General features: G+C 40.2%; 7 protein-coding genes across 22 annotated transcripts; 2 read left to right on the top strand and 5 right to left on the bottom strand.

Moving 5' to 3' along the window:
- Positions 1 to 35,705: 35,705 nt before the first annotated feature.
- On the bottom strand, positions 35,706 to 122,971 carry col18a1a (collagen type XVIII alpha 1 chain a). Of its 2 annotated transcripts, XM_085375267.1 has the most exons (44): positions 120,093 to 122,971; positions 119,935 to 120,008; positions 67,763 to 68,304; positions 64,870 to 64,953; positions 62,507 to 62,578; positions 57,060 to 57,120; positions 55,032 to 55,094; positions 54,126 to 54,250; positions 52,823 to 52,849; positions 52,251 to 52,448; positions 51,853 to 51,879; positions 51,698 to 51,760; positions 51,501 to 51,578; positions 51,379 to 51,429; positions 51,136 to 51,267; positions 50,938 to 51,000; positions 50,110 to 50,154; positions 49,768 to 49,851; positions 49,193 to 49,324; positions 48,446 to 48,514; positions 46,888 to 46,914; positions 46,447 to 46,545; positions 46,104 to 46,139; positions 45,831 to 45,920; positions 45,713 to 45,745; positions 44,631 to 44,666; positions 44,169 to 44,228; positions 44,000 to 44,077; positions 43,835 to 43,870; positions 43,665 to 43,718; positions 43,436 to 43,507; positions 42,698 to 42,772; positions 42,578 to 42,602; positions 42,128 to 42,181; positions 40,740 to 40,774; positions 40,532 to 40,654; positions 40,288 to 40,432; positions 40,031 to 40,086; positions 38,570 to 38,698; positions 38,388 to 38,420; positions 37,990 to 38,310; positions 37,383 to 37,580; positions 37,162 to 37,277; positions 35,706 to 37,049 (listed from the first exon to the last, which is right to left on the bottom strand). In XM_085375267.1, exons 1-44 carry the CDS (start codon positions 120,095 to 120,097, stop codon positions 36,836 to 36,838), a joined length of 4,140 nt encoding a protein of 1,379 aa, XP_085231393.1. In that variant the 5' UTR covers positions 120,098 to 122,971; the 3' UTR covers positions 35,706 to 36,835. The 2 variants fall into 2 exon arrangements, with proteins under 2 accessions (XP_085231393.1, XP_085231394.1); XM_085375268.1 differs by lacking the exons at positions 49,768 to 49,851; positions 119,935 to 120,008; positions 120,093 to 122,971 and adding an exon at positions 75,322 to 76,045.
- Positions 122,972 to 125,312: 2,341 nt separating this feature from the next.
- On the top strand, positions 125,313 to 162,824 carry obsl1b (obscurin like cytoskeletal adaptor 1b). Of its 11 annotated transcripts, XM_085375256.1 has the most exons (38): positions 125,313 to 125,678; positions 127,245 to 127,293; positions 127,426 to 128,525; positions 131,227 to 131,496; positions 132,391 to 132,651; positions 132,757 to 133,068; positions 133,179 to 133,445; positions 133,761 to 134,036; positions 134,228 to 134,503; positions 134,741 to 135,016; positions 135,322 to 135,597; positions 135,923 to 136,204; positions 136,346 to 136,618; positions 136,723 to 136,797; positions 139,269 to 139,544; positions 141,491 to 141,766; positions 142,430 to 142,708; positions 142,874 to 143,149; positions 143,413 to 143,688; positions 145,849 to 146,109; positions 146,578 to 146,853; positions 146,956 to 147,228; positions 147,544 to 147,819; positions 147,899 to 148,174; positions 148,808 to 149,083; positions 149,165 to 149,440; positions 149,856 to 150,122; positions 150,217 to 150,483; positions 150,586 to 150,855; positions 151,352 to 151,618; positions 152,601 to 152,867; positions 153,438 to 153,550; positions 153,763 to 153,916; positions 155,501 to 155,662; positions 155,784 to 155,888; positions 156,188 to 156,454; positions 158,173 to 158,442; positions 160,475 to 162,824. In XM_085375256.1, the coding sequence occupies exons 3-38, from the start codon at positions 127,511 to 127,513 to the stop codon at positions 160,483 to 160,485; spliced, it is 9,576 nt and encodes a 3,191-aa protein (XP_085231382.1). In that variant the 5' UTR covers positions 125,313 to 125,678; positions 127,245 to 127,293; positions 127,426 to 127,510; the 3' UTR covers positions 160,486 to 162,824. The 11 variants fall into 11 exon arrangements, with proteins under 11 accessions (XP_085231382.1, XP_085231381.1, XP_085231383.1 ...); XM_085375255.1 differs by lacking the exon at positions 160,475 to 162,824 and having other exon boundaries at positions 136,690 to 136,797; positions 158,173 to 158,450; XM_085375257.1 differs by lacking the exon at positions 145,849 to 146,109 and having other exon boundaries at positions 125,314 to 125,678; positions 136,690 to 136,797.
- Positions 136,884 to 139,238, top strand: LOC146616590 (uncharacterized). Its single transcript, XM_085375272.1, has one exon. The coding sequence runs from the start codon at positions 137,449 to 137,451 to the stop codon at positions 138,835 to 138,837; it is 1,389 nt and encodes a 462-aa protein (XP_085231398.1). The 5' UTR covers positions 136,884 to 137,448; the 3' UTR covers positions 138,838 to 139,238.
- Positions 162,375 to 187,589, bottom strand: LOC146616591 (carboxy-terminal domain RNA polymerase II polypeptide A small phosphatase 1-like). Of its 2 annotated transcripts, XM_085375270.1 has the most exons (7): positions 187,218 to 187,589; positions 175,369 to 175,511; positions 169,461 to 169,562; positions 167,634 to 167,690; positions 166,581 to 166,673; positions 166,173 to 166,358; positions 162,375 to 166,050 (listed from the first exon to the last, which is right to left on the bottom strand). In XM_085375270.1, the coding sequence occupies exons 1-7, from the start codon at positions 187,297 to 187,299 to the stop codon at positions 165,919 to 165,921; spliced, it is 795 nt and encodes a 264-aa protein (XP_085231396.1). In that variant the 5' UTR covers positions 187,300 to 187,589; the 3' UTR covers positions 162,375 to 165,918. The 2 variants fall into 2 exon arrangements, with proteins under 2 accessions (XP_085231396.1, XP_085231395.1); XM_085375269.1 differs by lacking the exons at positions 175,369 to 175,511; positions 187,218 to 187,589 and adding an exon at positions 171,792 to 174,828 and having other exon boundaries at positions 162,379 to 166,050.
- Positions 187,590 to 190,028: 2,439 nt separating this feature from the next.
- On the bottom strand, positions 190,029 to 191,572 carry LOC146616592 (SPEG neighbor protein-like). Its single transcript, XM_085374317.1, is given in 5 exon segments — positions 190,029 to 190,344; positions 190,396 to 190,451; positions 190,454 to 190,619; positions 190,945 to 190,976; positions 191,426 to 191,572. Coding segments are annotated over 5 exon segments (717 nt in total).
- Positions 191,500 to 235,098, bottom strand: spegb (striated muscle enriched protein kinase b). 4 transcript variants are annotated; one of them, XM_085374368.1, is made up of 41 exons: positions 234,044 to 235,098; positions 220,827 to 220,913; positions 220,155 to 220,215; positions 218,437 to 219,977; positions 218,151 to 218,294; positions 217,867 to 218,049; positions 216,761 to 216,927; positions 216,428 to 216,516; positions 215,445 to 215,620; positions 214,933 to 215,193; positions 214,669 to 214,827; positions 213,914 to 214,103; positions 213,577 to 213,806; positions 212,909 to 213,028; positions 212,590 to 212,694; positions 211,013 to 211,219; positions 210,792 to 210,915; positions 210,259 to 210,431; positions 209,667 to 209,779; positions 209,324 to 209,492; positions 209,138 to 209,234; positions 208,833 to 209,033; positions 207,199 to 207,256; positions 207,004 to 207,081; positions 206,704 to 206,876; positions 205,627 to 205,653; positions 205,346 to 205,498; positions 204,931 to 204,973; positions 204,772 to 204,840; positions 201,958 to 204,688; positions 201,689 to 201,838; positions 200,840 to 200,956; positions 200,275 to 200,442; positions 200,060 to 200,182; positions 198,878 to 199,042; positions 197,829 to 198,588; positions 197,477 to 197,716; positions 197,155 to 197,378; positions 195,956 to 196,031; positions 195,613 to 195,762; positions 191,500 to 195,523 (listed from the first exon to the last, which is right to left on the bottom strand). In XM_085374368.1, exons 1-41 carry the CDS (start codon positions 234,459 to 234,461, stop codon positions 195,271 to 195,273), a joined length of 10,773 nt encoding a protein of 3,590 aa, XP_085230494.1. In that variant the 5' UTR covers positions 234,462 to 235,098; the 3' UTR covers positions 191,500 to 195,270. The 4 variants fall into 4 exon arrangements, with proteins under 4 accessions (XP_085230494.1, XP_085230493.1, XP_085230492.1 ...); XM_085374367.1 differs by having other exon boundaries at positions 201,689 to 201,841; XM_085374366.1 differs by having other exon boundaries at positions 220,155 to 220,221.
- A 3,713-nt stretch (positions 235,099 to 238,811) lies between these two features.
- On the bottom strand, positions 238,812 to 241,121 carry LOC146616594 (C-X-C chemokine receptor type 2-like). Its single transcript, XM_085374166.1, has 2 exons — positions 240,093 to 241,121; positions 238,812 to 239,993 (listed from the first exon to the last, which is right to left on the bottom strand). The coding sequence occupies exons 1-2, from the start codon at positions 240,097 to 240,099 to the stop codon at positions 238,918 to 238,920; spliced, it is 1,083 nt and encodes a 360-aa protein (XP_085230292.1). The 5' UTR covers positions 240,100 to 241,121; the 3' UTR covers positions 238,812 to 238,917.
- Between the last annotated feature and the right edge of the window lie 1,601 nt (positions 241,122 to 242,722).

The following is a 242,722-nucleotide window of genomic DNA, read 5'->3' on the forward strand; positions in this document are numbered from 1 at the left end:
ATTATTTATTAAAGCCAATGATATGCTGTGGATGAAATCTATCACTTTGCAGCTGCACTAAATTCTGATACAGCTGACTTATAAAAATAGCTTTGTTCACATTGCCAAGTCTAAAGTTCTTTGTAAACTAGAAGCTATAAATTATGAACTATATAAGCTATATATACCTTATAGTATTTAGCAGGATTTTAGAGCATAGAGGTGCTATGCTCTAACATTCAGACATACTCATATAATTTTTTCTTTTACTTGAACACTTAGACTTGCTCAAGTAGAATAGAAGGGAACCAGTCAATTTACAGATTAAGCCAGTGTTCTCTCTCTCTCTCTCTCTCACGTTAACTCGCAATCACTTTCAAGCTGCTGTTTTTCCACTGCTTAAATTTTGATGTCATCATTTATCTTATGACAGTGGCTTTGCTATGATTTTTGTTAAGCCCGGCTCATTCAGGACACAACAACGAAAGGAGATTCACACAGCAGCTACTAAGAAAAGGTATTAATAATAATATTAATACTACTACTACTACTACTACTACTAATAAAAAGAACTATAAGCCAAATAGCTGCCAGCGCAAAACTGCAACAGTATCCAACTGATACAAATGACAGCCAGTTTGGGGCCTTTGTGAAAGAGAGGGAAAGCTTTCTTGGTAAGAAATCGGCTTATGTGCCCAAGCAGGAGAAATACTTTAGTTTCTCCTGAGGTTTGAGAAGCTGTAGATTAGGATGATGCAAAGGCAAGCCCAGCTGCCACTAATGACATAAGATATATGGTTCTAACATTATTTCCATGTAAAATGAGCACTCAGATGTTAGAGGTTATGGTCTTAACTTCAGTTTCAAATGTGGACATAAAGTAAAATACCAGAGAACATATATCAATGTAAGTAGACCTGACTTGAGCTAGTAAAATAAATGGGTACAGTGAAGGAGCCGAGGCTAGATGGCCAGTTAATTGACCACTAATGGCTTCGTAATCACAAATGGATGGAAAATATGAATAAATAATGCTAATAGGGGTTTGCCGTTAGCATACCTAGATGCCCAATCAAAATAAGGCCTGTAAATGGGAAGCACTGGAGACATTGGACTAAAACATTTTATTTATTGGGACAATTTATAAATTTCAATTTTTGTCCAAAAGTAACATTTAAGCAAAGCACTTTTTAAAGTCCTCAGTCCGAGAGTATCGATCCTCGAATATTGCTAGTTATCATGAATAAGACTCTATCTGTGTTCTTGGATTTCTACTTGACTGCGCAGAGCTTCCACATCCCATTGATGGATTTGTTAGTGTGACCTCCATTTAAACGCAGGCATCGTTTTCATTTTGTTTTAAATATCCATTCTCTCACACTGCCACGGTGTGATTATGAGCCTGTGCAGCACCTGCACGTGGGCAAGGCCGTGTTTTTGTCTTGTGGATTATACGCCTGCATGAGTTGTAGGGAAGGGGCAAAAAGCAATTGGTGAGACTTCGACTGGAGATGGAATTGCCAGTTGTATATCTTAAAGCTGGACATATTTATGTCCGGAGAGGCTCGCCTTTCTGCCTGCTCATCACACAAACTGTCTGGTAGTCAACCGTGTGGTGTGTGGGGTTTCTGCTCGTTTCATGTGCAGTGTTGATAAGACGAGACCCACTGCATGCGCATACTTTTTACTGTATGCGATTACACATTTATTTGTTTGTGTTTGATGTAAATAAATTACAAATCCCCTAAATTCTAATGTAAGGTGGGAGAAGTTATTTCCTATCATTTATTTGCTAAATATTAAGTTTACATGTGTTTTACTGTGATGATAGAAGTATTGCCAGAATTGGTGAACATGAACTATAACCTTTTATTTTGTGATTTAAAAATAGATGCATAGTTTATACAATCTAACTATAGATGGTGTAAAAGATGGAAGTAGCCACTGTGAAATCCTGTTTTGAGACCTTGAGGTGAGAAGTTTGATGATTTCTTGGTGTTTTAAATTAGATGTGACAAGACTCAGCAAGACTCATGTCTGAGAGTCAAACTGTTAGAAGTGATTAGCAAAGGAGCATTCTCTGATTAATCCTCCTTACTGACACTTAAAGTTTACAAAATTATGTTTTATTCATTGTGATGTAAAATGAGAGTGTGGCTATAAAATCATCAGGAATGTGATCACTGAAGCCAGGACAGAGGACTGTGTTCCATTAAACTTCAACAGGACTGGAAGTCTTTTAGCAACCGCAGGCATCGCCCCCTGGTGGCTTTTAAAAATAATAAGTAATAAAGGTTTAAACCCTAAAGCATTTGCTCTACTTTTCCAACTTTAGAAGCTATGTCCATCTTTTGTACTGTCTGTGATTCTAACAAACACATTGAACAATGGTTACTGAGCTCATTTAGGCCAATTCCATTTTTAGATTGGAGAGAAAACGGTGCACAAAACCAGTATAAACATTCTACTTACTATCTCAACTGGTTATTCAGTTAAATAGAGAATGGTCCCACTGAAATCTCGTTAATCAGTCTAAAATAAGTGCAAATTAGGAAAACAACAACCGCTGGACAACAAGAATCGGAGGCAAACTAAGAAAGACATACAAAATAAAGAATAGTGCACTTAGTCGAAACGGGCTATTATCAATATGAGGCAAAAATATTAACCTGGAGAAAGAGCAAACATGATAAATTCTGTCTTTGAAAAGATACAACACATGAAAACTTGCTACACAATTTTCAGAATTAGCATTTTTACATGTTAATACAGTTGCATCGTGCGTATGAAAATTTCAGTAAGGATGTTTTTTTTTTGTTCTAAAGTATTTAAAAAAAGATTTAATTGTGTGAGAGCGTATCAGACCATGAGGCCAACACATGAAACTAACTGCACCTCACTTTTAAAAAAACCCTGTCTTTATTAACTTCTTTTCATCTTTCCACAAAACGACAGTATTCACTGACATACGACTTGAATTAAAATCATATTTTTAAAAAAAGGATACAAAAAGGGAAGTTTGTGACAAAACCATATCGGTCCTAGAAAAGCACAGCTCCTTCTAACTATTCTATCACAATAGTGGCTTTGCTACAATAACCCAAATCCTTCAGTCACTCAGGTACGGTGTAACCCAGCAGTTCCACCTCTGTTGAAAAATGGCCAGTTTCAGTTGCAGATTTGTCGTCATTCGCTCCATTGTGTTGGACCTTTTTCAGTCTCTGTACCCACTGAGTTATGGATGGTGGTTCTGTTTTTTTCTAGTTTACAGTTATCATTTTCTTAGCAATCAGTATCAGTAGACTGTGCCTTTGGTCTGAGCTGTATGTCTCTGTTGGTGTAGCTCCCAAAAAAAGATCAGTGGCTCTAATGGAGAATTCACTGGTAAGATTTGATCAGTTTCTTCTTTGACCCGTAGCCAAAATCCTTGGATTACTGGGCAGTCCCAAAGATATGTGAGTGCTCCTGTTTTTCCACATTTTCTCCAACAGTTGGGTTCTTTCACATATGAAGAGATTGTGAGAGATTTTTTAGTTTCCAGTCAAATTCTTTCCATAGTTAGCTTTCAATTCCTTTATGGCAAACTGTACACGACTCCTCCCGCACTTTATCAGCAGTTATAATATTTACTTTCCTATTTTTTTCCTTAATATTTGCAGTGTTCTGCATGTTTTCATTTGTAAGCCTTTTATATATAAATGAGAAATATTTTTTTAATTGGGTATTTTTCCACTATATTAATAAAGTAATCTTCTATACTGTTTATAATTTTATAAGCCTCACGTTTTAATATCTGTCTCGCATCCTGTCCTATTATATATTATATTTTCACCAAATTTGTTTTATTCCATAAATTTGCTGCAGTTCTTTCTGATTACTGTGTGTGCAGCAAAACAGAATCTTGATATATATAAAAGGGGAAGCCTGACCCTGAGATGTGAAAATGTGACTTGAGCGTCCACTTAATGAAGTCAAACTGCATAAAGGACAAATGCAGAGAGCAAACTGAGGCCTGTCAGGTTAATTTTATGGGCTGTTACGTTACTGTCTGATGAATTACGTTTCACAGCGGTTATTAGAATCAGTTCATCCTGTGTGACATCTGCATGAATGAGCACTGAGACACGGAGCTGGGAATACTAATGGCACATTTCTAAAAATGTTTTTGTTTGTTTTCTTCTGACACTTCCCTTGTCACTTTTGAAGACTAAGTTAAAAGGCATTTACCCACATATTTGTGCAGTGTGAAAGGTTTTTATCATGTGAAACAAATCACTGATTGTTTCATTTCAGATTTAAGCTTAGGACTGATGTGATGGAAGTATCTCTCTACAAAATGAAGGGGTCTCTTATCTGCAACGCATTTGGCGTACAATGTCTGCCATAAGCTGCTTTATTGTCTGCATGCAGATTAGTTATACACAGCTCCACCCACCTCTACAGGTAAATTCACAACCTGTGTGAGTGAATTTTGAGCACACTGATAGTTGTATACACGTGTATATAACTGCCCATGTGAAAAATGCTGCCATTTTTGTGTCAAAGCAAGTAAACAATCTATGTTCTGAACAGCCATGTTTTAATCTGACAATATGCACAAATTGAAAAGTTAATGTTTTCAAACCTCAAGTCCTGTTTTAAAAGTGAGTGTAGTGCCTCCAGCCAGCAGTTGGTGGTCACCCACAGATTGTTTCTTTTTTTGCAAGCTGCATAGAGGAATTGGGTCTTATCTGCTGCGACATGCAACTTGTTCAATAAATAAGTCTTGCCATCAATTAGTTCCTTGATCAGCAGTGAGTCAGGACCTGCTAGGTCAGTTTTATGAGTATTCCTTTGATTTACAGCCACGTCTGTTTTCTGCCTGACGGGATAGGTACCCTGCAAGCATCAGATCAAGTACCCTTGATCAGATTCTGCCACTGGTGTTTATTAATCTCTTGCCGTCTGTTTCTGAATGCTGATGTTAGAACAGATAATTGTTGCTCATCCATCCAAGAAACTTTCATTTGAAAGTATATGGCTCAAGCAAGATATCTTTACTCATTTCCACTGAAGACTTAAACCCAATTTAATGTAAATCTTTTAAAGACATTATCAATATTTTTCTTCCTTTTTATCACTCTAATTATAGTTTAGCTTATTCCTCTGTGCTTTAGGAGTAATGTATTTCCCTGAGTAGAGGATATGAGCCTTATTAATCCTGCACACATCTTCAGGAGGAAAGAAGCTAACCACCTCTTTGCTCCACTTATGTCCAGCTCAAGTATTCATATCTTTCTTTCAAATATTTCTAATGAAAGAGAAATTAAAGTCTATAATTAGCCCTTTTAAGCTGTACAATGTATTCCACTCGTCCTGGCGTTTGACGTATCCAAGAAAAAAAGTTAGGTCTTATGGCTCTATTATGTTGGGGGGTGTCTGAACAAGGTTTGGTCCAGTTGTTCCCCTTTAGGTCCAGCATAGTCGTGTCATGTTGGGGGTGTCTGTTGTGACCAGGGGGCAGTATCAGAATAAAATTGAGTAAATGAAAATATGCACTGTTCTTCTTTGCTTCTAAAAGCAAGTCTCTCCACTCTGTAACTATCTTGAAACACACCAATTTTTCTCTGTTTCTCCTTTAATTTACCCCCTGCTATGGAAAAGACAAAAAGGCAACTTATTTATTATTTATTTCTTCACCTAAGACTGATTGACATTGCAGCTCTTCACCATGAGTGTAGACAGAGATTTTGCCAAAACAAACCACAGAGACACCAGAAAAACTGAGACATTTAAAATACCTCCATCCAGGTAAACATGGATATATTTAAAGAAACTAACAAAGGCTAAGCTTAACCAGCTACAAGCCACCAGCCCCAGCATGAGCGCTGGTATGAACACGGGTTCAAAGCAGTTTCAAGGAAAATTATGGAATTGATTAAAAAAGAGAAAAGAGTTGACATCCAGTTATCTTTAAAAATTATATGCACATTATTTTGAGTTGTTTAAGTGAGAGAAGCTGTTGCAACTTAGTGTAGTTTGTGGGATTTGTAATGTGTAATAGTTTGTTTTATTATGGATATAAAAAATAGAATTTAGTTGCCATCAATTATAGTTCACAGAAAGAACTGTTGTCTCTTATCGTCCTGTTCATGCCAACTTTATAACCAGTGAGCTTTCCCCTAGATTGTGCAGTCTCCCCTGGACAAAAAGCTGTTGCCTTTTTGGAGCACTGCCCACAAGTGCATCTCCATAGCCTTTAGACTCCCTAAAGTCTCACAGTACCTCCTACAGAAACAAATACAAATGAGGGGCCACGTCTCACATTAGTCATGGAGAGTCTGTAGTTTTTCAGAGTGACCTTTATCCTTTGATAAAATGGTCTCTTCCAGCATGAGCCACCATCCTTAGGGCACTGAAAATGTATCCAGAACTCAACTCAACCGAACACCTGCGAGAGATTTTGGACTCCTGCGGGAATAACTTTTGGAAGAACTGTGTCCATCCCTTCAGCATAGTTCCAAAGATGAGGCTTTTTGAAGCTGGTGTGGTGGCACTTGGTGTCACAACGCCTACTAAGATGTGTTATACAGATTTTCCTTTAATTTGTCACCTGTTTGTACACAAAGACGTAGTCAGCCAAATATGTTTCATGCATCATGAGACACACCCCCTTTTGTGTGTGGAAATTGTGCAGCTGTTTTTTCCCTTACTAGTACAATTTTTTTTGAGCAGATGAAAACTGCCAGCGTTAATAAATCTGATAAATTACCAGTTGCAAACTGTTGACCAGTCACTTTCTCTGACAGGGTGTATTACCTGAGTTTCTCCTTTCCATAAAGATGGATTGCATATGGTGCTTGATTGCTCCCTACGGTGGTAAATTACAGATTTAATAATGCTGAACTAACTGAGCATTCTCATCTCAATTGAATTTTCTCAGTTAGGAGCCAGTTACTCAGTTTCTCAGCTGTTCAGTTTCTCCTTTGCTCAAACACAAGCAAAGATATAAGCAGATGTACACAAAGGAGCTATTATTTTTGGAATAAAATTACTATCATTACTATAATTGCTTCCTTGAATAATAAATAGAGCCTGACTGACATGTTGTTGTGCTGAATACAGTATGATGTTTACCCCTATGGGTAATGATCAAAGGAATGCCCTATTATGATCCCTCTTCATGAGATGCATACAGTATCATCCTAGCATTGAAAAGAAAAATCTCTAACATGTTATTTTCGGCCTTATTTTACTTAGGTTTTTTTTTTTTTTTTATTTCTACAAGGCCTGGTAGTCCATGTAGGCTCAAAGCCACAAGGACATTCAGTTTCTAACCTATATCAGACCTTCGATTTTTGAAAATGTAAAACATTCATACCAGCATTGATCACATATTTTACTAATTGCATATCAAATTGCACAAGGTGTGCAGGATTGTTGTGACCAACCATTGCCCTGACTCAAAAGGTTAGCATCATAAGTCATCATCGTACATTCCAACAATCCATATAACAAAAGATTCCATAGTTAAAAGGTAAAACAGTATATAAATTATATAGGCAGATAAAAATGTGTTTACATATTTTATCCAAAGTATATCAAAAAATGTCTTAATAAGCTGCACTACCTTATTTGAGGTGCCCCTGTATATTTAGCAATTATTATAGGGGATGAAAGTACTCCTGGTGACCCATAAATAAAGACTCAGTGAAGTAAAATTGACTTTTGACCCCCTGTGGTGTTCTGACCCTGCAGCTGAGAGCCCTGTTGCTAAATGGTCGCTAGAATCAGATACAAGTCTGTTTGATCCAACCACATTAATGAGGTCACTGGCTAACAAGACCTTTTGATGGCACTTGGAACTCTGAGGAAAACACAAATTAATGGAGCCAGACATCAAATGTAAAAATCATCCAGTCTTATTTCTGTTTTTTGTACCAGTGAGCTGATGTTACAAGTTTGGATGTGCAGATTTGCAGTGATTAAAATACTGTAGTTGTCCTATTTGTGGTCTAGGGAGATTTCAATATGTGACTGCCCCTGTGCTTATACACATCTCAATATCCTTTGCAGCCTAGTGTAGACCAATTCTGTACTGCTGAAAGAGGCAGTCATGTGTGTGCTAATAATGTGTGTTTATATCTGGAATAAAAACAATTCTATTTATATTGTACCACTGAGAACTAAGTTTTAGAATCCTTTGATACCGGTGCAAATGCTAAATGCTAAGTTCAATCAAATGCACATTAGGGATAAAAAAACAAAACAGGACAAATCTAAAGTTGTGTAAGGCCATACGTTTTACAAAACCTAATACAAAAAAGCAACAATATTGTCAACTTAATAAATGACAAGCAATTTAAAAAAAAAAAAAAAAAACAACAACACACACACATACATAATTGCAATAATTTGAGAAAATGTTGCACAGGGATATAAAATTGTCTTAAAATTACAGTTTAAAAAAAAATAAATAAATTGAGCCAGACAGGTCATTTGAAAACTGAGGGATCCTGATGTCAAACCATAGCTACCTTAGATTTGACACTTTGAAACAGACAGGAGTGCCTTGGAGGATTTAAAGCTTCAAATGTTTCACACAGGGTCCACATTTCTACCATGTTGTTTAGGACAAGCGCTAGAAGAGCTCTAAACTGATCAGTAAAACCAATAACACACCTCGATGCTGCATTTTGAACTACCATTTCATTTATTCCAGAAAGTTAGAAATGGCACATCAGTTCAATTCTGGTCATTAATCTTATTAAAACGAAGGACTGGACAACTTTTCTAAGGTCAGGTTCAAAGTTTAGTGCTAGATCTAATTCGGTCGGTGTGTATGAATAAAACAAGGCAATTTTGAATTTCAAGGTATTAGGTTAAAGAAAATTTTGTTATATCCAACTGTCAGCATCATTAAGACAAGCAGTAAAGCCTTTAGGGTTGTGTATATGTCCTCTTTATATTATGGGTGTGCTATCTGTGCAAGCAAGGCAGGCACTGCTTGCCCAGTAAAGTCTAAACATACACAACAATCACAACATATCAAACACATCAATCTCTCTCCTTGCATTTCCAAATGATGGTATCTCCATTAAAGGAACTCATATTGTTTGTTTGCATCAGTCTTGTAAATTAGTGACATGTGACTGTATTTGGCTATTGATTCTAGAAGGTTGAGCACCAGTCGCTGAATCTATAATTGATGCAATTTTCCTGTACATGGCCCCTCCTGTGTCCCACTCACAAGCATTTTTTTTAGCTGTGCAACATGATTAAACCTGTGAAAAGCCTTCAGAAAGAGAGAGAAAATTTGGGTCATGAATGACAGCACGAAGGAGTATAGAAAGGTGCAAGATGCAGGAGACTGCACAAAAAAGACAAGCAGCACAAAATCATGAAATGGTGTGTTTGGCTCATTGGTGTGTTAAACAGGCACTGACTGTGCTTGTCTTTCCGTTTGTGTGTCAGGGGAATATCCTGTGTTGTTAAGCAGCATTTGACATCCTCACACCTTCATCACAGAGCCTTCCCTTAATATCGAGATGGCACCAAAGCTCTTTGATGTCCCAGTATGTAACCACTTAATCCCAAAGAGGGAGGGAGGAAATTTATGTTTCTGAACTTGTACACACAAAGACAAGTAGTTTTATAGTGGTAGCTTGGTATTTCACACTGATAATTTAAAAAAGTTTACAGAGAAATTACAGAGTGTGTGCTTGTCATTGCATGGGCTATCAATGACGTCACACAGCTCCGTTTTACAGGACGACAAAAGCAAATTAGCCAGTGGATCAAGTTTTGTTAAATCTGGGCGCACGGAGATCACACCCTGCTGTTTAAATAATCTGCTTCCGCTTTGGATTTCCCTGCAGGGAAGAAGACTGTAGCTCCACTCATATCAAGCTGTGCAAAATTTAAAAAGAACATCAAGAGGATGTTCTTATAGTTTTTGTGCCAGATTTGGCGTCACAATGTCAACCAACAGAGAGGTAAATGTAGTAGAAGAGCTGTGTCTGTTAGTTAAAGAAAAGCTGACTGAAGCGTTAAGACAGTGAACGACAAGTCTCCCTTATTGCCGCTGTTATTATGTGCCGTGCTAAAACAGATGCCGTGTGTCTCAAAGAGCATTGTGAAATGTCATGTCTCTTCTGTCATGAGGTGACATAGCAAACGGGAGATTAGAGGATGAGTTAGTGAGCATAGAAGAAAGCAAAGAGAACAAGGCAGGAGAGGGAGTGCTGGTTCAGTGTATGAGTAGTTGCAGTTTCAGTATTCCATTGAATGAATAATAGAGGAAGAAGGGAGGGTTAAGAGCATTTCCTCTTAATGTGGAAAGAAGGGAAAGACAGAAGGGAAAGCATCTACACTAAGGCATGTATGTTTGTTAGGTTTTGCAGGAGTTACTGCACACTTAAAGCATTATTTCAGAGCAACAAAGCATTCAAATGTCAACCCTGATCGTACATGATCGAATTCTTAAATGTGTCTCCTGGAGGATGTCTGGAATTTTTACTGATTAATGAATTAGGTTGTACACGTAGAGAGGTGGAAAATCGCGGCCTTGGCTAATAAGATTTGAAGCTTTCCTCTTTCAGACCTACCCCTATTTCATCATTCCTCCTCTTCCCATCAAACCCACTAGCTAAGATGCTGAGTATACGCCAGTGGCAGCAACCCGGAGAACAGTTTTTCAAGCTCCTGAAGCGGTCTTGCTTCCTTTTTTTTTTTTTTTTTCTTTTTCCCCCCTCTGCTTAAGCTCACTTGGCTGAGTTCTCGCTGACTTAGCAGCTTCTTCTGCGGATGCTTCTGGAGCTGCACACAGAAGTGTGTATGTGTGTTTATATATATATATATATATATATATATATATATATATATATATACCTATGTATTAAAAAAGAATAAATAAAGACAGCATTGGGAAAAAGTGTGTCAGGGAAACGGAAAACACTGCTATACCATTATTTTCCCCTTGCAGGTCAAGGATAAGAGACAAACATGAAACACCATGCTCAATCATCTTTATGTTAGTGTTGTTTCTGAGTCCTAGGTCTCTGAATTATACTTGTATTACTTTTCTATGTGGTTTTAATTTTATCAGCAATACTCTTACTCTAGTTGATTTTACTCGATTTTGACAGTTGTCCTATATTTAATCTTATTTTAAATGTTGTTGATAGCACACCTACAATACACTTTGTAATGGCTGTTAAAAGTAGTATGCGAATAGGATGCCACACACACTCACACACCATTTTATTAACTATTAGTTCTATTGAAATGCTTGTTGATGCACTCAGGCTTCAGACTCCTAAACTCTAAATGGTCGGTGTCCAAGGATTTTCTTCTTTCTTTTTCTTGTATGTGTAAGACTTCAAACAGGGAGGATATTTAGTGTGATTTAAACTGTTGTTTATGATCCTGTGTATACTACATCATTACCTGAGAGTGACTTGTTAATAAGACCCCTGCTGTTTATAATTAAGTTTTAAGCAATTAGCTTTTTTTTTCTTATTAATTAATTTTTTTCAATGCTGTGCCACCTCAGGTTAATGATTCAATGTTAACAGTATGTCGAACATAACACTGTCGAATCCCCCCTTCAGCTCCCTGACCACTTACTCTGAGGGGTGGAGCTTCAGCTGGGTGCAGACAAAGTGCATGCTACAAGATTTCCGTCCACTGAAGCGAGAATTTGCAGAATCAGGGAGTCCAATATTTAGACAGTCTTACCAACTTCCAACAAGTTTGCTTGGAGAAATGCTTCCTTGCTTTAAAAAGCTTTAGATGAAGCATCTCTGGTAATTCCAGTCTACAGTGTAGCAGTCAAGTGCATTCTCAGCCTTCACAACAAATAAATAAGACGGGAAAAGTTGACTGTCTGAGCCATGGACGCCAATCCGAATGACAGTCTCTTCTGCAGCAGTCTCCCTTAAAGTGTTATGCTCAAACAAGTACCCAGTTGAGCCCATTTAGTTCATATTTGCCTCTTTAGAAACAGGCAAAAACATCTGCCCGCCACTGTCACTATGGGGGAAAATATGAATTGCTTATTTGCTGTGAGAGGGGCTTGAAATGAAAATAGCCACTCAGTCAATGTCTCTCTTATTTTTGTCCTTCAAACTCACACGGTGAGAAAATCTAGTGTAACCACTGAACAAATCATGCTGCAGTTTATTTTGTACTCCATCCTAGTTTTGGTTTTAGCTTCCAACAGTTATGAAAACAAGATATGCAAAGATTACATGTCTTGTCTTGTGCTATAAAACAAATGCATCCCATTTTTATACAGTGATGTGCCTTTGCCCCTTGCATAAAACCCAGAGTCACCTAGCACCTAGGCCAGCTGGAGCTGAGATGACTGAAAGACTATATCTGTAGGGGAGTGTGTGGAAGAATCATTAATGGTTGCCTGCTGCTACTTTTGTCTCTGGATTGCAGAGGGTCACACTAGGAATATACCCAGCATGTGCCTTTGACGTTGCCTTTGCGTTACAATTAGTTTCATCTTTCAAGTCACACCAAGAGTGTGTTAGAAGTGGAGCGTTAATTCTCCACTTGGTCTTTTATTTTGAAATTGGTCTTGATTCTCTGTGCTGTTCTCGTGTCTGACTTCCTGCCTCTTCATCTGCTCTGGGCAGCTTCTGTAAAAAAAAAAAAACCCCACCCCAAACTATTTTGATCAGCTTGAGAGGATGTGTCAGATCCTCATTATTCCTGGGTGGTGGAGATTGAGCAGTTAAAGTTGATTTCTATTTCCCATCATTGTCCTTTACCACCTAAGTTTCTCTTTCACCCCCACCCCCCATCTGCCACCCTGAGGTGGGACAGGTGTCAAAAATACTCCATAATAAAGGCCATCCCTTTTTTCTCATTTATTTATTTTTCTTTCATTAGAATTTTATTTAAAGTTCAGGAAAATATCCTATAAGTTGAGAAGCAACAACATAATGAAATTTGTTTAATAATAATCAAGATTACTAATACAAAAAAAAAAAATCAAAGATTATTAATCAGCAGCTCTGCTACCCAGGATTTATGCACAGCTCTTGAAGTTGTTTTTTTACACCTGTACAAGTCCACGACATCGGCTGAATCACTGGCCTCCACAGTAGTGATGGGTCGTTCGCGAACGAAATGGCTCTTAGAGCCGGCTCTTTGACGTGAACGACGCGAGCCGGCTCCTTATCGCGAGCCGTCACCTTATCGCGAGCCGTCACGTGGGTTTTTTTTTTTTTTTCTTTCTCTCAGCCTCTCTCTCGCACTTTTTTTCCGCTTCACTCTGCACGCGAGCCTTGTGCTTTACGCTGGGCAGAGGGGGGAGGGGCGGTAGTTACACTCAGTAGCACAGGAACAGAGCCAGAGAGAGAGAAAGAGAGGCAGGGACAACAACATTAGAAAGGTATAGTAATCATCCACAACTATTTTCGGTTGCAGATGATAAAGGATTGAGAAAGTTTATTCATGCAGGTCCATATGACAGAGAATATGCATGTTCTTTTAGTTTTCATATTATAATTTATATTTAATTGTGTTGTGGTTTGCAGTGTTTTGTGTTCTTTTCACTTTAAATTTGTGAAAGGAAAAAGCTGAAAATTTAAATAGTTAAAACTTGAAATGTGAATAGTTGATTTTTGTATTATATGATTTATTTATTACATTTTATGTGGAGTGAATAAATAAAAGTATATTTACGGTGGCCCCTAGAGACAAAGCACATACAAACTTCAAATCACGTACGAACTCTGAAGCATGTACAAACTCCAAAACACGTAAAAACACGTACAAACTCCAAAACACGTAAAAACTCCAAAAACACGTAAAAACACGTACAAACTCCGAAGCACGTAAAAACTCAGAAGCATATAAAAACTCAGAAGCACATAAAAACTCAAAACACGTACAAAAGACAACAGAAGTGCTCCAGGATGCTGGGCGCAGTGTTGAGCCTTTGTTATCTTGTGGCTACACAAGCCAGCAAGTACCAACGACCGGATTTGGTGTGTGGTAATAACAGGTAAATGAACTTTTTTTTAAATTATTTGAAAATATATATGAGTGCCTGTGTATAAATATACAAACAATACACACATGCTTTCAATTGTGTAATTTAAGTGATCTAGTAGCTCTGCTTTGGAAGTTCAGTTCATGCTAGAAATGTGTTTTGGAGTTTGTACGTGTTTTGTCTCTAGGGGCCACCGCATATATTTATATATAAACATATATAAATAAAACCACTTGTTTTTACGTTAGTAATTCCTTTTGTGCATAATTTTATATTATTGTTAATAATAAATTAATTAAAGCAACAAAACAACCTGAAGAGCCGGTTCGGAGCCAAAAGAGCCGGCTCTTTTTAGTGAGCCGAACCGAAAGAACCGGATCTCTAAAAAGAGCCGGAAATCCCATCACTACTCCACAGTGTCTGTTCAGGCCTCGGCCTCCAGCTGGGGCCAATCTGTTGGTCAGGTGTGGCTCAGCGGTAGCAGCCATGGCCTTGCCAGCAAGCTGAGAGTGCACACAGCACAAATACAGAAAGGAACACTGCTTACACTGCAGTGCAACACACAGGATAAAATCCACACTGTATTCTGGTGGCAATTCATTGTTCTTCAAATGTTTCTTTTTAATCTTGAAGGGCATCTAAATAGAAACAGGAACATTATTCTCTGAGTTGACAGAAATCAGAGTGTTTCCCATCACTGTAACTGAACTGGGGCAGTGATGTGGAAAGTACAATTCATCTACAAAAACAAAACAGAAATGATCAAAGACGTACATTGGACGACTGATCTTTTTTGTTTTTAACTGATGTCTTAACCTCACAATGTTGCCATAGACAAGCTCTGATAATGTGTTAAACCCCACAGGAGAAACACTCGAGCCTGGCTCCTGTTAGCCAGTTGCACATAAAAAGTAGTGAGCGGACCCAACATTGGCTGGATTATGTCTAAATAAAGCCTTGCACTGTATGAATCACTGTGTCACTGATCCCCTCTGCTTCCCAGACAACAGGTTTGCCTTCTGCAAGCTGTCACTGGCTTTCCACTCTTTCAACTGAAGAATAAAAGAGAGGAGAAACCGAGACTGTGTGAGGGAGAGAGGGGAGTTGACGTTCATCAGTCGAGTGCCGTGGCTTAGCCTAAGAGGCTTGAATAATCAGTATGTTAAGCTCTCAGGGTGTGCGCTCGCACCTACCACACGCTTACTAACTCCTGGGTGCTTTTTAATCAAGCAAAAATGCTGAGAGGCAGTGGCGAGTGCCAGGAGCCCAGGCTAAGAGATGAGCTTTAGAATATCTGTTACACTTTCTCCTGACATTACCAGACGTGCATTTTCACTGTAAGCTGCAGACACGTCTGTTTTTTTCTTTCCTTTTTTCTTTAAAGAGGACACAGTCATTTTCTCCAGTCCTTTACTCCATGTGAGTCATCATATTCAGTGTAGCTGCCTTGTAGCGCGATTCATGTGTGCGTTCTACAAATGGCTTTCACATTTACTGTGAATGAAGGCAATCTGTGTAGTTTCTAGTCTATTGTTCTCATTTTTTTCATGACCTACTGCACTACAGGAGACCCTGGTGCAGAGCGCAGTTACAGCATTGCTCAACTGTGACAGTCTAATTTAGATTATGAACCCAGACGTTATCTACTGCCTTGGATTGGACAAAATCAAAGGGCAACTGTGGAAAAACTAAAATACACCCTTACTGCCACAGGAAATAAGGGGGTGGGTAGAATGTAGGTGATGCTTGGGCTTGATTAATTGATCATCAACACGTGTGAGCACCTTCATAAAAGCTCAAGTTTTGGCAATTGTGTGTTAACACAATGGCAAGGTCTTAAAGGTAAAGGTCTTAAAGAAGCAATTGTTGCTTCCAGAACAGTTGTAAAGCCATTTCCAAACAATTTGAGGTCCGTCATTCTACAGTGAGAAAGGTTCTTCACAAGTTGAAAACATTAAAGATGGCAATTTCACCCCAAGATGTGAAATGCTCAGGGAAATTTTAAAAAAGGCTGAGGGCTACATCTCCGACTCTATGGGCCTCAGCTAGCATGTTAAATGTTAAACTTATTGACTGTACAATTAGAAACAGACTGAACAAGTATCCCTTGTTTGGAAGGAAGCCTCTCGTCTCTACAAAAGAATATGGCAGCACTGTTTAGGTTTTAGCAGCTGCATCTAAACGATCACAGGACTTTTGGAGCATTATCCTTTGGACAGACAAGAACAAAGTAGAGATGTTTGGCCATAATGCACAGAGGTACATTTGGAGAAAGCCAAACATAGCATATCAGCTCACAGACCCATCAGGAACATATTCTGTTAAATCTGTTCCTCTTGGGCAGAAACGCATAACAAATCTAAGGTATGTATACGTTTTCTGCCCACAACATGCTACCTAAGCATTAAAGAAAATTCCTAACATGTCTACTTGGATTGGAAACCACCTTTCCTCTCAAATGGCCAATACAAACACAGACTTGTGTTGTGTAATTCAGGAAGTTCAGACACATAATTTCAGCTTTTAGTTGATGTTAGCTTCGATGTCTGAATGCTTTGTTTCTGCGGTTCACTGACAGTCCAGTGTGCAGCAACTAATTTAGACCTGAACGCTGTATAAGAGCTCTTGAGCTGTGTGACAAACTGTTATTGCATAGCACAAACCATGAAGAATAATAGTGCTGTTGTTGCAAGACCATTTATAAGATCGAGACTTTAGCTTTGCAGAGCAGTGACTAACATACAACTATGTTGGCCACTGTTTGATCAGTTTCGTGCCTTTTGGAAAAGTATCTTTAAAAAAGCTAAATTATATACAACATATTTTTATGTTGCAGGGATAAAAAAAAAATATATATATATATATATATATAACGTGTGTGTGCATAATACTGATTATGTTGTTTCTTATAGCAAACAACAGAATGTTTAGTGTCTTGCTTGCTTCTGACACATTTCAGACTTGGATGAAGCAAGAAATGGCAGACTGCAAGCCAGCTGCTCATTCAGAAGAACAGTGAGGGGTTGGGGTTACACAAACTTTTTAACCAACCATTGATTATTTATTTCCATCCATCCATATTCTTAACTGCCTATCTTACTTATTGGTGCCTGAAGGGCTGGATTCTATTCCAGCTGGCATAGTGTGACTCATAGGAAGAGTTTTGACAATTTTCTTTGTCAAAAGTGGATAAAATCTGACTGATTTGAAAAGCTGTAAGACTGTTAATTGTAGAGGAGTTTTGAAAAATTTAGGATCTTAGTCTTTACACTAATTTATTATAGAGTTTGGTAAAAAGACTGCAATTCATCATTTAGTCTGTGCTGTTTAGGTCATTAGAAGAACAATTATGATAATAATAATAATGATACTAGTAGATGAATAAATAGTAGCTTAATTAAATTCACACACAATGACCTAGGTGCATACCATATAGCAGTGAGGTGAATTTTGAGGTCAAACGCCAAAAATAAAATTAATAGCACCGGTTTTGGGCTGTTGTCATGAGGCTGATGATTCTCTGGAGGGTGGGGCAGGAGTGGTTGGAAATTCTGAGTCAGTGGGTGGGTGTGTGGATTTAAAAAAGTCCTCTGAATAATTGATTGTTACATGTGAGAGACACCAATAAGGTATGCACAGTGTTCCTCTGTCACAATCTGGGTCACAGTATGTGACTGCATCAGCAGGTGTAAACTGTCGATGTTGAAATGGTGAGAGCAGCTGATATTGGTATGACATGGATGGAATTACAGGAAAATTGGACACTCAATTTCTTCTTTAGCACTACTCAAACTCTATCAATCTTATATTCCATTGTGCTTGTTTCTTCCAGGTCATTTTTTTGAATTTCCCGTGAGAAATCTTAATATCAGTGTTCCCATGAGCAATTGGAATATTTAATTCATTTGAAGCTGTCACAGCTTTGCTGTTGTTTTAACTGAGAAAACAATAAATCTGCATAGAAGTGCTTGTTCTTTTAAATAGAAAAGTAATGAGTAACTGCACTCGTATTCAAAGCATAAAATGGACCTTTCAACACATGTCAGACACGGTAATAAATGAACACAGTGGAGCTCTAATCTAATTAAGAAAAAACCTAAAAACAGAGGAGCACAAGGCTAATTCTGACACAACCCTCCACTCTGGGTTTGTGCATAGCTCTTTAATCACTACAGTCCGCTTTACTCCAAGCCAACAATAATATTTTCTTGTCACTTCACCACTGCCCGTATTAGCGAGTATAAAAATAGTACACGGGGCAGAGGGGTTGCCTATTTATGACCATACTTCACCACCCATAGCGATGCAAGGAAAGCAGCGGGGAAGGCTAAAGCTCTGTTCCTGCCTCACCTTTTGCTTCTTAACCCTCAGCAGCCTCTTCCATTTCGCCCCCTCCCTACTCTCCATCCTCTCTGATTGATCTCAAAAACCTTCGCTAGCTTAAATTACATCAGCCAGTGGCTTTTGCGCGGAGACAGAACGGCCCTCGGGTTTCATAGATCATAATTCTCTCCAATAGCTTCAACTTTTAAGAGATGCCATGTTCAATTTCAGCAGTGCCTCACACCCATCCATTGCTTTGAATTATGACACCTGATAGATTGTTTAAGTTTATGGCCCAGCTCAGTGACAGAGAAATGCTTACAAATCAACTGGTCTAAAGGCAGGAGTGAAATGTAAAAAAACAGACGGTGGCCTCAGGAGTGCCCACTGGTTTGTTTGCACAGTTCCTATGCAAGTGTTTTATCAACTACCCAGGGTATAATTTCTCTAAATGCCCATTGGTTGCTGTACCGCTTGATGCTCTCAACCACTCGAGCTAGAATGAAAAAATATATATACTTTCATGTTTTGGTATGGCTATACCTAATAGCATCTGACCAACTGCTAATTTGAATTAAGTGCAAGGGTCTTTTCAATGTGGTTGAAGTTGTTTTATTCATTTTTAGTTGTCTGATGTATGAAAGCACTGTAATGTATCTTAAAAAATATGGCATGCCTAAGCACAGCTGCCTCAAAGAGCCTGTTAAGTTCTGACTGCCTCAGTCGCTGTTTTTTGCTCCCAACATCATCAACAGTGATGAATGGTAGCTTAGAAATGTATTCCACTAATCACTGATATCAACAAAGAACTGATTTCAGTATTTTGCTAACGGTAACGTTGGCAAGGAAGCAAGCTAGCTAAAGTTAGCCATCTAGCAGCTTCACTAAGTATCACAGAGTTTTTGCAACACCCTATAATTATGGCGGGTACACCCCAAATTAAAGGTGTATTGGTTAATTATACAGTATGGAAAATGGTTTTAAATTTTCTGTCCTGCTCATGTGAGTGGCATTGATGCACAGTGGCTTTAAATGTTTGTGACACCAAGACCATTAGTTGTTCATTACAAAATGTCGTTTTTTTTTCCTGTAAACATGCAACACAGGTGACTAGATGATTGGTTTGGTTTGTCTAATAGTGTGACTGTAGTAGTGAAGCACATTTTAATTTCATTTTCATTACTGTTGCTCAAACCACATGAACCTCGTCTGCTGTACTTGGAGTCAGTTGGTTTGTATAATACATGGAAAATTAACCTTTTTTCAAATTAAATTTTGGGTTCCTCCAATTATGAAAACAAGATAATTGAAATAGCTGCCACAAATTGTTTCATGATAATTTCCTTGTGTGTTCTATAAAACCGACACCCCCATTCCTTTTACAACAGTACCCATTCCTAAAAGTCCAAAATCACTCCCACCAGCCTGCGTCAGGCTCAGTTCAGTCTGCACTGAATGATTGACTGTTGAGTCACAGTTGCAGGAAATCATGGTTCCAGGAAATCCATTGTTAAAAGAATATATACAGTAAATGCAACGTGTTCTTAAAGTTAATGAGCACCCCTGTTAAATATCATGATCATTTTTGCCGTAGATGAGCAGCTTTAGGCTTTTTTTATTGTAGGTCATCTGATTTGGTATATGTACCAGTTTGACAGTTGATTTAGGAGAACTAAACCACTTTGGCTTCAGTCCATACGTACACACCAGGTTTGTGTTGGCAAGAGAAAAATTTAAAGACACACTTGTATTTATATGTATGCCAAATATCATGTGCAGAGTATGGACATGGCATTATACCTGCAGCTATTTTATATTTTTATTTTATTTCATTTTATTTTTCTGTGTCATCATTCCACAAACACCTAGGTTCCCTCCACTGCTAGAAGAAATTCTACGATTTTCTAGGAATTTTCTGGATTATTTGGTTTTTTTTTTTACCCAGTTTTTTTAAATTTACCTACACATTGAATTTATTATTTACGGAACGCTTCATTAAAATACCAAACAAACAACCAAGAACCCTGATGATTTTTCTGGGTTTTTTTTTTTTGGTTTTTAATAGTGTGGATTTATCCTGAAAGTGTAGTTTACAGAACAAGACCTTAATCTTATGCTATTAGATGATTGAATGTAAACAGCATGCCACATGTGTACACATTTTAATCCTTAAGGCTGTCATTTTATGGTGTTAAATCACATCCACAAAAAGGGAGGGTTCAGGGTTTGAGAGGTGGGGTTGAAATGCCACTTGAAAAGCAAAGATGAAGTAAAAATGACTTTCCATGTTATTCATATGCTGTAATCAATCTTTATTATGGAAATATATACACTAGTCCTCAGTTAGTTTATCATTTATTAGCTCAAAGGGAAGAACTCCACAGTGTAAAGACAGGAATTCTTTGTCAGGCCTTTTGTTCGTGTCCGTTTGCTCTCCTTTACTGCATGACAGCATCCAGTGAGTGTCACAGGTCTTTTTCACACTGAGCCAGTCCCCACACAGGCAGCTCCCACCACACTGTGCACTGGGCCAGGCCAGTGGGAGATCCGGAATGGCTCAAAAGGGCCAAGCCACAAAGGGCCAGCTGCTTGCATTGCATTGGCTTTACATAGGAGGAAGTACTGGATACATGTGATGCATCTTTTTCCAGTGCAGTTATTAGATTTGGAAAATTAGGGGAAATGAACAAGCTCTATTAACACATTTTGCACCCCTTTAATAGATCTCTGCTCAGCTTTAATCAGTCTTTATTTTGTAAAAACAATTCCTGCCTGTTCACATTTCATTTGCTGCTCTTTCAGCACTTCATTTGTGTGTTTTGCTCAAGTCAAACCTCCACAAACACCTAGTGCCCTAAACTGACAGCTGTGGCATTCTGTGAAGTGAAGGTATAAAACTGCCATGACACGGTGAGCAACACTCGTTGTCTGCATTAAATACACGCAGCTCAGCTTAAGGATAAAGTGGTGGCTTATAAAGCCACGCAAGTGCGCAAGCAGGCGTGTGCAAACACATCACAGGGGTTCATAAATATCTCATTCTTCTAGGGATGTTGCATATGCATTCTTATGAGAGCTTACGGTGCAAGAGCGCAGTAAGTGCATTAAATATAGCTGCACGGGAGCTCCTGGGCTCATGAGAGAGTTGTGTCCATAAGAAGGAAAACAAGGCCACTTTTATTTCATGTACCTATAGTCCTTTTAGGTTTGCTTTGAGGTGTATGTTTTTTACTTACAGTAGAATTACTGTCTGAATTCATGAATATAAGTTGTGATTCACTAAATGCAGCTGACTATTTGATGAAAACGGTGCATTCACAATGATGGCGTTTACTGGTCAGACCTACATCTTTTATTCCAACTTGCCATTTTGTTTAATTTCCGTTTAGGCCGTCGTCTTTTTTTCAGATGCTCCTTTGAGCAGTCACCACAGCCTCCCTGTCACCCTGTCCCTTGCATCCTCTTGTGTCTTTCATTTAATTGTCTGTCAATGATTTGGAAAACAATAAATCACTTTTTTTTGCTGCTATACTCTTTTGCTGGTTTTGCACCCCTTTCCTTTACAGAGGTCTGTTTTTTAAGCCTCTCTAAATCTCCAAACTCACTAAGAATTGTCTTTATCTTTATATAAAAGAGAAGCTTTCGTCAATGGGATTCATCTAACCGACGTCAGGTAGCGTCTGTAGGTGACCCCGTGGAAGCATTAACGTCTGCACCTGCAAGGGTCTGCCATCAACTCCACTTTATGGTGCTCAACTGAGGTATTGGTTGATTGTCAGCGTGGCCTTTTGGTATGGTGCAGGTATCCTCAGGCGCATGAATCTGCTGCTACCTGAGCCCATAATTGCCTCTGTCATTGCCACCTGGAGATGTCCCACAGTAGAGGATGCGGGGCAGCAGTTTGCCCTAGCGATGTCAAAAGCACCCGCTAGCCTGGTCCCAACTCGGTACTGGATGACCATGTCCCCACCCCCACCATAGCGTTTTTTTGCCCCCATAATGTCTTTAGGAATGTCCCCATATAAAAGGCACATTTTAAGTTTAATAAATGGATGTTTATCAAGTTAAGGACTAATTGAGTTAATCAAGATTACACTTATTGATTAGAACTTTCACCATAGTAGCTCTACAACATTATTAAGCCTAAGATTTCGTTACTGAATAACAATTAATTGTTTGGATTAATGAAAGACAGAAGAGAGTCAGCATCTTGGCCACAGCCAGCTGAGCTTCTGCTGTGCACTGGTGCAAACACACACCAGCACGTTCCTTCATTCTTAATTTACACTTCCTAATAAACTAACAGCCTGACACTTGAAGAAATGAGTATGAGCATGCAGTCGGCAGCGTCATAAATCCTCTCTACACTGACATATTTGTAGTCAAAAACACCGTAAAGATGCCAAATCAAAGTACTGCTCACAGTTACAGATTTCTGTGTTTTCTTTCTGTTCTTGTTTGTCACTAACAATGCTGCTCTCCCCTGAGGCGGCCCTATTGGGACGACTGACGCTCCCACAAGGCTTTGTCACAGATGCTCTTTTTGTCTAAATTAGAAAATGATTATCACAGAGAGAAAGGTCAAACTGTCTGCAAGACACAATGAGCTCTTTTTAAGTTAAAAGTCACAGGCAGGCTTAGTATGATTGCATTATGGAAATATAATGTGAATATACATGCAAATGATGGTGTTTTTAACTTCTCACATAGGAAAATGTGAACATGTAAATAAACTATGCAAAGTTGAAAGTGGTGTGTAAGAAACGGGCATTTTTAATTGCCGTGTTGCATTTAGCAGAGAGATTGATAATAAAAATCGTTTCAGCTCTTCACACCTGTAACTCTGCATATAAGAGGAGGTTTTTCGGTGGAGTGAAAACACAAGTTAAATTAGTATTATGCATTCTACCTGCGCCTCAAAAACCACCCTCAAAACCCCACATGGGAAGCAGCAGCTGATGTTGTTGTAAGGTCCAATTTTCAGAAATGATTGAGTGGCTTTAAAATCTCTTGGCTGGCAGTATTGATGTCTAAAGCACTTTAGCTGTATCTCTGTCTCAGTCACAAATACACACACACACAGACATATACACACTCCACTTCCCCTTCCTGGTGAAGTACAGGATGTGCGGCTCAAGAACTAAGCAGTTTTTTCTCCTCCTCTGCTGTTGCCAGGAATGCTTTATGGGCCATGTTAATATTGGACTTCTCTGGGTAGAAAGATTACTTGATTCAATCAAGCAAGTCGCTGCCTTGTAAAGTCATTACACTTTGTGCAATGTCATGTGTTCTGGAGCCAGCGGACGGACCCGTGTTCTGCTAGGAAGTGGCCTAGCGAAAGCATGTGTGCCTTGCACGTCAGCAGCTATAAATAGCCATCACCAACTAACATAAACACTTTTCAGAAATCAATTAGAGATGCCTTTTCCGCTACCAAAATACAGCATGCTGTCCTTGTCAATTTGTGCTCCGGGGCAGACTTCAAAATAAAAGAAAAAAAGAAAAGACTTCTCAGTGAATTTGCACGTGGTTAAAGCTGGAGGGTATGAGATTGCAAAAGACAAAAGGGGAGGAGATGCAGCGATTGCAGGGTAGAGAAGGAGGAGGAAGTTGATATCAAAGCAGAATATCAGTGCAAGAACAAAAATATGGTGACCTCACTGATAGCATCTCCGTGTCACTTTTCTAAGGGGAAAGAAGTGCTGCAGGGAAAACTTGTAATATGCGTATAGATAAGGCAAAGAAGACAGAAAAAGGTGAGAAGAGAACAGAAAAGAGCGGCAGTTTTAGAGGTGCTTTAGGTGAGTGAAGAAGAAAAAGAAGAGGAGAGGGCAGCAAGTACTTTTTCCAGCTCAGTGCAGACTGAGAAAAGCAGACTCTTACCTGCTCAGAGGTTGTGGCTGGTGGGACGGAGAAGTGAGGAGAGTCAAAGGGTCCCGGGGTGGTCTGGGTGGTAGGGGGTCTCGGTCCGGCTCGAAGCGGGGCTGGAGGGTGGTCCAGGAGAGGGGAGGAAGGATGGAGTGACAGGGAGCAGGGAGACGGGGAGGCTAAAGGGGGGAGAATAAACGCCGCTTGCCTCTCCCTCCCTTTCTCTCTCTCTCTTTATCTCTTTTCTCCTTCCAACATACACACACACACACACAAACACACACGCGCTCGGAGGCAGACTCCAAAAGCCCGAGTCACTCAGATAATAGACAGAGAAAGAGTCTTTACATTTACAAGCTCTGCCACAGGGGGAGGATGGGGTGAGCTCCCCTCCCACTCTCCTCCAGGCAGCCAATGGCAGGTGGCAGAGAGGTGTCCAGCCAGCCAATGAAAGCAGAGGCAGCCGGTGCCTTACCCCAGCCAATAAGTGCAGTAGCTCATATCCAGTTGGAATAATTACAATATGGAAGGAGTCATGAAAGGCTTCCCTTCTGAAGGACAGAACAGGCGTCACACTCCTGCCACAGAGTGTGATTTAGGGCTGCCACAGACATTAGAGTGATTAGATTCTGGGCCAATCATCCCAGCACCATACCACTGCTGCTTGACAGTAAAAACTAAAGAGGGTTCTAGTTCACTGGAGTTTGAGAATTAGTCATTCACACACACAAAAAAGCATAAGCACTCGTGTTTATATTCACAGGCTGTCACATGCAAACCTTATGAATTGTCATGTGTCACGCTCTGTACCTTTAACGCTGAACATCTACAGGCTCGTCAACTATGAGCGGAGAATAAGAACCGAGTGTGAAATTTCATCAGGCACCTTTGCTCTCACGCTCACTGAGGACCATACCTCACTTCCACAAGTCTTATTTTATTTCCTCCCTCTCAATCGATGGCTCCGGCAGGCAGCGGGCATAATAAATGATCAATGGTGAACGGTCAGGTTGAGGAATGAGAGGCACATCACCAATTCAGGAAACAAAGGAAACACCAGTTATACTATTACATCAAAAAAACAGAAAAGTGGTTGTTCTTTTAGTCAGCACATTTTGATGACTTGCTGAAAAGTAGATTTTTTTTTTTTTTTTAAGAATTCTCAAGGGCCGCCAGCTGTGGAGGATGCAGGGTTTGAAACGGCGCTATGAAACCCAGCACTTTCCTCACTTGGTTCACAATTAACAATACCCTGATATCCTTTTGAAAAAAGAACATTCCTCAAGGAAAATGATACTCCCATTTTCTTAACTGCTGTTCTGAGTTCTGCTACAGTCTATCCCAGCATCCATTGGATAAGAAGTGAGTATAGAGTGGAGAGACCGGCAGTTGATCAGACAGACGCCTTAAATCACACTCGCACCGTGTAAATGTTTCCAGTAACCAAACGTGTGCATGCCTGTCATGACGAACAGCCCACAACTTTCTAGCACAAAGGAAAACATAGGGATGATACGTGAAATAGAAACATGAATAGTGATAAATAAACCCATAAATACCATAAATGATCTGCATAGCTACTGGGTCTGAAAAGTGAACCTGCATTCTTTCTCCTAGCCAGCAGGAGGCAAATTCTTTGGTTGCCAAAATACTTACACTGTGTTCCTTTAGTAAATTTTAGATCCACAGGCTGATATTATATTAGATGTTTGAATATTTATCTGTATCAGCTTTTAGAAGAGTTGGTAAATGCAAAATGTAAAGGTAAAGAAGAGATGGGAGAAACACCCTTCAGCCATGAAGTGTTGACATTGTGTAGTAGCCACAAACGCAACAACTAGTTGGTCAGAGTGTAGTCAGGTGGAGCGTAAGCACATAAATAATTAACTGCACATAAAAAATGTTAGGAAAATGCTGAAATATCAGAAAATTAGATTTTTAAATCACCAAATATTGTTATAGGTCTAAAAGTCCTATATTGGTTGGGCTCGAGTAATTTCTGCTGAAAATTAGTCAGAAAATAAGAGTATCTATGATATTCTCATTGGCTGTCTTGTCTTTCATCATATTTGATTCCAAAACAACACGATGCGCACAAAAGCTTTAGGCTTATAAAGTGTCCTCACAAACCAGTGGCTGAGAGCATGGTGGATAAACCAGTTTTCATACATATATATGGAATTACTGATTTTTTTCATCACACTAAACTGAAATTGCGGAACTCAACTCAGAGAACCTCTTTATGAGACTTGCACAACAATGAGATGGTAATTTGGACCATTCCTTCATTCTCTTCATCAGTATTTTTGGGATGTCTTGATTCAGTGGTTCTTTTTAGGTCATATGACAAGATCTCAGGCAAAATCCTTCTGGAAGAAAGTTGTGCTGGAGCTGTATGATTCAACTTTCCTTTAATATGGAGAAATTTGGTGAAACTGCTGAAGATTTGACTGCTTGTCCTGTAAAATTCCTTCAGCCGCATTTTAAGTAAGATTCCAGTCTGTCTCATAAACACCCTTATCTTCTTTTGGTGTTGTTCCTGGTGAAAACTATTTGCATACTGTTTAAAGATCCACATCAGAGTCGCCTTTAGTAGAAATTTTTGTTATTTATAGGTCAAAGCTGCCCAGTCCCCGAGGCAGTGAAGCAGCCGCAAACCAGAAGTTGATTTCCGTTTGTTCTCCTGAAAAGCTGGCTTTGGTTCACGCTTTATTTACAGTTACCAACCGGTGTTGTCTTTGTATCTCCTTTCCAAAGCACATTAATGCCTGGGGCACGGTTTACCCTAGGTTTCCATGCGTAGAATTAATCAGTGATCTTATATGTTGCAATGTGTATGTATTTTTAGATGGTACCCTGACCTTGTGCATGCATATTCCCCTCCGGGAGAAGGTAAATTACGAATACATTTACAAAACACACTCTCAGTCCAATTAGCATAATTGTTCAAAAACAGTGGCGACCAGATAAAGTTGATAAATTAGACGTGCTTTGGGCCAGTTTACCCACCATGTTCTCAGTATTAGAGCGGCTAGAAAAGCCCAGCAAGAGGATGTACTTCCTGAGGCAGCTGAAGAAATTCAACCTGCCAACACGGACGATGATGCAATTCTACACTGCAATCATCGAGTCCATCCTCACCTCCTCCATCACCGTGTGGTACGCTGGAGCCACTATCAGGGACAAACAGAGACTGCAGCGTGTTGTGCGCTCTGCTGAGAAGGTGATTGGCTGCAGACTCCCATCTCTGCAGGACCTGTACACCTCCAGGACACTGCGGCGTGCAGCCCGGATCTCAGCTGACCCTTCTCACCCTGGACACAGTCTGTTTGACCTGCTCCCCTCAGGCAGGAGGCTCCGGTCCATTCGCACCAGAACCTCTCGCCACAAGAACAGTTTCTTCCCCTCTGCTGTTGGACACATGAACAATAACCACACGACTGTCCCCGCCACTAACACATGACCCTACGCTGTGTCACTGCATCATTTCATGTTTGGCACTGATCACCACCTGCACTCATGTATATATCTTTCTACGTAGCACTCATAATTCTTATTCTCATGTATATATCTCATGTATATCTCATGCACATATCTTTCTTTCTACATAGCACTTTAATTCTTATTGTCTGCACTGAAGCACCACAGCAATTTCCTAATGTTGTAAACCTCAACATCTGGCAATAAACCCATTCTGATTCTGATTCTAAGTGTGTGATCAAAGTGCCATGAAAGAAAGTGCAGTCAGATATGGCAAAGAACAAGTTGCATTTTTCTATTGTGTAGTGTTCTTTTACATTATTGCTACTATTTTAAATAATTGTAATTTAAACACACATGACATTTTGATCAATTTCAGTTCAAGCTGATATTTTGTCAGGTGTGAAGTGAGTTTTGCATTTTCTTCTTTCTAACCGCGGGAAATGGGGACTTGGTGTTAATACCAATGTTTGCAATGTGTTTTGTGCCTTTTGCAATTTTGCAAAAAGATAATAATTACTTATGAGAAGAAAAGTTAAGAAACGTTGCACCTTTTTTCCATTGGAAAATTTCATCCTGTAAGCTGTCGTGCTTGGAAGATGGAAGCTCGCTGAAAGAACAATGAACAAAGCATGATTATTAAAGGCACACTGATTGTTAGAAATAATACCACCTGAGTTTGCCTTACTCCAGGATTAAGCAGCTGGTGAGTGCAGTTAGTGCAGTGATCTTTCACAAAAGTGCCAGCAACTTGTTCGTTTTTGGAAAAGGCCAACAAGATTCAGACAAGCCATCTCAGTGCACACAAATCTTTTCATGCTCTGGGTTTTTTGGTACCTTTTATTTAATTTTCTTCAGCTCTGTGAGCATGACTGAAGCTGTTCACCAATCACCAGACGCCAATCTGCTTCCTGTGCAACAATCCACCCCTGTGGAGAACCACCATGGTGCTCAGTTTCACCTTCAGGGATGGTTCCTGTGAGGAATAGCTCAATAATTACTCAAGCATTGTTTTTAATTGATTCTTACGTGGCTGAAATTTCTTTTCCTCCTCTGTTTTAGTCGTTCCTTTTTGTGTTCCATTTCTTATATAAAAGTTATGTTTTCATCCTTTTTTTAAAATGTCTGAAACGTAACTCACTTAAATGCCTGGGCTTTGTCTTTGTGGTTTTTCCAAATGTTAAAATGCGTCATGTAAAAAAAGAAAAATGTTATTTGGTTAATCATGACCTTCACCTCACTGTTCTTTCATTAATTTTTTTAAACACATGATTTGATAAATCAAGTATTTTTCTTTTTTAGTATTTTGAGATCAACACTTTTGCATTTGTAGCAAATGGCGTGCTCCAAGGCTGATTTTGTCTTTTTTTTCTCCTGAGGACGGGGGGTCATCATGGACCAATCTGAGTTTTACACCACTTGTAGATATATTTGGAAATCTATTTAAATCCCTTGGCAAGCTCTTGGATACTCTCAACCTTTTTTCTGAAGGCCTTACAGAGCTCTTTAGCTCTTAGCATGATGATGCCACACACTAAAGGAAAGAGAAGAGCAGATGCTAAATGCCAGACTTTTTAACTCATGAATACCTCTATAAAGAAGCATTATTCAAATGGCTCTCATTCAGTTATCTTTGGCCGCAACATGACATCCTGGAAAATGTGTTTGCATCCTATCCAGGTCTGCAAGAAAAGGTATGCAAACATATTGCTCCTAATCTTAGAGGAATACGTGTGCATCACTTTAAAAAGTTCTCATTGATGGTCTTAGACTGCAGGTTGTAGGTCATTTCTTTGCTCTGTAGGATCAATCTTTGGTTACACAAACCAGTTCTCCAGTTGCTGCAGGTTCTAGTTACACTTACCTATGCAGTGCATCTCCAGAGAAGGAGAAGTACTACTATTACCAACTTCAGTCACACCCAGTGGATTTAGAGTCTGTCTGTCTGACTGTGGTGTGAGTAACTAGTGAGACTGCTGCATTTTGGATCACTGCATTACCAACCTAGCCAGAGAGCCACAGATGGTTAGCGGAGAACCAGCTGCTTCTTATTTTTGCAGTCAGGCTGAACGTCTTAGGTACTAGTTACCTGGTCCTCTTTCAGCTCTGCAGCCTCAGTGAGACACTGGAGTTGGATTATGTCCACAGGACGGGAAGCACACTGGAGAGACAGCTGAATGGTTTAGAGCAGGGGTGCCCAATCCCGGTCCTCAAGAGCTACCGTCCTGCAGCTTTTAGATGCATCCTTGTTCCCACACACCTGAATCAAATGAATGGCTTGTTATCAGGCCTTTGCCAAACATGATGGCATGCTGTAGAGATCAAACCATTTGATTCAGCTGTGTTGGAGTAGGGATGCATCTAAAAGCTGCAGGACGGTAGCTCTCGAGGACCGGGATTGGGCACCCCTGGTTTAGAGGATCTCCACAGAATTAATCTAGTCAGATGGTAGGGAAACCTGGGGAGGGAAGGGTTGGAGCTGGTGGTCAGCAGTGACTGAACTTTCAAAAATAAGAGCATGACTCCACACCATTTCTGTGGGGTTAGGTTTGCAGCTGATTAAATTTCCCATAGGTGATAATATGAGTGTGAATTGTTGTATGTCTCTCTCTGGTATCCCTGGAATAGACTGGTGAAACCTGAATTGGATAAGCAGGAGAAGATGGATGGAGATGCCACTAGTTAATTGATTGATTGGGTCTGTGTCATTCTTTCATTTATTTAAAATAAATAAATAAATAAACTCTGTTTGGACAGACAATTTCCCAGTGGTTATGTTGTTAGCTTTTCACTTGGTTTTAGATTTTGTATATCCTTCAGAGGGTTTTGGAGGACATGTAAAGAAGAGCATCAAATCTGAATGACTCGGACACCTGAATAACCCTTTCAACTGTAATTAGTTGACAAATATATCACTACACCTTTAATAGTGTTTCTGCAAAGCATTTAATTAGACTCGGAGAGGTCACCGAACTGTCATTGGGGTCAACCTGGTACGATTACTGTTTTGTAAGATTAATGGAACTATATTTGGATAACACGAGTCAGTGACTTACTTTATAAAAAATGATCCAAGCTCTTTGGAGAATTGGAGAAAAGGCATCACCAGGGTCAGACTCTGTGCATGTCTAGGGGCTGCAGGTTTCCAGTAGCACTGAAAATCAGTGGGGGCTGTCAATGCACTCACAAGTGCATTATAGTTTGTTTATACTGTATGTGCACAGCAAAAACATGACATCAAACACTCAGTTTAGTGGTGAATGAAACCCCAGAGTTTAACTTTCTCTGAAATGAATTCAAACAGGGATAGACTTTCTTAAAATAGTAATAATAATAATCATCTGTGTTGGCCTTTTGCTTGTGAAATGGCCGTTAGGCTTGGATATAAATGCATAAGTGTGTATCTGAAAAAAATAACCTCACGGTTATTTATCCCATCGACTGGGTTTTTTTCCACTCCTTTCATGACCACGACTATCCCTGTTAACAGCACATCCTGTAAAGGATCTCATGTATGCATGAATGTCTCTGAACATATACAATCAGTTTGGAACCATACTGAAATCTATAGCAGTGACAGAGCAGAAGGGTTATGGACAGAGGCAACATTGTCATTTACAGTGGCATAGTTCTTCAGAATAGGCCTGAAACGAAGTGTGTGTGTGTGTGTGTGTGTGTGTGTGTGTGTGTGTGTGTGTGTGTGTGTGTGTGAGAGTGCGTGAGAGGAAGAGACATAAAAAATTCATTAGAAGATGGAAAGAGATGTCACATCGAATATGTACCCAGCTGCACCGATGACCACGGGCAGTGAGCTGTGTAAGGTTGGCGTGGTAGCAGCGAACACGGCGCCGCAGACCTGACCTGAGTGAATTCTAAATTATGCCATCACGGAAGTACAAAATTGGAAGCTTGATAAACCGAGCAAAATGTTTATTTTTATCTATAGTAGCTACACCATCGTTTATTTAAAGGAGAAGTCTGAAAAGCTTTACGGCTCTTCGGAAATTAACAAAGAGTAATTATATTATCCGTGAGCTGCTACAGTTTGGCTGAGAGTTTTTGGCATGAGCTGAAGTCTTCTCTTCCCTCGCTGCTGCCAAGCGACATTTTCATTTAGAGGAAAGAAAAAGGAAAACATAAAAAATGCATTAAAGCAAGAGCACGGGCACAAATTGCATTAATTAAAATGCATCAACTCAATATAGGCAATCACTAATAAAAAGTCAGTACAAGGCAGTGTGACATATCAATCTGCTTTGCTTAAAAAACATCCAGGCTGTTGAGACTGATTGATTGATGGGCCCTACTTTGATGCTGAACTATACTTCCTAGTGACAAAAGTCATCAGAGCAACATACCTGGATCAGTGTAAAAGACAGCAAAGGTATGATGATGTGGTCAAAGCCTTCATCTCCACAATGCCAGGAATATCCACTGGAGATAACATCATCCTCATCAAATATTTAAAGACGAGATGTAAAAAAAAAAAAAAAGACTTAAATGCCAGAAGATTCACAAGGGGATTTAAAGACAGGAAGAGTGTTACTCATTATCTATCTAAATGTCAGTGAGATGTGAAAGCCTCATAGAACGCTTTAAGTACTGAGATGCAACACAAATGTAACGTCACATCTCCTTATTACCCTTTAAATATGTTGATCGAGAATGCATTAAAACTAATAAAAGTAAAGTCACACATTTACTGATAGTGTATAAGTACAATAGTCTTTTTATACATATTTATTTCCTGTGTGCTGCTGAGGTTGTTACACCACCAAACAAAGGCATCTCTTCTCTGAGAACACACTGGAAGAAACTAAGTGGCTATGGCACCGCGCTGTTTAGATATTGTTAGATTTGGGTTAAAGTGACAGTGAGTCACCGCCAATGGATAAACACCACCCAGAGATCTGACAACTGTGGCTTTTCGCTTCCTCCGCCAATGTAATTAAGTCCCCCAATATCTGGTTGTCACCTTGTTGTATCATTACTGTTGCTGGATCATTTCACTGTACTTACTTATTACTTAGTGCCCACTAAATATAGCTGTCCTCAGGCAGCTGGTGCGATAGCACATTGCAGCTGTGGGTTATTACATCCTAACCACCCCCTCCCACTCTAACCTTACTTAGACTTCAATAATATGCCACTCTGTGAGTTTTGTTGGGGGGTTTTTTTCCTCAAGATTTACTCTGTCAAGGACATTGTGGACAGGAGTTATGATGCTAGTTTATTTTTCTTTCATCTGGGGACACTGCTGTGACACTGAGCCCCCCAGTCAATTAATATAAGCCTTATAGCACTCTTAAAGCTTCAATGCTTAAGATTTGATGGAATTGAGTGGGAAGTTGCTGCATTTACTGATTATTTTTAGGATATCCCTAACATCTTATTATGGGGTGGGCGAATGGATAAGTTTGGGCCTTGATTCTTCAATGACACGCTGTGACAGATGATGCCTTCCAGCTCCTACTATTTAATCCTGACTTCTGTGAGAGTTTCTAAAAAATATAAAACTTGACAGAAACTGACCCCAAAGTTTGTGCAATGCACACTGGCTTGTCTGTCCAAAAAACTGTCTTGTTTTGTGTGAATCACCACAGGAAGTGATTCACTATAACACATTTATCAGTCTGAAAATGTAGCCGATACCAAAGTGTTGCTAAAGTACATAGTGATGAGCTCAGAGAACTGAGCCCAACGCCTGCAGTAGTTCAGTAAATGATGCATAGCTTCTTTCTTTAATTAAATGGAGGTCTTTCAGTTAACTGTTAGTTTAGTTGCTGGTAGTTGGTTTAAGGCAGGGGTGGGGGAATGCCAGGCCTCAAGGGTCGATGTCCTGCAGGTTTTAGATGTGTCCTTGATCCAATACAGATGATTTAAATGGCTAACTTAACATGTCTTGAAGTACTCCAGAGACCTGGTAATGAACTAATCATTTGATTCAGGTGTGTTGACCCAGGATGAGATCTAAAACCTGCAGGACATCGGCCCTTGAGGCCTGGAGTCCTTGGAAGTTACATGGAACACTATTGTGTTCCATGTAACTTCAGGCTGTGTGTGTGTGTGCGTGCATGTATGTATGTATTGGTTGCATTAGGAGATTTGACTGGGCAACACAGTGTCAATAATGATAATGAGCAAATGGCCTGTTGCCATCACTTGCACGGCTAGTGCGTGGTGGCTATTCAATCGACCCATCGGCTCAAAAGTGTATTGGGTACCTGTGTATAGAACTTTGAAGAGTTCGGATGTGTTATCTGAGTCTGTTAAGCTCATTAAACAAGTTGCTGTAGGGTTTCCAGGATCTCGTGCATAGATATGCACACCACATTAAATATGTTTGAGGCAAACCCACCATCTTCACTGCAGGTTTTTATCATGACATGTAAGGAAAGATTTTGACAAATAACTGTTTCTTGAAATTTGGTGCGTGACTTTGACAGCATCAAATGTAGTAGCTTACTTTTGGAAATCTTTGTGGTCCTAGGCAGGAGAGCTCTAGTTCTAAGCCAGTGCTTTTGTCAAGGGCACTTTGAAGGAGAATTAATCCCTAACCTATCGTTCCTAGAGATGACCTGTACACAGCAGTGAGAAGACATGCTGCCCATATGTTTTAGCCGAATCTTTTACTTTTGCCATGCCACGTGATCTAGGTTTGTAGGTGTTTTACCTTAAACTTCTCATTTTAAAGTAACTACCAATTTAGGTCAACTCTGAGTAATTTGAATAATCTTCTTAATCAAATATTATCTTTAACACCTCCTAACTTTGAGGAAGAGCTTTAAGAGAATTTCATAAGCCATCACAAATGACTGGTGACCTACTTCAGTCCTTTAAAATCTCCCTTTCTCATAAAACTACAGCCAATGTCTCCATGACTGAGTGGCAGTTTTATTTGGAAACAAGTCAGGCTTGTCATGCTGAAGCAAGTTTGTACCACCAGTGCTTGAGCTGGTTAAGACCAGTCTGTGGTATTAGTATTAGTCTTAGTATTGCAGTACACCCACACTAGCCACTTTAAGTATAGCTTGTTACCTACTTTCACTGCCTGAATTTTTCAAGGCACAGACTTTAGTCCATACTGACATGAAAACATCACACAGTTCCAGCAGATACATACATCCTTGATGTGACTCTTCCTTTTCATCACATCCCAAAGGTACTCTATTATCTTGAGATCTAGTGACTATGGAGGACATTTGAGTACAAAGAAGAAGCTGTTCAAGAAACCACTTTGAGATGATTGGAGTTTTGGGACATGACATCAGAAGTTAGGGACATTCTAGCCATAAAAAGATGGAAATAATCAGCAACAATACTAAAGTATGCTGTGCTATAATTCTCAGTTAGGGTACTAAGGGCCCAAAATGTGCAGTGAAAGTAGCATCCATACTATCACACCACCAGCAGCACTCTGAACAGTTTAATTAAGGAAGAATTTATTTAGTTTTTCTTCAGTGATGGTTACTCCAAATTCTGACCCTACCATCCAAATGTCGAAGCAGAAATTAAGAGTCATCAGGCCAGGCAACATTTTTCCAGTCGTCTGTTGTTCCATTAGGTGAGTGTGTGCAAGCTGGTACCTCAATTTCCTATTTTTAACTGATGGGAATGGTACCTTGTGTGGACTTCTACTGATGTAGCCCATCTGCTTCAAGGTTTAACCTGTTGTGTGTCCAGAGATGCTCTTCTACATATGTTGGTTATTTAAGTTGCTGACAGTCTACACATCAACAATGCATTTTCTTATCTGAAGAACTGCTGTTCACTGGACATTTTGTGTTTCCCTGTTATGGACCTGTCCAGAGTGTAGCATGCCTCTTACCCTATGACAGCTGGGATAGGCTCGAGTCTTTTTTTTTTTTTTAGTTAAGTAAAATATTTCTCTATAAATTTTCAAGTTTTACTAGATGGCGTATGATCAAAGTGTTAAAAGGGCATTAATTGTTGCTGGATAATCTGATTTGTGGTAATGTTGAGGGCTCAAGGTCATGGCTCTGACTTCCAGAGAAGAATTCAACACGGTGTACAGATTTGTGTACAATACATGACATTACTGGTTGAAAAAAAGACTTTAATTCAGTGCCTGGGAGAAACAGTACAGCACAGTTATAATAATAAAACAATCCCCCCCACTGATATCCACAGGTTTGTTTCAGACAGCGGTAGCATTAATGCCGTTACTCTCTGCAATTTAAGACAAGGCCAAAAAAAAAAAGTTATTCCGGTTTTCCGCTTCCTGAGACAGCAATCACTCCAACAAAGATTAGCAGCAAGCTAATCATTTCCAGCTTAATCGCTGATAGGCTTTTATAAGGTGGAAAGACGAAAAGGGGGAAATAATCACTTTAGAATCATCAGGCTCAATTTCTATGAGAAGGAATCTTGCCCTCTGGATACATGATTATTCATAACAGGAGTGTCGTGACCTGGGCAAAAACTGTTCTAATGCTCGGCTATCACCAGAACAAGTAAAAAAGAAGTATGCGCTTATTGTGTAAAGCTTTTCCGTGTGTGTAGTAAGGCACAGGCTCTTTACAGAAATTTTTTTTTTAAATGTTCCATATTTTGTAGATTATAAATGAGGGTATTTAGCATTTTTTAATTTTCCATTCTTTTATACTTACATAACTTCATTTAAAAATAAATATCTATTATCTTATTTCAATTTAAAATAGTCCTTAAAAGTTTGCTGTACCCCATCACAACCCACAATTCCAAACAAGAATTCAGAGGAAAAGAAATGTTGAAATCATCAATACCTATGTTATGGAGAAAAAAAATGGATATAGCATTTTTAACAAAAGGTAAGACACTGATAACATTAAAAAACAAATTAAAAACATGTAATATACAGAATTTTTAAAAAGGGCTAAAATTTGAGAAGGCTTTTAGCTTCTCTGCTGTTGTTCTGCCCCTTGAAGAAAATATGTGCCAATGCCCCCGAGAAAAGGGACCAACACCCCTCGGTTTAACCCATCTCTTTGGCGTGTATGGAGGGGAGGAGCAGACAATGCAAAGTCTCCCTGCCGGGCGAAGTGCCGCTGGGCCAGTTCATTGGACGCCACATGTTCACAAGCTGTGTTATCAGGGAATTAAGAACAAAACATGTCTGTTTGGATGTAAAATGGATGTTTAGCTAGGGCCCAGAATTATGACAAAATTTTTTTAAAAAAGCAGGAGAATAGACATTTATTTTTTGGAGGGTGATGTGAAGGCGTTCTCAATGCAAAGGACGATGTAGGAGCCGGAGCAGCTGCTAGGGCTTTGCTGCAAGAGGTGGCCGCTATGTAGTGATGATGCCAGACCAGTCACAGCGTGGTCGCCAGTTCGCCACGTTTCGCAGTACTGGTCTGTTTGCCGGTGGCCTTTCTTGCTTGATCCGTGCCAGACCATTTTTTCAGGCCTGGAGGTGATTAAGAACAAAAGATTGCAAATAAGCAAAAGAAACGAAAGCTGGTTAACAACCGCATGCTGGTGTTAAATATATTTATTTTTTGGGGGGTACAAAGACTCACCAAGCGCTATCCCTGAGGATGTCTCTACCATCAAAGGAGTAGATTGGTACGTTTTCCCTCATTTTGCTGGCATTGTCACCAAAGAGAGAGTCCCAACTGCTAAACAACACTTGGTTCTGCAAGGAAAAAGAAAAATAACATTTAACATAGTGACTTTATTCAGTTTTTCAGAAAGATGGTGTCAGTCATGCAGCTGTCCTTGTTGGAATGTTGGGTCTTACCTTGAGGTTTACTATGGGGACGCTGTCCCTGTCCGACCTGCGGACGATGGTGTAGAGGTCTTGAAGCTTAGAGGACAGGAAGGCTCTAAATGTTCCCTTCAGGCCGATAGCACGAGCCTGCTGGAAGCACAGGAAGTCTGCCCCACGAATCCCTCGCATGTTACCGGTGTGAGGGCTGTTCAAGGCGATGAGATGCAGCTGATAAAGACAGATTCACAAGAAGAAAATCACACAAATTTTCATTTTACTTCAACTGTGGAACAACTTAAGATGTTTTACAAAGGTCAGGGCTTTACATGATTAATGGTTTATATCAGTATCTAAGTAACGTAACGTCTCCTGGGCTGGGTTTCACAGCCTATGGAAGTGGCAGCTAGAATCCTCTATCAGATAATAATGGGATAACATTCCTCTCCCAAAAGTCAAGCAATTAAGCTCCTCAGTTCCCAAATGTCTGCCGACTGTTGTTAAAAGAAGAAGGGATTCTACATAATATTGTTTTGTTTTTATGATTTTCATTTTAGGCAAGCTAGCTAGTTTTCATCCCTATGTAAGGTAAATTAATATTTATTATATTTTTGAGCTTTTGAGTATCCACTTTACTCACTCCTGATCCCTGTATGTCGAAATGGCCAGCAGGCTCCAGCACAGGAGGGACGGGTTGTCTTTGAGGAGTGACAGGGAATCTGCTTTCCGTCTGCTGGTTGGCAAATCTTCCATCGGTATGGCCTGTGTGTGTCTGGTCTGGGAATCTGGGATCATACTTTGGAAAGTAACGGGGGTCTGCGGGTGTGGGTGCTGGAGGTTCAATGGGTTTTATCAAAGTGAAACCCTCAGAGTAATGGCCTGCTCCGTTGTTTTGGGACTGGTCCTGCGACTGCGGGTACAGAATCACAGGTGGAGGTTGGACTTCTGCCACCTCATTCTCCTTTGTGTGAAAATAGAAGAAATAATTAAGTCATATGAACGTTACAACATTTTATTTCATGGTTCTGTGAAACTTACCAGATCTCTGAAGAAAGGATTGTACTCTCCAAGCTGAAAGGAGAGGAATCAACCATTTAGTGTCGCTTTACATTAAGTTTTTCATATGTTATAAACTAGTGATACATTATAATAGTGTAAACTGGTTTTAAAGTTGATTTTATCAAATTCAAAGCACTGCACTGAAAAGTAGATAAAAGTACCATGACTTGCCGCACTCCATCGCGTACTCTCAAATAAAGGTCTGCTCTGTCTATGATGTAGATGAGGCTGCCCTCTTCCTGACGTCTGGCCGTAGCAATCATTGTGTCATATGATCTCAAAGCTGTCACCTGCACATACACACAAAAAAGACCACCATACATCAGACATATATATTTAAGAAAAATTACAAACGGTACAGTGCGTGCTGGCGGGCAGGGGCAGAGACCGTGGCGGACTGATCTCTACTAAAACTAGCAAGTGCTAGTGCTTGAGGTTGAGAGGTACTGGCTAGATATAGTTGGGCTCATGTCAACACACGACTTAGGCAGAGATTTGACAGCATTCCAGGGACACTGAGGACATTGAGTCCGAATGGACCATGTTCAGCACCTCCATTGCTGAAGCTGCTGCACTGAGCTGTGGCTGAAGTGGTTGGTGCCTGTTGTCTTAGTGGTAAACCCAAACCAGACAGTGGACACCGGAAGTCAAATTAACCATCAGGCTGAAGGCCTGACTAAGCTTATCTGGCCTGTGGGACTTCGGAGGCAGCCAATAGGTACTAACAGGCAAAGTGGAACGCGGCTCGGGCAGTGGCTGAAGCAAAACTGGTGTGTGGGAGGAGTTCAGAGAGGCCATGGAAAAAGGCTTTTGGACTGCCTCAGAGATTCTGCTGAACCATCAGGTGACTCAGAAGGGGAAAGCAGTGCTCTACCTGCACTGTATGTAGTGCAGGTGGAGTAGTGCTGACTTTAACTAAAGATATTTCTGCTTGGTGGAAGGAATTGTTCGAAGATCTCCTTAATCCCAGTGACACGTCTTCGGTAGAGGAGCAGAGTCCCGGGATGAGGGGGACGGCTCACACTGGGGGTGAAGTCACTGGGGCAGTTAAACAACTCCTTAGTGGCAGGTTCCTGGAGGTTGATGAGCTTCACACTGAGTTCCTGAATGTTTTAAATGTTGCAGTGCTGTCTTGGTTGACACGCCTCTACAATGTTGTGTGGAGATCAGGGGTGGTACCTTTGGATTGGCAGACTGGGGTGGTGTTTCCCATCTTTACGAAAGGGGACCGGAGGTTGTTCTCCAGCTATGGGGGGATCACACTCCTCAGCCTACCTGGGAAAGTCTATGCCAGGGTGCTGAAAAGGTGAGTCTGTCCATTAGTGAACCTCAGATACAGGAGAAACAATAGGGTTTTCATTCGGGCAATAAGTCGGACTTGTTCCCAGTGGGTAATGGACTCTGCCAGGGAGGAGGTGGCTAGGGAGAGGGAGGTCTGGGCTTCTCTGCTTAGGTTGCTGCCCCCGCAACCCAACCCTTGGATAAGCGGAAGACGATGGATGGATATATGAATGGGTGGGTACAAAAAATAAATCAAAAACTGCCATTCTACAGATAAATGAATTTTGTGAATTCAGAGTCTTGTGATGGAGCCATGATTAAAATTCAGTGATAGTACTCACTCCAGAGGATGGTCCAGGAGCTCCAGGTGGGCCAGGAGGACCAGGGACACTGACAGCTTACATATATAAAAAAAAAATTAGAAACAGAAGTGCAATTTATCTCCAGTATTCAACCAGTAAAGTGCATTCAGTAAGATTAAGATGTGGCTACCTGTAAACAATTCAGATTTACAGGTTAAAACCTGTAAATCTGAATTGTTTTTTTCCCCAATAAAGAAGTGTCTTTTTTTTCTTTTTTTGTGGAAAAAGACACTTACGATAATTGGGACGATATGATCCTGAAAGGGTCCCCGGGGGTCCAGGTGGTCCTGGAGGACCTGGACGACCATCATAACCAATTCCTGGTGGCCCTGTTGGTCCAGATGGTCCAGGTGGCCCAATTATAGAATCTCCCTTTGGACCCTAATGTGGAAAAGAAAATCAGAAATTTCTGGAATATCACATCTAGATCGGGGCCAAATGTTTTTTGGTTGTATTAACAAATAAGGTCTCAGAACTCACTGGGAGGCCAGGTGGTCCTGGAGGTCCTTGGACTCCTCCAAATCGAGGGTCATAATATCCACCACCGGGCTCTCCTTTTTCTCCCTTGACACCTGATTCTCCACGCTCTCCCTTCAGTTCATTCTGTCAGAAGAAGTTCAACTTTGTTTGTTGATGAAGAAGAAATAAACTAAAAAAAAATGACTGGAGTAACAATGAGCTAGCTTACCCTCAATGTGTAGATATCAACATTAGGGGATGCTCCTGGGGAAAAAAAAAAGATGCTTTAGTGAAGCAGTTGTGTAGCGTGCTGGATATGCAGCATTATAGTTGTGCTGACAGTTCATGATCTCGGGGATCAACAATGGTCAGTGTGATCACAAAGACATGTAATTCACATGTACGAATTTCAGGCTTTAGCACTATAGTTCAACTTTTCAGGTGCTAGTAGATCAGCTGGTAAATCAAATGAAACTGTTTCACTGCCCCACGCCATTGTAATCCTCAGAGAGCAGGGTAGTTGTTTAAGAATCAAAATGAAGGAGAAGGTAATCATTGCAGTGAGTAATCACAGTGTTTTACACGAGCAGTCTGTGTCATACTAAGGGCCAATCAAACAGCTGGTTAGCATGTCAACGTTTAGCTGTCATCCCTGTGAGATTTTGCCAACAAATATACCCCCGCAAATGTCACACATGCCCACCTTCAAGTGTTGAAACAATGACCACGTGTGAGTCTTTCCTTATAAAATTTATTTTTCCATTAATGCATTCAGTCAATACTACCAGTATATTTGGATCCAGATTAGGGAGGTCAACAAGTCGACTAATCATCGCTGTTGTCACTAGTTGATACCAGACGTACTAGTCATTTAATCTAATTGTTAAAATATTAATTGATGCCCAAAGCCAGAAAATTAATGTCTCCTAAAAAAATTTTTGTAGCCATCTGCCATCAGATTGTTGTTGAGAAAAGCCATAAATCTGTTAGCAGAGTTTTTGTTAAAACTATTATTGCAGGTTCAATTGGCAGAAATGAGCTTTCTCCAAAAGGTGGATGGGCTCTCTCCCACCTGTGATAGGGTGAGGAGTTCAGTTAACTGGGAGCTGTTCAGAGTAGAGGACGCAATAAATGGTTTAAAATGCCTTTGTTAGTTTTTGATATTTTCAATTAAACAGTTCTCAAATTTAACCTAAATCTGAGTGTTTCTTAGTCTTAGACTAGTCGGTTAGTCGACTAAGAAATTAGTCACCAGGAACAACTCTAATCCAGATTATTTGTGTTGCACTTATTCAGATTTTACTATTGCTGGGTTAGTAGTAAACGCGCATTTACAGACAACAGCTGCAATCTGCTAGCGACCAAAGCAATCACTAGGAGGTTTTTGGTGTAGCACCTTCTTTGTATGTGATTTCACTTATTGAGAGCCAGAAACTTCCGGGAACTATTCCCAACCAATCGCAGATTACACACTTCCCTCGCAGTATAGCACATAACTCTTTAAGCAGTATATGCATGACTTTACGTGAGAAACGTCAACAGAAAAGATTGCACAACCCTTTACAATCATAAAGGAATGAAATTTCATTTATTCTTAATTCAAAAATGAGGATTTACCTGGGATCCCTGGAAGTCCAGTCTCACCACGCTCCCCTTTTTCTCCTTTAATTGCTACAACACAAAATACAAAGTTTTTCACATTACAAAATTACTCATAGCTCTCTGCAGGTTTAAATATCATTGAACCCTTGAAAGCCATGTGCTCTACTGCCAGTGACTTCTTCATTCTTTTTTTTCAAATCTAGACTTGAAAGCTTAATCTCCTGACAGTGGAGTGTATATCCTTTGCAGGCTGAAGGAGCAGAACTGAAATTAAATTCATAGATTGCACTGTTTATCTCTGCAGACACTTTGAACCCTTTAAAAATCCTTCCTCCTTTCCCCTCCCATATTTACTGAACCTCTCTACTGTGATCCTTCTTTTTGATTAATTTAATCTGACCATATATTTTTGTAATGTATTTATTTTTACACACTAAAACAATAAAACAAGTGAAGATGACATACCTGGATAATTCCTTTCATCATAGCGCTGTTAACAGAAGGGAAACAATCAACAACAACAGAGGAAAATAATCGGTAGGGAAGATGAGACATGACCAGATTTTTGGGAAGCTGTGTACTCACATTGAAACGGTCTAAAGGACTGGCTGGGCTAGGGGGTCCTGGTGGCCCAGGTGGTCCTGGAGGGCCAGGCACTCCCTAATGAAAACAAAGATATTCAATATTTTTGGAGGACTCAATAATTTTGTGAGTTTAATATAACTGACTGTAAAGCTTTGGCTGGGATTAAATGTGGCCACTCTTGGAGAAATGTGTTTGGCAACATAACATTTGGCATTTAAAAACAAAAGAAGAGTAGAGTAGGTTGTTTTGTGTGAGGAAAGAAGTGCAGCTCTTTTTTAATGAATCACAAGTTGCTTTAGTAATGCTTCGCTAAATGAAAGTTCACTTGAATGCAGTATTTAGAACCTAAGGTGTCATTGTTGAATTTAGTTTCATTAAAAGATTAAAAAACAGAGCTAACAAATTAATGATGCTCAGTATATGTTTAGTTATGAAAGCTAAAACCAAAAAAATAGAAAAGGGGGAAAAAAGACTTACATATTTGTTGGGGTTAAAAAAAACTTTTATGTGCTAAAATTAACCTTTTAAGTTGAAAGTGACTCTGTATTTACACTCAGTGTCAAGAGTTCTGTGTGATTGCCAGTTGTGTTTTAAAGTGACCTTTAACATGGGAGCAGGGAAGTCACACAATGCCTGTAAAATACAGGCTTGAGGGATGTAAAGTAAGCCAATGTCATCAAACCATCTTTGCTGCTAAGCCTCCCAAGCTAAGGTATTGATAATAGTATTAATACTTACAGGGTAGCCAAAGCCAGATCCAACCCCTGGCTCTCCTTTCTCACCCTTATATCCATTTATCCCAGGACGACCCTGAAGGGAGAAAGTTATTGATTTATTTGTCTTTTGTTGAACTTGGACAATAGAAACAAAAAGATAAAAACCACACTAAGGTCAAAAGTAAAAAATGGTATAGAATACACTTCACTATGGTCAGTATTTAGTAAAACAATAAGAAAGAAGCACTTACAGGTCTTCCAGGCATTCCAATTTCACCTTTCAGTCCAGGAGGCCCATATGGTCCCTGCACATATAAATTATATAATTAAACGCGCTGTCAATTGACTGGTGATTGAATAAGGTAATTGAAACAGTTTCAGTACATTAACCAAAAAAAGTCTTAGAAATGGAAAACCTTACAGGGGGCCCAACAGGTCCTGGAAGTCCTCTGTCTCCCTGCATGCATGGTTTGGGGGGATGATTAGTTTCAAGAACAAAATGATCATCACAAAATACACCAAAGACCATGAGTACATTAATGCATAATAGATAGAAATCCAGATAGTCAAATTCACTGAGACTCACCTTTGGACCAGCTAGCTGTGCCAAATTCAGAAAATTTCCATCAGGGCCAATAACCAAGCCTGGCTCCCCTTTTTCACCCTGAACACAGAGCACCAAGACAACAAATACTCAATGACAGAAATGATCAGAGCAGCCAAATTAAGAGTCTAACATATAATGTAGACTTTACCTTCTCACCATAGCCTGGAGGACCAGGATCTCCTCGGTCACCTTTTGGCCCCATTGGACCCTGCAATATATTAAAAAAATACAATAAAATACATGAAAACATTAGATGAGTTAGATTTGACAGCACCCAACATTTTGTTACCATGAAGCAAATAAGCCAATATAATGGGCCTTATCATTGACATTCGTATAAAGAATCATTTGTTGATGGCTAAATTAATAAATACAGATATTGGTACGTCACCTGCCTACACACCCTATCCTCCTGATTTACATACAAGCTAGCGCTCCAAACGTGTTTATCTCAAAGTAATCCCTGACTAATACAGCATTACAGTATTGTTTCAAAAGAATAAAATGATATCATCTGATGTCCCACATTCATGTAATTACATATTACATTTTTAATATTGTGCATATAGTTATGCAAGAAAACACAATTATGTAACAGAGGCAAACTCACAGGAAATCCAGCTCGACCAGGTAAACCAGGCCCACCCTGTAGAGGAAAACAAAACCACACACCTCTGTTTAACTTGATTAGATCAGTTTTATTCATTTTCCTTAATACCAGCCAAACATTTGTTTACCAGTAACTATGAGCAAATCCACACACAGTTTATGGCTAACACAAATTAAGGCTAAAAATGCAGGTTGTGAAGTTAAGTGCTGCTTTTGCTTGGTGTAGGTAAATGAAAACCAGTGTTTGTTTCTTGGCTGTCACTTTTCCACAGTTGTTACAACACTGTAAATTTGTAATGAGCAGTGAGGTTTCTTTTGAACACCATAATTGTATACTCTGCTGTGCGGTATAAATCTTGGTAGAAGCTGTTTGTCATGTTTCAGTTGACAGCCCATTTTATAAGGGAACTATTCCTTATAGTCACAAATGCAAACATTTAAAAATATGGCAGAAGAAGTTGTAAAATATTCCCCTGGATGTTTCTTTTGAGTACGACTTACTTTTCCAGTGGGACCCTGCTGCCAACATCAACTTCAAAATGGGCTTTGGCCCTTATTTGCCAGTATCAGCAAATATCGAGGCTGGTATGGATCTACAGGTCCATGCTCACCGTGATACCAGTGTTAGAGCTGTTTTGTAACATGTTGATATTGGTATTATTGTGCAATATTGTGTAAGTCCAGGTTTTTCCACTGTGTGATTACAGAGCCTATGCATATTTCATGCAGTATGCATAAAGGCGAATAAGCATTAGTTGGTTGAAATTGTTTTTGGTTTTTTTTTCTTTTCAAAGGCCATCGGCTGAGATTCTCCCACAGATTGTGGATTCGCCTGATGATTAGAAATGAAGGAATAACTTACTGGTACCCTTTGAGGGTAACCAAAGCTGCATGATTCAACATTAGGAAACAAAATTGTAGGACGTCCTGGTAAATTGTATAAAAAAATGTTAGTGTTAATACCAATTGTAACATTTCTGGGTTGTGACATGGACCACAAGCATGCTTGAATCTGTGCAAGTAACATGAAGTGAAACTCCTCTTTGTCTTTAGTCCAAAAACACCTTCAGAGTTCAAACATACCTGAGGGCCAGCTCTGCCAACGACTTCATCAAACTGTGGAAAAGGCAGACATTACCATCAGGTTTGGATTTTAGCTTCATACAGACTCAAACAGCAGTGCTCATCTCTTGTTACTTACATTGCCTGATGTCTGGTAGACGATTTGTCCTGGTGGTCCAGGTGGACCTGGTGGACCGGGTAGTCCAGTTCCATCTCGACCTGGTTCACCCTAAAACCAGAAAGAAAGAGGAAAAAAAATTTATTAGCATCCAGTAGTGAAAGCTTATCACATAATCAACATGACAGAAGGTTAAGGAAGGCTACTGTGGTAGGAGATATCATTCGTGTTATATCTTAGTAATGAGTGCTTTGTAGTAAAACAAGTGCAATCATAATTACAAATGATATTCACCATCTGTCCTTTGTCTCCTCTGTCACCCTTTGATCCCTGTAAAATTCAAAGAGTGAGATACTTTAGCAACAGAGAAACCTGTATGTCAAATGACCGGTCTGCAGACTAACCTAATTACATGAAACGTTCAAACAACAAACGTTGTTTTGTTTTTTTTCTTTCATATATCAGTTTTAATATACAAGTTGTCCATGAATGCCAACATGAAAAATTCTATTCCAAAGATAAAGATAAAAACTTGGAGAAATTATATCATATGTAAATATTCTTCAACTAATCTGTCTAATTCAGAGATTTAATTTAATCTTTATTTATTAAGTTGTTTTTGTTGGGGTTTTTTTACCGGAGGTCCAGGGAAGCCATCCAGGCCTGGTTGCCCATCTCTTCCAGCAGGACCTCCATCACCCTTCTCACCTGGTCTGCCGGGCAAGCCGGGGTTACCCTGCAGAAGAACACTCAATTTGAGTTGGTGGCAAACAAAATTATAAACGAAGAAGAAGAAAATGGCAGCAAACAGGAAACAGAGCAGGAACTTGAACTTCTAAATCTTGCTTCCTTGACTTAATGTGGAACACATCAAGCTAGATTTGATGTTTCAAACTCAGCATAGGACTATGTTTTGCAAGCAGGAGGGCAAAACCTAATGCAAAGGACAATGATAATCAGTGTCGACTGTTGGCTGGATGGATGTTGGTCAACAACTAATTACATTTAAGGACATGTTGTTGTTATTTGTGATCATACTCCAAGCTTTCCACCTCAACATAAATTATAATTTACTTACTGGAAGTCCAGGTAATCCAGGAGGACCCTGAAAGCACATATTTGTTTGGGTTATTTGGTAGTTCATGTATAGCTTCTTCATCCTTCATCATGTATTTGCAGTTTCCTCGTAAAAATTGTTTGAACAGTTCTAAAAACATTCTTACAGAAATCTGCAAGCGAGAGATCATGTTGGTCAGAAACCTTTTAATCAGATGGCTTAATAGACTCTTGATAAACCCTTGATGGAACCATATTTGATCATTTAAATGGACATCAAAACTGGCCATCCCATAACTCACTGTAAGGTTGAGTTTCTTCTAGCCAATCAGGAAAGATCGGGTTATGTGACAGCTAGTGACATTAGTGTATCTGACCTATCAGCAATGGCCCATAACCATGTCAGAATTTGGAAAATTGAGTTTTTCATCCTTACCTACGCCAAAATTTATGGTTATAATATCAGAACTAACTGTGGTAAGTTGATGAAACCCTTGCATTATATATAGTTCAATAGGTATTGTTAGGGTTGGATTTCTAGAAATTTGGTGATACCATATTGGATCACATGACTTGGTCATTTAAAACTAACACAAGTGGTGGTAGGTCAGTTATTCACGAATGCACCAAAAGCATTTACCAAGCCATACTTGTTATTTCTAAAAAGAAAAAAAAGAAAAAGTACCTTATCATAAACTCACTGTAGGACAGTAGTGGTCAACAGTATATTGGATGTTGCCATGACTACACAGTGATCGAATACAAGGTTTACCCCATTTTAAGGGCTTTTTAGGCTTCATATACAGGAATATGTAAATTTGTTTGTTTGGTAAATGGCCTGTATTTGTATAGTGCTTTACTTAGTCCCTATGGACCCCAAAGCACTTTACACTACATTCAGTCATCCACCCATTCACACACACATTCACACACTGGTAATGGCAAGCTACATTGTAGCCACAGCTGCCCTGGGGCGCACTGGCAGAGGCGAGGCTGCCGTACACTGGCACCACCGGGCCCTCTGACCACCACCAGTAGGCAATGGGTGAAGTGTCTTGCCCAAGGACACAACGACCGAGACTGTCCGAGCGGGGCTCGAACCAGCAACCTTCCGATTACAAGACGAACTGCCAACTCTTGAGCCACGATCGCCTCGTTTTTAATCCAAGTACCGTTAAAATGATTTAGTCAGTCAATATTTGTAATTTGTTTTGATTTATGAATGAAAAAAGGGCTGCAACATAATGTTATTTTAACTTACTTTGTTATATTTTCAGTTTCGATGGTAATATATTTTGTTTTCACTAATTCTAAACTTCCTTGTTATTGTTCCTTCAAAGTTGCCTGGATTTTGCTTTAAAATGCTTCCTGCTTGTCTCTTTTATGGAAGCCAGCCCATCAAGTACCATACTGTAGAACAGCACAACCTATATAAGGGTGTATACACGTGCTCAGTTCGGTGAATGAACATTTCCATGTATTATAAAGGGTTAAGCAAGTACTATTGCTTATTCAAATTTTTACTCTGAATTTAAGCCTTATATAAAATTATCTTCCAAAGTCGATAAGAACACGTGTACCTGTATTCCATCTGGTCCTCCGATGCCAGGACGTCCATTGAAACCACCAGCAGAGCCCTCCATGTCATCCTTCAAATGAAATATTTTAAATTGCATTTTTGGAGATTAAATGTTTTTTGCAAAAGAAACATAGTAAAGCTAGCATGTCACTAGTCTGTCACATTTTGGATCGTGGGAGGGGAAAACTCTGGAAACTGATTGAAACATTTCCAGTAAATATTTTAACTTATAAGCCAATCACTATATATACGTAACTAAATATGTCTACTTTCACCCAACCATTCATCCATTTTCTGCAGCTTATCCCGTTGGAATGATGGGCGCAGCAGTCTAAGCAGAGAAACCAGACCTCCCTCTGCTTGCCCACCTCCTCTACCTCTTCAAAGATCAGGTCATGCCTCAGTGTGGAGGTTGCCCCTCCCTGAACCCGTATCTGCCTGAGGTTTCTTCCCTTAAAAGGGAGTTTTCCCTTCCACTGTTGCCAACTGCTTGCTCATAGCGGGTTGTCTGATTGCTGGGGTTTCCTCTGTATTATTGTAGTGCACTGCAAAAACTCAAAATCTTGCCAAGTATATTTGTCTTATTTCTAGTAGAAATATCTCATTACACTTAAAATAAGACAAAATCAGCTACAAAGCAACATTCTAATAAGATATAGGAACTTGTTAGAATGTAATGCACCTTGAGGTAATGGTTGCTAGGATTCAGTGCTATACAAGTAAAATGTACCTTATCATGATAACTTACAAATCCAACTCGATAACTTGGTCCAGGAGGCCCGGGAGGTCCAGGAGATCCAACTGGTCCCCTGGGTCCAGGCAGACCAGCTAATCCTGGCTCTCCTTGAGTTCCTGGTAAACCACGTTCTCCTTGAGCACCCTGTAGGGCAAAAATTAAATAAATTAATCAAAGCAAATAAGAGATTTAATACTTAGTAGACTGCATAATAAACAACAGTCGCCTCACAAGTGTCTTGAGGTGACTGTTTTTGTGATTTGGCACTGTATATATATATAAAACTGAATTGAATAAATAAAGCTACAATGTGTTTTTAATTAATTGGCATCATGTATCATCCAAAACTAAACATGCAGCCATCAGAGTACTTGGAAGGAGTTTTCAAAGCACACACTGTTTTGCACAAAACCCATGCTCACTGTCCTGGGACTAAATTTAGATGTCAGAATATGTGAAATAAAACACATCCAATTCTCAGATTAGACTTAAAGTCAAGTCTGCAACTGACAGTATTTGACAGACATTTGCATATTGTTAGAAGACACAAATCCTCTTTGATGACTGACACGCTGGAGCCCAGTTACCTGCAGATGGGAAGGCTTAGGAGAGGAGGAGGAGGATAAATAGTGAGGCAGCAGATTGGTGAGAAAAGAAAAGTAGGAACTTGGCTGAGGAAGAGAAAGGGATAGGAAAAGTTTTAGAAGTATTACATGACATACTGGTTATCCTGTGGGTGCCTCTACATAGTTGGAGATCCCAAAAGTGTGCCATAAACTATGAAATGTACTTACCTTCTTCTCAGGATTGTCTAAACAATTTTTAATTACTAAAACAAGTTACATCAAGAGCACTTTATGACACTAACTTTGAGATAAAATCTTTAAAAAGGAAAGGAGAGAGAAAAAAAACAGGTCATCAATTCACACCTTTTCTCCAATTGCTCCTGGAAGACCCAGCTCGCCAGCATCACCCTATTTTAGGAAACACAGTGACAACACTTATCAACACCATTTAAAGTTGAATAGAAACTTGAAATAAGAACTATGAACAATTTTCTTACTTTCAGAAAATCTAAAAGCGGCTGTGGACATGTTGTGTCTAATGCCTGTCCAAAGACTGAGCAATTTACTCATCAGCATTCGCTTAGTAGCTTATAGTTGGTAGCCAGTAGACATTTAAGGATATAGTTGCATAGAAAACTCTTGCTACTGTATTTCCCACCCCTAATATTTCTGGTTGAAATGAGTAGCGTTTGTGTCATGTGTCACAGTATCCTTTGCTCCCAGTGGTACTCAGCTTAGATGAATCTTTTTTGGAATTTAGATTCGTTTAATCCAGTACCAAGTACTTTGGATCGCCAACACTTAGCTTACCTGTCACACCACCAAATCACTGAAATTTCTCGGAGACTTCCTGTAGAGGCTTCCAGTGTCTTTCAGGATTCACACTCGCATTTACATCTATGGAAAATTTAGGACTACCAGTTGTCCAGTCCGGAGGGGAAACTAGAAAGCCCGGAGATCCACACATTCCTTTCTATCCAACACTTGGAAGGTCAAAGCTAGTTAGCATAGCTTGAAAACGTTTTTTATTGCAGTTATCTCTGGATTTTAATTTTTGCTCTTGATATCTGAACCCCAGCAGCTACTGCACACTTTAATAAACTAGCGTTTATTACACATTAGACGAAATGTCATTTTAGATCAGATTTATTTAGTTCTTAGAGAAGAAACCGTTATCTTCATAGTCTTTACCTTCTCCCCATTGGGACCAGGAGCTCCTGGTTTGCCATCAGTACCTGGTATGCCAGGCAAGCCCTAGAGGCCAAAAGATTAGGATCAGATAGACATTCTTAGCTGATTATTGATATTTGGTTAGACTGAGAAGTTACTTCAGAGAGTTTGAGTGTTGATATATGTATTAATTAGTCATGTTGTGAGCCTGACACTTACAGGTTTACCAGGTGCTCCATCTTTTCCTGGTGGTCCAAATGCTGCAGAACTCGATGCTGTTTCAGCTGTAGAGGCGCCGGGAAGACCAGGTGGTCCGGGGGGGCCTGGTGGACCTGGTAGCCCAGGTAGACCCTGCATTTAAAAACAAAACAAAAACATTCATTACATTTAGACTTTCACCTCAATATAAACATATATAAACAAAACCCTGGATAATTAAAGAAGTAATGTTTTTTTTCTCACCCGAATAGATTCCAGATCAGGGAATCCTGAGGCCTCCATATCCTCAAAGGTCTGAAATATATTTGAAATTAGGATAATCTCTTAAAAACAATCATTAAGTACTAAAATCAGCTGAAACTCACAGATCTGAATCCTGGTCCTGGGGGTCCTGGAGGACCTGGAGGCCCCCTCGGGCCTGCATGACCTTCTCCACGGTCTCCCTGTAGGTACAACATTTGTTAAGACAAGGTAGGTCTGCTCAGCACATGTGCACATTAAATGATTCTTTTTACAGCTTCTGTTTTTTTTCCTTTCCTGTTACCCTGTCAGTGTATCTTACCTTCTCTCCTTTGGCTCCAGGGTCTCCTGGGGTTCCAGGGAAGCCTGGAGGTCCTTGAGCACCCTGTATTGAGAAAATCATCATGTTAGGGCAGTTGAGATGTTGTGAGATGCCTATTCTGTATTTAAAGTCATACATTATTAAAAACAACTTACAGTTTTTCCATCCTCACCAGGATCACCCTGCAGGATGAATAAAGAATGACATGAGTTAGAAGTCAGACTAGTATGTAAATAAATCAGGTTGGCCACAGATTTTAAATTCAGGGCCCTGTGAGTAGGATGTAGAAGTATCTCACAACAGGAACTACTGACATTCAAGCAAACTGATGTGTTGTCAGATTAATTAGCTTCCTTAGTTTTCTTGTATTTTATCAGTTTGTGTTTTCTCAAGTTTCGGTGCTTTGCACTCTCTCAGCACTATGTGAAAACAATCAGAATAATATATGTAAACATGCAAACCGTGACAGATACAGTAACGTTGGTTCAACAGTAACAGCACATTTGTTGTGTTTGGTGTTTTCTAGTAAGCAAATAATTTTCAGTCCACTAACTGGCTCTCCATCAGCTCCTGGAGTTCCCTGGGGTCCTGGTGCTCCGGGTGGTCCTCTGGGCCCGGGAACTCTCGAAACAACTGAGCCGTCACTGCCGACTGTATACTCGGGTGCAGGTCCTGGAGAACCAGGGGGCCCCGGGGGTCCAGGTGGGCCTGGCTCGCCCTTTACACCTTTATATCCAAAGCCTGCGCTGCCCTAGAAATGGAAAGCATTGTTGCAGGAAAAACGTTGAAATGTAATATTCTCACTGTTTGTCTTTCTAAAGTGCATCTGTAACATTCTTCTCAGTGATAACAACTAGAGAAACGATACAAACAGTTAAACTGGATTTGTAAGGCACTATTTTTGGAGTGTGGCTAACATTTAACAGCTAAATGTTAGCTACTTAAGAGCCCAAATGCATCACTGGAAATCTGATGCACGTTAAGAGGTTTGAAGCAGAGTTGTTCACCCAAGGAACCATGAAGAGCAGGCACACCCATTTAATTTTAGTAGTTTATTACATTTGTGTTATTCAGCGACCAAAATCATAGAGCTACAAGTGAGCCAGAGGGAAATCTCTTACTTACCTTTTCTCCCTTTGTCCCAGATTCTCCCTGAAAATAGAAGAGACAGTAAAGTCAATGATGAAACAATTTCTCTATTTAGACCTGAAAAAATAGCAGGCATGAAGCACATCCCCAGTGTCTCATACTGTGGCTGAGGTGGCATCAATAGAAATCAAATCCAGAATCAAAACCACATTCACTTAAAAAAAATGCTACACATGATCATATTTCACTTGTTGCATGTCAGTTTCACAATTTTGCCTGTGCATAAATTTAGATCACCTCACTTTATGCATGTGTGTCATGGCAGAAGATAATGAGGTCAGTATAGATTCATTTTGATTTTCTCGTTTTCCGTGATCATTGTGCATTTTGACTTTCACAATTACGAAATAAGAACACAAATGTAGTTTTCTTTCAGAATAAAATAAAAACTATGACGCATGAAGCTGTCTGTCAGAGTGTTTGTTTCTTTGCCTAAAAAAACTTTCTAGACTATCAGAAGTTAAGCAACCAAACTTGGGACACACGTCCATCTCTGAAGCCCCTGAAGGTTCTCATCTATGTTGGACATTATTATATCACCATGATGCTTGGCAACCACTTAGATGCTAAAAACAGCCCATTTTATCCAACAGCACCTTATAAAAGCATCCTGTCATTCTATTTATAGCCACAAATGTTTAATTATATTATATATTATGTTCCCTTGCAAACACAGAGCAATGTGCTAAATTAATTATTTTCAGCATATCAACAACATCTAGCACCCCCCAATGTGATAAAGTACATTAGTTTGCCAGTAGCACAAATAGGCCAATCAACAAAATACAAGACTGTCAGTAATGTGTTGATATTCCATTAGAAATTTGCTGCACCCTCTAGTGTTCCTTCAGGGTATTTTTACCACATCTTCTTCACTGCTACTCTTATCTTTTCCAACCAATGGTAAGGCTCTTGAAGTGTGGCTCTTAGTAACAACTTATGTTAAGATAAGGAAAGGATACACTAATGTATGCTTCATTCATCAACGATCGTTTAATGATATAGCACATAGAGTGAGGCCGTGAAAGCGTTTTCATTTAATTTGAGCCCTTAAAACGTGGACAAACATTATTACAACTAACAAAGCTGACATAACTTCATAACCCAATATAAAAATAACAATTTTAAGCCAAAACTCACTATTCTACAGACAAACGGTTGTGCTGTCCAAACATGCATCCTTCAGGAAGCCTTAAATAAGAAACTGTTTCAAGCATCACCAGGTAACTACATTTATTTTATCCACCATAAAGGCTGAAACGTGTCTTTGAGTCCAAACCTTGTCTCCACGGGATCCACTCCTTGAGCTGGAGCCAGAGCCTGCTTCTCCCTTCGGCCCAGCTGGACCCCTCTCTCCCTTCTCTCCTCTGTCCCCTTTGTCGCCCTTTTGTCCTTTAGCCTCGACTGGCCCGAGAAAAACAACAGCAGAGGGGAGAGTCGTTAATATCCTCATGAAAACCTCTCAAAAATGAGTAACGACTGTATCCCACATCCCAAACAATAAACAGGATATTTCCTGCTCCCAAAAGAAGAGGAAGGGGTAAAAGAAAATTACTTTTTGCCTGATGGCGCATGAATCTGTGTGTGTGCACAGCCATAATTTTCAGCCACGCAAAGGTTTAACGGTGGTCACACCCACATGCACAGATACCATGATGATATTCACGTGTGACCGGGTTTGACCTCCAACTGTTCTCAGTTTGAACATGAAGCACAGCAAAATGATGCCCACTGCAAGAACATCTTTAGTATTCCAGGTTTAAGAAAAAAAAATAGCTGGAATAAAATAATGCCACAAGAAACAGCATCAGCAGCCCAAGCCAACAGGAAACTATTCCTGCACACGTCTTCAGTTCTCTAATTTGTTTAAGAAATTTAATATTTCTTAAATATTAACTTTTTCCACTTCCTTGCTCATTCACTCTTAGTTCTTCTAAATTTCTCTGTGAATGTAGTTTTTCAGGGCATTACAGCCATCAATGCCCAAACTAACATTTCACCACCGTTAATGAATTCAGAAGCATTTACGTATATGCATGCACTCCTGTACCTGTTTGCATGTTTAATCCATGTGAAGTCGTGCTTGATAGCTACACATGCCATAAGCAGAGCATCTCGACAGACAGCAGAAGAGATGCAGGATTTGGATGCTTTGTCTGTGTTTTTAAAACTCCCCTCAACCCACCTTGTGGCCCACGAAGGAAGGGGCTGGACTCCACAGAAAGTGAAACGTACTGGGAGTCCCTTGCTGAACACAATATAAAAATACAGTGTAAATGACGTTTCCAGAATTCCTCGAGTCAGCTACAAAGTAGTTTTGGGACACAAGCCAAACATTTTGTTCATTAAGCTCTAATAGTAAACAGTTTTTTTTTCTCCTGTGTCAAAAGTTTTGTTACTGTTTTGTCATCATCAAGCGTGGGTGCAAACCAGAGCCATTAGCAACATAATGCTTGGACATGATCTGCAGCCTACCTGAAAATGCAACGATAGTTAGGCTTGGGCAGTACTACAGTGAGAGTACACAGAGTGCTTAGTAATCCAAACATATTTTGGCTGAATTGAAGTAATGTATTATAGCACACTACATAAAAACACCATCAGAGGGCAGTATGTACTAGTAAACAGCTGAGCTAAGTAAACTGAACGACTTTAAGATTAGATGAAGCATAACTAGGAAAGTGTTGATAAACTGGTGATTAAGGTAAGCCAGACAATACAGAGAGCCTGTAGCTTAAGAGGGCAGCACTTTAAAATGGCGAAGTGGCCAACATCACTAACTCCTGGGCAGGTGTCCAGATGCAGGCAGCTGTAACAACTCGTAGTCTACTAGGTTTCATATCTGTTAATTCCAGTCACAAAGTGGACCTTAAGACTTTGTTTATGCCATTTGTGCCTTTTAGAGCAGTTTGAAAATGATATAGTTTGCTGTGAGATATAGACCTTTCAAGCAGTTTGTGCTTCAGGCTTGATGACTGAACATGTCGCATTTTATTAGTCTCTTACTCTGCACTACTTTGAGTATGTAAGTGTGTTTTTGGACTGTGCACATACAGTCTAAGCCAGCGGTCCCCAACCCCCGGGCCTCGGCCCGGTACCGGTCCGTGAGTCGTTTGGTACCGGGCCGCGAGAGTTGAGGCTCAAGTGTGAAATGTATAGTTTTCAGGGTTTTTATAGGTTTTCAGCTTTATTTTGTTATCGTTTTTATCGTTTACTCGGTTTTCCTGGGTCTTTTCACGTGTGTTATGAATAAATTTTCTTTTTTCGGTAGCGGTACTAGTTTTATTTTGTTGTATTTATCCGCGACACCTTAAAGGCCGGTCCATGAAAATATTGTCGGGCATAAACCGGTCCATGGCGCAAAAAAGGTTGGGGACCGCTAGTCTAAGCCCTTGATTATACTTTCTACAGCTCAGAGTCGGATCAACTGGGGCCAGAGTGACGTAAATTCTGTCATGAGATGGTGAGCACGTGGGTCCATCGACTGACACTGTATCCTTAATGGTGTATAATCAAAGTTTAGCTAACAGATTAGCACGTGCTTCTCTCAAATAACATTTCTCCTGACTCTTAAAAAAGAGAAGAAAAAAATCATCATGAGGTTGGCTTTTTCCATCTTTTACATACAAAATTATCAATACTGTGATTTTTGATGGTTTCCACTTTCCCCTTTATTAATTAGTACACATACCACTAATGGTGTAGATTAAGTCTTTAACATACAGAAGTTAAATTATTATTTATACTAGCAGTATGTGAGATACTGCTAGTATATGAGGATACATCGTTCTGAATACATTCTTGTATAAATTCATCATGAAAGCAAAAAAAACCCGCGAAATGACATTTTTGTTGTTCAATGAGAAATAATTCAGCTTCCATAGTGCATTACTGTTGACCACTAGATGGAGACATTTGTCAGCAAATCTGTTCCTAACGAGCCTGGACTGGTTCAGCTATGCACTTTAAACGAATATGACCTCAGTGGCAACATGTGGCGCCATTAAACTCCTCTAGTTATACCCGGCAGGTGAGCCTGTGTCAGCATGTGGAAGTGTAGAGCTTATTTTCTATCTTTGAAAGTAAAATAAATTTATTAAAGACACTGACATTCGCTAGGGGCTGATTCAAAAGAACCTGTAAAAACACGGGGGTTGCATGAAATGATGAACTGAAAATGAATAAATCCAAGTCTGGTGTCACATAAACTCACCAGTCTCATCATTCCTGGTCATCGGTGGGCGCGGAATGGGCCTCAAAGTTGGACGAGCCGTCTGCAGAAAAATAACAACATGACAGACAGAGATGCATATTTAAAAAGGGCAGGAGGCGACATTTGCTGGAAGCTGCACTGATCTTGCTCTAGATTTTATGGCTCAGTTTCCCTCCATCCACTCCGCAGAAGAGCCCTGGAAATAATCCTGCAGCCTGGGAAAAAGTTATCCTTGTTAACATTGATGCCAAACAACGGCAACCAAAATGAGTCATGTTTCGGTACTGCTGTGCCATTCATCTGCATTAATCTTTACAGACTATGCAGCCAAAGCTCTCTTAATAACTAACAAAACTGTTTCCCAGCTCTACACCAAACCTTTTGAAAAACATGATTGAGTCAACATGTGCTTTCCAAGTTAGAGAACCAGTACCAGATTTTCCTTCATTTACTGGCAAACTGCTTTTGTTGTCAAGTCGACTGTAATTGCCATTTTTGTGTTAATCGCTGTCAGACGTCTCATGCCTGGGTTCTGTAGCAGACGACCTCTGCTGACGAGGAACACAATCCACGGTGCGTTCAGTCATGCTGTTGCTGCTGCCTTATCGGTTTGGTATTAATAGAAAAATGTTGTGCGAACACTGTTTGATTAGCAAGCGAATTACACAGTTAGGTCCATAGACCTGACTGTGTAATAGACAAAAATACAACTTGTGTAATTTTACTTCTGTACACCACCACAGTGGATTTTAAGTCAGTTAAAGTGCAGATGTTCAGCTTTAATTCAAGGCGGTTAAAGGTGTTGTTTGATATGTTGAGATATTGCAGACAGACGGAGGCAGTGGCCAAATCAACAATCTGCTACTTCAGTTCAGTAACACCAAAAGGACTGAAAGACCAGAACAGAATTATTTCCATAATTAAGAAAAACAACTCCAACTAAAATGCACATATCTAATAGAAATAGAAATACAGAGAATGTACAACCAGGGACAAACCCGTGGTTACCAGTGATTAGGCTTTGAAAACAATCTCTTACCATAATGATAAGAAGAGAAAAACATGAAGAACAAGAGAAACAGCTCGTGATCCATGATTTTCTGTCAGAAAGGCTGGAGGTAGGTGTTATGGCATGGTCCATATGTCTATGAAGGATGAATTGTGAAGTGTACAGAGCTATACTCTCTGCTTAGCTGAAACAGAGGTTCACACTGCAAACGGATAACGATCTAAAGCTTACTGCAAAAGCAACCCAAGAGTTTCTCAAGACAAAGAAATCTGATATTTTGGATGGCCAAGTCAGTCACCCGATCTCAACCCCAGAAAGAGCAGACTTTTCAGTTAATAAAGAGCAACCTGAAGGCAGAGAGACCCCACAATTAAGCTATGTGAGCAATAAAGGCTTAGAATTTGGTGTTGTCCATGGATTCTACATTTCAGGCAGTCATTAAATTCAAAGGATTGACAAGGGCAAAGTGCTCGCATACAAGCGTAATTAGACTCATGTCTTTGTTTTTGTCCCTTCAATAGAAAAGTTCTGAGCAGGTTCTTTGGACCTAGAAAAGACAGCATGCAGTCTGCTGACAATCCTGTGTTACTAAAATCAGCGGGCCTTAGAGACGCAACAGGAACAATTAAAGGTCAGCTGAGGCGAGGTCAGTAACGTTCCCAAAGCAACAGGAAATAATGCAAATACTCCCTCTCTTTGGCTCATTCTTCACCGGTGACACACCTCAGATGGTCACCTGAGGAATTCGAGCGGGGAGTGGGCTGAAGAATGTAAGAGAGAGGAGCTGAAGGGCCAGAGTGATGCCACTGTTGATAATTAACCAGTTTCCTCTGCGGGACAAACTCCTTCCCACTGCGTTTCACAGCACTGACTATGCCAAGAATCTGGCTGGAGCATTATTGACTCCTCTAAATTGCATCAATGTGATGGAGAATACCATACTTGTTCACTTCTTCACCGATCCATCATAGTGGGGGATGTCGGGTGGGAGGCTCATTTAGAACATAGTGTTGATGGATTTGAACCACACGACCCCCTGAATCTAAGAGCAGGTATGCAGCTCCCTCAGCAACGAGCATATCCCACCTCCACAGCAGTTTAGCCTCTTTTTTTTTCTCCCCTCTTTTTTTTCTGCGCTCTAAAGAATCACAGAGAAACTTCTTGAAATCTGCACATATTTGTGGTTGGCCTGAGGACGAAGGGAAAACAGCCCGTGTGTTTAGAAAATGCAACAAACAGGGTTTTGGGTAACTGAAGAATTAGAATTAGAAAGAAAAAGAAGAAGAAATGATCTAAATAGAAACAATTCACCAAAACAATGCTACGTCTCATTAAAAACCCCTCTGCAAACAAAATGTGAGACACGGTTACAGGTACGATGAAAAAGGAGATTTCTTCAGCAGTTATCTAGAAAGGCAACACATTGGAGTTACAGGTCATTTCACAACAGCGATCTCTGCAGATTTTTATCTTCGCCATTTAATCTAATTACATGATTTGGGTTCATTCAGTGTATCAGTCTGAATGTTCACCGTCTTCTCCCTTCTAAATATGAAATTGTGTTTTCACAGGTTCACGGTTTCATTGCTGAACAATTGAACCGTTATTTGCATGCTTTCATATCTAAGATAGTTGAAATGGGAGAAACATGTAGAGATAAACCCAGGAATCAAGTCCTCCCGTGAACTTTAGAGAGAAGTGTGCACTTGTTCACATTTAGAATTGATAAAATCCACCGAACTCTTGGCTAACGAAGAACTGTTTCAAGCATTAAACTCTTCTATACTCACTCCCAGCTGTGACAGCGTTAAGGATGACTGACTCGCTCTCCCATCTATCACCGTGAATTCCAGGATGACAAAATGGAAAGTCTCACTTATACAACTCTCCCTGTCTAACTTGTCCTTGCCCAGACTTGCCTAAATTGCACCAGTTGGACAATTGTGCAGAGTGTAAGTTATACTTTGTGTGAACAGATCATCATCATCAGATGGAAAACACTAACATGTGGGCATTAAATGCCAGCTGTTGTCTTTTAAATTGCGTTGTATATTATATGATGCTAGTAAAAGTCTGCGAAGGTGGAAAAAAAAAACCCCTTTGTAAATGCTGCGAGGCACTAAGGCAGTGAATGTAGGCCTGTAATGATGGAGATACTTCCGACTGGAGGTACCTGCCCTCTCCAACTTTCTTTCCACCCCTGTCAGTTCCTGTACACACGTTTGATTGAGAAACCAGTCAGAATAACAAAGCCTTGAGGCCGGGGGCCTCTAACTTGGATCAGATTTAGTCCAAATTGACATCTGGTTTTTCTAACGCTTCACTATAATATAATATAAGCTGGACACTCTGGTGACAGTGGCAGAGAAAAGGACATTAAAGAAACTGATGGACATTATGGACAATGCCAGACATCCTCTGCACACGGCCATAAACAACCAGAAGAGTCAGTTCAGTGACAGGTTGCTTCTCCCAAAGACAAGAACTAACAGACTTAAAAACTCCTTTGTCCCACATGCCATCAGACTGTTTAACTCCTCCCTGGAGGGGAGAGGGAGGGGAAACAGGAGGACAAAGGAGGGGGGAACAACTAAGCTGTAGTGCCTCTTCACCTCACTGTGCAATACCTTTTGTGCAATACTTTTGTAAATAGTCAACGGTGCAATAGACTCAATACTTGAAATGTGCAATTCACTTGTATTTTTATTTTTATTCCTATTTACTCTATTTATCCCCTTCGTATATTTTATTTATATTGTCTCTGTATTTTTTATATATATATATATATATATATATATATAATATTCTGTAACTCTGTAACTTCTGTCGGTGCTGTGCTTTTTTGGAAATCGAATTTCCCAGAGGAACCCACCCGAGGGATTAATAAAGTTCTATCTAATTTTATCTAATCTAATCTAATCTAATCTAATTGTGAGTGGGAGTGCATGCGTGCAAGCACAGTGCATGGCAGTGCAGGGTGGAGGACTGTGCTAGCTTCTCAGCCTGCGTGGCTATCTGTGAGGGTGGGAAGATGTGAGTGGGTGACTGTGGAATCTATGAGAGTGAGAGAGACAGAAACCAGAGAGAGGAAGACAGAAAGACAAAGAGGTTACAGATAGAGTGACAAAAAGGGAGGTGATGGAAGTCACTAAAAGATAGTCGTAGATGATGCATGCGCAAAACAACATGAGCATGTAAGTGAACCCAGCAATGTTTGTGGGCCATGTTTGATCCATGTTACAAGTTGAACCAGCGATAGCTCCACATACACAGAACGTAACAGCTCAGAAAGCAATTATTGCTTTTTATTAGGGCACCAATAAACAAAAACAAGATCATTTAGAGTAGATTGTCTCTAACCTCAGACTAATGGTTCTGAAGCCTCAGCTCCGTTCACGTTAAATTGGACAGACCAGAGGAGGCGTGCTGCTTTGATCTGTGTGTTGATCTTTGTGGTTACACATGCATGCTTTCTCAAAAAAAGTTTTAAATAATACATTTATAAGACACTCCAGTCCAAAAACATAAGATGATGGATTAATAGAATGAGCTGCCTTAACAGGGACTCTCATCACATGGATGGACCCCAGCTGCATGGTCTTGGATTGCAGTTTGTAGCCCGTGTTCTGCTCTGCTGTGTTGCAGCAGATCTCAAGAGGACAACAGGGATTCTTGTGTCTTGGCCAGCTGTCATCTAAGACACTAGAGTTGGAGTTCATCTGACCACAAGACCAGAATGAATGTGCACCAAAGCAACAGTGGCAAGCTAGCCGGCCTGACATGACAGGAAGAGCCGAGCTACCCGGTTAGCTGTGAGTGAATGTTTGGGGGGAGAAAAAAAAAAAAAGGTCAAGACAACTGTCCACTAGTAAATCAGTAAAGCGTCAGTGATAAAGAGATGATTTCCAAATCTAGTTTGCTAACAGCTGACTTACCTGCATGGCAAGTTAAAGTTTATATGTGGAAAGCATACCTGGTCATTGTCAACCACCATGTAGCAATGCCTTAAATGACGCTCTCCTAAAATTTGCTTTGTAAAAGCTCTTTGTCCCTAAATGTATACGACAGAAGCAGCTCGTGTTCCAGACATCAACTCAGCAGTTTTTAATCTCCCACGGGGGGATGAGTGGTCACTCACTTATATCGAGTAATCTGAGACATCAGTGGTATATTTAACACTGAGTTTACAGAAGCACAGTCTGCTGCACACACTCCGTGTCTTACTTGATCACCGGCTTGAATCCTTATGATGTATTAATGCATTCTTGTGCACGTTTGATCCACAACTTTAAAGCAAACTCATTAGCATGTTTACAACAGTGCATCGAGAGGAACAAGCAAAATAGCAGTGCAGTCGATCAAGCAGAATGCAAAGTGACAAAGATAAACCTTCATAGGAACTAAAGAAACTTGAGAATACACAAAAGATGTTGCATACCGTCCATGTGTGTTTTTCCGTGCCTGGTCTTGGGGGTCTGGTTTCCACATAACCGCTTCCTTCCCCTGAAGCCTGAGGAGACCCATCATACATTTTTACACTTCATTTTATTGTTAACAAGACCACGCTCTTGGTTTTATTCAGTGCTCTGACCATTATAAACCTGAAAATGTCCTTTTTAACTGTGTGCAAAGAAATGTTCTGATCTGTGGGAGAGTTTTAATAAAATATGTGTGCATATATAGTTTAAGACCAGAAGCTCTTTCCTTCCTGCGCTCTCAGTCACAGCGTATGTGGCCTCTTTTGCTCGACCGTGTTGTGTTTATTGTCGTAAATCTAGTATTCGTGTTACCTTCTTGGCTAGGTTCCATGTTACACAGAATTTATGTCTGCATTAACACCAGTAAGTCAAAGGCATACATATTTGCTATACTAATTTAGAGTAAGAAGCTTTCATACAATAAACTCCCATTACATTCAACCTTTCTTGATATATCAGCGTATTTGATGTGTTGACAAAACATGGAAACAGCTGTTAGGTTGCCATTGGAGATAAAAGGCACATCCTGAAATGGGAAACCTGTGATTTCCCTCATCTAATCCAAACAACATCTAAAAGATTTGATGACAACAAGCAGTAAAGTCACAAACTTTATTCTGTCAGTAAAGACATGGTTTTGGTGGTCTGGGTGAGCAGAACAGCTGTGAATGTTTTACTAAATAACAGTTAAGGCTGCTGGTGGGCTGCGGCGAGGCACCTGTGTTTGTGTCTGGGTGGTCAGGGTCAGCGGTGCAAAGGCTGCTCTCAGACTTACAGCCCTTACAGATTTACTGGTGATTTTAACCCTATGATGCCCTTTGTATCATATTTGATACATGATTAATACTTGCCATAATTTCAAAATGTTATGGACAAAACTTTTTTTGAATAAAATTAACATTGTTGTTAACAAAAAGTTGCCAAAAACACCCGATGTATCAAATGCGATACAAAAAATATATAATAAAAATAATAGGTAGTTATAAGGTTAATAAACATCTCAGTTCCAAAAAATGTGAATTTTCTGGCTATTTTTAATGGGTAGGGTCTTACTGGTTTAAGTGAAGTTGCATACTGAACTAAAGCATCAGTTTTAAGTAAAATGGCATCACTTGTGTTACTGTAGGATATCTCTTCCACGATTTGGCTGTTGTTATTTCCTTTAAAGTCATGATTAACTGATTCAAAACTGCAGAAATAAATCATTAGCTTTGGCTATGTCGATGATTAGCTGTCCATTCTTCTGCACACACATGCTGCTGGCTGTAACTAAAAAAAAAGATATCATAGAACAAAATCCCTGATTTGAGACTGTGATAAACATAATGTAGCAACTTTTTGGAACTGGCCATCTTGCCAGTTCCAAAAACTACTCCAGAGACAGTTTTATCTAGCTAGATAGCTAGCTAGCTAATTATCCCTGATATTAGTGGTTAAAAGACACAAGTGGTCAAAAGCTGGGACATTTCATTTTTTAACTGGGATTCAGCACATCCTTTAAAAAATTCTAATGTGCAATTATCTGAATTTGAAGCCTTGAAAATTACTTAAAACTTTTTATTACAGATCTTAAACATGGATCGGATTGGATTACTTTTACAAAGTGGAATTATCGTCAGCTTAATTTTTTTTTAAGCCATACTGTCCAAACTATAAAGGTAGCTGCAAAATGACAAAAAGCGCGAATGCAAACTGTGCAGCCTGTTTAAATTTTATCACATACACATAGCATACGTTTGTCTGCCTCTTTATTCTGCCTCTTTATTCACAACAGGTAGCAACGTATATTTGATTTGACAGATTTCTACACAAGGTGGACTTCGTGATCGAACACCAAAAAGATTTGGGTCTACTAAGTAAATGTGTAGACCACTGCAGTATGTAGCCACTATTGTGCACACATAGCTAATGCTGGTAGCATTGCATTTATCAGAGTTGAATGTGGTGTGAGCACAGCACCCTTTTTGTAAAAAAAATCAAACTACTAATACAGTTTTAGAGGAAAACTTCTGATCAAATAATATTATACTGATATTTGTGGCACTTTGCACCATGCATAACTTTGAGTGCATGATGCCAGATTAGTTTGCAGGCCAATGTTAACGTTGTCACCCAGAGTCACCTTTCCTTGGAGGTTAACATCCACACCTTACACAATGTTTAAACTGGCATTCTTTTGACTAGTCACCAACCTGGAAACTCTATGTGAAAACAGCACTGAAGCTTTACCTCTGTAAACACTTTCCTGACGAGTTTATGCCATATGTCCAGTGAGTTCAGTGTAGTGAGTCATCCAGTATGTATGTGATAAGTTGTTACTCACAATGTCTGAGTCATCTTCATCCTCCTCACAGTGCCTGCTGGCAGCAAAGGGATCTCCCATCACCCTCAGCTCACCGATCACGCCCTGTTGCAAAACATGAATGTGATATTTAAATGTTTGATGATAAAAGAACAGTACAGCTCTTCTTCTCACATATACAACATGTACAGCTGCCAGAACATGTATGCTTTTTCTTTTTCAGCAGTGCTTTGATTTAATTATATTTCTTAGGGAATTCCCCTTCCACAAAATCAGAAGGGCTATTGATGTCTCTGTCTGTGAAGTACCACTATCTGTGCCTCAAACACACCATCTGATACGTTCCCACACAGGACACTCACGCAGATAGCATTTTTACCGTCTTCCTGCCTATGAAAGGCTCATTAGCTGTGCATGTCGAGGTGGTCTCTCTGCTGTGGCATTATTTGAAGTCAACTCTTCTTCAGGACACATTTATGTCCCAAGAAAAAGAGTCAAATGGATTTTTTAAGAGAACTTTGAAGATAAAGAGCTCTTTGACATTTTAACCCAGTCTCTCCACAGACCTTTAAGGCCTATTCAGTAACATTTCCATACTGTGGATGTCCCTTTTAATCTTTACTGCTTCAGATCTTCACAATAAATCTTCGATTTTGTTCACATGAAGGTCAAAACTTGTCACTACAGCATGTGTTTTCTGATGAACTTAAAATACTTCTAAATCCCCCTTTAGAATGGAATGTCCATTTTCAAAATGCAAAATATAAATATTTAGATGTTTGCAAGAGCTTGCCAAGTCTTGATTTGATTAAGGAAATTAAATTCACAAGACCTCTGGAGCCCTAGGGCCATGCTCAGGTCAACACATAACACATGGGGGAAAAAAGTCCTCAGATTATTAAAAAAAAATTGCTTTAGGATTATATATATGCTTTAGGTTTTCAGCAACATATGCAGCTATCGTCAGTCATCAAAAAAGACTGAAACTAGTGTTACAGCTGAGAGAGGAAGCGAGAGATGATTTTCCAACGGGGAGATGGCTCGAGATTTAAGGGGTTTTAACCAGATGGGACGTAGTAGTTTGAAAAAAATAAAAATAAAAAAAATACATATTTAACAAAATTCTATCTTGTGTTATCATTTATGTAACAATTTCATTAAATAGATGCTTTTAGCAAATGGATGTGTTAGACAAATTATGTTGAATATGGAGCAGTAGTTATCGTAGATGGTATATGTATGCACGATGCTGTCATGCTTTTCAGATATATTTCAAAGTCAGTTCAAAGTATCTAAGGTGGAAGACTTTTATTTCGTATTAACAACATTGAAAGTGTGATCCTTTTTAATGGGGTCCTGAAATGCATGTTACTATTTTCTTTGAGAAGACAAACTGATGAGAGCATTCTATAAATGTCTAAGCTAACTCGGCTAGACTACACACCTTTGGAGGAGGAGCTGCAAGTTCAATTCCCACCCGGTATCCAATAAGGGTCCTGGCTAGACCCCCCCATGCTAGAACCAAGGCCTGGATTGGCACGGCTATGTCTGCAGCCTTTCCGCAGCTCAGACACAAGCATTTCACTACATGTTGTACTATGTACTATATATGTGACGAATAAAATTTGAAATAAATTTGTGTTGGTGTTCATATACCTCGAACTTTTAAAGAAGTGGTGCAGCATCTACCAAAAAGAACCACGGCACAGATTGGGTATCAAGAATCATGTAAATCTGCTGATGTTGGTACGGACTATTACATTTCTGGTATTTTGATGTCCGTGCCCAAAGCACTGTTCAAACGTGATTGGTCAATACCACAACAGAGCGAAACCAGAAAGCTTCCAATATACAAGTCTGAGAGCAGTCTGGGACGAAGCTGAAAACAGTGCCCATATTAGGCAAATCATTTTTTCCCTTTTTCTACATTTCTTTTCCATTTCATTTTATTTTCTATCAGTTTCCAGGGGAACGTAGGAGATTCCGTCAGTCTTGATGGATGCAACCTTAAAAAAAGTGGAAACTGGGACAAAAATGATTCACTTATACTTATATTTGTCTATTAATATAAGGTCATGCATGACTTTCATGGGTGTTGTCTATTAAGTGTTGAAATTCAAATCTAAAAAGCTTCCATTTTTTATTTTCCAAAAACAAAATTGCACAAATGAAAGATTGTTCCACACCCAAAAGGGTTTGGTTGAATTGTCAAGGCTCAAAGATATAAATCTTTTCAGCGATTTTAATCACAACTGTTACTAAAGAGTGCATAATTGCATTACATGGATATAAAACAATCACTCTGCAATGATTGATTGAGATCTCAAGTATGAAAAATAACTCAGTTCTTATATTGAGTTCTTCTCTTGTTTTTTGTGTTGATAAACTTAAAATAATTGCATGCTCAGAGGCAGAATGAAAAATGTGTAATTAGCCATGGTTGAACTACTGCAACCCCTGCAGCTAAGGCCGCCAGTTGTGGTGGCCAACCGCTGAGATGTACACCAGTCAAACGACTGGCACTAATTACATCACTACTGTGAGGTCTTCCAATTATTTGTAGAATCTACAGATGATGGTGATGCAATACAGACATTAATGTTTTGGTTTGGAGTAGGCAATTTGAGCAATTGGATCACATGAGAGTTATTCAGCCAAAATGTTTCACAGGATAATAACAACCGTGAAAAATCAAAACACTGATCTGCACCTTTCCAAGACTTCACGCAGCAGGAATCCGGTCTCTAAGTTAATGTTGGTTGTATGAAGCTTTAGTTTAGGAATGCAACAGTCTGATTTACTCGATGCACAATCGACAGATAGTTCTTTACCTGTTATGAAAGGATATAAAATAAATGTATTGTATTTACTATATCAGTGTTTTGGTTAAAAAGGTGAAAGCCTGTTTACACACCAGGAACTTATCAGGATCAGCTCCTCCAGCCTGCCCAACAAAGACGCCAGCACCACTTTCCAGCTCCATGTTCTCCGCTGACCTCTCGATGTGCACCACCTGAGGGTCTGTGTCACAGTTGAAGTAGAATAGCACCTTGTCGTCCATCACTGCGAGAGAAAAACGGGTCCAGGTGTTCGTCATAGAGGGCACGAGGAACCTGGCTGCCTCAAAGGACTGAGCTGACTTGGGCTTGGTGTAGTACAGAATGACATTTTGGTTGTTGTCCTGCACGGCTGACAGTTTAACTCCCACATGCATGATACTCTGCCGAGCATCCGTGATGGAGAAGATGACCCCGCCCTGGTTAGTGGTGGGTTTCAGGTTGAACATGAGGGAAAACTCTCGATAAAATGGGTTTGGGAGGTGGGCGCGTGCCAGCTGGCCCGTATTGGCATCCGGTCCAAAGACAAAACTAGGGGTGTTGTCTGGTCCGTAGATTTGGGTGATCTCACTTGGAGGAGGATCTCCAATCAGTTGTAGCAGGGAGACTCCACTGTCTTCTAAAGGGAGAGAAACAAGATGTCAGGCCACAGTGAGCATAAAACAGCAGAGGTTTAAAGGGAGGGCAGCATGGCAGAGTAGGGGTTAGACCAGGAGGCTGTTGGTAGGTGACAAAATGTGGATGTTTGTGATGGAGGTAGGACGGGTACTTGCACTAACTGCAGCTGAATCAGTCACAATGCCCTTTGTAAAGAAATGTATGTGAGAATGTAAATGGTACCACATCTGCTTTTAGCGAACCATGTTTTTTTTTCCTAGAAGCCCGGGGAAAGCAGCTACTCTCAAGGGACCACAAACAAACAAGTGATTTTATTACTTGAAAATATGGAAAGCAAAACATCTGCAAAAAAGGGAAAACGCGAGAGTAAGAAAAGGAACACTTTCTCAGACGTTGGAAGTCCTGCACACCAAAAGCAAGAACTTCCTAAAGTAAGAAAGAAAGAAACCTTGTCAAGGTTTATCCTCTACTCATGCACAGTGGAAGTAGATGAAAAGCCTGATGCAGACTATGGAACAGATGAATATTTATGCATCATTCCTGAAGACACTGACAAAAAAAAAAAAAAAAAAAAACACGCAAAACTTGCATGACATCTGCTAGATGTCATGACTTGGGGCACTGCAGGGACCAACAGCTGGGCCTCCGGCATGTCTGTGCTGACACTTCCATCACCCTGGGCGACGCTGGCAAAGTCAGTGCATAATTTAAAGTGTTTAAGAAAGGCAAAAAAAACCACAAAGAGCAATGTGTATTCATGCACATGCACTGTGGACACAGATTTTGATGTACTGACATCAAACCAAACCTCTGCTCTTTGATCCCCCCCCCCAAAAAGAAAAAAATGTTTCCATGTGTTAAAAACAGAATGACCAAAATGACTGTTTTTGGACAACATGTGATGCATTTCTGATTCTTTGAAGAAATGCTTTGGTTTACCACCTGGTGACTAACAAGCGAGCTCTATCGCTCAGTTCAAAGCCTCTCCACTGCCTGAGTGCTGGAGATCAATTGGATCAGCAGTTGGCTGCGTCGAGAGCCTAAACACACGAGATATTTTATCTGAGCCGAAGATCCCGCTCTCTTCAGTACCATCATAAACACCAGTCTGAATATTCTGCTCACTATCGGAGGACTGCAGATGCATTTATTTGAATCTGCGCTAACAGAGAACCCAGTCAAGCTGCAACAGGATGGCAATAAAAATACCTTCCATTGTGCAGTTCCTCTCTGCACCAATCAGACTTCTAGAACAGATTTATCAGTAAGCAGATGAGACCATTAATAGATGTACACTCACATACATATATGCATGTCAACAGACATATAAGTAAAGTCCAAAGACTGATAAATATTTTACTGGAGCCTGGGAAACACTTAGTCATAGCCAAAGTCGTTATATCATTTAGAAGGTTAGAGGCCATATTACAAGCCAACACATCAAAACTAATAATTAAATTTACAGTCCCAAAACAATCAAAACTTCAGTATAACCTATCTAAATTAAAAAAGAAAGGGAAACAAATCACCACAGGATGACACAACGGCCTCCAGGTTCAGAATAGCTCAGACGTAGGTCACTGACTGTGGTTTGCACCCGGCTGACCAGATGTTTACTCTGATAAAATCAGAATGAGGCACCTTGAGGGTCCCTTCAGTGGGCATGTGCTGACATGTCTGATCCTGGCTCGCTGTCTTGTGCATAATCGGCCAAAGGAGGTTTTAAGAAAGGTAAAAACCTTGTAATAATTCAAAGGGGAAATTCATCATTTGGGGAATTGTAAATCCTTCTGCTTTGGGGGCTGAAGCAGTTGGAAGTTGAAGTTTTAATGCAGCTACAGTGCATAACTGAACATGCAATGTATTTTTTCTGCAAGCAAAGTGGAAAGAATGATTTGATTTGTGTGCAAATTAAAATGAAAGGTCTGTAATAAGGTGGAATGCGTACACAGATCCTGGTTGTCCTTCAGCATGCAGCAATTCTCTGCAGTGCAAACTGAGGATATGACCTCACCGTCTACTCCTCGCAATTTCTCTTTCACCTGGATTTCAAGCATCTGATTTTGATTCCTTCAACAAATAAAAAGCCGACATGCTGTTGGAACACGAATGCACGGACTCGAGCTTTCCAAACCCCTAATTAGCAAAACATCTCACCTATTAGCAATGAGCTACACCGACCAGATGTGCACTGTTTTGAGCCATGCTTAGAATTGACCAAAAAAGGTATCTCCATTTACAGCCTGATGCAACTGTGATGCAACTGTGCTTAATGCCATTTTGAGACTTAAAATGTCATCTTCAGATCTAAAGCTGATTGAAAGGTTTGACCTGCTTTAGGATTTCGGAGGAATGCTTTTACTGAATCTGGTTTAGTGTGTCTGCATTGTCAGCAAAGAGCCAACCAGCCATTCCATCTCAGACATCAAAAGTTGTAGGGGGCCTCAGAGAGGTCACCATTAGCATTTTAAGTGCAATCTCAATTCAGGTTTTCTTAAATAGCTTTTGTTAAACGCTGACAGCTTCAAGGTCAGTTGGGAATAGAAAAGATCTGTGATGAATGGAGCACTGCAGGGTTTACGGTGCTAGTTTGTCTTGTCAGGAAGACCGCTTACTGACTCCTTTTCATTTCTTCACATTTCAAGACGGTGTAGCAGACTTTGTGGTACCCTGTTGATAAAGCTGTATATACACTGTCAGCTGTACGCACAGCTTTGGAGAGCACAAGATCCTGTATAAACCATAGGAAAACATTCAAACATCTGGACAGTGAGAAACTGTGCGGCTTTTCCCAACAAAATCTATCAGCATTTAAAACATCCCTTGAGGCCTGCTGAGACGAGGGCAACGATCTCTCCCCTCAGTGTACAGAAGGCGGGGCAGTGGTCTGACCCTGTGTTTGGAGGGTCAGAGTTCATCTCTGAAAGCTGAAATTACAGTCCCATGATTTTTTTTTCACCATAATCCTTGTGCATCTGCAGCATGAATCATATATGTGAAGCAATTCTCAGACAATTTAAAGTAAAGCAAATTCATTGTGCTCACATGATCACATGATTAGTGGAAGTTTAATATAAAGCTACACTGTTGCTTAAAACAGTATAATATTTGTTTTAATCTTCTTCTTGTCAAGGATGTGTGATACTCTGAGAACTTTGAAAAAAGTCTTAAGTTACATGAATATAGAAAAAAATGTAGTTTTAAGAAATAAAAACTAAACACTGATTTTTTTAGATAAATAAATAATAAAGTTCTTTCCGTTCTGCAGTCCACTTTTTGTTTTTTAAATCGAATGCTCAGAACAAACCCACATCACAGTCCAGGAAGGAGATTTTATCCTGACTCAACCTGAAGACTAAACTGTAATTCTTAAACCACAAAAAGGAGCACGAGTCTACCGCCAGCTGTGAAATTCACTCTTTGGAAAAGAGCTCAGTTCTCTACCTGTGAAGTAACATTTTTTTAGGCAATACACCCCCTTGCCCCATGCTGCTGTGTTCACAGATGTGTTTTTAACTACAGAAAGAAAAAATGCAAATGCGTCTATACAAATGGTAGAGACAGCACCTCAAACATGCACAGGATATAACAGCTGAACATCTGTATCCATGTCCGTGTCAGCTTGATGTTGATGGGACAGTTTAAGCCAACGTATTGGCCTTCTTGACTATGACATATGAGCCCATCAGAAGAAAAGACATTTATGGATATAATATTGAATTAGCTAAATGTTCAAATATGGCGTGATTAGGATCTAAATGGTTACCAGTACCAGAATTTCACAATTACATCACTCTGGTAAACCATTAAAAACTTTAAGAACTTAACCAGCTTAAAACATCCCGGTGCTTTTGTTCTTTTCTGTTTTTGCAACACAGCCTCATTCTCATTTTGTACTTCTGCAACACAAACCAGAGGGGGCAACGGGTTTCTGCCAGCAAAGAAGTCAGACCACACTGTGCCCATAATTGGCACCCTCCTGAGAGCCAAGTCAAAAGGATTCCCTGGCAAGCAGTGTAGTGAAGGACTGCAGCCAGCTTTGGGCCTTCCTCTTGTCATAAGATAAAACATCAGTCTCAGCTCAGTAGAACCATGGTGTTAAAAAAACATACAGAACACCAAAGAAAGTACACTAGCTAAAAAACATAAGCTAAAATGTTCACAGACATTTAAGTAGCATTAAAAAAAAGTAACATGTAGGTCTGTCAGCACAGCCCATATAGCTTGTAATTTCCAATAAAAACTCCAATCTGCTATAAATTAATATGGTTTAATATTAAATATTAACTAAGCTTGACCTCCAGAGCCTGACATGGTTGACTGCTCGTCTTTCAAGCTGGGAAGAGACAACCATGCAAATCATCACTAAAAAGGCCAAAAAGCAAAACAATCTCCCTTCCCACCACCCTCAAACAAACTCCCCACATGAATCTCCCGCTTGGATGCATCAACACTGCAGCCAGTAATTTTAGTGTATAAACTGTTCCTTTGTATTTTTCAACCCATGCCAGTGGGTCTGTCTTCAATTCACCCAAAATATCAACTGACCAAGATGGCAGCATGTCATGAAACATTTGCATTACAAGTTATATTTGCATGACGTAGGAGTGTGCTGGTTTAAGGTCAAAGACAAAATAGAGAGTATGACTGCCCTCCTCCCAAACTTGAAATAGTAAAGTGGGGTTGAGGCTTTTCAGATACTACATGTAAGGGCTCTGTTTAGAAGCTGAAAGGCTTGTAAGCGGGTGGGCACAGTCTTAGAGAAAGATACTGGGAAAATAAACTGAGAAATAAAGCACTTTTGGCTTTAAAATATTTTCTTGGCCATCTACAGTATGTGTAACCTTAAGCGTGAGCAGAGGTTGCTGCAGTGAGAAACAGGAAGAGACATATTTAGTTATTAGGAAGAATATAAAATCAGTAGGCAGTTGTTTACAGGCAGCATACAGTAGAATTTAAAGTTTATTAGATATCCTTAGTACTTGGGGCTGAGGAGACTTTATAGGTGCAGTAGTAACTCTACAGCAGAGCAATGCTTTTCATCACATCTATTCAGCCATCACTCTAACCAAGCCATGTGCTTCAGTGGATTGTTGTTTGAGTCATACCAGATGGTGTTGACTGCAGTGGATTTCAATCTATCCCAGAAAGATTTAGAGTAACTGAGAGCACTCCGGTTATACCTTGAGGCAACTTTCACAAGCAACGTGCATGCTTGGGTGATGAACTATCTTCTAGAGTTGCAACAAAACCTGCCCTCAGGATATAAAGAAGGCAACATGATTGATCCTTCCAGTGTGTTGCAGGCCTGTCTGCATTTTCCGCATTACTGTGTCTACAACATTTAAAAAAAAAAAAAAAAAAACACAAAAAAACCCACAAAAAAAACGTGCATGCGGTTGTGGCAGAATAATGTTTTAAGTTTGACGACCAGTAAAGGTACCCTAATCCTCCATGACTTCATTTGCCAATAAACCAAAAGTAAAACAGTTCAAATTTATTTAGGCTCACGTGTGTCACTTAGTCCAGGAACCAGAAACATCTTGTTCACTCATGTCTGTCAGTGGAACAAGCTGCCACAGAGATACTGAAGCTGTAAAAAGACATAATCTTGAACTCCCAGAGATACAAACGGAGAGTGTTGGGAGACAGGGCAGAAGTGCAGCATCAGGGAACAGGCTTAAAAAAAGATTTTCTAGAAAAAGATCATCTAAAACAGAGTTAGACTTCTCTCATGAATCGGTGCCCACTGGCAATAAACAGATGAGTCATTTTTTCCAGCATTTCATGGTCACTAGGGGCATGTGCTGCACATATCAGTCTTTGAGAGGACAGCTGAGTGCACACTGGTCCTTATAATCTTTAAATATTTATCAGCAATTTGTAACTACTAGTTTATTTTGGAAATTTACACCTTAACACTTCTGAGTGACAGAACCATCCTATCATTTGTTATAAAATATTGATTATAAAGCACCTTTTTAAACTGTGCAACCACAGCAGGAGAGAAACAGCTGCTTTTAATTTCTTTTTATTTCCACCTTTAAATTCTTTACCTGTTGAAATATGTCATCCTAGTCCAGCTGTGAGAAATATTTTGTTCTAAAAATTAACACATATCTAAAAAGCACTGATGCAAATATGAGTGCTTCCCATGCATGCCAAGCTACTGTGTCCATTCCTAAACAGACAAACGCACATCAAGCCTGCAAACCACTCACTGTCAAAAGAGATATGCTGAAGTTATACATTTCATGCACATATCAGAGAAGATTGCCTTCTGCAGTTTCAGATGCATTCATTAGAGGCATCTACAATTTCTTTAGTCTTGCAATGCAATGCAAAAAAAAAAAACCAAACAAGAAAATTATATAAATATGATTAAATAATTATAATTACATTTGTATTTTATGCCAGATAATTGCAAAGCCAAAATAATCTTTTCGCAAACTTGTGTTTTCTTGTGTTACAGTCTGGCTTTAAGAGCTTTGTAGTTAAACTGGAAAGGTTGTTTGAATTGAAATTATTTCATCTGGCAAGACTGAGTATATAATTACATATAACATTACTGTAATAAAGCAAATAATTATCATCTGAGCAAAGTATTACCCTTTGAATATAATTACTCAAAAAGGAAATACATGCGTGTGTGTGTGTGTGTGTGTGTGTGTGTGTGTGTGTGTGTGTGTGTAGGGGGGTGCTGGTATACTATGACCTTCACAAGGTAAGTCACATACAGTACACAGCACATATACATGCAGCAGGTTAAACAAAGTACTGGCATCATGCTTGTTAGACTTCAAGTTAAAAATAAGTATGCATGCTCTTTTGGGATGGGAAATAATTAATTAATACATCTCATTCGGTGCTGACAGGGACAAATCTTGATTAATTGAGAGGGTATTTCATAGTGTGAAAAATACCAGACGGACTCGGGGGTGGGGGGGGTGGGGGGGGGGGGTTTCAAAACTGGTTCAAAATGAATCCCAAAACAAGATTCATTTGAGCCAGTAATTACCTTTCTGGTTACTAACTGACAAGCACTGATACCCATCCTCCTCCTCATCAGGTAGAGTGTGGCACTCCACAGGGAGGCGTCCCTCATCCAGGAGCGTCCAGCAACTGTCCCGCAAGACTTCGCAGAAACTCTGGCAAGGTAACACAGGCAGCGGGGCCAAAGAGCCACACTTTGGTACCAAAAGGAGGCAGAAAAACCACTCCACGCTATGATGGCATTGAGAATTCAACAGCCAAGCCCACTCATTGAGGAGTGCTTGGATTTCCTCCACACTGCTCTGGTTGAAGTAATTGGGCACGACAAACCATTGCCCAGCCATGGAGGAGCAGAAAGGAAGAGCGGTGTCTAGCAACAAGCATTGTGGGGATTCAGCATCCAGTGCTGGCCTACCTACTTCTGGTTGTTTTATAGTTGTTGGCTCACTAACTGCAACTGTCTGGCTGAACAAGATTGCTTGGTTCAGTTTTTTCCCACTTATTGTTGACTGAGTAGCATCTGGGATGTGACCAGTTTTCTGGCTTATTATCAGTGATTTATTGGGTTGGAAATCTATAGATCTTAAGGTCGTGTCTGGGCTCTTGCTATCTATTTGTGGTTGTCTTTTAGAGATTTGGGGGGATTTAGTTGTAGAAAGTACCTGGCTGGCAAGTGGAGCTTTGCTACTCTGTAATGCTTGGTTAGATACAAGTTTCTGGTTAGCCATAAATTTACCACTTAGTAAATGAGTAACTTTCACTTGTTGATGATCCTTAGATACCTCAATAGTCGTTAGGGAGTTGTAGCTTACAGTTGGGGTTAATAAATCTTCTTGGCTTTCATGTGAATATATTGTTAATTTGAAGTCAATAGCATTCGAACTAGAACTACTGTTTCCATTTCCTCTCGTGTTGTTGGGGGACTCGAGACTTTGCCCTGATTTTGTGCTGCCAAGACTGTGGTCCTCATCTCCACTAACTCTACCATCTAACTCACTACGAGTGGTGTTCGTTACTGCACCTTTTTGAGCCTTGTGGGTTCCAAATCTTGATCGCCAGCTAGTTTCAGTTCCTGTTGCAGACCCATTGTCTGATGCAGATTCAGATCCAAAGTCAGATCTGAGTCTTGTTACATTTCCTGTAAAGGTTGAGTTTTCAGATCCTTCAGAACTTATTGGTGAAGATGTGGCATTACCAGGTTTACTTGTGTGTGATGACATCCCTGTAGCAAAGTTTTCTGACTCATGTTCATTCTCTGGTTCTGTTGTTGACACTACAGTGTTCAGTTTAAGAGCCTCAGGAGTCTGATCCAAGGTCTGCACAGCTTTTTCCATCTGATGTCCTTCATCAATGATCTCTTCTCCAATTTTCGCAATAGTTTCTGACGGCGGTTCTCCACTACCTGCTGGACTGCCAGATCCCTCGGGGTCTACCGCTGGGGCTGAAGTTGCCGTATCAGTCCAGGACCACAGCCAGGCATCAGAGTGGACTACCCACTGAGCCAACAAAATCACAAGTCCAAACTGGATCCTCATCATAACCATAATGTCAAGTCTTAACCACGTCCACCGGCTCGATTAGACTCACAGAGTGAACTATGACATGTCCACACAGTCACTCCACACACACTTTTCCTTCAGCTCTGTCTCTACACACACTTCACTAAACAGAGAGGAGAACTGAAGAGGAGTGCCCCATTCAAAAGAGTGCAGAGAGGGAAAGCAGGAGGAGGAGGTGGTCTCCGTATTGGCTGCTCTGGCAATATTTATTCCCCTAACTCCTCCTTCCCCCTTTGTCAGAGCAATGAAAAGCGAGCTCTCCCGCTGACTGATACCTTGAAATTACAGCAGCCTTTCTTTTCACAGCACAATACTGATGCTTTCTAGTGTTTTACAGACAGGAGCAATTTGCCCTTGATTTGTTTGCTTTGTTAATCTACAATAATATGAAAACCACAGACTTACAAAAAAATGTAAACTGTGGTCACATTCCAACAAAAAGATTCAATTATATACTGTTACAAGCTTGAAGCACAAGGAGCGGTGCTGAGATCCCTCAAAGACTGAATTAGTCTTGGTCCATTGCCACCAATTACTGAAAAGAAGTTGCCATTGCGGTGTGGTTATATTTAAATATAATCTAACAACAGTCATTTATTGGCGTAATCGTATTTTTGTATGGAATATCTCCAAATGACAGTCAAGACTCATGTAAAGAAAGAGAAATGTCCATTTTTTGATCATCAATATCATCTCTTAATGCAAATTCTTGGTCCCATTTTCTTTCACAAGCTTAAGCGCTCCAACATAACCCATTGTCTGTGCATTAGTTGTCCCTTGTCTACAGGGTGCCCTTTATTGTTCAGTCTAGTTTACACGCCTGTTTTCAGTGCTCTGTGGGTACACAGTAATCCAAGCCTCGCTTTCTTGTCCAGACTGGTTTCTCATATCGCCGTGGGGCTGGCTGACAGAGACCCTCGACGACTGCTAATGGGATCTTAGCGATAAAAGGAACAGGAGGTTCGCGTAAGTGTCTTTCTTATACGTTGGCATTTGCTTGCAGCTTCAGTTGCTGATAGAAGGGAACTCAGAAGGTCATCTCCATAAAGCTCCCACATGGATATAGGGAAATGTCTTGACACAAGCTTGACAACTTTACCCTGTAACACTCTCTCTCGGCCTGGGGTCACTAACGATGCAACTGACCCCTGCCTGCAGGATTATGTGTGTCTGGACTATAGAAACTGGGGCCTACACTAACTTTTTCACTGGTAACACTGGTGCTACAAAAGAACAAAATCCGCCTCGTGATCAATGTGGCTGATACGTGAGGCAGCAAAACTCAAATCAAACATTTCTATCATTATCTGATTTTATCATTTAGCAATTTCAACTATAACTATAAAACTCAATTTTCGCTCTACTTATGTGTAGCTGGTGTGGTGCAGTACTAAATGACAATGTGTAGATCAAGTGTAAACATTACACAACCCTAACCTTTGGTGGGGAAAATAAAGGTGGCTGCACTTTAAAATTAAAATTTTAAGGGAGTGCTAAAGACAAAATCCAGGAATTAAAAAAAAAAAAAAAAAAGCAAAAGGTTACACAAACTTTGGCATCAACAGGGATTTATTTCTCAGAACTGATTACTTGAAGAAGAACATTTATCCATTTCAGCACCGCTCTTTCATTAGAGCTGGAGCTCAGGCTGGAACCCACTTTTCTGGGAACCAGTAAAATTTCCTGTCCCAAAAGTTTATTAATGGGCATCATTCACGAATATGGTTAATAGAATTTGATATACATTTTCTGTTCTGCACTTTCTCACATTTCCACTTCTTCCTCCCTTCACCTGCACTTCCTTTCATCATAAGTGTCTGAGCCGGGACCTTTCATTGGCAAACAGTAATCAGCTCCAGACTGCTTCATCTTTAAAACACTACAACAGCTTAAATGGAGTGTTTCACTCTTTCATCATCACCTGCTAAGCACATGAAAAAGAGATAAAGTACTACTTTCAACCACAGTGACGGTAGCTGGCTGTGCCAGCAGCGCACCGAAACAGACTAATGATCATCATGCACTTGCACAAATGCAACCATGTGAAATGATGACACTCACACTGCCACAGCCTGGAGCCCTGGTAGGGTGTCGCCAGGAGAGCAATGCAGTCTTCAACAACACACATTTAATGCAAAAGAGTTCATAAAAACTGCAGAAGATGGTTAGCTCTGTTAACTGGTTACCCTATGAAGGAAAGTATGGCTCATTTCACACAAGGCCAAGCTTTTTCACGCTCTCCATCCTGATGAAAGGAAACTGTTATCTTTAATCATATGATAAGAAGTTTTCTTCTGACTAAATAAGTCATTGTAATAATATCTCTTGGGGGAAATAACTCCCAAGAGTAAGTAATAAAGCACACAACAAGACAGAAAGACAAAAGAATACTCTAAAGCAAGTTTTTAAAAAATGAGATTTTATCTACTTTATAAAAAGATAACTGAGTTCTGAGATCCCAGGCTCAGCGAGAGAGTTCCAGAAGGGCTGAGAAGTTGAGTTTTAAGCATTGCTGTGCAACATAGTCCATCACAAAATGTTTGAGAAAGAACTGAAAGTCTGGAGCACTGGTCAGACAAGCTCGATAATCTTTGTCTTGCAGACCGAAACAAACCCAAAGTTTGTGGTAGCGACTTGGGTAATAAACTTTAGGATAACAGACTCGAGTCTTGTGATGGATAATGATTAGCCTAAAGCTTGTGAAATCCTCTGTCAGGCATTTGGTTGTGCATTTCATTATGGTGTAGCTTAGACTTTACAGAGGTTTTGCTGTTTTCCCCCCAGAAAAGTTCAAGTTAAATTTCACCTGATCTCAGCAGAATAGAAACATCATGTGGTACATTCCCTGCCTAATCCATCCATCCTTTACATGAACAAAAACCTAGCTGTTCTGCACGATCCACAGACTGTGGGGAGTCCCATCAGCAAGATTTGCTCTTTTAACTAAGCCCTTCATGTTTCCTTAACTAAATCAGATAGCAAACCTCCGTGACGTTCTAAATCCAGACAAAAAGAAGAAACTGCGTGAAAGAAAATGAATCACCAGGAGTGTTATTTTTCTAAAGATGACAATGAATTACCCCGGGGGTATATTCACGTGTGAGTCAAAGACACGCAATTTAAAATTTTCATTAGAACTTGCCAGACAGTGAAGCATGTCCAACGTGTAATGCATCCCCCCCTGTCAAGATTGTCACTACAACTAGAAAATGATTAGTTTATTTATTAAAAAATGCAGGACATTCATCAGTCTTTTAGACTAAGGCAATCTCCATATCATGAACATGTGAAAATGTGAAAAGTAATATGTGTCCTTAATATGTGTACAAACCATAAAAGAAGAAGACACAGCTGGAAGCTAGAAAATTACTGCAAGACTAGTTAAAGTCTTTTCATTGAATGCATCAGCCCTACATTTAAACAGCAAAGCCTTTAAGGTGCACTAGAATGTGCCAAGAATAGGCGTGCACGTTAAACAACCTGTTTTTATACATTTAAAAGGAACAGGTGCTTTTGACAAAATTGCTTATGTGTAGTTGAACCATGTCTTCTATAAGAGCCGCCCTTTAACTAAGGTCACGTGCTGGTCGCCTGCACACTAACAGAGGGTTATAATCTCAGCAGGGATTCCTACTTGTTCAAAGGACCAGTTCACCCATTAACAAAAACACATTAACGGAACAGTGGATATCCTAGCAAGACAAGAAATTAAAACGATGCACATTTCTCAATACTAAAATATGTTTTTGTTTTTAATTAACAGTTATGTGGACTCAGATTATAAATCTATCAGTTTTTACTGTTATGGTTTGGCCCTAAACGCTGTATCTGGATCCATCCAGAAAAGAATCTAAACAGAGGTACCCAGGGGAGCACTTCTGCACTACCCATGCATGTAATGGAAATATTAGCTAATTATTCATAAATGAACAAACAAGGGACTTAAACCAGTCTGAGCTGAGCAGTTACTAGTTAACTAAAACGAATGCATATGGATTACAAAATAGCAGCTGGTATGAATGCATGAAGGAATAAAATGTCCAAATAATGTTAAAAAAGGTTGAAATAAAAAAATAAAGAAACAGTTGATTAGCTTATTGTTGAGATAGCAATTGATTTTTATAGCTAAATGTTATTTTTTTAAATAAAAAAAAAAAAGCATCAATAACAATTTAACTGTTAGCTGAAATTATTACCTAAAATGATGGCTAAAAATCTGAACTACACTTGCCAGGGGAAATTATGAATGAAGAATGTGAAACAAAAGGTGGTGCTTAGGAAGACCATGAGGTAGAAGTCTCGGGTCCTCCACAGGTAATGAAGGTACATCGGCTATGCATTATAGGATTATGAAGATCCTGCTTGGTGGTAGGCCTTTTTCTTTTGCATTTCTGTGATGCCTGATCTTTAAACTCCTCAGATGTTTAAGGAGGAGAAATTCCAGGCCTCCCCTGTGTCTGTCCTCACAATGCACAGACAAAAGCATGAAACCTAATACCAGGACCGCGTCTGAAGACTGAGACCATCAATGGGAAGTGAATGATCGACTAATTACAACACCAACAAAAAGCTTCTGAACATAATCCAGAAGAGGCCGAAGGCAGCCAATTATCCGTCACTTCGCATCGTTATTTTACGCCACTCTGACTGTCATTCAGATATTGCATTTCATGTGCAGACTCACAATTTGTATGATGTGCTAAATATAGCATTTATAAATAATTTAATAACAGTTAGAAACACAATAGCCTAGACTATTGACAGAGGAGAAAAGTATGCGTTCCACCATCGACTTTCTATGCAGTCTCTATTACCCTAAAGGAAAAAATAACCCCCAACCAGGCACAATCCAGGGTGACAACACAAGACCATGTGGGCAGTCCAGCTAAAGGGCCTTTTGGCAACAACCACACACACACGTTTACACATCCTTGTCTCCATATGCACCTATGTTATTTCAGCATGTGAGAGTTGTTAACCTCTCGCTATGAGTCATGGTGTAGTCACAGTGTTAGTGGTTATACAAGCATTACGTTCCATGGCAATGGGAGAGCTGGGAGTTTTAAATGACACACACTAATTAGGACATCCTAACATCCCCAGTACGAAGCCACATATGGTTGAAATACATCTGCTGGACAAAAACAGACAAAAACATATACAAACTATAGTGAATATATGGCTGAAACACACACCACACCCGTGTCTGAGCTGCAGCTGCGAGGGCATCAGTCCAGCATGTCACAGTCGAGCAGCAGTACATCTGAAAATGAATCAACTGGAGAAATTAAAAGCACGAGGAAGCGCCTGTTATACTATCATCTGATAATCTTCAGCACCATGCCTCCACTCTCTCTCTGCAGGCTGCAAGTCCCTGTTTGCAAACAGAAAAGCTCTCTCATGTAACCCCGAGCAACAGGTTTCAACACAGTGGTAAACAGCTGAGTCCAAAACAGAAAAAAGCTGCAAGCAGGATCTATTTTTACCCAGTTTCAAAGCACAATCAGTCGTCAGTGAAGTGGAGTAATCCACTGCCTAAGGTTAGGCCTGGGAAGCACTTGTTTCAGGACATGCGTGCTATAGGCTTGTAATTCAAGTTATCAGCTGTAGATGGACAGATAGTAGATAGTGTTCCTATACTGCCACTATGCTCTGGCTTTCAGTCAGAATGAAAGAACCTAATTCAAATCACATCCTCTTACATCTGCAGGATCGCCAACCGCTGAATGTATGTCAGTGTGTGTGTGTGAGAGACAGCCAGGAAATGAGAGGTGGGGGTTGGCTAATAAGAATGGAGGTCAGAAGGTCACAGCTATCACATTAGGAGGGAAGAGAGTCCTGTTTCCCACAGACACTTATCACAGTCCAGGAGTGACCTGTAGGAGCAGGGTACCATGTTAAATGCCTCCTGTAGCAACATCTGAACTGTTGTAAACTAGAAACTGTTAAAATGTCTTAAATTAATAATTAAACATACAGAATACATAGAAACTTCCACTCCAATGAACTTGAATCAGGAAGTGGAATATGGAGGTAGTATTTAAAGTTGGCAATTGGCTCAATAGCTCTACTACATGTGACTGGTCGATTTCGTGGTTGGTTTCTCATTCAAATTCATATGTAAAGTACCCGTTAATAGAAACATGCGGGTGGATCTTGTCCGTGTAATGCACGCTCTTCATGGATGTGTTTCTGGATTGGGGCAAATTCACGGCTGCACGTTTGGTTGCACAATAAGAGAGGGATTATGGAAATACAGCCAACACGTGAAGCAATGCACAGTGTGGTAATCCTTAGGTTGATTGCTGATTGGTTAAAAAGTTGACCATTAACAGAAAAGATAACCAGTGAAGTTCAACATGAAGAGGAAGAAACAAAAAAGTCAAGCATCAAAAATCTCTTGATGAAAAGCAAACATAACATTGGGTTTCATTTCAATATGAAGAAGGTTTCTTACGACTTATGTCTTCTAATTGCAGATGAATTAGCCATAAGTAGGAGTAGCTCACATTAACGGTTATTCCAGTAATATTATAATATAATACAACAAACAGATGTACTACAAATACCAAGAAAAGACACTGAGTTGAGACTCGCGCCCAGACACTGATGGATTGCTCTGTCAGAGATTCTCTTCACTTATGAGCTGGTGTTGGCTGTGCTGCTCATGTTTTGCTGTTCAAGTATGAGTAACACATGCATTGTTGTGAAACCAGGCATTTTCTGGAGCCATAATTATGTAAGCTAACAATGTGTTGTTAGCTCTTCACTGACACTGCCACAAACTGTAAGCTGTGATGTCTGATAGCTAAAGCATGCATTAACCCACACCCGTTTCCACGTTTAGATTCAGGTTCCTTTGCTGATGCGTTTAGGTAGGTTTGTTAATAGAGCGGGCAACTATTCTACCAGATGCAGAAAATAAGCATTGCTCCTGGCTTCACTAAAACCACAACTTCATAACCCTCAGGCTAAAATACAAAAAAGCTAAAAATACTACAATAAATAAATAGCTTCCCATTAAAAAAAATGAATAAATGGAAAAGATATGTGCATAGTTTCCCATAGTTTAGTCAGATGGACAATTCAGATGAAGCTACTTCTGTGATGCTTTGTTTCACTGCAAATCTTCACCCAGATTGAAGAAGCTAAAATTCCCCATATAAGGGGTGGAGTCATCGTTTAAAATGGACATGGTCATCCTCTGCCACTGCCCGATATAAAGAGAGCGCAGCATTACGAGAGTCAGCTTCCCCAACCATCAGTTTGTTCCTGTCCTTTAAAAGATTTACTCCTTCAAGACATGCAGGTTAACTGAATACAGGCCCAAACCCAAGACTAATCAGGGGTGTTTACCATTTCTATTATTCTAATCTTAAGCTTCTTTTCTTTTTTAAATCACTGACTAGTTGCTCCAACATTGTTTTTGTTAACTCGTCACTTATTCCATCTTCAAAGAGAGGAAGAAGACTTAGGAGCTCATCACATGGCGAGGTACAACCCCATGAAATCCCTGCAGATGCTGTGCGTAATCTATGTGCTGAAAAGCAGCAGAAAAGACCTACTGCTTTTTTCTTTCTTTTCTTTTTAAAGGGTGCATCTTTGCACTGAGCGACCCAGTATCCTGCAGAAAGAGACAGACAGGCAGACAGAGCCCTGCAGGGATCCACACAGTCCTGCTCAGACAAGCAGAAACAGCTTGGCTGTCACTCTGAAAGAGACACATTCCACAAACACAGAGGAATATGTAGCCTGTGGTGCCTAAACAACTGTTACAGTATAGGAAGGAGGTAAAGGCGTGCACCGTATATGCGATAGAAGACAGACACCCATGCTTTACCATAATTATTGCATTAGAGAAATGTCATTTTCTCAGTAAACACTAGCATCAATCCAGGGCAGATCAAAGATGGATAACTGTTCCATACATGGGTTTAACCCTGAGAACATGTCAAGTATATGTACCATAAAATTCCCTGTTGGCTATTAAGAGTTTGGTTCTTTGTTTATTCTTGAGATTTAATCAAACCCCACGACACATGTATGTTTTGGGAACCTCTACTCATGCACCAGCAAGTCGAATTCTTTACAGTGACTGTGAGAGTTAACTACAAACAGTGTTTCTGTAACCCAAGTCTACTAAACCAGTAAGATCTAAGACCAACAAGCACCACTCTAAGCTCCACTCTGCTCAATCATCACTCAGGCAAATGATAAGAGTAATTAAAAGGAGGTGCAATGCAGGAAATTACCAAAGAGTTCAGAGCCTGCTGCCTGCTGGTGATCTTTAAAAAATTCCAGCTCCAAAGGGACTACTTCGAGGCCTCTTGTAATTGCGATGACTCCACTAATTAGCACACTGTCAAGTCAGAGCATCCGGAAATGTCTAAACTGTAATTGGCCTTCAACACCATGCCTGCCAGCCGTTATCGCAACTAATGACAGACAGAGAATTGAATCTTCTGCCTGAAACGAAAACCTGGCTGACTGAAGTACGTGGAGGGGAGATAAGCTGAAAGGGTTCTTCATTTAAATGTGTGCTCGGCTGAGTTTGAAATTTACAAGTTGTGTGGCCGGTTTGTGAATGTTTGCAGGGGAGAACCAGAACGTCAGCACAGCGTTTATAAGGTGCTAGGATGTGCATGTCTGCTATTTTCCTGACCTACTAATTTGAACCAGCTGGCTACAAATGAAAATCTGATTGTTGGTGTGAGCTCACACCCCCAGCGGTGATGTGTAGCTATAGGGAAATAGCTCCCTCTACTGTCCACAAAGTGGGCCACAACTTTCTGGAGAGGAATACAGAAGCCTGAGATCCTGCCTCAAACTAATCCTTTCTTAAGGTTTATACTATAAACAGGTTAATACTGAGGTGTATTTAAAACGAAACTTTCTTTAATGCAGTGGTTCTTAACCTGGGTTCGATCGAACCCTAGGGGTTCGGTGAGTCGGTCTCAGGGGTTCGGCAGAGCCTCCACCGTGACATGCAACGCTCATTTTGTGCACCAATAAAAAACATATCTATGTCTTGAATTTGAAAAAAATCATATTTTATTTTTCACTAAAGAGGGGTTCAGTGAATGCGCATATGAAACTGGTGGGGTTCGGTACCGCCAACAAGGTTAAGAACCACTGCTTTAATGCCTCAAAGATGAAAACATGTTTTTTTTTTCTTTAGTGGTTCTCAAACCATTTCTGATTTCCCTTAAGAAGCTAAAAAATTCCTCCACTCCTCCACACTTCAGTTTTTTATAAATCCATAAGGAATAAAAGTAATCCAAGTGCAATTTTAATGAACACGAGCAAGACAGCATCAGCCAACTTTGTACTTAATGTCTTTCATAAGGAGATCAACATGCGTCCCGGTCATGCACCTCTCCTGCTGACAACTACAGGTGTAAATGAATGAGTGCTAACATACGTTACATGTTTACAATGACATGTAAAATTTAGTTCCCCGCATGCTTACCGCTGCAGGCCTCACCAAATGACCAAAAGCAAACTTTACTGCTCGCCTAACAAAAACACACCTGTGGAAAACCAAACACAGCGTACACGAGGCCTGTCAAGTGCCAACAGCCACTCAAGTCAAAATATGCATGTTTGAAGAAGAAAAAAAAACTGCTACTAAAAGTGTATCTGAGTAGCAGAAAAGAAGGGGAACGATTATCTCTCCCACAGTCAACATTTCAATCGATGCTCAAAGAGCTACTAGAGTAATTACAAGGTTTTTATTTCCTTCTGCTACAATCTTGCGTCAGTCAAGCCTTCGGCACAACACTCAAACACACTTTGGCTGTTGATGGGACAGCCCAGAAAACCCCCACAAACATGTGTTTAGATGTTTTGGTTCCTACATGATGGGAATTGACGAGTTTAATGTGTCGACTGAAGCTCATACGATTACTTTTGAATCCCTGCCAAAAAGAAAGCCTGTTTTACACAGTGTGAAAAATTCAGATACACCGGGAAGCGTTTCATCTGCCATGTCCTCCAGTAGAGGGAGACCAAATCAGTGAGGGGTTAATTATGGGGCCTAACAGCACACGCATATGAAACAGGAAGCCGGTGCTGAAGGCAAGCAGGATGACACAGTCCATCCAGGTCGTCATGGGAAACAGACCCTAAATATTTAGTTTCGGTAACCCTCAGGAAAGAGCCACCCTGCACGCGGGAGTTTTAGATGAATAGCTTCCTCTAACCATTATTCAACATCACATTCCTTCATAGTTGCTATAATTCTCACTTCAGGGAACCTATGACGTCATTTTCAACACCATATTTTCTTCCCTGACTGTAGCAGAGGAACTCTGGATGACCTACAGGTTAAAATATTCTTTATCTAATTTTAGCTCCTCTCCCTTTAAGGCCATCCTCACATTAACCAAGCCTTCTTCTGATTGGCTGCCCCTCACAAACAGTGGGTGGGTAAGCTTTCTTTGCTGTGTGTGCCTGAGATAACCATATCAGGGATAGCCCCTCATCTATGACATCACAGAGCTGAGAGTATAAAAAAAGCAGTCCGAGGCTTTGGGCTGTAAATGAGACTGAAATTATATGACAGAAAATTCAAGTTAATAATTTACTTATATTTATTTATGCATTTATTAAATAAATCTATTTATTTACAATTTATAAGCAAAAAATGACAAAGTTAAAAACTTTTTTTCTCTAAATCATAAATCCACTGTATATCCTAAAATGAATTCCCCACTCCCACCCACCCACTTTTTCCCCCCTCAAATCTACAGCAGAACAAGTCATTGCATGAACTTGAAGTGAAGGGTCATCCTGCTCTGACAAATCATTTACCTGGTTTGTGGGCATGAAAAGAATGGAGAGGGACTCTCCCACACCTGGAATCCAGACACTTCTTGTCTGGCATGGGCAGGGTTTGAGGGTCACCAGGTTTAAAATGTCTCACTGTGTAAAGCTACATATTTACCGTACTAAACTTGAGCGCGGAAATGAGAAAAATATTTACGAATGACTGGGCTTTTACCCAATAGCATTTTTGGTGGGGGAGGGGAAGTTTGATATCTGTAGACTATGCAAAAAAGAAGAAGAAGCTATTTGAGCAGTACTTCATGGGTCAGCAGGAGGCATCACCACAGGTTAAAACAAGAGCATTTCATGAATGCATACCTTCAGCAGAGCTGAAAATTCCCTCTACATTACACATGATCCGAACTGGAATATTCTGGGAGACTGTCATGACTTCATAAAGACAGCGTCTCCTCCCAGTTTTCTTATTTCTATAGGATATGCATTTGACAAAGCATGCAGTTTCCATGTTTGCCCTCATGATGGTAAAGAAGTCTTATAGGATGACTTCAAAAGTTAATGATTAGCAAGTTTGGCCCAAGACCTGCCTCAGGTAAAACTTTAATGGCAATCCATTCAGAACCTTGTGACTAATGCCGCTAACAGAAATCAAAAACCTTTTAGATAGATGGAAAAAGATCCCCAAGGAGTCAAAAGGAAATCAGGAAAGTTGCATTCTCCTCTGATAAACTGGAACAAAACAGTCCTTAGACTTCTTACTAGAGCTACTGACCAGGTAAACACTGTGACTATGCACTTCAACTATAACTGTGGCTTTTTTTTTTCTTTAAATTCCATTTATGTATTAAATACCTGTCCCTGAAATCCTTCCTGTCCCCACACACACACACACACACACACACACACACACACACACACTACACGCTGTAAATACAACCTGTGTGAAGTCTGATTAGTGTCTCTTCTTTAAATTTTTAATTCCCGCCCCAGAGACAGTCCACTGCTAAACACCAGTCGTGGTGTCTCTGGAGGTGGAGAGATGAGCAGATGGATTGCACATAGCAGCTGCTTCCCTTTTGTGACTGTCTAACAAACAACTCTGTCCACAGCGAGTCTGAACATTTCCTTTTCTGTGCATATGACTGCCATGAAAGAGGCCAATTTTGGGCAAAATTTTATCACCTCATAAGAAAAAGTCAAAAGACAAAAGACAAAAATGCATCAGCACTGAGCAGCGAACTGGTCTCGACCACAGCTCGGAAAAAGAATTCCAACCCATCACCAATCAGAGAGGGGAGGGGACCCCAATGCTTGCTACCTGATCAGCTGCATGTAAGGGAGGTTTGACCAGCTGGTGATGACAATGCTGTCATTCTTGCTTCCCACAAAGATGAAACAGCGCGGAGATCGGAAGTCTGGAATTGGCCGTGTTGACTCTGGGGATTAGGATCCATAACCGGATGGGCAGAAGAGAACAAATTATCCTGATACTTCTGAGAGGCATCTGAAGTGACTGCAGGGAAATGGAAATGGAAATAATCCCTGACCTCTCCATCTTCTCTTAAAGAGGCTGCATTTGTGAAATGTCCGTGCTAACATATACAAAGTGACTGTCCTCTGGAGATTTGCCCTGGTACATATTTATTTGTGCGTGGGTGATTGTTGCCTTTACTATTATTACTCCCCACATGAGAACACACACAAAGACAGTGAGTTATGAGAATCCCTGTCAGTTTGTGTCGTCTCAGGGAAGTGGTGCGCAGAAGCAAACTTTGATCTTTGAAGCGAGAACCGCATAAAAACAAGAAAAAAAAAATCTTGAAAAACCTTCAGTTTATGTCAGACTTGTGAAGGGGGAAAAAAAAGTTTTGGCAAAGTTGTTGTTTTTAAAGTAAAAACAGGTTTTTTGGAAGTGCCAGATTGTTTAAAGGTAAATTATCGCCCGTGATGGAAAACGGCGCCGTGGTGAAAGATCAAACCATCGATTTGAGAAGAAAAAAAAGAACTTTGGTGTTTGTTTGGCCTCGCTTTGTCCAATGTAGCATTAAAAAGAGCAATTTACACGAAAACTGCACAGAAATATTGTGGCTATTGTTCTTTTAGCTGGGATTTCACATCACGTTGAACTTCTGTTATGATTGTAGATACGGGTAATTAGCCGTCTATCTACACAATGGAAGTCTTTGGCTGTTTAACAGTGAATTCTTTAAAGTTTCTCACCCATCTAATCAAACAGGCACGGCAGACAGGCTGGCAGACTTGGCTTCAGCACAAACCAACTGTCGTCATTTTGCCAGGAACGGATTGAGACGGTGATATGCCAAGACATGAATTTACAGAAGATCTGAAGCATCTTTTGTGGCTAGTTATATTCACCTCACAGGAGGCAAAGCTCTTTTGTGTAATTCACAAAGCTACCTAATGTAGACCCTTACTGAATTCTCCTCCACTGGAACAGGTTTAAATTAAAAGTCCATGTCGTGTGTCACAGATCCTACATCCTACATGGATTCATTAAAGATGTTATCTATTCTCAAAAAGCCTCACACAGTGTTTATTTCCACTCACTGACTCATTCCAAACTGAGTTTAAAAAAACAAAAACTTTGGTGTGCCGTGAAAGAGCATGAGTCAGGGTGAGCGGATGTAGATCGGAAATTTCTCCAACTTGCTAACAGATGGAGGGGAAATCCAGACGTCTCTCTGACCACACGGCCAATACACCGGCGACTGTCGTGCAAGAAGGATTTGCAAACGTTTATACCTTCACAAACATTTGTGCCTCTGCTAGACAAAGCGTTTTTTTTGCCACAATCCTTTCAGGTCTGAGGACAGAGACATCAGCATTATCCTTACACCTTCTTGCATTTTCACTGGAGATAGTCCCATATCTATAACTCCAGGAACAATGCCACCAAAAAGTGTGCTCACTTTTGAAACTATATAACCCAGAATATTTTTGCAGTTTTGCAAGTCATTGAGTGATTTCAACAATGCCAACTGCACAATTTCCTCAGCCTCTTAATCCCATAATGAGCGAAGCATGTGTTCAAACATCAAAAGGTCCTGAGATGGTGGCCGTTACAGGGGCACTCTTCTGTGACTTTCCCAGTGAAAGGGAGTCATTTCCAGAAGCTTTACTCAGCCAACCAAGCATGAAGTCCCTTCAAATGGTTTGTTGAAAACCTAAAAATTTATAAATTAACCCCTTTTTTAATGAATGTCAGAGTTTAGAGTCAGAGTTTCCAAAGTTTCTTCCAATGAACTTGTTATTTCACCATATATATTCAATAGCATTTTAGATATTAAATAAATAAATAAAAAAGCAGCCCATCCACAGGGAACTGCTCTCTTAGCTCAGCAGATCTGTGCATAAGACGATGTTGTGTTGGGAAATCTGGGATAAAAAGGAGGAAATTCTCAGGGCTTGAGTTCTCATTGGAACTTCATCTACATAATCTGCTGTAAGCAAAGAAAAGCCTTCATGCAAGACAAGACGACACAGGCATGTAAAGGCTGTGCTATTAAACTTGGAAATGCTGCTGAGTCATCATCAGAATACGGCATCATATCTTAGACCACAGAAACCATAGATGAGGGCGGTCTTCTCATTTTACGACAACATATTTAAACATTTTTAGCCGCTTGTCTCAATAAATAAACCCTGCATTTCTCAGACCGTCTGAACGAAGGCTTTCCGTTATAAATTTCACATGATTGAGATTATTTTTTCAAATTTAATGATGTTTTTACAGACTGATGTAAACTAACCATGACTAATAGCCTGTAAAATTGGAGTTCGCCTTTAACTGCAATCAGGGCAGGCAGCGCATACTTGAAAGATCTGATACGAAGAGAGCAGAGAGCTGTTTAGATGCTGTGTCAGCATTGCATAAATATTCCAGGATGAAAAATGGTCCAACTCTGACTTTAATCAAAGAAATAAAGCATCGGAGGCTGGGCTGAAACAAACTGGGGAGGCCACATCTTACCAACAAAACTCTTTTATTAATGTCCATCTTTTCATTCTTTACTAACAACCCAAAACATCCTCCCATCCCCAGAGCCTCAAGTGAAAACAATCCTAGTTAAATTAACCAATTAAAACAAAAAGAGTGTCTGTTCAAGAAAATGGGACAAAAGACGGATAAAAAGGCATTCCACTCATGTTGCTTCAGGCTTTGCAATACCAAAAAGCTGAAAGAGGAACGGCAGTCACCAAAAGTATCGCCCTGGGTGCTGATGGTTTTTGTGGTCAGTTAAAGAAGGTGGAGCTCCCCACCACCTACAGCTGCCTGGAATGAAGACAGTGTGACTCAGTCCGGCTGTCTGAGATTTGTCCCTACAATAACTTTATTTCTTTCAGTCTTAAAAACAGTGGTACATCTTACAACATCCCATCCCACAAATGTGAAAAACTACCCCCCCGAGGCATAAGATGAGCTTATAAGAAAGCAGTTTTACTCTTTGCGAATTCCTCCCTTTTCCTTTAAGAAAGCAACAAGCAAGCTGTAAATAATGAATCTTCTGTCTACGGTCCACATTTGCAAGCGGGGGAGTCACACAAAAAATCCAGCGTTTCTGGTTGTGCATGTCTAAATGATTTCTAAAGGGATGTGGCGTGGGGAAAAGATGGAGAGGTTTTTCAGTCCACATGTGATTTACTGTATACCCGTAACACTTTTGTGACGCATTAGGGGAAAAAAGTATAGCTGAGGGTGTAGGAGGACAGAGAAAGAAAGGGAAAGGTTATGGCTGAATTTGTATTACAATGACCCTCAATCTTTTAAACAGACGTACAGGGATTTCCTCCGGTGTTGCTTTGCATTAGTCATGTCACTGAATGGCTACAGATGGCTGCATAATCATTTTCATCATGCGAGGACTTGAAGATGGGGAAATTACTGTGGTCTCAATTATAGGTGATTCAGAATATCACTAAATCCTACCTGAAGTGATCATATGCATCTCTAAAGTGATGAACGTGGAAATTTTTCTACACTGTCAGCACTTTAAGAGCTTTCTCACCATTTCATTTCAATTCTCCAAGTACAAACATGTCAAAACTCATTAGCTGAACTTAAAAATATGATAAACTTAAAATTATGATGTGATATCTGATGTCCATCAACTCATTTGTCGGTCTGACGCATTCAGCTGTGTCTTAATACAATGCCACAACTTTCCCAGCAAATTCATCCCCAGGGTCAGACGATGCAATGCTCAAAGAAACTGCAAAAAATACCCAAGAGCAACATTTCAATCTCTACGGGCTTCACTCAGCATGTTAAATGGTAAAGGTCATGACAGCACAATTAGAAAAAAACTGAACCATTGCTTATTTGAAAGGCTTGCCAGGAGAAATCCCCTTCTCCCTAAAAAAAGAACATGGCAGCACAGCTAAGGTTTGCAAACTTGCATCTGAACAAACCACATAGAAAAGCTACTTTCAGCTCTTCTCCTACTCACAAGGATATTACATTACATACATATTTACCTCAGATGCCCTTCCTAAAGCAAACCCCAGAGTATCTGTGCCTCCTCCTGGGATCAAATCAGGCCCGTTTCCTGGTTGCCCATTATCTGTCAACCACAACACTACAGAGCCATTTGAACAAACATCAAGACTTCTGGAACAATGTCCTTTAGACATATGAGACCAAAGTGCAGATGTGTGGTCATAGTAAAAACCAAACACTGTATCAGCACAAACACCTCTGCCAGCTGTAAAGCACGGTGGTGGAGGGGTAATGATTTCGGCTCAGTTTGCAGCCACAGGTCTTGGGAACCTTACATGTTATTTAGATGACCACGAACTATAAGAGTGAAATCGGAGGCCATTCTCCCTGAAAATGATGCCAAGCTCATCAGCAAATCTACCAAAAGAACAAATAAAAATCAATGTGCTGCCGAGTCACAGTCTAGACTTCAACCTGACAGACAAGCTGAGACTTTAAGCTTGGTTTAAGTTCAACCAAATTCCTCCACGGTGGTGTGAGGAACTGATAAAGTCGTGCAGAAAACAGCTTCTAGTTATTGCAGTAAAAGGTGGTTCTATAAGCTCTTGTATCACTGGATGTACTTAGTCTTTCACATAACTGTGTCAATTATTCTTCATACCTGAAAAAACATTAGCACCTTCTCCCACTGAAAATGCTACGTCCAGATGAACAGAATCAACCTTTTGGGATTTACTTACCTGGATGACTGAGCATGCATCAAGACGCCTTCTCATTATCTCCTAACACATTTTCTACCTTCCTCCACAGTTTGCGTTATAATGTGTAGATAGTGTCACATTGCCAGCAAGCAAGGTTAAGATCAAACATCCTCCTACCACTTAAACCAGTCACAGAAGCTGCTTCCAACATCTTACCTGTCAGGAAACCTGTACAGGTGTTACTATGCTGGTGCACCAAATAGATTCAATGGAATTTTTTAATAGAAAAAGTGCATACAAACAAGGCCTGTGAAACACAGCTATGGAAAGTGTGTTTATATATCCTCTCTCTTTGTAAGAGTTCAAAAATTGAAAAAAATAAAATAAAAGTGAAAAGAACAAGTTTTACATCCAGTCATGCTTTTACTATTGACTTTATTTTAAAACTTTAATGACATGCTTCAAGGAAGGCAGGAAAACCAAACCAAACAAATGTCAACAAAAAGTTACAAGGCAGGGTCTGAGATCAATAAAACACAAAGTAAGAGAGGTCTGTAGGTTTGTGTCACCTACATACAACACTACCTTTTAAAGTCTGGGTGGGGTACGCAAGTTTCACAGTCTGACTACATCTGACTGCAAGCTCTCTTTACTTGTCTCTCTTTCTGTCTCCTCCACGGTAACTTTTATTACCTTGTCCAGGTGGAAAACATGATGGGTGTGGGGGACACTGATACAGACTTGAAGGCTACACGCTTTCAATCCAAGACCAAACAATCCGACAGGACGCAGTGAACCCGGGCTCAACAGTAAAGCCTTTCAGCTGCTACAAGAAAATAAAAGTGTATTTTTATTAAACAAGTCATGTTCTTACGGTATTTCCTTCCTCTACACCTGTTATCTTTACAAAGTGACTGTCAATATTGCCATCTACTTCTTGGAATATTTTCAACTTTCTTTTTTTCTTGCTGCATTTGTGAAATGTTGGCACGACAGAGGAAAAGTACATTAACGGTGAAACACCTGTAAAAATAATAACCGAGTTTCAGCTGTACAAACTGAAAATCAGCTCAGGGCAGTTATTAAAACAGGGAAACACAACCTGTAAAACATCTGCAGCCTGTGTTGACACTTACTTGTGAACATTTCTGCAGTTAAAAACAAAAAGAATCATTATGTCCAAGTCTAGTCACACACAGCTCTTATTTTTGAATTTCTTTAGTCTTGTTTTCCAACATCTCATACAAATATGGTCACCAGTGTTTACAATAATGGGTCAGTGATCACAAGAGCAAAAGATCAAATATTTTAAACAAACATCAATCCCACTGAGTACCAAAGTTAGTGCTGAACAAAGACACAGACACATAACGACTTGAATCTAAATGTAGTGTATTGAAAGTAAACGTCCAGAAAAATAAAAGCTGACACCCATGTAATGAATCCTAAAGTGATGCAATAAAAAAGGTTCTCAATTATGAAGAGTGTTGCACATGCTGGTGTCAGCATGTCATTCAGTCAAAGAGTTAACCATCAAACACTGGAAAACAGTGGTGCAAACACGTGTTGGGCACTGCATGCATAACAAAGTTATACTTCAAGAATACAAAATGTAGGTGTTTTTCAGAATCAGGGTGCATTGAGGTGTGAGTAGTTCTGTTCCACATGTGTGGACCTGACCTAAGTGCATGAATTAAAGCGTCGGATAGCAGTGGGAAGACAGACTCGGGCCTCCTGAGGAGGCTGATAAAACGTATAAAGCAGCCTGCTGCATACATTGAAGGATCTGAGCCTTCATAGAAAGTAAAGTGGGCTCAGACCCTTTTTGTAGACAGCGTCCGTGTTGGCAGACCACTCCAGCTGGTGATCCAGTTGAACTCCCAGATAGGATGTGACTATTTCGGCATCACTCCCACCAATGCACACAGCGCAAGGTCGGGATCTGATTCTGCCAAAGTTTTTAGTTACAGGTATAATATAAATAAAAATAATCATTCACATATGAATGAATATATTCACTGTTTAAAATCAGCAGATTACATGCTTTTTAATTTGGAATAATCAATTGAGAGCTACAATATTTTTCTATGCATCTTAGTTTACCCACATTGTGCATTGCTGATAAGATAAAAATCTCTCTTTTCTGGATTAATCTTCCTGCCCAAACTGTGTCATTCATGAAAAAAAATGAAAAGATGTTCAGAGAACAGTTTTATTTTCATCTTGTTACCATTTTAACTTCATGCTTTAGAAAACTGGGTCTTGGATATGTTTGACAGAGAACTAAAAGTGACTTCATCATCAGACTTTAGGCAGCAGTACTGTGTAAATGCCGCATACAGCCACATGCAATAAAATGTAAGACAGTTGTGCAGTAATCCTAAAGTATTTGTGCTTCTCACGCTGAGCAAACAGAATACGTTAATATCTGCTTTCAAACACGTGTTCTGTAATCTGCAGTGAAATACATTTACAAAGTTACCCTCCCAGCACAACAAAGACAATCAAGGTTGTTTCATGTGTTCATGTAAGAAACATTAACACTCATCTGCCCATGCAAAGCTAATCTGTCTCTTTCATCTGCACTGCTTTGTACTGCATTCAGTTTTATTGACAGAATATTCACTTTACTTGCACAAATTTACAGACTTTCTTGCAAAAGTGAATTTTCTAGTCAAATTTCCATCATTTCTGCTCCAGAAAAATGAGCCCAAACCCGGGACGTAAGAGATTTAAGATCGTTTTAAGCTTCGCAACATTTTTGTCTGGATCATTGTCACAAGCATTTAGCTGTTCTCACAGATTAAAAATCTGCAATGTCAGTGTAACCCATGGTTATTTTATTGCCAATTGTATTCTGTTTTTATTCTAATTTGAAGTGTTACTGTTTGTTAAATGCTGAGTTTTCCCATGTACCGTGAATGCACCATAGCGCGTGCGTGGTGACTTTCTTTCACTGCATCCGCCTGCACGGAGCTAGATGCGCAAAGCTGTGTGGATATTCAGTCCTGTAACGTGTTGCGCTACGGAATTAATGTTTTCTTTGAAGAATATCCTGGTGAGTCTCACAGTTGCAGTTTCAGTTGTGATTCATAGTCCAGTTTCTGAGCATAAAACCAGTCAGGATACAATGCTTGTCGGAAATGTGATATTTGTCTTAGAACCTGCTAACGATTGCTTAGCTGTGTTAGCCTGTGGAGAGTATGCTAGCGTACCCACATGTGCTCCCTGGGCTAATGCGCTTACATGTGAAGTTTTAGCTAACACACCACGGAGACACTTTTCATGCTTCATGATTTGCAGTGAAATGTATTTTTGTTGTTGATAAATTGTTATTGGCCAATAAGAACTGTATAGGTGTGTGATGTGTGAGGGGGAACAAAAGGGATAACACTAGAGAAACACATGTTTTATTTTACAAGTGAGTGATTGCACTGCACGTTGTGTGCAGGCTGGTTTTTTTTATGTAGTAGAAATCTGCTGCAAGGACCGAGCGGTGCCATCTAAGGACTGGATGCCACTGGAGGTGCCTAGAAAGGACGTTCTCAATCTGAAGGCCACCTGTTTCCTTGGAGGGTGGTAGGATACAACGATTTGCAATTTTTTTTGGATTAACGTTTTTTCTGAGATCTCAGGACACTTTATGTTGTTACTTTTTTCTTTTTTTTGGGTCAGATCTGATTCCACTTAACACAAAAAACTGATGCATCAAAAAGCAAAAACTGTGACTAAAGACAATTAACACTTACTAAGAACACTGAATACTAAGTGCACTGAACTGAAAAGGACAGCCTACCTAATATATTTATGGACACTTTAAGTGATATATTGTACATTGTTGAGATTTACATGTTTGAAATGGTCTAAATGTTTTGTTCATGTCTATGTTTTGGAGCATTTAAATGTTGAATACACTCAAATCACTTTTCTCCCTTTAAGTTGTTGTCAGTGTCTCATTCTGAGTGGAGGGATATTCCTTCTTTAAGTTGAGTTACCACTGCCAGTCTCCTTACGATCCTAACTGAACCCAACAAGAGTAGATTCTCAAATATTGTTTTTTTTCCTTGACTTTGTATGACAGATTACTGTGGATTTGACTGATTTTGGACTACTCAGTTAAAAAGGGTGACAACTAGTGGCGAGCCAGCCAGGAGATTGGCATAGTGGTTTTACCTCCAACTCATATGACACACTGAGTGATACGTTTATTTTCGAAAATGGCACTTGACCTTTGTGAACACTTTAGAGTTGATAGCCAGAAAACCCTGCTTATTACAGGTATTGAAAGACATCGTAGTGAACATGATATAACTAATGTTTTTGAAGTCAATGGTAAGATCTCTAACATTGTCAGGGTCCCTGATGAGCCACATCAGCCCGAAGGCAGAACACTTATAGTGTATGAGTCTGAACAGGCTATCTTAAAGATAGACCCTTCCACCTTAGGGGAAGTTGTCAGCCCTTTAGACCCTACAGTGAAATGGGTTTCCAAAACCGTCAGAGATATCACCCAAGAAGAAATGGGCAAGGAAGTGGCCCGTAGATACCTGAAGGAACTTGAGTTTATGGGGGGCAGTGGGAGGGCAGGCTTCCTCAGTATTTTCCAAGGCGAATTGCAGGCCAGCCCTACCCCCCAGACTGAGACACGATCACCCGTTGACCATAACGTTAATACGACAGCTGACATCATTCCCAATACTGATTCAAGTGAACCCGTAGAACCCACAAGTGCTTTCAGCCCACATACTGACACTTTTGCTGGTCCAGTACATGTAGACGAGAGCATCTACAACCCTTCGCATATTCAGAAAGTAGTGGTTGAACATGTTATTCGTAATGAGCCAAGTCACGCACCCCTTGCTCACGCTAAGATACGTACCTTCTCAGGCCGACTTCCATGGCCCAACGGTGAAGTCGACTATGAGACATGGCGTACCCAAGTCGATCTTCTACTCAGTGACCCTTTCCTGACTGATGCCCTCAAAGTGAGGAAGATACTTGAGAGCTTACTTAGCCCCGCATCTGAAATTGTAAAGCCTCTGGGGGTCACTGCGACACCAAGCACTTATGTCACTCAGCTTGATTCAGCCTTTGGAGTTGTTGAGGACGGTGAAGAGCTTTACACTGCCTTTCTTGGCTCGAATCAAAACAGCGGAGAAAACCCATCTGCCTTCTTGAACCGTCTTCACAGCCTTCTCACACGAGTCATTTCTAGAGGGGGAGCCCCTCTTACAAATGTAAATGAACTGCTTCTTAAGCAATTCATTAGAGGTTGCTGGGACCAAAGCTTGATAATAAGTCTCCAGCTTGAAGCAAAAAAGAGCTTTCCACCCTCATTTTCGGAGCTTCTCCTCATGTTAAGGACTGAGGAAGAGCGTCGTTTCGCCAAGTTGGACCGCATGAAGAAACATTTGGGTGCAACAAAAGCTGCTGCACATGCACACTCGGTTTTTAGTATGCCCACCCTTGGCCAAGCGCCACTTGCGACTCCTACTCCAACCGACAGTGAAGCTGTGAAACTCGAACAAAAAGTCAATGAACTCACAAAGCAAGTTGAACAGTTAACTTTAACTCAAAGGCCAAGGAGCACCACCCCAAGTACTGAACCTCTTGTAAGCACTAAATCCAAATCTGTGAACCCAAAACTGAATGAAACTGCCAAGCTTGAAAGTCAAATAGCCGAGTTGACCAAACAAGTCCAAATGCTTGTCCAAAGCCAAAGACATTCAACCAAACCTGAGAAATATGAGCCCAAAAATTCTCTAGCTGTCAACACCAGAAACTCACAGGCATTTGCTAAAGTTCCTGGCACACCTAGGGCATGGTTTTGCTTTAAGTGTGGGGAAGACAATCATATTGCAGTAAGCTGCACAAATGACGCTAATCCCACACTTGTCCGAGAAAAGCATACAGAGTTGAGAAAGAAACAGGCTGATTTTGCTGCACGACAGGCCACAGCCCCGTTTGCTTTAAACTAGTGGCAGCTCCTGTCGTGGGACACCCAGGAGCTGAAACCCTTGATTCCCCCAGTCCCGAGACATTAGCTTGTGGTCCTGAAGTGCAAATCACAGAACCCATTCATCCCATAGACAGCCTAGATCCTAACTTCCTCTTCCCTCAAGGTCTCATAGGCCCACGCTGTGCAGCCTCAGTACTTGTTGACGGGGTACCCTGTGAATCCATAATGGACTCAGGCTCACAGGTTACGACCATTTCTGAGTCTTTTCACAAGATGCACCTTTCCCACCTTCCCATCCAGCCAATACATGCTCTTCTTGAAATTGAAGGAGCAGGAGGGCAAAACGTGCCATACTTGGGATATGTTCAGACTTGCATTACATTTCCCGAAAATATTGCAGGCAAAGAACAACAATTAGCTGTTTTGGCCCTTGTTGTTCCTGAGTGTCACTTTAACAGTAGAATTCCGCTGTTGATAGGGACAAATGTGCTTTTACGGGTTTATGGACAGTTAGTACATCAAGATGGTCCCAAGTTCATTCGTAAGCTACACTCTAAGCAGTTTGCAACGATCCTTCAACATGTTGCCCAAGTACAAAGAAATGATACTCATTCCTGCCCTGTCATGTTGCATAGCAAAGGGGCAGTGACAATCCCTGCAAGACACAAACAATGCCTAATGGGAAATGTGAGGTTAAGAAAGAACAACCGGAACACAAGTTTTGTCCTTGAGCCGCATGAGCAATACAAGTTACCAGGTGGATTGCTTCTTGAATCGGCTTTAGTAGACATTCCTTTTAATTCCAGCAGTAAAGTGCCTGTCATTGTACACAATGTTAGTGAACATGCTGTTACGTTGCAGTCAAATAGCATTGTCGCTCAAGCTTGTGCAGCCCAACACGTTTCCCCACTAGCATCGAGTCAAACTCGGAATCCTCCAAGTCAAAATGAACCAGACAGTGACAACCTCACATTCAACCTTGATGATTCTCCCATCCCAGAGCAATGGAAAGAGCGAATTCTGGGAAAACTGAGATCCATCCCTGAAGTTTTTGCTCTCGATGACATGTCCCATGGCCACACCACAGCTGTGAAGCACCAAATCAAATTGAACAATGAAACGCCTTTCAAAGAGCGGCCAAGGCCCATACACCCAAGTGACAGAGAAGCTGTCAAACAACATCTAAGAGAATTACTGGATGCAGGCATCATTCGAGAGTCACAAAGTCCTTTCGCCTCACCAATTGTATTGGTAAGGAAAAAGAATGGCTCGATAAGGCTATGCATAGATTACCGTAAACTAAATCTAAGAACTATTCGAGTTACATATGCCCTGCCAAATATTGAGGAGACATTCACAGCTCTGAGTGGAGCTAAATGGTTTTCGGTCATGGACCTTAAGTCCGGTTACTATCAGGTGGAGGTAGCCGAGGAGGACAAGCCTAAGACAGCTTTTGTGTGTCCTCTTGGCTTCTATGAATTTAATAGGATGCCACAGGGTGTTACAAATGCCCCAAGCACCTTCCAACGCCTGATGGAGAAGTGTGTGGGTGACCTCCACCTCACCGAAGTGCTTGTCTTTTTAGATGACCTGATTGTGTTCTCAGACACATTAGAAGAGCACGAATCCAGGCTAATGAAAGTTCTTACTCGCTTGAGAGACTACGGTCTTAAATTATCCCCAGGAAAATGCCACTTCTTCAAAACATCTGTGAAGTATTTAGGGCATGTTGTGGATGCTCACGGAGTCCACACCGATCCTGAAAAGATCTCTGCTCTGAAATGTTGGCCGCGCCCATCCAATTTCAAAGAGCTTAAATGTTTTTTAGGCTTCGCTGGATACTATAGACGTTTCGTTGAAGGGTACTCCAAGATAGCCAAACCGTTGAATCGTCTCACTGCCGGCTACCGGCCACCGAAGAAGAGAGGCAAGATTTACAAGAGAGAACCACCCAGACTTTCTTACAGTCCCACTCAGCCTCTCGGGGAACAATGGACTCATGAGTGTGAAACCTCCTTCCGAACAATAATCGAAAAGCTGACTTCTGCACCAATTCTTGCTTTTGCCAACCCTCAACTCCCCTATGTATTGCACACGGATGCTTGTCGGGATGGGTTGGGAGCTGCGCTCTATCAGGAGCAAGAGGGGAGGCTGAGAGCAGTTGCTTACGCTAGCAGGGGGCTTTCTAAGAGTGAACAGAACTATCCCACACACAAACTTGAATTCTTAGCCCTCAAGTGGGCTGTGTGTGAAAAGTTCAATGACTACCTTTACGGTTCTAGCTTCACAGTCCTGACCGACAATAACCCGCTAACTTATGTTTTGACAACTGCGAAATTAGATGCGGCAGGACACAGGTGGCTGGCTGCCTTGTCTACTTACAATTTCAATATTAAGTACAGGGCAGGTCAAACAAACAAAGATGCTGATGGGTTGTCACGGCGGCCTCAAGAGCCTCCTCATGAAGATGAGGCATTTGTCAAAGAAAAAGCTCGTATTGATGACATGAAAGAACGTCTCATTAACATGCCAAACAATCTTGACCATGAAACATTTTCTGCCTTGTGTCAGCGTCACTCAGTGTCATGCCATTCAGAAACCCTCTCAGTTGTCGAGAGTCTTGATATTGACCCCAGCTCAGTCACTGAGGCTTATGGAGAAGACATCTTACCCTCAATGACAGATGCTGATTGGTGCGCTGCACAAAAGGATGATCCTTCTCTCGCTCGTGTTATAGCCCTGTTGAGAAGAGGCTTGAAACCCAGCCCCAAAGAAGCAAATCTTGAATCGTCAGATGTTAAACTCCTTCTGAAACAATGGAACAAACTCGAGCTCAGTAATGGCGTGCTTTACAGGAAATTCAATGACAGAGATTCCCTTGTGTACCAGTTAGTACTGCCCCAAAAGTACCGCGACAGAGCCCTGAAAGGTGTACATGACGAGGTTGGTCACCTCGGGGTTGAGCGTGCCTTACATCTCGCTCGGGCAAGGTTCTACTGGCCACGAATGGCTCAGTCCATTGAAGAGAAGTGTAAGAAATGCTCACGTTGTCTCATGAGGAAGGCCCTTCCCCAAAAGGCTGCTCTACTACAGAATATCCAGGCAACTTACCCTCTTGAGCTAGTGTGCATTGATTACTTGTGTATTGAGCCCGATAGTCGAGACACCAGAAATGTGTTAGTATTGACGGACCATTTCACAAAATTTGCAGTTGCGGTCCCGACAAAAGATCAAAAGGCTAAGACAATAGCCAGGGCTCTTTGGGATCACCTTATCATCCCCTATGGCATCCCTAGCCGTCTGCTTAGTGACCAAGGCAGAGATTTTGAATCTAAGCTTGTGAAAGAGCTCTGCACATTGATTGGGACAAGCAAAATTCGCACAACGCCCTATCATCCACGAGGAAACCCGGTGGAAAGGTACAATAGGACTCTCTTAGACATGTTAGGCACACTAGAGGACAAAGACGAGTACCATTGGAGAGACTTTGTTAGGCCATTAACACATGCCTACAACTGTACACGAAATGACACAACAGGGTACTGTCCATACAAACTTATGTTCGGCAGACAGCCGAGGTTGCCTATTGATCTTGTCCTTGGTACTCACCCGGGCAAAACCAGTCCAAAGTCTTACTCTGACTATGTTAAAGGCCTTCGCCAAAACCTCCAAGAGAGTTACACCCTTGCCAGCGAACACTCACAAAAGATGGGTGAGAAGAATAAAATGAGGTTTGATAAAAAGATCAAGGCTGCAGAACTGTTTCCAGGTGACAGAGTTTTAGTAAGGAACGTGAATGTTAGAGGGAAGCACAAACTTGCTAACCGTTGGGAACAAAATATTCACATTGTTGTCAAACGGGTCAAAGACAGCCCAGTGTATGTTGTCAGACCGGAAAACGGAGATGGCCCCCAGCGTACATTGCACAGGGATTTGATTCTCCCTTGCGGGTTCTTACCTGTTGAAGATCAGGTTGGATCGGACTCTCAGAATGGGAATCAAAGGAAAATGAGGACTAGGAGTAAACCAAACTGCACAAAAGGTAACGACAAGGATAATGGAGGAGAGTACAGTGATGAGATGAGTGATGAAGAGGAATTATGTTTTGGCACATGGAATCCACAAATCATCACAAAAGGCCCTTACATTCAAACTGAGTCAGCTCATCCTAAAGCCCAACAGCAATTGGACAGTCATCCCCCTGTATCATCCCCTGACACTGCTGTACCGGAAACGTCCTTACCTGATATTGGAAAACCTACTTTGACACAACCTGAAGTCTCTAACACAAGTCATGTGGACTATGTTCCTTCCGATGCTAGGTCTTCAGACCATGTTGTGATTGACATTCCCGAACCCAACTTGACACCTACCATGACTGATGCAGATCTCACTCCACCAGAGCCTGCAGTCATTAATGATGATGCTGTTAGTACTGATGCTGGTGCTACAGAACCAGTGAGGTTGAGGCGCTCTGACAGAGAAAGACGCCCACCTCAGAAGTTCACTTATGATGAGTTAGGAGAGCCGCTGACCTTGGCTATTAGCTCCTTTTTCCAAACCTTAGGCGTTGCATTCTCCAAAACTGTCATGTCACCTTTACCAGGCCCCAGTTGGTCAACGATGCATGAAGGGACTCATGCCGTTTAGAGGGGGAGAGTGTAACCCATGGTTATTTTATTGCCAATTGTATTCTGTTTTTATTCTAATTTGAAGTGTTACTGTTTGTTAAATGCTGAGTTTTCCCATGTACCGTGAATGCACCATAGCGCGTGCGTGGTGACTTTCTTTCACTGCATCCGCCTGCACGCCTGTAACGTGTTGCGCTACGGAATTAATGTTTTCTTTGAAGAATATCCTGGTGAGTCTCACAGTTGCAGTTTCAGTTGTGATTCATAGTCCAGTTTCTGAGCATAAAACCAGTCAGGATACAATGCTTGTCGGAAATGTGATATTTGTCTTAGAACCTGCTAACGATTGCTTAGCTGTGTTAGCCTGTGGAGAGTATGCTAGCGTACCCACATGTGCTCCCTGGGCTAATGCGCTTACATGTGAAGTTTTAGCTAACACACCACGGAGACACTTTTCATGCTTCATGATTTGCAGTGAAATGTATTTTTGTTGTTGATAAATTGTTATTGGCCAATAAGAACTGTATAGGTGTGTGATGTGTGAGGGGGAACAAAAGGGATAACACTAGAGAAACACATGTTTTATTTTACAAGTGAGTGATTGCACTGCACGTTGTGTGCAGGCTGGTTTTTTTTATGTAGTAGAAATCTGCTGCAAGGACCGAGCGGTGCCATCTAAGGACTGGATGCCACTGGAGGTGCCTAGAAAGGACGTTCTCAATCTGAAGGCCACCTGTTTCCTTGGAGGGTGGTAGGATACAACGATTTGCAATTTTTTTTGGATTAACGTTTTTTCTGAGATCTCAGGACACTTTATGTTGTTACTTTTTTCTTTTTTTTGGGTCAGATCTGATTCCACTTAACACAAAAAACTGATGCATCAAAAAGCAAAAACTGTGACTAAAGACAATTAACACTTACTAAGAACACTGAATACTAAGTGCACTGAACTGAAAAGGACAGCCTACCTAATATATTTATGGACACTTTAAGTGATATATTGTACATTGTTGAGATTTACATGTTTGAAATGGTCTAAATGTTTTGTTCATGTCTATGTTTTGGAGCATTTAAATGTTGAATACACTCAAATCACTTTTCTCCCTTTAAGTTGTTGTCAGTGTCTCATTCTGAGTGGAGGGATATTCCTTCTTTAAGTTGCGTTACCACTGCCAGTCTCCTTACGATCCTAACTGAACCCAACAAGAGTAGATTCTCAAATATTGTTTTTTTCCTTGACTTTGTATGACAGATTACTGTGGATTTGACTGATTTTGGACTACTCAGTTAAAAAGGGTGACATCAGGCTACTTACACACTCAGTTATGTGTGTCAGACTGGGGCACTTTGAGCCAAGGGGGAAACACACAAAAGAGCTCAGATTCCTCAGAGTTTCAGTTGGATGGTGGGAGAAGTTAAGCAGGGATACTTGCTATTGTCTGCACTGAGGCATTCCCCACAAGTTGTGACTATTCACCAGGGAGATTTTTGTGTGCGTGTGTGTGTGTGTGTCTGTCAGAGAGGGCATGCTGACCCGACTTCAGCCACTGAGCTTATGGCTATTTGGACTCACTGAGGGGGAGCAGACGCAAAATGAAGTCTGGAAATAAAGATGGGGTGAAGGAGAGTAGTAAGGGACCATTTAATTGTAAGTGACAGAAAACTCTTTAGCTGATTTAACATGCACCATAATCTGAAAGTACACACACTTGCAGCTGAGTGGCATGGTATTTCTGGCAGTGGAGGAAGGTGAACTCCAGTGTGTGTGTGTGTGTGTGTGTGTGTGTGTGTGTGGGGCCTGGTTTTCCTCTTTCTGACAAACAATGCACCATTCAACTGGAGAATAAATACAACAAAAACTACAAAAATATGCCGCTGCAGCTACAAATTGTTACAGGAAGGACATTCAGAGGTTGAATTTCACGAAGCCACCCACAAGAGATAAAGCAATTACGTGAGAGCCTTAATAGCTCTCGAATTCTTTTTGAAGCAGCATGCCAAGTTATAATTTTGTCCCATTACCAAGTGCCAAGTAAGAATTTTTTGCCAGAATTAAGTCATTCAGCAGATTTAGATTTATTCTGCCTTCTCTTGCTCCAAGAAAAACAGGGGGGAAAAAATCCACTTTCATTATAAAAATCCAGGAAACTATCAGTCATGGTTTGTTAGAAGTCGATTAACATTGAAAAAGCCTTTAACAACCCCTGGGAGAGTTGCTGATCTGCCACCAGTAGGTCAACTTTCATCTTTTAAGGGTTTTTTGGGAAGGAAATCATGCAGCTGTAGGGTCTTTAAGTATTGCAGTAGGTAGAAAGCTTCAGCTCTTATATCATAACTTCCTCTGCTTCCTTAGCTTAATAAAAGGAAGACAGTCTGGCAACTACGGCACTCTTTAGCTTAGACCTATTAGGTAGCTCTGCAGTAACTCAATAGTATTGTTCAGCTGTATGGGCTGAGTGGTGGTATGCGTGGCATGGCGGGATGAATAAGACATATGGAAGGTAAAGAGTAGGCAGTGGAGGGAAATGCACACTGCATGTGAGCCAACACATCCTTGGAGCTTTTTTCATCCTGACACTATTCAAACACAAAGCACAATACACTGATTCTGTTCAGTACCCTGAGTACACCTTTACAATCCTTTGAAAAATAGGCTGCCATTAGCTCAGCCTCGCACTGAGTTTATCAAGGAGTTATTTGTCACCCATGTACTTTTCACCCTATTGTGAATTTTCAGTGATGTACTGAACTTTTGGAAAACAGCCAAACTCTTAGAGGAACCCCCCTGCCCCCCACCCACGTACAGACAAACCTCATCAACCCAATGTTTTTTTCTGTCCTGGCCTGAGACACAGTTACAGGCCTGAGGCAAGATCTTTAGAGGGGTGGAGACGTGGGAGGTTTGAATTGCCCTCAAGGCAAGTTTGGTGGTATTGGGGGTGGGGGGTTTGGGTGGGTAAAGAAAACCCATGCCTGAATATTCCCATGTCACATCCAAACATAAACTCCAACTGATCTTTACTGTCATAGATAAGGTAAATGATCTCTTTGATCCATATCAGTAAAACAGCATTTACACACAATAAAAACCATCATCATTACAATAACTATAATGTTAAATTATCTTGTAGCTGGAGGGAGACGTTTCAAACCTATAAGTTATTTCAGCGTGGAAGACTTTTGGATGTGCCTCTCTGATCTGACACTGCAACAGGAATTGGCTGTGATGTTATTTTTCTTGTGCAAGGTTTGAAACACGGGGATCTAGATCAACCCGAGATCAAGTGTTAGAAATATATCAGGCCAACAACCATTGTGAGGTTTAACAACCAGTACATACAAGAGATTACAAGAGGCATGAGGCTTAGTTTCTTCCATGATGCACCCTGAGTAATGGCGATAAGAAATGTAATAAGCAACCAACAATCTTCTTGCTTGACTTTAAATCTGACATCTACTCTCAATCGAATGTGGTAAAATGTAATATTTACAAAGCTCTTACCGACCTTTTCATAAATCACACCTTTTTAAATAAAAAAAAAAAAAAACACTAAACCTCAAATAGTGAGATTTTTTCAACATGCCTGAAACATCTTTTCCAAACTTGGATAAACAACATGAGCTAAATCAATACCCTGCCTGTCAGACTCCTTTCAGAGGCAGATTCTCTCTGACTTCATATATGATGTACCAGACAGCGAACTCGTAAGGGCATGCTAGATGTCATCGACTAAAACAACTCTCTTTGGAGGTGAAACCAAGAACGAAGTGCAGCTTTTCTAACAACGTGAATTGCGGAAAGAAAAGAATCTGCACACAGTGTAACCAGAGACTGCTGCTATAAGACAAATCCCCAAACATCATGGGCCTAAACCACAGACCACAGGGTTCACACGTTGTGTGCTTAACACTCTAATCTCCCCTCTTGACCCATTTTCAAAGCAGCTTGCTCAAACAGAAAAACCACCAGGAAGTTTGATTCTGTTCAGAACGCATTGGGTTTTTAAAAAAGCAATAATACAGCTGTTAAGAGAAATGTTAAAAAACATATTTATTCTAATTACTATAAATTAACACATTCATAAAGCTTTAAAAAAGTGGAAGATTTAATATTCTACAAATATTTGGGAGCACCCAATGTCTGACTGATTAGACGTTTGTAAAATTGGCTGATTGAGCTATTTTCACCCAGACAATCGTGTTGATTATGATGATGATGATGATGATGATGATGATGATGAGTGTCTGCTGATGTTAATCAGATCAAATTAAACTGAAGCCGCAACCACTGACTCATTGATGTGATGTCAGAATACATGCCCTTGAGTGTAATTTAACAGTGAGCACAGCGCAGTTCACTTTAACAATATGTTACTGTGTTGTAGCACACGACTGAGTTTAATTTGCCCGATAGCTTTAAGCTATAGAAAGCACTGACTGACGAGTCACTCCGTCTGCTTTTTCTGCTAACAGGCGAGGGTACCAAACACTGGTTAAAAATGCTCATCTGACTATATCAATCAGTCCTTTCAGTTCAAGAGCTTAACATGTGACAAAAGTGGGAAAAAATGAAAAAAAAATTCTCCATAAGTCAGTACTTTTAACAAACAGTGAGACATTCAAAGGTCTCGAGGTTCTGTGAGTCAAAAGCTGCATTATGGTCACATTCCGAGACATGTTCATATCTAATAAAATAGAGGCCCACCTCTTTAGTGTTCAGACTGTCCACTGACAAATTTCCCAGGCTATCGACATTCTTAAGATTCTCCTGTCAGTCACAAAGGGCAACTTATTGACCGACCATCTAGCAACTGCTCCCAAACACAAAATTCAAGTTTTTTCACTTCCTTCATTACACAAGTAAACCATAACAATACTGTAAGCTGCACAACAACAGTGTTTTAAAACCCTAACATCTGCTCAACAAACACTGACACGTCAAGGTTTTGGCAGGAGCAGGTTCGTTTTCATCAGCCTGACACACTTAAGACTCCGAAAGATCAAACACCCAACAGAGAAGTCTGGATCAGTGGCTATGAACTGAAAGGAATATGTCCAGAACTTGTATGGTGTCTTACATGTAACCAAGATTATAAAGTGTCATTTTGAGACCATTTTTAATTAAAACCTCAGGTTTTCACCCCTTTTGGTCATTTTGAGTATTCCCAGATTAGAGTCTATTCAGTGCAACAAGCTTAAAAATCTATGTGGTTCAGATTTGACTTCAACCTTTAAAACTCTGAATTATAAAGAAAAGTTTTTCTTTCAGCTTCAGTACGTTTTTTTCCCCATTTGAAGGCTTTAATCGCATCGTGCCATTTCAAATACTCCCTCACACAAACGGTATTCACCATGAATGCAACATTTCTACCTGCCTACACAGGTCTGTGATTTACTGAGCAGCTAAAAATGCTGGCAAAGGTGCAGATGCATGTGCACAACCTTTCAGCGTTCAGTATGCGCCAAAGATGAATCTCTTTCCATTCCTGTTGTTCTTTCTGAATGCATGAGTAAACAGCATCCTCTGCAGAAGTCATGGGCTTCAAGTGGAAAGAATGCACACACAGTTCTTGTTTCTGCACTAGCTCAGTCGTGTAAGGAATTAACTGTTATCTCATTCTGTTGGCCGGTGCCGTCCCTTTGTTCTTTTCTGGTTCTTTGAGCCTGCTAGGCCTAACTCAAGTGTTGAGTTTCAGCTTTGTACAGCTTTTCAAGAACATGTCAATGCAGATCAACGCTTTGAGAGTAAATCCAAGGAGGCTAAAACGCTCGATTTTTGTCACAAAGAGAAGAAATTGATATCATTCCCTTCATATTTGCCCTTCACTGGCTAATGCAGACATACAGTAAGTAAGTAAATGAAACACCGACTTTAACTGGAGCCCAAAGATTGATTTTAATCCTTAATTTTCCTTAATTGTCATGAAATCAAGGAAGCCTTTTCCTTTATAGCAGTGCACTTTGATTCTTCCATAAAACTCAGAACTTACTCAATACTGAGTTCAGCTTAAACCGAGATGATGCCAAGAGACCTTTTGGTCAGTGAGGGACTTATTTAGGAAATAAAAGCTGTTCTGCAGCCTAGGCAGCTGCCTTCGCCTCAAGATCGCACTGTCTTGCAGTTTGTTTCAGTAGAGTGCAACCAAAATGGTGGTTTGCTGTCAGTTGTGGATTTCCATCAATCTCCCTCTGGCTATCTGGCTCAGGTCACTCAAGGTGTACAAGTCTGCTGCCATTACAGCCTCTCTCCGGTCGATTCTGTCCCCACAGATCTCCCACAGCAGGCACTGCAGGCCAAACTTCATGGTCAAAAACACCTGCGACGTTGGGTCCAACACACCAAGTGCCCATTTCCCAGCTCCTCCGCCTCCTTTTTTCCAGTTTATTTATATATTTAAAGCTAAAGATTTTTTTTTTAGTTCAGTAAATGCATAATGCTTTAAACAATAAACAACAATGTTTGATATCAAAATATTGACCAAGACAACAGCCCCAGATGAGAATCACATATATTATTAAACCCTCTTGGAAGGGCATAAACATTTAGCTTACCAGGCAACACCTTCAAATGTCTGTCAGTGAATTATGTTGGCCAGCTTATACTCCACCTTCAACTGACACTTTAATCCCCTGTAATGAACAGAGACAGTGGCTGGACTTTATGCCTATAGCTATATCAGAGGCCTGGGGATACAGTAGATGAAGAGAAATAAGTGGTACAAAGAGGCCTTTCATCCACAAGACAATATCAGAGCTCTCAATTAGTGCAAGCCAGACTGGAGACTAGGGTGCCAGCATTGATTGTCCCCCCACCAGCCACTTAGCACAAAAAGTCCACAGGTTTTCCTGTACTACAGCTTAAGCTAAGCAAAGGCATGTTAAAATACACATGACTAGGATTTTACTTTGTTTGAGCTGGTGCACCAACCTGGTTTAAAACAAGTGAACTTTGTGAACCAACAAGGTAGGAACAAATATCCCCACAAAGAGGACTTGAAAAATGATAGTAGATATTACTGGTATTCCAAAGTAAACTTGGACTCTGCTCCACAAGCTTTTCAGAGGAGTAACAGGAAACATTTATTTTCAGGGCTGAACACAGACCAACAAATGACCAGATAAACATCAAAAATAAACACAGACTGCAGAATTTAATACAGCCACTTTCCACAGGTCCCATCTATGTACGGTATGCCAAACCCAAAACAACAACAACAACACAGTTACTCTTACCTGAGGGCATTCATAGAGCAGTGACCTTAACATGCTGTCTGACTTTCACACAGGGAAAGAAAAGAAGGGAGGCAATAAGAGACTGGTTGAAAACCAGCACAAAACTAGCCAAAGCCTAAGGCGAACACAGGCCTGTTCAAGGGCCTGGACCGTATCATGCGGATACAGTCGGGTCACGTTTAACTGCCAAATACAGACTTGATTACTTCCTCTCACACAGGTGCAGAGAGTATGCATTTCTACAGCACACTCAACTGGAGTAGAAATGATGTGATAGGGGTGACTTGAAGGTGACATGAGGGACTAGATATTTGAAAGCTGATCTCATTCTTGTGTTATGAAGTGACCCAAACAGGCTGTGAAAATAATTGTTTTTGTCACTTCACATGAAACATGAAAGTCTGCTTGGCAATATAAGACCAATCATTAGAAAATGCATGTATTTTAATAAAAACACAAGGTAAACTACACACTGGATTTAGAAGATTTACCCTTTTGTAAGCACTGTAGTGCATTAGCAGTTCTATCCAAGATGTACATCTGAGAGGGGGTCAGTTTTAGGTTGGGTTGAATATATTGAACATACTTGAACTGTGAGAGTCAGATCTGTATGAAATTACAGGGTCTTTGAGGAGATTGAAACAGACATTCATATGAAATGAACGACTGAAACAGTTGCTGCGCAAACCATTCATTAATTTAGAGTTTAAAACAAGATAGCAAGATGTTCCAAAGGGAGGTAAATTTAGTCCACCACTGCATTCTTACCTTGTTCTTGTCTTGGTAAGACAGGATGCAAAAGGAAACTTAAGGTTACAAGGACTTTACATGACCACAACTACTTAGCAAGCCTAAATAACAAGGCTATAAACATGAGCTGTGAAACAAAAGGGCTCAGTTGACTCCAGCGCAGAGTCTCAATGGATGTTTCAGCCAATGAGGTGGTCAGTGTGGAAGAGAATTTGACTGCAGACCTTCCAGGCTGTCTCAGCAAACAAATAACCCTGCAAATCTTTCACTGGACCTCTAAATATTTAACATCCCCATGGTTGGCCTATGTTCCTCCTCTCTAAGTCTCTTATTAATGGATGGCGCTGTGCCACCTGGTCCGTAACAACCACAGAGTGAATGGAGGGCATCCTTTATTATCCGCGAGCTTATGATTCACACAACAATTAGCAGCTTCCAAGTTATGAGCAGCTGAGGCATTCACTTTGTAAAAGTCTAGGCTTAGCACATCATCAAACAAGACCGTAAGTCCTCCATCTCACTGTAGTGATAAGCAATGACATGAATGGAAAAGGATTGGATACTGGATGCTTTCCAAAGTTGATGATGAAAGGAAGTCACCTTCAGAGCAAACTGATGCATTTTTAAGGTCGGGCTGTCCACAAAACAGCAGTAGAGTCAATGGCTGATTTCAGTTGTCAGTTAATTTGTTCCTGTAATTCTTTTTCTATCTTATTAATTCAAACCAAGTGCACCTGGAAACCTCACCTCTTGGTTTCTGGCAGGTACAGTAAGGATAGGTCATCAAATCTCATACCTTGCTCAAAGTCCTACTTCCGGCAAACACATAGGAAAGTAAAGGATCGAGCTATAGGACTCGGCAAATCCCTCTTTTGTGAGAAGATCTCTCGGTTTGATGGTAATCTCCCTCTCCCAAGGGATTCTCTTCAGCCCACACCCCCACGTGAGATTTGTGACAGGGTAAAAAGAGAAGTGCCTACAGACACAGCAGATCTTGAGGGACGGGTGAATGAGTGGAATTCAAGGATGCCTTGAAAAGCAGTCTCTACATCATGAGAGTCAATCAGAAGATAAGACGACGTGGAGAGCGCAAAAAGAGGGATATAACGGCAACATGAGGTTCAAAACGCACAATGGCATTCCTGAGAGGGGCCTCGTGAAATGCTGAATGGTCTATTCATTCATTTTTTTTTTTAAAAACACATTGGGTGGTAGCTGGTGCCTGTGTTAACAGTGCTCACATCTGACAGTTAAAATAAGCTAATTTCAGATTGAAATCTCCAAAGTACCTTCTAAATAGTGTAAGAAGATCACATCATAACTAAAGACATAAAGCAGTCTATATGGTCCCTCTGAACCAGTCATAGATTGTGGAGAGTGAAAAGCCCACGGCTTCGATTTCTTAGGACAAGAGAATGTAAATGGGTGGAGTGGGGGTCTCTAGTTTCATGCCTCTGTGTTCAACAGGCTGTCAGTGAGGACAAGTGAACACTACCTAAAGCTGGAGACTGGGACAAAGTGCCAGTAGATAGATCCAGTTTCCCCTGCTACAGCCAAATACGGCTTTGTGGTGGAAAAATCTGCACCTGGTGGCCATGGAAACCAGTTTTCATCCAAACGAGAGCCAGCAGTGCTGATAAACTGAAAGTGAGCCCTGATGAAAATGTAATGCTTTCTAAAGGAGCTCAGCGGCTTTTGCAAGTTTCGTTTGGGTGTCTAAAACTACAACACTGCCACTATGAGCTGTGTTCACCCTTCTTCAAGAGGCTTGGGAACATGCTCCAGTCTATACACTGTTACAAAGTTAATGTCTTCTAGAGCTGAATACTCCATGATTTAGATATTTGTCACTTAGGTTTTTTTTTATTGACTGAAACTTTTAACTTTTAACCAAGAAATTGTCAATCTTCAGAAATCTCTTTTGCAGGAGTGTCCTGAACAGAGATGGGCAGTAACGCGTTACTGTAATCTGATTACTTTTTCAAGTAACGAGTAAAGTAAGGGATTACTATTACAAAAACTGTAATTAGATTACCGTTACTTTCCCGTAGGAACGCTGCGTTACTGCGCTACTAAAACCGTGATTTTTTTGCGAGAATGTCTCACGACAGTGACGTAAGCGAGTGCGACGTTCGTGACATCAGCTGTGTGCAGATCAACAATGGATAATATATCGAGTGCAGGAGAGAGTATGAGCGTGCAGCGTTTAAGGCGTGGAAGTACTGACCTTACTTTGAGTTTGATTCCATAAAAAGTGACAAAAACATTAGTGTCTGTTGTGCGTGGGAAGAAAACTTATTTTTACAGCGAAAAAAACCCCCTAAACTAGCACCGAGTGCGCAACGACATAATGGGAAATTCACAGAGAAACTCGCGGATTCTTCAACTGACCGCGGCACACCTGCACCAGGGTAAACCTCCGCCTACCCCAGTCTGGGTAGGCGGAGGTTTCACCTGTAAAGCAGTCCTGCTTTACAGGTGAAAATAGAGCAAAAGGACCGCTAGTCTTTGACTTTATTTATTTTCTGCTGTGTTTTACTTGCATGTATTTGAAAGACTGAGTGTAAACACAAAAAATATTTTATTTTATGTGCTGGAATGTGCAGAAAATAGGTTTAAATGTTAAACTAATTTATTCAACTCAGAGAATGTTGCATATAATTAAATTTTTGCTTGATGCATAAAGTTAAAAGATTAAAACTGATAAAACAAGTTAAAAAGAAGATACTTTTCCATTTGATTACATTTTGTATGATGGTTTATGTAGAAAAAGTAGAATTGGGCTGAAAGATATATCGCTTTATCACCTCTTCAGGTTGTAAATCGTGTTTTTAAAAAGTAACTAAGTAACTAAGTAATTAATTATTTATTTAATTAATTAATTACTTTTGAAAATAAGTAATCAGTAAAGTAATGGGATTACTTTTTTGGGGAAGTAATCAGTAATTAGTTACTGATTACTTTTTCAAGTAACTTGACCAACACTGGTCCTGAACAATCAGGCAGCAGCCTATTCAACAGTGTTTATTTTACTGAGCAAACAAAAGTATACAAAAACTGATATTACAAAGTCATTATTGCCATACACACAAAAAACATCAAAATCTGCAACAAGGGACACGTCTGCCTTTAAAGAACACTTTCACTTTCCATATGAAGCGCTGCAATTCGTGATTACATGCGTGTCTAAAGCAAACTTTGAACAATTTTTCAAACATAAGACACGTCAGTAAATAGTCCACTTCAAATGAGTTTGCACTACTGGAAATACAATCCTAGGTTTAGGCAGAAAATCTGTCTGGAAGGAACATGAAGGAAGCGGCACACATGATGCCCACTCACAGTTAATGAAGTGGATTATTGGCTGTGTAAATCGCACACTGGAGCAATCCAACATGACAAAGATTGAAAAAACTGGCTAATGTGTGATCTGGCGGCATTGGACTTCTCGCATCCTCCTCTGTCAAGCGAGTCCTGGAGAGGTTGAGGACTGCAGTGCATGTGTAAAAACGGCTTAAATTCAGATTATTCTGCCAATTCTTCCATGTATAATAACAAAAAAGGTACTGGGTTATTTTGCTTTGACTGCTGGATGAATTCTTGGATGAATTCTTCAAGAACTCTCAAGAACTGAGCTGCACTTGTGTCTTCTTCTTCTGCATCAACCAGCAACTTAACTATGCTCACACCTTTAATTAAAAAAAACCCAAAACATGCATATGCTGTAGTCTCCTGTAATTTCCGTACCTTCACACTTTAGATTTTACGTGGATTACAGCTCGGGGAGACCAGCAATGACGTGAGGGTTTTCACCACAAACAGGAAAGAGATGCTAAGTGGTAAGAGGGCACTCAGTGTGCCATTATTGCGGGAGATAGTTGGGCGTACAGAGCAAGTGGCCCGACAAATCCTCTTCTGTTGCAACATAAGCAGTAATTATGGTGTTCCTCTGTATTTTGCCACAGTCAACCCAGCATTTTGACATCAGGAACAGCATGAGACAACAGCTGAGTGCACCTGAAACACCAAGTGGTAGGAGAACATAAAATAACAAATAACAGCTGTGAGCAACATTCAAAAGGATGCCCTGTCCTCAAAAGCAAGATAACAGGGGGACGCTGCAAATAGTGAGGCAACACTGACCAAAGGCCTTTAAATGCCAGGAAATGTTTGTCAACATAATTAAAACAGATTTGATTTTTTTCAGTTATTTGAAATTTAACCTAAAACCATCAAAATGCTGCAAATATAAAGTTTGATCCATAAACTGTTTCCTAAAATGTAAGTTTCTAATACAACGCTTTCAATGTCACAAAGACAACTTAAAGACATAAAAGGTGAGCATTTAATGAATTTGCTCCCTTTCGTTTTGTCATTCAAATGCAACATCTTGTTTACGCTTAGACTCCAGTTTCGGTGCTGCTTCTGGTATAGCCAGGATTGATTCATAAATCCATTTTGTGCATGCATAAGCCGGGTTAACCTGCATGCAGCAGCCTTTTCTTTGTGTTGAAACTATAATCAAAATAGAAGAAAATGTGGCTAAAGGAGGATATAAGGGTGAGGTGAAACGGTCTACATGCATCCAAAAAGATGATCTACGCAGTAGATCCCAAACTACATGAAAAACAAAGGAAGGCCAGTCATTCTTCCTTTCTTGTGTGTACACACACCTAATTCAAACAGTGTTCTTTGTCATGCAGGAGTGATTCTTAAACTTTGCCGAGCTTTCGGGTGTCTAGGGTAGATGTAGATATACAACTCTTCCAGATTCACTTTATGATCCAGATGGGTTAGATTAAGCTTTCAAAGCAGGATGTGACCACCGTGGTTTTCTTACAAAAACATGCCGACTTTAAAGTAAACGACACCAAATGTAAATTTCCTCTTCAGGCTACTTGGGAAATGTGTTTCTAATGTAGACAAGCTTTTCTTTTTTATATGCAGGTCTCTGACAAATGTGCAGTGTTAACATGAGTCGTAAGAGGCACGCGGTTCTCGTTGAAATAACTGCGTTTAGAAAGTTTCATGGGGGCGGGGAGTGTTCGGATTTGGCTTATTACTGGAGTATGCAAATTTTCGAACCCATTACCAGTAGCAAACTTAGACCCAACTTGAATTAGAATGGCTGGCAAACATGACTAAAAGACATACTGGTATATGCAAGGGCAGATACCATAAAATGCAGGTGCCAATCACCTGTGTCTCTCTTGAAACTGCTGGAGAAAGAGCAGACCAAGGCAGAAATCCAGATATCCTCTCTACCTCCTGAATGATTCCCACCGACAACGTCACACACAAATGTGTGTTTACACAGAGTCCAACCCACACACACTTTCCACAGACATAAACCTACTTAGCAGAGGTTTAATTAACTGTCTAAACGCTGGCGGTTAAACACAATGTAGCAAAACAAATGCTAGAAGAAACCTCCGAACCTCGTGCTTATGAGACACTTCCAGAGATGTTGATTGTGCATAAGCAGGTTTACTGACTAGAAAATCCAGGGATTAGACATCACAAGGTTCACTGAGTCAACTGAATCTGTGCACAGTCGCCCCATTTATTTCATTTAAGAGTTACACTGATCCTAACAGAGGCACCAATCCAACAGCCACCCACGTAAGACAACCTAACTTTAATTCTTGAAGGGTTTGTTGCTTTCCATTTAGAATATGTTGTGTCTGCTGCTTACAGCAAATTTACCTTCTTATGGTTTCCCTGTGCATATATCTGAATCGGTGCCATCTACATTTGTTCTTTTTCTTCAAGTTTTTGCACATTTCCCCTAAACTTTGTTACTGGTTCACCTGCAATGCCAATGCCTAAAATAAGTATTTAAACCAAAAGAAAAACATTTTGTATTTTTAAAATAAACCAAACTCAATTTTTTTCCAAAGCAACAAAAAGGAAAAATTCTGATTCTGAATCTCTGAGTCTCGAAGCAGATGTTTCCCTTCAAATACTGCAGCTGTACATTACTTGACACATCAACAGATGTTTGGGTGCTCTGCATAAGCTATGCTTTTCCACCATATATGCCTACAACAAGAGCATCAACGTGTAGGGAGTAAGATTATGACCGTCAGTTAGTCTCCAGAAAAACTTTAAACATGAGCAATTTTGATCAAAAAGCTTGTAAATTACAATTCATATTCATCAAATATGTCTGTTCTGTATTTTGTATTGTATTGTATTTTGAATGTATTACGTTTTGTTTCACATGGCTGTCCTGTCCTCATGGCCATCAGGCTTGTGCACAAAAATGGAGAAAACCCCAAGCCAGCTGTGATTTTCAATGTGGCATCTAATTCAGCCATTAAATGGCTCAGTGGGGTGTTCCCTTGCAGCCGTTCCCCTTCCCCCCACCTTGTCCCGTTTCCCTTAGGCAAGACCATGCTGGGTGCATGTCAAAGATCACATGACAATAGAGATTCCTGACCCAGCCGGGGGAATGGGAATGAACCTAATTCAACCATGTCGCAAGCTGCTGAAGCATTGCTCTTGAGACAGAGTGCCGGACCGGTGAACAGCATTCATGTGAAAATGTCACGTTGCTCACAACTAACTATTTGAACATTTTTACATATTAGTATTTAAGGAATGGCAAAATAAGAGAGAAATAAAAGGAGGTGAATGACATAAGGAACCAACTCCTTTATTAAATGGGCTGCATTACTTTTAAGAGGCGGTACATGTAGAGTTACAGTCATCTTGGCATCATATAGTTCCTCAAAGACCCTACAGTGCTGATCAAATATTAATTGTCAGCCTCTCAGTTTCCTCTCCCTATCATCTGACAGCCACACAGTTCTCCAACTTAACGTTTACCAAATTAAATGTAGGACATTCATGATTCTCAAAGATAAATAATTCAAGAACATATGTGAGTTTTTTCATTGTGTGGCTCTTACAGCCCTTTAGCACCATCATAGAGGAAGAAATGCTCCACTGTCTTTTCATGCTGTTCAGCTGCTTTGGCACTGTAACGACTACAAGGATACAAGTTCTGCTGAGGTGGACACACAGGAGTGAAAGAAATAAAAAAGAGCCTCTTTTCAACTGACATGAAAACACTACAAGGACCAGACACAGAGCAAGACACAAGAGGGACAAAGAGACAATGAAACTGTGTTGAGGAAACACTGCACACCTTGGCCTTGGAAAAAAAATCTAAATGGCCCAGAGCCACTTCATGTTCTGTGTTTAATCTTGGAATCACAGCAATGTGTCATCACACAGAAACGCTAATGGACCAGTTAGTGGCACATAAAAACTTTCTGTAGATCAGACAATGCCACCCAAGCCAAACAGTGAGCTAACATCACTCTCAGCATACAGCAGCAGGTATCATGCAGGTGTCCCTGACGTTTCTGTAAGGCAGGCATTAAAAAAATATAATTTATTGTGGATAAAAGAATTTTTGTCCCAGCGAGTATATGTTAATTAAGCACGGAGATCACGTGATTCACTGATTGTCTCAAAAGTCTCTGAACTAATGATTTCTGCTGTGCATGCGCCACCAAAGCACAGATACTCTCGTCTCCAGCATAATTTCTTACCTGACCACTGCGATGCCACCGGACCGGCGAGAATAAGCGCGCAGCAGACCAGGCGCTCCACTAACGAAGAACACCTGCGGAGGCAGCAACACTCACTGTAACTTCAACGCTTCGCCCAAAGCTTTACAAAAAGTTTCAATCAAAACGTAAAGCGGTACCTCATCTTCAGCTCTTCGTTCACCAGGCTTGATGGGGAAGCTACATGGACTGTTTTTGGGGGGGTGAAAGGTGCAAAAAGTGAGCTCAGCTTTCCCGGTCCAGAACACCGCTGCTGCGCGCTGCCCGAACAGCTGATGAGGACGCAGCGCTTCTGCTGGAAACAGGAGGAGGGAGAGACCTGCAGGACTCCACATCAGGGACTTCCGCCAGGTCCTAAAAGGGAACTACCGCACACTTCGACGACTGTATGCTTATGGAAATGTTAAATAACAATAAAAGTGTTTGGAGGGGATTGTCACCATTATTTTTTTTATTACTTTAATTCTCATTTCGCAGTAAAACTAAAACGCATATTTAAAATATTCCTCACATTTGATACTAAAAGGAGAGCAGACAGCACATCACAGCTGAGGTGAGGTGAGCAACTATCCCACTTTATGTGACCCTACAGAGTTTTCTGAAACAAGGTGCTTTCTACAATAAAGTCAGCACCCTTCAATATAAGAGACAACATCCCAACAATCACAAGATGCCCCTTGCAGAGGCATCAGAAGGGAGGAAGAACTCCTTTTTAACAGGAAAAGACTTCAGGAAGATCCAGGCTCAGGGAGGATCAGCCATGTATGCAGCTGTTTGGGGCTTGAAGGAAGAGAGACACCAGAGGAGCATCAGAGACGCCACAAACAATAAACAGGACAAAGAACAAACTACAGATGAGATCAGATCAAAGTTAATGACATGAATTAGCAGCATATAAACACAAAGGGAGTGAAAACAGATGAGTGGGACAAAACAGATTTAAATCAAATCCCGCATTTAAAAAGGAGCCAACAAAGAGAAGTTAATATGGCAGAAATATGATCTCTCTTTCTAGTCCCTGTAAGTGCTCTCACTGTGGCTTATGAGATGAATAGAAGGAGCTTTAAAAAGCCTGATAATGGGGAATTTTATACTCAAACAACCAACGAATGGACTACTTTTTCACCCTGAGACCGGATGTTTCTGAGCACAAACACTGTTCTTGATTACAGAAGCCAACACGAGTCTCACATGAAGCATGCACCCCCAAAGTTATGTGCTGATCAGTGGATGCATTCATATTAAAGCCTGGTAATGATTGCCAGACAGAACAGCCATGATAGTACTGCAAGACTACAAAAGTAAACCTTAGCTTCCACTGACGCTTACATTTTAACCTGCATTACTTGTGTGTCTGTTTATTTAATATCAGACCCCTTCCCAGCATTAGTAAAGCACCCCACATTGTCCCAAACAAAGATAAGATGTGCTCTACATTAATTTATTGAGTAAAGCTTGTCTCTCACACCAGTCAAATCCAAGTTGCTGTTGGTTGTCCTCCACCTGTTGGTATTAGCTGACTGTGAATGGGTGAAGAACTACAGCATGACCTGAGTAAACCTCTGATTTCCACAGGAAAACCTTCAGTCATTCATATAAGTTTGCACTGTCACTATATTCTCGAGATGTGGTGGGTTCACAAGCACAAACCTGACAACATAATGACCATTTGTAGCTTCAGAGGGCTTACCGTAATTTATCTTACACAGACATAATAAAAAGGTGAGACCTACCTGATGAAGATGGAGGTTTTGGGAGGAAAAATAAGAAGAAATTAAATTTCACTGAATTTAAGACTTAGAAATAATAATTCCTGCTTCATACTGGCTTCAAACATTGCATCAGCGGTACATTTACATTATCTGAGTTGGTCCCATATCTGTTATTGTATTATTGAGAGGCTACATTTGAAAGCATCAGACATCAACAGTACGATGTGAGCAAAACAAAACTGCAGGACAAGTGAGATGATTATGTGCAAATATACACACAAATTTACTGCTCTTACTGCACACACATGAACTCGCCTTCATATGCAGTGGTGTATAGATTGATGGATTACAAGTGGAAGTGTTGCTCATTGATTGGCTTAATTGGCTTACAAAAGAAGAACATCATACTCATCATGAGACACACTGGTATTTTTAAGAGAGAACTTTTATACCTTCTCTTACTTTTTATTTAAAAGTTTGTCATTAATTAAGCAACGTGGACGTAAAACATTCAGCACTGATTAGGACACACATGTAAAAACAGGCAGCACAGGACAATGGAAGCCAAAGCACACAGACTAAAAACAGCACGTATCCCAGGGTAGGTAAAATATTAAATAACAAACAATAACTGTATGTATGAAAACAAAATAAACACTGAAGGGTATGTCTCCTTTGATTGTGCAATATCCACCCTGTGCAATCATTGTTCTTCAGCTGTGAACAACTTTACAGTAAATAATGATACAAGCACACACTCACACATACACAAACACTGCAGGCCTTACTGTAGCCAACAATAGATTGAAAAATCGCTATGTAAGTCTTCTAACAGATTAAAAAATAATCGTAACGGAGTTATATTAAAAATCATGATAGTTGGGGACCTAGCCTTTGGATTGGCAGACTTAACATGTCACGGGTTTTACCTTGAAAGGTTTGTATGTTGTGAGCTGTGTTGAGTCATGTTGCACTTACACAAAATGACCAGCAGAGGATGAAATTGGTTTTCTTTTGAAAACCTGCAAATGCAACATTTGAACGTTGTCCATTATCATTTTATTGTGCACTGCACTGCTGGGTGTGTTGTGCTTATTATTTAAATGTGATATAACACAACACTGCACTGTCTGTGTCTCTGCTAGGTTCTTTGGTCTGAAGGAACAATAACAGCATCATTAAATATTTTGTTGCAATCTGAAAAATCCCCATAGATTTTATGAGGCTTAAGATCCAAAGCACGCTGTTTATTGATGCATGTTAATGCTGCCAATATATGCAGAGGTAGCAAGATGCACAAATGCATGTCTTTTTTTTTTTTTTTTTTTTTTTACTAAATCATTAATTTATTGTTTCATTTTGTTTATTGTTTTGTTATTAAGTGAACGTGAAATCACAGGAAAGGCACTGGATTCAGCCCTGTAAGACCAACTATTAAAATCTGCTGCATTAGTCTGCAGACCTTCAGGCTGCTGTCTGGACATGTCCACAGCTCTGTGGGTGTCTCCTCATATTCCTGTTAAGGGAAAACAACACAAAATGATCTGTTAAATGCTGTCTTTTAGAAACACTTTACGGAAAGACGGGTGGTCCTTTTTCCACAAAACAATCATAAATAATATTACTTGCTTTTTTCAAGTTGTTTTGTTGGGGTTTTGTTTCTTTTATTAAGCCTTATACATAAAATAATAAAATGATCAAGCAGTCTGAACTATGCTTCTATCTCTATGCTACTTACACATTCAGCATCCCTCTCAGCGATTTGCCACCTTATTGTTTGGGAGGGGCTTGTGTGTTGGTGTCACCAGGAGGGGTGGAATAGGCTGCTCATATGAACCCAAGCAGTATTTTGTTGTTGAACTTCTATGTTAACCACAGCTTCTCCATAACATACATCCTATTTGAACATAAGGGAGTTCATAAGTGCACACGGCACCAGGACATCTTAGGCTGCAAGTTGATGATTGCTTTTGTCAATCAACAGATCTGCAGCCGTATGTTCTGGAAACTGGGGAATGACACATCAAAAGGAGTGAGAGGTGTTCATCTGTTCTGGGCACCTCCTAGGGGGCATTCTGGGCACCCCCAAAGGTAATTATTACACCTAAAGGAAAGCATAGGTATCTTTTGGTAGCTAAAAAGATTCTATATTTTAAATCTAAACTTTAAGGAGCAGGAGACTGTCTGTTTTAGGCCACATCCAACAAGAAACTGGGTAAAAAGTCAGTTTTCTTCTGTATTCATGTTGCATACTGGTAGTTTGGTGGTGCAAAGGTTCACACTGTGACTCCACAGTGAGACGTAAAAGACCAAAAAATGCTACACAACTGGGAGCCCATCTACCTGTCATTATATTTAAAATAATGGGTAGCCAGTTTTGCACCTTTTTAAAATTACATATTTTTAACATTACATTAAGGCACAAAAAAGACATCACCAGCTGAAGACTGGTCTCTGTAAGGGACAAAGGAGTACCCTCTGTCAAAAGTAAAACCGCATTACATTAGAGGTAATCTGTCATTACCATTCCAGTAACAATTTAGTATATTTTCTGAGTCTGCAATACAGGAACTGTCCTCACCATGCACAACCTTTAAAGGATTTAAGCTAAAACACAACAAACATTAGAGCTATGTATGTAAGAAAACATTACTTCACAGTTTTATTGATGTTGGACATTTCACTATTTTTATGTTAAATTAAATCATGATGTGCAAAATATCCTTTACATTTTATAATGTATTAATTTGAACTGTTACTCAATCGTGGGCGCAAATTGTTTCATAACTAGTTTCAGAGGTCTGAGTTATATCACATTACTCCCAACAGCTGAAATCTGGGAAGGAGGGAGTGTGAGCAGTGGAGCAGCTAAACAGCTGAAGGGACACTGTAGCCCACGTTAAGGAAAGATCTCATAATCACAGAACAGCCTTACACGCTGAAAAACTCCAGCACGCATGTCATACAATGCCTGCTTTTACCACAAGGTATAGGATCAAATACAGGCTATTGGCTACTATGGAAGAACAGACAGGTTAAATTGCACTAACAGTTGATTATCTATATAACACAAAACCTTCTCAGGAACAGCTCAAAGAAGAAAACAAAGAGCCCAAGGCTTTGACCAGATTAGCTCCAGTCTGAGCAAGCATTTGTGAGATGTGCCAGGAGAAGCCAGATCGAGGAAGGCCCCACCCTACAACCAATGTAGGTGCCAGACATTACAGGACACCCCCAGAGGTCTTGTGTCTATGGCTCAGTTAATCTCCACTATCTTAGTAGCAGGAGGCGGACCTAAGCAACATTACATGGGTGGTTTTATTATCTATTGGCTGGTTGTTGCCTTGAGTCGTTTGCATATTGCACAATAACAACAGACTAAAAGCTGAAACTTTATGAGACCAACTTAATCGTATTAACAAATAATTCGTGCCTTACAAAGTGTAATCTGAAAGGAAAAAGGTTAATATGAGGAGTTTAATGATGATAAACATTAAAACTTAAAAAGCTTGCTGTTCTCTTAATGACTTTACATTGCAAAACCTCAAGTAAGCTAAGCAGTTTGCCCTGCATTGGCCACCTTACTATCTTTAGCCCCTGCTGGCAAATGAGTGGAAGTGCCTTACTTATCTTCACTGCTGTCATCGAGGCAGCCAGTATTTTTAGGGGACAGCAGCAGCTGCAAAAGCATTTAACAGTATTCCATGAACAATGACACTTGGGGTGTCGAGGGCCTGAACAACACAGAGATTGGGGGACCGCTCTGTTGTAGTTAAACAGGAAGCTCCCGTGGATGCTTATGTTTCGTTTTCTGCCTGTTCTACTGGACAAAAGTCAAGAAAAATGTACTGCCGTAAAACTTGGGACCTTTGAGGACAGCATGTGGTAGCATGTTTCTGAATCTGAAGTCAACTTGGGACATTACTCAGCCTTCAGGAGACGGGCGGCCTCTTAACTCGGACGGAGATTGCAAATGCGGAATGTATGTTGACGGTCGTTCCTGGCGACTGAAGGGTAGGTCATGTGAGGGGTACACAGCACAGCTTCACAAGGGGCAGAGGTCATTCCAATTAAATCAGACAAGTAAACACAGGGGTTAATCTCCTCTTTAAACCTCCACAGGGAATATTTAACTAATAATGCAATCTCTAAACTGTCTGCGTGAAATTTTATGCAATGTATGAAATGTAAACATCTGAAATTATTCAGCCGTTCCAAGAAAACGTGCATCTTTTTCATCAGTTTTCAGTTATTCAAGGGTTTAAAATCATTTATTTATATTGTAGTTTTTTATTTTTGGAAAATGGTAAAGAGTATAAAACAGTATTATTCAGTTTTGCAGCAGTTAACTGTGGGCTAAGTTTACAAAATCAGTAACAACAGTATTTTATGGTAATTATGATAAAAATTATGTAAAATCTATCATTGAAAACCTTTTTTTAAAAATTTGATTTGATTTGATTTCTTGACACTGAAAAATGGATCCATAGGCACAAAGTTGCAATTACGGGTGGATAGTGATAACATTTTAGCCATGACAATGCCATGATCAATTCTCCTTTTAAGATCAAAATTTTCATTGATTTGTGGAAACAAGTAGAATATGAGTAAAAAAAAAGAGCAGGCCTACACAGATGATCAGTGTCACCTTAACTGTTTAATTATCTTTGATTTTTTTTCCCCTTTTTTGAGTACAGAGAAGGTTGAAAGTCACTCAAGTGTGCAAAAACTCCTGTCCAATGAACATGACTTCATGGTTTTGCAATGTGGAACTGTCAGGAAAACATGTCAGCAGTGATTAAAGAAACTGATAAACCCGAGGGAAAATATTCCTGAACAATTTGACAAACTGCAACCAGTTCTCAACTGAAACATGTTCTCCATTCCTGTCCCTAGTTTCAACACTTAAGGACGTGTCCTAAAGCACACACAGACAAGAATATATTTAAAAATAAATATATTCTATAGATTTTATATTCCAATAAATATATTAGTATTTAGTACTAAATACATTTTTATAGCAATAAAATTAAATACAATTTAAAAATTGAAGCTGTCGTGAACTATTACTAACTTTTATATAAAAACTGGTTCCTAGGATTGGCTAAGCGATACTGATTCAGGATTACGATTAAAAAAAAAAACTGTGACATTTAAAGAAGGTATTGTCCAACAGCGCTGCCAACAAAAGGTGTGAAGGAGGCTCACCATATTTTGACAGCAAGGCCTCTTGGGTGGGGATACTGTGATTTCGGCTGGTGTTTGTGTGAGCACGCGGGTTTCTGAGCTGTCTTTGTGATACCTGACACACACTCCCTCACAGGTCTTTATTTAGGCTGTACTATATTAAGCACTTTCCCATTGAAATACAGCACCAGCTGTACTGGCTATGTGTTGTGGCTGCAATTGCAGTCGAACTAGGCTGGTCCCGCTCTCACTGTTAACATGTGATTTTCTCTCATGCAGACAGCACTAATTAAATTATCCCTAATAATCATACCATGAGTTTGTGCTGAAATGCATGCACTTAAAGTGGGAGGCGGCTGAGTGCTTTAATGTGTGTTTGAATCTATTCCAAAGGGTTCATTTCCTATGGGAAAATGGAAGAATAATTACATACCACAGACAGGTATTTAAGGCTGAGTCACCTTTATAATTTAGAAAAACAAATTTAATCTCTAGTCTTTTCATTTTTCAATGTTATACAGCATGCCTAAGCTGATTGTTTTGAAAGTAAATTTTTTTTCGTTTCTTCTTGTAGAAACCTGCAGTGTGGAAGTAGGTTGGTCTTGCACCAGTGAATAGCCACTTACTGCTCTCCTAAACTGCTTAAGTAAGAAGCAACAATGGATGTCTTTGGTGGTGCGCCACGTTTCTTAGCCTACCCGAGACCTGTAGTGGTACAAAGCGGCACTGATGCAGTGCTTAAGTGTCAGATTGGTGGTGATCCAAGGCCTGCCGTTATCTGGGAGCGAAGCAATGAAAAGATTGACCCACAAGGACGATATAGGGTCTTTGAGGATGGCAATGTTTACAATCTCATCATCTCAGCTGTCACAACTGAGGATAGTGGACAGTACATATGCAAAGCAAAAAATAGCATTGGGGAAACTTATGCAGCTGCCACACTGAAGGTGGAAGGTGAAGCGCAAGAGATGGAGCTGCGGGAGGAAAATAAGCCACTATTCCTCATCAAGCCCCTCTCCACTCGTGTCGGTCGTGGGGAAGATGCTGTCTTCTCTTGTAAGCTTTGGGGAAACCCAAAGCCAGAGGTTATCTGGGAAAAAGACGGTAGAAGACTCAATGAAATATTTGAAAGCACACATTTCAGTGTAGGCTACCAGGATGGTGGATGGTTCCAGCTCAAGATCTTTAAGACCCGTGCTCCTGATGGTGGTGTATACACATGCAAGGCAAGAAATGAATTTGGGGAAGCGCTAGCAGGAGCTGTGTTGCTTGTTGATGCAGGTCCAGGACATGAAGAAGAAGGAAATCGCAACGGCTACATAAATGGCCACTGGAAAGTCCATCAGGGAAAACAAAGGAGTGGCAGGCAACTGCCAAACCGCCTAAAAGACTACAGCATGACCAAGTCAACAAAAGTAAAAATGTTTGCTGTGACAGAGGGCAAACATGCCAAATTCCGCTGCTTTGTGACTGGTAAACCCAAACCAGAAATAATTTGGAGGAAAGATGGTAGACTCATACTGTCTGGAAGGCGTTATTTGTTATATGAGGACAGAGAAGGCTACTTCACACTTAAAGTTCTTTATTGTAAGCAAAAGGATAACGGAGTTTATGTTTGCGCTGCATCAAATACTGCTGGGCAAACCCTCAGTGCTGTACACCTTTCTGTCAAGGGTAAGTCAAGATCACTTTCAGTGCCAACTTTTATTTATGTAAAAAAGTATGTAAAAGTACAGTACTGTGTCAGTCTGGAGCCACCCTTCACTTCACCATTGCTTACAAGGAGCTAGAAGTTGTTGTAATTTTTAAAGTGACCTAGTTTTCCAGGATTTCTGAAGGTTATTCAAAGCTTTTCTCTTCTTTCTCTCATTTTAAGACCAGGCCCCTTGTACTTGGCCATTTTCACAACACATTTTTTTTTGATTGTTAAGCCACTTAACACTGACCTATGTCTCATTCAAGCAAAAAACAAAACAAACAAAAAAAAAAGTCAGCTAACTCAAGGGATGAATCAGTCTAGCAGTACTAGTACTAGCAACATGTCACAAAAATTTACATATTTTGCTCTAATTTCTTTAATTGAATCTTTTATAAATTTTTATAAAAGTGAAAAATATCACAGTTTAACAATGTGATGAAATAGTTTTTGTGTACCAATAAGGTGATTTCCAAAGAGTTATTAGCTGGAAACTTGTCATATCTTGACATAGTGTGCAGTGTGTCCTGAAAAAAATTAGGAAACTGGACAAGTGGAGGACAAAAGAATAAATAGCAGGTCTAAAAACTATCTGAAAGTCATGTCCTTAAAAACAAGACAAAATCCAGCCTCATCAGAGCCTGGATCTCAACATTATTGAAGTTGGGTCGGATCATCTTGACAAAGAACATAACATAGCAAGCAGTCATCCAAAGATATGATTGAGTATTAGGGACAAGGTAAGAAAAAAAATATCATTGCTCATTTTAATAATAAAGTCTAAATTTCAAGATTAACTCTTTTTTCAAACTACCATAGTATTTTGACTTTTTTCTCAATATGCAACTTTGAGAAAAAAGTCTGCCACGTTTGCTATACCCTCTACAAAAAGCCTTGTTTAGATGAGTTAGTGAAACAAACTGATCAGCTGTCTTGTGATACAACACCTATAACATACACTGACACACACTCTTATGTGCACTTATTGCACAAGGGTGTAACCACTGATAACCTTGCATCTGTCCACTGCCAGCCATTTAATTTTGTGCAAATCCACTCTTTCAAGCTTGAGTGTTTTTCTGTCTGTAAAGATGCAACTTTCTGCAATATCTTCCTTATACTTATCACCACACTGTGTTTATGTGCTAAAAGAGAAATCATATCCTGGCTTTGTACTAAAACAGATTCTGATATACAGTTTCACGAACCTTAAGGGTTAGTGGGTATACTAAGGGTATAGTAACCATGGCAGCTTGTCTTGAAACAACAACGGTAATCTCTACATTTAAACTTTTTCCTCGAAATTGACTTTTTTCATGAAATAGAATTATGATGTTAATCCCAAAATTTCAACTTTATGAATTTTTTTTTTCTTAACAAGTACCTAATACTCCTTTGTAACAAGATGAGTTTTGAATGTTCTTCAAAATCCCTGGAGAACTATTCCTGAAAACTAGAGAGCTGTGCAAGAGTTCATGCAATCTTGAAGGTTGGACTTTCTTAAAGAATATAGGTGATCATATCAAATACTGACTTTCAAGCTTTTCACACTGTTCTGTTGTCTTGTATACTGCATTTCCATGTATGTTTGCACATGTGTCAATAAATCAGTAAACCTATTTTTGTAACAAAATATAAAGAATTGAGGGGTGGCTTAAGACAATATTGTGCATCTCAGCCACAGCCTGTGGTGCCTTTTTTACTGAGTAATGGAGGAGTAGAGAGTGGGGTGTTCTTGGATCAAATTTCTATCCATTTGATGCTAGGATGATGTCAGTGAGATAAAGAGGTACTTTGAGACCATATACTGGGGTAGGGCCAAAAAGGCATGGCAAAAGTATTTATATATATATAGGGAGAGAGAGATAGATATTGCCCCTGCAAATAATCAGCAATCAGATCATCCCTGGTACACTGGCAGTTGAAGGAAATGTATTAATGATCTGAAACTGGACCCAAGTGATACCTAAACAGGCAATGTTCATTAGCTTGAGGAAGAGTTACGCAGCGGTAGGATGTCTGCAAAGTTACTTAGCCTGTGAAGGGTCCAGGACTCGGTGTCCATGTGATTGAAATCTTCGGGAAGAGGATCTTATTTCTCACATGGCCCAAAGAAGTCCAACCTCAAGTATTGTACTGTATCAGCTGGAGAGAAAAAATAGAACTGAGATAGAGTTAATGGTTAGTGGCGGCTAAGAAGAAATTTTAAATGGAAGATGGTTTGTATAGCTGCGTGTGTAACTGGCCTTGTTAAAACATTAGTAAGATAAGTTAATGATGAGCTTTGCACACACACGCCACTAAATACAGTCCACATTCTTTTGTTTACAACTGTCTGGTACTGTCTGATGGTGTCAGTTACAAACACTTTATTCTCTATCTAACACCCCAGTGTGTTAATGACCTTCCCATTCCTCAGCTAAATAAGCCACTTGTCTCATGATTTTGCTCATCTTGTTTGCTTATCTGGAATTTACTGCCAAATATATTCCAATTTACAGTGTTTACTACAAGGGCACATGTAGTCTGAGCTTTTGCTAGATCACCTCGCTTCAAGAATTTATATTGAATTACTAAATTCATTGGATAGATCAAATAAAATTTGAATATTTTACATTTAGCACTATGAGAGATATCATATTGGCTCAAACTGTTGCTCTTCTACTTCTTTGGTCCCAGAGCCGCCTGTGCGGTTCAAGCAGCCTCTCATTGATCTTGAAGTGTGGGAGCGGGATTTGGCTGTTCTCGAGTGTGAAGTTCCAGAGGACTCAGTTCCCATCACATGGTATCTGGAGGATAGACGACTGCAACCAGGGGCCAAATATGGAATGGAGGAGTGGGGAACGAAACGACGACTGACAATTCGTGACATCGGAGTTGATGATGATGGGATTTACCTCTGCGAGATGCCTGATGGGGGCAGAAGCATTGCAGAGGTAGCTGTAAAAGGTAAATTAGAGCTACTTTATATCGGATCCTATTTCAAAAATAACACAATGCAAAAATGTGCAACGATTTCATATGCAGACTAAGCAATATAATTACTATTTCTTTAGGTGGTGAAGGTGGTGTGTTTGTCAGTTTTTTCTGGTTTAAAGTATTTGCAGAAAACACATTATCTCAGATTTGTTTGTAGGACTGCCTTAGGGTTTGTTGTTCCTGCAGTGAAAACATTGACTCTCAGTACAAATCCTGTGAAATTAAAAAATAAAGTGCTCATTATTCTCAGCAAGAAGAAAGAAAAGCCCTCAGAGAACATTGTTTTTCCTCGGCTGTGCACATGACACCTCCAGTTGAAACACAGACTAGCTTGTCAGAGTCTCTAAAGGAGATCTCAAAATAAAAAAAAAACACCTATGTGACTTGCAATATCAAGACTCTTTAGCATGTAAAAAAGTAAAAACCTGTCCTGGCTAAACTACAAAGGACAGATCTTCACAAAAATGAATGCATAGGTGTTAAACATTAGTTTTGTAACCAAGTTAAACCAGGTGCTTTACAAAAGCAGTGCAATACAAAAACAGATGCCTGCAGACACAGGTCTTTAGTAGCTAACATTTTTTGAGGTAGAATTTGAGGCACACAGCAAACGTTATTGGTGCCAGATCAAAAACTGTGACCTGCAAAGAAGGCACTGGGAAACGATTTTGTCCTCTTGATGAGATCAGCTGCAAAATTTGCATGTTTAACATATAAAGTGACAAACTGTTCTGAACCTGTGACAGCTGTGAACAACCCTAAATTGGATAAGCAGTTATGGAAATGGATGGATGTTTGCTACTAACTATTAAGAATTCTTGCACTGTGAGTGTCGTATTTACTCTCTTGGGTGTTTCTTTGCAGGCACAATTTTGCGGAAGCTTCCAAGAAAAGTGGATGTCTTGGAAGGTGAAAATGCTGCCTTTTGTGTTGAAGTAGAAAAAGAGGAGATGGATATACATTGGTACAAAGATGGCTTAGAGCTGCGTGAAACCCATCAGACCATTATTAAATCCTTTGGTCGAACTCACATCCTGGTTTTCGTCAACACAATGCCCCAAGACTCTGGCCTCGTGACTTTCCTTGTCGGCAGATCCAAGACTTCCTCTCAGCTAAGAGTGAAATGTAGGGCCCTCTGAAAATTACAGTGTCTTAGATACAATATTTGTCACAAAACTTGATCAATTTTCGAAGCAACATTGGTGCATGATGACTTTTTTCTGGTTTCAGCGGCCAGACATTGTCCACCTAGTTGTCCAGTGGCTGTGCAGATCAACACAGAGCGTGCTAATGCAGCTCTTCTCTCATGGGTTCCTGCTCAGGATTCACGAAAGAATCCTCCCTCTGGATATGTGCTTGAACGGCAAGAGGTGGGCACTGGTTCGCAAGAATGGCTTCAGTGTCTGACCACTGATTCTGCAACCTCTGTGGAGATCCTTGGTGACAGTGTTCCATGTGAGGCGGATTACCGCTTTCGTATTTGCAGCGTCAACAAATATGGGAAAAGCAATAATGTTGAATTCCCTAAAACTGTCCACTTAGGTAATGTTTATTTTACTACAACTGCACTAAATCAATACCACTTGCTGTATTTCTCAATTAATCACAACAGGATACTTTGCTATATGATTAAACACAATTTTATTTTCCAGTTCCTGTGGCCAGAATACAAGCTCCCTTACAGGATGCCTTGGTGCCAGAGGGGCAAGACGCTCTCTTCTCTATTGAGCTTTCTGCTTCAGTTATTGGTACATGGTTCTTAAATGGGACTCAGCTTCAGGAAGATGAGCGGTATTCCATGCGTCGGTCACGAGCACACCAATCTCTCCGCATTCGAGGAGTACGCGATACAGATAATGGAGCTGAGATTACATTCATTGCCTATGGCATCCGTGATTCTGCAGCACTTTACATTCAAGGTATGTCTGGAACATTTAGAAAAATGAAGATGAATTTGTAGGCTGGGTGGCGTATTACTTTCCTTAAATGTCTGCAGAAATGCATTCTGATGGATTTTGTATTACAAGAAAACAATTACCAATGAGCCACCATGTAGTCTTCTGCTTAAAACCTGAACTTGGACAGCCCGCCAGAGGCAGTCATCCAATTGCAATTGTAGAGGGCTGTATGTGAGCAAGCACACCTGTCAGTGTCTCACCCCAAAAAACCCATCCCTGTGAACACATACCTTTTATTACACTCAGTGTTTTCCTTGTGTTTTCTAAAATTTGCAGCTCCTCTTGTCAAGTTTTTCCCATTGTCAGAGATGGATCGAAATAAATTTGTAGAAATTGGGAATCCCATTGTGCTCTACTGTGAGGTATCAGACCCTGCAGCTCTGGTGCACTGGTACAAGAACGGGGTGGAATTAAGATCTGTGGAAGGTCTTCATATCCAATCAGAGGGCACCATGAGACGAATTGTCATCCAGTCAGCAGAGTTATCACATTCAGGAGTCTACTGCTGTGATGCCATTGATGATGTCATCAGGTTCAATGTGGAAGTAGAGGGTGAGTAGAACAAGTTTCTTACATTGCGTTTTTTTGTTTTGTTTTTTGTTTTACAGAGACTAACCCTCTTCATTGTGACTTGTACCAAACATCTTTTTTATGTAAAAAATGCATGCTGTCTTCCTTTGAATCATCTGATTTATTTATTTTTTACCACTTACCAACCCATTAAAATATCTAAATATCCATAGCCCCACCTGTGAGGTTTTCAGCACTCCCAGATGCTGAGAGGAACAAAACCATCCAAACAGGCTGCCCAATTGTTTTACAATGTGAGCTTTCAGATCCATCTGCCCAGGTGCACTGGTACAAAGATGGGTCAAAACTCCATTCTCAAAGTGGGATAGATATCATATCCGATGGCTTGATGAGGAATCTGATTATCCATTCAGCAGAAGTTTCACACTCTGGCTTGTACTGCTGCAAGACAAAGGGTGACACCATCACTTTCAATGTGGACATCAAAGGTGATTTGTTTTAAGTGATGTGAAACATTAACGAGCTCCTACTCAGCAAAGCAACTAACTCTAATGACATTCTTGTATGTTGTCTGTTGCCTTTCATCTTAGAAGTGCTTAAGTGTGCGCTACCTTTTTTCAGTGTATTACAGCATGTTAGAAGTGGTCAGTAGATAGATTATGATAAATAATCTAAGTGGCATGAGGTTGATTTAAGGTTGACATCAAATCTAAACATATCTATAGCTCCACCTATGAAGTTCTCAGCTATTCCTGAAGATATGAGGATCAAGTCGATTGAAGCAGGCTGCCCCGTTGTGCTACAGTGTGTGGTGTCGGATCCCGAGGCCCATGTGCTGTGGTACAAGGACGAAATACAGCTCATTTCAAGCTCTGGATTAGAAATCCACTCAGTGGGCAACACAAGGACATTAGTTATTCAGTCTGCAGAGCTGAGCCATTCTGGTGTGTACAGATGCACCACACAGGATGATACCGTGGCGTTTCAAGTGGAGATCAAAGGTGACTTTACGCTTCTTATCTTTGCGTTCATTTTGTAACCCCACCCCCCCTCTTCATAGATGCCACTAATAATCCCTGCTTCTACTATGTGGTTTGAAGGAGTGTTTCGTGCACATAACTTTAAAGAGCAGTTAACTCACTAGGTGATTACTATTTATATACATTGGTTTTGCGACTCCTGCGGCTCTCTGTGAATTATAAGTCTCCAAAGCCCTTTTCATCTTCTGCTCAGCAGTTACATTTTTGTAAGGTATCCATTTCCATGGCCTTGATTTTATTTAGCTGTCCTGCATTCCCAATGCTAGCTATACCAGTGACGAACTCTACTATCTTTGATGTTGAGAGAACCAAGTCACTCGAAGTGGGCAAACCTTTGGAGCTGGAATGTGAGGTTGCAGACTCTACTGTGCCTGCCTGCTGGTATAAAGATGGTAAAAAGCTCATCCCACAGAATGGTTGGGATATACAGAGTAATGGCACATCAAGGAAACTCATTATCCCATCTGCTGAGCTCTTGCACTCAGGGCTATACAGCTGTGAAACTTCTGATGACACTATCCACTTCACTGTGGATGCTAAAGGTGATTTGTTTTTACAATTAAATTGTTTTACTTTTGGATCTAATTCTAAAGCTTTCTGGAGACTAGATATGACTAACATTATGATATGCGTTTCTGTGTGTCTGTGTTAAAGTGGTGCTTTGTGTGAAGTTGTAACTGTCCATGGTAAAATCAATGTGTACTGACTAAATGAAAAAAGCATAACCCTTGAAAATGCATTTCTCGTTGAATTTGAGATGGCAGATTACTTCCCAGTTTTGGGGAAGTTAAACTTATTGCCCTTTTCTTCATAGTATGAGTATGTTCCATTAAGTCCATAGTCATAATATTAATCATTAATCTTTAGCTCCAACGTTGCCATTGTCGCCTTCGCTGGAGGTTGTGGAGACACAGTTTCTTGAAGCAACGTACCCCCCCGCTGAACCACCCTGTGAATCCTCAGACCCTGCTTTCCAGGTGTCAAAGCAGAGGGATACAGAACCTGATACACAGCCTGACAGAGAGCCTGAGTTTGAAAATGGAAGCATCAAGAACACCCTTGTTATTGAACCAACTCATCCTGCAAACTCTGGAGCATACTATTGTGCAACAGCAGATGATGTTGCCAAATTAATAGTAAAAAATCAAGGTGATTATACCTTTTCTGCAAATGTGGTTTCTGCTTCAGCTGTACTAACTCTTTGTGCAGCTTCTAGTAACATTTCTATATAAACATATAATGTATCAGTTTCTCTTTAAAGTCAGTTTCCCCCCCAATGATTGTTTGTAGTGCCACTTCCAACATATCTACTTGACCCTGATGACGAGAAGGCCAACTCTGCTGAACCACACTGCTCAATTGTTCAGCAATTTGAGATTTCAGATCCCGTTGCCAAAGCCTGTTGGTACAAAGATGGAACCCAGATCTACCCCAAAAGGGAAACTGACAGTGAATCCCAGAGAAGTAGCCAAATCTTTCCCCTCCAGTTACAATATGCCTCTGGTGATGTGAAGTTTGGCTGTGAAACAGCTCATGATGTACAGTTAAATGAGGACATAAAAGGTGGTTCCCCTCATTGTACCTGCACAATTAAGAATCAAGAAATAAGTTACATATGTAACGCTATCACCCAGCTCATTGTTTTCTCTTTGGCTTTGTCCAAACAGCAGAGCAGTGTCACTATCGTGATGAGATTGGTGAGATAGCTGATGCATCTACCCAATACACAGTGGATGGCAAAGGTGATTTGATATTTCAACATCAATCATCCATTTTAACCAAGCACATAAATGCCACTAACAATAGTGGTGTATTTTATTGTTAGCCCAATCATCTGAGGCATCTGTAAATCTTTTTTCCTTTAGAAAATTGCTCTGTGTCACATTGTCATCACTGGTTTCAGGTCATTTCCTGCTGTTTTTGCCTCTTAAATGGTTGATTAGTAGCTGTGTAGCTGCTTCTCATACTAACATATACGTTGTGTTTGTCACTTCATTCTTCATTTTAACAGTCATCTTTGCTTGTAACAAGCAACTTACCACTCTTAAAGTCCATCTTATGTCTTATTCATCACCAGATCCTCTCATTCACATTGCTGCCCTGAACGTCTCCCCGTTGCAATGACAACGAACTCTTGTCAAAGACAACAAAATTAATGTACCATAGGTTTTTATGGTGCTAATGTACAGATTTTTGGTATGAGAATATTAGGAGTCAGTTGAAGGAAGACATATTGGAGCTCACTTTCAGACCAAACCTGGTCGATCTTCTTGTTTGTCTTTGCAATGGATAATCCCATAACTCCATGCTAACCCACACTGATGTAAAATTCTGTTATAAGAAGAAGTATTGAGACCATCAACCACTGAAAACCTTTCTCTGTGTACATCACAATGCTTATAGCTACATCGCCAAGGCTCTCTTCTGACCAAGAGAAGAGCAAGTCCACAGAGGAGGCTTGTCCTGCTGAAGTTATCCGGGTGTCCTCAAAATACAATTCTGGGATCTCCGGTGGCAAGGCTGGAGATACTGAGACATGTGAAGACCATTCCAGTCATACACCAACTTCTCAGTCAGCATATGAATATATGTTTGACTGCACTGCATCTAAACAGCTGAACGAACTCTATGATGGTCAACAAATGGAAAAAGCCGAATGTCCACTGTACCATGACTCTGTAAACCCAATAACAACTCAGTCTGACACACACCATCACACTACACAGCTCAAAGATACACAAGGTGAGGAATTCATTTACTATGTACAGCATACGGAAGCCCCATCTGAAGAACCTGACAATTCTTTGCAGACAGCTGTTCTGACAGATGAGTTTTGCAAGTTTTTGCAAATTGCAACTGTTCAGTCAGAGGAATCCACTTCCAAGAATCTAACTTTCCAATCAGAGGAGCTACATAGTTTAGGACAGACACCATCTGTCCAGTCAGAGCTAGGCAGCATTCTACAGAATTCAGCTACAACACCAGAGCACAATACTGACACCTTACAGATTTCAATCAAATCAGACAGGATCTCTGAGTCTTTCAAAACTGCAACTCCACAGTCAGAGGATCTGATTGAATCCATAATCTCTGAAAGTTACAAATCAGAGGAGCCCTTTAAATCCTTACAGACTGTAGCTGTCAAATCAGAGGAACCATTTAAGTCATTGCAGACTGCAGATGTCCAATCAGAAGGGGCCTTTAATTCCATGCAGATCCCACCTGTCCTTTCAGAGAAGCCTTGTGACCATTTACAAACTGAAACAGTCTATTCAGAGGGGCCCTATAACTCTTTATGGACTGCAACTGACCAATCAGAGGAGTTCAACAGACTCCTACAGAAATCTGCTGATCTTTCAGAGGGGCTCAGTGACTTCCCTAAAACAGCATCCCTTCAATCATTGGATTTTTCTAACCTTAAAGAGGTAAAAACTTTCCAACAAGAGCCATACGACTTGCAGCAGTCTGCATATGTCAAATTGGATCATCCCGATAATACAGGACAAGCAGTTTCTAACGATTTGGAAGTGCTGTCCCTGCCAAGTCAGAAAGCAACAGTCCCCGCAGAGTTTTATCGCACCCTGGAGACTACGGAAGAACAAGTAGACATCACATTTAACTCTGGGAAAAGACATTTGACCAACTATGCAGAGCCTTGCAATATCAAGCAGACAGCAACGGTAGAATCAGAAGAGCTCTACCTCTCAGGGACACATGATGGTTACTGGAGTGACAGTGTCACTGCATATAAGGTGGCTGTTGAAGGTGATTTAAATGGTTAGCATTACCAAGCAAAAAATGAACGGGCACAATGATTGAGATTGCCTTTTTTTTGCAATCCTTTACATTTTGGCAATCTCTATAACTACTCACTTGACTTTATTTACACTAAAAGTACTTCAGTAGTTGAATTTGCGCTTGGGTGGTCTGGGAGGAACATTCAAAATAGAGCAAAGAGTAAATACATTAGCTTCAAATCCTAACTTGAATGCCCAGGTATCTCAAGTCTAACCAAAGACACATCTTGTTATATTACTAATAAACAAGGACATATTTTTATTATGACTTATTTTAACTCTCAAGGTTTATTGGCATGACTAATCTTGATGTTAGAATTTGATTTGCTCTTTCCTTTTGTTTTTAAAGCTTCATTTCTGTTGTAGTCAGTAATAGTGATGCAATTTTCTCTTGATGTTACCTCAAACATCCCCAGCTCCGCCTGTGAGAATTACAAGACTTTGTGAGGCTGAAAGGAACAAGTCTGTTGAAGGTGGTGAACCCCTAATGCTGCAGTGTGAGATATCAGATCCTAATGGTGAAGTTACTTGGTACAAGGACGGAATAAAACTTCTTGAAGCAGCTGGGCAGGACATGCTGGCAGATGGTTCTATAAGAACACTGACTTTCCGATCTGCGACACTGTCTCATGCAGGGATTTACAGCTGCAAGACAACAGATGATGCAGTGCAGTTTCATGTGGATGTTAAAGGTGACAAAAGATGTTTTCACCTGTTATGCAATTAGATTTTAGTGGAGGTTATTTGCATACAAATAAGTTTGCTTTACTCACAAAATGCAAGCTTTCTTTTTAGTTTTCTGGAAAAATATAATTACCATAAAGTAGACAGATTTTAGTTTCTCTGATTGGAAAAAAAAATCAAGACACTTTAATATAGTTAAATACAAAACCTCAACTGATTGAAAAACTTCACTTTACTGTAATCATTTGCAATCTGCACAAAATGAGTTCTTGGATTATGTTAATTTAAAAGAAAAATAAGTATAAGTACAATAAGTACAATCCAAATATTTAAATTACATTTAACTAGTAACCACTGTCATGTGCTTTCATGACTTCACTCTATGATGTCTGAGTCCATGAATCACAGAGACTGAAACTACAGCTACCTGTGTGGTGCACTCTGGGAGTTCTGCTGGGATGAAATTTTTTGTAGGCCAGCCTTGAAGTACGGCCCTGGATCCCTTAATTAAAAAGTCAATTGGATTTCTCCAAATGCTTTTGGATTGTCACAGAAAATAAGCTCTGAGTAAAATAAAAATTCATGACACATTTGTTCAGCAGGATAATCTCCGCAAATGAATTCCAACTGTATGATTTCTGAAGTGTAAGTACAATCTCAAAGAACTACACCATGGTCACATGACTTATTAACACCAGTAAGCTACTGTGTCTGATGTTTTTATTTTGAATATGCTGTGACAACTTCTACAGTCACATTTAGCCACTTGTACGCAAATGGTTTCCTCAAAATTGACAAGTGGGGTAATTTCTTGCACATTCTATGTTGCACAACAAAACATTAACATGTCTGCAGGTTGTGTTAATCGTGCTAATCCTAGGCTTATTTTTGACAACACTGCTCAGGGGACATTAAGGCTCTGTCCAAGTTAGTACTTAGTTTGTAGCATACTCCATTGAAGTTAACGAATGAGAGTTTTCAAACACTGTGCCATGCTCTATTTTATCTTTAAATCAAAATGAAAGAACTAGGCACTGTCTACAATTAGCTAAAGTTGCCCTAGAAAGACAGTGCGGCTTAATCTGATTTTTGACTTATTATCCAAGAGGAAGTTAAGTGTTTTGCAAAATCTTTAATTTGCCAAGCACTCAGGTAGCACACAGTCTGCGTTCTTTTGTAGAGAAATACCCTTGGTTAGCTTTAATAGGGGTGCATTACGGCTCTCTGTGGGACATCACTGACATGTGAACTAACCAAACATGCCCAAAGATTCAGTATATTAACCCTATCATTAAGTCATAATATCCAATTAATGAAATCCTTGTCCCTGCCAAGACAGTATACAGAAGCACACAGCCTTGATGCGGGCAAAGGTATTTTGACCCAAATGTCTTAGATGTCTTCACAGTTGTGTCAAAATAAATCTGAATTGCTTTGTCAGGTACCCAGGGTTTCATTAGTACACTCACTCTTTGCTTGACTAAGTAAGGTGACTGAACATTGGAAGAATTCCAACTTTCCAGCCTCCTACTGTAAAGGCAGGAATTTTCTTAAGGCTAAATCATCTTCTATACTCATACTGTAGGTACTGGCCGAATGTGTAAAACAAAAAATGACTTTCAACCATTTGTAAACATAAACCTTTGCTAATTAAGTATACTTTATCATACATTTGCTGTCACTGCAGAACCACCTCAGTTGGGTTTTTTTTTTTTTAAATTAATGCAATAAATTTCTTACAAGACTGACTGTTAATATTAATAAAACGTTTGGTAGACCAGGTTTACTAAATGTATCTAGCTGAATCTTTCCTTACAAATACAAATTTGAAAAATTTTAACATAGTTTATTGATTTTATTGGAAAGCTTCAGTTTTAGGGCTTTGCTTTGCTTCTTTTGGTCCATTACAGTACATGTTTTATTGACCAGTTCTATCTTACATTCAATCCTGTAGCTCCACCTCTGACATTTTCAGCAATGTCTGAGGTTGACCAGAAAATGACGGTCATAGCAGGCTATCCCATTGCTCTACAATGTGAACTGTCAGACCCCACTGGACAAGTCAGTTGGTACAAGGATGGAACAAAGCTCCTACCTCAGAGTGGAGTAGACATCCAGTCAGAGGGAAATTTGAGGAGTCTAGTTGTCTCATCAGCCGAGCGGGCTCACACGGGTGTATACCGTTGCGAATCAAAGGATGATGACATCCAGTTCACTGTGGATGTAAAAGGTGATGCTCAAAAAACTCTGCAGCGCTTTCATTGTTTTGCATTGCCACTAACAGGTTAACAGCAGGTGATTTAGTCACGTTTTTGTAGTGACCTAACAGAAAATTGTTCATTTCCCGGCCTTCCTAATACACTACTCATGCCACGTTAAAAAGCAGAGGCCAAATGTAAGTAATTTTTTATGTGACTTTAAAGAAAAACTACTCCCCGTCACACCTATTCATGATGACCCCTTTTTTAACACTTTAATAAGAGTAGAATGAAAGAATATAGGACATCGTCACACTAAACATCTCATTAAAAATGTGGTGTCATAATGCAGCTTCTGATTAAGCATATCCGATATATAAAGAAAGCTGTGAGTCTACTTTATTCTTTTTAATGTCACTAACCATATGCACTTCTTGTGCCATAAACACTCTTATGTCTAACCTGTACTTTTTGTTGGTTTCATATTGATCGTTGCTCTTCTAGACACTCTAGATGTCTTTGAGTTCTTGTTTATGTTGTTTTGTCAAAAGCACCTTGTTCTTAAAGACCTGTGTCAGCTGTCTGCTGCTTTGGTTGAATTTAAGTTCCTACTCATTTCTAACTGCATAAAGTGTAGTTTTAATATTTAAAGACACTTTATTAAGACAATCTTTTGCAATTTTAAAAACCTACAGCCCTACCTGTGAAGTTCTCAGAGCTTCAAGAGAATGACCGGAACAAGTCCGTCGAAGAAGGCGCTCCCATTGTCCTGAGATGCGAACTCTCTCATGATCCCTCTGCTCATGTCGACTGGTATAAAGACGGGGTAAAAGTTCTGCCACAAAACAATGTGGAAGTACAGTCAGATGGACTGACAAGGACACTGTTCATCCCATCAGCTGGAAGCGCGCATGCTGGTACCTATGAATGTTCAACAAAAGATGACACTGTGACTTTTAAAGTGGATGTAAAAGGTGATTTATTTCTATCGTTGTCGTCTTATGGTTCTTATTCTCTGTTGTGAGTGGCTGAAACATACTTTGATTTGAATGATCATGGGAAAATGGTATGACTGGCTGGACTGTGTTTTGCCTACTACAAGCATCTTACCCAGTACCCTTGTTATTCTCCTCTTTTAGGCCGATCGTCACGGATCATGCCACTCCCACTGTCAGAAAAATACAAGCTGATTGCAGCTGGTTGTCCGATTATCCTCCAGTGTGAGGTCTCAGACCCTGTTGCCCAGGTTTCCTGGTTTAAAGATGATTTGGAGCTATTCTGCAAAACTGGGCTTGATATGAAAAGAGATGGCAACTTCAGAAAATTGATGATTCCTTCTGCTAAAGTCTCTGACTCTGGTCTCTACAGCTGTAAATTTGCAGATGACATTGCAACATTCCATGTGGACGTCGAAGGTGATTTTCTTACATTCCCTTTCAGTTAAAGAGTTTGCAAGTGTGAGTTTGGGGCATTTTAGCATGGCCATAGTTACCATAGTTACCCTTAAACTAGGCACTTCTTTTTATTCATGCAGTTGAAAACACCTTGTGAAAAACCAAGTCTAATCCTAGCTGTGCTAAATTAATCAAACCCAAAAAGTCTTATTTTCACACTGCTTGTTAAATGATGCTCTGTCAGCTTAACAGCAGTCCTCTGCAAATCTTTTAATACCCCCCAGCTACTCCTGTGAGGTTTTCAGCGATTCCAGAGGTTGCGAGAAACAAATTTGTTGAAGCAGGCTGCCCAATTAAGCTGCAGTGTGAAGTCTCAGAGCCAACTGCCCAAGTCTATTGGAACAAAGATGGAGAACAGCTACTTCCAGAGAGTGAATATGAAATCCAAGCTAAAGAAACACTGAGAGCACTGGTCATTCAGTCAGCAGAAGTCAGACACTCTGGGATGTACAGCTGTGAGGCCGCAGATGACCATATAGAATTCAAGGTGGATGTTGCAGGTGATCTAAGTATTTTGAGCTTCGTCAGAATTACTAACCATCTATTAATACTTTGCTAGTAGACTAGCTTAGGGAACAATATTTGAATGTATAAGTTAGATGTGTTAATGCTTGATTATGTACTTTGTCTTGTTTATAATGTTGGTGAACATATTTATCCAAATTAAAAATGTAAAATTTGGAGGTTTTGCTATAATTTTGATCACAGATAGGTAATTACTCACTTTTAAAATTTCATCAACCCTGCTTCCAGAACAATGTAACAGAGGAATAACACTTGCAGCTTTTCGGAGAAAAAGAAAAAACAGTTAAAGAGCCAAATTGATTGGCTCTTTAACTGGTGGAGACCAAAACTGAGATATAAAAAAGAAAAGAAATTTAAATTGAGGCTTTTTCAAGACATAAATGTCTTTGTCTATGTAAATCAGCACAGACTAAGGGCTCAGGAAACTGCTGAAAATGTTGAGAAACATAGGTTGATCAGAAATGAAGCCAGATTCAGCAACTAATATAAAATAATATAATCCTCACCTCTAAAGTTTCCAAAAACACAATTTGATCAATTATAATACAGTATATAATACAATTTTGAAAAAACAGATGCCTTGTTTGTCTTTTGACTGCGTTTTACGTTGTTTTGATCTACTGATTAGTTTCATTTTAACTTGCTTTTTACTACAGCTTCAATCAAAAGTTTAAGATCACTTAAAAATGGCAAAAAAAAATAATCTTTTACATGGTTGGATCAACCAACAAGAAGAAATGAGAGTGAGACAAAACATTTTTTGGAGCATGCAATTTATTGAAAACAACGCTTAAACTAAACAGCCTGTTTCAAAGCTGATCAAAAATTTAGGACCACACCTCCAAAAAAACCCAGTAAAAGAATAAAAAGAATAAAACTTTCTTCCACCTTTCAATGTCCAATGTTTGGGGCTCTCTTGCAAAGTCCAAACGGTCAGCTCTGTGGCGTTCATGGACACGAGGCCACCTCTGTTGTTTTCAGCCTTGTCTGAGGTTGACCAGAAAATGAAAATGATGTCACGGAGATGTTTTTTTTATTTTTGAAGCCCTTCAGTGTCTGATGGTTATGGGGCTGCAGTCGGCACCAGTAATGGCCTTAATTTGGGTTGAGGATTGTCCAGTTTCTTGATGGACAGCCAACTGGATCCTCCGGCTCAGTGCTGGTGAAATTTTGGGGGTTTTCCACTTGACATTTTGGTTCCATAACCCTCAGGATTATTTAAGCTGCGATTGTGCACTGCGAGAGACCCTGCATATGCAGTTCAACAAGCCGACCACGTTCAAAAAGGGAAAATTTTTTTGCCTTTGCCATCAGAACGTCATGACAGTGTGACTACCTGACAGAAAATGACAATAAATCCACATTTTTGCACAGATTTGGCCTTTTAAAGGCTTGTGGTCCTAAACTTTTGATCAGCTGTAAAACAGCTACAGTAGTGTTTTCAATAAACTGCATGTTCAAAAAAATGTTTTGTCTCACTCCCATTTCTTGGAACCTTGCTATGATCCAACCATGCAAAATATAATGTTTTGCCATTTTTCAAGTGGTCTTAAACTTTTGTATGTTTGGACTGTATGTTTAGGCACTGAACACTAATGGTTAGGTTCAGGAAAAGATCTTGGTTTGTAATAAAACCCCTTCTCAAAAGTGGCCATGCACACTGAGAAATTATGCTTCCCAGTGAGTTTAAATATGGTGCCAATTCATACTTTATGAGTGTCCATATGCTATGACTTTGAAGTAAGACCTGTTTATGGGTGGAACCATAAACCCAGTGTGTCACTGCACCAACACCAAAGGACAACTTGTGGGTACCCGATAGATGCCCGTCTTGACACAACAACAGTATCTGACTCCCTAGGAATGAGACCAGGCATACTACACTATTATTACATACTACATTGTAGTGCTATATGTTAAAATAATGGTGTGATTTCACTGTCTGCCAAACAACATTTACACCATTCTGGAGCCAAATATCAGTTAATTAAAATCACTGTTGGCATACCTCACCCTTGACTATAAAAACTGAAGTAAGTTGTACAGTGTAGGATAACAAACACAAATCTGTTTACCATTGCTATCTGGTTACTGTCAATGAATTGAAGATCCTATAGCATGGGTTTGATTCTCAGCTGTTCCAGAGGCTGAGAGGAACGATCCTCTTGAAGCAGGCGGACTGATAAAACCAAAGTGCGAGATCTCACATTCTGCAATCCAGACCTGCTTGATTGAGGATGGAATAAAACTCTTGCCAGAATCGGAACTAAACGTTGATTCAAAGAGCAAAAAGAGGACACTGGTTATGAAACCGGCCACATCTTCATGCTCTGGCGTGTACAATTGTAAAACTGATGATGATTCAGAGTTCAACGATTTCTGTGTGGAGGTGAAAGGTGATATGATCTCTTTTGGCCATGTTTTCTTGGCAAATGTTTTAACTGTTCTGTTTTGTACACCTTCATGACCTCTAATACTTAACAAAGCAAAACCTGATCATCATCGTATCCATCGTAGCTGATTTTCTTAAACGTCTAAACGTTTAGCTGCTTTCTGTATACATGCTTTACATTTTAGGACAGCGTCTTCAGTGTCCAGCATGTATTATGATGAACTTTTTTTTCTGCAAACCTGTGTAAATAGTATTTCATGAGTGCACTGCCGCACATATGTTTTTACATCACTTCAAATGTGGCTTAACACCCACCAATGCTTCTGATGTCTGTGAGGAGTTATTACCTTGACAGCAAAGCTTAAAATCAGCATGACTAGGCTGTGAAAACTTGTGCATGAGCATAAATAATGAGATCTAGATTCATCCGAAAACTACTTTTAGTATTTTGTTTTTTTGTTTTTTTCTGCAGCACCACCGGTAACATTTGCTGATATCCCAGAGAGGGACCTTTTCCAGAGTGTTGTGGAACATGAACAGCTTGTTCTGTCATGTGAAGTATCAAGGTCTGATGGTGTTGTCAAATGGTACAAAGACGGAACTGAAATGCAACCAACCAATAATGTTACAATCCAAGCAGAGGGCACCAACAGAAAGCTGATTACACATTCAGCCCAACTGTCCGATACAGCTACATACACATCCCGTGTAGGAGACAACGTTTTAGTCTTCAAAGTTAACATACGAGGTAATAAAATACTCAAATACAACAGTCCAGAATTCAAAAACTCTGCTGATTGTATCTGCATATACAGATGTGGCTTCAATTACTTGTACTCTTTCTCCAAAGAACCTCCTGTGACGATAATCTATCCCAAGGAGGATGTCCACCTTGACCGTCATGTCCCTGACGAAATTATTCTAAGCTGTGAACTGTCTCGTGCCAGTGGTGTGGTCAGCTGGTATAAAGACGGTCAAAAGCTTCAAGAGAGTGAGAACATCAAGCTCAAGGTAGAAGGGCCTTATCGACGACTTAAGATACTGTCTAGTAGAGTAGAGGATTCTGGAGAATACGTCTGTGATACAGCTGACGATTCAATATTCTTTCACCTAAATATCACAGGTACAAACACCTGACACTATAGATACTGTCTGTGCATGTGGGGATATGTCACTGTTCTAAGAGAAAGGAGCACAATGTCCTATTAGGGGGTTGGTATATTTAACTCAAACAAGTCAATGTCACGCATCATCAGAACATTTTTAAGGCTAAAATATTGATATCTAAATGGCCTCCCACCAAGGTAAGGTGAAATTAACTCTGGTCTGTTGCTCTGCAAAGAGCTGAGAAATATTTTAACTGGTGCATACAGAAGCCTTTACACTATTATGCAGTATTGTTTTAATTGAAAAGCTGGGTAATACCATTCACTTTCAGAACCTCCAGTGAAGATTGTATCCCCAAGTCAGTCAGAAATGGAACTGTGTCAGCAGACATCTGAGAGGATGGTGCTAAGCTGTGAGATCTCACGGCCCAATGCAATGGTACGCTGGTATCGTGATGGACTCGAGGTGGGGGAGAACGACAATCTCATTCTGGAGGTGGACGGTGTCTACAGAAGACTTATTATACCTAAAACCACTGTCAAAGATTCAGCAGAATATGTATGCGACACAGCGGATGACTCCAAGACGTTCTTTGTAAACATAGCAGGTAATTAAACTTAATAATTAGAAGGCTCTTGCTATGTCAGCATATATCCACTCTAACTTAAGATTCACTTAACACACAGAGCCTCCTGTTCGCTTCATTCGTCCTCGGAAGATGGCAAGTAGAGTAGAGAAAATGGCCGGGGAGACTCTACTTCTAGACTGCGAGGTTTCAAGATCAAATGCTGAAGTCACTTGGAAGAAGAATGGGGAAGAAGTCGAAGACTCTAGAAACATCACAATCCTTGAAGATGGCGTCATCCATCAGTTGACCATTCACTTTCTGACAGTGGAAGATGCTGGGCAATATGTCTGCGACGCAAAAGACGATGTAATGGATTTCAGTGTGATAGTGCAAGGTAGGTTAAGCCTCATGCCTGAATTATGCTTCTGGGGTGAATCTATGTAGAGCCACTGAAGTTGCCCACGGAAGTGGCAGGCTGCATTGATGGTGATGTGTGGTTATATTTCTAGGAAGGCTATACTCTAAGGTTTCATAAGGGTTTGTGCTTACGACATATCTATGGTGTAGATTTAACACAGACGTACTGTCTGTAAACAGGCCTAGAGACTAGTTGTTGATCTCCAGTTGCTAGGGAAAAATGTGTATGTGTCCCAGCACCAAAAACCTTGATTGTTTTGGTTTCTAGCAGATTGCTGCAGTTGCCTGTAGTGTGCATGAAAGATAGAGATTTGTCTGCAAACACTTTACATTTACACTCCAAGCAGCAGTAAAACCTGGAAAACATTGACAAAAGTAGGACATTATTGCTTTAACAAACACATTTTAGAAGCCACAACTTTTACTTTGAAGGCAAATGGTTTCCAGACTGTTTCACTATCATTTGGGGAATAGTTTGCGAGTGCAGCGTATATAGCTTGACTGTCCTGCAACCATTGGCTAGCAGTGAAGGAATACATTTTTCCTTTGCAGATGGTCTGGCAATTATTCTGTTCCAATAAATGGAATGTTCTGTTTTCTTCATTTTCAGAATTACCTGTAAAAATTCTTGGAAAAACAGATGCAAAAATAGAAAAACAGTTCTTAGTATCAGATGACATTATTCTTGTATGTGAACTCTCAAGAGCCAATGCCTCAGTCAGCTGGTATAAAGATGACAAGCTTATTGATGACAATGAGCGATACTGCATCGAAGAGCAAGGTGTTTTCCGATCTCTGGTGGTCCTAAATGCGGCATTTGAAGATTCAGGGGAATATACCTGCGATGCAGTGGATGATAAAATAGTCTTCTATATCACTGTCAAAGGTAATATTAATAATAAATACTTAACAACTTGTCTTTCCTTTATGTTGAACACAAAATGATAATGTGCTTGTTTTTGTTCAGAGCCTCCTGTGCAGATCATTGGAAATGCAGGCCACCCAGAGCATCATATACTGGTAGCAGGAGATGATCTTATTTTGGAGTGTGAAGTGTCTCGGCCAAACGCCACAGTTGAGTGGTTATGGAACGGCAAGAGACTGAAACCAGATACTCGCGTAAAAATTGACAACTATGACGTTGTTAGGAAGCTTGTTCTCTCTGGACTTCAGCCCTCGGACTCTGGAGAATACATTTGCGATGCCCTCGATGACAAATTGATAACAATTGTAGAGGTCCAAGGTAAGTTAAGATGATGTTCAAAGAGGTGTCAGAATTTCATATGACTAGGTTTAACCTCCTAAGACCAAAACTCTTTCATGAAATGCATTTTTAATTTTTCTTTGCTATTTGGGTTGATTGGGAACTGATGATTGTAAAAACAAAGAATTACCAGATTTTTTTTTTTTTACCTAATTTTTGTTTCTGAGAAAAATGAGATCCACATATGAGGACATTCGTTTTAAATTTTGATAGATCAGTGGCAGTATAACGTCCTTGTAAGTGGATATCAGGCCCTTGTAGAGAAAAATTAAGTATTTTGGTCTAGACAACCCAAAATGTGATGTCCACATATGTGGATGCCAGGTCCTAGGAGGTTAATGATGCTTGCACTTGGAATTTCAAGCAGCTTCTTTGTAAATGTATTTTTGCTCAGAGCCGCCAGCCAAGTTTCTGAATAAAAAAGCAAACAACATCACAGCCTATGAAAACGAGAGCGTCACACTGTGTGCCATTGTGAGCCATGAAAGAGCAAATGTTCGGTGGCTGAAAGATGGCCAACTATTGAACGAGGAGAACATTCACATCTCCAGTGTGGGTAATACCCACAAGCTCATCATTAATCCTCTGCAGCTGTCTGATTCTGGAGAATATGTCTGTGACGTAAAGACAGATGAGATGTATTTCAGTCTTTTAGTGAAAGGTAGGAATTTGTCACTTAACAAAATGTGACCTCTCTTTCTAAGTATTTGATTACAAGATGCCATGATCTAAAACTGTATTTCTTTGCCCAACAGAAATGAAGGTTAAATTTATCAGACAGTTGGAGAATATCAAGGCTCTAAAGGGAACCCGCCTTACGTTACAATGTGAGATCAACAAGCCAAAAGGAGACGTTCAGTGGCTAAAAAATGGCAACGAGATCTCTCATAGCCGTCAGCACACAATCAGGGCTCAAGGTAGAGAGCGGAGCTTTACCATCCACCAACTAATGGAGGAAGACAGTGGAGAATATGTCTGTGAATCCACAGATGACAAGACCTCAGCCACTGTTACTGTAGAAAGTAAGTCCGTGTAAATCTTTAAGAGAGACAATATGCTGGCCAATGTGCAATTGTAACATGTGAGCAAAGTTTGAGCTCACAATTCATATGAATGTTTTTCAGCCCCCCGTATTATTGAGTTCATAGCAGAGCTTCGCAATGTCATCATCTGTGAAGGAGAAGATGCAGTTTTTAAGTGTGTGGTTTCACCAGAGGACACCAAGTTGGTGTGGCGCTTAAACGGCAAGCAAGTAGCCCTGAACGAGCGCACTGTGGTTTCCAGCAATGGGCTATGCCACATGCTCTGCATCAACAACTGCATGGTTTCAGATAGCAGCAGAGTGACAGCTGATGCAGAGGGGTTGATTTCAGAGGCAGAACTACAGGTTCAAGGTGAGTTGCGGCCCCTGCGATTGACACTTTACAAATTTGAATAATCCATAGAGGTTAGAATATTCAACATTAAGTTTCCTTATTTTTCTCTGGTGACTATCAAGCTTCAGTGGAGTAGTTTCCCTTTAATGGCATATATGACACATATTCCTTGCAAACAACTTTAAACTATTGAAAAGGTGACTTTGACAGCTTGCACCTCACAGGTTCTCATATCAGAATTCCTCTGGTTACTGACAGAGACAAGTGGCTCAGTGGTTTTGGCGTGCATTGCACTGCAGGGGGTAAGGCCCCACAGAGCTTTTTACTCATTCTCTGTGCTTAAACTTGCCATGCACCTTTGCTGGTTTACATATTCCCGTTGGTTTGGGTGTGGCCTCACAGTAGACTTAACAAAAACCACATACATAACTTAAGCATACTGTAATTGAATATAAGTGATGCAGAAAAACTGTTGACACGCTGTTATGTACTAATTCCTAACATTCACTTCAAGAGCAACAGGTGCTGTTCAGTAAGAAAATGACACCAGTTGTAGCTGAAGAATACAGTGAAGCAACTCTAGAAGTGGAGGTGAGTGTGGATTCGGGAGAGGTGCGGTGGATGAGGCAAGGGGTGCTAATCCACCCTGGGGCCAAGTATACTCTAAAGCACAAGGGCCGCAAACACAGTTTCACCCTCCACAAAGTGTCAATGTCTGACCGGGGCACCTACAGCTGTGAAACCCTTCATGACCGCACACAAGCCCAGCTCACAGTGGAACGTAAGTGCCCACGTGTTCTCACTATGCCCTGTTGTTGTTTGTTTACTGCTGTTGCCGACAACCCCATCTCACGCACAGCCTCCATCACTGCTTCATATGAAGGCAAATTTCAATTAACTGAGTAAGAGTAATTTGAGTGACCTGGGGACCAGGTTGGCACTTGTACTGAAATATGATGGAATCCAACAGGTGATATCCTTACAGCCCAAGCTGACTTTCGGACCAGGGCTTTCTGTTGTGACGCAGGACCAACAAAGCCCTGATAATTACACATGGGTGGGACACACCAAATTCTATTCTAAGGGTTAAATGCTTGATAATTAAAAGATGCCTCTGTTCACAGCCCATAATTTGATTTTGTAAACAAAATAGAAAATTCCTATGAATAAGCGTCATTTAACTTTCTCGAGAGCATTGAGGCCTGGCATACTGTAAAACGGGTAGGTTGTGGTGATTAAGATGTACTTATGCTTGTTTTTCTTTGCAGATGCTTCTTGTGTTTCGTAGTCCTATGAGCCACAGGCCAGTGGGTGAATTAAAGGCTGTTCTTTCAACACTAGTGTGGGTGGGAAGGGGAAAGTCAGTACTTCAGGCTGCTGTTGGCACCTCCTATGAATTTGGATCTCCTCCTATTGCATCTAAATTTACACCCTGGCCTTCAAAATTGAGGTTGTTGTCATCAGGTCTCCAAAATAAACACTCCTTTTTTTTCCACAGGGAATGTGTGTCTGTGTTAGAATAAGTGAAAAATGTTGGCCCTTCCAAAGTGCACTGGGCTTTTGCGTAAAGCCCAGTGCTCAAATGGCTTGTGTACGTGCCAGCTTGTATTGTTTAACCACTGTGCACCAAAAAGACTCCACGCCTGTTCTCCGACTATAAAAGGACGCCATGTCTGCTCAGCGCTAAATGCCTGAAATGAAAATGCCTGTGTTAGGTTCCCAGTCTCTCAAACATGACTTTTCCCACTTTGATGCCTCTGTAGCTCGAAAAATCACAATCAAGAGGGGACTGACTGACATTAAAACCACAGAGAGGGAAACGGCTTCTTTTGAGGTAGAGGTGTCCCATCCCAATGTCCCGGGCACATGGATGAGAAACGGACTCAAGCTTAAGCCAACTAATCACTTCCGTATGAGCGCAAAAGGACAAGTCCACAGCCTTACTATCTGTAACCTGTCAGTAGAAGACACTGGCACCTTTGTGTTCTGCATAGAGAATCTGAAGACCTCTGCAAGGCTTGTTGTAAAGGGTAGGTACTTTTGAGAAATTGTAAAGAGAAGCAGCTTTGCGATAATGAGTGCAAATTGCTCAACTGTTTAGTTCAATAATCATGTAAGTAATCCAGGCCAACTTATTATGCACTTCTGTTCACAGCAGGCAAACTGCAACTTTACTCATTTTGTTGTGACCTTAAACTGGTAGCTAAAGTGGCCTACTCAACGCTGGCCATGTGCCAACTAGTGGAGGCATGTAACAGAATGGATTGACAGCACTGCTACCACTGCCTTTATCCGGGCTCGTGTTACAAACACAAATTGGCCTAGCCCAACCAAGTGAAAAGCAGTAGCTCGGTTGAGTCTTTTCTGTCAGGTGTCATTTTAACCTCATGCTGTAAAATAATCCACTCCATAACCAGTCACTCAGTATGCATCATCCCTTTGAGCTCAGTATGAAATGCTGTCGATGACAATTGGATGAAAATGTCATCGCAATGAATCCATATAAGTTACTCCTAAAGGTTACTTTAATTTTGAGCAGCAATGTGTTTGAAGAAATTTAAGCAGGATTTTGGCTGTTAAGTAATCTCTTTCTGCACCAGAGCCCCCAGTGACCGTTTTCAGAAAACTGGAGAACCAGAGGTTCCCTGAAGGGGCAGTAATCTCCATCGAGTGTGAGCTGTCAAGACACAACGTGGATGTGAAATGGATGAAGGTCAGTGTTTGGTTTTTTTTATTTATTCTTTACTGGCAACATTTGTGATACTGACAAAAGACCACAGGAAAAAAAAAACACCCTGAAAACATTGATGTTAAAAGTTTTTTTAGAGTAATTTCCCCAAACCAACTCTTGATCTCTGCAGAATGTTCAAAGTAAAATTTTACTGCATTTGTTTGTTTTATTTTGTGTTTTCTTATCATTTTCAGGACGGGGCTGAGGTGAAGACCAGCAAAGACTTGCGCATTTATGCAATGGGAAGGAAACGGTTTCTCCAGATCATGAAATGCCAAGTCAGTGATTCTGGCATGTACACCTGCGATGCAGGAGATGCAGCTACATCCTGCACTGTGGAAGTCTACGGTACAGTCTACTATGTAAAATGATACCAACTTGATGGCAACCAAGTATTAAAGCAGTTGTAGGTTTTAAAAAAAAATGTTACTGGTCCTAAATTTATATAGTTTTGATAAGAAGCGATATTATGAGATGGGGTGTTTTTTGCAATAAGGACCTTACAAAAACTAGAATGATGACTCACTACAGTGCCACATCAAATGGTTGGGCATTTTTATTCAGAATTACACAATTACTACCAAGGTCATCTTCTGAGCTATGATCAGACACTGTTAGATGGCTTGGAACCTGAATGCTACACAGCTGTAGCCGGTGTATTCAACAAGAATCACCTGTTGCTTCAACACTTATAAAGCCCACGTGCCTGATTATTGGTATCTATGCTGGTATAGCTGGACATTATCGCATCAATCACCAATTATTCGCAATTCAAACAAGCCAAGCTTTAGTTAGCAGTTAGCAATAACCTCACTGAAGCATGTTGTAGTTGAACACAACTACACCAAACTACAACAAATAAGTAACTTAATAAGTTACTAAATATAATTTTGTATTGCCTGCCAGCGATTTGAGGTTGTGGTTAAGGCTCCATTATATATAGGAGTACAGTAGTCTAATTTTGGAGATATTGTTGCTTTTTGGCTAACAGTACTAGTAAGATTAGTATCTCCATTTTAAGATACCGGTTCTGACATTTAAAGCTCTTCAAGGACAAGCACCAGCCTACATCATTGAACTTTTACAGCCCTATGTCCCTAGTAGGTCCCTGAGGTCTTGTGATCCGGGCCTACTTGTTGTTCAGCATACAAGGCTGAAAACCAAGGGAGACAGAGCTTTTGACACTGTGGCCGCCAGACTGTGGAACTCTCTTCCTCAGAACTTAAGATCTACGGACTCAGTGATCACTGTTAAAAAACAACTAAAAACACATCTTTTTAGAATTGCATTTTGTTAACTGTCTGTTTTTGTTTTATACCTTGTGAAGCACTTTGTGATCTTTTATCTAGAAATGTGCTATATAAATAAAATTTTACTTACTTACATGTGCATATAATGCAGTTCTCTTAATGTTTAAGAAGAACACAGCAGAGAATAAGTGTCTTTCTTCTTAAAAATCAAGATGAGCTATTAAGAAATTGTACTTGTGTGGATACCATCAGAAAAATATTTGCAGATACAGAGCTACATATAAAAAATACATTAGTTAAAAGTTTCTGTGTCTGAGAAAAATTAGAAACTTAGCTATACAAATATATTGTTCTAATAAAATGTTCATAATTGTAGCCCCAATAGTGCTATTAGGCTAGTATTACTAATTAGGTTGGGAAGTTATTAATGATTAATAATAAATTATTAGTACTGCTGGATGTAGCTGGTATTTATGGCCATGTTGTTTTAGTAAGGAGTTGAAACTGCATTCAAGACGTGGCTTTCAGCTTTACAAATACAGCACAATGCTGCCATCTGCCTGCAACATTTATATGTTCTATGTCTGCTGGATGTGTGAATGAGGACTCCATTGTAATCTTAAATATATATATGTATACATATGTATTTATATATACATATTTTTAAATTTGAATTCTACAGAGCGTGAGCTGGTGATCCTCCAAGGTCTTGAGGACCTGGACATCCAAGAGGATGAAAACGCTGTGTTTGTTTGTGAGATCTCAGTGGAGGATGTGCCAGGGGAATGGTACAAAAATGGGGAGCGGATACAGCCCACAAGCACCATTAAGATCCGCCAGGAAGGTTTGCAAAAACCAAAACAAATAAACAAACAAAAATACTTTTTAGGCTTTAACCAGAAAGAAAACCTGAGAATTTGAAAAAATATTTTATAATAAACATTTCAGAATTTTTTTCATTTCAGGGACAAAACATTTTCTTCTCATGTGCAACGTGCGAGCAGAGGACTCTGGAGAGATTAAGTTTGTGGCGAGGCACATTGAATCTGTTGCTTACTTGGAGGTGGAAGGTATTCAAATAATGCACCTACTAACTAATTAGAATGGATAAACCATACTGGGGCAACCTGATGATCCTTAAGTTTTGGGGGGTTAATTCAGTGATTTTTGCTCATTTAATCCAACTAAACAGTAAAATTTCATTTTTTCAATGCAATCAATATTTAGCTTCACATTTCCTGTCTCTAGTGCATGTATTGAATATGTATTGTCTAATCATTAAAGTAAGGTGAGGTAGGTTACAATGTCTACCTCAGTGTGTTGTGATTTCAATAAGACCCATATTTAAACGACATTCCTTCCCTTTCAGAGCTTCCAGTCAGTATTGTAAAACCTCTGCAAGACAAGACGGCCCTTGAGAAGAGCCGTGTGATCTTGGACTGCACAGTATCCAACCCCAGATGTAGCATCCGCTGGTACAAAGGCAGCAATGTCATCCTGCCCTCTGAACGCTTCGAGATCTGCAGCGAAGGATGTTATCGCAAGCTGATCATCCAGCAGGTGGCGCTAGATGATGAGGGCACATACAGTGTGCAGGTTGGAGATTATACTTGCTCTGCAAAGCTGACAGTGGAGGGTAAGAGGCTTTTTCATTAAAGCTTAACATCATCAGTGCACAAAAATGACATCTGACTAAAAGTTAGGTCTAGTTCTTTTAGCAGGATATTGTTATCTAGGCATGCACCACCTTTACTAGGTCTGTTTTTATTTCTGTGCCATTGATTATCCCATAAAATGGGTTGTAGAGACAAATGTCAGGACTTACATTTTTTCCACCCCTTCCCCCCAGAGTCTGTTATTAAAATACCCAGAGTTTGTTATTAGAGCTGTAACAGGATAAAATCCCTCTCTTATAGCAGCAACAGCAAATACTGTGTGTGCATATATAACCAGATAGTGCCACCTACTGGAACAGCAGAGTTACCACATGTAATTTCTTATTTCGTGAAAGGTCCCGGCACATTTTTATATAGGAGTCAGTCTGTTTTAATTTCACAATCACCTTATTTAACTTGATCATGGGTGATATAAAGTAATGTTCATAGATAAGTCCCCAAACGGGCAAATTAAAATCATCTACACTGATTTGATTCTACACTGATTTCATAGTGTAGTGGTTTACAAATTTGCCTAAATCATGAAAGAGTCCTGTTTGAGAACAGAATGAGAGCATGGCCAGCAGAAGAACCCCTCCTAGGTCATTCCTGGGAGGGCAAATCTACTGTGGCGCTGCTTTGTAAATATGGGAACAGTTAAAGAAAGACTTTGTTTAACTTTCAGGAAAGCAATGTAATAATAATGATGATGATGATGATCCAAAAGGCAAAAACATGGGATGTTTCTTGGCAACATAATCTGACGTGAAAAATATCAGCCGGGCTCTTTAATGTAAGACATTGACTTTGTAATTTTAAAAAATCATCCATCCAGCATCTTAACCGCTAATTAGTATGCAGGAGCAACACTGTTAAAAAGATTGTTGAATATATTGTAGTCTGACATTCAGTGCTCTGGATGTTTGTGTTATCCTCGATTTTGGTAGTGAACCTGTAATATCTCCTTGGATACTGATGTTCAGAGTTGGTTATAGAATAAAATCTTGAACAATTTTAAAGATTATAGCTTTCTCTTTTGACTGTGTGGCTGTAAAATCTGGTCACAGTTTTTCAGTCTTGAAAATTTTGAGTGGCTGTATTCTGTACTTAGAACACTCAAACGCTGTTAAAAGAAACTGTAAAAAAAAAAAATCATTTTTTCCAGTGTCCTCACTGTAGTTTCAGGGCCTGTGAAAATTTTATAGTTTTATTAAATAGACAGAAATTATTGGATGTAAATGAGCTGATTTTGAGGGGATCGGGTGGGCCCTTGTTCATATTTGGTTGATTTTTCTTCAGTTGTTCCTTCACAGTTTATTTTGGTGTACTTCCCTGTAATCCTGTAATTAATTTTTTAAAACCGTTTTCTTGATTGGGGCTTAATTACCATAGCATGGAGAGAGGGAGAGAGAGAGAGAGGGAGAGACCCTCAATTGTTTTGTTTTTAACCAGTAGGTGTCAGCCTCCTCAAACAGTTAACTGTCTACTTCTTACCTTGTGAAGTAAGATAGGGTGCCTTGGCCTATGACAGCTCGGATGATCTCCAGCTTCTCTGTGACCCTGATGGATAAAAATATGGAGTGATGGAAGTTTTGCCTCCTTTGTTTTAACTTCTCTGTTCAGACCGAGACATCTTCTTAAAAGTGTGTATTCGTAGGTTAAAACACTTAACCGCTTTCTCTCTCATGCCCTTACCCAGGCCAGTCTTTATTGATGGTCCGAGAGCTTAAAGATGTGGAAGTCATGGCTCCTGATGAGGCCTGCTTCGAATGTGAGGTCTCAGCTCCTGTCTTCAAATCCCCCGTGTGGACTCTGAACGGGGAGCCTTTGCAGCCGAGCTCTCGGGTACGCCTGGAGAAGATGGGCACAGTGCACAGGCTGACCCTCAGGCAGACCTCTCCGGAATTGAATGGCGTGGTAGAGTTCACAGCTGGGAAAACAAAGAGCAAAGCCCAGCTACGGATAGTGAGTAAGTAGAATAATGGCAATTTTTAAGAGGCAGTATTTTAGTAGGTTTATTTGCATATTTGAAATAACTTTAGATGATTCATAGAGGTCCGCAAATTCATCCTCAAAATATGGCTACAGAAGCAGGAGTAGGTTAAACTATTTTTAGTTTTATTATGCCGCCTTTTAAATGAATGTGTGCTATGTTCAGGCAGTAAAACTGTCAGAAATTCACTCAGCTTTAAAAAAGAGGACAGATTGCAACATGAGCAGAACCCCATGCATGAGTAGGAAAAGTCAAAGCAATTAAAACACTGGTGAAGTAAATGGATTTGCTCTGATTGTGTTATAATACACTTAATTTTGCTCACATGATAGCTGCATCTACATTTGGATCTTATAATATATGTGATTGCCTTCAGGTCTCAGACTTCAGAAATCATAAGAAATGTGTGGATTACTTTTGTAAAATAAAAGCTTAAATTGTTGCTATTATGGAAGGCAAAAAATTATTATTCTTTCACATGACATGTAGGTAGTTTGGGGTTTTTTTATTTTGCAAACACAGCATAATTTTAGATCTCGTGTCTCTTAATATCTTAGATAAAATGTATAAAAGAAGAATCAGTCTTTAGAAAAATAATTTTTACCCAGGGGTAAAAGTATCCCCTTTGGAGTTTAATTATAAGTTTATGCCTTGAGGAAAAAGGCAGAGTTTCCAACTTTAAGATAAATAGGTATGAATTATTGCATAAAGTAATAAATTGAAATAGGTGAAATTGTAAATGAGTGTTTGTGTATTATCTTACATAATGTGTTTCCTCGTTTATCCAAGATAACATTCTGCCAAGGGTGAAAATAAAGGCTAATGTAGTCTAGTTTAATCTAATCTAATCAAAGAAGATTCGTAAAGAGTGAGGAGTCAGAAACCAAAGAAAGTAGGCTAGCAGGTCATACAGTAAGTAGGCTTGCATGCTCTGTTTATCCTCCTGTTTGACTAGAATGGGTATTATAATTTTTTAAAATGCAGATCATTTTGTATTAAATAAGATTTGCAACTAGCTCTTAAGCTCTTTATCTTATCAAAGCATTTATTGAGGTCACAGAACAAGATCAAGGGAACCAAGGACATTTTTCCCCACATGCATTAGCTTCACGTTTCAATCCTAAAACTGCATCTTTCTTTTATATGCAATCTATGATCCACAGTTTTCTGCTCACACTGTGTTAGGGGTTACTTTTATTCTTGGTTTAGAATTACTGTTCTATGTAATGCAATAGAAAAATAAAGCGGAAAAGAAAACATAAAAGGATGGTTGATATAGTTAGCATCAATTGTGAATAAAAAGGTTTATTAATTAAAAATGTGCTAGCATGAAATTATCATCCAACAGTATAGATAAATACAGCTGAAACAGATTTGTCACTAAACAGCTGGAAATTATTGGCTAAATCTAAGATTAACAATTGAAACTGTTGGCTAATGGTACACCAGACTGCTTGGTATGTGGAGAAGCTATGTTAAGAATAGCTAACAGTATCATTTAACTCTGGATTATCCTTAGTTTTATCTAACAGTCAACAAATGTGTTAGCTAAACATTAATACTTAAAAACCGGCCAATAAATGTGATGAACAGCATTTTTGGGGTGGTAGCTAAGTAGTGCACACATGGTTGAGATGGTAAGCTAATAGTTAGCAATAAACAGTGGAGACAGTTTGCGAGTCATAGCTCGTAAATGGTAATCCGAATCTCAATGGTAAGAGTAAGAGTGGAAAGCTGAAAATAGTCCAGTTCCAGTATAAAATGACTTCATGGGAACTCATTTAAACATGAGAGGGAGTTCTCGAGTTCATCTGTCATGACAGTACTTTTGGGGTATCAGCTAAAACCACTTACTGAAAGGGATCACTTCTTTGAAACAGGCGCTTGTCTAGAACGGTCAGAGTTATGTTTAATTAAATCAAAAAATAAAATATGGCGAGCCTCGCTGAACCAACTGTAAGACTTTGTTTCTCTGGACTTCAAAGTAATTTTTTCCTCTGCTTCACAGGTGATCACTGAGTGAAATCCCTGCTCTACAATTACCTTGATGTGGCTTAACTATTATACTGGTGGCTGAAGTTGTACCACTGAAATTGCTTATATATTTAAATCCAGTCTGTAAACGTGGCTTAAACAGGGTTGTGATGGATTTTCATGCAGTTCATTTAATCGTCTCATCGTTTTAACGACAACATTTGCCAGCGTGTGAGAACATTTACAAAGAGTTTTTTTGTTGTTATATAAAACTGGAGTTTCGTTGTAAATAATTTCCAATGTGAAAGTGGTTTGACTGGGTTAACTGGGTTATGAAAGCTTAAGATGAATGTGTATTTGTGCCAAAGAAAATAGAATAAAATGAAATAAAAATCTGATTGAAATACTCAAACTTTAAGTCTCTGGTGTTAAAGTAACCCAACAACAACAACAACAACAACTCGAAAGAGATTTGGAATATAATGTATGTAAAGCAAAAATTAAAACTCTCAATGTGTGTCTGTATACACACATTGGTAGGCCTTTTCCATTAGGAAACTAACATTATGTATTAATTTTAGGCTCCCCTTATTTTATTACAGCATGTTTTTGTGTGGATGTTGTGGCAGCGACTTTTTCTTTTGGTTTAGAAAACAGAAACACATGAATGAAGTATGAGAACAGACTGCATATAAAAGATGGACTTACCCAACATGATGTAACCCACTGGCAGACTGTGATCAGCTGAGGTGTGCTGCTGCTGTTCTTTGAAGATTAAAAGGTGAAATCAACAAGATATAAGTAGATCTTGCACAAGCTATCGACGCCGATTTACAACTTGTACTCAGAATAAAGGTGGAATTCAGTGAGTGAATCATCAGCTTCAATTTTGCTCAACATTGGTGATGGATACTCCAATTTACTTATGTAAACTGGCTTAATGTTTTAAAGCATGCAGTAGGAAATAATGACTCCCCACACCTAAATAATGAGCCTGTTTTGAAAATGGAAGGAGTAGAAAATACATTAAACGTAAAAAGTCATCAGAAAAATAAATACTTAAAGCACAAATACCTGAAAATTTGACTTAAGTACAGTAACAGTAATTGCATTTAGTCGTTTCCCGCCTCTGGAACTGGTATGAAAAGTGAGTCATTAGTCAATGAGAATTTTATTTAGTTTTATGTTATATTCTAGCCATAACAACTATAATTTAGTACTGTATTCAACATGCTCTTAATCAAGCAGTTCATTCAGCCAATCAGGAAAATGCTGAGTGACATAGGAAGGAATTTGAGGACTTCTGAGGTCACTTAAGACAGCGGTCCCTACCCTTTTTGGCGCCACGGACCGGTTTATGCCCGACATTATTTTCACGGACCGGCCTTTAAGGTAAAATGGTAAATGGCCTGTATTTATATAGCGCTTTACTAGTCCCTAAGGACCCCAAAGCGCTTTACATATCCAGTCATCCACCCATTCACACACACATTCACACACTGGTGATGGCAAGCTACATTGTAGCCACAGCCACCCTGGGGCGCACTGACAGAGGCGAGGCTGCCGGACACTAGCGCCACCGGACCCTCTGACCAGGTGTCGCGGATAAATACAACAAAATAAAACTAGTACTGGTACCGAAAAAAAGAAGATTTATTCATAACACACGTGAAAAGACCCAGGAAAACAGAGTTAACGATAAAAACGATAACAAAATAACGCTGAAAACCGATAAAAACCCTGAAAACCATACATTTCACACCTGAGCCTCAACTCTCGCGGCCCGGTACCAAACGACTCACGGACCAGTACCGGTCCGAGGCCCGGGGGTTGGGGACCGCTGACTTAAGACTTTTATAGGTCCATAACTCTTTCTGCAATCAGAGTAGCCACCGCGGAATAAACCATTAAAAATACTTCTTCATACCTAAAAGTCCATTGAACGCCATCTTTTATATACAGTTTATGGGTATGACCAGTGTTGGTTTTTGTGTCAGCGCAATAAATGTTTCCATCATTGGTTCATTGTAAAGAAATATTTTTTAAAAAGTTTTCATGGAAACTTTGAATAAAGAGCTTTCTGTCTTGCAGCAAACAGCTTGTAATGTAAATATACTGGGCCAAAATGAAAGAAAAAACAACACATTTGATCACCTTGACTGATGATCAGGGCATGCTTGATTTATCAAATGGTTTTATCGTGTGGGTATTATGTTTGTCGAGTGGAGAACGATTGCCGTTTTCATATCAAACCTGTTCCATATTCCATTTTTTCCTTTCGACTTGATCTTGTATGTTGTGTTGAGTGTGAGGAATGTGAAGTCAAGTACTGTAGTGAAATATGACCGTTTCAATAAAACATGCTTTATTGATGGAAGGTGAAAGTATCTCGTCTTTTTTCCCCCCCAGTGTTGACTGTTATTAGCTGCACATGTGGCAAATTCCCCTCAAATCAAACTGAATATACAGATCGATAAGGTCGTACACGCCACATTCAAGTTTACTGACAGTAGGCAAAGTCAAATCAAACTTATCCAAGACAGCATGAAATATTACATTACTGATGGCGAACACAAGTGATAACTCAGAAAAACATTAAAACTAGATCACAATAAATTCCTGATATTTACAAAAAAAGAAAACAACCAAACAAACAAACCAAAAAAAAATAGCCTCACCCACTTTTGCTGTTGTACACGTGTGTGTGACCTTCAGTCAGTGTGGTGTAAATCTGCTTCTTAAAGCTACTCCAGAGCCAAACAGTGGGTGACAAATTAAAGGAAAGACCTGAACCCTTGACTCTTGCTGTGGCTGTTGTACCTCTGGCAGAGTTTGGGCACCTTACTCCATTAGAAGGGGAAAAAAAATCATTTCAAAGTTCTTATTCTATAAAAGTGATCCTCTGAATAACACATTTTTAAACTGTTGTCAGTGGTTTCTTCCATACTGAACATATATAAATCATACTTTGGACTTTGCAGTCATAACATCTCGACCCAAGTGAATAACTAAGGGAGATTTGGGGCTGGCATGTTTGACAACTCTCTCCATTAGCAACAACAAAACACCAGATGAGGTGATATCATTTGGCAGAGTGTTATCCTATCCACTAGAGTTGAAGGAACTAATTAAATCGATGCTGAAGTCGTTCTTACTGAGAAACCTGACACTGGTTTTTCCTTTGTCACCCATCTGCAAATACAGTACAACAAAGCCTGACTAAGCTTTATAAGCTTTACAGGTTGAAATTGCAAAAATAAAAGAACCTGGTGTTCGTGCCTGGAACTGCATAACCATAAACTGTATATAAAAGATGGATGTAGCTCTCATGACATCACCCATTGGTTTGTAAAGTCCCATGTTTCGAGAGAGAAACAAAAAATGCAAGTTTGAGGAATTCCTGCTTCACTTTTAGACCCTAAAGCTGCACCCATCTGTTATATACAGTCTAAAACATCTTCTAAAATGATTTTCACATATTCCACCAATGCTAGGATTTAGTAACGGAATAAAAACTACACTGCTCAAAGAAATTAGGGGAACACTTACTTTGCATTTGATAAAATGTTATTTTAAAATCAGGTGAGTCACGTGAAACCAGAATCATCAGCACTATGAGACCTTTAAATAATGTTAGTTAATAAAAAATATTGGTGCTACCCTGCAGCCTCCTAGCAGATGAAAATCCTAGGTGACTTTCTAATGAACGAAGAAGAATTCTTGAGTTATTGTGTTTACAAAATTAGGTGTCTATGCTCTCCAGTGCCCACCTGCCCGACAGACTGAGGACGTTACTCCTTAAAATGGAGATCACAGGCGATCCAACTTATGCTCCTGGTGAGATGGTGTACAGTATGCTGGATGATCTCTTCCTAGATTTGGGTAACGTCATCTATGAGTTCCTGAAGAGTCTGGGCGACAGGTCACAGCATCAGATGTACGACAATTTCTCAGCTGGAGTCATCTTCTGGTGAATATAAGGTCCACTCCATGGCTTCAGTGTCTTGTCATTCTGGAATTACGCACAGACTACATGCAGCCGACCATTGCCTTTCACTGCACCTACATAACATCTGAGAGTGGCTCTGAGAACTTTATCCTTAACAATGATCAAGGTACGGTTCAAGAGCACATGGAGATCTGTGTGACCCTCTAAGGAAACGCCTCCCTAGATCATCACTAAACCGCTGCCACACCAGCCGTCCTGGCTAATGCTCACCACAGTATCAGACTCTATCACATCTTACAGACGTGCTCAGTGTCAACTGCTGTCATCTGTGAAGAGAACGCGGTGCCAGTGGTAGACCTCCCAAGTTTAGAGGCCATTTTGGCAATGCTCCTCCTGTTCCTTCTTGCAGAAGAAGACAATACCGGCCCTTTTGCTAAGTCGCATAATCAGCATAATCCAGCTCTCCTTGTGTAAAGAACCATCTCTTGATATCGCCTCCACACTCCTGAGACTGTGTTAGCAGACACAGCAAAGATTCTTGTATTAGCATGTACGGATGCTGGAGCATCCTGGAGAAGCTGGACTACCTGTGCAACCTGAATGAGCTGCTCTCATGCTACCAGGAATGACAAGAACCGTAACAAAAAGCAAAACTAAAGAAAAACGCTCACTTTTTGTCGGTTGTCTTGTTGTCATCTCTCCAGTGTAGCTGTCATAGCTTTGACTTAAGTAGGTGCAATGGATTCATTGGTTTCTGCTTCCTTATCAGACGGACTGTGATGAGTAGTCCATTAATTTTCTTGAGCAGTGTATATTCACTAACAGCAGACTAATGGATATTTTTTTCTATTGCAAAAAAAAGATGAAGAAAGAAAAACATCTTTTACATGTAAAAGCAAGTGCTACATTAAATGGTATATTCTATTCAAAGCTTTTCAGAGACATACAGTAAAACATACAATATTTAGAAAACATCAAAATAAGCAATACAAGATGAACGTTTTTTTGTATATATATTAGCTCAGCAGGATTTGAGCTACAGTCTTCGGTGATGTGTTATTTGCTGTGTGAAAACTTCAAATGCTTTTGCTTCACTGACATTAAAATGACTGATAGTGGTGAATTTGTAATATCACGCTGAACAACTGCTCGCACAATCTAGCTTTACAGCAAACTTACAAAGGTCAGTGCTGTCACAAAACGACAACAACAACACGCTAGCTGCACTGCAAAAGATATCTCCAGAAGTCATTTAATCACATATGAACCATCTTGGACATCACAAAAAAGAAAAACAGATCTGTCACAGCGTTCAGGTCAACTTCCTGCACAGCAGCACTCAACCCAGCTGGAAGGCTGCTGTCACTTTGAATGCAGTACTGCTGTGAGAATCTTAGATTAAATGACAGCCCTTTATTGCAGTGTGGTCCTTGTATTGGGAAGCACTGTGGAGCCTTCTGCCCACCGGCCTCCGTGGCCCCCGGATGACAGCCGCTGGTGCTCATCTTCATCCTATTATCCCGCCTCTGTTAACTCTGTGAAGTACTCTGATGTTTGAGAATGTCATAGATGTCGTCCACCTTGCTTAGTCTCTCAAAGAACGGGATAAGATCGAGGAGCTCAGTGTCTGACATGTCATTAAACCAGGATGCTACAGGAACCTGGAGGTGCGGACAAAAGTAGCAGATGGTGGGATTAGAAATTCTTTTAGATAGTCCACTATGACTTTTCTGTGAATGACAGTGTTTGTAATCTAAATGACAAAGTAATCTAAACGACATACTGCATTTTCGGGGTGGAAGATGTAGGAGGCTGGGGAGTTGTCCAAGATGATAACCTTGTTGAGGTCTCTTCCTAAACGGCTCAGGTCTTTTACGTAGTTTCCTTTGTGGAAGACGCAAGCTTCCCGGAAAAGACGGCTCCGAAAGGCCCCCCATTTATCCAACAGGTCTGACACAGGATCCGCATACTATAGAAGCAATACCAAAACAAACTGGATTTGCCATCTCGTAACTTTATCCTCCAAGTGGTTTAATGCAAGTCCATGACATAACTACAAGGTTATTATAGCAGTCTGAAACCAAACGTACAAAACCGCAAACTGAAAACATTTGGTGATCACTCAGAAAATGAGTCTTTTCCTCCAGTAATCCTAAGTGTAATGGTTTGCTTATAAAGGATGAGGACATACCTTTGACAAGCTTGCAGTGAACAGAACACACTCAAACATTTCTCCCATCCTCTTTAGGAATTCATCAACGTGGGGTCTCTTTAACACGTACACCTGAGTGCAGGAGAAAAAGAAATAAATCCAGAATTGGTGCTGCTATTAGAGACAGATTCTGACCATAAAAAGCTCAAAGGACAACAAATGTAAATAAACACTGTAGTTCAGATCAAGTCTATTAGTAAAATCTTGGGGTGAGGGGGAAGGCTACCCCTCCCTGAACCTTGCTGTGTTGGATATCACTTTCTCTTAAGAGGGAGTTCCTCCTCCCCACTGTCACCGTGGTTCTTGCGTTCCTTACAACATAAAGGCTCTTGAAACAACTGCTGTAAATAAACTGAAGTGAATATAAAAACAGCCAATAAACATGTCAGTTCTCTTTTTATCAAAAATATCCCTTAATGAAAAGTGATCATGTCAACTACATATGCCATTATTATCATAACATAAAGAAGAAATAATATGTGCAATAAAACAAAGCAGAAGCACCTTAATAGAACTCTACATCTACCTCCACTGAGATGCCGGTGGCCTTGTTTCTGAACCAAGTCATCCCGAATAGGCTTTCCCCACTTTAACAAGCCTATCCTGGATTACTTGAAACAGACCCAGGCCTTTTGAAAGCTCTTCTTTCTTCTGGCCAAGCACAACAGACTGCAGTTGCCATTTGAAGCCAGTAGGGGAAAGGTAATGCCATCCCAATGAGCACCGTACATAATATGCTCAGCATACTGAGATTAATGGCCGTGTTTTCTGAGAAGCCTGCCAAGCTTCCTTCATTTCGTCAGGCCACTGAAATAGGCACCTGCTGCTTGGAGCCATCAACAGAGAGGGCTACAGCTCTGTCAGGCTGCATGTACACTACTTCGCGTGCAAACTGAAGCAAGGATAAACGTCCGTGTTTGATGTTTACAACAGGCATGGTGAGTGCATGGGGGAAAAAAGAGATTTAGGGTCCCTTGTGATGTCAAATTTACTATAGCAGCAAACAGTAACTTAAGCAGATAAAGGTCCTACCTGGTGAACTGTTCCATCAATTTCCACTGGAATGATAAAATCTGCATTGTTCACTGGCTGTTTGAAACAAAAGAAAAAAAAAACAAAAAAACGTTTAACTTATAATCTCCAAAGAACTCTTTGAAACAGAGAAAAGAATGACGGCAACAAATTGAGCAAAAATGTTGTGCCAGCCGCCTCTGAGAAGCACAAACACTGAATAAATGGATTCTTCTCCCATCGATTACTGAAACATAGGCACTATAGAAAGTGAGAAGGCTGCTTCTCTGATATCAGCATCATTGCAAGTGTATTCCATATATGGTATAAGACCATGGCCTAAATTGGTATACTATGAGCTAATGCAAGTAAGACAGATTGAGTATATCCAGAAGCTGTTAGTATGCATTCACGTGCACGGGATTTTCCTATTTCCTGCAGCAGCAAATAGTGCAAATGATTTTGATCATTTATTCTAATGGCAGACAAAGTTAATAAAACATTGTCGTTATTCTCAAGCAAATTTCACCAGCAATAGCAGCAGCTTGAACTCCATCCTCTTTTAGATCTGCTCACCATCAGCTTACAGCGAGCAGGCTGTGTGAGCTAACAAGAACATTTCAACAACTTCCAAGCATTTCAACACCCCAGTATAGACAAGACTGGCTTTTTTCTCACCTTCACTGGTAAACAGGGTGATTATACTGTAATGCATTTTTTTAAACTTGTGATAATTTATATCTACCTCTGTATTACATTGATTTAATTTGCACTATTATGTTCTTTTGTGGCTTTAACTGTGTAGTGATACTTTGCATACAAATTCTTATGCATTTAACTAAACATCCATACATTTCTTTTATACATTATTATTGTTATTTTCTTTCATGTTTGATGTAACTGTTTGATCATTTAATGGTAAGATTTTCTAAACCACAGTAGAGAAGGTCACTGAGATCTCTTCCAGATCAAACACTGTGCACCCAAAGCTAATTTCATTTCATTATGACATTAATTTTAGCAGCTTTTTGCAAAAAAAAAAAAAAAAAACCCCAAAAAACCAAACAAACCAAACAAACCACCCTTTCTTTCAGATATAAAGAACTCTTAAAGCAGTTCATGTGTCAAAGTAACAGCAACTTTTACACTCCGCGTTGTGTTAAACATGGAGCTCAGAGGAGGTGTGACCCCGTTTAGCCGACACCAATATCCGGTGACATCTTTCAGGACAGGCTGTGACCGCAGAAGGACTAAACAGCACGCGGCATTCATTACATAATTTGTCGTGATACAGGAGCCTCGACTTCTGGCATTGATTACTTTATTCACTGAATGCTACCATACAAGGTATCAAACAGCCCGAAAGGAAGCTGCATGATACTTCATTAAAAACATGCAATACAGTATATCAACACTCATGAATGCAGTAACATAGTTTCACAAAATATCTTATGTAAATATGAATTTTATGTAGGTGTTCTATAGAAGACAGATTTACTTTTCTTTCTATAAAATCTAATATTAATTTCCTAAGATCTTGGGGTTTTATGTTGAAGGCTGGATCTGGATTGTGAAAAATATAAAATATGTTGTGTCTCCCCTAAATTTGTACCAATCATGTGTCTCCTTTGTATGTTTTTTTTTTCCGCAGGTAGACTAATTACTTTAACATGGAAGCCTAGTAGAAATAAGAGCAAGAGGGTCCATGTGAACCAAGGCCAAGAATGTAAGAAGGTCTACAGAATCATCGTAATCCAAAATATATATATATATATATATATATATATATATATATATATATATATATATATATATATATATATATATATATATATATATATATCTTACCTTAAATGAACTATGCACTAGTGTTTCGTCCAAATCAATGACCACACAGATTTTTCCTTCATCATTTGATTCCATCTGTGGGAGCAGTGGTTCTCCGGGCAGCTGAAGAAGAGCACACAGTTTACACCTCAGCTGTGTAAGGCAAAAACATTTTTTCAGTGAAGTTTCAAATACAACATGCGCAAGAAATACGGTCTCACCATTTCAATATGCTAGGAAAGTCATTCGGATTATGAGTGTGTGCTTGTGTTTCTAGTCACTTAAGCGCTTTAACAGTGTTGTGTTGTTTCAGTAAGAGGTTACGGGGAACCTGGGATGGTACAGCTGCTACTGTGCTGACGGAACGTGTAGATATCGCTATAGTGTGTCTCATCCGTCAACGTGCGGTCCGTGATTAGAGTTCATTAATGTGATTCGGCTTCTAAAAACAAGTTGGTATGAACAAACAGGTTGTTGGTAACACTGATGGATGTGTTGTCCATCAGTGAGCTGCCACGTGAGCCTAATGGCAGAGCTGGAATTTGACACAGATACCACACAATATGCCAAGTCTCAGTTCTGTGTGTTCACTGCCACGGTTGGCATCAGAACAATCAAATGAAAAAAATAAGATAAAAATATTAATTAAGATAAGATTAAGATAGCAAAAGAAGGTAATATTATGCACCAAAAATACTGCAATGATAAAAACATGCATTCAATAACGTGCAAAGAAAGGAAATTACTATTATTTTAATTTAACATATAGGTTCTCCTCCTTATTTAATTTCTTGTTAAATTTTTTGATTGATTAATTATTTAATTTGTAAAATCTTCATTTTGTATTTATCGCCTTATTTTCTCCCACAAACCTTTGAGTTAACATGATAAAAAGGGCTAAAAGCTATTTTTCTTTTTTTCTTTTTTCTTTTTAAGGTAGCTAACGTTTTTGTGTTGACCCCATCCGCAGCAAGACTCATCAGTTTGAAAATGTACATTTATTAGTTAACAATGTCAAAAAATTCACTGTTTATTTAAATATTTAGAGGATAAAAAGGCAAATAAATCAAATTAAAGTAATATTTTATCACATATTTAAACCTGATCTATTTCTCTTTTCTTTATTTTATGTTTTTAAAAGTCACTTCTGTTACACACCTACTCTTCAATCACAGGAATTTATTTGGTGATGCAGAAAATATACAAATGTTGTTTTCCTCGTTTCTGCTGACAAGTTTCTTTTAAGCAAATAGAATTGGAGCTACGACAGCACAGAACACAAGCCAAGAATTCCCGTTCAGTCGTTCAATACCTTAAAACTGGACATCAGCACTGAGCAGCACTAAGCATTAAAATGATTAAGGTTCATTTTATTTTAACACTTTTTACAAATACTGAATAGGGCTACTGAATTACAATACTGATTATTTTTAGCATTAATCTCTTATTTTATTTGTGATTATGTTGTATTTGAAGATTATATTTTTTGTGTTCTTTAAAGATCTCATCAGATAACATTTGGAGTAGGCGGCACTCACAGTAATCATTTTGCACAGAAGTATTCTTATGACGTGTTAAATACCCCCTATGTACATGAGTGCACACACAGTTTGAAGCCCAGCAAAACAGAGAAATTTGTTAACCACTGTTATGATAACCGTTACCTCCACAGGCATTTTTAGATTTTTTTGAGTCAGCTAGTGTAAGGAAGCTTGCCTGTGTTAAGCTTCCTTTATGAAGACCAATGCTTGCTATCTATCTATCTATATCTCATTGGTTTTATATATTTCCTGCTATTTTCTTTTCTTTTTTTTCTTTTTTGTAAAAACAAAAAATGTACATCTGTTACTTATTTACAACTCCTTACCAAGATAATATGACAATTCCGTTTAAAAAAAATAAATCTTATCTTTTTTCATTGTCACAACAAGTCAAGCAGAAGTAAACCATTACTCTGTTTATGGTCTTCCAATCACATGCTGCCAGCAGGGAAGTTACAGAGTACCCTTTTAATGTTGGATATTTTGCATACCACACGCATAACATGGTTTAAGGTGTTCCTCTCGTCTCTTCTGTACTTAATTTTTTAATTTTATTTTATAAAATCAGACACCATTGTATCTGCCTGATGTTTAATCCCTGATACTTTGGTCGGGCTATAACTTGGAAATTTTTTAAATATTATCATGTATAACAAACTTATACCCATTTCTGCTTTACTATATTTCAAATTTATTTCCAATTCGTTTTACTTTAAAGATAAATTTTTTTTATATGTTTGTTGTGTTTAATGTAATTTTACCAAACAAATTTCTCAACTTTGGGATAAATGAAGTACTTCTTATCTTATACCTCCTCAGTTGGTGTGATGCAGTAATCACATTCACAAGTCTCATAGGACTCATCGTCACTCTGATCCTCGTCTGACTCTCTGCTTTGTTCAGAATCATTGTTATCTTCAGTCTTCATAAGCACCATGTCCCTTTCCTGAACACTGTGAATAATTCCTACAGGGGGTCCAGTTTCTTTTGAAATCTCATTTAACACACACTCCTCTTCAACAGCTGAGCTGTTCATGTCAATAACTTCATTAATTCCAAATGTGTCGGACACGCACTCCTCTGGGCACAACCCAGTGGCCGCCAGCTCTTTCAGAGATATTAGAGCATCTTGACTCTGACTCCTAGAAGCATTCTCATCATTAGTTATTTGATCATGCGAGTTTCTTTCTAAAATAAATCCATTCAGGGCTTGTTTAAAAGATGACTGAATGCTTTTAATCTGATAGACATAGTATTCCTCAACACCTGGCTCACAAAGCTGTCTATTTTCATCATTATCTATAAGTGACCAGTACGGTTCCTTTTCAGAACATGTAATAAATATGTCGTCTTCAGGCTCAGGCTTGGCTTTGTCATCCTCTGTGTAATCAGTGATGCTCGCAGTCTCATCAATTGCAGAAGGTTTGGGTTCACAATAGTGAGAACTGCACAAAATATCTTCATAAGCATCACCTTCAACAGAAATTTCCTTGGCTAATGGTGCAAACATGCTCCCCTCGGGACCAGTGGATGGGCGAACTTCAGCTTCTTCAGAAACGTGGTCATCAGAGGCACACGCTTCTTCATCAATAGGGGCTTTATCATCCTCGGCTGTCTCATCATTTTCTGCATAAACGACACCGTTCTCTGTTTTGCTTTCGTCATCCTCTTCAAAACTTGATTCTGATTTTGCGATGAGCCAATCCTCAGATTGAGTCTCTAAATTACAAGACCCATCACTCTGGTCCACATCCACTTCCTCATAAGTATCTTCAGATGCATCGTCAGAACAAGTGTCTGTGTCTTTTACATTAGCTTCCCTGTTAATATCTTCAAACTGATATAAAGTTTTGGCTTTATGTTTCTTTGCCTCTTCTTCCAGATACAGGTGGTCATGGATATCTCCGCCATCGAAGCAAGAGATGTAGCGCTGCTTTTGTGTAAATATGTGTCCGTAATAGTCCACTTTGTCAAACAAATCAAAGTAATCCTCAACAGTGACATCAACAGCTTTCGATTTATTCTCATCACTTTGCTGTACTTCCTCATCTTCAAAAGATTCCCACTCTGTCTGCTCATCGCTGGAATCTTCCTGAGGTCCTTTGTCAGATTCCTCAGATGAATCGGAGAAGGGATCAGATGGAATACTGCCCTCAGGACAAGTCTTAAAGGATTTGGTTTCCACAGAGGAGCAATCTGAGGAACCATCTTCTTCACCGCTGGACTCGGATTTATACGGTTCTTGGCTTACTTCGTAGTCATCATTTCCACACGGCTCACCAGATTCCGTGGACACCTCTGTCGTAAGAGCTTGTTGAAAGTCTTCTTTGGTGTACTCGTGCGTCTCCCAGAGATCAGTTGCAAAGGCAACATTTTCAGTGTCATCAAAGTAAACTTGTACAGGTGTGTCTTCTGAGGAACTGTGAGATTCTTCATCACTGAACTCTGTTTCATTTTGTTTGGCTTTATAGCTCAAATCATCTTCAAAATCGCCATCATCATCATCATAATAATCTTCTTCCTCTGCTTCTTCATCATCTTCATCATTTGTAAATTCAGTTTCATCTGATATTTCGTCGTACTCACAGACTTCAGGATTACAGTTGAGTGAGTCCATGGTTTCACATTGCTGAAAGTTCTCTGTTGATGTGTCTGACTCGGAGTCAAAGCCGTCACTCTGCTGTTGTGACGGCTCATATTGTTGTAGAGCCTCGGGGTGGTCTGTGCATTCAAGGTTGAAATCGCACCTTCCACAAAGGCCCAAACTGCCACAGTTCACTTCCAATTCATCAGCGTCAAGGTCAGAAATCTCCAACTGCTGATCGGAGGGCTTACATTTCTGAAATAATTGGAGGTGTTCTGCGCACTGTTCACAGCAAGCACTACATTCAGAAGCTGAGCTATGATTACCACAGTGTTCAGAGGACTTAAAACACTCACAGTGTTGAGTACATTCATCACACGGTTGGCTTAACTCTGAAGTCTCGCACTTATCGAGGATCTGGTCGGATTCAAAAAATCCATTGCTCTCTGAATATTGCTCAAAGCTGTCAGCGTGTCCATTAAAGTATGTGCAGGATTCAAGCTCATCCGAGTTCAGGTTGCATTGTTCCAAACAAGGAATAGATGGGTCCATTTCTTCGCTGACAGCCTGCTCAGTATATTCCTGAAGGAGGACCTTTACTCCTAGTTCAGCACTTCCCTTTGATGGGCCAGTGAGATCTGCAGCTTCTGTTAATCTGGGGACCTGGCACTGCTCAGCAAACATGGCTTCAGTGGATGGTTCCCCTTCTCTAGTGCCTTTGTTTTGCTCAGAGTTTTCCAAATACATCACGAAAGTATTTATCAGACTTTGTCCAAAGCTTTTACTCCATGCATTTGTATCTGTAGAGACCAACTCCCAAATGACTGGCATCCAACTGTAAAGTCCATTCAGAGTGAAAAGTCACAGAGCTGGTGGGGGGGGAGTAGCAGTCTGCATGAGAGAGTAACAGCAACAGGAGCAGCATGCCTGATGACATGACAGGTTGTCACAACCAAAGCTGAGACTGAGCACTTGACTCGACCCTCCCTTTGCCAGAGACCAAGAAATTTATTTTGGGGACTTGGAAAGACGTGTCAAATAACTTGTGGAATATCAAATCTCAATAAAAGGCTGAACTAAGGCATAAATATGAAACTGACACTTGAGAACGTCTTGGCCACTTGATCTTGAGACCGTAGCAGCCAAAAGTGATGTTTTCAAAGGCTACACCAAGTTTAACCATAATTAGTATTGTCAGTTGTCCAAAAACACAAGAAGAAAAAAAACTGTATGAAACATAAGATCAGGCCCTCACATTCCAGTCATTTTTATATTTTGTCATCACACAAGTTTCTGTTTATGAATTTATAATCTAATATTAATTAGTATGGTTCTTTATATTTACCCTACCTTCAAACATCATAATAATAATAATAATAATAATAATGATGATAAGAAGAAGAAGAACAACTCATACTGTCTACCAGAATTCCCCTCTACTAAAAGGGTAAAAACAGCTACGCTAACATGTGTTGATCAATGGCATCTTCCGAGAAAGCATTGCAAAGCAGCAATGACAGATCAGGCATGCATTTCTGCAACATTTACGCCATTTCCGGCTTTCCTACAAGTCCATGATTGATGTCTGAACATGGAGTACTTTTTCACCAAGCCCGGGGGAGATGCTCTTGTAAACATGAAAGCCAAGAAACCAATATGGAAGCCAAGAAAACATGTGTTTCAGGCATCTAACAGCTGCCAATCATGCTGCCCACATGCTGTTCAAAGATGATCAAGGGGGAGGGTGAGAGAAAGTTGATATCTCAGGGAAGAGCAAGGGAGGGGGGTTAAAAGATGCACTTACTTTTGTCCCATTTTCTTCTAGCGAGAGAGGGGCGTTGATTTTTACTGGAGGTGGTTTGGCGTCTTTGTTACACAGACAACTGAAGAGACGGCGAAGAAAACCTCTGCTGTAAGACTTCTTTGAGCTGGAAACAGCAACAGAACCTGGATCATAGGGAGACAGAGAGAAGACAGAATTCATACTGTACTCGTGTGACAGCACTAGATCAGTTGTACTAGATCAGTTTTACTGCAAACTCTCTGTATAACTATGTAAGCAAATGTAATGTCTAGTACTGTGATTAATGCATTCTGGACTTAATTAATGCCAATGATGTCAGCATTGGCGCCTCTGCTCATTCGACTTATCCAATCTGTGCATTGTTCCAGCCGTGCTGTCACTACATTTTATCCCCAAAATAGTCTGGTGAAGACATCTGGGTCCAGTCGGAGCTCCAGTGTCTGATTTGTTAAGTTGAATGCCAAGAACTGTCTTGTACATGGGCATTATTAGCTAGTTGTTAATTAACCTAGCTGATAAATGTATCAAACTGAACTTTCATGGCTGATTTTACAATCCACATAATTTTAGAAATGAATAATAAACGTGGTTTATGCTGAGTCCAGAGCTGCATTTCCTAGAACGTCCCTCATGAGGCTTGCTCCAGAAGTGATTTAGACCCAATAGACTGCCATGTTAGAGCAAAAAGTAGTTTTAATTTACTGCAAATAGCTGCTTTAGGATACATTTGTTTTCTCCCATAAAACAGATCATAATGAAACCTATGATAATAGCAATGCATTTAAAAGACTAAACAAATGAATAGCAAGAGCTCATTTGCTAAAACTTTCTGGGTTTTGTGGGCCTGTGTGTCACCAGATGTTACAACTCATGATTTAGTCCTTATTTATCTTGTGCTAGATAACAAGGGATGATATTTTTGTTTTAAACAACTTATCAGTTTAAATCACAGAAGACTTAGGGTTAACCACTCTAATCCCAACAGAGCCTGCTAAGCTTCATGCTCAAAAACCAGAGTGTTTGGGAGTTTCTGGACTTTTATTTATAGTAATTAGTAAGGATATGTGTCTGTGCTATACACTCATGCAATCTACGGAAACACCAAGTTAACTTAACACACAGTACATGGTTAAACTCCATGTGATACAATTTCATTGACACGAGGGACTGCCCTATACTGAGTACTAATATTTATTATGGAAATTAGATTTTAATCTCACTGAGATTTTTTTTACCTGGTTAAATAAAGGACTAATAATTAGAAGAAATAAACAGACTTGCAGAAGGTCTGTTTTTGTATTCATCTTTAAGAGCTGATATTCACAATATAAGATGAAAAAATAAATTCAAGGCTATAATTAATGTGAACTGATTACATTAATGTTTTTAACATAAAAAGTACAAAAGTGAGAAGAAAAAAAAATCATTTTGAACCCGAGTCTTTCTCTGCTGAACTCTTGAAAATGTATGAACATAATTCATTAAAATGCAGTTGTAGATCTAAGATATGACCACGCAATACACATAACTTCTCGGATACTAGAGGTCACTTTGAATTTGCCAATGTCGCATACCTCAGAAGGAACAGCTTCTGGCACATACAAGTGGTGGACAACATCGCATCAGCTGGTGTGAGAGTGATGAAAGCCAGCATTTACAAAGAAAGAAAAACTGACAAACTAGCTGAGCCTTGATGACCAGTCAGAGCTGTCAGCTAAAGCATTAGCATGCTGCTCAGACTACATCTGTTGCCTTAGTGGATAATACAAACCTATCAAGATGTTTTGTGTGTAAATGTGTGATGATTGTGAAAGTAGCATTCATGTACTGATATTACCGATTGACTAACACAGAAGTGTTAAGACTGATGCTTCAAAAAAAAAACCAACAAAAAAAAAAAAAACCAACACAATAAAAACCCAATATGTATATATTTGTATATATTTGGCTGATATTAGGGCTGGGCGATATGGCCTAAAATCCATATCGGGGTATCATTTGAAGCACGTGTGGTAACGATATATATCACGATATATTCTTTTCTTCTGTATAACGCATTTTCCACACTATAAGGCACACTTAAAATCCTTTAATTTTCTCAAAAAATCGAGAGTGTGCCTTATGTATGAATTCTGGTTGTGCTTACTGACCTCAAACCGATTTTGGCGTGCAGAAATCTGTTAAAAAATGTTTTAGTACAACTTTGGTAAGCCACACTGCTTGATGGATTGTCAGAGCATTACGGCTGCCGTAGTGAGGAGCTTCGCAGAGTAACCTGGGTCCAAAACTCGGTCATCTTCAGGTCCCAAAGTCAAACGAACACTAAGAGTTAAAAATGGTCTAAATTCTTTCATCTTTAATAAAATCATCAGCGTTGCTGCTTTCCCAGGTGTAACAATTAAGTTTAAAATCCAGGCATCCATGAAAACAGATTTTATTAAATTTAACGGAGTTAGAAGTTAACAGGAAGTTAGCTCGCTAGTTTCCACCTAAGCATTTCATACCATGTTCTGACAGAGATTTTTGAAACAGGGGTATGAATAAATGACCACATTAAGCCTCCAGTTTTAAACATAAACACTGTTAACAAAACGGCAGTAAAGGGTGAGCCATTTATATGGATACACCATAATAACATGGGAATGGTTAGTGATATTAAAGTCCTGTTTGTGGCACATTAGTATATGTGAGGGCGAGAGGCGCAGAGCAGAGGCGCCAATGCTAACTCCTCAAGATGGGTGGTGACCATGGTGGCCATTTAGAAGTCGGCCATCTTGGATACAACTTTTGTTTTTTCAATCCGGTCGTAAAGTCTGACGTCACTAGCCGTGTCTGGGCCTAAACTCCGCTGCAGGTCCATATATCAAACGATCACTATGGCACTACTGAGAGTTGAAAAACTGTCTAAAGTCTTTCATCTTTAATAAAATGATCAGCGTTCTGCTCTACCAGGTGTAACAATTGAGTTTAACATCCAGGCATCCATGAAAACGGAATTTATGACATTTAACGGAGTTAGAAGTTAGCAGGAAGTTAGCTCGCTAGCTTCTATCTAAATACAATATAGCATGTCCTGACTGCGGGGTTTTGGAAACAAATTAAAACGTACAGCTCTGTTATCACTTCCAACATAAATGAAGACAGAAAGCTAAACAGCAGTGACGTTTGTAGGGTTACTGAAGTTTGGCTAGCTGGTATATAATGATGTGCTACGTGACCGCTAGCGACACAGCTATGTTAGCATAATATAAACAAGCTAACTTTTTTCCACTTGATGAAAGTTAACGTGAATGTTCTCGGTGGTCAGGAACAAATGTAATCGCATGGCAGGATGCTGTAAAAGGACCAAACTTCAGCCAGGAGAACAACTGAGATAATCCATCCATAATACGAGGTTAGTCATTCATATACAGCTGCATGGGCTGGGCTGTAGTTACATCCTAAGGTTTTAAAAACTGAGCTTAAATAAATGATTAGCGGTAATAAAAGCCGAGGGAGGTCAACAGTGATCACTGACTGTTTTAGAAGCTTTTTGAGATCAAATAGAAGAAAATACAAAACATTAAACATGTTAACAGCACAAAAGCCATATTAAACGCAGACTACTTTAGGCCCGGAAGTAGGATTCGACACGTCATCACTTAACGACCGGATAGGAAGAGGGCCATGTGCCCATTAGCCACATATACTAATGTGCCACAAACAGGACTTTAATATCATCAACCATTCCCATGTTATTACGGTGTATCCATATAAATGGCCCACCCTGTAGTGATGATGACGCTGGCACATTTTAATGGGGAGGCGGAGTCTGTTTCCAGCTGAAGAGCAAAGAGGCAGAGCCTCTGTGAGCCTACGTAGAGTGAAAAACTTGTTTATAGTGTCCAAAACACCAGCGATGTTCCTGTGATCACCATTAAAAGCTAGCAGGAGTGCTTAATCATAAAAACTCTTATTGGTGCTCCATCCACTCCTGTTTGTTTTACACAGTAAAAAACCTGCAGTCAGCCTCCAGAAGCTGTATTAAAATCTGCAGATTAACTGTTAACTTAGTCTGATAGCAGCCTGGTTAAATCATACAGCTAGGTAAAGGCTGACAGCAGCCATCCTATTTCACATGTAGGTGATACCTGCAGCAAACAGGGGCGAGTCTAAAGAGGAGCATGCAGTGTACTAGACCATGCTAATTTCAAGGCTTCATAACATTTTTCAGATTAAAAGTGAAGTAATATGAAAGACTATATTAATCAAATTGCATTAATAGTTAAAATATAAAATTAAAAGCCTTTTTCTCAAGCCAATGAAAATGTACATGAGCCAAGGACTAAATTAAATTAAATTATTAAATATTGCCTGCACCATCATAACATCTGTTATCAGCAACAGTAAAACGTGGCTCCTATTGTCAGGAAGCCTTCCAAGAAGAGAGACTAAAGGAAAAAAATTTTATGCCTTGAATTCTTATTCTATATCTTATTTGATTTGATTTTAATGTTTGACTGTACTTGAGATTATTATTATTAAATTCTTTTGCATTTAGGAAAATTTCTTTTTTTTTTTTTAAGGAAAACAAAGAAAAGATCACTATGACATGCACATACAATCAAAGGGTTTAGGTGTTTTTTTTGACAGATATTGTATGCAGTTAAACTTTAAACCATTGCAATTTCCAAAATAGAAACCAATGAACAGTTAATTCTGAAAGACCCACGTTTTCTTGCTTGAATATTTATTATTGCTGGTTAATAAGACAAAAGTACGTCTTACCTGATATTTCGATAGAAAAATCAGTAGATCACTTGATTACTAAAATAATCGGTTTTGTGCATTTGTTTTTGAAAAACAGTGAACAGTAACCTTTATTAACCAGTTTGGAACGGTTTCAGCTCCATCCCTTAACAAGTCTGACCTACTTTCAAGTGTTATGCTGGATGGGTTTGGCATGTTCGTCAGCTGTGGCTGAAAGTGGTCAACACCACTGGGGAGCAGTCATTGTCAAGGCATGCTTGCTGGGACATACCTGACTTGATGAATGATGAAAAGCTTGTGTTCAAAACATGTGTGAAGGAACTGGGCAGGTGAAGCTCAAAGTTAAAAGAAAAACATCATGGTGTCCAGTTCTCTGTTATTACACATCAGTGAGCCTAAAATAGCTCGCCAGAGGCCGACTTCAGTTAATGATGAGATTGTGTATATAAATAAAAAAAACTGTCACAAGTAGCAGGAAAGAACTGTTTACGCAGCACAGTAACACTTCAGTGCAGGAACTAAATAAAAAAATTAAATGAAACCACTGAGAGTGAGGACTGTGAACCATAAAATCACTCCTAAAGGTTCCAAACTTTGTGTTGCAAATGCCAACACAAACACAATCCCAGAATGCACTGACAGCTCTGGCTCCTGTCAGCGTGAGTTAACGTCCAAAATAAATATAAGATGAATAACTCTTCTGATAGATAATATTCTGTGGGGATGAAAAGTAAAACTGTACTATTAAAAGGAAGCACCACTAAAGAAACCATCTGACACCATACGCGTGCCCTCCATATGAGCAGCAGTTGCTAAAAGGGAACTATTATGGCAAAATCGAGACTGCACAAAAAGGCCACAGAGCTAAGGTTAAACAAGTTTACCTTTAAAAAAAAAAAAAAAAAGGGTTAAAGTAGGAAACTGTTACAGTAGACATATACAGTCTCAGCATTGTACTGCTTTGTGTGCAGTGTTTTAGGTGCTGCTTTAACCTGCAAACTAAATTATAATAACAGTCAATTTTAGCAGACGATGTTAACAATGTGAGCCATAGCAGTAATATTAATATCTTATTCAAGGCCCAGACGTGCTCGCTTTGAAGATCTCTACTCTTCCACCTCTAACATGGCTAAAAATACTGTGGGAACGTGACATGGGTACAAACTTAATTGATACAAAGGGAATGCAGCAGTAATACCTCTACAAAGCAATAAAATGAGAATCAGAGCACATGTATGCCTGTGTATATAGTACAGTGGCAATGCAGAACTTTCAGTAATGTATCAAAATAATACTAATATTATTACCTCTGACAAGGTTACATTTTTTGATCGCATTTGCCTGCATGTGTGTCATTTTTTCTGTAAACTTGAAAGTTCTAATTGAATCCTGATAAAATGCATGTATTTGTATGGGTGTGGATTATTATTGTTAATACTCTGTTAAAAGTTGGCTTACATCCACAAAGGTCTTCAAGTTCAACTTAGTGATTTATTAGTCAAAAATGGAAAAAAAGAACTATTCTCCTCCATTTTATCTTCAAGACAAAGAGAATGAGCCGCCAAATTAGTTAGAAATATACTGCATAATAACATAATGTAATAAACTCAGGGTATTGAGTTATCAATTATTAATTATTGGCTATTTACAAAACAATACCTATCATCTATTACTTACTGCTATGTAATGTTTGTGTAATCAAAGTAAATATCTGTCATGCTCCCTTTAACTGATTTTTACTGCACTACAAACTTCATAATGTGTATTTAAAAAGAACAAAAACAAACAAACAAAATGACTTTATGTGTAAAATACAATATAATTCCCTTAAAAGTTAATAGGTAGTTAAGAAAATTGACAGATTGATGGACACCGGCGAGGAACTCACTGAATGTGTGTGTCTGCTAATCCAAACAATACGTCGTTCGACTCACTTATCAGCAAAAACCAAAGATGTCCAACCATCTTTGTTAGAAGCAGTTTGAAATATTATTATTTGTGTTTTGTATGCTATCCAAGCTTTTTTCTATCTACTTGTTGATGTCTTCTTAAACTGCACTGCATTTGACCCCTCAGGGCCACCACATTTAGGACTTATCTGTACAAGAAAGCAGAAGTAGGTTTAAGGGTTTAGATAATGGTCTGGCACATATTTGCATTGACAATATACTGATGCTGGTGAGTATCCTAACAAAGATAGACAAATAAACCGGCTTGTGTGCTGCATGCATGCCCCTTCCTGATTTCCTGTTTTTTTTTGTACATTTGTGACACTTGAATGTTTCAGATCAACAAACAAATTTAAATATTAGACAAACAAACAAAAGAAAAACAAAATGCAGTTTATAGGTGAAAGTGTTTATTGTTAAGGGAAAAAAATCCAAACCTACAAGGCCCTGTGTGAAAAACGAATTCTCTCTGAAACGTGATTATAATTAAGGTGCTGCACACCTGAACACACCAATACAAAGACGGACAATTATAAACTTGCACCTTCTTTGCTTTACTCTTAGGTAGCAGCAGAACTGAGTAGGCAAACTCTAACACAACATTCCTCACACTTCACTATCCAAGAGGCTCAGACGCTGATAATGAGGTTACAGCATTTCCAAGGGGCAGCAAAGACCTCGCGCCACATCAGCAGCCTACTCAGTTGAAAGCAGGCTTATCTGGGACCCTTTCGGGTGAGCCATGCCTCAGTGCTCGGCTGCTTCTATTCCCATCGAGGCTCAGAAAGAATGAAGGCCCCCCTCCCATGAGCGACTTTCCAACACTTTGACACCTGATATCCCGCTACAATCTGACAAGTTGCTTCACACCCCTCCAGAGCAAATGGTATGGCAAGTTCATGGTGGCCGAGCTGGACTTGGGTCAGGTCAAAAAAAGTTTAAACATTTCTGCAAAGGAAAATATTCACCTTACAGCAAGTCTCAAGTTCAATGGCAATAACTACAGTGTAAATGTAATTGTTAAAGTAGCTGGAGTGTGGAAAGAAACTTGTCAAAATACATCACTAGCCATGTTTTTGTGCCTACTAAACTGCATGTTTCAGAGCACTGCAGAGGTGACAGAGATAAAAAAAAAACAAATGCCCATAAAACATCAAGAAGCTTGAGGTATTTAGGGCTGAAAAGTGTGCAAAACATTTAGGACTTAACGACTGATAACACCACTACTGACTACAGAAACTATAGAATGGCTGAAGAGCAGCTTCCCCTTCCCCTTTTCGCTGGCCTCTCACTTCTGCATGACTGCCATGTTTTGGACTCATGACCTTTTAGCCAGGAGGAAATAATCTGAGAGCAGGCAGGAGGTGGTCTTGACCAGAAAGCTGAACAATACTGCCACCTTATGACTGTCTTGAAAAATACAAGTTATTAAGATGCACAGAGTTCAAAATAGGCTATATACATGTTTTATTTATCCTGCTTCTTCACATGAAGGCACTTCATCATGCTGTTTGGTTGTGGATAGGTCGTTTAGCAGATTTATTCATTTCACTTAATTAGCTCATTTAGATTCAGCCACAGCACAAGGACAGCCTACCAAATCACATCACTGGGAAGTAGAACTAAATATATTACAAAGTCAGCACGGTCAACTATCAATCTTTTCTTCTTTCAAGGGCACCAGCACTGCTAATGCCTCACCTTTATGCTCCTTGGTATGAGAGGAAGCCAAAGAACAGAAATGAGATCCAATCACTTCAACTCAACAGGGTCTCTAATTCATCAGTATGCACAGGACCCAAGCTACACTCTTTAAGATTCAACTTAAATGTGACCACGGGTCTGTAAACTGCCCAGATATGGTATGATTACTCATATACTGGAATAAAATATAGGGTTTAAGACCGCTGTTCACAACTGCATTCAGAGAACTGATGCTCAGGAAGTCTTTTTGTTTATAATTGATAAGACATTGACATTTCTGTCTATGGATGCTAACTGCATTGAGTGTCTTTTGTAGAAATTCTTCAATGTAAAAAAGCACAGACACCAATAATCTGTTTGTTAGGGCAGCAGCCAATGAACAAGTGTCCTCTTCTTTGCTAGGCAGGATTGAACGATCTTAAGTGAGTTGAGAACGTTTTCCTTTTACTATATTAACAACCCTTAAAGACAAAAGTCTGTCTCAGCTGCCCATCATCTGTACACAGAATCTTGGGCATTAATTTATCCGATCATAATTACAACACAGCCTTTCCTGTTATTCATTTCTTTTTTAAACGCCTTTCTAATCGCCATTGTTTTGCAATAAATAGCTTCGTTCTCTATTTTAAGATCTGTTTATGTACCTTTGTTCCCGTTTTACACTGTTACACCAGAACGTTGCTCAAAAATTGAAAAAACAAAATAAACTTCTACAGAGCACCAGCACCAGGATTTAGACCTCCTTCATGATGAAAAATTATATTTTATATATAAAAAAATAAGCTAGTCGTTTCTTAAAAAAAATAAAATAAAATTATCCCATGCAAACTTACTTTTAACATTTTCTATCAATAGAGAGTCAGTGACATCTGACTCAGACTGTATCTGTTCAGTCCAAATAAAAATCGTTACTCACTTCATCCTGCAATAGTGTTCCCCTCAGTTCAGTTACCACGGTAACTTTATATATGACTGTACAGGTTTAGTACCAGAACTAAAATTCAACATGCGTTTTTCAATCACAAGGCTGATGTCTGATGTGATCCTCAATCAACAATAACAGAAAAACAGAAATATATTTTGAGGCTCATATGAGACTTTACAAATAACATACGCCGAGTTGATTTCTGGGAGTTAAGAGCCGATATCTCCGTTTTGCATCTGTACATCACCAGATAAGAAACAAGAAACTGCATTACAGAATTGCTAAACTAGTTTTGAAATAACTAATAACAGCAACATCATTATATACATAAAATCATTTTTTTAGCCTTACGATTTTCTAAGAATTCACTGACACATTGGATGAATATGTGCCTCAGCTAACATTGGCCTAGTTGACCAATATTTGGCCTACTTGCAAATAAATCGGTACTTACTGAGATATGTGGTTGATGTTTAGCAGTTTTTCATTTTGCGCTGACTACATGTTCAGAGATGGTGTGATAACAAACTTAAACCAGATAAACAGTTTTTTTCCTCTTCTTCTTTTCTATTATTTTCTTAACAATAAGACGGAAGTAAACAACAAAGCTAGAAAAAACAAAAACTATAACACAGGCCACAAATTATGGTTTATATCCCCCACGTTTATCATGTTATCTTTCTTACTTTAAAGTACAAGTTTTTAAGTACCTGAAAATACGTGCCCAACTCAAAAAGTAAGTACAACATAACAAGTGATTGTATCTAACAAAGTATTTTTGGATACTAAAAATTATACACCAAATGCAAAGTGACATGGTACATTTTAGGAAAGAACTGCATAAATCCAGCACTGTCTTCTGAAGTACTACCGCAACTAATATGCACTCACCAGCCACTTTATTAGGTACACTTTGCCAGTACCTGGTTGGTCCCCTTTTTGCTTCATAGCTGCCTTAATCGTTCGCGGCACAGATTCAATAAGGTGCTGGAGATTTTGGTCCATGTTGACATGATAGCATCACGCCATTGTTGCACATTCATGGTGTCAATCTGCCGTTCCACCACATTCCAAAGGTGCTCTACTGAATTGAGATCTGGTAAGTGTGGAGGCCATGAATACAATGAACACATTGTCATTGATTTCATTGTCAAGAAACCAGTTTGAGATGATCTGATGAAATCCTGATGAAAGCAGCCAACAGAAGATGGGTACACTGTGGTCAAAAAGGGATGGACATGGTCAGCAACTCCACGCAGGTAGGCTGTGATGCTCAGTTTAAGAGACCAGAAGGGTGCGAAGAAAATATCCCACACAACATCGCCCCACCATCTGCTTGAAGGGTTGATACAAAGCAACATCTTTCGAATCTTCTATTGTCCAATGTTAGTGAACCAATATGAACTGTAGCCTCAGTTTCCTATTCTTAGCTGACAGGAAGGGCACCCAGTGTGGTCTTCTTCGGTGGCACATCTGTAGCACATCTGCTTTAATATCGGACATGTCTGCATTCCTTGGCTGTAACCAGTGGCCTTTGACTGCCAGTATCATCAAGAGAACTTCGACTCACTGGACAGGTTCTCTTTTTCAGGCGACTCTGTCATCCCCAGAGATGGCTGTGTGGGAAAAACCCAGCACATCTGCAGTTTCTGACATACTCAAAACAGCCTGTCTAGCACAAACAAGTACACCACATTCAAAGTCACTTCAATCATCTGTATTCCCGATTCTGATGCTCAGTTTGAACTTTATCAGATCGTCTCGCTCTCTTGTCTACATGCCTTAATGCACTGAGCTGGTGCCATGTGACTGGATGATTACATATTTGCACGAACAAGCAGTTGAACCGGTGTACCTAATAAAGCGGATGGTGAGTGTACAGCTCTAAGTGTTTGTAAGTGAACCTATCCCAGAGATAGGCCAAATCATTTGTTACAGTGACCTATAAATACTGTTTAGTAGAGCTGCTTAGTCCATGTCCCACTTATCGAAAGTGAGTAACACTGCTCGTGCTCCACAGTCTCCATAACAATAATAACGTAAATAAGAGGTGGGAGACCACAGCGTGTTCATTTTGAAACGAGGAGACAAAAATAAACTGACGGCAGCTCAGCATGGAGGTCCAGAGCAGGACGAGTGAGCTGTCAATGGGGCTGTGGCCACGCCCCCCCTTCAGAGACACGTTATTTCTGCCGTTCAAACCTCATTCCGCCTAAAAATTCTGCGTAACACCGTGAAGTCTGTTAAGTTCCCCTTGACCGACCCGGTGAAACACATATTTTCTACTTTATCTACTTAGAAACGGCTATAATCTCCCGTGGGTCCCACCTAACGCAAAAAGCTACACCGGATGCAAACTTATTAAACTCGGTGAGAACCTTTGAGAACCGGTCACGGACACTTGATTAAAGGAGCAGGCGTTATCACAGAGATGTCTGCAACCGCTCACAGAGGACAGGCGCCCTCAAACCAACCTCTCTGACATTATCATACGCAGCTCCAAAAACTTCTCCCAAACTCACCTTCCTCACGAAGACAGGCATTTTCCTCCCCCTCCTCCTCCTCTCTTCTTACTTGCGTGATTACCGACGACGGGTGGGCCATTGGATCCGCACACAGGAACTTTACCGCCGTTTAAAACTTGCGAGGAGTTAGGGCAAATTCAAGTCTTTAAATTTTGCCACTCCCTGTTTGCGGACGCGCATGCTGCAGCTTAAAACTAAAAGAAACCTTGTCAACGGCCAGAAACACCGAACAAAAATACCTGTAAAAGTTAAAATAAAATAAAAATAGGTCTTAAAAAGTTACAAAAGATGCAAATACTGGAGAAGTTCATCAATTTGTCTTCGCTAAATGGGACCTGACGGTTTCAAGGAAGCCCGGTTCTTAAAGCCACAATGCAGGATGTGAAGGCTTTTTGTTTTTTTAAATTTATTTTTTAAATGTATTTTTAAAAAAAGCATTGTTGCAGGTTCATAAATATTTCATAGTATTTATAAATCTTATGTTGTTATTGTTATTTAAACAATTACATTATTTTTCTTTACATTTGGCCTTTCATTATTTATTTATTTTTTACTTTCATCCGGAGCCCAACCGTGAACAAAACAGTGTTTTCTCCTTTCTTTTTGCTTTTGCATAACAGAAAAAAACATATTTCGGTTTCTCTTATTACTTTTCTTTGACTTCTGAGAAACTTAAAAAAAAAAAAAAAGTTTACAGATAACATTGCAGCTGGGGGTGGCCTTGAAACCGACCTAGTTAGGGACGGTCTCTAAAGAGGCCACATGTAAGATCATAGAAACTCCTCATGTTGTTGCCGTAAAGGCTCCACCTATCACAACGAGGCTTTTCGTTTTTATTTGGCTTGTTTCCAGTAACGAGAGTCGTCAAAATCATTTAGTGAAGTCGGAAATGACAGAGTTTCAAGGAATCATGTACTTACAGTCCACTGAAAGTCCGACCAAGTGGACTTTCCACTGAAAGTGGAAGTATAAAGCGGAGGCATCACCCCCTAGCGGATAACAGAGAACCTGCAGGCACACAAAATAAATGTCCTACAGGTTTATCGAGCTTGCTCTAGATGGAAATCTTTTAGTAACTGTTAATGATCTTATGCCTTTTGTTTTTCTGATGAAAACAAATTGTGTCAGTGGGCCATCATGTCCTGCTGTAGTTTATACCGTATACTCTATATGCTTGCTATCACAACATCAAATTTCGGTCCTTGCCAGGAAATAAAGGTGTTTGTGATCACTGTTGTATCATTATTGTATGTACTTTTATGCACTTCTGTCTCCTTTCATAGCAATTTAAAAGTAACTTATTTTAAGGACCATGATCACATTAGAAATTGCAGCAAATAGAAAACAAATTAACAAAAATAAGAATCGAAATAAAACTAAGAATGAAGAGCCCATCTTCATTGCTTGCACTTTGTTAATAAATGCCTACAATCTGCAATCTGTGCTGGGGGACCATGCAGAGATTTGCTGCGCTTTAAAGCCAAAATATGCCATAGCTATTGCTGTAAATAGCTTCGTCCAGTAGCTTGAACTGATTGCTACTATTGCTGGCACCTAAAAATCCCCGATCCTGTCTTTTTTCTTTAACTCTCTGGTCAAAATGCTAAATTACCTGAAGAGACATAACTCAGAGACACAGTGAAGATGAACCGCTCCCAGCCAAAGAGGTGCAGCCTCAACTTTGCATCAGCTGTTGTATTTTTCAAAATTTGTTTGTGACTTTCATGTGCAGTCACTACCATTCTATGTTAATAAAATCATGGATGAACATTTCCCATAATAAACTGCAGTTTAAATATTTTTTAAACTCTAATTATATTATTTCAGATGGACTGAGTCTTACCTATCAAATGGCAAATCCAAATCTAGAATCTACTACATACATTTACTACTACATAATGGCTTGGGTTGTGGGGCGATCGTGGCTCAAGAGTTGGCAGTTTGTCTTGTAATCGGAAGGTTGCCAGTTTGAGCCCCGTCTCGGACCATCTCGGTCGTTGTGTCCTTGAGCAAGACACTTTGCCCTACCGCCTACTGGTGATGGCCAGAGGGGCCGATGGCGCGATATGGCAGCCTCGCTTCTGTCAGTCTGCCCCACGGCAGCTGTGGCTACAACTGTAGCTTGCCTCCACCAGTGTGTGAATGTGAGAGTGAATGAATAGTGGAATTGTAAAGCGCTTTGAGGGTCTCGAAAAGTGCTATATAAATGCAATCCACTATTATTATTTTTATTATTATTATTATTATTATAATGGTTTGAGGGAACACACAAGGACCCAAATGCTCATAAAGTCCCGTCTTTGGTCAATTCCAAAGGTCAGATCTTTAATGAAAGGCAAAAGCAAATAAATGCGCTTTCATGGAGGCATTCAAGTTATTAATAAAAAGGAAATTAAGTGAATGCAAGAAATTGCTGGATAGAAGTAGAAACAAGACAACCTGGCAACACATAGAGGGGAATGGGAGTATTTATATTGAATAGACTAATGAAGTGATTGGATGCTAGTGGAAAAACTGCAATCTCAGTCACATGGGCCCAGAGACCATTTGGCAACCACCTGGAAATCTCTAGTTGCTAGGGAAAAAATATGAACTTACCATCTGATTGGCGAATGGTTGCTGGGTGTTACTAGGTAAAACTGGTCATAGAGGTAAACACTTCCCTGTGATCATTTTAGTTGCTACCAGAAGACCTTCAAAGTAAAAGTTGTGTCTCACCTTTTCAGCCAACATGTTTCAAATGGCCCAACTTTACTTGAAGGCGGATGGTCTCTGTTTCCAGTTTGTGTCACATTTTTCACATTTTCACTAATACTCTGCGAGAACTTGGCGAGTGTTTGAAGACAAGTCATTGTCTTCCATGCAAACTATGTGCAAGTGCAGAAATCTGCTAGCAACTACTTTGAGCCAGACAACGACTGGAGGAGGCTGTCTGCTTATTTCAGCCTTGAGTACCACTGTTGTCCCTCTCTTGGTCTTGATGTTATCTGGGTCTTTAGAATTCTTAGCAGGAACTGGGACAGATTAACTCTGTGAACCACATGATTCTACATTAATCAGCAAGAGTCAACCTTTGTATCTGACATGTGGGGCAAAGTTCTCATCAGTGATTATTTTAAAAATTCTTCATGTCATAATCAAGAAAATAAAAAATCAAAAATCTTATAATCATAACCAGACCACAAGTGCCAATACATCAGGGTCTTCAAAAACATAGCAGTACTTGGGACCAACCTTCAGTCCTTTGCCATCCTGCCATCCTTGTACCAGACAATGAAAGGGTCCGGGAAAGCGCTAACACTACACTTCAGCTTTGCTGTGCTGCCTTCAACAAGGACCACATCTCTGAGGTCTTGCAGGATCTTAGGAGGGCCTTTCTCTTGCCGCTCTTTATGTGACCTAGATGAGAAATATAGGCATTTATAACAAGTAATAAGTTATAAGTTCAGTGAGTCTAAAAGGTTTGAGGACATAGGTACAATCTCTTGAAGGTGTTTCTGGTGCAATGTAGACTTTATGAGACAAGTCAGTCCATCCAGTGAATATGTTGTTGCACTGTCGGTTCTTAAGGGGTAAAAAAATCCAGCAAACAAGCATCTTAAACATTTCTTATGCCTCAAAACCTCCTTGATTGTCAGTGACACCAACAAGAATTAAAGATTCTCTTACCTGTGTCCACGATATAATGCCTAATAATAATATTAATAATAATTAAGTATTGCACCCGGGAGGGGGTGAAGTCTCAGCTTTGGACATCTGCAGCGGAAAGAGATAGTAAACATTTATTTAACAATTTCCAAACTAGTCTGACTGGAAATTTCTCTTGCACCATTTCTTTACAGCTTATTCCCTCTCTTCTTACCTTGGAGATCCTGTCAAAGATACACACAGCTTCAGATCCACTACAGAGTCAGCAAACCTAAGAAATCTGATGCTTTATAAGCAGTAAGTATTGTGTCATACAGTCATTCATTCTCCTTTGGTTACTACTGATGAGATTGATTGAAGATGCGCAACATATGTTCCAAAGATATTTTCCCATCTTCATATAGAAATCAAATACTCGTGAGAATCACTGAAGCAGTTCATAGTTTAGTTATAGTAGAGGGAGTATTCTGGAATATGGATCTCCCCAGCATGAAAATAAGCACATAGTTGTTGGTCTTCAGGGTGATGCAGATGGAGTGGTGTAAGGTTGGACTTACCACACTCAGTAATTCTTTATGGATCAGCCGTGATGTGTATACCATTTTCAGCATGGTCTTACATGCAGTTTTCAGCCAAGAAGATGGCAAGTTTTCCCTTATATTTGTCACATTTCCTTTATTGTTCTTAATCTTAACAACTGTCATGCCGTTTCCATGCCAGATTCAAATGTTTCACAGATAAAAAGCAGAAGCCGTAACAAATACAGTCACTCAATAAATAAACAATTTGCAAAAGACACACGCACACAAAGCGGCCACAGTCATATTATCAAAATAAAGAAATAGTCATTCTTTTTGACAAACTACAATCTCTGTGAGTCTAATATCTGTCACGAGGCACTGCAACACATTCCACAAAATTTTAATACAAAATGTAGAGCGCTCTTGTGTCGTCTGCTTACAAACAGCTGTCATTTCATTTAAAAGATGAACAAATAAAGTTATTATAAATTGCACAGACATTTAGGATTTAATGCAACGTTGCATTTCATGCAGGACTTGCATGTTTTCATTCAGGTTTGAAACAATTTCCTTAGTGATTATACTCTGCATAGGAAAAGGAGCCAAAGAAGACAAGAGCTGCAGAAGGGCAGTATTTATCTAGCAATAGCATTAGACAATAAAGCAATAGTGAAATAATTTCATAGGATTACCAACTACTCGTCAGTTAATACACAGTAAAACAACTCATGATTTTATGTATGAAGCAGCTTTTAAACACCCGAAAAACTGAATCTGTCCACAAATGGATCTAAACTCTCATAAGTGTTACACTTTGAGTTAAGTGAGCAAATCTGTGCTTGATATCAGTACGTATGAAAGCAACAGCATCAAAAATCAAATGTGCTGGTCTGAAAACTTAGTTTACCCCCAAAGGGGAAAGCATATATTATAAAAAAGCAAATTAGCCTTTGATGTGCCATAAAATGATAGAATCTGTGTTCAGTTTAGTGCTAGAGCCAATGTGCTGACTCTAAGAGGACAGATTCCAAACAAATGTTTGGTGTTTTATTATATTTTTTCTCTGAAAATAAAACAGTTACAGAGCCTGGTTTTCATAATTTACTGTGTATATTATATTTAAAACATATATTTAGATCTGCATATTTATGGATATCCATACTTAAATATATCTTTTATAGACAACTTTTTCTGGCATGCCCCACTTGAGAAAGTTTACATTTCACTTATTTCAACTTCAATGAAATAAATGAGTGAGTAGAGTAGATGCACAGTTGTATCTGCAAACTCTTTCATTTTTTTTCATAAATAATATTGATTCAACTTAGTTTCACTCCATATTTTATAAAGCCACCTGCAGTGGCTCTAAGCCCCATAATTGGGGCCTGCCCCACATCTTGAGAACCACTAGATTTTCCAAAGGTTTTACTTCTTGTGATCCGATGTTTATTATGGTCTTCAGGGGCTCATATGATGAATTTATGCTATTAGTGCTTATGGTGTCTTGTATGCTTGTATAGCATGGAAACATATAATTGAGGCTATACATAATTTAGGTTCAGCTTAATGCTAATTATAACGATTTTATGTCTTTTTATATATTAAAAAAAGGTTTTGCCAGTTAAGCCTACATTCTTTAAAAACAATGAAGCAAACTGCTTTCTCAAAGCAGTAGCTGTTGGTAATTAAAAACACTAAAATAAGGACTAATACACTCAGTAACGTCTATTATTTAATTTTTATTTTTTGCTGATTAATGCTCTTCAAGGGCACTTTGGGGGACCGTGATACCCCGGTGAGTTCCTAAAATGCTTCAGTTTCCCTTTCATCCCCTGAATTTTTTCAGATGTGATTAAGTGTTTTTGATGTTAGTAAAACTTCATTACACATGTCGAAAGTTGTTTTGTAAAACTCAGATATGAGTATCTCTTTGTGGCTTAGGTATCTCGCTGCGGTTTGAGTAAAAGAGTTTACTTTAAGCCAATGACAGCTTATCTGTGGTGAAGAAACGAATGCCTATTTGCCCTGCAAAACTGTCCACATTATCACTGGGAGGAAAACAGTTTTATATGGAAGCTCAAAGATGACAACGGGATAAGAAATTTAAAAAGTAAATTCTGCTTTTGAGAATGAGATCATCATTACCGTGCTGTCTAAGAACACAAGGAAAGGGGAAAAATGCAGACAAGTGTCCTATTCTAATAGCCCTTGTAGAGAAGCCACCAGAGTTTCCTCTTAACTCAGTACATATTTTTAAAAACAAACAAACAAAAACTTTCTGGAACTGCTACAGTCTTTAAAATCACTGAAGTGCCAACAGCACCATCATACCACTACAATTCCCTAAACTCGTTTGTGGGTTTGGAGAGTGACTTTTGTTTAAATCAAGGACACAGAATTAGACATAATTCAGTGCATTTACAACCCTCTCTCCTTACCTTGGCTTTCATTAATGCTGTTTTGTCAAAGCTGCAGACATCGCTGGGTTACACACAAGGCATTGTTCAGCATCTGTGCCCTGATACTCTGGACTGTGGCCTTTATGAGACAGGACTGACACTCCGAACTCATTTTTTGACATCCAGGGTAAATGTTATGTATATTTTACCCATCACCCATCCATTTTCTTAACTACTTATTTTGGCCTGTGGGAAGAAACATCTGCAGGGATACCCAGAGAAACCCCAAACAGGCTCAGGCAGAACACACAAAGTCCACATAGAATGATGGCAGATTCAGACTCAGAACCTTGTTGCTGTGAAGCAACCATGCTAACCACAGCTCCACCTTGCCAGTCATTTTTCTTACTCCTAAACTAAACTTAACCAGAAAATTCAGCCATACCTCTTTTTTAGTGCTTATCCAACGTGGGTTTGTGGCACACACTCTCACATCTACTACTGTAACACACTTAAAATAGCCAAGTCAACCCATGCAGGAACATGGCGAAGATGGGAATTCCACAGAGAAAGTCAAAGACAAGGAAGTTTGAATGTTCTTGCTGTGAGGGGACAGTGCTACCCACTCCACCACCACACCCAAAACAAATCAGCAAATGAAAAAAACAACAAAAAAAACCCAAAACGTGTAGTAAACACAAAAGTTTCAATCTGACGTGAACCTGGGTCTCCTACCACTGCTACACCTCCATCCTAATATCTAATATCTCTGAAACACAACTGCTACCTCTCTGTGGCCAATACCATCCCTGCCTCTGTGCAACAGAGAGAAGATTCTGGCAGCATCTGACAAAAAACAGCATTATCTGATGCCATGGGATGATAATGCATTAAAAATTCTGGTCAGGAAACATTAGAATGTCAACTATAGACTACTATTTTAGATGTGCTCCAGTGACAAAGGTGTCAGTTGTTTCAATATGTACTTTTAATTGTGTAGATTATCCCTTATTTTAAAGTTGTGCTAAGAGCTTTTTGCTGAGGAATTAAATGAGGTTTTCTACTAAATTATGGCCGGTGACCACACTGTATTTGTTTTTCCTCTCTTTACAATGTTCAGCCAACAGTAAGAAAGGAATTAATTCAAAAATGTTTGCAAAGTTACAAACCTTGAGGTACTAGCTTGAAAAGAACAGCCTGCCCTGTATGAACAAGGTTCACGGTATACAAAATGCAGTCAGGCTCTTTCAGAGAGTTCCTTAATGCATTAGATTCTCTTTTAGAACCAGATTAGAAATAGAAATTATGTTTCTGTAGATCACAGCCATTGCTGGTTTTGTGGGTTTTTCTTCTTCTGATCAAGTTCAAGTCAGACCTGGAGGGACCACCTCACTGTAGCCTCAAGTTTTATCTCGCTTGGAGGATGTTTGCCCCCCATTCCCACCACAAAGTCCTGCCACAATGGTGTGGGAGTTCTCTTCACTAGGTGACAGGTGCAGTGGGTGATACTGGCACATTCGGTGTGGCAGGGCTAGTGGGGGTTTGTGGCGAGCTCTGGTAAGACCGCAGGAGAACTTTGTGCTTGGTTGCCACCTCCGCTCGCCTGCGCTGCTGGTCAGCCAAGAATTCCTTGAGACGGGTGGTTGTAAAGGTAAGAGTTTGCCTACGAAGGCGCATCAAGTAGGCATCTTGAAGCCAGGAGTTGCTGAAGCAGTCCTTGATGGATGGACGGGCCCTGTTGAGCATGACAAGGAGCCAAATATTACAAATTGGCAATACTTTCAAAGTACGGCAAAAATGAGAAGAATCCATTATTCAGCTTACCATGGGTAGCTACAGAGGATCTTTTTAAGAAACAGAGAGGCACTTTGGGACACATTCTGGTAAAGTTTAGAGAGGTCAAACTTTGCTGCCTGGATTCTGGCTTCAGTCTCCTGAGGATCATTATCCATGAAAGCCGACCTGCCGCTCAACCTGAAAAATCAGGAGGAAGATTTCATACTACCAAAAGAAATATATAATAGAATAATACCTAAAAAGTCTTGAAATTAAAAATACAAATGTAGCAGACCATTCTTAATCATAAGCCTGATCTTTTATAAAGAACACAAATATATTTCTATTTAAAGAGAACTCAGAGGGTGGAAGCTGTGAAAGCAATACTCACATGATGAAAGTAAGCACGCCTACACTCCAGATGTCAGCTGGTGGGCCCACAACATCCCCTTTCAACATCTCTGGAGCTGCAAGAAAAAGGACAAATTCACGGCCTTTATTATCTGTGTGTACAAAGAGCTTTCATTTATCACTTTGACTTAGATTTTTGTTTGTGTGTGTTATAATTTCTTTTCTGATAAATGGCCACAGTTAAGATTACATAACGTACACAAAGGTTTTTTATCTATTTAAAATGCTTAAGAAAACTATAATATATCTATTATAGTTATAATATATCCAAAAGACAAAGTCCATATTTAAATGCACAGTTGTTATTCTTTAACCGCGTTGGTTTAAAACCATCAGTTATTCAGTACATATATATTGAGTAGTATAATCAAAGGCTCTCTTATAAATGAAAAACAATTCCAAGGACCCTCTCGTAGTTCCAACATAAAACAACTTGTATGGTCAGTTTCACTTGACAGTGTCAACTGACTCAAATATTTCACACTGCTTTCAAGCTAGCTAGTTGGCTAAAACTGTAAGTTAGCTAATGCTGCTGTAGGGGCAGCTCGTTAAACACTGAGAAAATGAATTATCTCATGACAATTTGATTATCTGTTGGCCCAAAGATAACATGGGTGGAAAGGCCACACTTGTATAGCCACTACCTTTACTGAAGTTCATTATAGCAAAAAAAAAGTGGGTCAAATGACTGATTTATAACCATTTATGTACATCCTGCTATCGGTACATACAAAATATTTTCTCTGTATGAAGTTAGCTTACATTTAGCAAACATTGGCTTACATGCTCATTAAACTTAAAAAGAACAGCATTCATTTTGTAATATGCTGAAGGTTTTCAGATGAAAATAAATTCAATATTTGCTCCCTATCAGCTCTGTTTTAGTCTTCATCCACTTATAAGTAAAATATCTGTCGTTTAAACTCTTGATTGCTCTGCTGTGTCGAGCAATTAGACAGAAACTGTCATGATTGGTGGTTCTCCGCTCTATTTAATTTCAATTCCATTTTCATTATATAGTGTCAAATCACAGCAGCAGCTGCTTCAAGGCACTCTCATGGTTTTGAGCCTTTTAAGTTGAACTCAAATTAAGGAATTTATTATCATAAGATTTTCTATAGTTATTATCGTCATCATTGTATTATTTCCATTGCACTGTTAAAAAACAAAAATCCTTACATATGTACTCCAGTGTTCCAACAGGAGGACTGAATTGCTTCAGGAACAGAGGGTTGTATGTCTGAGCACTGCCAAAGTCAATGATCTTGATGACATTCATATAGGTGACAATGATATTGTCCGGCTTGATGTCCAGGTGGAGGATGCGTCGAGCGTGGAGGTAGTCCAAACCTTGGAGGATCTGCACGACGTAGGTTACCACATCGTCCTCCGAGTAACGGAATCTAAGAGACACGATTAAACAGCTTCTTAAGCACTCCAAGTAGAACAGTTTAGGGCACTCGTTTATGGATAGTGCTAAAAATGGCCTATCTAATCATACCTATCAATAAGGCTGTAGAGCAGCTCCTTCCCACTGCAGTACTCAGAGATAAGCACCAGGTAGCGTGGCGTGACATAGGCTTCGTGTAGAGCCATGATCCTTTCGTGATGAAGCGACTTGAGAATGTCATATTCCTGCAGCACTGCCTGCTTGTTGTCTGCCTCATATGGAACAATCTTAGCCATGAAAAGGTTGCCTGTGGCGTTCTCCCGACATTCACGGATCACACCAAACCGACCTCTGCATGAGAAAGAAATGATATAAACTTCCAATGGAAAAGCACAGAAAATTCTCTATGTCAATTATAAATAGCTACTAATTCAGACCGTAAATGTTTTACAAAACTTATCACCTTGCTTTCTCATCCATGAATGTATACGGTTTCTGTGGAACTCCCTGACGCAGAGATCCCTCTCCAGGCTTCCCCAGTGGGGTCCTACGTCCTGATGGCGTGATCCGTCCTGATGGAGTGATCCGGCCAGATGGGGTAGTGTGAGTGTCCCCTCCTTGCAACACTGGTGTCAAGCTCTGCACCACCACCACAGGTGGGGAGATGGTTGCGGGAGTGACTGAAGGGGTGGTAGTTGTTGGGGTGGAAGTAGTTTGGGAAGGTGGAGTAGCACGAGCAGTGGCAGCTGGCACATACATTGGCACAGATGAAATAGGTTTCCCTATTATAGGTGCAGGTGGTGGAACAGGGGATGGAGGTTTGTTGGTCAACTGGAGGACAGTATGTACTGGACTCTGAGGTTTGGGTGGAACAACAGGCGGGGGTGTCAGCTTTGTCTGGGGTTTGCTCACACTGATGCTAATAGAGCTCTTGGCTTTGGCTGGTGTGGCTTGGGCAGTTGTTGTGGTCTTAACAGGAGCCGGCTCTGCCGGGGCAGTACTAACAGCAGGACTGATGGTTACTGGAGAGGCAGATTTAACCAAAGGTGGAGCAGGAGCTGATGTTGATGGAGGGGCAAGTTGGGCATTCGTCACTGTTGTGGATTTACTGGGAGCTAGTTTCATGGGAGGCACTTTCATGGATGACATCATTACAGCAGGGGGAGGAGGAGAAATTGCAGGAACAGTCTTCACCACTACTGTGGCACTGGATTTAGCTGGTTCTATGAAAAACAAGAAAAGGCAAGAAGCTACTTGATTTTATGCATTAATGCAACAAATACAACACAGAGGTTTGTTTTACCTCAAGTGGAGTCGAATAATTTGTCATATATATTATTCCATCAAAAACAAAATTATACACATAAAAATATAACCTTCTATAATGAGCTGAGCACAACAACAACAACAACAACAACGATAGATACAAATGTAAATCTTTCAGTTTTGAAAGTTCTTTAATTATTTCATTGATAAGGGTATGTAAAACAATTGAAGGTTTTCTGTAAATACCTGAGGCATCCATGCTCAAGACCTTTGAGAGGTTGCTGTAGGGGCCCTGGCCAGCTTTGTTGACACATGCCACCCTGAATCTGAAGGAGCCCCCTGCTGCTAAGTCAGTCACATTGTAATAACAGTCTGCTATCCCAGTGGCCACAATCAGCCAGTTGTTCTCACCTGAGGACAGATGTGGAAGGAATATTAAGATCACTTGCTTAAAGTAGCAGTATGAAATTAAATACTCCCTTTGACTGAGGTTTTTTGTCTTTATTTAATTTAATTTTAAAAGACATGCTCAAGAGTTAAACACAAGTACACCTAAAACACATTAGTGTGTCTCCTTATGATACTTGATCAAGTGTTCTTAGCTTAAAGCCTATATCAGAATCAGAAAGACTTTATCCCCAAGGGCCAATTAGATATGCCCTAATATGCCCTAATGAATACATGGCAACCAAATAGAGATATACAGTGTCTGGGATTCTAGTTGCAATTCCTCTTTGTCACTCGCCATGTCTCATGAAATATATATGCAATACATGTGTTTTTCTGTGCTTGTTTGAGACCCAAGTTTGTTCAGTGTAGCCCTTTCAAAACCTTAGTTTTAGGTTTTGAAAGGGTTACTTAGGACATCGTCTTGATGCATTCTCAATCATGCATCTCATCATTGAAAGAGGCCTGTGGACACTCTTTCAATGATGAGGATGTACACATCCTGGACAGGGAGGAACGCTGGTTTGAGCGCGGAGTCAAGGAGGCCATTTCTGTGAAAAGGGAAAGACCATCTCTAATCGAGGAGGGGGCCTAAGGGTACATCTTTCACCATCTTACAATGCTGTGATTGCAGCCATTCCCCAACTCTCTGTGAATGGTACTCATGGCCACTGATCAGTGGTCTTTGATCAATGGTCATGAGAATTTGCATAATTATGATGAAGGTGACCTCCCAGCCCATTGTTCCTTCAGTGGGCTGGTTTCACCTATTATGCAAATGTACTGTTTATAAGAAACCTGCAGTCAGCTGAGACTGAAGAAGTCAGTTGGATGAGTAACGAAACGTTTCTCCCACTGAAAACGCTACATCCAGATGAACAGAATCAACTTTTGGAGAGTTACTTAGGATAGGTCTGATAAATCTAACAATGGATGTACAGCAGTGTTAATCTAGATTACAGAATTATTGCAAACACAGACCCTCTGCTCGCCTCTCCAGAGAGTATGTGCAGGGAGCCATTGTGTCTGAAGGCCTCCACAGAACCAGTGCAGTGTTGTTGTACTTCTGAGGAATCTCTGGGGTCCCAGGACGGTTGGGCAGGCCTGTAAAACAAATATATTAGTATTACTAGTAATACTGTTGGGATAAAGTAAATGTACTTCTTCAAAGACTCAAACAATGTCTCATTTCTTACGTGCAAGAGATATTGTGCAAGAGCTTGATACTGAGGCCAGCGGGTTCGTAGCCACACATTCATAAACCCCTGCGTCCTTTTTGGTGGTCTGCATTATCATCAGCAGCTGCCTCCCATCAGGACAAGCAATCATATTCATCCTGGCATCAATCTCTAGGGGCTTCTTGTCTGAGAAAGAACACATGCACAGGGAGGGAATTTTGAAGGTGAATATTTATTTCCTTTTTCTTACCTACCCTTTTCTTACTTGCCCTGTGTCAGGTTGTGAATTTGAGCCCATTTATGCTGCTTAAGGATACCACTCCAAAGAACATGATACTGGCATAACAACTCATTCAAGAATAATCTCAGCTGTTTTACCTACAGCAACATTTATGTTCACTGTATGTAGCATTTGTAATTACATCATATTTGCATCAATATGCAACATAATGTGTCTCTGCACTCATGGATGTTAGAGGAATTATGCAAATTACTGCAAAATGCAAACAGAATGATTCTATTCACATGCACATGTATTACCCTCACTAAGACACTACTGTTTATTCACATTAAAGATCCTCACCTTTCATCCAGGTAATGTGTGGGTGGGGACTTCCAGCTGGCAAACAGCTGAGTGTCACTGGATCTCCCTCCAGCAGCACATGATCTCTCAGTTTGATATGGAATACTGGAGGGAAATCTGGAAGTTGAAGACATTACAATAATTAATCGCATAAATACTGTATGATGAAAGGTAAAACTAACAGTTATGATTATGAAGTAATTTTTTAAAAATCTGAAATTGAGCATATCTGAGGCCTCAGCAAATACATTTCTGTACATCCTATTGGCAAATGTCATGTATAAAACCCTATTTACATCATAATGTTAATTTAAAATATAACGTGTCTCAAGATAACTATTAACTATATGACTAATATAGCATGTCTGTGGCTGTTGTAGCCTTTGCAAGATGCTTTACAACCCACTGCCACCTTGTTATTTTAATGCTGTTTTTGGCTTATTTGTTGCAAGTGATGGTTGCATTTTTTTGTAATGGGGTCTTGCTGCTGCTTTTTGTGCCTGAGGCTTCCCAGTCTGACTGAAATACACATTTTGCTAAGTAACTATATTTTAGTGAGAAAAAATATATTTCTTAGTCACAAGCATTTTGACCAAGCAGATGGAAACTGTCACATTCTAAAATACCACTATTGCACGGTGACAATAATGTCACAGATCCACTCTCTGCTGGTGATGTTTGGTTTTATTTCTGGTCTGGTAAAGAAAGTGAAGTGTCTGCTGGCTGTAGCTTCGTATTTAAGGGCTACATATAAGTAAGTGGTCTTCCTATTAAAATAAAAAGGAGGCCCATACTAAATGTCATCATTGCCTTACCCAAATACTTTATGCACACTCTTATATAACTTACCAGAAGCCAGTTTAGAGTATTGACGTGAACGTAAGGAACTACTATCTCGAGAGATTGCTGTTGGTATGTCAGGCTGTGACACTGTCTTATCTCGCCTCCCTCTAGTCAGGCCCCATCGATCCCAGCGGGATCTGCGCTCAGCCTCCAAGCCTGCTACAAGAAAAGAAATAGGAAAGAAAAGCTTCATAAATTACATCACTCTTAAAAAAGTACAACAGATAGTCCTCTGGTAAAATATTGATTCAAAATGGAAAGGTAACTGGACATACCCTTTGCTGTGTCTGATTTTAGGCTGGACATAGACTCTAGAGACTCGGTTGAGGCACCATTAGTGGCCTGAGATACTAGCTGGTTCTGAGGAACTTTCGTTGCACGGCTCTCTGATGTTGAACGACGAAGCATGGAAAGAATGGGTGTCCTCTTGGGTTCCTTGTCTTCTGATGCTCTTCTCTCCTCTGAGTAGCTGCGGATTCTTGTAGAGATCCCAGCAACTGTTGATTCAATTTTCCTGCGCATTGCCAACACTGGAGATTCATTTGGTTTCTTAATCTCTTTTTCATCATTTTCCACCAATCTATCAGTTCCCCCATCCATTCTTGACATCTCTACTTCTTTCTTCTCCTGAGACCCTCTTCGGCCCAGAGTCCAAGAAAGCCTACGTCTCGAGGCAACAGAATCATCTTCCTTCATCATTTCCTCTTTGCGCTCTGTTGATGGAGTCCTCTTCAAGCGCATTGAGAGCCTTCTCATAAAGCCTTGGTCCTTTTGAGCTTCACGAAGATCCTGGACTGACTTTGACTTCTCCTCAAGTCTTCTTGGTTTTAATTCTAAAGGTGCACCCGTTGGCCCAGGTCTGTATATCTCTTCACTTTTCTCTGTAGAATCTGCAGCAGCTTGTAATCCATCATCTTGCTTTGAGCGTGACAGAAACTTCAGACTTCTGGTGAGAGAAGATTCACGTTTTTTAAAGCGTGCCTCAAAGACCTCTTCAGAGGTGATATCCTGTAGGTCTGCTCCTGCTGAAAGCCCTTCTTGGGCTGAAGAATATGTAACAGTCTTGGGTGGAGTGGGTTCTTTTGTTATCATCTCTGGTGATGCTACTCTGGAATATACAGCAGGGTGCTCAGTGGTTGAAACGGTGGCTGGCTTTGGTGGACCAGGTATTTCAGAGCTGGCAGGGGAAGATATACCCGTTGATACTGGGGATGATGAAATCGTTGGAGTAACAACAGGTGTAGAACGGCCTAGCGGTGGCTCACTGAGTGGCTGAAGTGTGGGGACCATCATAGTCTGCATTATACTGGCATATGCTGAAGTCCTTCCATCTGGCAGAACAACTCGAGCAGGAAGCGAGGGTGTCGCATACGTTGAAACAACTTTTCCTGGGGAAGTGGAATATTCTTGTGTTGGTCTCAGCATAAATGAGCTTGTGGTTATTGTCACCTCAGGGGATTTCTCAGGGATAGTTACTTTCTCTTCTATATGTTCTATAACATCTTTTACGTTTTCCTTAGTGTTTGATTCAGTGACAGTATCAACTCTTTCCTCTTCTTCTTTCATTAACTCTTCCTTTTCTTCATGCTTCTTTTCTCCCTCTTCTTCCTCTTCCATTTTCTCTTCTAATGCAGGACTTTGGACCATAGAAGGAGGTGTAGGAATTCTCTGACCTACAGACTCTGATTCCATCATTGGTTCTTCTGAAATACTCATGTCCTTCTCTGAGAATCCACTGGTGCTTGATCTCTCATCAAAATTGCTATCTGTGGTCAGCCCTTCCATCTTTTCACTTATAGTCTCATCTGGCTTTATCTCTTTTTCCATAAACGATTCCTCACTCTCAGTTTTGGTTGGACTTTCCTGCAAAACCGACTCTGGTGTTGGCGGTTTTGGTGAAGGCTCCCTGGGAGTCACTGGGCGGGAGTCTAGCTTGGTTTGCTCTGTTAGAGATGACATAGATATAGCTTCTTTGAGCCTTCTCTCTTCTATCTGTGCCAAGGGAATCTCCAGAGGCGCTCCTGAACGGCGGTGCAAAGGTATGGGTTCTGAATCCCCCTGACTGAAAGAAGTGCTTTTGCGCAAAACTTTTGGTTTAGGAACTTCATCCCTTGGGAAATCACTGGATGCAGCTCTTGTTAGTGGAGGTGGGCCCAAACGGACTGTACGAGAATACCGATCTGAGGACACTGCACGTTTTTCATCTCCCATTCCTAATGTTTCCAACAGAGGTCCTCTCAGTCCACTCATCTTGTTGTCCACAGAGCCACCACGAAGCAGTCGTTGCCTCATCAGCTCCAGTTTGAGAGCATAGTCTTCTTGGCTCATCTTGGCAGTTCCTGGGCTGGTGCTCCTTTTTGGTAGTTCCATAGAGACAGCTTTCTTCAGAACTCTTCTGCCATCATCTTGACTTCCTTCTCCAGGTGCTTCTTCTGGTGTAATCCGAAGCATCAATGCACTATCAGCTGAGCCACCACGCCTTAGCTCTCCTCTTCGTCGTCCACCTTCTGGTTTGTCTGACTCCATGCTTGAACCCCGTCTCAGTGGTTTTCTAGACAGCTCTGATTTTTGGCGCAATTCAGCAGGTGATTCTTCCTCATCTGAAGAACCCTTTTCATTGGGTTGTGATGATCTTTTCCTCAGGCGGCCTTTGCCTCCCACTTCAAGTCCTTCTTTATCCATTTCTTTAGGATCACACTCCATTGCCTCCTGGCCTTGAACAGAAGACCCAGACCAGGTACTTGCTCCGTTCTGCTTCCCTGCCTCCTGCTCATCAGTCTGAATGTCATTCAGTGACATCCTTGATCCAGAGAAGTCCATGTTAAGTGGCATTGGAATAAAAGGTAGTTCATCTATGTCCTCATCAGAATCAGAGGAAGATGATGGTGGTGGCGAACCCTCTTTAAGGTGCCTGGGAATTGCGATGGAAACATGGCTGGAGGAATCATTTAGCAATTCGGGTATGGACCTCATGACCATTTTTGATTTATAGCTGATCAGAGAACGCTAAAAAAAGGAAAATGTGAAAAAATAAATACCACAATGTGACCTTGCAACATGCAGTAATAAAGAATTACAACCCATCTCACCTGCCACCTCCTGCGAGATACAAATTTCTTTAAGGCCTCTGTACTTATGGCCTTCCCCTTACTAAGGGTCTGTACAATAAATGGACATGAAATTTAAAACAAATAAATGAGAAATGGGACTTTACTAAGAATTGCCAAATGGATATCACTTATTCATACCTTGAACCAGGGGTGTCTGAGACATTCCTGCGTGTCTGGTCGTCTAAAATGATAAAACAAATATGAAAACTGAAAATAAATAAATCTGCAATAGGCTATGTGATAAATAAGTATCAGACAAAATTCTGGAAATGCTGAAACAAAAATCTTTGATTTTAATTTTATTAAATTCAAGCTCAGTACAGTGAATAAAAATAATATGTAATGACAAATCTTTATACTTCTGATCATTAACTCAGTGTTGTTGACTTGGATATGACTGTTTTCATAAATTATTATATTTGATGTATGACATTCGATGATACATAATAACTGATGACAGTTATCCATCAAGTCAGGATTTTACTGTGGTTGACACATAACTGTTTGCAAGTATTGAAACTTGGACTAAAAGAGATACAGCGGTGTTACTCACAGTCTGTCAGCCACCAGCAGCTTTATGATGAACCCTTTAGCTTCTCGGCAAAGATCGGCAAACATGCCCTCCTCAAAAGCCACGTTATAGTTTCTGATGTTCAGTACAGAGCTGCGATCATTCTCGCCAGCAAATGGAGATACACCGGTGAGACTGACAAGAGAAATAATAGCATTTAATAATAACAAACTTAATAAGAAACTTAGATGTAGTCCTGACCAACACACTGAAAAAGGTTTTTAGCATTATGGAAAATTGAAACTAATGAAAAATGTGCTTACCACAGATATGCTATTACTCCAACAGGCCTAGAAAAGTAAAGAAAAAATACAGTGTTTAAGATCAGGACATTAACAAATATTTGTAAGTACTGTATTTTAAAGCTTTTCTACTGTGATAGTCAGATTAGGGAAAACAGCGGAATGACCAAAATTACTGGAACCACCATGATCTTATTGGCTTTGAAACTGCTTTGGGACCAGGTGTACAACTACTCACATACAGCTGCTGTCTTAAAAGCAAAAGAAAACAGAAATAAGAAAGAATTAGTCTGCCCTCTATCTGCTATTAGTTTTCAATTGAATGCAGTCAAGCTGGAAATTAAATGCAATGTGTTTGTGCTAACTTGACAAACAACTGTGATAAATCCTCCAAAACTGCTAAACTGTTGCAGTCAACATAGACAGAAAGTCCCAGGAGGAAATTCAATTCAGAGTTCTCCCAGAACCTCATAAATGTGAAACAAAAATGTAAAAATTCCTTCACAAATAGTGATTTAGTTGTTGCAGGATGGCAACAAAATGACGTAGGGAATTGGCAACTTTGTTTTCTTTTTTAAATTTACTGTTTTAAATAAAATATAGGGTTCAAAAGCAAGGCAGAGTTGGGGTCTTATTTAGAAAATAAAACCAGAATAGAACCAGCTGGCAACCTGTTGAGCGTAGTCCGCTGTTGCAAGAAGATGCGTCACAGACAAGTTGCACTCATCAGTACAGACAGTCTCAGATCAACTGAAATGTGTTGACAATGTGTCTATTTTTTTTTTTTTAACTAGATAGCTGCTATTTGCAAACCTTTGGCCATCTGTTAGAGAGGGATATCAGTTAGCCTGAGTCGGACTGTGATTGCTTGGAGACAGGTTGCTACCCACCAGGACAGATATAAGTGGTTGACCAGAGACTGAGGGCGTTGCACGTTCAGCCTCTGGGCGACCAGTTGGTCACTGCAACTAATTGCAACTGGGTTTCAACAAAAAATAAATACATAACAAATCAGTGCAATCATTGGGCTACCTCTGATTTTCACTAATCGCATGGAAGGTTCTGTCCTATTTTTAGTGTAGTGTGACTGAGTCATACCATATATCTGTTGCTTTTGACACGGGGCTCTGATTGACAATTTCTGGTGCAACAAATTCTGGGGTGCCATATTTGCAGTACTGAGCTTCATCAGGTGTGATCTCCACCGCGTTGCCAAAATCACAGAGTCGGATTTGATCACCATGGGGGTCCGCCATGAGGATGTTTTCAGGCTGATGAGAGAATTAGGAAATAATATCTAACCCACTGTCTGCTATGAAAGTGCAACTGATCATTTAAAAATAACCTTCTGACACACAAGATGATGGAAGTATAGATTGAGTACTCTTATTTATCTACCTTGATGTCCAGGTGTATGATGTTCGAATGATGAAGGTAGTCCAATCCTTCAAGAAGTTGTCTAATACATGAACGAACCTGATGGTCCAAAAAACCCCAAAACAAAAAGAAAAAAAACAGAAGTTTTTTTTGATCAGATAATAAGAAAATATAGATAAAAGTAGTATTTACTTAGTGAAAAATTGGGATCCTTACATCAGACTCCATTACTGTCGATTTTCTTGTAAATCTGTCAAGCAGCTCCTCGTGGCATCTTTAACGATCAGTTAAGGCATTTCTTTTTGTTAAATTAAATGCACTTTGTAACAAATTATTTATTATGTTATAACCAGTGTTGGGCAAGTTACTTTGAAAAAGTGATTAATTATAGTTACTAGGTACTTCTTCAAAAAAGTAACTGAGTTAGTAACTGAGTTACAAGATTCTAAAAGTAATTAATTACCTAAAAAGTAACTATAGTGTTACTTAAAAAAATGTTTAACCCTCTGGGGTCCAGGGTATAATTGGCCATTTTTAACTACTTTTGATGTTTCCTCCACATTTCACCTTTAAAAACTATTTACTTTGCCTTGTTTGGTATCATTCTTTTCAGCACAACCTCACGTGTCTGAATTTACAGTCATGTTTTCATTTTGACATACTGTATTAACACAACTGATCTAGAATCAGACAAAAAACATAAAATCAGAGTAGAAAAAAGTTCTGTTTTTTACTGTAACAACCACAAACATGTTTATTGAATCATATTTCATAACTTTAAATGCAAATATAAATTGTCGATTTTAAAATGCACAAGTTTTGCAAACAACAAAGTTATTTGCAGCCATTTACCTTTTACCCTTTTTTCTTTATAACCATTTCAAACTATTTACAGAACAATCAGCTGTTCTGCATTCAATAAGATGTCACACAAATTATTTGTGCCACTCCAAATATTTTTGTCCACTATAAAGGAAACATCACAGCCTGATACCTGCAGGTCTGACAGCAGCAGGTGTATCACTCCTGTTTCTACCTGGAGACAGCAGTCGCCTCATTGTTCTGACACACAACACAAAACTATCCACAACACTCTACACTAACTACACAAGACAACACATTAACTACACACTCCAAACACGCTAAACGTCACAAATCTCTCACATCTCAAAACTCGCTCTCTCTGTTTTTCCCCTGTGTTTTTGTTTGTTTGTTTGTTTTTGCTCATAAGCAGAGAGCGCTTGCTGCGCTGTCCTTAGACAGCAAACGTGACGAAACTATTGAAGAAAAAACGCCGCGTATATATTGTTTATCATGACTCTGGTTTATGTGGCCTATCAACACAATTTAAAAACTGGTATATATCACCTTGTTGCTTTGTCATCTTAAAGCGGTCATGTGATTGGCTTACCATGACTATTATACTCTTCCTCAGTCAAACAGCAGCACTCATGCGATTGTTGTGCGAGAAAGTGATTGCCGCCCACGGGAGCGCGCGCAGCTGCTTAAAGCAGTAGGGCCCAAATTACTTACAGCTACTTCCGTGCAACTGATATAAGATGCGGTAAGCTGAAGGCAGCTTCAACCGTCTGTTTGTTGAAAAATAGTAACGCGACCGCACTGCATTTTCTTGTTAGTAATGGTAACGGAGTTGTAACGATAGGAATAGTAATTAGTTAGATTACTCGTTACTGAAAAAAGTAACGCCGTTACCAGTTATTCCTATCACTGGTTATAACGCATTCAATATTAAAATATTCTTTTAACATAAACCTGGTATATTATACTAAGGCTAACTGAGTACTCAGCATCAGAAGGTTTGTTTTCTGACTGCTTTTAAATGTGGATACATTTCAGTGATGATGACAACAGCATTCTTCTTCTCAAAGGCATCATGAAAGTAAAGCACTCTCTCGTGGTCCAGCTTGGAAAGCAGCTTCATCTCTCTCAGAGCGGATGTCTTCTTCTTGGCCCGCGTGGAAATAAACTTTGCAGCGTGCTCCATCTTGTCTGCCTTCTGGGTCGCACGTTTCACATAGGAAAAAGCACCTCTGGAGAAACAGTTCATCAGTTTCATAATTTCTTATTAGTTGAAAAAAGACTGTCAAATAACAGTGCACGTCAGCTGTGGGATCTTTTCTTAAAACCGATTTACCTTCCAATTTCCTTGTGGATGTCATAGTAATCAGTCAGTCGGCGCATTTTCCTTAGAATAGTTTCCTCATCGTCGATGGGATCTTCTTTACTTTTAGCTACAGCAAAGATAAAAGATTAAATGAGTTCCATCAATTTGTTCATTCAAGAGCCTTTGACACCTCAGACAGACAGACTGGCTTCTTACCTTCATGAACGGTGAGTTCAGCTTTACAGGATACAGATCCGGCTAAGTTCCTTGCTGTGCAGGTGTAAACCCCAGAGTCTTCCGGACGAGCATTTAGAACCACCAGGGAGCATTCATTATCATCGTACACAAACGTGTAATGACTGCTCTCTGACAGCAGGATATCATTCTGAAAGCAAATATGCTACGTTTTACAGCGGGTCGTCTTGCGTTTGCTAAAAACTCCCTAAAAACTCTTATGGTTATTTCCCATTTCACTAATTTAGTTAACAGCACAGAGAAACCAGTAAAGAATAACTAGTCATGCAGGGCCATTGTATTAAACACTATAATGGATGGAAACCTTGAACCACAAGATGTCAGGGATGGGTTTGCCCTCCACAACCACAGCAAAGCGAGGGGTATCCCCAGCACAAACATCCAAATCTTCCATAATGGTCTCAAATGTTGGTGGAGCTGTAATGACAGTACAAAGTTCAATTAATTTTGAGGCAATTATTTGCAGTTATTTTGTACTTAGTCTCCAAATATGTCCATCACTAGAATTCTGAAAGCAGATGTCAGAGATGATCTGACTGAGAAACTGAGGGACTACTCATGCTGATACAGCAGAGATCTGGACTCACAGTAGGTCCACCCTAAAGTACACTTCATCCTCCTTTTTGACACTAGTTCAGATCATTATCATGTTGTAGACCTGATGAATCAACACCAGTGAATAAACCCATTATAAACATAAACTCCTAAGGGAACATGTTAACTGAAGTCATAGGTCTTGCAATCTATTTTCCTTAATTCTAAACAATCCGACTTCTTTTTGAAACAGTCGCCCCCTGCTGGCCATTAGAGAGACTGCATTTCAACAAAAGCTTTGCTTTTAAACCCAGAGACTATGTTCATAATTTATATGCACACAGTCTACCTGAAATCTATACCTGCCATCTCCACAATGAATTTGCAGCTGTCACTGCCATACTTATTGGAGGCCACAAACTCCATCTCTCCAATGTCAGCGCTCTTCACTTTCAGCAGCTTCAGCGTGTGCTGGTCGTCATCTGGCATTGTCATCTCATATAGGCCTGGCTTGTTGGCCAGGACCACTCCTCTCCTGGGAACAAAAGCATTTTCAGTCAGGTCAGACACTTATAGGAAGGAGGGCAGCAGAGTGTCACTGAGTCAGGACATAATAATAGACTTTCTTAACTGCTCTGGAATCCTGGATAATCACTGGGAATAAAGCAGCTGCCTCTTTGCATACTGTCATACTGTATTTATGCTTCCCAGTAACAGTACATGTATCCTGTTATGTACTAAGTCAGAAAGGGGACAAACGGCACTAGATTCTCTCATGCGACAGGAATATGTTTGAATTTTTTTTCTTTAGTGAAATTAAAGTAAAACTCATTCATTTCCTTGAGTTTCTCTTTTTCTAAAAACAACAAAATGAAGTGTATTGACAGAAACTAACCTTTTCCAGATGACTGAAGCATTAACATGATTGAGAGTCATTGAGATAGTGACCGACTGGTTTTCCATCACATATACAGTTTCTGGCTTATCGATAATCACTGGAGCCTCCTGCACATAAGGACCTGAAGACATAAACCACAGAGGTAATATTTAACAGATTTGTTCTGGATGGATGGATGAATGGATGGATGGATGGATGATCTATAAAGTCAAACCTACCTCTGTCCAGGAGCTGCACTGGGTCAGTAGCTGGTGAGGGCTTGCTGAAAGCCTTGGAGGTGATGGTGAGTACCCTGAAAGCATAGCGCACACCTTTGGAGAGTGTTGTGATGGTGTAAGTTGTCTCCTTCAGGCCTGAAGCTATAATGATCCACTGGATGGAGCCTAAGGCTTGCTGTTGGATGGCGTACATCAAAGAGCTGGGATCTGGAAGAAAAAAAAAGGCTTTTGATTCAAAATGCTTTGGGTCAATGATTCCTTTTTATATCACGCAGTATATGAAGTAAGTACATAAAGTACAACATGTAAAAACTGGAGCACCTCACAGTGTGTCAGTATGTTATTTTTAGCATTTATTCTTGATGTTTTTTCATAATGAAATCTGCTGCTTGTTTCAGTGTCCCAGCTGTAAAACCAGAGATGAGTAAGTCTTACCCAGAAATGAAAGAACACATCACACTCACAGCCTGGCCATTTGTCAAACACTTTGTTTTCTTTCATTCGGACACATTTGGGACTACAATTTACAAAATGAATATTGTGAAAACTTAAACTTAAATAATAAAATAAATAAATCAGTAAAATCATTAAGTAAAAAATAGCTTAGCTTAATAGCTTATCCAACATAACCTTTTCCCTTCTCCTATTTTATTTTTATGTTTTATGATTTTGTAAACTGCCTGTTTTTATGCTTGCTTTGTTCTGCTGTGTACAGTGTCCTTGAGTGTTCTGAAAGGCACTTTTAAATAAAATGTATTATTATTATTATTATTATTATTATTATTATTATTATTATTATTATTATGACAGAAAAGTAGCAAATGAGACCATAAACACATCATGTAAATCTTATACTGAGGTCATAAAACAGAGAAACTGAGAAATGGGATAATTTGCTCATAGTCTTTTAGACCAGCAGCCCCCAACCTTTTTTGCACCACGGAACATTTATGTCCGACAATATTTTCATGGACCGGCCTTTAAGGTGTCGCGGATAAATACAACAAAATAAAACCAGTACCGGTACCAAATAAAAAAAAGATTTATTCATAACACAAGGAAAAAGACCGAGGGAAACCCAGTTAATGATAAAAACAATTGCAAAAAAATAACACTAAAAACCGATAAAAACCATAAATTTCACAACCGAGCCTCAACTCTCGCAGCCCGGTACCAAACGACTCACGGACCAGTACCGGTCCGTGGCCCGGGGGTTGGGGACCACTGTTTTAGACAACCCAGTGTTTTTTTGGAACCAGAACTGTTGCCCTCTGCTGGACATTAGAAAGAATGCACTGGCTTTACTTTTTAGACCTAGAAGCAAGGTCCATCTTTTACATTCAGTCTATGATCAAATGGCCCTCAGCTCAGATCTGTTCCATGTTGAAAGCGATAGATTACAATCTGTCAGAGTTTCATGGAAAGATGAGATAGACACAAATATTTTAAAATGCATGTCTGAAAGAGACCTTAGAGAATGTTCTGCATTAAATGTGTAAAACAATAAATAACTTAAGAATAAGGAATATATTGTTTTGTCTCTTGAATATAGCACATGTGACAATGTTTTTGCTTACCAATGGAAGGGTCCAGCCTCCTTGGTTTCTTCCAGCTCAAGGTGATGGTTTTGCCAGTAATGGATTCTATGACTGGAGTCCCATCAGGTGGGTCAGGGAGGATGTCTGAAAATGACAATGGATTTAGGCAGCTGTATTTTTCTCTGGTGTGGTGCGGCATGGGGCAGCATCAATCTATAAGGTGTACTTGAGTACGGTTGTGTAATCAAAACATGTTTCTTTCTCCAGAGCGTTCAATTCAGTTCAATTTTATTTATATAGCATCAAATCAGAATGAGAGTTTCCTCAAAGCACTTGAGGAAGAAGAAAAAAAAATTACCTGTAACATAGAGATGAGCATAGCAGGTGGCCTTCCCAACTTTGTTAGAGATGACACTCTTGTAGACACCACCGTGGGCATGGCACACAGAGCGGATGACCAGGCTGTGAACATCACGAACTGCAACAGGAGAAAGCGGCTTGGCTTACTCGGTTTTACACGACACAGACAAGGAAGACTGAGGCAGTGTGGATTCATTCAGGGGTGTAAGTGCTCAGTGTAGCAGCTATAGAATAACGACACTCTCTGTATTTAATTAAACCCTGATCTCACAATGAAATTCTGTGTACTTTTGCTCCACGCAACAAGAAAGAGGACAGCACCCTCGTTTTTGAAAATTGGTCTTTGTAGATTAAAGGTAGTTGAAATGATTTGCTGCTGAAGCACAGAAGTAACTGTCGCAATGATCCTGGCAATGAAGAAGCAAACAGGGCAAAAAGAGAATGATAAAATCACTTCCTCAATAAAGAAGTCTTTGGTTCTGATTATTACTGCTAGATCAGTAATGGTTATTGTACCTGCTTAATACAAGCAGTTATTTTTTAAATGAAGTAATAAAAAAAATATTTGTTTGCGTTTGCTGAAAAGAAAATCATACATAAAGGAATTTCCATACAAAGGATGGAAATAAATATCAGATGAATATAAATCCATTCTGCAAAACTTACACTGTGTCATCTTTCTGTCCTCTGTGCTTTCAATCCTCTTTCCATTGTGGAACCAAGCAATAGTTGGATACGGCAAACCAGCCACTTTGCATTTGAGCACAGCTTCTTTTCCCTCAATCACATCCAGGTCATAAAGGGGTTTGATGAAGTCAGGCATGGTGAAACGCTCCACCTCATTCTCTGGGACCTCTGGCTCTTCAGGTATGGAGGGCATTTTCTCCAATTTAGCCCTGAAGTGATGAGAAGAAGAATTGGATAGGTAACAATGAACACCACTGGGAGCTCAAGCGGAATTTCAAAAAGCACACGTGATCCAGAGAAAATCAAACACTCTTACATCTGTGAGGAGATGGCTGGACGTGGCTCCTGTATGTAAAGTTCAGCAGAGCTCTCTGCCTCGCCGTGACTGTTATGGGCTCTGACAGTGTAAAAACCCTCATCATCGCTGGTCACGTGAGAAATGACGAGAGAATGGCGGCCACCCTCCTGAAGAATACGAATGTCCTCACTTTCTGTAAGTAAATGATCTAAAGGAAAAAGGAAAACATATCCATATGGTTTTATATTGGAGGAGCATAAGTAAGATAAGCTAGAAGTTTACCCAGTAAAACTTTAAAGATAAGTGATTGATCAGAGATAATTAAAAACACCAAATGATAAAGAATGCAAAAGTCAGTAAGAGATTTTGTGTTTATAATTAATTAGATGTTCCAAAAAAGTTTCACTTTTTGCTTGCTATTAAGCGACAATTTAATTAAAACTTGACAGTTGATTTTATATCTGATTTACCATCAGATTAAGAAATAAGGCTAAAATCGTCAGTTGGCAGTGAAATTCAGTGATACAAAGAAAAAAGAGAACACTCCAACAATCACATGACCCCTGTGAGCAAGCACTTTGGTGACAGTGGAGGGAAAAACTCCCTTTTAACAGGAAGAAACCTCTGGCAGAACCAGGCTCAGGGAGGGGCGGGGCCATCTGCTGCGACCGGTTAGGGTGAAATGAAGTCAGGGGTTATTGCACTGCCCACAGAAGGAGTGTGTGTATAAGTGACAGCGTCATCAACCTAGAGGAGTATAAGTATGTTCCTACCAAATTGGCTCCAGGTGACTTTAGGAGGTGGCGTCCCACTGACTTTGCAGTCAAATCGAGCGTTGCGCCCCTCAATTACTTCCAAAACATCCAAATTGCGAGTAAAGAGAGGTTCGAGGGAGGGGATGACTTTGAGTTTGCCACATGAGGTCACTTCCTCTAAAAAATGAAAAAAATATCTCTTAAGTAGAAACGAGTTAGAAGTGATAAATATACTTCTTCAAGTTTTGCATCATGCATGTGGGATATATCCTTGACACTTACCTTTAGCTGTGCTGAGTTTGCACATGTATGTTCCGCTGTCATCTTCATGTACAGAGTTAAGCAGCAGGCGGCACTTTCTTCCATCAAAGTGCATTTTACAATTGAGCAATGCTGGCTGGATCAGTTTCCCATCTGCAAGCCAGTCCACATCCGTGTCCTTTGGTCCAATGACGTGACACTCAAACAAAACAGTCTCTCCAGCCTTGGCTGTGATGTCCCTGACTGCCCGGATAACTGCGAGACCTGGCTCCACTGGTGGTGCTGGATATAAATAAAGTACATTTTCTGAAGATTGCTGTTAAGTGATACAAAAACGGTGATGTTGTGAAGTAGTTCCAGCCCTCTGTTTATGTTTTTAGTCACGTGGAACTATGGTAAAGGAATTGGAGGCATTTCTTTACAATGTAGAACAAAATTACTTCCCCAAAACTGACACGGACATAATTAATCGGTGAACAAGAGCGAAATGTCGATTTATGCATTCTTAATTAAACAAGCAGAAAAATACATACCTTTCACCTCCAGCTTTGCTTCACACTGCTTCGTCCCATACTCATTAATAATCCTACAAGTGTAAATCCCAGAGTCCGACTTCACTGCCGACTTGATTGTCATTTCAAAGGCGCCATCCTTCATCTCACGTACAATGTGACGTGGGCCTGTTTTTACCGTCACTCTGTCCCTCAGCCTACAAGAGCACATGGGACCAATTGTTTCTATATTTTTCAACAAGAGGTAAATTACTCATACACTGTATTTCAGTTTTTCAATAAAGGATGGTCAAGCACACGTTTTGTCCCACCACATTAGGGGGTGGAATACATTGTCTTTTCTGCTATTGTCTCTTTAGATTCATGACTAACTCTTATGACAAAACCTGCATGAATGACTCAGCCGTTTATTGTCAGCTACATTAAAAAAATAAGACTGGCATTATTAGCCGTAATGTTAAATTTAGCATTAAAAGAACCCCACAAAAAGACCAAAAGCAGTATGTAATTTTCTCTTTTTTAACTGTTGTGCTGTCACTTTTCTATTAAAACACATTTACAGAGAGTGCTATTTTCAATTAAATCATATATTTGGATACCATATTTTAGCTCTAAAATTTATTTGTACATTTATTTCCTTTTTTGTGCTTTACTTTGATATAACTTTTGCATTTGCAGCTATATGAGACTAACTTAAAACCAACTATCTTATGAAGAAAAGTATCACCAAGTTAAAGTTGCAACAGGAAAAGGAAATGATCTCATCTCTACATCGTAAGATCACTTCACTGATTAAGCATGGGGGTATGCAAAAGCATCACATGCAATAAAAAATCAATTTAAAAGTTTTGACTTTAAAACTTTAAGTTTCCACCTCCTTTAATGAATTAAAGGACCATGCTCAAAAACAAACTATGCATTCATGTTTCCTCATGGTTTGTGCTGTCCATATCTTATGGAAGCAATGAGTTTAAGTAGACTGATGAAGTGAGGGGGGGACCTACCAATACAGCATAGGTTTGGGTTGTCCACTTATTCGGACAGACATGGTGACTTCCTGTCCCTCAATGACAGCTTGATCACTCATTGTTACCTGTTTAAAATTTAATGCAAGTTAGACGCTTAGAGATGCATTTCACCTGTAAGTTTTATGAGAGATGTGTTGATGGGGTGACCACACAGCAGATAATACATTTATTAAGGGAAAATTAATACTGATAGAATGCTTAGTATGGAAGATATTTCCATGCAGTATTGTTGCCACTGTTCGATTAACATACTATGGTCACACTAAAGGGCAAAGTAAGATTTATCCAATGAACCCTGCACAGTCTCACCAAGAATGCAGGGGGTTTCCTAAAATGTGTGTCAATAGTTCGCCTTGGCTCTGGCCCCCCAAAGTCCATGACTTCTTCCATGGGGCTGAGATACTCTTCATCAGATGTAATAGGGCTGCTGATATCCATAGGAACACCCAAGTTTCCCTTTGGTTCCTGCACAGAATCTGCAAAGCCAGAAATTGTACTATTATAATCATTGTCATACCTTGATACCTTTTTTAACAATCAAGTCCCATTTATACTTTTTTTTTTTTTTTTTACTGAGAGCAAAACTGAAAGAGTACAAGGGGATTTAAAAGAGTTCACATATTGAATAAAACATCCCTCCTGTTTAAAACACATTTAGAACCTAAGATGCCAAATGTGAAATCTAAACAATGGTGGATTCACAGTGAGTGGAGCCACTGAGCCTCATTGGGCACTTTATAGGTTCAGTTTTGCCTCTGAGTTTCCATGGTAACTATAAGTGAGGTTATTCAGCTGGAATATATGGCGCACACATTTCGCTGAGAGAGATAATGACAAGGGAGCCAGGAGAGAAATACAATGCCAACGTGGGAAGAGACTACGAGATGATTTTTAAGACGACAAAAATGGCCTCTGAAAATGAATACTGTAAACTGGAAATTACTGCTTAGTACATTTACCTTTTTTTTGATTAGGCTGCATATTATACTAGTGTAGGGGGAGTGATAAATGTCCTGTTCAATTTCTGAGCGACTACAATAAAAGTTTAATATAATAACTGACGTGGCCTTTCTGTGTGGAGTTTGTATAATCGTCCAATAGCTGTGTTGGTTTTCTCCAGATATTCTGGCTTCCTGTTGCAGTTCAAAGAAATGCATGTTAGTTTAATTAGGGGATTCTGAATTGGCTTTAAATGTGAATGAGAGAATGAATAGTTGTGTCAGTGTTAGCACTGTGATGGACGGGCAACCTGTCCGGAGTGTACCCCACTACTTGCCCATTGTCCACCTAGATAGGCTGCATGCTTCGTTGGGTAAGAGATTATGGATGTATGTATAGATATGGATGTTCCTTAAGCCTCAGTCAGACAGGCCTTTGCGATGCTTTTGGTCTCATGTCCCAAAACATAAACTTACCTGCTTTAACTATAAGAGTGGCACTGCTTGAAGCTCTTCCCATCTGATTAACAGCAGTTACACAGTATCTTCCCCCATCACTTATTTTAGCTGATCTGATGAGAAGACTATGTCGTTCACCCTCCACTTTGACTGCATAATTTGCAATCCCAGTGACCTCAGTGTTGTCTATAGTCCAGGTGACTTAAACAGAGAAGAAAACAAAATAAATCCACCTCTCCATCAACTGATTCAAAGTTACCTTTAAGGGTTTTGCTGTTGAAATAAAAATTACAAAAAATTACCTTCAGGGCTAGGGGTTCCAGCAATTATAGTTCTTAGCAGTACATCTGCACCAGCAGATGCTACAGTATCCTGGAGGGGAAACTCAAACATAGGAGCCTCCATGGGGTCTTCTCCGGCAGACACATAAGAATCATCTGAAGAATCTGCACATTTTAACAAGAGACAAACTTAAAGTGATTTTTGTTCCTTTGCTCAAATTACAAAAATGACACTAGAGGACAGAGAAAGTCACTTTATTAGACATTACCACAAAAAAGCTTACAAAAGAAACAGAACAAATCTAACCTAACTCTGGAGACAGGGGTCGTGTACGACGGTTCTTTCCTCTGGACTTTTGCTGTTGTCCCTCTTTGGCACCAGCACGCTTCTGTTTAGGCTCACTTGTGCTTACAGGAACATCCTCTTCCATTTTTTCATCTTCAACAATAATTGTAGGTACCTTAATCTTAGAGATTGGTTTAGAAAGTTCCACTTCCATTTTCTCCTCTGTTGGAGAGCTTGGTAATATTCTTGGGGGTTTTGAAGGGGCAAGATCTTGCACAATGATGGGCCTTTTTTGTACCAGAGGACTCTCAGGTCTGTTTTCAATTTTTCTTACTGCAACTTCTATTGGTGTCTTTCTCCCCAAAGTCTCATCCTTTTGCGTTTGTACAGGAGACTCTTGGATGTGTGGGGATTCTTGCATTCGAGATACCCTTTGTACAAGAGGACTCGGTGGCCTTCGTTCAACTTTGCGCAACGTCATCTCTGTAACATTTCTGCTTGGTGAATCTTCCCTGTGTTGATTATATATTGCTGGTGATGATGATCGTTGAATAATTTCTGTAACAGGACTGACTCTATTGAATTCTCTCACCGATCGTTGTCCTGGTAAGTCAGATAACTGCATTGACTCTGGGGTGCCTGCAACTTCTCCAACTCTACTAACTGGTACAGCTGTTAAACCAGTGTCTGCTGTCTTTTGAGGTTGAGATTTCTGCTCATGTTGTGTTTGCTGCTGTTGCTGCATCGGTTGCTTACTTAGTTCCCTTTCTCTCTGTTCTTTTGCCCACTGGACTCGTTCCCTTTCTTGGAGTTTTTGCAGGACCTGAGGAGGAATAGGTTCAATTTTCCTAAAAGGCTGGCGCTGCTTGACCTTCAGGGTTAGCTGTTCAGTTGAAAACGATTTCTTCAGATGAGGTTTACCAACAAGCTTTTTAATGCGTTGGAGCTCCTCAGTGAACTTGTTTTCAATGTCCTGAACTTTTTGAGAGTAGCGAGGTTTCTCTTCCAGCGAAGCTGCTCTCTGTTTAAACATAGACCTTCGTTCAGCAGCATCTTCTTTTAGAGCTTCCCTAAGATCTTCCCTTGAACTTTCTCTAGAGATACCCAAACGGCTTCCTCCATCATCTGAATCCACAGATCCAGCCCGATTGAACCCTGCCCAGGATCTTCCCGAAATGGAACCTTCTGGAATATCAAGACTCCGTCTCCGCTCCTCTAAGTCACGGACCTTCTCAAAAACCTTTGAACTAGCCCTTGTAAGCTTTGGAGAGGGTCTAAGAGTAAATTCTTTCTTGGAATATTCACTCAGTGGAGTCTGTGGTCGGGAATCTTGGGTGTTACTTTGGGACACAGATTTTGGCTGCTTAACCTTTTCTTCAAACTCCCCAGGCACGGTGTCTTGGTATTCAGTTGGCACAACGATTTTCTTCCGCAAGCTAAGAGGAGTAGTTGAACCAGAGCGACTTGGCATTGGAGAGGTGGAGGTGCGTTTGACCAGTCTTGGAGATGGGGGTGGGAGAACTTGTGTGGGAGATTCTCTTGAAAAATCCTCAGACTGGCTCCTGAAATAGAGGATTTGAGGAAAAATCTGTTAAAATTAGGAAGCTGTTGCTAATTTACAACCTTACTCATTACTGTGTTTTAGCACTGAATTCAAGTCCAGTAGTATAGTCAACACACAAAGTTCTTTTTACTGTAATTGTTGGGGTTACCATCAATGCTGTATGTTTTGTACTTGCCTGTTAGAGTGATCTTCATGTCCATGTGTTTTACTGACATCCTGGGCACATTTTTCCATCACTGTGTCTCGTGTGAAAGAAGAGATGCATTAACACATTTGTATGGCAAAAATTCTAGGTCAGGTATTCATGTTCAAATCTCCACCAAATAATATTTCTATGTAAACACTGGATGAAGTGACTTGCTGTATCACTGCAGGCTCTGCCATCTGTATAGAACACTGCTGGTAACCACTGTGGAGAACTGAGGTTCTAAAAAGACAGTTATTTCCCTGATCAGACATACAAGGAGAGCAAAAGAGTGAAGGAGAGAAAGACCTCCAACACAAAAAGTACACAATATATATATATAGATATATATATAGATAGATCTAGGTCGATAGATCTATATCGATAGATCTAGATCGACAGACAGACAGACAGATAGATAGACAGATAGATAGATAGATATACATGTTTGTTTCTGTGTCAGAAGTAGCCAAAAAGAAAACTAGAGAAAAAAAAAACAATGGAAATGAAAACTGTTATTTTTCATTAGGTTCATGTGATTGCCTTCAGCTCCATTTTCTTTCTTGTTGTTGGTACTACTATCTTACAACCTCATAGCAGGTCTCAGTACCATCCTGTAAGCACTGATGCAAATTAATGATTGAAATCAGAAACAGTTCATACCTGCAGACACAGCCTGGTCCTCAACATCCCCGCTATCTTCTTTGGTCTCATATTGGTCTCCACCTTCATCTTCTGTTGTTTCAGAATCTGAAATAAATAAAACAAAATAAATGGAAAATTACTTGTGATGTAATCACATTTCAACTAGACCAGTTTGTGAAGAACATTATTTGGTGAGAAAATAAAAGTGCATTTGAAAGCATACTTGTAAAAAAAGCAGAAAATAAAAGTAAGGACAATCTAAAACTATTTACTAAATGAAGCATGGCACCATCTGTGATGTTGTTTGGCAACAATGGAAAACTGTCTTTCTGCAGTGGAAACAAAAGATGTAACAGACAGTGGACAGGATATCGTCACTATTACCTTATCATGTTCAGTTCACTTTATGGAGATGCTTGGTGAAAGAAACTGAAGTGATTTTCCTGACCCCCTTTTGGGGGTGAAGTGGGGGGGACTAACAATCTGAATCAGAATACTTTCTTTATACCAAAGGAAATTATGTAATGCCACTGAAATTTTCTGTGGCACTTAACTGAATTTCATAATATATGTAGTTGTTCTACTTGATGAGTTGATGCCCCCAGGGTCTCATTAGCACAGCTAAGCTGAATATACTAAATTTGTTACAGCTGAATTGTTGCTGAGTCTTGTCACCCATAATTACTTCAACGACATCAGCAAATTTATTTCAAGGAAGGGAATACAAGAAGAAAATAACTACAAGTGTGTTCATATTTTCAGCAGAAATGTATCCTCTTTAAACCTAAAAAACTGTTCCAGCTGTACTATCTGATAAATATGACTGTTCTTCACAGGCTGAGAGAAAATTCAGTCATTGGTAGGACTCAAAATAGAAAGCAGTATTGAGTCACTGGCATCCCAGCAGCTCTCATGAGGTGTTTGCTTCACAGTAGGTGGAACCACTTATAAAAAAAAATGAAATAAATAAATAACAGAAGCTATCTCTTGTTCTCTTGCAGTAAAAGAACACAACAGGGTAACGCTGGCCACAATGGAAATGGTGGAAAAATGTTTTCAAAAACAGGCTTGTTTGAAATCAGCAGACAGAAAAAAGTCAGCTATAAACTACACAGAAAAGCTTAGAGTCCTACTCACAGCTATTTAATCTGTATTTAGCTACACTGCACATTCATGCAATATTAATATCACATAACATAATTTTACATTTCAAAGTAAAACACTTTCACACAGACACAACATTGTAAAGAGTATTATTACACAGTATAACATCATATTTCTCAGTGTGACACATTATTTTTCCAAAGCAGTCATTCGAATCCGCTGATTTTGTCCAAGACTAAACTACTGAAAATTTACACAAACATACATTAAATAATTGAAAATTTATTGCTGTGCCCTTTACGTCAACTAACTTTCTCATGCGATGCTTGTTTAGGCTTGAATAAATAAATAAATAAAACTATATGGTTTGTTAGGTCTAGGGAAACATAATAACAGGGTGCAAATATGGACTTCCTTTTATGTGAAATACATGTTCCTGTATCCTTTGGAGAAGCTCTACTGAAAATGTAAGTATTACATTTTTTTCCTGTATTAATTTCAATAACAATTCATCGACTATGACTTTGGTCCTTTGTAGACATTCCAGGTTTGAGGAGCTCAGGTAACATTAATGTATTTGTACTCTGTCATTATATTAAGCAATGCTATCCTTCTCTTTGACACTTTAATCGCTCACCTCAAAGTTGAGAAATACAACTTCAGCACCTGTCCTCTTTGATATATTGCAAGGCAATAATCATTCTTCACAACACTAAAATATACCATCCCTCTATCCACCCATCCTCTTCCACTTATCCATAAAATATACCCCAAAATGACAAAACACAGAAATGATATTTAGCCATTTTATGGTATCAGTGTATGTGTTGTACCATTATCATTCAGTCTTAATCTTGGGACAGTTCAATGAGGTCTCAGATTCACTTTTCTGTGCTTCTTCTTCTTCATCCCAAGTTAATTAACTTCTTTTCAATTCGCCTCGTTCATTTGATAAGTGCCACCATGCCATGAAGAGTCATTATGCAGTGACTCCAGTAAGTCACTTATGTTTTAATTAAATATAACTGAATGAATGTGAATTATAATCGGGATATTTTTATTACGAAAATATACTCCAGTATCATTTTTTTGCATTCCTTATAAAACTAGCTTGTAGTATAAAATTAGCATGTCATAATATCTTGTTTGAAGTCAAGGTGGAGCAGTGATGTCTTTCTATGTTGGCTCTGCGGTGGACTAGCAACCTCTCCTCTGTGCCTCTTACCCAATATCTACTGTGAACCTAAGTTAGATGATAGACAAATGAATAAGCCGAGGAAGTCCCTGATTGGTTGCACATGAGAAGCAGACAATATTAAATCCCTGCTGACAGTGATTTTATAACTCTTTTAGTAACTGACAGTTAATAACACTGTGACTGACTGCACAGGGTATTATCAATCATGCTGTAGTCTCAGAACAGTACAGTACATGAGCCTGTCACTCAGAAAAAAAACCAGAGCTTAACTTACAGTTTCCAAAATCCAATTTAATAATTGTCAAGAATATTTTTAGTGTCACTGTGAAATCTGTTAGAGGAGGTAGAATATAAATGATTGTCTGGGCAGGGGTGTCACCAAGGGGAGCCAGGGGGGCCAGCAGGCATCCCCAAAAAACTGCTGGCCCTCCCACTGCCCCTTTTTCGGCAAGACCCTATGTTGGTAATAGTTTAAATAAACGTGCGCACAAGAGAGAGGAAGACACCCTACAATGAGTTGAAACAAACTTGTTATTTCTTCCTGCATATATGATGTTTGTCATTCGTATTGTGTCACTTTGTATGTCTCATTATTTCACATCGTCACCCCCTCCCCTCCGCTGCGCCCCTGCATTGTTCTGTTTTTGGTGTGCCACCCCAATATTTGTAGTGGCCCCCTAATGGCCACCCCTATATCTGGGTTACAGTTGCTACCGGTTTGCTGGTGCACAAATAGACATAAAAGTGCACACCAAATAACACCAAAGAGCCCTTAAGTATAACAAGTAGTTCTGGAAGTTTCCTCTCAACATCGCAGCACTGCATGGAAGAATTTTAGTGAAACTTTTAGTGAGACTCTCCTGTAGTTTCCTGAAGTTCAAAGCTACGGAAGAGCTTTGAGGTTGACTGAGTTTCTAGTTGGTTATAGCTCACAGTAACACTGCTCCTTCTCAATTAAGGACTTGCAGAGTGAGCTCTGTTAAGCAGCACCATTGCCTCTGCCACTGTCAGCTGAAACAACAGTGTGGTCAGTTCAACAGTAATATTTATAAAATGTCGGTGTCAGCATTTTAAATGAAATATTTTACGGCGCTTTAATGCTCTATTCACAGATGAAGGTTAAATCACTGCAGGAAGAAGAGAAAGATAAATTGAAATAGCACTTGCCTGTTTTGTTCTTTGGTCTGAATGTTTTTTCATAGGCACTGCTGGTATGTCCTCGACAGGTATTTTTTGTCTTGGCTTACACACAGCAGCAGGGTATTCCCCGAGATACACTGGGGGCTCCGAGCCATTACTACACGCCTAACTGAGCAAATTTCCTAAGAAAACATGAGCAATTTCTATTAAAAAAAAAGACTGAACTTATTACATATTGTAACTCTCCTAACATGCAGACAAAAGCTCCTCACTAAAACGGAAAGAAAAATGAAAAGAAAAGGCACTTTGGTCCATTACGTAACAAGTCAGAGTCTCAGCAGCTCTTGTGAGAGAATCCGTTTCTGAAAAGCACAGAGCAGAGACCTCCGTCCGCAGGTGGAAATGTCTGTTGAATGCATATCATGCACTCTGAGGGAGCCCCCCTGTCCACACAATAGCCAGCGACAGCGTAAGCATCTTCCCCCGCTGCGTTCCACCCCACAGGCAGTGCACACCGATAGGCAGAAAAACCAGTGGGAGTGATCCAGCCCTCTTGAGATCAGTGTTCTACAGCACTGGTTGACATTTTTCATGTTTCCCTTCCTCCCCATGTGTCTGTGTCTTTTTCATCAACGGGTATAATGAGCCGATGTTGTGTTGTTGGAAGAGAGGGGGAGAATCGCCGCAACAGCTAAAAGGGACCTCCTCACTCCTCTGCATTGCTGGAGCACTGTTCGAGCTCACAGAAAATGTGTTAGCCTACTGGCTGCTTTAACTGACTGCACAAGCTTTGCTCACTGCTAGAGATTGTTGTTTTTCCACATGACAATTTCAACTGCTCATAATACTTTATTGTTTTGACGTAGTAATTGCAGTTAATATTCTATCTTTAGTACAGTTTGAATCAATTGAAACAATACCTGCTTGCACAGTAGAATAAATCAGTACACAGAAACATGCTTAAAATAACATTTCAGTTCACACATGGTTACACAGTACTCTCAGCAAAATGACTGTGTGAGAGTGCAGAATAAAGTCTATATTACTAAGATAATAGTTCATATAATTACTAATGATTGCAGATCACAAATGCAAAGCAAATGTAGTGAGCACTTTCATTATAGGAGCCACCTTTCGGGCTTAATTACATGGTCTGTTGATTATGTAACCTCAGGCCTTTTCGTTTCCTTGGCAGCTGAATATCATGTGTGACTTCGACGTTAACCTCACGCTCTAATGACATGAAATCATGGGCCGCTTTGCTTTTACACTTGCTGTGTGCTACAACAGCTCATTCTAGAATAGTTATGTAAATGTACAGTCACCAGTCACTTTGTTAGCAACACATGTTCACGTGTTTGTTAACGCAAATATCTAATCAGCCAGTCACATGGCAGCAACTCAGTGCTTACTGAAGTTCAAACTGTGCATCAGGATGGGGTAAAAGGTTATTTAAGTGACTGAAGATGGCACGGTTGTTTAATTTTCCCCCATGTAACCACGTCTGGCATTCACAGAGAGCAGATATCCAGTAAGAGGCAGATCTCTGGGCAAAGTACCCTGTTGATGCCAGAGGCCAGTGTCATGGTCCTGGGCCATGTGGGCCCAGTATTCTTAGTTCTTTGTATTTTTGTATTTCGTTCCTTATTTAGGCCATGTCTTCTGAGTTGCCCTGTTGTGTTGTTCCCTAAGTGTTTTCCCTTCATGGCTCTCTCCCCCCTGTGTGCCCTCTATGTATTGATGAGCCCTCGTCTCCCTTTGTGGTTGTTTCATGTTTCCCCAGCCCGTTATGTCTGTGTTTTCCCCATGCTCTCTCTCCTCCTGTCGGAACCTCTGTGCCTCTACATGTCATGTTCAGTTCACCCCGCCCTGTCTCGTTATGATTATCAGTGTCACCTGTGTTCCCCGTGTGTGCCCACTTTCCTCGTTTACCCTCTGTGTATTTCTGTCTGAGTCTCCCTCTGTTCGGCGTCGTGTTCTCCCTCATGCTGTGTGTGATTCCCCCGTGTTTCCTGGTGAGCTTTACGTTAGTTTTTCCCAGTTTAGTTTTGTATCTCCCATTATCTTTTGTCAGCAATAAAGCTGCTTTTTGAGTTCATCCCCGTGTGTGTGAGTTTTGCATTTTGGGTCCTCCTCCTGCCTGCCACACAGCCGAGCCATGACAGAAGAACACGACCACGATATGGACCCAGCAGTTCACAACCCCTCCGCGGACCTCCAGTACGACGCGACCATGCCGGACCCAGCGTCACAAGACCAGGAGATCATCCGGACAGTGGAGTCGCTATGCGGCGGTTGGCTGCAGTGTTCCGGGGAAGAGGAACGGGTTGAGCTAGCCCGCCAAGCCGGAGTATGCGTGTCCGCATTCCCCTGGTTATGGGAGGCGCTGCATCCCCTCATCATAGACTTTCTCGCCTCCACTCTCCAACTCCGCCCGCGACAGCAGCTGCCCGGTAAGCGTGAGCCGTCGCCTGAGCCATGCTGTAGCTCTGTTTCCCCGCTGCCTCGTGAGCCTGAAGCGGTCAGAATCGGTACGGTGTGGCTCACCGCCGACACACCCTCGGCTCACGCTCCATCGGCTTCCGCTTCCTCGCCATCGCCTGACTGCACTACGCGGCTCAAGGAGATGCCAGCTGCTATTGACTTTGGTGAGGAGGAGCGGCAGCAGGTATTACGGGCGTATCGCGAGGACGAGCTCCGCTGGAAGCCCTGGCTCATCCCCGAGGAGGAGTTCTCGCCAACTGCCCCACCTCGCACCTGCCGCCCGCCCTCGCCGCCCCGATCGGACTACTCGTCCCCTGCTGTCTTTCTAGCACGGATGTGGTTGGAGGACGAGGAGCCGGTCGCCAGGGACAGTCAAGTTTTGTCCACAGCCGCTTCAAGGGGAAAGCGGCGTTCTCGCCGCCGTCGCGCACTGCTACGTCCTGTCTCGCCCTCCACGAAGCGTCCCGCGGACGCTGTGGGGGTCCTGGACGTCGATCACGTGGGGCAGCAGCACGCCGCAGGCGCACAGCTAGTGGAGGAGTTCGGGAGGGAGCCGTGGCTCGCTCCTGATCATGACGAGCGCTCTTTCCGGGGAACTCGACTGGCTCTTGGGGGTCCCCGGAGTTGCCAGGGACTTCCACCGCTCACCCCGCCCGCTTCCACGGATAGAAAGAAGCGGCACTCTCGCCGCCGGCGCTCTGAGCCCCTCACAGTTCAGTTAGCTCCCTCGCAGCCACCCTCAGTTCAGTTAGCTCCCTCGCAGCCACCCTCAGTTCAGTTAGCTCCCTCGCAGCCACCCTCAGTTCAGTTAGCTCCCTCGCAGCCACCCTCAGTTCAGTTAGCTCCCTCGCAGCCACCCTCAGTTCAGTTAGCTCCCTCGCAGCCACCCTCAGTTCAGTCTCCAGTGCCGCCTGTAGCGCAGGCCCCAGTAGCTCCAGTGCCGCCTGTAGCGCAGGCCCCAGTAGCTCCAGTGCCGCCTGTAGCGCAGGCCCCAGTAGCTCCAGTGCCGCCTGTAGCGCAGGCCCCAGTAGCTCCAGTGCTGCCTGTAGCGCAGGCCCCAGTAGCTCCTGTAGCCCAGTCCCCGATAGCAGTACGGTCCGCTGGTCAGCTTAACATTCAGCCAGGGGTCTCAAATCTCTCTGGCTCTGCATCAGCTCCTGCTGGGAGCTCGGATGAGCTCATCCAGGACTCCGCGGCTCCCACGCCGCCATCTACCTCGTCAGCTGGAGGGTCCGAGGGGCCCGTTCAGCCTCCTGTCTCCGCTGGAGGGTCCGAGGGGCCCGTTCAGCCTCCTGTCTCCGCTGGAGGGTCCGAGGGGCCCGTTCGGCATCCTGTCTCAGCTGGAGGGCCCGAGGAGCCCGTCCGGCCTCACGCCTCGTCTGCTGGAGGGCCCGAGGAGCCCGTCCAGCCACCTTCTGCTACGCCTGGTCCAGCCTGTGCTTCGTCTGCTGCAGCCTCAGAGCCTTCGTCTGCTGCAGCCTCAGAGCCTTCGTCTGCTGCAGCCTCAGAGCCTTCGTCTGCTGCAGCCTCAGAGCCTTCGTCTGCTGCAGCCTCAGAGCCTTCGTCTGCTGCAGCCTCAGCCTGTGCTTCGCCTGGTCCCGCCTTGACTGGTCCCGCCTCGACTGGTCCTGTGCCCACCGGGCCTCGGCCAGTACGCCTGACACTGGAGAGCCGCCGCCGCTGCCTTGCGCGCAGCCGGCCCCCTGAACTGCTCCGTCCTCTCCTTCGTCGCTGCCTTGCGCGCGGCCGGCCCCCTGAACTGCTCCGTCCTCTCCTTCGTCGCCGCCGCTGCCTTGCGCGCGGCCGGCCCCCTGAACTGCTCCGTCGTCTCCTTCGTCGCCGCCGCTGCCTTGCGCGCGGCCGGCCCCCTGAACTGCTCCGTCGTCTCCTTCGCCGCCGCCGCTGCCTTCCGCGCGGCCGGCCCCCTGAACTGCTCCGTCGTCTCCTTCGCCGCCGCCGCTGCCTTCCGCGCGGCCGGCCTCCGGACCAGCTCTGCCACCTGTGCCACCCGCCTGGTCGGCCCCCCGACCGTGTGACCCATGAACTCTGGTGCCTGTGGGCTCTGGGTCGGCCCCCTGAACTTTATTTTGACTATGGTCATGTGCTCCCGTGTTTTCTGTTGTTTATTTTGTTTCCCGTTCTGGTCCCTCCGTCCTGGTCCCCCGCCTCCCGCCCTGGGTGGGTTGTTTTCTGTTTTTGTTTCTCGGGTTTGGGCTGTCGGGAGCCAGCCCTTTAGGGGGGGGGGGTGATGTCATGGTCCTGGGCCATGTGGGCCCAGTATTCTTAGTTCTTTGTATTTTTGTATTTCGTTCCTTATTTAGGCCATGTCTTCTGAGTTGCCCTGTTGTGTTGTTCCCTAAGTGTTTTCCCTTCATGGCTCTCTCCCCCCTGTGTGCCCTCTATGTATTGATGAGCCCTCGTCTCCCTTTGTGGTTGTTTCATGTTTCCCCAGCCCGTTATGTCTGTGTTTTCCCCGTGCTCTCTCTCCTCCTGTCGGAACCTCTGTGCCTCTACATGTCATGTTCAGTTCACCCCGCCCTGTCTCGTTATGATTATCAGTGTCACCTGTGTTCCCCGTGTGTGCCCACTTTCCTCGTTTACCCTCTGTGTATTTCTGTCTGAGTCTCCCTCTGTTCGGCGTCGTGTTCTCCCTCATGCTGTGTGTGATTCCCCCGTGTTTCCTGGTGAGCTTTACGTTAGTTTTTCCCAGTTTAGTTTTGTATCTCCCATTATCTTTTGTCAGCAATAAAGCTGCTTTTTGAGTTCATCCCCGTGTGTGTGAGTTTTGCATTTTGGGTCCTCCTCCTGCCTGCCACACAGCCGAGCCATGACAGCCAGAGAAAAACAGCCGGACTGTTTTGAGCTGATGAGAAGGAGGCTCTGACGCAGAAAACATCTTTTCATAACCAACATGTGCAGAAGAACACACAACATCTGTTTATGTTTATAAAAGAAAAAATATTGGACAACGTATCAGTTTTGGGGTTTTTAAATAATCAAATGTTGGCATCAGTATTGGTCTTAAAGATCCTGTACTGGTTGGTCTTTACTCTTAGTCATTATATTCAGTTTGTCATCTGGAATTCAGATTTAGAAAACTGTCACCAGTACATATCCAAGGCCATGTGACCAGCACCGTTAGTAACCAGTTTATTTAAGCTCTTTTCATAATGTGTGGATTCCTAATGGCTGCTAAGTTCTTTTGCTTATCCATCACTTCACCTTCTTCTGTTCAAACATGGAAATCACAGTTGCATTATATTTCATAGTTTGGATTATGTATTCACTGAATTATGGTTTGTAGCTGTGTTTGGTTTTTGACTCTTGAAAAATCTTTAAAGGGTGCACTATGGACTCTAGTATATTTTTGCACATTGCAGTGAAATCCAGAGAGCTAGCTATTTGTTTATGTTTAAAGCTTTAATTCTTTGTTTCCATTAACTTCAATTTGCACATGTATAGAAAATTTAAACTACAAAAATTGACCTTCAGGATGTTTTAATTTGATATTTACTTGTGACCATATTGTTCATGTTAATACTGTTTATACTTGGACTGTGTATAAAATGAGTAAACTGTAATTAATATTTGGTAAAAGCCTTTTTATCAGACAGAATAGTTATGAGTGAGATCATTTTCAGAACACACTTTAGAAGATCGTCACTAGTCTCTGAGACCCTTAATAATTAAAGACCTGGGACAAAAATCAGCATTTGTGCATGTTTACATCTCGTGATGCCCTTCTGTATTTCTTATGAGCTGGATGGAAACAAGACATCACTGACACACTCAAAAACTCTGACCAAACAGACTCCAATATTCTAAACCATTTACAGCTCATATAAACCCCTTACCTGTCCTTCTGTCCATTGAAAAACACAATAATTTGTTGATGTACTTATGAAGCAACACGGCGCTGTAGGGGATTTCCACAGTGTAACTGTGGCTCCACCTGTTCACTCACATTCAAGGTCTAGGAGGAAGACAACACGGTGAGGAAACTATCCAAACATACTGGAAAAAGGCCACCGTCACACTCTGTGGCGACAGCTAATGTTCCCAGATGTAGGCAGTGCCAAGCAGTATCATTTAAGCTTCAGACAGGCACTACACCTTTCTAAATCAAATCACTATCAGCCAGTGACCAAAGTGATTCACTCACCTTATGTTTTTAGTGTTTTTCCTGCTTCCTGAGACATAAATCAAAATGAAAGCTAATGTTCTGTATCTGCTGGATGTGTCAAAGAGCAACTGTTTGGCTGCTTTACTGTCATAAAAGGTGATAATAGATGTGTGTTGTGTATAAAATAGCAAAAATAGAAAATAAAGAACGCTGCAAATATTTCGATCATCTTTCAGCTTATTGTTTGGTTTCATAGCAAAGGTGTAAAGAACCAAAAAGCTTTGATACGACCTGCCTGGCACCAAATGACAGACTAAGTTAGCAGCTAAGAGTCAGATGTTTCACACTGGAGATGGCAATGACTAAGCTAATAGGAGCTTAATAGCAGGTGGCCAGAAATACACGAATCAATGCTATTGTGGCCCCGTGTCTGGATGTGTAAATATGCAGCTACTGAGTAAATACAATAAATCAACTGCCTAATTAAAGGCAAAAACTAAATAAGGAAAAAGGCATGACATCATTCAGCATGTGGCAGACAGTTTTTTGGTTGTATATTTAGATGATGTGGATTCAAACGCGTACCTTTTCCTGATCAGTGTGCGTGTGTTGGTGGGTCATGCAGGGCTCGGCTAAAATTAGCAGTGATGTCTTCCTGTGTAACAGGAGAGACGCTGGCCTGCTAACATCAGAAAAATCTAAGGCCTGGCACATTCCACTGTATAAATAACTAGGGAGAGTTGGTGGACAAGGGGGGCGGGACAGAGAGACATTTTCAAAGACAGAGGAAGAGGTGGGAGAGGGAGAGAAAGAGAGAGGGAAAAGGTTCAGGCCGGATCATTGAGTGATGGGACAGCTGTAGACTACGAACATGGTGGAGAAGAAGAGAGCTGAATCAAAGTGAAGGTTAAAATGGAGCGACAAATGAAAACTTCCCAGCATAAAAAGCCCAGCAGCACAGGACTTGTTTAGTCCTCACAGGCTGTAAATGCTGACAAAGCTCTCGTCCAGCTAACGGTTCCACAATTGTTAAACTGATCACATGAAACATGAACATTCATGTGAATATTGTGTTGCCTGCTTACATGAAAGCACATTTTTTGCAATGTGATTGCTGTAAACATTGTCATACTGTATCATGTGATAGGGATGTAATAGGACTTCTGCATTATGGTCATTATTTATCTCTAAATGTGTTGGTTTCTCTGATACATACAGTTTGTTAATGAGGTGGTGACACTGGTTTGTTTTTTCTGCGATATATCGTATGATGTTGCAGATTAATGTGCGGTTTCTGGATTTTTAAAACGAAAGGCCAATTATATTTTTTCCAACAATCAAACAGAAATTGAGACTCAACCAAGACTTGTTTAGTTTAACAGCCTGGTTGTGAGATCCTGTTGCGCAGTTTTGTGTATCTTTTTGTGGACAGTGTCCAAGCAGTCAATATTTATGTAGGAAAGGAAATGTTATACGCTGCAGTATTTTTTTGCTGCCTACACTACAAACAATTCTTGTGATCAGCTGTCCAGTTTGCAGACTTCACCACTCTTTTAGAACCCATTTTTCTGTCCTAGGCTTGCACAATCTCTCTTGTTCTTTGATACGAGGAAAAACTGTTATATAAGGACCCAGTCCCTTTTCCCACCAGAAAACACTTTCAATCTTCCAAACTTTAGTGATGTTTAAGTGAGTACAGTGTATCCAAGAGAGATGGTTCTGACATCTTTGCTCACGTAAATGCATGCCACATGTAATATATTCTAACAGCAGGAAAGGGCAGTTAGAAACTTAAGCAAGAGTTTCCCTACACACTGGTGCTGACTGCAGAACAATGACAAATGCTGGGGCTGATATATGAAGGGCAAATTTGAGGAGCAGCTAATGCCATTTTTCAAAGCAGCTGAGGTGGTCAAAGCACTCAGGTGAGCTGAATTTAGATCAGTGCCGGGGATGACAAGAAGCATGAGAAGAGGTTTTTGTTGATAAGAATGCATTGCACCGGCCTCCGGAGCGTCTCCAGTTAGACATTGAGGAATCTAACTGTAATGCATTCTCAGGGACTCACCTCAGCTAAATCGGTCAAAAGCAGCGGTTGGCTTAAGGGTGGTTTATTTTCAGCATGCATGGTGGAAATCCAGCTTTTCCACTACATGCTTTTCTCAAACAACAATGCACCACAAAGGGAGACTATACTTGTATCTTACTGCACGCTTCAGCAGGACAGAACATCGAAGAAAAACAATATGCTTTGCAAGCACACACTGCATTTGGCTGTTTGTGCGTATAAGTTTATTCTTTATTATCTGATTTTGCGATTATATTTTAGGTGTTTTGCCTCAATCTCAGCTTCAATCACAGTGCCATGCACTGACCTTGAGTGAAATGATAATGATATAAACTGATTTAACATTGAAAAGAACGGTGAGCTATAATAATGATCTTGTGACAATGAAGCCTATGGAGCAACTTGCATCCTTTTTGGAATATTAACTGCAACTCCAACCCTGGTGGAATAGATTCACAGACGGATCAGCGGCTGCTCTAGCACGTCATCCCTGTCCTTGTGTACATGTGCAAAACATGGATGTATACGATGACTGACACTTCACCACCAGCATTGAAAAATTGTTGAAGCTTTGACTTGTCACTGGCAGCACGTAGCAACAAGTTTGTAGCTAGATTTGTTGGCTTCCATTAAAAATAACTTTCAGACATTTGTTTCTGCCATCAGTCGTGCATCAATACGTGCAGCTACATTTTTAAAAGCTGCATGGACACATTTGAGATTGATTTTTAGCAAATGCAGTTGCTATTTTGCTCTCCATGTGCGCTGTTTAGCTGCAGACTGGTCAGAGGAAGATGGTCTATAATCAGACTGCAAATGGAAATCATGAAAGCTTCTTGTCATGAAAACCTTGTCCTTTGCTTTCATATTCTGCATATTCATTTGCAGATGCTTGTTTATAGAGATTACTGATATTCTAAAGGCTCAGGAACCAATCAAGCACCATAGTGGACTTTTAAGGGAAAACTGGAGGGTTTTTTCCAATTAATTTGAAGGTTACTTTTGGAAAAGTGTGGTATAAAATATGTTTTAGTGGATTTTCACATGTCAAAACCTGCAAAGTGAATCCAGAAAAAGCTATTCAGTCTGAAGTAAACCTTTAGACAGATGGATATTACCTTCACCCAGATCCAGTACAGCAAGCACAGCGCTGCTCCGAGCCTCTCCCAGGTGATTGTTGGCAATGCAGGTGTAGAGACCAGCATCACTCGGTTTGCAATCCCTAATCCATAGCCCTCCGTACTCTTGGTTCTCCATGTTGAGGAGTTCATCGTTATGGTACCAATACAGGGAAGGCTGTGGATCTCCAGCCACAGTCACCTTCAGACGGATGTCACAGCCTGTCCCCACGGCAGCGTTCCTCATTTTCCGTGTAAAAACCGGTGGGGTTGGGGTGTGGTAACCAGGTCCTTGAGGTTCCGGGACAACTTGGTCTGGGCTTGCTTTGGACCGTTTTGGGGGGATGATGGGACTTGGTGGTGCCCCTGCTTCATCTGCCCCTTTTTTCAGGGTCATTTGCACCTCAGCTTTTCTCATGGCTAAAACAGTCTACCTGGACTTTATGATTATATCACTACCTGGGCCTTGTCTTAGCAAGCCGTAGTCATGCCTTAAAAGGGCATTAGAGGCTACAGGTTACACACATACACACATACATTACAGCTAACATGGCGTTCATGTTTTTGAACATTGGAGAGATAAATTCATTTTACTTTTACTTTAGAAACACGTCAATAAGATTAAGTGCTCCTTGAATTGCTGTTCTCTAACCGCAGCTGTTGTTTGAAGAAGAAAAAGAAATTGTTGATCATCAGGTAATTAAGCAGATAGAGATAGCTGCCGCTCTCCTGCCTGAAGGTATTTTTAGGGCAAGACCTACTGGATCATGTTGCATTAACGGCTCCCTGGACTTGTCTGTTAGAAGTGACGGTTGCTTCTCCCCCTTCTTTTCGTGGTCTTCTCTGACTTTTCAAACTTTTGTAACCAGTTCCCAGAAGTGTGTAACGCATTCACTCAGCATTGTGTGAAAGTCTTCAGTGAGATTCCTCTTTATTCCTGGTGGCCTTGAGAGTGTTTCTTGGTTGGCTTCTGGTTGAATGGAAGCATCAAGTCCTCTCTGGTGAGTCGCACAGTGCCCCCCCCCTCCCACCTTATCCCATGAGTTAAACCGCCCCACTCATGATCTCCCCCTTAGCTCTACCAGTCAGGGGAAATGACAGTCACAGCCCAGCAAGTCTTAGAACGACAGCTGCATGCTGAACCATCTGACCACTCACTGCTGGGCTCCCGCCCCCTTGTAATTTTTAGCCAACCTGAGGTCAGTAGAACATGTGAGGTGGCGCAACACTTGGTACACCAGAGGGTCTGCATGGGGCATATGTTCAATTTCTAAGTCACAGAGTCTGACATTGCCCCACCCCCCCACCCCCCATTATGTGTAAGGTGTCAAATTTCATGTGTATCATTCAAAACAAATTTATCATTGGAATAATTATGTGAGGCAAGAGTTGGACCAATGAAACAAATATTGTAGGAATCCTTAAGTATTTAGTAGCAAAGGTAGCTGAGGTGGCGTCAGAGGTGCTAACCTGTTGGCTGATGTTGGCTAGTATGTCGCATAATCCCCCCCCCCCCCCCCCCCCCCCCAAAAAAAAAAAAAAAAAAAAAAAACGTAGCAAAACTGTGCACATTGTTTTCAGAAACCATAGATCATATATTAAAAAAAATATTAACGTGAGTGTTAATGTTGCATAGCTTGCCCTCCAGTTGGCACTTCCAACGCACAGGACTTTGTAACATCTAGTTAAGGTAGACCTTAAACAAGTCAATTTATTACGGTCACAAATGTTAGGTCAAAAGAAAAAATATCTGTGGGTTTATCGGAATATCTGTTTTTTTAAATCACCAAATACTTCTATCGGTGTTGTTCTTAAAAATCCTTTAGTGGCTGGTCTTATTTTTCTATTAGTCATTACATTCAGTTTGCCATCTGTAATTTATGACTGATATTGAGTGTTATAAGTGTTGATGGTACAAAGTTTGCCCACCAGTGGGCCCTCTGGAACTTCCCTGCTGGCAATACACATGTTTGAAGTACCTGACACGCACTGTGGAAACAAGTAACTACACGAAACAAATGGTGGAGACATCTGTTCATGATTGATGTGTCTGAATCATGGACTTAACAACTATCAGCTGATATTTCCCAGGATATTGGCTTTTTAAATATCAATTTAATATCAGCATCTTAAAAAGTCTTTATCAGTCGAGCTCTAATTATCAAGCCTGAAGTTGCATTTTCAGCATCGTAAGTTTGCCTTGGAAATGGGAAATGTCGACATGCCCTAAAGCAGACCTTCCCAAAGTGTGGGGCCCGCCCCCTAGGGAGGGGGAGGGGCGCAGAGCCATGGCAACAGTATCCCACATTCTTGATTTTTAGTTCACAAACACTTGTTGTAATGACTACTCCTGACATTTTGGAGATGTTAGCGCTTTATACAGTAAAGTTACAGCGGGATACAAATAACATCAGGCTGATCCTGCCACGATTTGTCCCCCGGTTCAAATCACAGACAAACAGTATCCCACAGTTGTTTGTTTTTAAACCCATTTTGCACAGAGAGGCGTTTTTTTTTATTTGATAGCAATGTTGAATATTATTACTCAGGGAAAAAAACAACTACACAAACATAATCACACTGTGACGCCTCTGCCTTTGTAAATGGAGGGACAGTAGCTGCCTGTTTGTATGTAAGCTGTAAAACCTGAAGATAGTCAGATTAACAGAAACGTATTTTGTTTCTATCTGCCATTCTGCAATTCATCTCATGTAAACAAAAACGTGGCGCACAGCGTGACGTGAAAAAGGGCACATACCTTTGACGTTGCCTGGCGAACTCTGTATTCCTTGTTCACATGTACACGCAAAAAAGGAGTTTTAAAAAGATCTCCGTTTTCGGTGATTCAAAACGCTGTTCACGTGTGAACGAAACAGCTGCGTTTTCAAAAATAGCCGTGTAAATGTGGACGTAGCGTAAAAGAGTTAGTAGTTTATTTTCTTACTACCTGTAATTTATTGCAGATTACTTGTATTTGGTTAATTGTTTACTAAATGTTTGAGTTGTGAAATAAACCACAATGGAGCAAAATATGGGTGTGTGTGGTTGGAGGATGTGTGCGTGCGCGCGTGCACGCGCGGGGGGGCGAACATTTTTCTTGTAAAACAAAGGGGGCCTAAAGAATTTATTGTTTTGTTTGTTTCTTTATTTTATTTACTAATGTTCGATGTTTATCAAACAAATGGTTTACTTAATAAAGTTTAACATGAGAGACTTATGACTCTGATGTCCAACACTCTATAGACAAGGAAATAAAGTTAAACCTTATAAAACTGACACAAAAACTGAATCTGGAAGTGGCTTTCCATCAACAAACCCAAATTTAAGTTGTATAATCGTGTATATAATTGTACTTTTATCACAAACCGTGCCCAAAACAGCTCAAAAAACCTGCGGTCTCCCAGTATTGCTACACATTTAGTGCTAGCATGCTAGCTTTGCACATGTACTTGTCCATTTATATTTATATGTATATTTATACCTATATCTCTATCTTTATCTCTTTATCTTAATATTTATCTATCAATATCTCTGTTTTACACTCATTTTATACGAGTGCCTGATGTTTGAGATATATTTGCTGCTATGACAACTCAGTTTTCCTCCGGGATTAATAAAGTCTCTGATTCTGATTTACAATATACATGAATGCTGAAAGAAGCTGCAAACTTCAGCTGCAATGAAAACAAAAAAGCCTGACATACATGGAGCAGTTTTGTTGTAAAAAAGGACAAAGCTTGTAAGACCTGGGCAGTGAGAAAAACATGAACCTTTTAATTAACCTCTTACACCTGGTAGGAAAAAAGGAAAAGCACAAAACCCAAGAAAGCAACGTTTTGGGCTGTAAATGTTAGATTAAAAAGTTTGAAAATCCACTTTCATAGCTTTTGCATCCTGGATTTGTGAAAACTATTTAAAGTTAGACACAAGTTCAGCAGTAGCAGTTGGTTAGTTGCACACCTGCAAGTTCTTCCCGGCAAAATAGGAGTTTCTGTGGATCATCCAAACTGGCGCTATTTCTGCAAACCCAACAGCCAGTGCCAGTATTGAACCAACATGCTTGTCAGTTATCAAGTAAATTAGATGTTTTTGATCATTTTGTAATCAAGAGGGAGTAGATATCGCTCCTCCGATCTCAAATATGGCTGCATTTCTGTGGCTGCAGTCATTAAAACTTCTGCTTTTTCTCCCCTATACAAGCAAAGTTCACACCATTAACCCAATGGTGGGAACCTTGTGGAGGGGGGGGGGGGGGGGGGGTTCCCATCATTTGACTGTGGTGTCTCAGCTGATCAATGAACACGTAAACCTCCAATGACTCTGCGGTGTCATATCAATCACAAACAAAGGAGCAAAGTGGATGGTTTTATTCATTTCTCATATATACAGACGTTGATGGCAACCATATACAGATACAAAAATGTAAATGCATTTCTATAAAAATAACTCAATGTTATGTAATTGATGAACTGATGTTTCACAATCTACCGCCGAATTGTTGCAACTCAGAGTTCACTGGCAAGGGCTCAGTGTTAATGTTGTAATGCTGCGATGTCGTGTTGAAACGCGACATTTTTTATTTTCTCTTTCTTCAGAATCGTCATTGAAGATGACGGGGCGAATTTAACAAAAAAGTGTGTGCAGCAAATCAAAGTTAAATAATAATAAAATAGAATCTAAAGTCTTAAAAAGTATGTACACTAATAATATTATTACACAAATTATTTAAAAATATTTTGAAGTCTTTCTTTGACAAATATTAGCTGCAGTACAAATATGAGGATTATCAAAACTAGCAGTTTTCCACACTTTAATCCCCACATTAAATCTCCCTGATCAGCTGATCTGAGTAGTTTCAAGTGTCTCTGATGTTCTCACATGATTGTAGGCGTGAGCTCCGATGACAGCGAAAATCTGCTGCTTCTTGATGTTGACGATCTTTCAATGATTCCTATCTTTGCCATTAACTGCCGTAGCCTCCTTCTGAATTTCTCTCCCAGGAAAGCGTACAGCACTGGGTTTAAACAGCTGTGAAGCAGGGCCAGACTCTGGGTGACAAACATGGCCTGGTCCACTGCTGTCCTCGCTGGGCACTGATACTCTACTATCTTTGCCCTGAAAAATGTGTCCACTATCACTACTAGGTGGTACGGCGTCCAACAAAGCAGGAAAGCGAGGACCACGAATATGATAACTTTCATGGCTCGCTGGCGTTGAAACCCCCCACGGATGTGAAGGAGGCGATGGATGGTGATTCCGTAGCAGGGCAGCATGATGGCCAGGGGGATGAAAAAACCCAAAGTGTGGCGGAGAATTCTGGTGGCCAGTCGCCACTCATCAGCAGTGCTGGGATCGTATTTTTCAGTGCACAGTACGTGACTAGAGTTGTAAGAGGTGAAAGTGGAGCTGAACAAGCCCGGGAGGGACAGAAGCGCTCCGACAATCCAGACGGCGGCACAAACTCCCCAGCTGACCAGCTGTCGATTAGTCCTACGAACCTCCATGGCGCGCACAATCACAGTGTACCGGTCCACACTGATGCAAGTCAAGAAGAGAATGGTTGAGTAGAAGCTCACCTCTTGGAGGACAGTGACTATTTTGCACATGGCTTCTCCAAATACCCAGCCCCGAGTAACCGAGGTGGCCCAGAACGGGAGGGTGATGGCGAGCAAGAGGTCTGCGATCGCCAGGTGGAGGAGGTAGAGGTCAGAAGGGGTCAAAGGTTGCTTGCTTAAGCTGATCACCAGCCCCACCACCACGTTACCGGGAAGTGCCATCACAAAAATGAGGACATAAAAGACACTGACAACGATCATCACAGTATCTGAGATGGTGTGAAAGCTACAGGGCTGGGTGGCGGGGTCAAGTAAAAAGTCTGTGTAATTATAGCTAAAGTTCAGAGCATCGTAAATGGCACCAAAATCCTCCCAGGACAATGATGCGTTTGGTTCTGAGGACAAAAAAGAAAAAAAGAAAAGAAAGCATTAAATTATTACAAAGACTTTTCCAAAAAGATTTAAGTTGATGAAAGGAGGATGAAAAAACTCACCAGTCATTGTGATGTCTTCTCAGCGGGACGCACTGAATGTGTCACACAAAGGCATTTGTCTCCTAAATGATGTATCCCTCTAGACCCCTCCCACCAGGTCCATTTTCCTGTTTGCGTCACACACACAGACTTTGATTTGCTCAAGAATCCAAACATGAAGGAAGTCTGTTTCCAGTCCCATTTACATTTACACATAGCTGCAAGCATATAGCACAACGTCACTGTCATTTATTTCTTTTTACAGCTTCATGTGTTGTTGTTTTTTCTTTTTAATACATCATTACAGAGTATTTTTAATAGTCTTTTTTTGTTGTTGTTGCTAAACCACAGTGCTTCCCCCAAAACAAACCCAGGCCCATGATGTGAATCACTGTGTCATGGGATTACTGTCACACTGGAGGCAAAATTGAAACAGAAACCACTTGTTGATGTGGTCTGTGAAATCTGTGAAATAAAAAAACACTGTTTGTTTTGTTTTGTTCCATGCATCGCGATCGTGTAAGCCATATACAGAAAAAATGGGAAAATAAGGAAAAAAAGCCTGGGGTACCGTTCAGCCTGTCGACAGTAGGATCTTTAGGAGTTGCCAGATCATCTTTTACCGCAACCATCAACCTGTGCCCTGGCCTGAAAATATGAACAGTTACAGCAATCTGACAGCAGAAGGGTTACCGTCATGATGATAATTCAGTGATTGCAGATTGGGGAAAAGCCTTGAATGTCGTGCACCTGAGTGCACAGTGATGCTGGTATAGCTACAGGTTATACATGAGTTGTATCAGGGTTGCCAGATTCCCAAAAGAGATTGTCAGTAGATGCAGTGAAGCTGTCAGCATGTGAGGCTGATAAGAGATCCTTCTTTGTAAATAAACCAATGGTGTGGCTTAAGAAAATCCTACGTGGCCTGCTTCTAGAGCTGTTGTGCTCAAAAGATTTCCAGTAAACTTGACAATAGCCTTTCAGGCCGAGGGGTAAAATACAAAATGAAGCAAAACACACCACAACATTGCTCCACCTTTTCCGACTCAGTTTAGAATCCTATACAAATGATTTTGTATGTGTTCAAAATTTTTTTAAATTAGTCGATATGTTCAAAATTTATTGATGTAACAGGTTGAAATCCTCATGTCGGCTTCTGTCGGTACAAATCTAAAATATGACAAATCACACGACGCTACTAGACTTCTGATGAAACACTGAGGAAGTTCCCAGCTCATCACATTCTTTGTCAACACGAGTGTCTAAGATCACATTTCCTGCCACACTTCTCATGTGTGTGTCAACTTCCAGTGTCACAAGCTCTCGGCTTTTATCATAAACATGTTTTGAACATATGGTTCTTTGAAAAAAATAATAAAATAACTTTAAAAAATAGTTCTTTGAAAGGTGCTCAGCAGTGACATGATTGCAAAAAAAGACTAAGAAAAAAACACATCTTGGTAAATAAAAGTAGAAATATAGAGTTACAGTAAAATGAACAAGTGATTACAACACATGAGCAACACAGAAATGAATTCTGAAACAGTGCTTTAAATATTTGAAATGAGCCTCGACCTCTGATTGAGAACAGGATTAGTGTATCAGGAGCTGTAAAAATAATCTTTTGGATTAGGGATGTTAAAACTGATGGGTTGTTTGATTGGATTTACTTTGCAATTCTGGACCAGGTCAACTTAGATGCTCTAAGATACAGTGGGAATGTGCAGCAGAAATCTAGACTCACTAACCCGAACACTGAGCCACACTGAAAAAAACCTGCCTGATATCAAAGACGACAGACAGATTCTCACTTTTATCATCTGTGAGACGGGATTGTATTTGCAGGATCTTATTGTGTTGTGAAGACTTTAATGGGGGGGAAGGAACGTTACCCATTAACATCAAAGTGTACTTGGCACGCCAATCTAACTTGCATGGTGTATTGCAGGGGTGTCAAACATAAGGCCCAGGGGCCAAAAATCATCCTGGTGAAGATTCCTATCCAATCACAGCTTTTCCCCACACATAAAATCCTCCCCAGCGGCCATTTATACTAAAGTAATTAAATGATAAATTTTACCCATTTACTTCTTACAGGCCAAACAGTCGTGCTGACAGATATCTTCCTTTAGAACTGGATGCAAAAACAGAATCATTATGAAGAAGTGCTGTGTGTTTGGAAACTTTTTTTTTTTCAAGGTCACACAAAAACAGAAGTTTAAAAATTTGAATAAACGTTATTTAAACTCAACAGATTTTTCTCCACGGGGGGGAGAAACTCTTGCAAATGAAATTTGCAATTTTAGTAAAGACAAGTTGGATGTGCAGTGCTAATGTATTTAAGAGCTGCTTATTCAAAGGGGATTTTGTGCATTTCCCACTTTGCTGAAATTAAAATAAAGACATTCAGTGGAAAGACGATGATTCGGGGACGGGCATATTTAAATTTATCTTTATGCAGGTGCTCAGGATCTAAGTTCACCCTACAATGAGGTTTGATACCCTAAATTTGTCTTACTTTAAATATGACGTGAAGTCCAGCTGTTTAGACTAAAAAAAACAAAAAAACAAAACACTCCTACAGCTGCTTTAGGGATCTCTTGTAGTCCCAGCAGCACACGGATCAAACAGCTGGCCTCTACAGGCAACTA

Source organism: Diplotaxodon limnothrissa, linkage group LG16, assembly GCF_057381915.1.
Source record: "Diplotaxodon limnothrissa isolate DT_005_m linkage group LG16, D_limnothrissa_male_GT1.1, whole genome shotgun sequence".
Taxonomy (NCBI): Eukaryota; Metazoa; Chordata; class Actinopteri; order Cichliformes; family Cichlidae; genus Diplotaxodon; species Diplotaxodon limnothrissa.

What these genes read in the sequence shown, in the direction of transcription:
- col18a1a (XM_085375268.1), bottom strand. Translation starts at nt 76,024, where the DNA reads ATGGCTAACCAGAAACTTGTATCTAACCAAGCATTACAGAGTAGCAAA. An exon ending in CTGATCTGGAATCTATTCGG is followed by an intron (nt 51,268 to 51,378) that starts GTGAGAAAAAAA and finishes TTTTAAATGCAG; the next exon opens with GGTCTACCTGGGCTACCAGG. An exon ending in ATCCTCAGGGATAGCGCTTG is followed by an intron (nt 37,050 to 37,161) that starts GTGAGTCTTTGT and finishes AATCACCTCCAG; the next exon opens with GCCTGAAAAAATGGTCTGGC.
- obsl1b (XM_085375255.1), top strand. Translation starts at nt 127,511, where the DNA reads ATGGATGTCTTTGGTGGTGCGCCACGTTTCTTAGCCTACCCGAGACCT. An exon ending in GTTCTTTGTAAACATAGCAG is followed by an intron (nt 147,820 to 147,898) that starts GTAATTAAACTT and finishes CTTAACACACAG; the next exon opens with AGCCTCCTGTTCGCTTCATT. An exon ending in TGCAAAGCTGACAGTGGAGG is followed by an intron (nt 156,455 to 158,172) that starts GTAAGAGGCTTT and finishes GCCCTTACCCAG; the next exon opens with GCCAGTCTTTATTGATGGTC.
- LOC146616590 (XM_085375272.1), top strand. Translation starts at nt 137,449, where the DNA reads ATGCTTATAGCTACATCGCCAAGGCTCTCTTCTGACCAAGAGAAGAGC.
- LOC146616591 (XM_085375269.1), bottom strand. Translation starts at nt 174,395, where the DNA reads ATGCCAGTCATTTGGGAGTTGGTCTCTACAGATACAAATGCATGGAGT. An exon ending in TTGATGGAACAGTTCACCAG is followed by an intron (nt 166,674 to 167,633) that starts GTAGGACCTTTA and finishes TCCTGCACTCAG; the next exon opens with GTGTACGTGTTAAAGAGACC. An exon ending in TCACTGCAAGCTTGTCAAAG is followed by an intron (nt 166,359 to 166,580) that starts GTATGTCCTCAT and finishes TTGCTTCTATAG; the next exon opens with TATGCGGATCCTGTGTCAGA.
- spegb (XM_085374365.1), bottom strand. Translation starts at nt 234,461, where the DNA reads ATGAGAAAAGCTGAGGTGCAAATGACCCTGAAAAAAGGGGCAGATGAA. An exon ending in TCAGACACCCCTGGTTCAAG is followed by an intron (nt 204,841 to 204,930) that starts GTATGAATAAGT and finishes TTTATTGTACAG; the next exon opens with ACCCTTAGTAAGGGGAAGGC. An exon ending in GGCGTGCTTACTTTCATCAT is followed by an intron (nt 195,763 to 195,955) that starts GTGAGTATTGCT and finishes CTGATTTTTCAG; the next exon opens with GTTGAGCGGCAGGTCGGCTT.